The following is a 282,910-nucleotide window of genomic DNA, read 5'->3' as shown; positions in this document are numbered from 1 at the left end:
GGGCAGGAGGCCGGAGAATTCCCTCCGCGGCTCCAGCTCTTATTCGGGGTGCATCACCCCAGACGGTGTCCTCCCACCGCCCTCACTTCCAAACCGAACTTGATCAGTCTGGGAGGGTCACCACCGCTCCCCCCACATCAGGGGAGATCCCGAGACACCTTGGGGGGTGGGGGAAGCCCCGGACGTGAGACCCGGCAGAGCGAATGGACACCCAGCTCCCGAGGACCCGCCCGGCAAGAGGCGGCCGAAAGCAGGGGCAGGCTGGGGGATGGGAACGCAGGCGTGAGAGCCGTCTCCTCCCCAGAAATAATTAGCGTTAATGATAAAATCTCATCATCCTTTCCAACGTGACCTCTGGCCAACGCTGTCCCCGTCTAGTGGCATGGGACACGGGACGTGACTTCCAGTTATAGAACATTCCGCGTGCCGTGACAGCGAGGAGGAAAAGCTGAATTCTGTCAGTGTGGGGGCTGGGGAGGTAGTGGCTAAAGGGGGAATAAAATGAATAAAGTACCTAAGATTTAAGGAAAGCTGTTAAAAAAAAAAAAAAAGGCAGTTCTCATCGGAGCCGGGTCTTAAAGGGTAAGATGCATGTACAAGGAAGTCGTGGGAAGAGCCCTTTGGGCAGAGAGGAAAGGTAGGAGGATGAGGACAAGCCTCTCCGTGTTCCAGTTTATTAGGACATCCAAAACAGGGCCCCCCACCTCCTCCAACAATGGACGGAAACGCTGCGGGAGCCTATCGTGTCTTGCAATTGTTATTAATAGAGCCAACTCATTTACAGGTAAGATTCGATTAAAAAGTAATGGGGCATCTGTGCAGCTCCCCCAGGAAAGCAGGGGTGGGGGGTGGGGGGTTGTGTTTAGGGAACACAAAATCAACACTCATTAGCAGAGAGGGTGCCTCTGGGGACGCAGGTTTGAAGCACCAGGCTCCGTCCGCTCAGTCAAGCTCAGTGGGCAAAGGGCCCAGCAGAGGAGGAACGGTCCCCTGCTTGATAATCTGGCTTTGCAGGTAACACGGGTGTCCCTGAAACCACAGACAAGACAGGACGAATACACCCTGGGATGCGTCCTGAGGGGGAGGAGGAGAAGCCCCCAAAAAAGGATAAAGATTGTCTTTTTCCCCAACCTGGAAGATGAGTGGCTTCACATCAGAAATTAAGTTGCTCAGAGCGCCTGGGTGGCTCAGTCGGTTAAGCTCTTGATTTCAGCTCAAGTCATGATCTCACAGTTTGTGAGCTTGAGCCCCACATAGCCTGCTTGGGATTCTCTCTCTACCCCTCCCTGCTCGCTCACTTGAGCTCTCTCTCTCTCTCTCTCTGTCCCTGCCCCCCCCAAATAAATAAGCTTAAAAAAATTTAAGTTGCTCTATTGAGAATAAATAGAAGTGGTATTCCTTATGCCCCGAGGCAGACTGAGGTCCCCACCCAGGCGCATCTTTCATTTTAGTAGAAACTGCCAACAATGAGACTATTCACAAACCCCAGGAGTGCCTGCTGACTGTTCTCCCAATATTCTCTCCCGAATTTGATATCTTTTTAGTTCTTGTTAATCTAACCAGAAAAATGGTACCGGAGTCTCATTTCTGATTTGCATTTCTCCAACTCCCCAGAAGGACGGACATCTTTTCACATGTTTATTATCCGTTTGTATTTCTTCTTCACTGGTTTTCTGTTCATATCTTCTGCCCAATATTCTAAGAGGTAATTCATTCTTTTCTTACTGGTCTGAAAGAATTCTTTTTCTGTAAGAGACAGTAACCATTCGTGGTCTACGGCAAATGTTTTCTTCCTGTCTGTCTTTTTGCTTTGCTTCTGGTGCTTTTTTTTCATACTCTAAATTTTGGATTGCCCATCTTGTTAAGAAATCTCTCCACAGTTTTATAAATATTTAACAAGCTCTTCTATTTCCTTATGCATGTTTCTTCTATCTTCTATACACCCACACACAGACGATAGTTAGATGATCGCTAAATCCATCTGGAATGTGCGTGCGTGTGTGTGCACGTGTGTGTATGTATGTGCATGTGTGTGCGTGCGTGCGTGTGTGTGTGTGTGTGAGCAAAGGGATTTGTGCTTCCCGAGTTCGCAAGATCCTCGTGTGCAGCACCGGACGTGACATGAACCAGGCAGTGAAGTCTACTGCTAAATTCTGCCTTCCACACTTTCCAGCTCGAAAGGCCTCCGCAGCCCTGGCCTCCCTGGTTCCCTCCAATCCGCTCTCCACCCTGCAACCTAGAGTCTTTCTACAGCATGGACCCCCCTTCACCCCCCACTGCCTAAAGCCCCTCCTTCCTTGGCCCCCACCACCTTCAGCAGACGGTCCAAACTCCCACATATGGCGGATACCGTCCCTCTGGATCCAGGCACTTCTCACCCTTTGTTAAAAATAAAAACCTCAGGGGTGCCTTGGTGGCTCAACTAGTTAAGCGTCCGACTCCTGCTTTCAACTCAGGTCATGATCTCACAGTTCGTGAGTTCAAGCCCCACATCAGGCTCTGCACTGACAGCACAGAGTCTGCTTGGGATTCTCTCTCTCTCTCTCTCTCTCTCTCTCTCTCTCCACTCGTTCTCTCTCCAAATAAATAAATATTAAAAATAATAATGATAGAAGAAATAAAGACCTCTGCACCCTCATTTCTCAAATTGTGTCTCCCAACTCCACACTCTGGCCAAACTACTTTCGGTTCCTCAAAAACACCAAGCTTCCTTGTAAAATAACTAAATCACAGGGATGAAAAACACAGCATAGGGAATATGGTCGGTAATTCTGTAATAACATCGTCTGGTGACAGAGGGTGACTACAGACCCTGAGCCGAGCACTGCTTGTCGGGTCACCATGTTGTACACCTGAAACCAATATAACAATGTGTGTCAACTGTACTTCAATTTAAACACACACACACACACACACACACACACACACACACCCCAACCTCCCTTCTCAGTAGACCTCAACCCTGGCTCTGCCCCAGCTCACCTGTCGAAATCGAACACACATCTGCGCGGGTCCTCCTACCCCTCCCTGGTGATCCTGATTCAAGAGGTCAGGTGGGTCCTGACGCCCCTAGTTTATGATGATCCCCACGGCCAGGGTGGAGAGCCAGTGCTCTCTGTCTCCAGGTTTAGGGCATGTGACTCCCTCTGCCTGGGACCCTTTTCTACCTCCTTCAACCCCAGCCCCACCGCACCATGGGATACGGTCTCTTCTTCCGCCAAGTCAAGGCTTAGATGCCCGTTCTTCCAGAACTTTCGCAGACCATCCAGGTCCGGAACCCCACCCCCCACGTGCCCCCCGCCCCCCCTGCCGCCATCACCATGCATTCATCACAATGAAACACACCGGCCTGATTTCCCTTCTCCCACCTCGGACACCCACCAAGTCCGGGAGAAACCACGATGGTGTGGAGGTCTCACTCACCACCACGTCCCCTGCACCCAGCAGAGAGCTGACACAGAGTAGGTGCTCCATAAGCGACAGCTATTTAAAAAAAAAAAAAAAAATGAATGAACAAACTGGATGAATGGATGCCTGTGGCAGTTTCCATGACAAATACGAAGTGCTCAGCCCAGCCAGCCCACAGGTGAGCAGTCTGGCCTGCAGAGGGCACCAGCCTGCTTCTTCATCTCCCTGCCCGAGCGGGTACCTGCTGCCAGTCAAGAGAGGCGTCCGATGCTCAGTGGTCGGTTCACTGCACTGAAGACAAAGTAGGAGCTGGCTGCCTGCAGCCAGCGTATGAAGACTGAGACTTCACCCCTCCCTCCTAGCAACAGGTACCACGTCCCCGGTCCTGCTATGAAGACAGCCGAAACTGTAGCAACCAGAGGCGGGTTTTTCCATTCCCAGGTGGGGAAAAGGTAAGAGGGAGACAGAAGGAAGGCGACGGAGAAGAGTGTCCGTAAAACTGCTTGTCCTGGAGAAGCAGAGGAAAAGTTCTCTTGTCTGTCTCCAGGCTGACTTTCTCTCCCTCTCTCCATCCTGTTATTTTCGGGGAGAACCAGGCCTCGGTCTGGACTGGACGGGCATCCACAGCAAGCATCTGGAGGGAGATTTTTCTTTTTCTTTTTTTTTCTTTCCAGGAAGCAGCCAGCAGCAGCAGCAGCAGCCTCTGGACGTCGCTGGAGCCCCCGCTCCGATCAGCCCGTCTGTTAACAATGAACGCCTCGTGCTGCCTGCCGTCTGTGCACCCAACGCTGCCCAACAGCTCCGAGCACCCTGCCAGCCCTGCCTTCGGCAACCAGAGCGGCAGCGGGTTCTGCGAGCAGGTCTTCATCAAGCCCGAGGTCTTCCTGGCGCTGGGCATCGTCAGCCTGCTGGAAAACATCCTGGTCATCCTGGCCGTGGTCAAGAACGGCAACCTGCACTCGCCCATGTACTTCTTCCTCTGCAGCCTGGCGGCGGCGGACATGCTGGTGAGTGTGTCCAACGCCCTGGAGACCGTCATGATCGCCGTCGTCAACAGCAACTCCCTGGCCCTCGGGGACCGGCTCATCCAGCACATGGACAACGTCTTCGACTCCCTGATCTGCATCTCGCTGGTAGCTTCCATCTGCAACCTCCTGGCCATCGCCGTGGACAGGTACGTCACCATCTTCTACGCGCTCCGCTACCACAGCATCATGACCGCGCGGAAGGCCCTCGCCTGGATCGCGGCCATCTGGGTGAGCTGCGGGGTCTGCGGCGTGGTGTTCATCGTCTACTCCGAGAGCAAGATGGTCATCGTGTGCCTCATCACCATGTTCTTCGCCATGCTGCTCCTCATGGGCGCCCTCTACGTGCACATGTTCCTCTTCGCCCGGCTGCACGTCCGGCGCATCGCGGCACTGCCGCCCGCCGACGGGGCGCCCCCGCCGCAGCACTCGTGCATGAAGGGGGCTGTGACCATCACCATCCTGCTGGGGGTGTTCATCTGCTGCTGGGCCCCCTTCTTCCTCCACCTCGTCCTCATCATAACCTGCCCCACCAACCCCTACTGCGTCTGTTACGCCGCCCACTTCAACACCTACCTGGTCCTCATCATGTGCAACTCCATCATCGACCCGCTCATCTACGCCTTCCGGAGCCTGGAGCTGCGTACCACCTTTAAGGAGATCCTCTGCAGCTGCAACGGCATGAACCTGGGCTAGGGCGCCGGGGCCCTGGACGCGCACCTGGGCTCCGTCACTGTTGGCCCTCCGCCCGGCCAAGGTGTTTAGAAGGGGAAAAATGAAAGAGGGGAAGAAATACCCGGAAGACGCAAAATCTGCCAACAGCCACGACCGCCCGTGTCTCTTCGCTTCTACCTCCGCAAAGCCTTTTGAAGACAGACGTGGTACGTGACAGGCTTTCCGAAAGGATTCCAAAGGGGGTAAGTCACTGATTTCCCAAAGAGGCCCCGGCAGAACGCAGGGAGGGTGCTGCCCGCATTCATTTCTGTGCACCTGGGGTCCGGAATGCCCACCTCCCTCACCAGCTTCCTCCCCATGTCTCCCTGCCACCAGCCAGACCGGACAGAAGGACTCTCGTTGACTCTAAGAGGGGTTCCGACGTCTCCCAAGCAGACCTGTCTCAGTTCTGGCTGTCAGCTGCTCGGATGGCCTCGCCTGTATTTCATAAGAGACTGAGCATTTGTTCTATTACTGTTTCCAGTAAAAACAGTTTCCTAAAAACACTGAGCTCTGTGTCAAAGAAGCGATGCTATGTATGCCCCTCTTCTTGACCCCCAGACCAGGCTCCCCAAGAAAACTAGCAAGGGGATGTAACCCACTTCTATTTTGGCTGCTGCTTTGTCGGGGGGTTCTTATGCACGGAGTCGAAGGCAGCTTTCACAATCCTAAGGAAAGACAGATACAGTGCTTTTGCAAAATCAACACATACCTGTGTACAAAGTATTTTGATACCTTGCTATGAAGGTATAGTTTTCCCTATTTAAAAAAAAATCTTCATTTCCTATTACTCCTTTTCCATCATTAAAGCAAGAGAGGGAATCACGGATTGGGGGCAGGGGCATGCATCTCAAGAAATTGCTTCACGGTAGCTTCGGAGACTTTCAGAAACCGTGGACATGCACGGGGCTTTCTCGGAATCTCTGCTTTGGCTCGTAGCAGCTGTGTCTCTATCACACGGCTTCCTGCATGCTACCCTACGAAAGGGAAACTTCTTGGTTCACTGCTCCTTTTGTCCAACACGCTGTAAAAGCGGGGGCGACCCCGCTGTCCGTGCCTGTACCTTACCAGCGCAGCAATTCAATCCTGGGAGCACTGGGTGAGCTTTGCTGACCGGCACTGTCTCTCCGGGCCATACGTCACTGCGTGCTGGCCACACCTGTCAGACCCTTTCCTGCCCTAGACGGCTTCAGGCTGCACTTTCTGGCTGTCCTCACACTGCGCCCACCAATGGATTCCTATAATATGCTGTGTCCTTGGTGCACAATCGTGCATTTTTCTCGTGCTGGAATATATTGTGGGTTTTTGTTTTTTGTTTTTGTGTTTGGTACTTGAAGACATCCTGCTAACACAAGCAACATCGTGGGGCTCTCGCTTTGATTGTGATGTTTGGAAACAATAAAAGGCTTATGTGGCTGCTAAACGTGTGACACATTAAAATACACCACCGGGAAGTGCCCTGGTGACTTCCACACCTGGCCATCATCAAACCTTACACGGCAATTCTGAGTATTTTGTAAATGGTATAAACACTGCCATTGACCACAGTGATCACCTGGGATCTTGTTCCCTTGCAGGGCAATGCCTTTTAGCCAAACCACAAAATTCTCCCATTTAGCTTCCAAAAATACCAGGCTGTCGTTCCTGGGCCACTGCCACTCTCCATTATTTTCATCGAGACACCAAATAATAGGTCTTGTCCATTGCCACTCTCGGCCAGCAAATGTGGAAAACGAGAGATCAGGTTCTTTGAAAATTGTGTTAATAGCTATAAAAATTATGATGCCCTTTTTCTGTGTAAACAAGATAAAAATAACTTTTCACTCTCTGCTATCAGCTTTCACATCACTTTGCTTATCCTCTCAACAAACTTCTAACACAGATGAGTCGCTTTACAGATGAGGAAACAGTCCCAGAGGGCTTATGCGGTTGTTGGACAACACCCAGCTCGTTAGGGTCACAGTGCATTTTGCCACCCGGTGCTGATGTCTCTTTGCACCAACACAATGCTGGCAACGGGTTTCTACGTTCCAACCTGACTCAGCTCTCCTTGCTATATACATTGTTGCCTAAAGTAGCATGTCCAGACGTCAACACCCGCAAGAATCACCTGGGATCTTGTTCAAGTGAAAAATTCAAATCAGCGGGTCTGGGGTGGAGCCTATGATTCTGCATTTCTGACTCTGACAAGCCCCCAGTGGGATACAACTGCTGGTCTAGGGACCACCTTTCACAAAGCAAGGGCACAGAGGACTTTCAGATGAGCATAACGGAAACCCAAAAGTATTTGTCTGCACAGACTGCTGACCCCATGCCAAGGAGTGTACTAGGTGCTATACAGGCATTTGCTTCTCTGACCTCTGCAATAACTCCACGAGACAGATACCATGATCACCCTTATTTTGCAGATGAGACATCTGAAATGCAGAGATTAAGGAGCTTATCTATGAAAATCCAGCTAGCAAGCAGAGAAGCAGAGGTCCATACTCAAGCTGCCCAGCCCACATCCCCAAGTCCAATGCCCCAGCACCTCTCGTGGGAACAGTATAGATGGCTGAGCCATGACCCAATGACCTCAGAGGCACGTACTGCCATGGAGAGAAACTAATGCGTATTTCTACAACTCAAGAATCCAGGATTTCATAATAGAGTTTCCATAGAAATGTCATAAAAACCAAGAGCCAATTAATCATTTTATTTGCTCTCCTTTTCCAAAGCCTGTGGGGAGCCCTGGGAAGTGCATCCCTTATTGGGGGGGGGGGGGGGGGGGGGGGCAAGGAACGACCTTGACCTTGAATGTTAGGCTGCCAGGGCCACTTTCCCACATCTTCACGTGGGAACTCATTGGACATTTTAAGCAGCAGGAGTCAGATTTAAAACAGGAACCCATGGGGGAGGAAAAGAAAAAAAAAAAAAAAAAAAAAAGAGGTTAGAGTGGGAGAGAGCCAAAGCATAAGAGACTCTTAAAAAAGGAGAACAAACTGAGGGCTGATGGGGGGTGATGGGTATTGAAGAGGGCATCTTTTGGGATGAGCACTGGGTGTTGTATGGAAACCAATTTGACAATAAATTTCATATATTTAAAAAAATAAAATAAAATAAAATAAAATCTTAAAATAAATAAGTATATCAACAAATAAATATAAATAAATAAGCAAGCCTAATTTGGGGATACAGAAGCTCATCATGATTCTAGGCAGGATCACTGCAGTGGTTGATGCCATGGGTCTCTAGGAATCGTCGCCTGTTGTCCTTACTTAAGTTGAACTTTTTTTTTTTTAATTTTTTTTTCAACGTTTTTCATTTATTTTTTTGGGACAGAGAGAGACAGAGCATGAACGGGGGAGGGTCAGAGAGAGAGGGAGACACAGAATCGGAAACAGGCTCCAGGCTCCGAGCCATCAGCCCGGAGCCTGACGCGGGGCTCGAACTCACGGACCGCGAGATCGTGACCTGGCTGAAGTCGGATGCTTAACCGACTGCACCACCCAGGCGCCCCTTAAGTTGAACTTTTGAGTTTAATTCTGATCGTTTCCGATAGGGCTGGGGGCTACAACATACTCAAGCCTCCTTGGCTGAAAACCTTCACCCGCCCTCACCTCCACCAAAATCCATTCTCCATGCAGCAGCCAGTGCAATCCTTTAAAAACATAAATCACATCATATCACCTTCCTACTAAAATTCTTCAGTGGCTTCAAATAAAATTTCACTTCCTTACCTGGTCCTACAAAGCCTTAATGATCTGATCTCCTCTGATAAATCCCCAGTGCTCCCCTGGCCCTACTCAACCACCCCCACTGGACTCAGTCCTGCCCCAGGGCCTTTGAACCTGCTGTTTCCTCTACCTCAATTCTCCTCACCCTGTATCTTCCCATGACCGGCACCTTCTTGTCATTCAGGCTCCAGCCCAATCCTCAGAGATGCCTTCACTGACGACTCTTTCGCAAGAAGACCCCAGGTATTCACACGAGGTATTATTTTATCACAGACCTTGTTGCTATCTTATACTTTCTTGTTAGTTGATTCATTTAATTCTCATCAATCTCTCCCACCATACTCTTTATGGGACCAGCATGTAGAACTGGTCAACAAAGAATTACGTGTTAAATGAAGAAGTGACTTCATGCATACACTCAAATACGAATTCAAGTCTAACCAAAGAGAAGGAAATCTGCGAGTGATCCTCAGATTTGGTGAGTATCAGTACCGAATGTAAAGTCTCAGAGAAACAGCCCAATCTCGAAAACTCACGACCTACTAGATCAGAAGTCATGCCAGGCATCTGAAATCTTCAGGATCCGCTGTCGATTACGATGCACACCATACTATGAGAACCACCTACAGGCACTGCTCATTTCTGAAGAATGACAAAAACCAGCACCCCGGGAGCTTCAGTCTCGTTCCTGTCACCATTTCTTGCCACGGTGTGAAGCACCAGTGGGTAAACGTGGGCCGTCCAAGAACCAGCATCAACCTAGAAGCTGAGAGCACCAGATGACACGCTGCGGAATGAAAGGGGAGGCCAACCTTTCTCACCTAAGAACACCCGTCCGGAGGGGCGCCTGAGGGGCTCAGTCGGTTAAGCATCCGACTTCGACTCAGGTCAGGATCTCATGGTTCGTGGGTTCGAGCCCCACGCAGGGCTCTGAGCTGCCAGCACAGCCTGCTTTGGATTCTGTGTCTCCCTCTCTCTCTGCTCCTCCCCTGCTCGTGCTCTGTCTCTCTCTCTCTCTCTCTCTCTCTCTCAAAAATAAACATTAAAAATAAAGCAAATTAAAAAAAAAAAGACACCTACCTGGAAGCCAAATCAATAATAATAATGAAAGACACTACAAGGTGTAATATGGGCCAGACACTGTGTTAAGCAGCCTGACACATTAACTTGCTGAATTCTCACCTAGAGCCTAGGAGGTGGGCACACTACCATCGTAGCCTATAGAGAAGGCAGCTGGATGGTTTTGGCCCCGGCCACTGAGAAGGTGAGGGCAGCCCTGGGCCTCACAGACGCCGTCAGGCTCACAGCCCGCGTGCTCACCACAGCACCCCAGCCGTGCATGTTCCACACTCATCATTAACTGACTTGGCATCGGGCACGACGGGGCACAGACTCTACGTCCCCTCTAGGCTGGGAGGAGCATAATTCATACACTGTTGGTCCTCACCGAGAGCGGGGCTGCGTCACTGGAGCTCAGTGAGTCCCAAGTGGGGTCCTGTGACTCAGATCCATTCACTCAGGAAAAATCTGGGCGCCCGGAGCTTGACTGCTCTGGGTAAACAGGTCATTAAGAACAACAGTAACAAATGCTTAGAGAGTATTTTAATTATATGCCAGATATCGTCCTTGGTGCTTCACGTTTTAGCTCACTGGACCTCCAACCCGGGGCCATCTTGACCTCAGAGATCACTTGGCAACGTCTGTAGATGTTTTTGTGGGTCACATCTAGAGTGGGGGTGGTAGAGGCATCTAATAAATGGCAGCCAGAGACGCTGCTGAACACAGCACACAGGACAGGCCCCCACAACCAAGAATGACCTGGCCCCAAAGGGCAGCAGCACTGAGGTTAAGAAACCTCGCCGTCACGTAAATTAACTGCCAATTCTCACCCTTTCACAGATGAGGAAAAGGAGCCTCAGAAAAGAGCATGCCCGGGGTTCCGCTGCTTCCCGAAAGCCCCACCACAGAACCCAGGTTCCAGACTCACCCCCACCATTCGTTCAGCACGCTGAGGGGGCCTGCTTTGTGCTGGCACCTCCCGGGTGAGCGGGCCACCGTGGTGGGCAGGCGGATGTGGCCCTGCCCTGCCAGACTGCCAGGGTATCAGGGAGACGACAGGTACAGTGACACCTGACAGGTAGGAAGGGGACAGAGCGGCTCCTCCCCCAGCCAGGGACGCCCTTGAGGAGGTGGGAGTCAGGAGGGAGACGAATGAGAAACAAATGGAAGAAACCAGAGGCGGCACGAGCCAGGAACTGGAGGCGTCTCGGCAAGCCTGGAGGCCGAGGGCTGTGCCAGGCTACATGGCTGGCTTCTCTGACCGGCCACCTCGAGAACAGGCGCCCGGGGGCCTCTGGCAGGTCCTGGAATCGTCCCCCGCCTAGAGACTATTCACAGCTCCTGGGAACCTTCCAGGCCCCAAAAGGGATTAGACACAGTGTCAGAAAACACCAGCTTCTCTAAGCCAAGTCCCTCTGCAGCTCTCCCGGGCGAGCCTCCCAGTGCGTCCCTCGCTGCACAGAGGCCACGCACCTGACCGGTCGCAGGACCCACGCGGTAGGTCCCGTGGGACATGCCCGCCAGCCCTGCAGGATTACCGCTCGAGCTCCCGGAGCCCCCTTCCTGCCACGGTGTGGAGGCAGATCAGGGAGGTGCAGATAAAATCCAACACGCAAGGGAGCCCGGGTGGCTCAGCCGGTCACGCGTCCGACTCTTACGTTTCAGCTCGGGTCATGATCTCAAGGTTCGTGAATCTGAGCCCCACATCGGGCTCTGTGCTGACAGTGTGGATTCTCTCCCTCTCTCTCCGCCCCTGCCTCCCCCCCCAAGAATGAACAAATAGATTTTTTAAAAAACATGCAAGGATACTCAAAGCTGGGCTACCGTGGCAGCAAGGGAAAAGAAGCTTCTGGGCAATCAGACAACACGGGGTGATCACCCCAAGCCTGGCTGTGAATCCTTAAGGCCCATCTTCTGACCTCTGAATGCTGCTCTGTTCATGTGTAAAAGGGAGTTCCACCCACTTGCCTGGTAGCATTTAGTTGTGACAACGGAATGAAATGTAACACGGCCCCCCCAAAAAATCAACATATGAATTTCACAGACCCTTTCCCCCACTGGCTTGCCTCTGGAAATTTCTCGAATTGCCTGCAAGCTGCCAGCCTCTCATCCCCCAGGTACCTGCAAATGGCTGTCCCTAGGGAGGGGGAGGGAAGGATAAGGTGAAAGTCAGCCCAGTGTTTTCCAAAGTACGGAATGGGTTCCACTGGAGGCAAGATGGTCTGTGAAGCATACCAACACCTGTCAACTATTTCTATTTTACTTATTTTTTATTTTTTCAATCTTTATTTATTTTTGAGAGAGAAAGACAGAGTGTGAGCAGGGGAGGGGCAGAGAGAGAGGGAGGCACAGAATCCGAAGCAGGCTCCAGGCTCCGAGCTGTCCGCACAGAGCCCGACGCGGGGCTCGAACTCACAAACCGTGACATCACGCCTGAGCCGAAGTCGGACGCTCAACCGACTGAGCCCCCCAGGTGCCCCTCAACTATTTCTATTTTAAAAGAAAACTTTCCCAAGTAAAGCACGACTTAAATATTTGGATTTATAGTTATACTACAAGTATGTCTAAACGAAAGCTACGTCGTTCCTGAAACTCAAGATTTCTTAAATAGTGTTGCTCGAGATGAGACTTTAGCGTTTACATATAACGGCATGAGTGGCCCATAATGAAGCTGTTCCGCAAATAGGTCACAGGCATGACGAAATCACAAGGGGCCGATATGAATGAGCGAAGTTTGAGAAAAATCTAGCCCAAAGATTTTCACTGTGAAAAGAAAACTATGAGGGGAGAGGGAAAACGGTCAAGAAATGGGGCAAGAAGGGAGTGAAAAGGTGATGTCCATCCACGTGCGTTTAGAGAGAGGCATCTCCAGGACTTTGGCCACGCTCCTGGCACGGTTTTCTCCGGTCACTAGGCATTCTCGGGAGACTGCAGTCACTGCCACTGAATTCCACCTGAGTTGCTCAACCTTGGCACCAGTGACATTGAGGCCAGGTAATTCTGTCACGGGCCGTGCTGTACCTGACAGGTTTAGCAGCATCTCTGGTCTCTAACTCTCTAGACGTCAACGGCGCCATCACATCGTGACGCATGGCACAGTCAGAACGTCTCCAGACATTGCCAGATGTCCCAGGGCGGGGGAAGGCAGGGCCACCCCCAGTGGAGAACCTCTGAAGGACACTCGTGTCTCCTCTGCCTCTTGTTCCTTTGTGATGCCACGTGGAGACCGAACTGAGTGTTGTTGTCTGCAGGCTGCCAAGAAATATACGCGAACATCCGATCGAGGAGCCTTGAAAACAATAAGGGCTCAGAAAACAGTGTTGCTGTACTAGGTCAAGTAATCTCTAATTCAAGAGGAGAGACAAATCGTGTTGGGGCTTACGTGCCCCCTTCACACACACCACTTTCTCAAGAGCTCAGGGATGGGGTTGAGTGGCCTTCCCCAAAGCTCTCCAGCCCCGTAGACCTCCCAGAGAACCTACCGCATTGTGTAAATGTTCTGTTAACTTGTCTCCCTTTTCTGCCAGGCTGTGAGCTGCACTGAAGGCAGCAAGGCAGAGAGGGCACTAGCCGCAAAACAAACCTAAGCATGGGCTTCTGACAAAGGAATCTGCAATTCGCTGCACGGACGTACCAGAAAACCCTGATTCCCAGAATTCCCGTGTGAGTTTTGTTTTCCAAATCTCTGAGGTCGGACAGACCTGGGTTCCAAGCCTGTGTCTCCTCTTTGCCGCAGGATGTAAATTCTCATCAACCCAGTAGAAATCTGGCAGGCACCGAGCTGGAACTTGGTTTTATAATTAAATTATTTCCTTTGGCAGGAGGGGGGGGCTCCCAGAGGCATTGGAAGCATTCCATCTCTCAATCCACTTGTGAACATTCATTAAGCTTTATCATTTATGTACCTTTTAATGGAAGTGTAATAGATCTACAGAAAATGTCTCTCAAGTTCTCTCTTTTGCCAGGCTTTGTGACAGGCCCCACCGGAAGTGTGTCTACCCCAGAGCCAGCAGTTGATCGGCAGTGGAGAAGCAGAATGGTAGGAGTTGCTTGAGCCAAAGGAATGCATTTCACATAAAATACCTGAAAAATCCATCAACTCATTTCTCGAAACACTTTATAGAGTACATGTCTGACCGGGACAGATACATGCGTGTTCTGGCGGTGTGCTTTCTTTGTTTTCAATTGTAGCAGGAAAAGATCCTTCCCTGAGTTTATTGTCTGTGCTCTGACATGTGCTGGATTTTGAAGAGGCTGGCACATCCCACTCAACATCAGAGGGGACACAGAGCAATGTCACAGATGGTCCTCTGGAGTGAGTGCCACGAGAATGGCTTTGAAGGACTCTGTTTATCAGGAAAGGAAACGCTGTGTGCCCTGCCCTGAAAAGACAGCGGGTGGGGGAGGGCTGGTGGCAAAGGGAGGAAGCTCTCAGCTGAAATTCAGGAGAGCCTGGGACCAGGCTCTGAGCACGTCTGTCACCTTCTCTGGGCTTCTGGCACACACCGATGCCAGTGGCAGAGCTAGATTCAGTGGGTGATTTTCAACCCTTGTCCCTGTCCCTGGCAGTCAAAGGTGCCTGCTGCTTCAAGCACTGTGGCTCACGTGACACAGACCCCCCCCCCCTCAACATCAGCCACAAAGGAGGTGTCCGGCCCCCACCTGACCATATGTGGATACTCCAGCCTCTTAGCACAGCAGCCACACCTGTGACCCAAGGCAGCCTAGGGGGGACTCAATACCTGTACTTGAGCCCTTGAGAAACAGAGGCCCTCCAGCCCCTGGAACTCTGGGTACCAAGCTGCGGGGGCTGCAGGAGTGAGGGACCAGTCTGCCTGAGGATGGGGCCAGCATCAAAGGAAGCAGGCAGAAGAAAGCAAGGAGACCCCCCCCCAACCACTGTTATCATGTGAGTGCCTGCATCCCGCTATGCCTGAAACCAGTCCTAACCCCGGTCTTCACATCACTGAACTGCTGTGTTCACAAGCAACAGCACTCCGACAAATACAGAGGCCAATGTGTGCATTCCTCAGAGGCCACGGGAGAAGTCGTCAGGTGTAGGCTGCGGTGACGAGGGAGGAGGGGCAGAGAAGGGGAGAAAAGTGAGAACAGGGAAGGGTTCCAAGCTCAACGAGACCTGCTCCATCATGACCCGGAGTGCGTACTGGGTTTCCAGGTAAGATTAGATTCGCAAAAAGAATTAGCTGAAAACAAAGACCAACCGGTAGAGTAGATGTTCCAGGGGAACTTCTGATCTGCCACCCTGTTACACTAAAGGCAAGCAGAAGGGTATGGAAACAGTTCTAATTAAGGTGTGAAAAGGAGGGTGGAGGGGCCCCCGAGATGGCTCAGTTGCTTGACTGTCCAGCTCTTGATTTCAGCTCAGGTCGTGATCCCAGGGTCATGGCATTGGGCCCCGAGTTGGGCCCCACACTGAGCGTGGAGTTCGCTTAAGATTCTCTCTCTCTCTCTCTCTCTCTCTCTCTCTCTCTCTCCCTCCCTCCCTCCCTCCCTCTGTCCCTCTCCTCCACTCATGCGCAGGCTCTCTCTCTCTCTCTCTCTCTCTAAAAGGAAAAAGAAAAGGAGGGTAGAAAACTAGACAACAAAACCAAGGTCTCCAGTATGCTCGGCCACTCACCTCCTCCTCAGTGACTCCCCCATCTTTAGACGGACATGTGTTGAGCCCTGCTCTTGTGCTATCATAACCAGAGAACACGATGATAGCAACACAACCCACGTTTTCTTGGCAGCCGGATTCAGAGGGAAGATATGCCTTTGTCAGGCAGATGCTCAGAGAAACTACAGGGGAGATGGATGGGTCCCCGGGGTCTGGGACCAGCCAGCAGAGAGCTGAGTCTCTGCAGAAGGAACAAGGAGGGTCTAGAAGTCTGGTGCGGACAAAATCTGAAATGCACGTAGTCACTAGGGCTTGGAGCAAGGGATTTACCCTTCGGGGGTGGGGGGCAACAAAGCGCTGACTTCCACCTAAGGGTGGGCCCAGGGCAGAGACTTGGGGTGCCCACAGGGAGCAGGAGGGGATCAACCCTTATTTACGTCTCCTCCCATCCCTCGTCCCCCCCTTCCCCTCCCGTAACTGGCAACACTGCGAAGAGGCGGGATCCATCTCGCTTCTCCAAGCCCCCCCCCCCGAGGCCTGCTCCAGAGCAGACACTTAGAAAACATCTGAGGAGTGAGCAAATGAAAGGACATGAGTAAACGGGGCCTCATCTTTAACTCATTTAAAGAGATCAACAGGGGCGCCTGGGTGGCTCCGTCGGTTGAGCATCCGACTTCGGCTCAGGTCATGATCTCATGGTCTGTGAGTTCGAGCCCCGCATCGGGCTCCGTGCTGACAGCTCAGAGCCTGGAGCCGGCTTCCTATTCTGTGTCTCCCTCTCTCTCTGACCCTCCCCCGTTCATGCTCTATCTCTCTCTGTCTCAAAAAAAATAAATAATAAAAAAAAAAAAAAAACATTAAAGAGATCAACATCGTAGGGCAGGGCCCACGGCCATGAATGTTACAAGGCAGGCAAGACCTGAATTCGGCCCAGGGCCCTGCTTCTCACAGCCTCTCACCAAAGACAGTACTCTATTTCTGTCTCTTCACCAAGAAAAATGGGAATAATACCAGCACCCAGGAGGAGTTGAGATGTTTCAATACAATAAAACACAGGGGCACCTGGTGGCTCAGTTAAGCATCCAACTTCGGCTCAGGTCACGATCTCACAGTTCATGGATTCAAGCCCTGCATCAGGCTCTGTGCTGACAGTTCAGAGCCTGGAGCCTGCTTCACATTCTGTGTCTTCCTCTCTCTGCCCCTCCCCTACTCTTGCTTTGTCTCTGTCTCTCCCCAAAATAAACAAATATTAAAAAAAAATTTTTTTAAAGAAGGTGACGGGCACCCGGGTAGCTCAGTCAGTTAAGCATCCGACTTCGGCTTGGGTCATGATCTCGCAGTTGGTGAGTTTGAGCCCTGTGTCAGGCTCTGTGCTGACAGCTCGGAGCCTGGAGCCTGCTTCGGATTCTGCGTCTCCCTCTCTCTCTGCCCCTCCCCTGTTCATGCTCTGTCTCTCTCTCTAAAAAATAAACATTTAAAAAAAGTTTTTAATAAAAAATTTAAAAACAAAAATAAAACACAAAGCACCCACTGTCATAGTGCCGTTGCTGACATTATCATTAAAGAAAATTGGTGGGTCATCTTGTTCCATTCTGGGCATACCCCACCGGGCTTCTCAGACAGGAATATGCACCCAAGACCCCCTAGGGATCTTGCTGAAATGCAGAATCTGACTCACAGCACTGGGGTGGGGGCTGGGACTCTGCAGTTCTAACAGGTGCCACGTTGATACCAATGCTGCAGGTCTCAGACCCACAGTTGGCGTGGCAATGCCTCCCGCAGCAGAGACATCACAACCGAGGATGATTTTCCACAGCTGAAAGCCAGTTTAAGGCAGCTTCTTGGCAAAAGAATCTCACTGACTCCACCCCTGGAGGCCACCAGAAAATCAAAAGGGACGATGAGCAGGTGGAAATCATCCCGAGTATTTCTTTTTAAGGAATCATTCCCCAGGCTCCTTCTGCCAAGGCGGCCTCTCCCCACCCTCATTCGGGATGAAAGGAGATGGCTTCAGGATGAGGGCTGCTGGCCAGAGAGACCAAGGGCGTGATCAGAGGGTTGGAAGTTTCAGCCGCAACCCTAGGAAGGAGAGAGGAGCTGGAGACTGAGTTACTCACAGTAACCGACGGTTTATTCAGTCCTGCCTACGTAATGGAAACTCCGTAAAAAGCCCTAAAGTGGTGGGGGCTCAGGGAGGTTCGTAACCATACTGAGGACCCGGGAGCGTGACACAGGCTCCCTCCCACACACCCTGCCCTGGGCATCTCTTCCGTTTGGCGGCTCCTAAGCTGTATCCTTTAGAATCAACTGGTAACGGTGACTAAAGTGTTTTCCTGAGTTCTGTGAGTCGTTCCAGTGAATTATCTCACCTGAAGAGGGGGCTGCGGGAACCCCAATTTATAGCAGGGCAGTCAGAAGCGCAGGTGACAACCTGAGATTTGTGACCAGCGTCGGACCTGAGGGCAGTCCTGCGGGGGAGCCCTTAACCTGTGGGTCTGCACCAACTCCAGGGAGCTAATACCAGAATTGAATTGAAGTGTAGGACACCCAGTGGGTGTCCAGAGAGTTGGAGAATTGGTTGCGGGGGGGCAGTGGGAATCCCATACATTTCACACCAGAAATGTTGTGAGTAAAACAGCTCATTGCACAACTCAGTAAAATTACTAAAAATCACTGGCTGCACACTTAAAATGGGTGAATTTTATGGTATGTAAATGACATCTCAGGGCGCCTGGGTGGCTCAGTCAGTTGGGCATGCAACTCTTGATTTAGGCTCAGGTTGTGATCCCAGGGTTGGGCCCCACGTCAGACTCTGCACTGAGCACGGAGCCTGTTTGGGATTCTCTCTCTCTCTCTCTCTCTCTCTCTCTCTCTCTCTAGCACACGCACGCACATGCCTTCTGCCCCTCTCTCCCACTCCTGCTCTCTCTCCCTAAAATTAAAAAATAATTTCTTAATTACATCTGAATAAAGTTGTTCAAAAAAGCAAACCTGCCAGGAAATAGGGAGACGACATGAGTTGTTGTACACACTGTCCCAGCACACAACGTTCAGAGACCCAGCTAGCTACTTATGTTAGCAGGAAGTCCAGACCACCTCCCAAAGATACTCCAACAACACCCTCTACTTTCATTAGTGTCCAGGAGGGAAGGGTCAGTCCTGCAAGACGCCCATCTGCAAGAACAAATTAGATGCATGCCCTTGTAAGACCAAGGGTGACCAATGACCGCAGTGAGGAGCCCCACTCCGTCAACAGCATACCTCACCCCACAGTGGCCCAGACCCCCGCTACGTCAGGGACACCTGACCCCGTGACCTTACTCAAGCTGCAGATTCGTGGGGCACAGACTTCCCACGGCAACCTAAACCCAGCACCGCAATGAACTCTCCGTTGCATGTCAGACCCAACCGCCAGGGGGCCTTCCTTTCGCCTGCTATGCCGGTTGCCAGATTTAAAAGGTAAGGGAGGCTCACTTCGTTAAACTTCAGACGAACCCATACTTTTTCAATAGAGGTATATCCCAAACACTGAATGGGACATATTTATAATTAAAAAAAAATTATCCACCGGTGATTTTATCTTGTAACCGTGCACAGGGAATGAGATGGTCCTAATGAGATATATTTTTATTCAATCAAGTTTTTAAATCTGGCAGCTGTAGCCCCATGGCTATTTCACCTCTTTCTCTTCCCTGCTTCTGGATCTTCATGGAAACCCCAACCCACACGCACAGTAGGTCTTCTTAACTTCAATCCCAGGGAGAGGCAGCTGTGTTATCAACCTTTTCCCTTCCAGAAGGTTCTGGGGCTTCTTGTGCTAACCTGTCTGCCTTCCCCTGAGCTCTACACTGGCAAAGGTCGGGGCAGTCGGGAAGTCCAGTAAAAACTCCACTTTCCCGTCGTCCTCTGGGCCAGCAACACCTCCTCACCTCGCAGTGGCACAACTCAGAGGAACTTCAAGGAACAGAAAGCATCTGTGACTTTTCATCCATGTGGAGAGCAAAACAGCAGCTTCTCTTGCTGAAAAGAAGAATTAGCACATGCTCTATCTTTGTGCAGGGCCGGCACTCTGCCCGCAGAAAACTCGTTAGTGCCAATAGTTGCAATTTCTAAAGTGCCTACACTGCGCCAGGCTGTGAAGTCAGGACCCAGGGCCCCCCAGGAGGATCACAGCAAGAAAGAGAACCAACATTTAGGGAGAGCGGGCTGCACACCAGGCACCATTCCAAATGCTTTCAATGTACCAGTTTATTCAATTTCATGCGTATTTCATCCCCTCACACCCTTGGAGGTAGAAACTGCTACTCTCCACCTTTTACAGACAGGAAAACTAAGGCACAGAACAAGTAAGGAACCATGCCAAAGACAGGCGACGAGTGAGTGGACGCATGCTTAACCACCGGAAGTTCTAGGAATCAACCACGGACTGACCAAAGACTGGTCCAGGAAGCATACGTCAGTCGTCCTTAGTAAAGGGCTTGTACTATAGAATCAGATTATGGGGCATTTGGACCTGGAGTCTAGCACCCACGATCCGGGGGCATCATCCAAAACATCATCCAAAAGGGCCACTGCTTACTGGGGACTGACCGTGCCAGTCACCGTGCTAAACTTATCACACAGATGCGAAACGGTGATGTCACCTGCTCCTTTAATTTTATTTCATCTTCAAAGCCACATCTGAAATCATCCTCGTTTCATCGATGCTGATACTGAGGCTCAGAGAGGCAAGTAACTTAGCCGGGGGTCACAAGGCTAGAAAGTACCAAAGCCAAGATGGGCACCCAGATGGGAGCCAGAAGCCTGAGCTGTTTCCACTACGGCACAATAATACGATTCATAAGACATAGCTGGGAGGGAGGGGAGGGTGAGTCTCAATCATTTCATAATAAAAAAATAGTTAACGAATTTGAAATAGATGTTTAAACCATTTGGAGGCACCTGGGTGGCTCGGTCAGTTAAGCCTCTGACTCTTAGTTCTGGCTCAGGTCATGATCTCACGGTTCGTGAGTTCAAGCCCTGCGTCAGGCTCTGTGCTGACAGCATGGAGCCTGCTTGGGATTCTCTCTCTCCCTCCCTCTGCCCCTCCCTCAGCTCGTGCTTGCTCTCTCATTTGCGCTCTCTCTCACGCGCTAACAAAATTTTTTTTTAAAGTTTAAACCATTTTTAAAAAAGAAAAGCTAGCATTTGTTTAAAAAAGAAAATAATCAAATCTAGGAGTATAAAATGTTTACCTAAAATCCAGAAGCAATTTTTGTTAAGATGGACACACTTTTTAGAGGCATAAATCGAATCTTTTGAAAAGAAAAAGACCAAATTCTTTCTGGCTCTATGTTTCTATGACTGGATAATGATTGGGCGTTCAGTACACACACAATAGAATTAACTTCATTAAACGGGACCAGAAGTGATTGTTGCCGCCTAGAATAAAGAACCTCAATAATTATACATTCCCCTCCAAAATGAAAGGTCAGGCCGTCCTACCGAGTGAAACTGTCACACGAGCCATTAGCCATTTAAGCCAGCGAAGCTGTGTCTTCAGTGTTCTGATCGCCTTTGAAAGCTGCCGAGTGCTCGGTGCCTTCCTCTTCCACGCCCACCACAGGCTGTGCCAGGAATAGACCCACCCGAGACAGGTGCAAACCACCGGCCCACACAAGGCCTTTAAGAGCAAACACGCTGAACCTGACACATACTGTTCCTTTGTCATTTGGAACTTGCAGCTTCTCCCTTGTCAAACGCCCAAAGACAGCGACCCGAGCAAAACTCACGGACCGAATGAGTTAACGCCCCTCCCAGGATCCACCTGTAGTCTTGTACGAGAGGCATTCTTGGGGGTCCCTGAGCTTTTGTTTAACACATCCCCGTGTTTGTGCTTTTCTCCAACAGACCTTACTGCAATTCTTGAGTTCTTAGAGGCGACCATTCCTCTCCTGGGACTAATCTGCAAACAAAATGGGCTGAGTGGCGGGGGTACGGGGGTAAGGGGAGAGGAGGTGCCTTCAGTGTGAACGGTAATAGTATAATCCCAGCAACAGACACCGAACAGACTTATAAGTAAACTCTGTGGTAACAATAATGTAATGGGGTGACGGAGCGGGAGGAGAGAGCCAAGTCCTCACCTTCTACGGTGGGAAGTCCCCAGAGAACGTCTAATGTCTGGAACCAAGTAGACCCAGAGGTGGACTATAGTCCAGAGGGAGAAAACCCAGACCTCCCCTGCCTGCCTTCTTCCAAAGGCCGCTGGGGAGCATGAGGACGAGATGCTTTTATAAGTCACACTGCACGGTCAGCAGACAATAACAACAAAAGCTATCTGTCTCTCAAAAATAAACAAACATTAAAAAAAAAAAAAAAAGGCACCTGGGTGGCTCAGTCGGATAAGCGTCCGACTTCGGCTCAGGTCACGATCTCGCGGTTCGTGGGTTCGAGCCCCGCGTCGGGCTCTGTGCTGACAGCTCGGAGCCTGGAGCCTGCTTCGGATTCTGTGTGTGTCTCTCTCTGCCCCTCCCCCACTCGTGCTCTGTCTCTCAAAAATAAATAAACATTAAAAAAAATTTTTTAATAACAACAGAAGCTAGTAATGGAGCAGGAGCTGATAAACATAAGCGGGAGGGACAGAAGGAAAGCCCTGGACACCTTGTCGGAAACTTTAAGCGCTTATCTCACCGAGTCCCACACCACTGCGTGGTACCTGCCATTTCCCACCTTCAGTAGTGAGGAAACTGAGGCTCTGAGAGCCTCGGTCCATTTCCCAGGCCACACAGTAAGCTGGAGTCAGGATCTGATTCTAGAGCCCTGTGCATCCTGACCCGTGGTTTGCCCACACGGCGGGGCACGGGCACACTCCTCTGTGGGTGAAAGTACTGGGCAAGGGCAACTGAGAATAACTTTCTGGTTTTAAGGTAAAAATGCCTCCACTCTGCTAATGTGTCAAAACAGCTATTAACATGTTTTCTTTCATAAGCACCGATAAAAACATCTAGCAGGTGCCACATTCATGGCTCCAGACCCTGTAAGGAGCAAGTTAATGACACATTTAGTAACCCCCATGGAGTGCCTTAACATTTAAAATGAAATGGACAAGGTCTTTTATGTGCTGTAAAAGAAAAACACAGCCCAATAGGTGCATTAAAAGGCCATATTTTAACAGCATTTGTTTAGAATTATTGGCATTTGTGCTTTAACGCAAGACGAAAATCCTTCTGTTTAACACAATGAATTCCTCTCAAGGGAGGAAGTAAAAAAAAAAAAAAAAAAAATGAAGTTTGCCTTGAAAACCCAACTACATTTTCAGACAGACAGAGTTTCCCGGTAGAACCCAAGTTTCCCCGACATCTTGGGGGTGACTGCGGACTACGAACAACTCCTTTGCTTTCTTTTTCAAAAGTTTATTTAATTATTTTTTTACTGACCTCTATATGGGGCTCCAGCTCTCAACCCCAAGATCAAGAGTCACAATATTCCACCTACTGAGCCAGCCAGGCGTCCCAACTCCCTTCTCTTTGTTAATCAAGAGCTAACTTTTCCGCGAAAAGGCCCGCCTTCTGCAGGAATCCTGTGCTGGCTGCGTCGGGCACTGGGCACCAGTGATCGATGCATTCCGAATGCCCAGAGCATTTGTTCCACACAACTCTCAGTTCTTGCATCAAAGCAGCTAGTTGTGTGAGCACCTACCCACACCAACTGCTGTGCTCGGTACAGGAGCAGAGTGCAGGGAAGATGAAGAAGGGCCCTGCTCTCCTGGCTCTCACCCAACCAAATAAATAACAAGACCCTATCAACTGTGGTAACAGTTATGGTGGAAATAAACCAGTGGATACCACTGAAAGTGACCGGGACAAGGCGGTGGCCGGCTGATACACGTTTAACCACCAGCACCACGGCTGAGTTCAAGCTACCAACATGGCGTCACGAGACTCGGGACAAGATGTGCAGCAGTCCGCCATCACAGGAGAGGTCCAGCAAACAGGGAGAAGCACTGCAGAACCTCATAGAGCACAGATAATACTAAAATGTAGTAAGATAACTAGGAAGTAAGGAATCTTGAGTGTTGATCGTTTTTTTTTTTAATTTTTTTTTAACATTTATTTTTGAGACAGAGACAGAGCATGAACAGGGGAGGGTCAGAAAGAGGGAGACACAGAATCTGAAACAGGCTCCAGGCTCTGAGCTGTCAGCACAGAGCCCGATGTGGGGTTCAAACTCACGGACCGCGAGATCATGACCTGAGCTGAAGTCGGCCGCTCAACTGAGCGAGCCACCCAGGTGCCCCGATCGCCTTTGTTTTTAATGCAACTTACTTCATCGTAACTTTATATGACTTTATTTTGAATAGGGACTATGTCTGCAACCCTCTTGGAAATTTAATCATGGACTCTCTTGAGGCAGACAGGCAAGCTCCCACGTGCCACATGAATAAGGGGGACGGAGAAGGGCCATTCAGGACAAGTGGCTTTTTCAATAAGACCAGAGAGACGAGGAGGTGCCAGCCGTGCAAGGATGCTGAAGGGAGAAGGGCCTTGGGCGTGGGAGGAAGAGGACGTCGGTGGGGCTGGAGCACTAGGGGAAGGGGACGTGTGGAGGGAGGCGGGCCTGGAGGACAGGCAGAGGCCAGACTGGGCAGGGCCGTGTGGATGGTAGAGGTGACTTAGTTGACAGTCTCATAACAACAGGAAGCCATGGAAGATTTTGTTAGGAACCTCTGGGAGAATGGGCCACAGGAGGAACACGACCAGAAGCAGAGAGAGCATCTGGGCAGCTGTAAGAGTGGTCCAGAAGACAGAGGATGAAAACTCCTCACGCTTGTGTGTACTTTGGCAAACAATAAGTTTTAAAGGGGCCATCTGGGGAGCGCCTGGGTGGCTCAGTCGGTTGAGCGTCCAACTTAGGCTCTAGTCGTGATCTCACAGTTCACGAGTTCGAGTCCCGCGTCAGGCTCGGTGCTGACAGCTCAGAGCCTGCTTCAGATTCTCAATCTCTCTCTCTCTCTCTCTCTCTCTCTCTCAAAACTAAATATTTAAAAAAAATAAAGGGGCCATTTGAGTTTCTCTTGCCCGAGCCCCCAAAATGAATCACAGAGGGTAAGACACTAATCCTAATTTTTTTAATGTTTATTTATTTTTGAGAGAAAGAGAGAGAGAGAGACAGTATGAGCAGGGGAGGGAGGGCAGCAGAGAGGGAGACAGAATCCGAAGCAGGCTCCAGGCTCTGAGCTGTCAGCACCGAGCCCGACACGGGACTCGAACCCACGAAATGTGAGATGATGATCTGAGCCGAAATCAAGGGTCAGACATTTAACTGACTGAGCCACCCATGTACCCTGACAAGTGAGATTTTCATTTTAGCTTTTAAACCACTTTTTGAGGTATGACTGACAAGGGAAAAGGTGTATGTATTTCATGTACACAACGCCATGAGTTTGGGGACGAGTATATGCCCGTGAGACCATCACCACCCCCAGGTCCACAACCCACCATCTCCCCAGTGCCCTCTCATCCCCTTTATCATTATTACTGTGTGGGGGGCGTGTGTGGGCACGCGGGCGACAGGAACCCTGAACATCAGAGCTACCCTCCAGCAAGCTCAAGTACGCAACACACACTGGCAGCTACAGACACCGTGCTGTACCTTAGATCTCCAGGCCTTGCTCATCCTGTACAACCGAGACTTTGGACCTTTGGACCATCATCTCTGTTCCCCTCTCCCCTCAGCCCCTGGCAAACACACCACTCTGCTCTCTGCTTCTGTGGGTTTGACTATTGTAGATTCCACGTATGAATGAGATGATACAGTGTTCGCCTTTCCGTGTTGGGTTTACTTCACTTAGCGTGATGTCCTCCGGGCCCATCCGTGATATGGCCAGTGGTAGGTCCTCCTTCTTTTTCAAGGCTGAATGACAACCCATCATCCACAGACATTTAGATTGGTTCCGTATCTTCGCTACTGTGAATAAGGCTGCGGTGAACACGGGAGCTCAGATATGTCTTCACGATTGTGACTTCAATTCCTTTGAATAAATGCCCTGAAGTGGGATGGTTGGATCATATTGTAGCTCTATTTTTAATTCTTTCAGGAACCTCCATACTGTTTTCCATAATGGCTACACCATAATGGCTACATAATTTACATTCCCACCAACAGGGCACAAGGGTTCCCTTTTTTCCCCCCATCCTCGCCAACACTTTTTTATAACGGCCTTGACTGTCCGGTCTCCCTTAACTGAATTCTCTGAAAGCCTTACACATCGCTCATTTTTCTCCCTGAAATGCGCATAGAATAGCCGTGCACTATAACAGGCTTAAGGTGATAGCTCACTGTGGGTTTGATTTGCATTTCTTGTACCACTGCAGATTTAAAAAAAATTTTTTTAATGTTTATTTATTTCTGAAAGGGGGGAGGGGCGGGGGGAGACAGAGAGAGAGGCAAACACAGAATTCGAAGCAGGCTCCAGGCTCTGAGCTGTCAGCAGAGAGCCTGACATGGGGCTGGAACTCATGAACCCATGAGATCATGACCTGAGGCCGAAGTCAAATGCTTAACCGACTGAACCACCCAGGTGCCCCCCACTGCAGATTTTTTTAATGGGGTGGGTCTGTTTGTTGACATAAAAAAGGTAGTAACATGGGGCGCCTGGGTGACTCAGTCAGGTAAGCATCCGACTTCAGTTCAGGTCATGATCTCGCGGTTTGTGGGTTCGAGCCCCACATCGGGCTCTGTGCTGGCAGTGTGGAGCCTGCTTTGGATCCTCTGTCTCCCTCTCTGTCTGCCCCTCCCCAGCTTGTTCTCTCTCTCTCTCTCTCTCTCTCTCTCTCTCTCAAAAATGAATAAACATTAAAAGAAAAAGAATAAAGGTAGTAATATGGCATGGTTACCAAAGATAGGGGCTATGAAATCGGACAAACTTGGGTGCAAATCCCAGCTGGGTCATTTGTAGGCTATGTGACCTTGGGAGAGGTAAGCCCAAATGGTTTTATCTGAAAAACGGTAATAAAAGTGTTACAGTCCACAGAGCCATTTTATGATCCTACTCGAAATTTCACATAAGTGAAAGAGCTGAAAAAAAAAAGTTGGGGATACGTGTTTTTTTTCTTTTTTTAATGCTTCTGGGTATTTTCCATATGGACTATGTGTTACTTTAGGGAAAACATAGTTGTAATCAGCTAATAAAAATAATAATAAAAATATATTATAAAATATAATAATAAAAATTGTAAGTGTTCATACAGACAGGCATAAAAGGACACACACTAAAGAGTTAAGAGTCATCACATCTTCAAAGTGAAGGAGACAAGAAAACCTCTTCTTTCTGCTTTGTCTGTTTGGGTAGTATCTGAATATTTTGACAGACATGCATATGTTACTGATTTTTCATACCAAAAAAAAAAAAAAAAGGAGGAAATATAAAAGAAATATAATCAGCATCTGTGTCACTGGGGTGTCAGTGACTAAGGGCATTTGCAAGAGGTAATGGCCTTGACTCTCCTGTCTCCCTTAACTGAATTCTCTGAAAGCCTTCCTCATCGCTCAGACTTTTTTCTCCCTGAAATGCTCAGCTTTTAACACAATTCTGAGTAGAAGTATGACCATGAGTCACAATTACAGGAAGGTTTTATAAATATTATGTAAAAATTACCTAAGGCAGCTTGGCTAAAACTTGCACAAGCAGCAATGAATCACTCAAAACAGTAACTGGGTGAGGGGGATGAAAACAGCAGAAACCCTCACGGGTCATTTTGTTGAATATCGTCCCACGCTGCCCACATCCAGAACGTTCGGATAAATCCTTGCTCTCTGATTAAACAGGTTTACCTCTGTCACCACGGCTGGGCTCGGTCCCAGCAGCCAGGCACACAAGGCCCTTCCTGGATTCTGAGATGTTGAGGCTGCCATTTTAAAGAATGGCGCTTTCCTGCATCCAAGTGTAGGTAACAAACTACAGCGAGCACAATTTTATAAGGATAGTAGAAAAACCCAGTGGATGTCTGGCTGAAAGCATTTGCCAAGAGAGCCCTATTTATATCTATGCTCATCCATCTAACCCTTCTCAGTATTTTCAATAAAATCACATCCCATCAGACTTCACCAGAAGCTTCTACTCCCTCCTCAAACTTTTAACTGCACTCAGCCACTTTCCTCCCCGTCACTGCTTTTCCCAACGGCCTCCCCCAAACCCATGTCCAGCTTAAGCACAATGTACAAAAACGAGATGAAGACAACCCTGTCTCCCCTAAAGCCAAGAGTTCTTTGGGCACTCCGTACTTTCTGCTATTTTCCATTAAACCTGCCTTTCCCAAATTTTAGTGGTCTTTGTATCATCTTCGTGGTGACTGCCAGATCAACTTACAACCGGTCTTGAAATCGAGTCAACATTTTTAAGAGTGTATCTTTTTAAACTGAATTTTTTTTTTTTTTAATGGGAAATGGATATCCATTCCTAGAACTGCAAAACCACTGCCACCTGCTGCATTGGTCAGGATAGGCTGAGTTTTGCGGCAGAAACCAGCCATTCCAAATTCTCAGCGCCCCGACACACTACAAATTCACTTCGTGGCTGACCCCAGGCCACCCTCTGCGGTCCCGCAGTGCTCTGTAGACCCAGAACTTCCAGGCTGCGTCCACCTAACACCCGCCAAATTAACATGTGACTCTACGGTCCCCAGCTGGAGGGCGGAGCAGGCGCTGCTGAGCGCTTTCCCACTGAAGTCTCAAGGGTGCCTTCGGCTCACATTTCATTGGCCAAAGCAGGTCACGTGACCATGCCTGACTTCAAGAGGACAGCAGAATGCAATCCCCCTGCGTCTCCAGCAGGAGGCCAGACAGGGGCGAGTCATGGAAACCCCTGCCCATATAAACCGCGAGCAGACCGTAAATCCAAAAATAAATATAGTAAGAATGAGCCTGGTTACTAAATTCTAGCTAGATGCTGTTGCCTGCCAAGGGGAGAGGAGCCAGAGATGGAAAAGTATGCCTTCTAAATGCCATAAGGGACAGTAATCCCAGAAATAAACGCAATGAAAATGAACCCACAGAATTTTAAAGGTCAAGATGATATATTCAAAGTGACCAGCACAATGTTTATGACGGAGGACTAATTGGATCACTCTGGTTATTATTATTATTCTTTCCATTCAGAGAAGGATGATGCCAATATTCACTGCAACAGCTGTAAACACTCTGCAACAACACTGAAAAATTGATACATGAAACGACAAAGTGCAAAGCGCAAGAAGACGTAACTGAGATAACTGCTTCACAAAAACGTGTACTTGGCAACGGAGTATTATTCAGCCTTAAAAAAGAAAATCCTACCATTTGCAACAACGCGGACGGACTTTGAGGGCATTATGCTAAGTGAACTAAAGCAGACACAGAAAGACAAATTCTGCATGCTCACACTGATCCATGGAATCTAAAATAGCCAAATTCATGGGGGCAGAGACCAGGATGGGGGCAGCCAGGGGCTGGGGTCTGGGGGAAATGAGGGGCTGTTACTCAAAGGGCACAAAGTTTCACTTACATAGAGAGAAGCTCTAGAGATACAACACAGCATGGTGACTACAGGTAATAATACTGTATCGTATACTTGAACTATTCTGGGAGCAGATCTAATGTGCTTTCAACACCAAAAAAAAAAAAAAAAGTAACTGTGAGGTGATGGATGTGTATGACCTTGACTACAGTCATTGTTTCATGATGCCTACATCCATCAAAACATCACATATACTTTAAACATAGGCAATTTTTATTTCTAAAAATTAAAAACATAAAAATACATACACGCATAAGGACTAGAAGGAAAGTGGTCCTGTCTATGGAGTGCCCATGTGCTGGACCCTGTGCTAAGTGTGTTCAGCTTCGTTGGGTCAGTTAACCGTCAGGATTCCCACAAGCCAGGTGTTACAAGCACCAGATGACCAACGAAGAGACCGGTCACAGAAAGACCAGAAACGAGCCCACACTAGAGAGCTTGTTACTGGAAGAACTGGGATCTCAACACAAGTCCATCTGATGCTCAAGCCTGAGTCTGAAAGGAGATGCCTGCCCTCCAAAAACTCAGATATGCAGAACGCATCAGATCTCTTTATTTGCCATCAACTGATTTTTTGAGTCGAAGCCCTCGTTCTGTCGGGTGGCTACAAAATTCAGCCCTGATCATTCCTAGTGTTTCGCTAAAATCACAACCATTAACCACCATTGCCTGCTCCTTTAGGGCCATGCCCCAACTGGGAAGCTGCTGCGTCTGGCTGTCCGTCCACAGCAGCTGCAGAAAGACACTTCTTGCCCTCAGCTTTACTCGCTCTGCCCCTTCCACACCAAGTGCAGCACCAGGCATCTCTGGGATGCCCACTGCCCCTGCCTACGATGCACTCCCCCTGGGGTAAAGGCGGCCATCATCTCTAAGACTTTTGGAGCGTTTCCAAAGAGCAAGGCTCAGGATCCTGCTCAGGATCCCATTGAGAACAAAGGCTTCCCTTCTCCTGCCCCAGCCTGTGGAATTTCTTCTTAAATCTGCGTAAATCTTTTCATCTCCTTTAAAACGTCTCCCATCAGCATCCCTACTCTCCTCCAACTCATTCTTCTCCAGTGGGCTTCAGTCAGCAGCCACCAAGTAAAATGGCTTCAGGGCCCAGGAGAGCACATAAGTGAGTGAAATCAGCAGGGGATGAAGCAAAGGGGAGACCTGCTCCTCAGCACCAGCTCAAAGCTGTCATACAAGAATTTCAGGACCAGATTTCCTGGAGAGAGATTTCAGAAATCCAGATGCTTAGATGAAATTGTTCAATCTTTAAAATGCTATAGAGGTTCCCCTAAAAATGCCTTTCAGGCCAACATGGGCCCTATGAAGGCCAGTTTGTGACCCTGGGCTAACTGAGGCTTTGAGAGAAGAGAAGAGAAGAGAAGAGAAGAGAAGAGAAGAGAAGAGAAGAGAAGAGAAGAGAAGAGAAGAGAAGAGAAGAGAAGAGAAGAGAAGAGAAGAGAAGAGAGAAGAGAAGAAGAAAAGAAAAAAAAAGAAAAGAAAGAGGAAGAAAGAAAGAAAAGAGAAAGAAAAGAAAGAAAAGAAAGAAAAAGAAGAGAAAGAAAAAAGAGAGAAAGAAAATAGAGAAAGAAGAGAAAGAAAGAAACGAAAGAAATTGGGAAAGCAAGATATTCTTCATACAATGCCTGCTTCCTGCAGTACCAGATGACTCCCCCAAATAAGGAAAACCTAAAACCTTCTCCCTAACTGAATGGGAAAAACAAAGAGAAAAAAAATTATAATTTTAATATCTCAAAAAAAAATTATCCTGCTACATCACCATTATTGTCTTATTTGTACAAGCTACAGAAATTCAAAGAGAACATTAACGCCATAATCTAACACGTGTTATTTATCCAGATTCTTTTTGGTTATGAGTGACAAGAAAAAACTAGCTAAGGGGCGCCTGGGTGGTTAAGCATCCAATACTTGATTTCAGCTCAGGTTGTGATCTCATGGTCATGAGATCGAGCCCCACGTTGGGCTCCACAGTGAGCACAGAGCCTGTTTGGGATTCTCCCTCTCCCTCTCTCTCTTCCCCTCCCCCACTCGTTTACATTTTCTCTCTCTCTCCCTCTCTCTCTCTCTCTCTCTCTCTCTCTCAAAATAAACTTGAAAAATTTTTTTAAACTAGGTAAAAACAAAGAGATTTTATTGCTTGTGTAACAAAAAAGGATAGATGTGGCTTCAGGCTCCATTTTATAATAATTCAGACATTGTCACAAAAACTCGGTTTCTCTCCAAGAAGCTAGACTGGCTTCTCAGGCTGCACACGTGGCAAGACAGCAGCAGCCTGGAACTTGCTTCCAGGTTCAAATATGAATGAGAATCTCTTTCTCAAGCAGCCTTCCTGAGGCTCCTTGCATTCCATTGGCTCTGATTTGGGTCACATGCCCATCCCTGAACCAATCACTAAGGCCAAGAGATTATGTCCTGGTGACTGACCTCACTCCTGGTCCTGCTCCCACTTTGAGCTGCAGGCATGGCCCTACCCTGGGGGAGAAGCGGGGAGGGAGGATTGCCAAAAGAAATCTGAAAAATGAACAAATAGATGCTGAGAAAGCAGAAGATGTTCACCATAAGAGACTGAAAAATCTGTTTGCACAGCTGCTTAAGAGAAGTTTAACAATTTTGAACCAGTGCAGAATGACAACCCCCCCCCCCCCCCCGCCATCACTGACATAGTCTAGCCTACCTCATCTGCAGGGGCCAGTATAAAAGGAAAACATGAGATGTCTTGGTCAAAAGATTGGGGTGAGGGGGAATGCTGGGGACTAAATATGAAGGGACTAAAATATAAAGCTTTCCCTTTATTCTGCAGTCTCTCAAATGATCATGGTACCTTTTATTTGCTATGTAACATCCCAGAGAAAACCTGAGTTTTAAATGGTGAGCATGAATTTTACCGCTGATCTTTACTTTATGGCAATGTCAGTTTAAATTTTTTTTAATGTTTATTTTTGAAAAAGAGAGAGAGAGACAGAGCATGACCGGGGTAGGGGCAGAGAGAGAGGGAGACACAGAATTCAAAGTAGGTTCCAGGCTCTGAGCTGTCAGCACAGAGCCCGTTGCGGGGCTCGAACTCATCAACTGCAAGATCATGACCTGAGCCGAAGTCAGATACTTAACCGACTGAGCTATCCAGGCGCCCCTATGCAATGCCAGTTTAAATGCAATTTAACTCCTCTGCAGAATTACCAGAATGACCCAATTTGTATTCTGTAGCTCACATGTACACATGCATTACATTCCTACCAGAGCAGGAGAAATGCCGCACAAAACTAGTTTAACTGTCTTTAGCTCACTTTTTGGTATCTGTCTACCTTCGGCTATTGACAAGGCAGGAGGACTGAAAGAAAAAGGAACTCTGGGGTGCCCCTGCCCTCCTCGTTCCTTCTAGTGCATCATTTTCAGCATAAATGGTTTGCTCACACAGGGAAGTGAAAAAAGATATGAGAGAGTCCCACGGTAATTTGTGCTTCTTAGAACAACATCGCCTTCTTTCTGCCTTCAAAGCAGGCTCTGGTTTGAAGACAAGAATTAGCCTCTCAAAGCTATCAGTGTCCCTGCTGATTCAGCCATAGATGTAAGGTGCTTATCCTGTCCCTCTTGGAGTCTTGCTGAGGCCCGTGTGCAGTGTGTCCCCTGGAATCCTGTGCTCACGGGCATCATGAAACCTATGTGCCCACGAGGCAGACAGGACCCACAGCAGATACACACACGTGTCTCCTCCACTCATACAGACACGTCGCTGTCCAGTCAGACTTCACTTACAAAACCTAAGTTCAAAGACAAATTGTTAAGAGGGGCGCCTGGGTGGCTCAGTCGGTTAAGCGTCCTACTCTTGATTTCGGCTCGGGTCACGATCTCAACAGGCTCCAACTGACCGTGTGGAGCCTGCCTGGAATTCTCTCTCTTTCTCTTTCTTTCTTTTTCTTTCTTTCTTTCTTTCTTTCTTTCTTTCTTTCTTTCTTTCTTTCTTTCTCTCTCTCTCTCTCTCTCTCTCTCTCTCTTTCTCTCTCTCTTTCTCTCTTTCTCTCTCTCTCTCTCTCTCTCTCTTTCTCTCTCTCTCTCTCTCTCTCTCCCCCCCCGCCCTTTCCCCATTCTTTCGCTCTCTCAAGATAAACAAAAATAAACTTAAAAAAAAAAAAAAAACAGTTAAGAATTTCAAGGTGGTGACAGTAGGGCATTTTGACCAAGCTCAGGGCCCCTCCGAGAACATGACCTCAGACGGAACAACTAACTGCCCGTGAAGCCGGCCTGCCCAGACCTCAGGAGACACAGCATCCCTCATGTTGACACGGACATTCTCTGGGTTATTCTGGATATTTCAACCCCGTCATCACCACCCGAAACAACAGACTCAAAAAGTAGTAGTTTAAAATAGGTTGGCCATAAATAAATAAATAAATAAATAAATAAATAAATAAATAAATAAATAAATAAAATAGGTTGGCCAATAGTCAAGGAAAATAAAAGCTCTCTAAAAGCCAATGTTAAACCCTACCGCATTGCCTATCTGGCTAATTGTATGTTGTTCTGCTCTCTACTGCTCCCCTGACATTCGTCATCACTGAAATGGTAGAGACTGAGCTGTGCCACACGTTTGTTTCTCATGGATAAATGTCCAGAAACAAATCAAGCCATTTTGTGTACCTTTGCTGAAGAAGTTTGCCAAAGAGGCCGGGGCCCATGAATCAAGGTCCTGGGGATCTATCGCTGACAGGCCGTCCACAAAAGAAATGAGTCATGTTGAGTGCATTTGGAACAAATTAGCTTTTATTTAGAAAGCACCTCTGTAGCTCTTTGTCAATGCCAGCAACTGCTCTAAACATTTCACAAATCTATTAATCCCCAGGAAAATTCTGAAAGAAAGCGTTATTATGTCCATCACAGAGGGGGTCAGACCAACGGACAGAGGGCTCTATTAACACCTAGCAACATCACTAGTCGGCAACTGGCTAAAGGCAATTGCAAAGGTCAGAAAGTCCAAGCCCCGAGAGAATCGACTAGCCCTGTTTTTCTCACCAGGCATAACACAACCCACCCAAAAGAAGCACACCTTTACTCGGCTTACCTGAAACCGAGCGTTCTTCTAGCCCCACGGGTTCTCAGCCCTGACTACATATTGTCATAACCTGGGCAGCTCATAAATATCGGGGTGCCCCAGCCTCACCCCGGACCAATGACTCAGAACCTATTAGGTGGGAGCCAGTCATCAGTGTCTAATACAGCCGTCCGGGTGGTTTCCGTGTGGGATCGAGGCTGAGACCCTGCCGGGTCTGGCCTACGCTTCCTGGGACTGTGGTAACTGACTGGCCACCATCGAGAGGAAGAGCCACCATTTGGGAATGACGTATTTTAACAGAACCTGCCCACCTCCGCTACTTCTTGAGGCCCATGCACGCAGGGCCGAAGTCTCAATATTGAAGTTACAAGTTAAGGTAACAAATTGTGACCTGAAACATGCCCTGATCCTCCCAGCTTGACAAACACACCCACCCAGCAACTGAAACGGAAAGGAAACACAACACTTGTAAAGCAACAGTCTATCCAAGTAATTGTGGGAAGAACAAGTTTGAAGTAAGTTTCATTTTCTGCCAAGGACCGTCATTTGCTCTGGAGCAGGAGTGGGAACGGGAGGAGCGGACTGATCGCCAACAGCCTCCGGCTCCCTCGCTGGGCTGCCTCCTGGCCTCCTCAGCCTACGCACCCTCCCGGCCTACAGACGCTTCGTCTTTTCCGGGAGGGGAGGCCTTGCCAGGAGTGGAAAGCTCCAAGTGCTGTTCTCATCACCACGCCGCACATGACAAACGGGGAACTCCCAAGATGCTGCGCCCGCCGGCCAGGGCCAAGATCTGAAAGGAGCACAAACTCCAAAACCCACGCTGTTAACTGACACGTGACACCTTCTCCCCTCCCTCTGTCTAAACCGCATCCCTTTCACACGGGGCTCCGCGAGGCCCGGCGACCTCAGCCCCTCAGCCAACCTGCCCCGGGCCCCCCACTGCCTGTGATCCGCGCAGCCCTGAGCTCACGTGCTCTGTGTCGGCGACCACGCTAGGCCGTGAGCGCGTCAGAAGCTCTGCGATCGGCCTCACCTCATTTGCAGCCATCCACCTCCACATTCTCCAAGTTCGTCTGTGCTCTCTTTCTAAATCCGAGCGGAGTACGTTCTTGGCGCCCAGAGATGCTCCCAGCGCCCCGCTCACCCGCCCCCCCCCCACCCCCTTCCACCCCACTTTACAGAAGGGAAGCCCGCCTCCCGTCGCCCTGAATGTCCTACATCGTCCCCAAGTCCAAGCACTCTGGGGGCACCGCACGAAGGATCATCAGAAAAGGAGGTTAAGCGTTGAGAAAGTGAAGGCCCCTTAACGTCGGGGTCAGAGCCCCCCATGAGTCCAGCGGCTTCCAGTTCTTAGCTTGCGACAGTATTACAGCGGGACTTAACTGCGTTGTCAGCTCACAGATAATCAAAAATACATTTCCTGACAAACTGCCGTGTGATTTTTGGCACATAACTCAAGAGTTTAAATAATTGAGTGACGCTGCTGTAGCAAACCTCTCTTATTCCCATCAATTTATTCACGTGTGAGCAAGGTTTCTCAGAACTTACATCTATAAAAAAATGAAAACTAAGAACAGAATTAATGCTGAACCCGGCATCATTATGGTAATCAGTCCTTCTTTTGGACAGCCTTTCTAAAAAGCCCTATCCATCTTCCTAAGAGACGCTGTCCAATAAAATGTTACTTTTTATGCTCAATAATTCTCATATTTTATAAGAATTTCTGTGATGTGGACCAATTATATTAATAATAGTTAAATTGCAAATTCAATCTAGAAGACTTTCTTTAAGTCCTAACAGCCTTAGAGGGCCAAGAAGCCATGTTTTTGGCTTCAATGTATATATGTTTGCCTACAGAGAACCATGCTAAAAAGGTCAATAAAAGTTTTTAAAGCATAAAAATATATGTCATTAGAATAAAATTCTCTGTGGAAATAAAAATTGTAAACTCAAGGAAAAAGGGAGGCCAATGGGAAATTTACGGAATTTTTTTCCACCCATTCCTAAATGAATATTGGCAGCTATCAACTTGTTATGGCATTTAGATTCCACTGGATACAATGTTTTTAACATGTAAAATTTCTATTATAAAACATAAACATCCAGGGGCGCCTGGGGGGCTCAGTCGGTTGAGCGTCCGACTTCGGCTCAGGTCATGATCTCACGGTTCGTGAGTTCGAGCCCCATGTCGGGCTCTGGGCTAACAGCTGGGGGCCTGGAGCCTGCTTCGGATTCTGTGTCTCCCTCTCTCTCTGCCCCTCCCCCGTTCATGTTCTGTCTCTCTCTGTCTCAAAAATAAATAAACATTTAAAAAAAAATAAAACCATTCATAATATGCCAAAAGTAATATTCTTCACAACCACTTAAACTTCCCAAGAAAAATCTGAATGTCAACCTCAGGGTGTATAAAGGGAATTCATCGTTTTTCAAAATACTTTTAGGCTGGTATGCGTGCAAGAAACTACGGAGGCTGTCGGCCTGTGTCATTCACTGATCCCCACCACCGTGAACTGTGCCTTGGGTTTCAAAACTATTTAGCTGCTGTATTTGTTTGAATTTCCTCATGGAGGCCTTGTCTTTCCAACTCGACCTAAAGCAAAGAGCCACACACCTTTCCGTGTCTTCACCCCAGTGTTGGCAAAGCACAGAATAAGGCTGAGCCCAGACTCCAGGGGCTCTCGATCTGCCCCCTTGTAACTCAAGAGTGAGACCTGAATGGAAATTGCATGTTTGCCGGCTACTGCACATGCTCCATGGCCATCAGTGCCCCCCTCTGGGTCTTAATTTTCTGGGTCAAGGCCACATACCTTTTGTATCTATGTTACAGGATTTGTATGAGGCTCAAATAGAATAATCTTTCCTCCCAGTCTCAACTCCAGTTTTTCAGGTATTACACCTTGCACCCTGTCTGCTGCTTCTGAGCTGGGAAACACCCTCTTAGGGGCGGGACACCTGGGTGGCTCAGTCTGTTGGACGTCTGACTTCGGCTCAGGTCATCATCTCACAGTTGGTTCGTGGGTTCGAGCCCCACGTCAGGCTCTGTGCTGGCAGTGCAGAGCCTATGTGGGATTCTCTCTCTCTCCGTGTCTCTCTGTGCCCTATCCTCCCCTCTCAAAATAAATAACTAAATAAATAAACTTTAAAAAATATTTTAAAGAAATAAAAAACACCCCCTTAAAAGGAATAAAAACCCTCCCTACAAAAAAAAAAAAAATCAAGGTCCGTAACTACCACCACCCACCCCCAAACAAGTGAATCTGTTCCTTTCTTGTCCAATGAACCAAACATGGCCTAACATCCCTTCACAAAACCCACAGCTCTCTAAGCCACCGCCAACTGATCTTCAGGGCCACTTTCCCTCTGATGTGTTTGATTATTGATTATTGAGTGGCAGGTGTACACATTATTGAGCTTTTGAGGGCACCTTCCTCCCAGGAATTCAGAGGCCCCAGCTAGAGCCCTCTGCTGCAGAGACGGGCGCTTACTCCAGCATCAGGCTGGAGACCTAGGAAGGCGTGCAGGGTGGGGGGAAGAACTAGGGGATCGATGCCCCACCCTCCCTCCCCCAGAAGAGAAGCCAGAAAATGTGTCCACATGGCTGCAGACACTCTCTGCAGCATCTCGGTTCCATTTGTGACGTTCTCTGCAGAGTCTGCCCCCGAACTCTTTTAAAACCACCTTCGTTCGGTTTGCTTCGAGGATTTAAGTAGGAGAAAATCCACTGCTCTGCCTGCTGCTTCTCTGTGCAAGAGGCTCATTTTATTAATAAAAAGACCCTCTCATCCTCAGAAGCCCTGGGAAGGCAGACAAGGGAAGCAGAGCGACTCAATCAATAAGCCAGGGAAAGAGTCTCGGCAATTGCCCTAATTCACCCGGAGAACGAACACGACAGACCAACCTGTGTCCCAGGGAGGCAAAGCCGCTACAGCTCTGGGGCCAATCGTCAAGCCCACAGCCGCCACCCACAGGTAGGAGTCAACAGGGTCTTGGGGCACCCGCGTGGCTCAGTGGGTTAAGTGTCTGACTCTTGACTGCGGCTCGGGTCATGATCTCACGGTCTGTGGGTTCAAGCCTCGTGCCAGGCTCTGTGCTGACAGTGAGAAGCCTCCTTGGGATCCTCTCTCCCCCTCTCTCTCTGCCTCTTTCCCTCTCACTCTCAGTCTCTCAAAATAAATAAATAAACTTTAAAAAAACAAAAAAAGAGTCAATACAGTCTTGGGCTGAAAACCAAATCGGCCATGTCTCAGTAAAACTCCAGTTCTCTGTCCTGATAGAGAATAGAGCCATACTGTCCCTTCCCACGTGGTCCCAGTATCTGCAAACATGCCCACGCAGACAGAGTCCGGAAGGCCTTACATCCTGGGCTTTACTGGGCTTGGAGTCTTAGTTCTAATCAATATAGAAGCCACAGGATGGAGGGCAGGAAGGAGCCTTCCAGGACCACCTGGGAAGCTACCAGTATTTGTCAGGCAGAAGCAACATTACTTACAACATTACAACAAGTTGTCTCTGATACTCAGACCATAAGCCTCCCAAGGCCAATTGCCTCAGCAGGCATGGAAGGAACTCGAGTGCTCCTATCTTGGAGGGTACTGGCTCTTCTGTTCTAGGCTCTGACCTCAGTGCCTGAGATAAAGCAGTGGGCCGCAGACAAAAATCCTAGTGGGGGACAGATAATAAACAAGAAAGATAAAATATATCCTATATCCAATAGTAAAAAGAGACAAGAAGGTGACTCATGTAGAGAAGGGTCTGAATAGGGAGAAGATGTATCGCAATCTGAGACAGTGAGGTCAGGGAAGACCGGGCTGAGAAGGTGACCTACGAGTTCGGATGTGAAGGACGTCGGGAAGGGAGCTAGGCAGTGACCTGGGAAGAGAGCAATCTGCGCAGAAGAAGAGCAAGTGTGAAGACCCCAAATCAAAACCTTTCACGCATATCTTGGTCACAAAACTAGACACAGCATCAGCTGAGTCCATCTTCCTTTCTCAAGTCCTTTAACGCACTTACTCGTTGTTTTGCAACAAGATATGGCGTTACACTCATCGCTCCAATGGCAGACATTTGCCCCACTACTAAGAAATGTCTACACCCACTGTCGTGTCCAACCCTTTCCGTGGGTCTCGTAACTTTTCACTTTGATGCCAAATTACGGTGTGATTGTTCTGCAGACATTTTTAAATGGCAACCAGACCTATGGTAACGATGCTCATCACTCAGTTGACAGCTGTATCAGCAGTCAAGACCGAGTTCACACACATTCAGACAAGGACAGTCACATCACACCTGTTGTCTGGCTGAGAGCAATCTTAAAACACCGGTTCAAGACTGCAAGACTCATGTTTTCAGAGATTTTGAAATGTGAGATGAGTGGTTATCAAGGTAACCGAATAGGAGATTAATATACAGAAGCCAGCTCTGTTCTCAAAAGCAAAACCCTGGAAGCAACCCAAATAACTGGCCACCAACTGGACAGCAGATGGGCAGACTATGGTGTATTCACATACCGAGATACTGGATGGAAGTAAAATTTTATCCACTGCAGTGATCTGAAGTAACCTGCACGAAGCACGGCGTAAGTAAGTGAAAAAAGTCCAAAAAGACCACATAAGGCAGATACCCCCTTTATGAAGTTAAAAACTACTAAAATTAAAGCTACACTCCTTAAGAGTACATATAGATGCAATAAAACTGCATAAGCAGAGAGAAAAGAAGTACTAACCAGTAACACGACATTCAAGGAGATGGTCGCCTTGAGTGGGGGAAACAAAGGCATAGGTTGATGGGGACCATCTGGTTAAATGAGGCCACAGGCTTATCCTCTGAGTCAACAAATACATATTTAAGATTTGAGGGCAAGTACCACCTTGTCAATCTTCACCACCACCACGGTGCCTGTCTATGTCTCCAACAAAGGCAGAAGTGCCAGTAAGAAAAAGGAGGCAAAGCCAGCTTCTCTGTTTAGGACCAAGAATGGGGGGGGGGGGGGCGGCGGGGGGAATCAAAACAGACTGGAGAAAACTGAACACTTTCTCCAAAGGAGACATTCTAAACAGCTTCCTACAGCGGAGAGACCCCTACCTTTGTGGAAAGACACATGGGGCTATCACTGTAGCCAGAAGACAAATTCAGGCTCAGGATCTTTGTGCCTCGTTGGGGACAGGGAAGGAATCCTGAGAGCCCATATAGAAGATTATCTAGATTATTACTAATAACATTAAATAGCTATAAATTGGGGATAAAAATGTCACTGCGGTCACAGACTCACCGTGTGTGGTTCATTTGAGATAAATATTTGTGACTGGCTTAGCACAGTATCGGCAAAGCAAAGACATCAATAAATGAAACCGCTCTTATTGGGTGGTTATGACTACCAAGGCCCAGCCAAGTACAACCTCCCCCGGTCATGGAAAGAGGCAACATTCTCTTCCCCAAGGAGTTCTGCTAATTCTTTCATCCAAATACAAAGATGGGGAAAAGTTATTTCCACTGGAGCTGGGTGGCTATGAAGAAAAAAAAAATGACATTCTTTTCTAATTAAGTGACTGCAAGAGAGAAGCTTCCTCTGAAACCTATTGCTTGCTCAGTCAGTACTAGCTTTCAATGAGTGCAGCTGCAAAGAAAAAAAATTAAAATATTGAAATGTCACAAAAGAAAGTCATCCCATTAATAAAGTTATAAGGCTTTATAACTTTAAGAATTTGAGAGTTTTGAGAATTTCCATCAAAACTAAAGATAAGGCTATCATATCCATCAGCATCCAGGCACACTCGAGTTGGGTGATTTCTAGAAGCAGTAATAAAAAACTCCATGTGCAAAGGTGAAGGAAATCACAAAGGATAGGAAATGCCCCAGCTCTAGAGGGAATGCACAGATACACCTTTAGGGCTGAAGAATGATGAGGAGAGAACAGTTATCACACCTGGAAGGAGAGCTCCATGTGGAGAGGGCTGCCCAATGCCTACCTGGAGCCATATTCTTTAGCCGAAGAATGCAGCCACCCCAAATCAAACCTGCAGGGAATGGGTCAGGGGAATAGACACTCACGCTGACCTCATTCCTCACTCTCATCCCCTCCTCCAGTTCCCTGCTGTGGATTCCCATTTGTCAAACCAACCTGAAGCCAGGGGGAAGGAAGCCCGTTGATGCAGATGTGCATCCAGGGGTAGGAAGCAAGGTGGATACGGATAGGACGGGGACTTGGAAGGAGAAATGAAAAACACCGAATACATATATCGGATGTTTTTCAGAGCCTGGCCATCTCAATCCCAGTTAACTCTTCTTTCTATTAAACGGACTTCCTATTTGCTCATTTTCTCTGGCTGTTAATTCTGCCACTTGATGAGTGGAATCAAAATTCCAAGAAAGAGTTTAAGAGAAAATGCACAAAGGTCATATTAGTCAGAGCTGTTATATTTAGGGGAAAAAACAGAGGACAACTGATCTACCCAGAGTAGGGAAAGGAATAAGAAAGTCAATTCTCATACATACCCTGGGTGAGTATTACCTCCCTCTAAAAATAATGGTTCTAAAGTATGATAAGTTGGAAATGTTTATGACCTAATATAAGTGAAAAACGAGGACACCAAATAGGCCATATAGTATGGTTTCTGCCTGTGTTAAAACAATCTACGTTTGGAAGAAAATATACCAAAATGTAAGCGCATTTGTGTTTCAGTGGTACAACTGGGTTTTTTTTTTTTCTGCTTTACTTTATTTCTCAAATGTCTTATAAAAGCACCTAGTACTTTCAGAGGAACAGAAAAATACTAATGGAAAAAAACAGCCAAGGTGTTCATTGCGGTGGAAGGCAGAGTGAGGATGATTCATTTCGGCCCCTGAATTTTCTGATGTGTCTATTTTAACCAAGTAACTTGGATAATGTCAGCTCCTAATGGCATGCTGTGAAAACACAAGCATGGTGGTCTTCCCTTTCCCCACCGTTGCTCTGGGCAATACTCCATCATCCACGACACAACGGCCAGAGAAGTGACAAGAGACATTTGTCTCCAGCCTTCTGTCGCTGTCTCCCTGCACCCTCTCCTTCCCCATGTAAAAGCTACTACCAGCACAATGGACCCTCTCTCCCAGCACTGAACCCCAAACCCTAACCCCCTCACAAAACCCATCTTGGGTCCTTCCCTCCTCAAGAAACCTTTCTGCTCCAACCAGCTAGATAAAATCTCCCTGTGATAAGGTATGTGTCCAAATGCCTAGCCCTAATTCTGGCCGATGGTGAATAATCATTTCCTTCTCTTCTCTTTTAAATTAACAAACACTTGATTCAACAAACAAAATAATTTCTTTGTGAATGCCAGCCTGCGAACGTTTCTTTGGCTGGTATCTTTTTCAAGAATTCTTTCCTAATTTGCCCCTGTAACATCCACAGTTCATTCTATTCCCCCCACCCCCGCGCCTCAATTTCTATGACTTGGTCATGATTCAGAGGTCAGCACCAGGCTGAATGTGTCCAACGGTCATTAAGCGAAATGCAGAAGTTAAAAACAAAGCACTGCTGGATAACACAGCTGTTTCTACACTTGAATGGAGAGCATCTTAAATCACGCAGCCAGTGTTCATTTCCGCCATCAGAATGTGGTTCATAAATTGTGGTGTGGATTCCTTTAATCAGTTCATTTCAACAATCTATAGCCTTGAGGTAGTTTCACTGCATTGTGTAGAGCGGACTGAGCCTTTAAGCTTTGGAAAGGATGGTGATTTGGTTTTCGAGCCCCAGGCATTCCAAGGGTCAGAGGACAGACTGTTTGGGGTACCTGTACCTGCTCAGCCCTTTGGAGACTTTCTCCTGCTCCCTTGGGATGCTGCTTCACAGTGGCCCTCTCTGCAGAGTTCCAATTATGTCTCCTAATCACACAATTTCTATGCTTCAGAAATCAATCAATCAATCAGCCTCCAGGTTAGACTCACCAGAATAATGGGACACGTGCTGGAGGAGGGGGTGCCGATGCCAGGGGCTTTTGGTGCCGCACACTTTTCTAAAAAGGTGTTACCTTAAACTTTATATGCAAGTAGGGGGAGCAGGCAACCTGGCCTGTGAGAAAAATTCCTCCAAGACCAATAGCAAAGAGTCACCACCTGTGAGTCTGACAAACACTTCTTTGGACCTACCGTGGGCTGAGTGCTGTAGCAGGTATAAGGATGGGTAAGACCGGGCACCTGCCTGTCCGCAAAGGGCCCACAGCCTCCAAGGCACGGTGTTTGGCACTAAGGAGGCTCCTGTTCAGGTCTGGGTACAGGAACCCAAAGGAGTCACTATGATAATACTGTGACACAAACCAAAAGCATTTCAGTGGAAGCAGGTAGTCTGGCTCTGTGACCCTGGGAAAGGTTCTTAGCCTCTCTGTTTCTGTTTCCCTTCTTGTAAAACAGGGATAATAATAGTGCCCACCTCATGAGGAATAAATGAGTTAAGGTTTTCAAAGTGCTTATACCAGTGTCTGGATCAGGTTTAAATTTTGTGTTCTACTTAATGCCCCAGTCATGAAGTAGAACACAAAACTAAGCCTAGCACTAGCCTCCTGGCCTCCCAATTATTCCCAAGTCTGGAAGTTGGTGAGGCGGGGGAGGAGGAAATACAGACGTTCCAGGAGAAAACTGCAGAGAAACTGGCAAAAAAAAAAAAAAAAAAAAAAAAAAATTCCTCATGTATGGCATTTGCAAAGAAACTTTTGTTTACTTAATCTTTACTTTTCTGTTTACTTAATGTGTGAGGTACAATCTGCAAATAAAGATGTATCATATAATCAATAGCTCAATTTAAAAAATAAGGTAAACACCACTAATTTCCATGGTCTCCAAGAGAATAATCTTCATTATTAAGGTAGCTCCCACTTTTTGGAATTCTCAGATCACAATTAATACCAAACCATTAAATTAATATCAAAATATAGACATGGCACTTGGAGAAGCAGCTATCGAGGAAAAAGTCCACCTATCTCTTTTCCTTAATAATTGCCACAAATGTTATTACATACCTGCTTGTGAGATTATCTTCCTTTGCCCCAATAGACTACAAGTTCCATGAGAACAAGAACAATGTCTTTTTAACTTCTATATCTCCTTTGCCTAACATAATGCCTGCCACATAGTAGACATTCAATGGGTATTTCCTGGCTGGCTGGCTGGCTGGCTGGCTGGCTGGCTGGCTGGATAGGTGAAGAACGGATGGATGGGTGGATAGAGGGATGGGCAGGTGGGTGAATGGATGGATAAAGGGGTGGGCGGGTGGATGGGTGGGTGGATGGATGGATGGATGGATGGATGGATGGATGGATAGATGGGTGGGTGGGTGGATAGATGAGTAGGTGGGTGGGTGGCTGGCTGGCTGGCTGGCTGGCTGGATGGATAGATGGGTGGGTGGGTGGGTGGATACATGAGTAGGTAGGTAGGTGGGTGGGTGAGTGGGTGGGTGGGTGCGTGGATGGATGGATGGATGGATGGATGGATGGATGGATGGATGGATAGATGGGTGGGTGGGTGGATAGATGAGTAGGTGGGTGGGTGGGTGGCTGGATGGATGGATGGATGGATAGATGGGTGGGTGGGTGGGTGGGTGGGTGGATAGATGAGTAGGTGGGTGGGTGGGTGGATGGATGGATGGATGGATGGATGGATAGATGGGTGGGTGGGTGGATAGATGAGTAGGTGGGTGGGTGGGTGGATGGGTGGATGGATGGATGGATGGATAGATGGGTGGGTAGGTGGGTAGATGGATAGATGGGTGGGTGGGTGGATAGATGAGTAGGTGGGTGGGTGGATGGAGGAGTAGATGGGTGGGTGGGAGGGGTGGATCAATGGATGGATGGGCGGATGGAAGGATGGATGGATAGGTGGGTGGGTGGATGGATGGATAAGTGGATACATGGATGGGTGGATAGGTGGGTAGGTGGATGGATAAAAGATGAACACATCTCAGGATCAATGTTTGTAGGTTTTACCCTTTAAACAATTCATGCATGCAGCATAGTACAACAGTTCAACAGTTCTCAACGGTTAAGGCAGAGTCCATGACTGTGTTTTGATCAGTTGTTAGGTGGATCATAAGTTATAGCTCTGAAGTTTGTGACTGATTTACAAGTTTTCCCAAATTGCATCAGATGCAAGATTCTCCTTACAAGAACATGTCCTCTCCTCAGCTCTATTCAAAACTGCTACCTCAAGGGGTGCCTGGGTGGCTCAGTCTGTTAAGGGTCTGACTTCAGCTCAGGTCGTGATTTCACAGTTCATGGGTTTAAGCCCCACACTGGGCTCTGTGCTGACAGCTCAGAGCTTGAAGCCTGCTTTGGATTCTGTATCTCCCTATCTTTCTGATCCTTTCTCTCTCTTTCTTTCTCTCTCTCTCTCTCTCTCTCTCAAATGAATATTTTTTTTTAATTTTTAAATGCTACCTCAAAAGGGGCGAGGACTGACATTGCAGCAAGAGTCCCTAAAATAAAGTCCAAGCCCCAGCTCCCTTGTTTTTGTGATGTAGCAGAGACCTTCATTCCCACCAAATATCTATGTGCTTTTTCACATTTTCCAGCCCCCTGGCAGTAGGTTGGAGCAGTGTGACTAGTTCTGGCCAATGGACTGTGAGCAAAGTGGCATGTGTCACTTTGAAGCCACAGCACACAAGGGCTGGTGGATGACCCTCCAGATGATGTGCCTACAACACAGCGGAGGCCCCCAGCCTGAGTCAGTAGCAACTAGAAGAAGCCACCATCCAGTCAGGCTGGACGTGTGCAGGGAGAGATCACCTCCTATGGTGCTAAGTCATTGAAGTCTGCTAGTTGCTTGTTGCCTCAGCACAGCTCCCCTATCCCGACCAACACCCGCCACAATTGCTGGTACTCCTGGGAGAGGCGCAGACACAGAGCTAGCATCAGTCACGTACCGTAAGACACAGAGAGAGTTGAGAAGCACTCAACTCACAGAAACAGTTCTAGCCAAAATCTTAGGTGTTAGGAACGGTTGCTTTTTGAACATTTTGTAATTATGAAATACATTCTATATGAAAAAAATGACATAACAGATAGTGTACCAGCCACACAAATTTGACAAAATTTAACACTGTGCCATATTAGCTTCAACTCTTTTCATTAATAAAACATTACAGCCTCAGGGGTGCTGGGGGGGCTCGGTCAGTTGGGCATTGGACTCTTGATTTTAGCTCACGTCATGATCTCAGGGTTGTGGGATCAAGCCCCACGTCAGGCTCCACAGTGAGCAAGGAGCCTGCTTAAGATTCTCTCTCTCTCCCCCCTGCCCCTCACCCCTGCTCAAGGTCTCTCTAAAATAAAAAAATAAAAAATAAAACATTACAGCTACAGCTAATACCCCACCACATCGCCATCCGTGTGTGTGTGTGCGTGCACGCGCATGTGAGAGAGACCTTTGAGGAAGGTTGACACTGCTCGTTTTTTTTATTTTTTTAATATTTATTTTTGAGAGAGACAGAGACAGAGAGAGAGAGACAGAGCACAAGTGGGGGAGGGGCAGAGAGAGAAGAAGACACAGAATCCAAAGCAGGTCCAGGCTCCACGCTGCCAGCACAGAGCCCAACGTGGGGCTCGAACTCACGAAGCATAAGATCATGACCTGAGCCCAAGTCGAACGCTTAACCGACCAAACCACCCAGGCGTCCCCACACATTATCTTAAAATAGCTTTGCAAACCATGAGAAAAAAGAAAAAAAAGAGAAGAAATGAGAGAACATTGTGCTTTTACGGTTTTCTTTTATAGGAGTAGGGCATGCTTTGTGACCTAAGCCACCGTTCCTGTTTTTCCATGTTTTTTCTTCTTTCTCATGGTTTGCAAAGCTATTTTGAGATAAAGAATGTGGGGGGGCACCTGGGTGGCTCTGTCAGTTAAGTGTCCTACTTCAGCTCAGGTCATGATCTCGCAGTTTGTGAGTTCAAGCCCTGCATCGGGCTCTGTGCTGACAGCTCAGAACCTGGAACCTGCTTCAGATTTTGTGTCTCCCTCTCTCTCTGCCCCTCCCCGCTCATGCTCGCTCTCTCTCTCTCTCTCTCTCAAAAATAAATAAAAAATATTAAAAACAAAAAAAGAACAGGACCTTCATCATAGAGCTGTCCTGATTATTACATGAAAAAAAAAATATATATATATATATATGGAACAGTCTCTGGAGCTCTCGGGTGGCTCAGTTAAGCATCCGAATTCAGCTCAGATCACAATCTCACAGTTCATGGGTTCCAGCCCCACTTGGGGCTCTGTGCTGACAGCTGGGAGCCTGGAGTCTGCTTCAGATTCTGTGTCTCCCTCTCTCTCTGCCTCTCCCCCACTCATGCTCTTTCTCTCTCAAAAATAAACATTAAAAAAAAAAAGAATAGTCTCTAGCACATGTATACAAACTCAACCACTATCAGCTTACTGCAGGATTACTAATAAATTCATATAATCCATGTACCTCTGAAGCACTGAAATATGGACACCGATGTTTTCAAACAACTACAGAAATCAATTCTTTCCGAAAACCCATCTTACCACGGCCTAAGGAATTGGCATTCGCTTATACATCTATCTATCTATCTATCTATTTATTTATTTATTTATAGATTTATAGCAAGAAATTTGCCAAAGAAGTCATCTCAAGACTGAATGTGTTCACCACACACTCTCAAAGAAATTCTTGGGGCGCCTGGGTGGCTCGGCCGGTTGAGCATCCAACTCTTGATGTCAGCTCAGGTCACTATCTCATGGTTCGTGGGTTTGAGCCCCATGTCAGGCTCTGTGCTGATAGCACGGAGCCTGCTTGGGATTCTCTCTCTCTCCCTGCCTCTCCTCCGTTCACACCCTCCCTGCCACTCTCAAAATGAATAAACTTTTTTAAAAATTTATTTAAAACAAGAAATTCTTCATTTTTTATGACGAGGTCTGTGCCTTGATATAATATTCACTGCCTTACAGGGAAGAAAAAAAAACCTCTTACAAAATGGAAATGATTTTTCTTCAAAGAACCTCCTGCCCCAAACTTGTTGAAACTGATGCAATACTTGGTTAGATATTTGTCCCCAGGCCTGTTTCAAAATCTGGGGAGAAGTGTTAGGCTTGACCATGTGGTCTGAGGAAGGCAATGGTCAGAGCTGTTTCAGTATAAAGGATTCCTTCGGGAAGTTTCTCTAGAGCCCGTCCCCTTGAAAGCAAAGGCGGAGTTTTTGAAAACCAAAATACCGACCCACACTAAAATGCAAAACATAAGATTGCTATCAAGATCATTAACATCGGAAGGTTTTCATTTCTCGTGATCAATAATCTGGTACCAGGCACACCCGGTGATTTGTGTAAACCTGCAGCGACTGAAGTTATAAAAGCTTGAGCGATTTATAGCAATAAAGCCCGAGGTGCCCAGCGTTACTCAACTCTCACCTCGCCTTTGCCAAGCCACCTCAATTCTCTGCACCTCCATCTGGATTGGGAGCCAGAGTGCCTGCTTCAAATTGTAGCCCTACCATTTTTTAACAATATGACCTTGAGCAAATTCCTTAACCTTTCTGGGCCTCGGTTTCCTCGTGCATGAAATGAAAATAATAATAGCACATACACGGGGCGCCTGGCTGGCTCAGTCAGTTGAGTGCCCAACTTTGGCTCAGGTCATGATCTCAGAGTTGGTGAGTTCAAGCCCCAAATCGGGCTCTGTGCTGACAGCTCTGAGCCTGGAGCCTGCTTCAGATTCTCTGTCTCCCTCTCTCTCTCTCTGTCCCTCCCCCGCTCACGCTCTCTCTCAAAAATAAACATTAAAAAAGTTAAAAAATAATAATAATAATAATAGCACATACCTCACAGTTGTGGACATTAAATGAATTAATGAACATAAAACATTTAGCGCAATACATGGCATTCATTTATTTATTGAACAAGTATTTGTTGAGCACCTACTATGTCCTAAGTATTGTTTTAGGCACACAACAATCTCTGCCTTCATTGACCTTACATTTTACTTGGGGTAAGACAGACTATAAAAATAACAAACAGGCAAACCATAGAGCATGTTAGACAATAATAAATACTAGAAAAAAAAAAAAAAAGAGCAAGAAATGAGGAATCCAAGCTGCCAGTAAGTGATGGGATTACAATTTTAACAAGATGGTCACAGAGATCTCACTGAGGTGACATTTTAGCAAGGAGCTAAAGGTAATGATGGGAGATTGCCCAGCAATTGTACATCTGCTCATTTTTCGCACACACGTGAAAACATGATCACATGGACACCATGCGTGTGAATGTTTATAGCAATTTTATTCCTAACAGCTATAAACTGGAAACCACTCAGATGCCCTTCAGTAGTTGGGTGGTTAAATCACCCTAGCCCATCCATACTATGGAATAGTAGTCAGAAAGGAACAAACCACAAACAGTCCCAGCTCCCCAGATGAATCTTCAGAGAACTGTGTCCATGAACAAATGCAATCTCAGATCGACTGCATGAATCCATGTGTATGACATTTTAGAAATGACTAAGTAGAGAGTTGGAGAAAGTAGTGGATTCCAGGGTCAAGCAAGGGCTGCCTGGAGGAGGGAAGGGGGTGGCAAAGAAAGGAACAACACGCAGGGTCTCACTGCTGATGGGTCTCTTCTACATCTGAACTGGGTCAATGTCAATATCCAAGTTGTGATAATTGGATTATGGTTTTGTGAGGTGTTTCACTGAGGGGAAGTTGGTTAAGGCCGGTGGTTTCTCTTTTTACAACTGCATGTGGATCTACAAAATATCTCAAAATGTCTATTTCAAAGTTAAAAGTTTAATTACAAAAAAAAAAATTCTAATAAAGGTGATGATAGAGTAGGCTATAGGAATGTCTGGGGGAAAGAGTGTTCCAGGAGGAAAAATCAGCCGGTGCCAAGGTCCGGAGGCAGGAGAATCCCTGACACCTTCAAGAAACAGTCAGAGGGTCCGAAGTAGTCAATGGTAATATATTTTCAAGGTAAAATTAGCAGGGTTTGATAATGTGGAATACGAGAGAAAAAGAAGTTGGGTGGGACTGATTCCGAGATTTCGTCTTGAACAAAGAAAAGGATTGTTGTTGCCCCTTCCTGGGTCATTAGGTCAACCAGTCTCTTCTTTTTTACTGTTTATAATGAAACATTCCAGGCCTTGATCTGGACTCTCATCTAATGCCAAAGGTGGTGTGCACTGGTCCCCCACACCATATTCCCACTCATCACTTGACAATTAAACCTCAGTCCCTCGGCAACAGCCCGGACACCATGCCCAAGGTAGCAAGTCAGTCCACAGCCAAGTACTGAAGACACTTCCCACTCAGCATTAATTTCTGGACTAAGCTGGCTAAAGTTAGCAAGCCAGAGTGGGACTTTCAGCTTGTACTAACTCACCCTGCCTGCCATGGATGGAGTTTTATCTCTATCTAAAGCAGCAGTTTTTGGGGCGCCCGGGTGGCTCAGTCGGTTGGGCGTCCGACTCCAGCTCAAGTCGTGATCTCACGGTTCCTGAGTTCGAGCCCCGTGTCGGGCTCTGTGTTGACAGCTCAGAGCCTGGAGCCTGCTTCAGATCCTGTGTCTCCCTCTCTCTCTGCCCCTTCCCTACTCTTGCTCTATGTCTCTCTGTCTCTCAAAATTAAATAAACATGAAAAAAAAAATTTTTTTAAAGAATAAATATTTAAAAAAAGCAGCAGCTCTTAACCTCCTGCAGATCCTGGACCACTCTGAGAACCTGATGAAAACTGTGCAAATGCACCTAGACATACACAGCTACACAGACTGTTCTGGAGACCCTCCCCTTAAAGCTAATCTGCACACCCGCTCAGGATTCCTGGGCTATAAAGCCTCAAGCTAGAAGCAAAATTGAAAATAACTAGGATTAGAATAACTAATTTACCATGATACAAATTATTTCTAATAGGTGCTACGTATGTAGGGGAAAAAAATCTAAAATGCAGGAGTACAAAAGGGTATTTGATGGCCTCCCTCCCACACCTACCTGTTAGCATCTCAGTGCCCCTGACCAGATGTGCCCACTCCTTCTATAGACATCCAGAGATGGGGTGTGTGTGTGTGTTCGCGGGTGAGAGCCTCTTTCTCTTTCTACAGAAAGGAGTATACTATACCCGTTATCCTGTTTCTTAGTTTTTCTCACTAAATACCCTATCTTGAAGGTCGTTCCTTAACAGGATCTGGAAACACCTTGCATTCTTTAAAGTTCTGCTAATGCTCTTGCCTTTTATAGCTGGCCTTTATTGTTGGAATACTTAGGGACTTCTCAAACGTCCCTTCTTTGCCATAAAGAAAATAGTGCATTGAATAACCCTCAACATCCCTGTCTGTGCCCATTTGGGAGCATATCTGTAACAACAGCCCCCCGGAAATGGGATTGGGGATCCAAAGAGGGTCCGTGTGCATTCTACATTTAATAGATTTTCCAAACTGCCTTCCAAAGGGATTCTACCAATTTACACTCACCAACAGAATCACCAAGTATTATAATAACATGGCCACATTTTTCCCAGAACTGGAACTACTGATTTTTTTATTGTAAAAAAAAGGAACGCATTGCATAAAATGCTTCCTGTCTTCTCTTGAGTAGTCCGAGATCATTCCACAAACTATTCTCACAAATAAAAATAAATACAGTAATCTAACCCATATACTTACAAAGCTAATTAGCTCAGGCCAAAAAGCAGAGTTTCAGAAAGCTTATCAGTTAATGAAGGACTGATTCTTTCTTGATTATTAATGAACAGACATCCCATTATTAATAAATAGAACTGAGATCTTCTCAGAATTGAAGTTTGTTTCAATTCCAAAGGAACCTCGTACAAGAGAACAGAGAGAAAATAATGGAGAGGAAAGTTTGAAAACTCAAAACAAAATAAAAATGAAAAAAAAAAAAAAAGAAACTGAAAGGGAAAGGAAAAATGTCAAGGCCAGAATGCATTCTCATTTCAATTAGTCCCAGCAAAGAACTACTGAATCATAGTTTTCAATGCTGCTAAAGCAATTACTCATTAGAGCAAACTGAGACGAGGCTCAGTCCTGCCACTTTCCCTTCATGGGAGCAGAACATCCCAGGCTTTCAGATTTGGACACATCGTACCAAGTACATTTTAAAATGAACCAGAGATTTCACTTGAGGAGAAAAATAAATTTGAAACTGGACGTAACAGCCAAGATTCTGTTGATGATTGTAAGAGACTCAAGCTCAAACTGGCTCCAGGAGGAAAAGAAAAACAGAGTTCAGAAAGAGAAGGTTCCCCTTGACTCCATTTAGGGCCTCTGATACAGCATCGTTCCCCGCTGAGGCTGATGGCTCACTCCCTGGCCTGCAACTTATGATGTTCCAGCAACTTCTGCCCTACGGTCACTCCCCTGGGATCCCTTTTTCTGGCCGACCTCCCCATGCGACACAGACGCAGCTCCCTTCCACAGCACCCTCTCAACCACGGGACAGGGTGCCCTGTCGCTCCCCAGCTCAGCAAATGTAAGCTGCTTCCTCTGTGTCCTCTCTTCCCAGCTGCCTGCCATTCAGAGCTCCTCGGGCAGCCACCTGCCTTCAAGCACCTCTGGGCCAGAGGCGGGCACCATTCCACAGGTCCAAGTGCACACGTGACAAGCTCTCCCACACCCTCCCTCACTCACCTTCTGCTCCAGCAGCATTTGGGGGGCCGGGGAAAATGGGGGAGGTGAGGGTGGTCCACACGTTTGAAAGCTCAGGGAGCCCCCGGCCAGAGGAGACGCCTGTCACACATACCAGGCTGCACACAGAGCAGATGCTGCCCCCGCTCTGCCCTCTTCCACTCAGCCTCACCATTTCCGGGGTCTCTGGCCAGACCCCCGAAGACCCGACAGGCGACTCTCTTCTCTGGCCCCTAGAGCCTGCGCAGCCTGTACAGGGCAAGCTGGAAACAGTAGGAGATTAACACTCCCAAGAACAGCCTTCCATCAATAACCAGTAGGAGTCGGTGTATAAATAATACCCATCCTCCTCAGCACTGACGTGAATAGCTCTACGCTATCTCCCAGCGTCGCCCACCGTGGTAACTTGTGTGAGGACACATCCTGTACTGACGGTCTCCTCTTCCCTGTCCCACCTCCCCACTCTCCGACCGCTGTTTGCGGAGATCGCCTTTCAAATAAACCACTGGCACTTGAATCTGTGCTCGGGGCCTCCTTCTGGTACAGCGTGCATCAGGAGACCAAAACTCTCCCGGAAGTCCCCAGCAGAGCTCTGTTCACGTCCCACTGGCCAGGCCCGGGTCACACGGCCACCAGCTTGCTGCAGGGAAGCCTGAGAGTAACTCAAGTACGTGAGCTGGTCAAATTGCGTCGCAAACAAAATCGGGAGTGTCTTTCTGCATCCGGCTCATTTATTTCATTTAGCATCACGTCCTGGAGGGTCTTTGTCGTTACCAATGGCAGGATTTCATTCTTCTTTATGGCTGAATAATATTCCATTACACGTCACATCTCCTTTCTTCATTCACCCATCAGTGGACGCCCAGGTTGTTTCCGTATCTTGGCTATCGTAAATAGTTTCAGTGAGCGCAGAAGTACAAGTATCTCCTCAAGACACAGCTTTCGTTTCCTCTTGATAAATACCCAGCAGGGAAATTGCTGGATCATACGGGAGTCCTCATCTTCATTTCGAGGGGAACCTCCATACTGTTTTCCCATAATGGCCGTACCGGTTTACATTTCCACCAGCAGTGAACCCAGGTTCCTTTCTTTCTGCCTTCTCGTCAACACTTGTCCTCTCTTGTCTTTTGGATAACCGGTATCCTAACAGGTGTGAGGTCATCTCTCATTGTGGTTTTGATTTTCATTTACTCGATGATTAGTGATACTGAGCACCACTATGCTTCTGGCAATTTGTTATCCAGTAATAGAAAACCCACATACGCACATTGAGAAGCGGGGGATTTCCAAAAGGCTCTGTGAACCTCTGGGCTCCCAGTTTGCTGAGGAGGGATTGACTGCTGATTACGATGAACCTCCCTTGAATTACTGAGCTTAACATGTACTGAACGTGAGTTACAAGGCAACCACCAGGAACAGGATGAAAACTGAGACCCTGGAGCCTCACAGCTGGGCATATGGCATAAGGAAAATTATAAATTCAGATATGCCTTGAGGGCTAAGAATATCCACATCCATACTGTCTTTGTTTTGCCTTTGGTTTATCCTAAGGCCAAATCCCTTACCTTGCCCGCGAGCCCCTGCCCGCTCTTAGCCCTGCTGACCTCCCTGACCTCATTCCTCTCCATTCTCCTCCTTATCAAATACATCCCTGTCTCTTCTGCTTTCTTTCAGTACCAGGAGCCAGCCAATCTCTTCCCACCTCTGGGCCTTCGCAATTTGTTTCCTCTGCCCGGAACGCGCTTCCCTTGGCCCGTGCCTTGGGTGGCTCCTTCTTCAGGCTCAGTTGCAATGGCATTTCTTCTTTTATTAAAAGGCTTCCAAGAAACCTTCTCTAAATGCTCAATCCAAAGGAGGTCCCTCCATGCCATGCTTTATTCATGCCCATGTTTAGCACACAGGAGAACCTGAGCTTAGATCAGGTAGCTGGCTGTTTGTTCATTCACCCTCTGTCTTCAACACCAGCACGTATACACCACTGGCGGCCGGCATGTGTCTGCCTGTTTACTCGCTGTTTCCCCAGCATCTAGCCGAGGGCCAGGCCAGAGAAGGCACTCAAGGAGTGTGAATGGAAGAATGGCTGACTGCCTCCTACCTGAGCAGAGGGCTGCTCTGCCATCCCTCCCCCTCCCCCTCCCCCCCACCCCCCACCCCCCACCCCCGCCCCGTCGTAAGACCAGCAAGGTGCAGAGACTTCAGGACTGTGCTTTATGAATCCCAGACATGCTCTACCCAAGCCCTGGTGATCAGTCATCAAGGTAGGCATATTTATTAGCCCCACTTTACAGATGAAAAAGTGAGACACAGAGAGATTCAGAGGCGCACACAGCTTCTTAATGAGCACAGCCAAGATCTGAATCCACTTCTGTCTGGCTCAAAAGTCCACATTCCTTTTGCCAGCATCTATTGCCTCCAGACTTCAAGAGAAAGCTTCTTAGCGAATCTTAACATTCTGCATACACACGGCATCCAGGCCATGCCCAACCCAGGAGGAGAAGAGGGTCAGAGAAATCTGGCTAAAAGGAACTTGCAGCAGGTTACAAAGCAAGAGGCAGAGAATGAGTCCCCACTCGAGAAAAGTACTCCCTGCAGACTGTGGGCTCCATGCAGACAGGGGCCCCATCCTGTTCACTGCTGTGTCTTCAGAGCTAAGAACAGTACCCAGTATGTGATGGGCATTCAATAAATACTGTTGAATGAATTAAAATGGTAATATAAAAATATCAGAAGTACATGGGTAGGTACATAGCAAGGGTCCCAATTTGGGTAGAATCCTAACGCATAGGAGGATGCCGGCCGAATCGCTTTCAATTTCTATTGGGGTTTCTCAACATGGGCACCACTGACCTCTGGGACTAGATCACTTCGCTGCTGTGGGGGCTGCCCTGTGCACTGTGGGATGCTGACAGCATCCCTGGCCTCCACGCTTTAGACCTCAACACACCCCTGCAAGTTGTACCAACCACAAATGTCTCCAGACGGTTCCAAACGTCCACTCGGGAGGGCAAAATCACTTTCTGGACTCAGTGAGATCCGCTGAGATATATCCGGCAGGACCTAAGGATTCAATAATCCTTACTGAAATGTGATCTAGCACAAAGCTAGAAAGTATGAAAAATCTCAGACATTTTTGCCAGAACGGGACACTCTGCTTGCCTTCTTATCCTGTATAAAATTGATAGACTCTGCCTCAGGAGAGACAGGAGGAAAGAGTTAGGAACACTCTGCAGGTCACCTGGAGGTATCGCTGGGCCGGCGAGGGCCCGGGAGCCCAAGACATGCCCTTTCCCGAAGCCCTCGTCAAATTCAAGTTCCTAGTTTGTAGGACTGTGGTAACATCCAGATTTAATGTGAAATGAGGCTCCACTGTCTTCTCACCTTGGGCTAAAAACAATTTTCAGCTTCAACTGGGGTATTTAACACTCAAAATGAGAGATTCTGGAACAGAAGGAATCAGCCATACCACAAACCACAAAAAAATAGTAGGGGGAGGGTGCTCCCTCTGTCAGAAATGCTGCTGAATTAAAGAAAAATAAAGATCAAGGCGTCCCTATGTGGGGTGTGTGATATTCTCTAGGAAAAAGCAGTACAGAAAATATGCATATATCAAAGAATTTTCTAAGTGCCATTGTGAAACCTCTTATATTTGGAATCTCATTTCCCTAGAAGAGTTTCTTATCTGAATTGTTAAACACACTCATCTGGCAGAAAACGTGGCATCTTCCTACGGAACTATAAGGAACAGCCCAGAATCTGGTGAAGGCACAGAATCCAAAACAGTTATCTCTCACCTGCCCTTTCTCCCCGCTTTCAAACGTAAAGAGGAAAAACATGTTTTCATCCTAAATGTCAGGCCTTCTCCACGAGAGCCGCTAGCTCCGCTCCCCAGCAGGACATCAGAAGAAAGACCACTCACAAGAGAGAATCTTCCTTCCAGGTTTTGAAAGAAAAGTTCAAGCTGGAATCCATGGGGCACTTTGCTTAAACATGACCTACTGCTGATGGGCAAGGGAGCCTGCAGAGGTCAGAGGGCTCCAGAGGCTGACTTTCAAAATCGGTTTCTCTCTAATCAGAGCACCTGGGTGGCTCAGTTGGTTAAGCATCTGACTTCAGCTTAGGTCATGATCTCCGGTTCCTGAGTTTGAGCCCCGCATTGGGCTCTCTGCTGTCAGTGCAGAGCCTGCTTGGAATTCTGTCCCCCTCTCTCTCTGCTTCTCTCTCAAAAATAAATAAAACATTAAAACAAAAAAATTTTTAATAGGTTTCTAACGCATGCAGCATTTTCTTCTGATGTAATCTTCGGCAAAATCTTCATCTCAATAGAAAAGCAGAGCCGAGTAGACTTTTTCAGAGAAGAGTAAGGTCTAGAAAGCCACCCCAAGCAACACTCAGCCAAGCAGCTACCACAAAACCTCACCACGTTCTGCCCGAACAACTTGTAGCTCCCTGCCCCAGGGGGACTTGGCTTTCTCCTTGACATTCAGGTCATTCTGGACGTCCAGAGACTGACTGTGCTTCAGTCTGGAGCTACTCAGTCTGACCACCACAACCCCCACCACCACGCCCCCACCCCAACCCTACCCCTGCTCCCAGCACCTTCTTTCCTGTACCCTGCAAGTGGCCTGGGAACTGATTCTAGGGACTGACTGGCCCAAGTTCCCTTCAGCTTGGCCAGTGGGAGGCGAGAGCAGGCGATCAAAGGGCACCAGGAGGAGATAGCAGTCACAGCATTTCTTCCCCACAGGCTCCCTGGCATAGTCAGCTCAGGGACTGAGCTGTTTGCTTGTTTGTTTTAAATGTTTATTTTTGAGAGTGAGAGAGAGCGCCAGAGCGTGAGCAGGGAAGGGGCAGAGAGAAAGGGAGACACAGAATCCAAAGCAGGCTGAGCTGTCAGCACAGAGCCCTGACATGGGGCTCAAACTCACAAACCGTGAAATCATTGACCTGAGCTGGAGTCGGAGGCTTAACCGGCTGAGCCACCCAGACGCCCCATGGCTGTTTTTGAACTGTGGCCATATAACCACAATTTTCTGAGTCTGCTTACATTTCCAACCGCCCGGCTGGGATCTGGAGTTGAGAAATGTGATCCTCAATATGGAGGTGCGTTAAGTTCAAGCCGTCCCTGAAGAACATTCACATTTTTTTACCTGAAAGTGGAAGCTAGTATGTTGGTTGCCTAAGAGACAAAATGCACTGCTTTGTACCATTTAAATGTTAAGAGGGCTTGGAAGGTTTTCTGCAAAAAGCTTATTTACCCCACACTGAGTTCCCTGGGGCCTCACTATATCACAGGTTAGGAAGTTCCCTTTCGTTAGCCAATTCTTTAGAAAACAAAGGGGATGGATTTCATTTATATCAATTTCTTGCTGTGCTTTCTACCAAATTCTAAATTAATTCCAGCCCAAGGTTTAATGGATCAGATCCACGAGGTCACCGTGACTTTATATTTCATATTAAGCCTGACCAGTGTTAACTGAGCATCATCCTTGTGCTAAGCATGTTCCATTCATTGTCTGGAGTCCTCCCCAAACTCCCAAGGGAAGCAGCATTACTCTGCATGAAGAAACTGAGGCTTACAAATGAGTCACTTAGGAGAGCTAGAACTTGAACCTAAGTGTTTATGGTCCCAAAGCCTGAACCCTTTCCACTAGGGCATGCAGCCTCTTACATTTTACCCAAGCTATCTGAGGTTTCAATTTGGCAGTGTCCTCGTTTTGAGGTTGCCATCATTTCCCGGCCCGGAATGGCTCTGAGCTGCAGTGAACTATGAGCAAGCTTCATTTCTCCCCTTCGGGGTCCACACAGAAAAATGCAATTATGTTTAGTTAGCACAGGAACCTAGGTACCACTTGGGGTGTAGGAACAAAGTGGCCTGGGTCCCCCATTTGAGATGATGCCAGTCACTTCTTTAAGTAGGCACAACACATCACGGTGCTTTAGAGCTTAGCTGCACTGGGCAGAAGGGTGTTCTCTGCAGAAGGAAGCTAAGAGGTCAGGGTAATTGAAGTTACCACGGGTGTGCTCACTCCATCACCAGCACCTTTGGGGAAATCATGAACAGAAACCTTGGCAACTCAGAAAAACGAAGCACGCTGACCAAAATGGATCAAAGTAGAAAAGGCAAGAAAGAGTACTTCTTTCATTAAATGGACATAATTTACATACCATAAAATCCTACCCTTTTATAAAGTGTACAGTTCAGTAGGTTCTAGAGTAGTCACCAAGCTGTGCAAGCATCAGCACTAGTTCCAGAACATTCTCAACACCCCAAAAGGAAACGCCATGCCCATTAGCAGTCACTCCTCACTGTCACTGTCCCCCAGCTCCCGGTGACCACTAATCAACCTACTTTCTGTCTCTGCAGAGTTGCACATTCTGGACATTTCATAAAAATGGAATCATACAATGTTTGGCCTTTTGAGTCTGGCTACTTTTCACCTACCACAGTGTTTTCAAGACCCATCTAAGTTGTAACATGTGTCAATACTTAATTTCTTTTTTTGGCTGAATAACTGTATGTATATAGCGGGGTGTTTTTTTTTAAGATTTTATTTTTAAGTAATCTGCACACCCAACATGCGGCTTGAACCCACAACTCCCAGATCAAGAGTCACATGCTCTACCCACATGCTGTACTGACTGAGCCTGCCAGGCACCTCTGTATAGCACATTTTTTATCCAGTCATTAGCAGATGGACATTTGGCTCATTTCCATCGCTTACTATGATGAGTAATGCTGGCAGAAGCATTCATGTACAAGGTATCGTGCGGATGTATTTTTTCAATTCTCTTGGGCGTATACCTAGGTGTGGAATTGCCCGATCATAGGATAATGCCATGTTGAACTTTTTGAGAAAGGGCCAAACTCTTTTCCACAGGGACTGTACCATTTGACCTTCCCCCCAACAATGCACGGGGGTTCCAATTTCTCTACAACCTTGCCAACTCTAGTTACTGCTCATCTTTCTTATTGTAGCTACCTGAGTGGATGTGAAGTGGTAACGAGTTGTCATTTGGATTTGCATTCTCCTGAAGACTCATGGTGTTAAGCATCTTTTTGTGTGCTTCCTGGCCATGAGTGCATCTTCTTTGGATCCGTCTAATTCAAATCTTTGCCTGTTTTCAAAATTAGGCTGTCTTCTTGTTGTTGGGTACTTTACACAGTCTGGACACAAGTCCTGTATCAGAGGATTTGTAGATATTTTCTCCCATTTTTGTGGATTACCTTATTTTCTTGATGGTGTCCTTTGGAACACAGGGGGTTTTAATTTTGATAATAAAGTCTACTGAAGAACTGTAGAATGTGCCTCAGAATTTTCCTCCTGAAAGAGAATGAAGTCGGGCTGCTCCTGGGGCCATGACATTCCTGGCACTCGTAGGCCACACTGGCGCCCCCTCCTGGGACTCTGTAGAAAGACCCACAGCGGCAAAGCAGAGACAGGCTTAGCAAGCCTTCTAGGGCAGGGAACTGTCCACCAGTGCGGTGCTGAAGCCAGCTGGACCCAGAGGTGGTGGGGCACCATAAAGCATTTCCAGAGGAGGACCTCAGACCTCTGCCATTAAGCATGCCCAGAGGAGGACCTCAAGCAAGTCTTAAAAATAAGGAAAGAACTTACCAAGTGGACAAAGGAGAAAGAGCATTCCCGACACTGCAAACAGCATCTGCAAAAACGTAGCGGCAGAACACAAAATAGCGCATCTGACGCACTGCAATTAGCTGAACTGAGAAGAAAAGTGGTGGTGGCTTGTATTAAAGTGGTAGTAGCACTGATGGAAAGAAGTGAACACTCACTTTGAGGATGTCTGGAGAGAACAGTCAGCAAGACTTGAAAAAGGATTGGATGTTAGGGGTGAGGAGAAGGGAGGTGTCAAAGGAACCTCAAAGTCTGACTTGAGAAACCAGGTAGTTGAAGGTGGCATTTCAAGAGATGGAGAATGGGGCACCTGGGTGGCTCAGTCAGTTAAGCATCTCACTTCAGCTCAGGTCATGATCTCACGGTTTGTGGGTTCGAGCCCCACGTCGGGCTCTGTGCTGACAGCTCAGAGCCTGGAGCCGGCTTCAGATTCTGTGTCTCCCTCTCTCTCTGCCCCTCCCCTGCTCAGGTTCTGTCTCTTTCTGTCTAAAATGAATAAACGTTAAAAAATGTTCTTTTAAAGAGATGGAGAAAAGTACAGGAAGGCTGGTTTAAAACTTTAATGTAAAACAGGTCTGTAACAAAAATCAAGGATGAGAAGAGGGGTAGCAAAACACAGTGGTTGTTTTAGAAGCTTGTTTTCTTATTTGCTGACCAGTGTTGCTTCTGATCATTTTGAATCTCCTCCCCCTGTGATGTGTAATAAACACCTTCACTCGTTATCAGTAAGTTACTTTTTATCGGGGCAGGGGGGAGGATAACGGTTAAGGTCATTGCCTCCAAGACTAGATGACTTGGATTTGAACCCAAATTCCAGCTCCTATGAACCCCAAGCTCAGTTCCTCCTCGGGGAGAGATGGGTAATTACAGTCTCTAACTTAGAGAGCTGCAATGAATCTTAAATGAGTAGATATTTTGCACATCTGGGGAACGACTGTTAACAGGTATGAGGTTTCTTTTCAGGGTGATGAAAATGTTCTGAAAGTAGATAGCCATGATGGTTGCACAATTTCCTGATACACTAAAACCACTCAATTGTGGGCTTTAAAAGGGTGAATTTTATGTGGCATATGACTTGTATCTCAAAAACATATTTTGAACAGCACTTAAAACTGTATTTGGCTAAGTGCTAAGGAAGTGTTCAGCAAATAAACTAAAATAAATTGAAAAAACATTAAGTTATTATTTCAGATTTAAAAGTCTTTGTTCTTCCATTCCTCCAGTCTCCCACCGCAGGGGATTGTTCAGAGTCTGCTTCACTCCTGCAGAGCCTTCATCTATACCCGTCCCCTCCCAGGTGGCTCCCTTCCAACTCCAAATGTCCCTCTTTGTGTCGCATAAATACCGCTCCCCTGAGGCCCTGTGCCCCAATTCAGCACCACACTCATTTTTGTGTATCCAGATCAAGAAACAAAATGCCTTCTATTTAACAAGATTCCACCCTAATTAAAAAGCGATTGTGGTTGGGACGCCTGGGTGGCTCAGTTGGTTAAGCATCAGTCCCTTGATTTCAGCTCAGGTCATGATCTCACAGTTCATGGGGTCGGGCTCTGCACTGACAGTGTGAAGCCTGCTTGGGATTCTCTCTTCCTCTCCCTCTCTCTCTCTGTCCCTCCCCTGCTGGTTCTCTCTCTCTCAAAATAAAAATAAATGAAAATCGTTTTTAAAAAAGCAATTGTGGTTTATGTTTTCCTTTTACTTACAAAAGTTATTGTGATAGAAATGATATATTTTTTAATTTTTTAACGTTTATTTATTTTTAAGAGACAGAGAGAGACAGAGCATGAGCAGGGGAGGGGAAGAGCAAGAGGCAGACACAGAATCCGAAGCAGGCTCCAGATTCTGAGCTGTCCGCACAGAGCCCAACGCGGGGCTCGAACTCACCAACCGCGAGATGATGACCTGAGCTGAAGTCAGATGCTTAACCGACTGAGCCACCCAGGCGCCCCAGAAATTATACAATTTTAATGGAAAGAACTCAGAAGATAAAGTGGAAAGGAAAAACTGGATTGATTAGCTAAAGATTGAGAAAGCACAGATGGCTCTGAAAACCAGGATCTTTTACCTTCTCATCCACCTTTATAAAAAAAAAACACACACACACAATTTTGGCCCCAGACCTTTGTATTTACTGTTCTCTCGACACAGAATGCTTTTCCAACAAGTTGCCACATGGCTCACTCCCACACTCCACTCAGGTCTCTGGTCAAATGTCACCAATCCACAGCAGCTCAGGATTCCCAGACTACCCACGCTCCCTCGTGCTGTCTTTCCTCTCTACAGCTAGTCTTCCGATCGTGTATCCCACATACTGTAGTATCTACTTATTTACTGTCCACTTCTTCCCACTAGAACATCAGCTCCCTCAGAGCAGTATCTTGTCTTCTGTTACTCTCTGTGGTGGCCCTAGCACCAAGAACGGTGTCTGATACATACAAGACACCCAGTAAATATTCACTAGACGAATGAATGAACAAATAAATGGATGATGCAAGAAGCCAACATCCAACATGTATTCCAGACAAGGGGTAATATTTTGCAGAGATGCTGTCACTGTACAATGCGTGGCACTTGGGCTCATCTGTATCATTTCCCCGGGTACCATGGAGACTTCTAAGAAGCCATTGTTCTGGAATAAAATTACAGGGGGAAATTAGTCAATTCAAAAGTATTCATGCTTCCATATATCAACAGAAAAGGGGGGGAGATACCAGTCCCACAGTTGGCATTCTTCTAAGTCTTAAAAAAAACAACTGTATGTTATCTCTGCTTGTCTTGCCATTTTCTTCATCAGGTTGAGAGCTCCCCAGGGGAAGAGGCTAGGGTGGCAGGGGGATTTAAGACATGACCATGTCTGGGACAGGGTGGTTGTGTTTCCCAGAGTTCTATGAGCTGTCTAGCAAATTACTGAACCCAAGGCAGGGGGGTAATGAGAACCCCAATGTATAGCCAGCTGGTCAGAGCACAGGTGGCAACCTTTTACTTGTGACTGGCATCTGAAGAGGGTGAGTCTTGTGGAAATGAGCCATGAACCTGTGGGGTCTGACATTAACTCCAAGCTGATGGTGTCAGAACTCAACTGAATTGTAGGACATCCAGCAGGCGTCAGGAGAATTGGTCCATATGAGAAAAAAACCCACCCATCTGGTCACAGAAGCGCTCTGTGTCAGTGGCAGAGAGACATGAGTTTTTTCTCTTACACAACCCCAGGAAAGCTGAAGCAGAAACCCTGGGCATGGGGCCCAGCAGTCTGTGTGCTAACGATCAACAGGTGACACTGGTGGAAATTCAAGTCTGAGACCGTCGCTTGCTCCCCCTGGGAAGTCCCGGAAATGTCTCCCCCTCCTCCACACCTTCCCCTCGGCAGAATCCTTCCATCTGGGCACACGGCACCAATTTCCAACTAACACACCTCACTGCTCACCTCTCTAGCTCTAAATAGTATGCTTATACCACTGTTTTATGTTTCGAAACAGTTCTGATTTTCAATTCCTGCTGACCTCTGAACACAAAAGCTAAGTCTTTCATGCTTGGCCTGGGAATCAATTCGAAATGTTGAAAACCAATAAATAGCATGCATACTATTACAGGACTGTGTGTAAAGAGCACGTACAATGTTTAGCACACAGGAAGCCCTCCACCAATAGCAGTTGTCACTTTTATGACAAGGTGAATGCTGTTCATGTGGCAGCCAGCCTCCAGTGTGGTCCCCAGTGATCCTCACCTCCCAGTATTCACATTTTTTTTAAGTTATTTATTTTGAGAGAGAGTGTGTGTGATTGTGCACAAGTGGGGGAGGGGCAGAGAAAGAAAGAAAGAAAGAAAGAAAGAAAGAAAGAAAGAAAGAAAGAAAGAAAGAGAAAGAGAGAGAGAGAGAGAGAGAGAGACCGACCCAAGCAGGCTCCTTACTGTTCAGCACAAAGCTCAACATGGGGCTCGATCCCACAAACTGTGAGATCATGACCTGAGCTGGAATCAAGAGTCGGACGCTCAAGTGACTGAGCCACCTGGGCGCCCATGGTATTCACGTCTGTGTAACTCCAAAATGTATCACAGTGAACAGGGTTGACCTATCAGACCAATAGAATATCACAGAAATTACACTGTATGATTACCAAAGCTAGGTTATAAAGAACATTGTGACTTCTGCCTTGTTCTCTTGGGATTACTTGACCTAGGGAAAGCCATCCCCAACTGGCCCACCATGTTAGGGAGCCACTTTGGAAGCGGATCCTCCAGCCCCAATCAAGCCTTCAGATGACAGTGGTCCTGGCCCACATGTTAACTGCAACCTCATGAAAAATCGCGAGCCAGAACCACGCAGCCAAGTTGGTGCTAAATTCCTGACCCACAGAAACTGTATGCAATAATAAATGTCTATTGTTGTCTAATCCACTGAGTGTCAGGGTAACATATCTTGCAGCAGTAGATAACTCCTGTAGCTTATCGCAGAGTCAGCCATCCTGTTGAAGAACCATATTTCACAGTACTAGGCTAGCTCTGAATGGCAGTATTTCAGGTAACATAAAGACACGCAACCAGAGGCTAAGACTTTTAGCCTGAGCAAAAACATGGTGTAAATTTTCTGCAAAACTGTCTCCTGATCCTAGTGGCAAACCCAAAGCCAACTCCCCGCGCATTCTAGGCTCCACGTTGGCAGCTCACTGAGACCTTTAAGCTTAGACATTTTAACAAAGAGACAAAAGGGAAGGCTTTCCAGAGCTCACCCTTTACCACGCTGCTGCTCCCCCTCCCCACGTCTTCTGCACTGCAAAAAATTACCTGAATGGTTTGTTAAAACTACAGGTCCCAGGTCCCCATCCACAGGGATTCTGAATCAGTGGCTTTAGTCGAGACTCAAGAATCTGCTTTTTAAAGGAGCCATCCTCCAGGAGATAGCAAATGTTGGTGAGGATGTGGAGAAAAGGGAACACTTCTACACTACTGGTGGGAATGTCAATTGGTACAGCCATTATGGAAAGCAGTATGTCAGTTCCTCAAGAAATTAAAAAAATGAACTACCACATGATCCAGCAATCCCACTGGTGGGCACAAAGGAACTGAAATCAGTGTCCCAAAGAGATATCTGCATATCGGGTAATGTTCACTGTAGATCTATTCACAACAGCCAAGATGTGCAAACCACTTAAGCATCCATAAATGGATGAATCAATAAAGAAGATGTGGCCTTACACAGTGGAATACCCTTCAGCCATGAGATAGAAGGAAAGCTGCCATCTGTGACATGAATGGATTGTTGGAGGCATTATGCTAAGTGAGGTAAATCAGACAGAGAAAGATGAATACTGTAGGACATCATTTATATGTGAAATCTAAAAAAAATGAGCTTGCAAAAACAGGAATAGAATGGTGGTCACCAGGGGCTGGGGCAGGGCGGGGAAGGGGAGCAGGTATGGGAATTGGCAAGATGTTCTTTAAGGGGACAAGCGTACAACTAGCAGATAAATAAGGTCTGGCGATCTAACGCACAACACAGTGATTACAGTCAACAATACTGTATTATAAACTTCAAAGTTGCTGACAAACTAAATCTTGGGGCACCTGGGTGTCTCAGTCGGTTAAGCAACTGACTTCAGCTCAGGTCATGATCTCAAGGTTCATGAGTTCAAGCCCCGTGTCGGGCTCTGTGCTGATGGCTCAGAGCCTGAAGCCTGCTTTGGATTCTGTGTCTGTCTGTCTGTCTCTCTCTCTCTCTCTCTCTCTCTCTCTCTCTCTCTCTGTCCCTCCCTTGCTCTCACTGTCTCTCTCTCTCAAAAATAAGCACTTAAAAAAAATTTTTTTTAAAAGAACTTAGACAACACTTTAAAAAGTTGCTGACAAGCTAAATCTTCACCACTCTACACACACACACACACACACACACACACACACTGATAAATATGTAACATGATCAAGGTGTTACCTACCACTACTATAGTCATCATGCTGCAGTACATGAGCCCATCAAACCAACGCATCACAGACTTATACAATGTTGTATGTCAATTACATCACAATTGTTTTTTAAGCCATCTCCTTACCCCCACTCAGGTGATCCTGATGCGGACAGTCCCTCTCCACACTCAGAGAAAAGATGCTCTATGGAACGGTGTCTCTCCTCCCCCCCTCCCCCATCCATTAGCTGACCTGAACGCGGCTCGTGAAATGGGAGTAAATCAAAAGTATTTGAGCACAAATGAGCCAGGCCTTCTCCAAGTCTGAAGGCAGAGGACAGCAAGCTGAGCTCCATTATGTAAACTACGTACAATCACAATCCTTTCTCAGCCTCATAAAAGATCCACCAGTGAATATAACTCGGAGATAAATTCCCCTGAAAGAATCAGAGGCTACTCCTACCCCTTGGGTTTTTTTCTTTTCTTTCCCAGTTCTGCAAATCGGAGGGAATTACATCTGTCTCATTATATCAGTTGTTTAGGACCAAGACTGTTTTTAATGGCTCTTGAATGTCTCCCAGACAATGCGGGGACAACAACTTGGAAACCTTGGAAATCTTAAGTGTGAAACAAGAGTCTGGTTTCTTCCCGCTTCCTCGCCTGGTTCTGCTCAGGGACGCTGATTCAAAATACTCATTTCCTCAGCCAAGTCAATACCCTTGATTATTTACCACAGAAGTTATTAAAGCAGATTGATGTGCAGAAGCTTAAACTCTGCTGGTGGCCAGGCTCACTGCAGTAGGTAACGAGATCAGGACTTTGTACCTCACTGAAGCATAAAGATTCTATTTTTAAACGAGACCAAGAGATCATCTCAAACAAAGAAACCCATAGATACAAAAGTTGAAACTCCATATCCCAAGAGGAGAGCCCAGCCAGATGAGTGCCCTTTTGAGGGGCAGCACAATGAATCATTTTCCACACTAACATTCGGTTAGTATTTATAAATTCACTACAATTTACATGTGCAAGATTGCTGGAAGCAGGAAACCAAGATCTGTTTCTATTCCATAGGCTTTATGGCAGTGTTTGCCAACTGGTGATTCCTGGGGCCCCATCCAGAACTCAGAAATATTTGGTTCAACCTCTAAAGACTTGGGAGGACTGGTCTCCTTGTTTGTTTCTAAGTCATTGCCGACATTTAAAAATCAGATTTTTACATCCTTTTTTTTTTTTTCCCAAATGTTTATTTATTTTGGGAGAGAGAGCAAGCATGAGCAGGGGAGAGGCAGAGAGAGAGAGAGAGGAGAGAGAATCCCAAGAGAATCTGGGCTCCACACAGTCAGCACAGAGCCCGATTCAAGGCTCGATCCCATGAAACATGAGATCACAACGAGAGCCAAACCAAGATTCGGACACTTAACCAACTGAGGCCACCCAGGCACCCCATGAGATTTTACATTCTTTAAATGCAGACAGCAGGCTTGGGTCAGTCAGCATTTTCTGTGCAGCATTCTGTGCAGGGTCTTGTGACCCTGGGGTTCAGGAATTCGGACCGGGCTCGGCCAGATGGCTCTGCTGGTCTGGGCTGGCTTGGCTGTCTTGCTGGGCTTGTTCAGGTGTTTGCAGTCCTCTGGAGCTCAGATGGGGGCGGGACGTCTACGACAGCTTCAGCTGGGATGACTCACTCTGTTCTCCCTGGTCTCCTCTTCCAGAAAGGCCAGCCGGGTTTGTTCCCACGGTGACCATTTTTAGGAGCAACAGTAGAGTGTACAAGACCCTTTGAGGCTCCGGCTCAAAATGCACACACACACCACCACCCCTGCTGCATTGCACTGGCCAAAGCAAGTCACGGGCCAGCCAGAATCAAGGGGTGGAAAACAGACCTCACCACGGAACGAGAGGGGGAGAATCTGCAACCACCTTTGCAATTTGCCACGCAGCTTATCTTAAGAATTCAGGAGACAGGGGCGCCTGGGTGGCGCAGTCGGTTAAGCGTCCGACTTCAGCCAGGTCACGATCTCGCGGTCCGTGAGTTCGAGCCCCGCGTCAGGCTCTGGGCTGATGGCTCGGAGCCTGGAGCCTGTTTCCGATTCTGTGTCTCCCTCTCTCTCTGCCCCTCCCCCGTTCATGCTCTGTCTCTCTCTGTCCCAAAAATAAAAAAAATAAAAAAAAATAAAAAAAAAATTTTAAAAAAAAAAGAATTCAGGAGACAGGACCACCTGGGGCACACGACGTGCCGGAACCAGAGGCAGCTGCCCCCTTAGATGGGTATGGTGGTTTACACAGGGTCTGTCCCTGTGGGGGAGGTAGGGTTTGCTATTCCTGATCCCAGGATGACCTCCCACCCCATATACTCCAAAGACCCGTCCCCAGCCACGAACACAGCTGCTGTGCAGTACCCCAGAGTCACTTTTCGCTCCTCAGAAAACATCCCCTTTCTCTTTATCCTGTTTCTTCCAACACCCCCTCATTGCTGCCAATAAAGATCCCATTTTCTGCTGGGAGACTCAGTAGGGGGAGGGGGGGGACATGGAAAGTGGGAAGGAGGATAATTACCCAATAGCTGGGAGACTTAGGGAAAAAACGACCTTGGAGCCAGACCACTCGGGGTCCCCTCCTGGCTCTACCTCTCCGTTCACTTTGTCTGTCTGAGACTCAGGTCCTCTTCTGGAAAATCATACCTGCTGCGTTCACATACTTCTCCCTGAAGACATTATGTCAATTGATCTATTCATCTTGCCTAAGTGTGGACCCATGCTGGTGTAACAAAAAATTTAAACACAAAAGGACAACGACCCAAAAAAGCACTCAGAGGAATGAGTGGTAAGGTTATTTCCACGTTGAGCCCTGAATTTAAGACGGGCTTCCTACAAAAGGGAATTCGCGACTCGTCTGCGTTAGGGAATGCTGAACGGGCCAGAGATTCCATTGCCCAGGGAACTGAATTCAGCAGCCGCATCTGCAAACGGTAAGAAACTCGCCCCAAACCGAAGTCCTGGCAGGGGCCTCGCCTCTCCGCGCTCGGAGCCTCGGGAGGGCCTGCAGCGCCACCTGCTGGGCAAGGACGCTCAGAACAGGGTTAGGCGTGCGCCGGGCCACACTATAGAGGGTGAAAAAACTCGAGGGTCCCTCACTGGGAACCACCTGCACGTACCACTTGGCTGCAAAACAGCGGGACTCAGGTGCCCTGACGCCCGTCCTGAGGCCGAGCCACCTTCGAGTGCAGACTGCCCTCGTGCACGAGCACGCAGTCAGCCCCGGAGCGTGCCCCAGATGCTGCGGGTTAAGGCTTCAATGAACTCGCATAGCGTGGAAAGGAAGAAAGGAAGCCCCCCCCCCGACCCCCAACGTCAGGGAGGGCCCTGCAGCCCCAGATATCCTTCCCCTAACCTCCCTAAGCCTTAACTGCCTCGTCTGCAAAATGGAAATGATGAGAATACCCACCCCAGGGGTTGCATTGAGGCGTAAACGTGACGATCCATAAAAAGCACCCAGAGCCTGGCAGCTATCAACGTCAGGCCGGAATCTCCTCTACGGAATAGTAATATAATAACAAGAATGAGGAGTAGTGATCCTCCCATCCTCCGTCCTCCCGGAGTACAAGAGCAAATACCATGGATTTACTATGTGCTAGGCTCTCTTCCAAGAACCTTACCTCCACCGAACCTCAAGCATTCCCATAAAGTCGATAATATTATTATCTCCATTTCACAGAGAAGGAAATAAACTCGGAGAGGTTAAGTAACTTGGCCAAGGCCAGCTAACAAGGCACTAGCAGTACTAAAAGTCAAACGCCAGCAGCCCGCATCTGGAAGCGATAAAAACCGTCATTCCTGGAGACGTATTGGCAGGTCAAATGCCTCCCCACCTGCCACCCTTCTTCTTGGAAATCTATTAACAAAGGGGAAACTAAGCAAATCAAATGGCTTTGCCCCCCACCCACCCAAGACCCCTCCAGGATGCTTTCCGTGCCTGCTGAGTTCCTCGTTGGCGTGGTGGTCCTGGGTACTTGTCACCATCTTACAAAGAGAACATGGTGAGGATGTACCAGGCTAAAGGACTTCAAATCACTTGCTTGTCACTCCCACAAACCAGTCGGTGGCGGTGCCAGGCTAGAGCCCAGTGTTCTAGGACACACTGACCCAGGTCAAAACCGGACGGCGGAACGGTGCCCAAAGCTCGAGGCCAACCGCGGAAGGCTAACGAGCAACACTTCCAAATTGCTAGGAGACAAATGAGCGATTGGTGCGCGCGCACGCATTTCCGGGTCATCCAAGTACCAACATCACTTTAAAATGTCCCTGCGTGTGGAAGCCTGAGAACTGGCCCAGCGTGGCTGGCTTCCCGGACGAATGGGACTCAGCTCCCACTGATGTCTCTCGCAAACCCTGGAATATAACCTTTCCAAAGGGAGAATCTTGACTTACCCCACCAGGCGGCTCTTCTTTCGTCTTCCCCACTCAGTTGATGGCCCGCCGCCCCTCCGGAGCTGGGGGTGAAGTCCTGAGCCCTGCAGGTGCCAACGCCCGGGTCCCCCTGGCATCCGAAACCGGCCAGCGCACGGAGCGCACGCAGCACAGAGAGACACGGGAGACGGAGGCAGGCCACCCCAGGGGCAGTTTTAAGCAGCCAGGGAACCTGGGGAGGGGCACCTCTCCGCCCCCACCGCCAGAAGCTTGCAGTTTATACAGAGGCCTCAACCGAGCTCAGCCAGCGTCAGGACGGGCTCATCACCACCTGCCGCCCTCCAGGCCGCAACGGTGAAAATGGCTCCCTCCCCAGATCGGTGGGCGGGGCCAACTCCAGGGTCAGGGGCGGGGCCAGGGCTCTCCAATTGCCGGGTCGATCCGGGGTCACGTGCTATCGGCGACCTCGCGACCTCGCCCGACAATCCCGGAGTCCTCTCTGTCCTCGCCCCAGCCCAAGTCTTCCCTCGTGCATCTGGTGTCCTCCCACGTGGCCCCCACGTGACCACCAGAGCCCAAGGTACGTTCTCTCTCCCTCTCCCTCTCTCTCTCTCTCTCCCCCTTAGGCCTGCAAATTCCTCCCCCGGGGGCTCTCTGCTTCAGTCTCTCCTCCCCCAGCCCATCTGCACACCAGAAACACAGAGGGACCTGATTAACACGCTCGTAGGATTGTGGCGCTCGTGGGCTGAAAGCACTGCATCGAGAATGAAATCGACTGCTCTGGCCCCTGGCAACTTTTTCTGGCCCGGTCATGCCCCTCACTCCTTGTTCCGGCCACTCAGGCTCCTCTGAGTTCCCTGCCCCCCCCCCCCCCTTCCCAGCACGCCAAGCTCACCTCTTTGGACAGGCCACCCTGCCACCTCCTGTGCTTGGCAGCCTCTTCCCACTGATCGCGCCCTGTCTGCTTCTTTGCACCCTTCAGATGGCCAATGCCTCTTCCTCAGGGAGGCCTTTCCGACCACCCAATGCCCACAATTCATGACGCTATCCTCGCTTGGCTATTGGTTCACCGTCCATCAACCCCACCCAAAATGGGAGCTCCGGACGAGCAAGGACCGCGCCGAGCCCTCCATCCGGTAACAGGCGCAATACGGGGCAGATCACAGATGCTCAAGAAATATTTGAGGGAGGAGAGAAGGGAGGAGGGGAAGGAGGGAATGAGAAAACAGTTATAACCCAACAAGAGAACAACCATTAGTTATTGATATAATTTATAATAGCTAACAGCCACTCTTCTGAGCTAGACAGTATTCTGAGCACTTTCCATGTGTTAAGATGAATCCTCACAATTCTCCCATCATGTACCTGCTATCACTGTCCGCGTCACCTAGATGCAGAAACAGAGGCACAGGGTAAGGACCTGCCTCCTGCTTTACGGGAAGAAGGTGACCGTAGCTTCAGCTTGAACCTCGGCTTCGCTCCAGAACTTGACTCTCACCGCCCCTGGGAAGATCCTAAATGTCCATCAAATAGGAAAAGGGGTAAACCCCCTTCTGGCACGGCCACCACAGAGAATGCAATGCAGCCATTTAAAGAAAGATCAAGTCAGAGCACCTGGGTGGCTCAGTCGGTTAAGCATCTCACTTCAGCTCAGGTCGTGACCTCATGGTTTGTGGGTTCGAGCCCCACGTCGGGCTCTGTGTCAGCCTAGAGCCTGGAGCCTGCTTCGGATTCTGTGTCTCCCTCTGTCTGCCCCTCCACCGCTCATGCCGTCTCTGTCTCTCAAAAATGAATAAATGTTAAAAAAAAAAAAAAAAAAAAGACAGAACGATTAGGCTGCTCTGTATTTACCCACACGGACAGATGTCCTTGATAGGATAGTGGGTAAAAAAGCAAACGAAGGACACATTATAATCCCATTTTTGGAAGAAAAAAAAAGACAAAACTAGATGGGACTATTCACATGTAGAAAGCTTCCTGGAAGGACACAAAGGCCCTAACCCTGTTGGCTCCTGGGAGGACCCTCCCTGGTTCTCTTGCTGCAGGCTCAGGGCACAAGAAACTTTTCCATGACATCTACCAGACCAGCCGATCTAAAATCACCCCGCCCACTACTCCCCAATCCCTTACCTCTCTTCCACATGGCACTTACTGCTGCCCGACATCAGAGTATACTTACTTAATGCCTGTCTAGATAAGGGTGAGATCAAGTTGGAAAAAAAGGATTTGGAATAACTGGGTGGCTCCGTTAAGCAACCGGCTTCAGCCCAGGTCATTTCACGGTTCATGAGTTCAATCCCAGCATCAGGCTCTCTGCTGTCAGCACAGAGTCCACTTCAGATCCTCTACCCACCACCACCCCCCCCTTCTGCTCCTTCCCTGCTCACTTTCTCAAAACTAATTCTTAAAAAATGTTAATGAATTTTCCATGGTGCAAAAAGAGACCCCTCCTTTTCTTAGAGCATTTCCTTTAGAAAAGTTGAAAACTCCTTTTCTGCCCCTGCGAGATGCATGCAAAGCTTTTTAAAGGTGAGATCATCTCTTGCCAGTTTTACAACCCAGAAATGTGTTTCTTCAGAGTCTGAGAGCCATCTCTTTGACATGTGGGCCTACTGAAAGATAGCAGTGGAGGGGAGGGGCTCACTTAGCTGACTAGCTCCCTGTTAGAATCTCAGGCTTGTCATAGAGACACGAGAAGTTTTTCTATCGCTTTGGAGAGAGACAATTAGCAATCACAGTGGCCGTCCCAATTACCGGTGGATTTGAGATGAACTGTGTGTGACACACGGTGCTTTCAAACCCTCTTCCTTGAGAGCGAGTTATCGTTTATCCTGAGAAGACGGGCGTAATGGGCTGCAAATGCTCAGTGGCACAAAAGGGTGAGATTTCTTTCAGTCTTGGGTGAATTGCCTGTGATACGTATCCCATCCTGGCTTAATGTTTATTCAATAATAAAACTGTTTTATTTCTCTTTCCCTTCTGTGAAAAGGTTTTCTGGATTGTCAGGAGCTTTTGTTTTAAATTATAGGTCCCCAACATCTCTTCCCCAGTAGAGCACAAGCTCCGCAGGACGTTGTGTCTTCCTAGGTCACGCGTGTGCCCCCAGCACCTGGAATGGTGCCCCGCACTGAGGTCAGGTGTTCAAAACGTGTTTGTTGAAGGAATAAACAAAGTTGCCCGCCACCTCACTTGAATTTTATTTCTTACAGTGAGCAAGTATTATTTATTAGGGGCAAAACAAAAAAATCAATCGAGCTTTTAACATCACCACAATTGCCAACAGAACAGGTAGGCGCTGGTTTGCTTTATGGATATTGATTTTGTGTCCTGTTAGACCCCATGCTTTTCAGATGTGAGTCAGTAGTCACAGTGGTCAGTAAAGCCAGTAGTCAGTAAATCGTTACTAGGAACTACTTCAGACGTTCTCATTAGCAACCATTTCAGACATCACACACGAAAAAGAAAGAAATCTTCAGAGATCAGAGTCCCGATTAATCCAGATCCTTCCTAAGCACTAAACAGCGATCTGTTTCTGTCTCCAAAACAATCGCGGGGAGAGTCTCAGGTGCATCTCAGCACCTCCAGCCTCCAACAAGCTACCCTTTTTCTCAGGGGTGGTTTTATGAGTAGTGTCTCTCCCTGAGTGGCTTCACTGAACTGGACAGCTCAGGTCCCACGCCCCGAGCCCCCCACCTCCAAGCCTTTATTTGTGTCTCCCCCACATCAATCACCCTCTCCTCAGAATGAATGAATGGATGGATGGATGGAAGGATGGATGGATGGATGGATGGATGAAGTACACACCATGTGCACTATGACTAGCTTTCTGGAGGGCATTGTATGCTCCAGACCCCATTCCAAGTACCCTGTGTGCATAGTTCCTCGTAATGTTCACAGCAACCCTGTCAGGTGGGTATAGTCATCGTTCCCATTTCACAAAGAACTGAGGTTCAGAGACGTTGAGTGACTTCTTTAGTCACATAGTGCACAGTAAAGCAGGGGCACGCCCCCAGGAAATCTGACCCCAGAGCCCCAAGATCTTGGCCCCAAACGCCGAAGTGTCATCAGTCCTCAGTCTTCTACTTACTAGTGGAAAAAAGAAGAGAGAACCCAACAAGGCAGGAAGTGGGGCGGGAGGGTTCAGAATCTCCTCACCACGCACGTTTTCTGAGCTCCCGCCACAGGCCAGGCAGTAGGCGATGCACTTGAACGCTGGTGTCCAACTCAAGCCTCACACCAGCACTGAGGTGCTTACCGTCATTGTCCACATTTCAGAGACAAGGACCCCAAGGCATCGAGATGGGAATGATTTGCCAGGGTGCCACAGGTAGTAAGTGGCAGACTCAGAATCACACCCAGGTGCGTCTGCCCCCACGGCCCATGTTCTCAGCCCGGATTCTTCCCCAGAGAGATGGAGAAAAGCAGAGAATATGACCCAAAGTGAGTCCAAGTTCAAACAGGGGCAGGGCTCCCACGGGGTGAGCCAGAAGGAGAAAGGGGTCACTCTGAAGTGAGACGCTGCCGCTACCGCTGGTGACCCTTGTCAACACCGGCCTAAGGGGTGCGGGGGGGAGCCCCACATCCTAGGAATGAAGGAGTCGAGGGCTCTTTCCGTGTGTGTCGCCTACAATGACTAGAACCGGACCTGTACTTCTCCGTCTCCTTCATGCCTGGCACAACACTTAGCAGCACATGGATGCTGAATGCGTAGATGCTGAACAAATGAGCGAATGCACATCTCCCTCCGCACAGGGACAAGAATCAGTAGGTGCTGCCTGACGGAAGCAAAGCCCACACACATCATCAGCACCCCGTAAGGACACGCCAAACACGCCAGTACATGAAGGGATGAGATTATTCCACGGAGAGGGTTACTAATACCATCTGTTGCTGCAAGACATCACACATAATCGGTATTGAAAAAAGGGCTGGGAGACTTGGTCATTAAGTCCACGTTATAAGAGCAAAAAGAAAAAAAAGGAAATCGCCTATATATATCCATTATAATCTGTATGAGTCCCCTTGGGCTCCCTTAACAAAATACCACAGACTGGGGACTTGAACACCTGAAGCTTCTGCCTCACAGTGCTGCAGGCTGGAAGTCTGAGATCAGGGTGCCACAGCCTGGTCCGGGGCCGGTGACAGCCATCTTCCTGGCTTGCTGGCCGCCTTCTCGCTGTGGCCTTACATGGCAGCCAGAGAGAGGGTGCAGGGTCTCTTCCACGCCTTATAAGGGCACTGATCCCATCACAAGAGCCCACGCTATGACCTAACCTCACCGTATTTACCTCCTAAATTCCTCATCTCCCAATACTATCGTACCAAAAGTTAGTGCTTCGACATAGGAACTTGTGGGATGAGGGGACACAAACATTCAGTCCATAACATCCATTACTAGGAGACTGGATTAAGTAAATCATGGTGCACCAACACCATAGAATGCTCTGCAGCTTTTAACATGTTCTCACGTACACTTTTCACAGCACCCTTTGAGATGGATGCTATGACTCCCACCTCCTACAAGGGAAGAAGCAAAGACTTATTTGGAGCCCCGGCTCAGGGCTGAGCCAGGTTCTAAGCCAGGCCTGTACCACACCACAGCCATGAGGCTAACCACCAGATCTTGAAACAACAAGGCCTTCCTTTCACACAGCACGGTACCTGGCCCACAGCAAGTGTTCAGAATAATAAATGCTGATTGGAAAGGAACAGACGGGATGCAAGAAGTGATGGATGGGTGGGGGCACTTGGGTTTGCCTTGGGAAAAGGGGCAGAAACAGAAGGAGGTGGGGAATGGCCTGGAGGGATACAGGGAGGTGGCCGGGGCAATGAGTCAAGGCTCAAGCTTCCCCTCTGGGCAGAAAACATTTGCGACAGTCACTGCATAACCTAACAAAGAAAGAGAAGGAGAAGAAAAATGCTCTTGCCCACAGGAAGACTCAGGTATGGCCAGAGAATATGCACTGGGAAAAAAACGCAGCAGTTGGTCCCAAACACTGCCCACTTTCCATCCTAACACAGTCCCTCTGCCTGTGTGGGGGCATATGGAGCCCCCACATTCCTATAGACACAAGTCACGGTGAGTAATCACAGGCCCTGGACCCCAGAGCGGATTAATAACGTGTTCCCTTGGAAACTGGGAAAAGGGGCTTCTCTGCTGGAAGGGAGGAATCTTTGTCCTTCAGCACCTCACCCCCTTCCATCTCAACCCTTCACACGCGTGCGCGCGCGCGCACGCACGCACACACACACACACACACACACACCCACACAGAGTCAACGTGTGCCGCTTCCCACTTGCATACATTCTCACGTTACCCACTCCCTCCCACACGTGCACACAGTCCTGTGGCATCATCTGTGAGTTACCCCCCACCCCCCACCCTCCACCACCTCTTTGCCAACAGAACCTCAACTGTATTCGGGGAGACAACGTGCCTGCAACAAAGCCAGCTCGGCTTGCGGTTGCCAGATCCTCAGGTTCCAGACTCCCTTGCAGCTAAGAGCGATCATGTGACACAGTTCTAGCCAATGGGACAGAAGGGGCTTTTCATGGTGGGTGGAAGCGTGAGGGTTCCGGGAAGAGTTTTCATTCGCTGCCCAACTGAATCTAGGCACATCCATTCCCAGCTCCTTCCAGAACCTTCCAGGCAGAAAGGCTAAGGTTTCCAAGACTCCTTTGCAGTTGAGTTTCTGGATGTGAATTTGTCTCTGCCAGTTGGTTGCACTCACACAATATTCTGAAGGCGGACACGGGGCAAAGGCGTCGTCCTGCGGCTTGGGCTCTTTGGTGCTGGGAAACAAGTTTGAGGAGACGCGGAGGCCTTCTGCCGCAGAATTCAGGTGTCCGGTCGCCAGGCCGTGGGTATGGGCGGGTATTTGTGGCAGAGACACAACTCCCCCTTTCCAGAGTCCAGTAACCTGTTTTGCGGGAGCTGGAAAGCAGGTGCGGTGGCCGCAGTTTCCTGACCCCCCGGATCACAGCACTGGCAGTGCGTTCTAGAATTCATTCATTCCACCGGCCAACTCCTGACGCCCACCTTCCCAGTTGTGGCTGAGGGGGCTGCTTCTCTGGCCGGCCGGTCAATAGTGTGTCCAGAGAGTCTCCTGGGGGCTCAGCCTGCTGCCCACTTCTCTAGCTTTTCTGATGAGTTTCCAAGCACTAATTCCCCGTGCTAAACTCTTTTTTGCCTAAATTAGCAAAGATTTAGAAACATTTAGAATCCTCTAATTTCAACCAAAAAATTCTAAAGATGTCAAGCCTGAGAAGTGTACGAAGAGACCTCAGGGAAGGCTCTATTTCTTTGAGCCTCAGTTTCTTCTTCTGTAGGATGGAGATCAAAGATGATTATTATCACTATCACCAATTAATAGTTATTAAAAACTGTGGCCGACTGTATTTCTCAAAGATGGTCACAACAATATTTCCCATCCCATAAGCCTTCCTCACGTGACCTCGCCACTTTCCATCACGTCGGAGGAGTCTAACCCCCTTACTCTCGAATCTGGGCTGCCCCCCTGACTCTTGTAACCTACAGAACACGGCAGAAATCCACGCCGCATAAACTCCGAAAGTGGGGAACACGCGCGAATCTCCCGCCCCGCGAACTCCGCCGGGGCCTCCGGGGCCGGCCCCGCCCACTCCGCGTTCGGCTCCCGCCCCTCCCACCCCGCGTGCCGCTCGAGTTCCGGAGGGGCGGGTCTGGTGGGCGGGGCCTGGAGGGATCGGGCGGCTCCGGAGCCGGAGGGGCCGGGTGGGTGGGCGGGGCCTGGAAGGGTTCGCGCGGCTCCGGTCCCGCCCACGTCGCTCTGGGCTCTGGCCCCGGCGGGCCCCGCCCACCGGCGCTCGTTCCCACTCGGGTCCGCTGCGCCCGCCGCAGCGCTTCGCCGCGCGCCATGGCCGGGCTGCTGGCGCTGCTGGGCCCAGCGGGCCGGGTGGGCGCCCGGGTCCGGCCTCGCGCTACCTGGTTCCTGGGTGCCGCTGCCCCCTGCGCGCCGCCGCCCCTGTTGCTGCCGCTGCTCCGGCCCGGGCCCGAAGCCCCGCTGCTGCGTGCGGCCCGTGGGCACAGCCAAGGCCACCAGGTAAGCCTCCCCACCCCCACCCTGCTCCTGGGGCGCCCGGATCCCGGCCGACCTCCGCGCAAGGACAGCTTGGCTCGCCCAGCTGTGCGAGGCCGAGCCCCTCCAGGGTTCCCAAGGCCCCAATCCCTACGAGCCGAGGGAGCGAGGCTCCCAGTTGACAGGCGGAGAAACTGAGGCCCAGGGAGGTCTGGTGATCTGCCCAAGGTCACACGGTCTCTGGCAGAGCCCCAGGTTCCCAGAGCGTCGACCGGCACAGTGGTGGTAGCCCAGAGTATTATAGCTGGGGCTTGAACTTGGTATTAAGGCCTTCACTTGGCTGTCAGAGTTGTTCCCTCTGCAAGTGGCTCTGGAACGTCCTCCGCACTGGGCGGGGGAGAACGGCTCCGGGAGTGCTGCCGGGGTGCTGCCGCCCTGAGCACCTCCCAGCACTTGCAGCTGCTCCTTTTTATCTAACCAAAAGACCAGGCCTCCCTGCCAGACTTCGGGCAAGACTCGGGCAAGAAACACACTGTTTTTCATCCTGTTTCATTTCAGTTGCCTTCTATGGGTGGTAAGTGAAAACTCTTTCCCTTCGGAGTGGTAATACGGGACTTTCCTTTAAAAAAAAAAAAAGTTACAGTTTTTTTGTTTTTTTTTTAAGTTCATCTTCTTAAAGAAAAACAGTAGTAAAGTAGGGCGGTCTGGAGACACAGGACCTAACAAGCTGGGACTTGAAGAACCCGGCCTCCTGCAGAGGAGTGCCTCAGGCCTTGCCTGCTTCCGTCCCTTCACCGGGGGATGGGATTCAGCCCCTCCACTCCCCAGCTGTGTGAGCGACCTCACCCCAAGGAAGCTGAAGGCTCTGAGCCTGCTTGCTGACCTTTCAAAGGGCTAAAAGTCGGACCTTCCCCAGAAGAGCTGGGAAGCAGGCCTGAGCACAGTGCCAGTGGAGCTTCCTGAATGATGGTTCCCTGGGGACTCACACCCTGACTCTGCCTCCTGTTCCACCGTCTGGTAGCCAGTAGATCCTGTCTCTAAGTCTTGAGCCCTCTACACATATCTGGCTGCCTCCTAGTGATTCTTTGTGGATCAGCCCACCTGTCCCTTCCTCCAGGAAGCCTTCCCTGACCACCAGTGTTACCTTGGGTACCTCCACTGCCCTCCCCCCACCCCCATCGGTCCTGCACTTACCACCTGGAATGGTCTCCTGACTTGCTTGTGTGTCCCGTCAGCCAGCATTAGCTTTGTCCCCAGCCCAGGCCCAGGCACTGGCAGGTTTGTGTATGTGAGCACGTGTGAACGTGTGTATGTATGTGCATGATGTGTATATACAATGGTGACGAGTGTGGTCGCAGAGTCCCTGCATTCCTGTCTCTACTCACTAGTTCTGTGGCCTTGATCAGATTCCTTCACTTCTCTATTTCTCAGTTTCTTCGCCCGTGAAATGGGATGTTAATAATTCACATTTCATGGAGCTTGAGTGTGAAACAAGGTAATGTGCGTACCTGGAATCGGGTACGTTCTAAATTAACGTTAGCTATTGTTGTCATTGTCACGGTAAATGTGTAAATCACAGAGCCCCATGAGCTACTGGTAGATGGGCAGGATCCAAGTGGGATCGAACCTAACAGGATGCTAGGACAGAATATACTCATCACTCAAAGTGTCACCTCCCTGAGAAGACACTTCCCCGGGGGGGCCTGAGAGCAGGTGGAGGGGTGCCCCTGTCAACTGCCCCTGGTTACTCACAGGCACCTTGGCTTTGGCCGCTGGGAGTAGGGAGTGCGGCTGGGGTCTCCAAATGTGCCAGGAATTTAAGTACCTGAGAGTCGCACCCGCGTCTGCCTTCAGCGGGGAGTCTCCACTGTAACTGGGAGAATCCTGCCCTTTTCACTTAACCCAATTCCGTGGCCTGCGTGTCACCTAACAGCTGCCTAGCCTGCCTGCACTCACACTACAGGAGGGAAATCTTGGGCAGATGACTGGCTCGCTTTGAGCCCCGGTGTCTTCATTTCTGTCGGTTCTGCTCACGTGCCATCTTTTCAGGGAGCCCCTTCCTGATGACCTTATTTAAACCGGCAGCGTCCCTGCCCACAGTCCGACCCGTCTGCCTCCCCTCCTTGGTGTTTCTCCACAGCACTTGGCCCATCTGGCTGCCCTGATGCTTTGCTTCTGTTTATTGCCCCTACCCTCCCACTAGACCCTAGGCCCCCTGAGGGTAGAGTTTTGTCTATCTCGTTCATTGCTGTCCCCTACATTTGCAGCAGTGCCTCGCGTAGAGCTGTTATCCGGGCGTAAGTGAGGCGCAGAGCCTAGTTATTAAGAGCGGAAGCCTCGGAACCAGACTGGGCAGGTTCAGATTCCAGCTCTGACAGATAATTCCTGCGTGACCTTCTGGAAGTTAACTCAACCTCTCTGGGCTTCCCGGATCCTCTTCCGTTAGGTGAGGATGACAGTAGGGCCTGTGTCACGGGGTCGTTGTGAGCGTGATCTGCATCGATATTTCCAGGGTACTTGGAGCCATGCTTGGTACAAAGTAAATACAACGTAGTGGTTGGTATTATCGTTACCTAGCGACCCGGTGACAACAGGTGTCACTCCAAACAATGTGAGCAACTCTTGAACAAAATCTTTGGCTCATTCCTCAAACCCTCCTGCCCCTTCTCAAATAGCCTTTTGTATTTTAATAACTATTAGGATTGAGGGGAGGAGGGAGTCTCTCTCTCTCTCTCTCTCTCTCTCTCTCTCTCTCTCTCTCTCTCACACTCACACACACACGCAAGGATGTCAAAGCACTTTGGCTAAGCACAGATGCTAGGGGATGTATACTGTTGTATGCACCCTGGGCAGTGCCTAACACATCATATCACAGGTACCTGAAGCGTTATTTCACAAAGAAATGAATGCCTGAGAAACTCCCACTCTTACAAGTCACCCCCTCCCAAATTCCTTTATTTTATGCTCTTAGTCTCCCTCAGGGTTAGGAAGAAAACCGAATGGCTCACAGTGCTTAAAGATACTTCCCTTTACCACGATGAAAGGAAGAAAACCGTCCAAGATTCAAACTCTAGAAAGTTAGCACTGAACCTTGCTGCTGCCTAACAGGAGATTGTCCATCGTGTCTGAATAGTTTATCCCTCCCGTTGTTTTGCAGTAGATGTTGCTTATTCTGTAGCTGGAAGTTTGGCTGCCTCTGTATTTTTCTTTTTTGGCCAAAAGGCATTTTGCCAAAATAGAGGTTGCAAAGAAAAGAGCCCTCAACAGAGACAGCTCCGCTCAGTTCTGGTGAATGGACTGACAGGGCATGATTAAGTTCGGTCGGGCCAAGTGTCAAGGGTGGAAAATGAAAGGGGCTTTCTCCCTCCTCAGCCTCAGAACGTTGTCTGGCACTTGGTCGGTAGATTGTAGATTACTGTCCTATCAGCGCCTGCCATCTGGCAGCTCCCGTCCCAGGGCTTCCTCAGCAGCTACAAGGCGGGTGGGGCCTTGTTTATCGGAAAGAACTTGAGCTCTGAGCAGCTTTCCTGGCCGGTGGGTGGCAGAGCCAGACAGAAGCTCGGAGGGAAGGGACAGTCACACGTGCTGGCCAGCCCGAAGGCACTGACTGGTTTCCCTTCTCCCCACCAAAGCCTTGAAGTCCTGGAAAAGTGTTCCAGAACTTTAGCAATGTTCAGCCTTTAAAGGACAAGAAGGCGAGTCTGACTGCAGAAGTCATGTGGCCTCATGGTGGCCCGTGCAGTGGCCCAGCCAGGCACCCACAGCCAGTTTGCCACTTCCCCAGAACCTCAGTCTCCCCATCTGTCTAAGTGGGAGCCACAGAGGTGCCTACTCATGCATGGGTTTACTATGAGGGGTTTTATGAAATGACACCTTTAAAGTGCTAAGCCTGGGGCCTGGCTCAGTAGAAGGGGCCTATCCTGAGGACACAGATGGTTTTCCTAAAACCTCTCATAAGTGACGCATTACTGCCCATCAGAATGCACTCTCGGGGTCTGGGGGGGGGGGGTGCTGCGGTGCCTGGCTGGCTCGGTCGGCGGAGTGCCACTCTTGATCTCAGGGTTGCCAGTTCGAGCCCCACGTTGGGTGTAGAGGTTACTTAATTAAAAAAAAAAAAAATGCACCCTCTGAGACCCATGACCCAGTACTGGATCTCAACCGCCCCTCCCCTTTGGTTAAGTCTTTGTTTTCGTAACTCTGCAAGTGGCCTGCACATTTGATTCCCAGGAATGCGAACATTTAATGAAATTGCGATTAATTCCAAGAGCGAGGCTTATGGGTAGGAGCCCCCAGTGAGCTGCACAGCAGGTGCATCTGAGGACAAGGGAAGACCCTCCTGGAGAACATGCTGAGGGCAGGAAAGAGCAGAGAGAGGTGAAGCAGGATTGGGAAGCAGGGGCTTTACCTGGCAACCCCGGGCAACTGATAACTAATCCCAATGCCCAGGCCTCACCCCAAAGCACAGAATCAGACGCTGCACCCCTGGACAGAGGTACAAACGGACCAGCAGCATCTGGGTCACCTGGGAACTCATACGAAGGCTCCCACCCCGCTTGCTGAGTCAGAGCTTAAGCCCGCAGGGCTGGGACTCCTGCAGCAGGGTAGGAGCGGGCTGGGAGGTCCCCTGCGGCCCAGAGGAACCTTGCAGGGTTTGGAGGTGCTGCTCTGGGTCCCTGTGTTGTTTTATTTTCCCTCAGGGAGTCCTGTTCCTACCTCCTGGGGACTCGGGGTTGTCACCCTCCTCCCTCTGGCATTTGAAGTGTGGCTCATATGCTGCACACTCTAAAAATACGAGGCAAAAGCCATCCTGCTACAAGCCAAGAACTGGAGCTAACTGACCCAGATACTTTCTCCCAGGAAGAGCTGTGAGACAGGTCATTAGGATTCAAGAAATCCTTTCATAAACAAGGCACTCTCCATGTTGAGAAGGAGCTTTTTACATTTTTTTTTTTAATGTTTATTTACTTAGAGCATAAGCTGGGGAGGGGCAGAGAGAGAGGGAGACACAGAATCTGAAGCAGGGTCCAGGCTCTGAGCTGTCAGCACAGAGCCTGACGCGGGGCTCGAACCCGTAAACCGTAAGATCATGACCTGAGCAGAAGTCAGACGCTTAACTGACTGAGCCACCGGGAGCCCTGGAGGTTTCTTTTTTTAAAGAAATCCAGTGTTCCTGGGTTGTTTCTCCGAAACAATCCAGGCCCTGTAGGTGCTCAATAAATGTTAATAGACACGTCCTTTCTATGCAAACCCCAGGCAGGGCATTTATGGCCCAGGAATCATCCCTCCCTCTGTCCAGAGCTCAGGGGTAAACCTCGATTCTGGTGGTAAATACACCATAGCTTCCGCTCTATGTGAGCGGTGTGTGCCGCTCAAAGGCACACACCGCCCTTGTTTTGTGGAGTCGAGGATGGGTGTCATGTGCTCCGGCTGTGGACCCAGATTACCTGGCTTCTAGTTTTGGTGACTTGGGGCCAGTTCTTTGGCCTCTGGAAACCTGTGTTGCTCCTCTGTGATTTAGGAAGAAAGTCGGGATCTACCTAGAAGGCGGTTGTGAGGACGAAAGTCTACAGCAGGTGGAGAGAAGCATCTGAGCCTTGCCTGGCTCAGAGAAGGTGCTTAATAAAGCATCATCCCCGTCCCCAAGTGTGTGAACCCAAGGTTTTAGTTACTGTTGATGCTCTAACAGCTCACCAGAAATCCAGGGACTTAAAACGACACACATTTATTACCTTACAGGTGTGGAGGCCAGAAGTCCAAAATGGGTCTCAGCTGGGCTAAAGTCAAGGCGTTAGCAGAGCTGGTTCCTTCTGGAGGCTCTGAGGGGGAATCCACTTCCTGACCTCTCCAGTTTCTACAGGCCACATGCACTCACCGGCCTGGGGCCCCTTCCTGCGGCTTCCAAAGCCGCAGGGCCGCCCCTGCGCTTATGACTCTGCTTCTGTCTTCACACCTTCCCTGACCCTCCTGCCTCCCTCTCTTCACTTATAAGGACCCTTGTGATTCCATTGGTCCCACTCAGGAAATCAGTGATGATCTACCCATCTCAAGACCCTTAACGTAGTCACATCTGCAAAATCTTACCTTTTACCACGTAAGGTAACATTCACAGGTTCCGGAGACCAGGACCTGGACATCTTGGGGGCCCATCATTCTGTTGATCATACCCGATACCCAGCCTTTCGGCACGCTTAGTGTTGACATGGGCAGGAGCCTCGGCTGACTGAGGAAGGACAGCAGCTGGTCTCTCACTGGGTAGGAAGGAGAGCGGAACCCTGTGCGACACGAAAGCCGCCGATTCCTGCCCCAGCACATCTCCCCTTCTGTGGTCTGTGCACAGGACCCCGGCAAAATCACTGCGACGACAGGCAGGGACGGCGGCAGCACGGAGGAGAAAAAGCCAAGCAAGTCACAGCAGCTGAGAAAGATTTTTCAAGAGTATGGTGCTGTTGGAGTGTCGCTGCACATTGGAATCTCCTTGATCTCCTTGGGCGTATTTTACACGGTCATTTCAAGGTAAGGTCTCTGACAGTAACAGACTATCATGTAGGATTCTTGGTGAATGAGAACACATTTCCTATGAATTTTTTATACATCTGCAACCTTCAGCACATTTAAATTTTTAATTTTTTTTTAACGTTTGTTTATTTTTGAGAGAGAGAGAGAGAGCGACAGAGGCGTGAGCAGGGGAGGGGCAGAGAGAGAGAGAGAGCGAGACACAGAATCCGAAGCAGGCTCCAGGCTCTTCGCTGTCAGCACAGAGCTTGACGCGGGACTCGAACTCACGGACTGCGAGATCATGACCTGAGCCGAAGTCGGCCGCTTAACCGACTGAGCCACACAGGCGCCCCAAATTTTTTAAATGCCATAGATCTTAGAGGCAAATTGATTGTCTAATCCCTTGCGGTAATAATCTCTCTCTCTCTCTCTCTCTCTCTCTCTCTGTCTCGTTTTTTGCCTCTTCCCCCAGCGGTGTGGACATGTCTGCAGTCCTGCTTAAACTCGGATTTAAGGAGTCACTGGTGCAGTCAAAAATGGCGGCGGGCACAAGTACCTTCGTGGTGGCCTACGCCATCCACAAGCTGTTTGCACCCGTGAGAATCAGCATTACCTTGGTTTCCGTGCCCTTCATCGTCAGATATTTTCGCAAAGTGGGATTTTTTAAGCCTCCAGCCGCAAAGCCTTGATGAACTCTTCAGTTGTGGGCCTGCAAACCTAGTTCTTTTAGATAGAAATTTGGGGTTAGTCTTAGGATATAGCTTTTTGGGGGTAGGGTGGGGACAGGAAGCTAATTGCTATGTTCTCACGAATAAGTTTTACCTTTCCCAGCAAAACCCAGGGTTTCTGTTAATAATTGTAATCATTTTGCTCCACACATGTTGTAAATGCTGTTTATCACAGGGCTTGTATACCTAATCTAAAATGTCAGCAAAACATCACAAATCGAGTTGTCACCTCCACAAAACATTCCTTCTGGAAGATCGGTGGTGAGGTTCTAGTCTGGAGAAGCCCCAGGGATTCATCTCTGCTCCACTTCGTAAAGGGCAGTGATTCATTAAGCTGGTTTCAAAAATTCCCCTTTCTCCAATATCTGCTGTCAGGCTGCCTGCGGTTTAATAAGCAATATTCTGCAAAACAGCTGCCGGGGCCACAATTAATGAAGCAGATTTAAGATTTCCCAGTAGGTCATCAGGATCTAAATTAGCATCAACACTTTGACACTGGTTATACTTGTTTCGGGGGGAAGAAAACCCACAACTATTTCTGGTGTGTTTCCTTGATCCTCAACAACCTTCACATCTGGACAGGGTGGACGCCTACCTCAGGCAGGTTTTCTCTCATTTCATGAAACTAGGCCATTTGTCCCTGTTTAGGTAAAATGCAGAAACTTTGTCCAATCCTAATGGCATCACTCGGCTTCGGCCGGGGCTGGTCCACGGGTGAATTCGGACACTGCGCATGCAGAAAGCTCAGACAATCTTTGCTCAATCTAGATCTCCAGCTTCAGACATTCCAGACCTACGGTCACAATGTTTACATTGTGTTGCCATTCCCATTTTTAATTGAGTTGAAATTATGTTCTATAGGAAAAGATTTTGTATCACTGTCTAGAAAGGAAACTTAGTAGCACTTGCTGTAAATGGGAGGCAACTGCGGAAATAATGCAAAATAATACAACCCGGGTGGGGGAGGGGATGTGTAATTACTTTCCGTTGAGCCAGTTTTACCCGGTAAAGGGTGTTTGACCTGACCTGAGGTCTTCCCTTTTGCTGTTAAGGACATTAGTTAAGAACAGAAACTCAGGCACACAGGTCCAAATGGAGATTTTTGTCCTTGAAGCAGATAGGAGCAGGCAAACCAGAGAGAATTGCTTTCTGTGGGATCCATGTAATGTACCCTCCAGGCCCTACCCACACAAAGCACTGTCCACACTAGGAACCCAATTCAACAAATTCTGCCCTGCCACCATGGTCGAGGGAGTTCCAGGTTTTGTTTGTTTGCCTGATTACGTGCGTGACAGAGAACTCAAGATACCACAAACTGACCATCCTTTTACCACCTGGCTGCTGACAGTTCCCTGGTTAAGCCTTAGCAACCTATGTCCGTAATTTCAGTTCTCTTCCAAGAAGCTCTGTGGGACAAATTCTCCACTTGCGACATCTTTAAAGTGGTTTTTTTTTCCTCCCCTTTTAAAGCAATGAGCCCCTTGCCAAAAGGTTTTACCCATTTAACGTTGGAACTGCCTTTCTGGGATCTAATTCCAAGGACATCTACACGGCTCAGTGAGAGGCCTCATGGAATGTGGGCAATTCCTCCTGTGGCCTGGTCCGTCTACACAGTTGGCTTCGTGCTCCCAACCACCTTCTCTACCGGTCTGCATACCTTTCAGATCCCCAGCAATGCCTATGCAAGAAAAGCTGACAGTCCCTCAGGTTTAAGAGCTGAAATCTGAAACTCTGATTCCATGGAGGAAGTGGAAAGACAGGGCAAGCGATAAAACCAATCATCAAACCAAATAGCCATGGCCTTCTCTCCTAAGTGAGCCCCACCTCCACTCCACTCCGGCCAGTGGTCCCAACAGAACAGAGACACTGGAGACGATGAAGTCAGAGGGTCAGGGACTATGTGAATTCACCAGCAAGATGTACAGATTGCTCGTACTTAACACTGTTTTTATGGAACTAGGGGAATGAAACATGATCTCTTTTAAAAATGTAAGCCATTGCTCAGCCCTAATTTTTTATCTGACAAAAGGAGCCGCTTAAGTTCCGTGAAAACGAATAAACATCTTTGTAGCCTACAGAGAACTTTGCATTCCTCTTCCGGGGGAGCCGGAACCGTTGCCGGTTATGAAGCGGCGCGGCGTGTGACTCGTGTGTTAATGTTGTGCTAACACAATGAGCTATTTTCTTTGCTCGTGTGGGTTTGGGGAAATGGCAGTTTAGCCGGTGTCACTGGTGAAGTTAGTCATGTCGAATGAACGACGCTTGGGTGGATGGTGTGTGAAATATCCCGGGGACGGAGAGGTTGGCTTAGCTCAAGACTGAGGAGCAAAGCCTCCTTTGTCCCTCGGGGATTAACTGGATGGACCACTGAAGCTCTACTAGGTTTTGAATTTTTTTTCAATATTTGTTTTTGAGACAGGACGAGTGGGGGAGGGGCAGAGAGAGAGGGAGACACAGAATCAGGCTCCAGGCTCAGCTGTCAGCACCCGACTGAGCCACCCAGGCGCCCCTGCTCAGTTGTGCTTTGAAGCTTCTGTGACTGCATCAGCACAGCGGACAAGTTTCTCTGTGCTGGCCTCTTCCTTACAATTAGACGTCTCTGGCATCTAGTTCCTTATGTCAAAAGTTGGCCATGAAAGCACAGGTCAGGAACTTCAGCCCTTCCACTGTCAAGTTCACCATCTTTGGTTGAGGAGAGGATGTTGGCAGCTAGAAACAAACACGTAGCTTGATGCACTAGGAGCACACAGTACAAGAAATCAAAGGGATACACCTGCATGGCACCTGCTCACGTCTAGGCCAATAGCAAACAAGTGGTGGAAAGAATTACCCACGTAGCCTCGCTGTGTTCGTGCACTCACGTTTAACGTTTACATACATGGCAAAACTCCAAAGTAATAAAAATATTAAAAATAACCTGCCAAGTATCCCTTGGGATACTGGCTCCCTTGGGAGACGGATAACAAGGAGAGCAAAGGAAGCTTCCACCAGCTGTGCTGAAGGGGCAGGAGGCTTGAACACAGGTTGTGCTCAAATCCCCACGCGGCTGGGAAGGAGGGATTCCAGCCAAGCAAACATTCCTTCAGAGAATTAAGGGCCACACTTGGAAAACCAGTTTGCAAAGAACTAGTTCACCCCACATGTAGAATTCTTTGCATCTTCTCGAAAACGTGGTCAGAGCCCAGAGGTGGGCAGGTGTGGGCGTAGATGACCAACTCCTTCAGCCCTTGGTCCATCCTGACCTCCTGTAGTTCTAGAGAACCCCCAGAGGCGACCAGGCCATGCCAGGCACACCCACTTCTGTACTACTGACTCATCAGGTGGTCCCCCAGGATGAGGACCCACCAAGGGTTCCGGCTCCCCGAGCTGGGCTGTTGCACGGAATGTTCCTACTGCAGGAACTACCACTTACTGGGCACAGCGGAAAGAGTGGAGGCTGGAGAGAGGGCGCTGGCAGCCCCCACAGCCCAACTCCTGGTGCCCCTGCCCTGCCACTCAGTCACATGCTTGTCCCCGTGGTGCCAGGTTTCCTGCCGCCCCCTCCCAGGGCCACAGGGCTGTCTCACCATTCCTGCCCCCAGCCTTTAAGTCCTCCCCGCCCTTCAAGCCTAGTTCAGATGTCACTTTCCCTGGACGCCTCTCCTACCTAATTACCCATCACAGTTCGCCAGCTCCCTGACTTGCCCCCGCTACTGTCAGGGGCACCCCTACTGCTTTGTCCCCAGTCATCGCAGGGCAGGTGCGTTCACAGGCCAGCCCGGCTCCAGAGCCCTGACAGCACCACTGGGGGGCCTTCCCGCCTTCCCAGCGGGCCCACGCTTAGCCCAGCATTTCCCAAAGGGTAGAATGAACTGGGAAATGCATTATAATTTCAAGGTTAGACACGTGACAACTTTAATCATTTTATATGTGACATACTGTGCTTCACCAAAACTGTATAAATAAAGCATCAAAATCCCGGAAAGATCAGCCCTTTGACATTTAGAAACAGCAGAGACAGGTCTCATCCAGCCAGCCCCAAGACACAGGTGGAGCACGCGTTCGAGTTTACAGTCACCGAGGGCTTAAGCCTGATCTGGTCCTTAACCACGTCCACTTGGCGCAAGTGTGGGACAGACACCGAACGGTCCTGAAGGGATGCCAGGGAAATGACATAGCAGTCTATACAGAAATCTTTATTTTGACATTTAAAAGAAAGAATCACATGTTCATCCTGACAGCCTTCCCAGAGTCGGCCACCGAGGAAGGCAGATGCACACGTAGGGACCGGATGGTCATTGCACACCTCTTTCACTGATGGAGTCGGGGCGGAGTGGCCACTCTCCCCGCAGTCGGGCCCCGAGCTGCCTTCCACAAGGACACCCTACTTGAGACAGGCCGTGGGGAGGCTGCAGGTGAACTTCGCCTCCGGACTGTGAAGTGGCCACAAGTCCTGTGGCTACTTTCACTCCAGAGTGCACTGTTCGCGGAAGCGGACTGACCGGGGAGGGTGAGGCACCGCCTGCTCGGTGGGCCCTTGTCTGCAGTGCCCTGGTCATGGGTCACGGCCAGGCCGTCAACAGTGTCGCCAGCTGGGCCTCGTGGATTTCTCCCCCTGCAGGATTCTTAAGATTGTTTGCTGGTTGATTCTTTGCTTTTTTGGCTACCTGATGGTTTTGATGAATTTGCCGTGACCCAAGGGTGTTCAAGTACTTCTTTGAGAGTCGGTCTTTGGCTGGGATTATGTTTCAACAGTCTTGAGATGAGGTCCCTGGCTCCCTCCGGTACAAAGTCAGGGAACGTGAATTCAACCTGGAGTACGACAAGTGACAGTCACAAAACGCGGCTTAAGACAGAACAGTATGAATATTCAGCTCAGGGCCAAGGTGAAGGCTGATAAGAATTCGACAAGAAGCAACGGATCAGTTCTCGTTAAGGTCTTACCCGCGATATTCTTTTGTAGGTCTCTTGGTATGTGCTCGCCTCAAATGGAGGCTTCCCAACTAGAAATTCATAGCAGAGTACCCCAAGGCTCCAGAGATCCACCTTCTCGTCGTGCATTCGGCCTTCAATCATCTCTGGAGGCAAGTAGTCCAAGGTGCCACAGAGGGTGGTTCTCCTAAAAATGGAGGCAGGCTCGGGTCGATGCACCTGTTTTTATTACCCTAATTGCTGCTAAACATCATTAACGATTACACTAACATTGACGGAGTGCCCTTCCTAGGCCAGATCCTAGGCTATGAAGCAGAAACTATTTAAATCCCCAGTTTCAGACAAGAAACAGATTGAGGGAGATGTGCAAGATCACGCAGCTAGCAACCAAGCCACGCCCCAAGTTTGTCCCCCTCCAGAACCTCCGTAAATGATGAAAAGTATCACTACTATATCAAAGTAGCTGGAAAAGGAAAGCTCTCTCTAAATACAATTTGGAGTTCCATAGTTGTTTTTATATTATAGAGATGCTAAAAAGCTTAACAGCCCTGTGACATTAGTGACAAAAACACTAAAAAACTGTCCCAGTGTGAAAACACTAGCTTTGGCGTGACAGATCCATGCTGCCTTCTGACACATCAGTGGTACAAGAGAGACACTGACACGTGAGGGTGGCCTAGGAAGTATTCTTGCCAAAAGTACTGGTCAGGTCCTTAGACCTACTTCCAGTTCTCAGCAACCACAGAAGATAAAGGACCAAGGTAAGGGACACCACAATCAAAAAAACCCATTTTAGAGGCGCATGGGTGGGTAAGCATCTGACTCTTGCCATCAGCTCATGTCATGATCTCACCTTCGTGGGATCCGAGTCCCGTGTCAGACTCCACACTAAGTGTGGAGCCTGCCTGGGGTTCTCTCTCTTCCTCTCTGCCCCTCCCCCCCTTCTCAAAATAAACAAACATTAAAAAAAAAAAAAAAAGAGGGGCATCTGGGTGGCTCAGGTCATGATCTCGCGGTTCCTGAGTTCAAGCCCCACATCAGGCTCTGTGCTGACAGCTCAGAGCCTGGAGTCTGCTTTGGATTCTGTGTCTCCCTCCCTCCCTCCCTCTCTGCCCCTCCCCTGCTCATATTCTGTCTGTCTCTCTCTCAAAAATAACAAACATTAGGGGTGCCTGGGTGGCTCAGTCGGTTAAGCGTCCGACTTCAGCTCAGGTCACGATCTCACGGACCGCCTGAGTTCGAGCCCCACGTTGGGCTCTGGGCTGATGGCTCAGAGTCTGGAGCCTGCTTCCGGTTCTGTGTCTCCCTCTCTCTCTGCCCCTCCCCCGTTCATGCTCCATCTCTGTCTCAAAAATAAACGTTAAAAAAAAATTTTTTTTTTAAATAATAATAAACATTAAAAAATTTTTTTAAATAAAAAAATATGGGCACCTGGGTGGCTGGCTCAGTAGGCTAAATATCTGACTTTGACTCAGGCCATGATCTCACGGTTCATGAGTTCAAGCCCCACGTCGGGTTCTGTGCTGACAGCTCAGAGCCTGGAGTCTGCTTTGGATTCTGTGTCTCCCTCCCTCCCCCCCTCCCTCCCTCCCTCTCTGCCCCTCCCCTGCTCATATTCTGTCTGTCTCTCTCTCAAAAATAACAAACATTAGGGGCGCCTGGGTGGCTCAGTCGGTTAAGCGTCCGACTTCAGCTCAGGTCACGATCTCACAGACCGCCTGAGTTCGAGCCCCACGTCAGGCTCTGGGCTGATGGCTCAGAGTCTGGAGCCTGCTTCCGGTTCTGTGTCTCCCTCTCTCTCTGCCCCTCCCCCATTCATGCTCCGTCTCGGTCTCAAAAATAAACGTTAAAAAAAAAAAATTAAAAAAAATAATAATAAACATTAAAAAAATTTTTTAAATAAAAAAATATGGGCACCTGGGTGGCTAGCTCAGTAGGCTAAATATGTGACTTTGACTCAGGTCATGATCTCACGGTTCATGAGTTCAAGCCCCACATCGGGCTCTGTGCTGACAGCTAAGAGCCTGGAGCCTGCTTCAGATTCTGTGTCTCCCTTTCTCTCTGCCCTCTCCCCACTCATACTCTGTCTCTCTCAAAAATAAACATTTAAAAAAATTTTTTTAATTAAAAAGGAAAAAAGGGATAAAAAAGAAAAATCCATTTTAAATTGTGAGGCAACTGCTTTAAATTTAGACAAAAGAAACACAATCAAATATAATGCATGGACAGACCTTAGTTGGATTGTGACTTAAAGAGCAGCTCTAAATTTTGTGGACAACTGCAGAAATGTGAACATGGACTAAATAGCTATTGACAAGGCTGTTAATTTTCTGAGGAGTGATAACGGTCGTGATTATAGGGACAATGTCCTTATTTTTAGGAGATTCATCCCAAAGTGGCCAGAGAACGAAGCATAACGTCTGCAATACAATTTTGAAAATTTACTTATTTTGGTCTATTCACCAAAAAATCGACACAGCCAATATGGCAAAATGTTCGCACTTGTTGTATGTAGGCCCTAGATGGGAGCAATGAAGCCGCCGATTCGGCCCTTCTGTGCGTGTTTCTACCAAAGGCCAGAAATACGCTGGGGGTGGCAAACATCGACTAGGCACGAACACGCGTAGGTCTTCGTTGCTTCCTATCAGTTATTCTTTGCCAGTGGCTCTCCTAGGGGGTCACGCGGGCCCTATGCTCAGCACGCCCAGCACCCAGAGAGCACACGTGAAACCCTCATCACCACGGAGATGCTGAAAAGGGACCGAGTCAGCAGGTTCCTCCAACGACAGCACTCCCGGGAGCTCTTATGGTTACTCGTGTTGGGGAGGCGGGGCGACATGGCTGGCGTATCCTTTCTGAAAAGGACGTTTATCTTTCCTATTACATGACACCACTGGACAGGTTAAGGTCCAGTTTAGCCCTGCGATTTTATAAAACCTACAATTCTTCATCATCATTTGCCTCACTAGGTGCCAACAGCTCCCACTAGTGACAGACAACCAGCTTTAAAAAAAAAAAAAAAAAAGAGACACTGCAACAGCAGATTCAATGCATTGCTGCGAACAATCACAAGTGATCTGGCAAAAATAAAGCTCCCCACCTCCACCACGTCATCTATTTTAGGTTAAAAGATATAGGTGGTTTAAAAAAATGTATAAAGTATTATGGCTCTGATTTTGTAAGTCCTTTGCCAAAGTTGACAAACTTACCAGTAGATGAGGGTTTTTAATGCCCTACCACCTCACGAGGCTTCAAAATCTCAATTAGACCCAAATTAAATTAAAACAGTACAGAAGATTTTAGTTCTTGTTTGCATAATTAAGATCTCTCTATTAAGAGGGGACAAGAAAGGACTATGCTACTGACAAAAGCACACCACAGAGAATCCAACCACCACCTGGAAAATCCAAACCAATTTGGATAAAATCTGTTTTTTTTTAATTCCCCAAAGCTCTGTGCCCTCAGCTCTAGATCTCTGTGTGCGGCCCTCTGAAACCGGTCTCCTGTCCAGGGAGCAGCGGAGTTTCCACTTCACCACTGCCCCAGGCATCACCACCCAACACATCCTGCACTTCCTCTGTCCTTCACTTGTCCCGTATGTCCCCTCCATTAGCCTCTGAGGACATGAAGCATCTTTAACCCAGGCCTACGACACAATAACCCCACAACAGTAGGAGAATCAAATATTCTCAAAGACACTTAACGGGCCTAGGTTTCTCCCAAGTATGTGTAACTGTGACCAGCCCCAATTCCACATTTCTATCCTTAAGTATTTGACTATTTCATTCCTGAAAGCCCCGAAGGCTTTTGCTAAACACTAAGTAAGTTCCACCTCTAAGATTACATACCTGGAGGATGGGGCGTGTACCGACCATCCAAAATCTGCAATCTTAAGCTCTCCAGCTGAACCGAGGAGCAGGTTCTCTGGCTTAATGTCTCTATGAATGACTCTCTTTGAGTGACAATAAGACAGGGCATCTGCCAACTCCGTGATATACTACGGAAACAAAAAGTATGGAGAGTCTGCGTCATACATTTTAAAAATAAAATGTGTTATATAAAGTCTTTATTTATTTTTGACAGGGAGAGAAAGAAAGAGAGAATACCAGCAGGGGAGGGGGAGAAGGAGAGGAAGACACAGAATCGGAAGCAGGCTCCAGGCTCAGAGCTGTCAACACAGAGCCCGACTCAGGGCTCCAACTGCAAGATCATGACCTGAGCCAAAGTCAGATGCTTAACCGACGAAGGCACCTAGGCGGCCCTATATAACACAATTTTAGACATCTCTTCTGAAAGGAAAGCCAACATCGATTTTAATATGTTTTATAGGTTTTAAGGCTAGAAACAACAGAGGACTCTAAAAAGAAATTTTTTTTCGAACCAAATTCATGTTTAGCATAAAATACAAGTATTCCATACTAAGTTATTTATTTGCTAATATAGCAGATAGGACATTGAAGGACAGGGGGGAAAACTGATGAGCTAGAAATACTAGTAGCAATGAATGATGATAACAACTGAAAAACTGGCACAAATTAGCGAGTCAGACATGTAAACAATTAAAAATTTTTTTTAATTTTCAATGCCATTCCCATTTTTTTTAATTCCCATTTTTAAAACTAAGATCAATTTATAACACAAGCATTTGTTTGAAACTCAAAATTTAAGGGGAAAAAACAATCTTGAAAAAAATTAAAAGCAGGTACATTTGCGTGTTACATAGTGTTAAAGTTGGGGGTATACGTATTCATTAGTCAGCTTAAAAAGCACACACAGCATGTCAGTCCTTTTGTTAGTTTTCTTTTCATCTCAGCCAAAGAGAGCTCTAGCAAGTCCAGAATCTGTTTTAGCATAAAGATAAGAATTGTTATCAGCGTATTGAAAGAATATGTTTAGTTCTGGCTGAAGGTTTTTTTTTCTTTTTAATGTTTATTTATTTTTGAGAAAGAGAGAGAGAGAGAGAGAGAGAGAGCGCGCGTGTGAGCCAGGGAGGGGCAGAGAGAGGGAGACACAGAATCTGAAGCAGGCTCCAAGATGTTAGCAGAGCCTGGTGTGGGGCTCGAACCCATGAACTGTGAGATTATGATCTGAGCCGAAATCGGACGTTTAAACCGACTGAGCCACCCACTCTGGCTGAAGAAAGGTTTTCCAAAGCAACCACTAGACAGAACTGAACACATTATTTTACACCAAAAAGTTCTACTCGACAAATTGCTGTAAAAAGCAAATATCATGGTCAGAAGAAACGTTTTCATTTTTTTCGGGCAAAAGCCAGAGACCAAAATCTAGACAATAATAAACTGAAGGTGGAGGCAAAGAGAGCTCTTCTACACCAAACTGAGCTACTGACATAAAGATCATATACTAGATTCTTGAGGGCAAGGCATTTTCTCCGCTCAAATCAAGGCCAAGGAGCTAGTTCAACCAGGGCTCTCCAGCAGCCGCCTCCTTCAAACCTCCCACATCACACTGTGAATATGTATAAAGGGCCCCAACATTTCTCTACAATTACTTTTATTTGAATTAATCAGAAAAGGGAAACTGTGCCTACATAGTCATTCTAACTACTATGGAATCTAGAAAGAACCGAGTTTTTCTTCCAAATAACTACTGCTTACACCAACATAAACTCCATCTGGATTGAACAAAACGTAGTAGTAGAAATATTAACTGCCAATTAAATAAGACAACTAATTTGGTTAGCTAATATTTTGAAAGTAATAAGATGAATCTATTTTTTTTTAATTTTTTTTTAACGTTTATTTATTTTTGAGACAGAGAGAGACAGAGCATGAACAGGGGAGGAGCAGAGAGAGAGGGAGACACAGAATCTGAAACAGGCTCCAGGCTCTGAGCTGTCAGCACAGAGCCCGACGCGGGGCTTGAACTCACAAACTGTGAGATCATGACCTGAGCCGAAGTCGGATGCTTAACCGACCAAGCCACCCAGGTGCCCCAAGATGAATCTATTTCTACTTATCCACAAAGCAAACATTTAACATTAAGTTTAAAATAGTATGTCCATTTTCCTGAGACCACACCAAAGGGTCATTCACCACTCGTGCTGTGAATTCACAAGTACAACCACCTGAAAGTAACACCATTTCCATCAATGCCAAAAAGAATGAGTGTAATCAAAGTAACCACCCATCATCTGCTGATTCAACAAAAAAAAAAACTGCCCAAAGACTCTCTACTTCTTCAAACAAGTGATTTCATCCAAAATAAAGAAGCAGCACAATCCATAGGGTAAAAAACCAAAACACCCAAACCAAAAACCCAATTATGTTGGATGTTAAGATTAGATGCAAGTAAGAAAATGAAAAGACAAGCCACCAGCTGGGAGAAAACGTTTGTAAAACACGTGGGATAAAGGACCTGTATCCAAAATATACAAGAACTCTTCCAACTCAAGATGACCAAAAGCCTGATTAAAAATGGGCAAAAAATCTGAACAGGCACTGGAAAGATGACAATACACATGGCAAATAAACACATGAAAAGATACCTGTCATAGATCACTAGAGAACTACAAATTAAAACAATGAGTTACCACATACACCGAGAAGAAGGGCTAACCTCCAAAACACAGTACCAATCGCTGGTGAGGAGGAGGAACTTTGCACACTCACTGGTGGAAATGCAAAGATGGTGCAGCTACTCTGGAAGACGGTTTAACAGTTTCTTATAAAGTTACACATAACTCACCACACAAGCTAGTTTTCAAATCTGTTAAAAACGTATGACCCACAAAAACATGCATGCAGATGTTTATAGCAGCTTTATTCATAATCACCAGTAACTAGAAGCAACCAAGATACCCTTCAATCGATGAAGCGAGAAACTGTACTGTAGCCATGCTGCAAAATATCATTCAGCAATAAAAAATGAGCTACCGCACCCTGAAAAGACACAGGTGAATCTTAAATGCATCTAGTTGTTTCCCCACTGGGGTAACTGGTTAATCATTCGGATACCACTGCACATGGACACTGGAACTGAATAATCAAACTGTTGGTGGACAGAATTCAGGTTTTTCAAGGCTGCAATGGGAGGTTACAGATAAACAAGGGGAGGAGGGTAGAATGAATCCTGTGGTAATGGACTCATGTTTTGCTTAATATAGATGCAAATGGATAAAAATACAGATACACGTGTATACATAGATTAGTCCCTGTTCTGTCAGCTGAGATCACCCAGAAGACACGACACCCCACTAGCAATGAGCACATCTTGCACCCAGGTCTTGGTTTCTAATACCATTTTCCCATAAAAGGAACCAGGGCTCCTTGGACAAATGGCTGATTCTAGGACTGAGATAGGAAATCTACAAAATGAGGTGCAGCATCCTACAGGGCCAGATGCAGGGAAGTGCTCAAACACCACACCCACAATGATGGGAGTAGGTCAAAAAAACCAACCAAACAAAAAAACAAACAAACAACAACAACAACAAAACACCTAAAACAGGAGCCATGTGAAAGGGATCCCAAGGGCCAAAGTAGTATTGGACTATACTCAAAGTATAAAATATCCATGAGTCCACATTAGTAAATGACTGAATAAATAAGGGAGAACACACAAATCTCTGATGCAGAAGAATTCGAAACATTTATGTAGATTAGGGTGGGGTGGCACATAATCCCTGCTCCTTAAGTGTGGGCTGTGCATAGTGACACGCTTTAGAAGAACCCAGTATACAAAGAGAAAAAGAGTAACTTCACAGCAAAGACACCTAATGAACGTGACCTCAGCCAGGGGACCAAGGCCAACACCCGCAGTGATAAGCCAGGTGAATAGTAGGTACCCCACACTAATGTAAGATAAACAGGAGAAAATAAGTCTGCACGATCTTCACATTCCGTAAATCTAAAACTATTGTAAACTTTTTAAAAAGAGGATAACTATAAAGGGGCACCTGGGTGGCTCAGTCGGCTGGCCGTTCAACTTTGGTCATGATCTAATAGTTTGTGGGTTCCAGCCCCGCATCGGGCTTTGTGCTGACAGCTGGGAACCTGGAGCCTGCTTCAGATTGTGTCTCCCTCTCTCTCTGCCCCTCCCCTGCTCAAATTCCGTTTCTCTCTCTCTCTCAAAAATAAACATTAAAAAATAAAAATACAATAAAAAAAAGAGGCAACTATTCACATATACATTTCTCTAGGAAACCGCTGTGGAAACACACCATCCACAATATTCCACCTGGTACTTGATTTTATGTGCATGGATGGTACAACTAAGGCATTCTGATTCTTTCATTCAAACACTTGATCCTATTAAGCAATCTTTCTTTAGATGAAACCCACTGGACTGTAATGAAAGGGCGCATTGCTATGTGGGGTGGAACAGAGGGAACAAGAGTTAGGACAGTAAATGAAAACTCACAGTAGCAGTTCTCTGCTCATCAAACTTGGACAGTTTCTGAAGTTCTCGGTAGACAGCTCCAAGAGGTGCATATTCTAGAATTAGGTAAACTCTGGTGGCGTCGTGGAAATAACCATACAGTCTGAGAATATTCGGATGCCTGCAACAAAGGATGAATACTCTTTAACACCTGCTTTCTGGAGAGGATACAAGAATATGTACTAAGTTCCAATCAAACCCCTCATGTAAAACCAGTGAAAATTAGTTCTGGTCACAGACCCCCTACCGCACCCCTCACCAAACTTGAGAATCTGAAACTACAGACCTGCTCTGAAGAAAAATACACACATCTGCCTATCAGTTTACAAGCAATGCAAGGTATTGATGGACCTCAGGTTTGGTTAAGACTATTTCCTTCCTTCAGGTCATCTTTATTATTAGGGGGGGAAATTCAGCTAAATATTAATTTTCTGCCTATTAGAGAGAAGGAGGGAGAGGCACGGCACTCCCACAGCAGTTTGATTCCCAAGCACTAGGAGACACAACTTAAAAGCAGGGTTCAACAGCAGCAGATGTTTGCTGCTGAGGACTTCGGGCAGCTGAGAACACGGCCCAGGACAGTGGCCCTTCAGCTCCAGCTAGTTGTTGCCAGGGAGGGTTACAGGCCTGATCGGACAGGTTTTTAAGTATTAACAAGTGATTCAAGTCTGAAAAAAATACTAAGAGGAAAAAAAGAAAGGAAAAAGACCCATTGGCCAAAGTCAACCTGCAGGCTGCCAGTTTGCAACCTCTGCTTAGAACTCAGAAATATCGAGGCCCTGGGTTGAGCATCCGACTTCAGCTCAGGTCATGATCTCACGGCTCGTGAGTTCAAGACCCTTGTCGGGTTCTGTGCTAACAGCTCAGAGCCTGGAGCCTGCTTCGAATTCTGCGTCTCCCTCTTTCTCTCTGACCTTCCTTGTGCTCGCTCTCTCTCTCTCTCAAAAATAAACATTTAAAAAAAAAGAAAAAAAAGAACTCAGAAGTATCATTTCCCTTAATATCTCTCTCTCTCTCTCTCACACACACACACACACACACACACAAATTTGACTCATATAAATTACTTCATTAACACAGCATAAACCTCCAAGTGATTTTTCAGGACCACAGCACTTCTCTAGACAAATCCTTGAAAAATGATGAATTAAACCACTCTTTGCAGTACTGTGGAGCAGGCCTACCATGGTTTAACTCTTAGTAACTAGGTTCTGTACCACATTCTCTCGAACATCAATCTGGAAACTTACCTAAGGTGGGACTGTATTTCTACTTCTCTTCTCAGCTGATGCTCGACTCCTGCTTTCTCCAGCTGAGCTTTAAATAATACTTTAAGAGCCAGGATAAACTTGCTTTGTTTTTCTCTCGCCAAATAAACATTACCAAACTTTCCTTTACCCAGCGGGCGACCGATTTCAAAATCTTCCAAAGCCCACTGCCTTCTAGGAAAAATTTTGAATATTTTAAAATATGAAGAAAACAAATCTTTTCTAACAATTTATTAACGGGTAATAGATAGACCTCTAAATAATTTTATATTTAATGTTGTATTCGGTAGGTAACTCGGCAAGAACCAAGCCAATAACTACGCTACGTGAGTCTCCACAGGCATTAAATCCCCCGCTCCCTTATCTGCCAATGACTGTATGAGTCAGACAAAGAACAATCTGGGCTTTTAGAGCTGAAGCATTAACGCAAAGTGTCCCAAGACGGTACTACACTCTGAAGTGCACACTTGTTGCCACCACCGTTAAAGAGCACAGGAAAGGTTAGGTAAGTAAGTGGAGGGAGGAAGCCTTCAGAACGGTCTGTGGGCCTCTAGCAGGCTAACCACAGCCTCCTCCTCCAACCTAGAGATGCTGACTCTCTGGGGTGGACAATCAGTCTGCCAAAGCAGGCGGGATGGATCCTACAAGGCAGTTGGGGCGAGAACTGCTGGGTTTCGATTCTCAGAAAGCCACTATTAGGCAGTCAGGCAAAAAAGCCTGTGGGTTCATTCCTGGCTCCGCCTCCTCCATTATAGACATTACGTTCTACGTTGTAGAGTCTACACAGTTCAGAAGTTGGGAACAAGCTTTTGGAAAATATCCGGGGGAGACGGTATAAAGAACAATTCAATGAATACTGTTGAAATATTCATATAGTCATATACACGTGTGTATACAGTTTTGCAACAGGAGAATAGAAATAGTATAGAAACATACCTAAGCTATATGTAGTGGTTACTTCTGAGGGTAGAGAGGAACTTATTTTACACATTTCTGTAACTGATTCATACAAGTTTGTTCTAAATTTGGAAGGCAGTAAGAAAAGCTTGAGTCACGAGTAAATATCATTAAAATTCCCTTTTTCCAAAGGTTAGAATTTGGAAACATTTATATATCCTAAGTGAAAATATAAAGACCTTTTCTATTTTTAACAAGTTCCCATAATTAAACTTGCAATCAGGGGCACCTGGGTGGCTCAGTCGGCTAAGTGTCTGACTCAGGCTCAGGTCATGATCTCATGGTCTGAGTTCGAGCCCCACGTCAGGCTCTGTGCTGACAGCTCGGAGCCTGGAGCCTATTTCAGATGGCAAGAGTCTCCCTCTCTCTCTGCCCCTCTCCTTCTCACACTGTCTCTCTCTCTCTCAAAAATAAATAAACATAAATAAATAAATAAATAAATAAATAAATAAATAAAAGTATATTCTAACAGCACAATAGCACAGGACTTTGTAAGTAAAATAAAACTTACTTTTTTGATTCTTCGTTTTTCTGTTTTGTTGTCAGTTCCTTTTCAGAATTATTTCCTATATAGAATAAGTCAAAAACCTGCTTTTAGAATAATTATAATTACTTTAGAATAACTCTACAGAATAAATTAAAAACCTATGAACAGAAACGAATCAAAGAATGGTCACCAAAATATTAATGGTGTGTCCAGAATGGAAGATCTTCTTAGTTTTCTTTATAGAAAAAAGATTACCACACCCTAACCTGACTCCCACCTGGTGAAGCCTTTTCTAGATTTCTAAAGATGAACAGATATACACCTATATAGAGAGAGATACATATACATACAGCTAGGCCCTCCAATAATTTAAAGCTCAAGACTATGCAGATTCTCCCAGAAGCCTCAGTTTCCAAATGAAGACCTTCTAAGGCAGAACTGCCAATCTCTCGACCCATGATAAGCACCCACTCATCACCTTCGCCCCCCCCCCAAGTGGGCCAGCCGACTCTCCATCAACTACATACAAATTAACGGCGTGCAACAAAACATAAATCAGCCACCTTCCTTCATTAGTTGCCAAGGGGAAATATAAAAATAGAAGCCCCCGATTCAGCAAAATGTACCATAAACCAATTGCACAACACGGTGCTAAAGTCATCGTTTCATCAGCCAGAGGCTGGACATTTCCACTTCAAACTCCAAAACGGCAGGGTGTGCTCTGCTCAGACACGTGACGGGAGCCCAGACCGGTTTTCTCCCTTCGCGCTTCACGATCTCAGTTAATGCCGGCAAGATAACCACCATCCCCACATCCAGCTTACTGCCCGGCTCCACCCAGTCTGCATCCGAGGTCAGCCCTTGGATGTGCCTGCACTCCTCCATCCTGCTGTGTCTGTGGGCAAGTTAATGCTTCCGAGGCTCCACTCCCTCGTCTGTGAAACAGAGTTGGTCACCGACCACCTTCACAGAGTGGTTGCGAGAATTGAAGGAGACATCGTGGATGAAGGAAGCACTTCTCCTGAGTGTGGGCACGCCAGGCTGGCAAATAAGGACTATTAACATCCACCTGTCCCTGCCCACTTCAGGTCCCTGCCATCTCTGACCTAACCCCCGGCAGCCTGCCTCCTGTCTGCTGCCCCTGAGTGCAGTTCTGCTTCTCTCCGCTTCATTCCACATAGCCAATCTAGTAAGATTTCTGGAAGGCCAGTCCCTCCTCCGCTGGAAAACCTTTCGGCAATTTCCCCACGCCCAGGGGATGAAGCCCCACTCCTCAACAAGCCGACAGCTTCCACCATGACCTCACCCAACCGGCCTCAGTCCATCCGAGTTCATCTGCTTCCCCAACTGCCCTCCACACTCCAGACTTTGGAAGTTTTCAGTTCCTCAATCACACCACGAGGGTGGGAATCAGGTTCTCCCTCCTGAGCGCGGGGCTGGCCCACAGGAGACCCTACTACCTCAACCTGACATCAGATTTTTCTCCGTATCCTCAATAAAAATGACATCAAAGCTAGGGCTCCAAACAATAAACGCCAAGTCTATCCTCCACCCCCACCCCCCCTTTTTTAAGCAACTGGAAGGAATAACAATCTAATAGTCTCAAAAAGTTGATTTACCAGTGGCCGACGGCAAGGGCTGCTCACTCTTTTGGGTGTTATTCAGCGGCCTAGAGACACAACGAGGGACACTGGCTGCCTGCAGTTGCTTTTGCTTCGGATTCTGGACCGGTTTATGGCCGGAGACGAGCTTTTGTGTTTGTGAAGGAATTCGCTGGGAGGAATTTGAAGGACACAAGACCCGCTGAGCCTGGCCACTATTTGCACATAACAGATTCTGAGAAGGAAATTGCTGAGTCACTGGAACACGTTTTGGACCATCGCCAAGGGGAATCGTGGTCTAGATGGAGAGGGAAAAAATAAACGTCATGGTCTTCATGAACAAAAGCGGGGTATTTTGAGAATTCCACAGAGTCTCTTTTCTAATATAACAATAACAAAGGTCACTGATAGTACATGGAAGGGGAAAGCAATGTTCATCAGCGCTTCCAAAGGATGTGGTTAGTAGATGGCTGAAAGGAATACCAGAATGATCCTCTTACGCACCCAACGCCCCACTCCCAAAAATCATGCTCCCATAAACAAATGTTCATTAACTAAATTCCCATCTAAAGAGGGAGACATTAAACACTTCCTAAGAATTCTCAATGGCTTGAGAATTATTACCCAGCAAAAAGCTACAATGCAGAAACTTTATACCAAAATCCCAATTCCACTGAAATTTCTTTGGTAATATCATACATATTTTTAGCAAAAAAGACGAAGAATTACGTCAAAATATTCAACAGTGGTTATCTTCTGTTTTTTTTTTTTTTTTTTTTTTTTTTTTGAGAAAGAAAGAGAAATAGAGAGCAAGTGGGGGAGGGACAGAGACAGAGAAGGGGGACAGAGTATCTAAATAACTGAAGTAGGCTCCATGGGGACAGCAGAGAGCCCAATGTGGGACTAGAAATCAAATTGCGAGATGATGATCCGAGCCGACGTTGGACACTTAATCAACTGAGCCACCCAGGCGCCCCTCAGTGAAGATGTTTTAGAAGATCATCTGGGGGTGCCCGGGTGACTCAGTCAGTTAAGTGTTCAACTCCCGGTTTCAGCTCAGGTCACAACGTCCAGCTTAGCAACGCCCACAACACAGTAGGCATTCAGGCAGTGACATTTTAAACAACAGTTTCCTAAAATGATCTTTACCGTAGGACTTGAGAATCAAATACAATGACTCAAGTTAGCCTTTTTCTAATTGATCATTTTAGACTTTCAGTCAGTAAATAAAGGAGAAGTATCCATTTATTTGAAAATGAAAACTTCTCAAATCTGTCAGAATGGCTAAAATCAAAAAGACCACAGCAAGTGTTGGTGAGCATGTAGAGAAAAAGAAACCCCTGTGCGATGCTGGTGGGAATGCAAACAGGTACAGACACTGTGGAAAAGAGGATGGGAGTTCCTCCAAATGTTAAAAATAGAACCACCCTCCGACCCAGTAATCACACTACTGGGTATTTACCCTAAAAATACAAAAACACTAATTCAAACGGATATATGCACCCCTATATTTATAGCAGCGTTATTTACAAGAGCCAAATTAAAGGGGCGCCTGGGTGGCTCAGTTGGTTAAGCATCCGACTTCAGTCATGATCTCGCCGTTCCCAAGTTCAAGTCCTGCATTGGGCTCTGTGCTGACAGCTCAGAGCCTGGAGTCTATTTCAGATTCATTCTCTCTCTCTCTCTCTCTCTCTCTCTCTCTCTCTCTCTCTGTTCCCCTTGCCTGCTCACACTCTCCCTCCCTCTCTCTCAAAAATAAACATTAAAAAACTAAAAACAAAAACAAACCAAGAGCCAAATTATGGAAGCAGCCTAAGTGTCCACTGATAGGGGAATGGGTAAAGAAGATACGGTATAGATATATAAGGGATCATTACTCAGCCATAAAAAATGAAATCTTGCCATCTGCAATGCCATGGATGGAGCTAGAGAGTACAATGCTAAGCAAAATTAGTAAGAGAAAGACAAAATACCATATGATTTCACTCATATGTGGAATTTAAGAAACAAACCGGCAAAGGGGAAAAGAGAAAAGAAAAAAGAAAAGAGAAGAAAAAAGAAAAAAGAAAAAAGAAAGAAAGAAAGAAAAGAGACAAACTCTTAACTACAGAAAACAAACTGGTGGTTACCAGAGGTGAGGTGGGGGGGGGGGGGGGGGCGGTGGTGAAACAGGATGGGGACAAAGGGGACCCTTATCCTTATGAGCACGGGGTAATGTACAGAAGAGCTGAATCCCTGTAACGTACCCCTCAAACTAATAAACCATACTGTGTTAATTACACTGGTATTAAAAGACTTGGGGCGCCTGGGTGGCTCAGTTGGTTGAGCATCTGACTCTCGACTTTAGCTCAGGTCATGACCTCAGGGTCATGGGATTGAGCCCCGAGTTGGACTCTGTGCTGAGCGTGGAGCCTGCTTGGGATTCTCTCTCCCCCTCACTGGTACTCTCTCTATAATACATTTTTAAAAACATTAAATTTAAAACTTAGTAAAAAAAAGAAAATTAAAATTTCTAAAAATAAGACACCCCCCCCCCCACACACACACACACACAAATCTTGCTTGATGTGTGTGTGTATTTTTACACTGATTTCCTAGAAGGAAAAAACTCTGGGGCTTGCTTATATTAAAAGATCTTTGTATAAAAATTCGTTCCCCCAGCCGCTCCACAAATACTATAGGCTGAGGGTCCTCCCTGGGGAAGCCCTTCCTGGATTCCAGCCCATCCCAACCTGAGTGGAGCACCCACCCTCCACGGAATTACTCGGGTCATCTTACGCACACATATTTTGTGAAGGCGCAGTACTGGCTCCCATAACTCCCCAAAAGGGCTAAATTCTTTAGTCAAAGGCCATGTGCTTTGCATCATTGTAATCCCTGCATCTGACACAGAACCTGGCTCAAAGTGGATTCCTAGGAAATATTCACGAAAACACAGCCCGACATTCCTAGGAGCTTACCACGTCCTGCAGCGTGACCAGAGCAAGCTGTGGCGAAGCAATTTAATTTCTGGCAAGCAAGCAAATACAGGCAAGTATCGAGCACCTATTGTATACATTATTGTCCTGCACACAATGGAGGAACAGATACTTACAGAGCTAGCTAGAAGACAAAGCAGAACAAAATATCAGGTGCCCATCAACAACGTGGTATGAAATGCCGAGAAAGGGGACTAACTCCTCCAGGAATGTAGCAGACGCCTCTAAAGTTACAATCCAAAGTGACGGTGGAAAGAACTCCAGATCTAAAACCAACCTCCATTTGGGTTTTCTAAATGTGACAGAGATTACGATTATTCGATTTACCTTAACAGGCCCTGCAACGCAGTTTTCTTTAGATTTGTCCATGATGCCTGGAAAGAAAAAGAACGACTTTTAATTTACACAAATCCTCACGCTTCAAAGTGTTGTTATGCGAGGTCAGGGATATGGCTCCTGATGAAAAAGCCTCCACAACACAAAAATTTTACATTTTTTTTCTTTGTCCCAATGAAGCTGACAAGGGTGTCTTATTTTCTCAAGTGACAAGAGGGACAGATGTGGGGCCTCCACCCAACTTCACTCCCAGAGTCCTCCTGCTCCATCAATGCAGTAGCCTGCTTCAATACCTGCTGCCTTTTATTATTATTTTTCAACGTTTATTTATTTTTGAGAGAGAGAGAGAGCGCGCGTGCGCGCACACACGAGTGGGGGAGGGGCAGAGAGAGAGGGAGACACAGAATTGGAAGCAGGCTCCAGGTTCTGAGCCATCAGCCCAGAGCCCCACGCGGGGCTTGAACCCACGAACCGCGATATCCTGACCTGAGCCAAAGTCGGATGCTCTACCGACGGAGCCACCCAGACGCCCCTCCCCCGCCACTGCCTTTTAAAAACAGGTCCCCCCTTCCCCATAACTGACTCCAGCTACGACAGCATCTCGCCCTCCACACTCACCGCACCCATGTGTCTCTCACCCTCTGGCCCTCCCCCATCAGGATTTCATCCCACAGACTGGCCTGCTCGGGTGGCCAGCTCATGACTGACCTCTACTGTTAGCAAATTCAAAAGTCCATTCCGCGCCCTCAGCTCACTTGCGACCCCAGCGGCGTCTGACAAGGTCACTTTTACTCCACTCCCAGCCTCCACTAGCTTGTAGGCTTGTCTCTCCCCACCCCCCCCCCCCCCCCCCCCCACCAGCTGTCCTGCCACAACATCATTTGCTCGATCAGCCTCACTTTTGCCAACCTGAGAGTCTGGGCAGACTGGACCCAGAATGAGTCCTTGGACCCCACTTCTCATCCATACCCGTCCTAGGGCCCCTCATCCAGCACCAGAGCTCTAAACATCTTTAAGGTGATCTGAATTTACATCTTCTACCCTAACCTCTCCTCTGACTGCCAGACTCCTACCTACCTACCTGCTCAGTATCCCCCCCACGAAGGTCTGCCAAGCATCTCCACCCCAACACATCCAGACACACCCTCTTCTCTCCTCCCGGCTACTCCTCCCCTCTGCTCTCAGGAGAAGCCTAAGCTCAGGCCCAGAAACACCTTTCCTTTTGCAGCTGTGCTCACTCCCTCTGTGCACTCGCTCATCCAGTCTCCTGGCTCCCACCACCCTTCACGGGATGAGACCTGCAAACCTCCATCTCCAGACCTCTCCCCTGACCCTTGCCACCTGCGAAACATCTCGACCCGGAATCTGTCATCGGAGAGGCATCTCAATTTAGAAAAGTTCCAAACTGAATTCCTGCCCCCTCCCTGTCCCCATCTCCCCAGCCCTATTCTCATAGATGACCCCACCTCAGTTGCTGGCAAACCCATCCTGCCCGTGCTCGGGTCCCCTCCTCTTTTACACGGTTCTCCCTCAAAGCCCGTATCTAATCCATCAGCACACCTTGGAGGCTCTACCTTCAAAACCACTGCCCACAACCTTTAATACCACCACCTGGTCAAACCAAGGCTCTCTCCCCCCAATTATTTGCCACGGGCTCCCAATGGTCACCCTGCTTTCACCTTTGCCCCGTGATGGCCCATTCGCAACACTGCACCCTGTGGTCCCATTAACAAGTCAGCCATGTTGGCCCTTGGTTCAGAAGCCCCTCGCGGTCCCTCAAAATCCTCCTTGCCTACAGTCTCCTAGAGTGTGGACCCTGACCGCCTTCTTGGCCTTATTTCCTCTTCTCATCTATTGCATGCTGGTCATACGGAACTTCTTTCTTTCCTCAAGGCAGTGCCCGGCCACAGGGCCTTTGTACTTCCTGTTCTCTCTTCACCATTTGGCTCTTCGCTCAAATGGAAGTGTGGCTTGCTCCTTCGTTACAGTCAGGTCTCTGCTCAGACGTCTCCTTTCTGACCATCTCTATTTTTCTGCTTAGCCCTTAACATCTTACAGAACCTCACTGTGCTTGTTTATTTCTGCCTCCCCAGGCGATACCCCACCCCCTGCCAGTATCTCCAAGGAAGACCAAGGCCTTAGTCCCACTGTGTTCACTGCGGCCTTCCCGGAACATGCCTGGCACACAGTAGGTACACCCACCAGTGTCTGCGGAATGACTTAATCCACTAAGGAAGTGAAATCAGCAATGAAAACGGTTCATCACACTAGGCCCATGCTGTGAGGCAGGTACAACACCCCATCAAGTAAGTAGAACATAAACCCCAAGAAAATGGAAACCTTTCTGTGCTTTTCTTACCCAGATACTCTCTGAATTCCAGAACCCAGCCAGCAAGCACCCCCCCACCCCCACACTTCCACGTCCATTCCACAAGTAGGCAAGTAACTCCACGCTGAAGACGGAACCACGGCCAGGAGTCCTTATATCAAACGGCGGTTAGTAGAAACGACAGAAAGGGAAAAGGAGTTCCGGGGCGCCTGGGTGGCTCAGTCGGTTGAGCGTCCGACTTTGGTTCAGGTCATGATCTCACAGTCCGTGAGTTCGAGCCCCGCGTCGGGCTCTGTGCTGACAGCTCAGAGCCTGGAGCCTGTTTCAGATTCTGTGCCTCCCTCTCTCTGCCCCTGCCCCGCTCATGCTCTGTCTCTCTCTGTCTCAAAAATAAATAAACGTTAAAAAAAAAAAAAATTAAAAAAAAAAGGAGTTCCAAGCTCGTGCTGTACACACACTCTAACGCTCTCTTCGCTTTCCCTAACAATTACGAGCAGCGGATTGATGAGATCACGCAGGCCTAAGGACATCCATTCGACAGAAGCCAGAGCTTTGCTCCAACGGAACATACTTTGCCTTCCCAGGCAGAGGAATAATCATCAACAGAATGGAATATGAGGGTTCTGATCCAGGAACGCCGGAGAGAGCCCCCAAGAAGACTGCGTCCCCAGTGGTTCCAGTCTACAGCCAGGTCCCGGAGCCACATAACCCGATGACCTTCACAAGACCCTGCAGTTCAAACCACACATCCTACTATTCCAAACAGGAAACCTGTTGACATTTCACGTCACCGTGCATTTAGAAGACTTCGCCTTCTTCAAACCTGCTAGTGTCTGCACACACTTACTTGGGGGAGTGGAAGTGAACGTGCAGCTGAAAAGTGCTTCGTTCAAAGAACAAGGAAGGTTAATTAAGGAGGAGGAGGACCCGTTAAAAGTCCGCGACAGTATCTCCATCTGGACGGCACTGGTGAGACGTGGAGGCCGTCAGGCCGAACCACAGACCTAACAAATCACATCCAGCATTCTGCCATCCCCACATGACTATGTGCGCTCGCTGGTCTACACCACCGGTTCTCCGTGAAACATCAAGAATCAGCTGGGAAGCCTGACCAACTACAGACACCTGAATCCTATGCCGAGCACTTCTGATTCACGAGGTGGGTCTACATTTTCAACAAAGGCTCTCAGAAATCCCGACAAAGGTGGGCCAAGGTCTGTGGTTTCAGCAGCACGCACCAAGGAAGACATCTTCGAGGAAGTTTTCATTTACTCCTCCAGAGTAGCCCCAGGTCAACCAACTACTGTTTTCTATTGAAAGCTATCGCGCCAGTGCGTCGTCTGGCCCCCACCCCCCTCTAGAACGTGAACTTCCCGACGGCAAAAGCCCTATTTTTTCTTACCCAGGTGCTGGCCGATAGGAGAACCCCCTCAGAAGGCACCCCCACCCCAATGCCACTCAACAACCCCATGCACTCCAGGAGTGTAACAAACCCCCAAGCGGCATTTCACAGGGCGCCCCAGTACCCAGGCGCAGATGGGAGGGCGCTGCGAAAGCACCGGGCACAGAGGAGAGGAGCTGGGAGGATGCAGGGGGACAGGAAGAAGAGGACAAGGGAGGACGAAGGTGGAGACCCAGGGACGCCTGACCTCGACTCTTCCTCCGCCGCCCGCTCAAAGGCCACCCGGGCCCGCCGCCCTCGCCCGTCCGCCTCACGGAGCAGTCCCAGGGTCTACAAACCCGTTGGCTCCCGTCTCCGACCCAAAGGCCGCCGACTCCTGCCGAGAGCTCAGCCGTTACGATTCAAAGTCCTTATTTTAAATAGGAGTTAAACCCTCTAATCCGAAAGCTCATTGGCCCGGGCTAGAGAGGCACTGCCTTTTGATTGGTTCACAGCCCCTCACGGCTTGAGGCACGTCCAAGGCGGTGACAGCACGCAGGCGCACTTGCCCCGTAAGGCCCCGGAAGTGGTGGAGCCAACGGCCCGCCAGACTGTGGCCGTTCTAGCGCCTGCGGTGCCCTCCGGGACCCGACATTTGTCAGCGAGATAGCATTTCCTTGGCGTCAGTCAGCGTTGTCGCGCAAGAGATAAAGTCGGAGGAGGTTAACGAACCCCTCGAACGCGCCAGTAAGTAAGATGGCGAGAAGGGCAGGCGAGAGTGGGGCCGATCGATAGCGCAGCGCTCGGCGCCTCGCCCTGTGCGCGTGCGCAGTGAACGTGCGCTCGGAGCGATCGATCGGACAGATTTCGTGCCTCCATTTTTCCGGGAGAGAGCGGGAGACCGAGAGAGCCGGACTAGCGGGTACTGGGGGGCTGGGATGCATGGAGAGCGGCTGGTGCGGTCCGCTGGGGTCTTCACGGGACCCCCGGAAAGACGAGCGCGGCGGGAAGGCCCGATAGTGAGCGGGGTGGCATGCCCCCTGAGTTGCCGGGCTCGGCCTGCACACCCCTTCCTCTTCCTCCAAGGCCTCGCTCCCGCCCCCTCTCCATCCTTGGTGCGCTTCTGTGGCGGGACGGTGGCGGAGCCTAGTGAGGGGGCGTCTGTGTTCTCGCCCTGGTCCCCCCTTCCAGTTCCCGGGTGTAAACAGTTTCTAGGTCCTGTTCTTCCTGATCTCGGGCCTCGCCTGCAAACTGGGGATGGTAATTAGGCACCTACTGGCTCAGGGAGCGAACGTTCTGTGAGAGTTGAGAAGCGGGGCTCGGCCTTTTCTTTTTGAATCTTTGTACACGCCGTGATGCTCCTGGCATGAGTGCAGAGACGGGATAGAATAGTGGTTAAGTTCTGGGCTCTGGTCTGGGCAGTCCTGGCGGCCACTTGACGAGTTACTCGGCCACGTTTTATTTTCAGTTTCCTAACTTCTTTGTGCCGATTTCATCATCTCTATCGTGCCCTAGTGCTGTCTGCACAAGCATAGATTTATATACATTTGCTTCTACATGTGCTTGAATACTTTGAAGGATTTCATTCAATGACCTAATGCTTGTAAAGTGCTTAGCACAGTGTCTGGCAAGTGCTTACAAACGTTAGCTGTTGTTAGTAACACCCATCAGTGCAGCACGGAGAGGACTCAAGCTCTGGGGTCAAATACCCGGAGTAAAGATCCAGGCTTTGCTATTTACAAGCTCTTTGATCCCATGTAAGTTAATCTCTCTGGCCCTCGTGTTACCTATCTCTAAAATAGGATTAGATGAGTATTCAGTGAGGTAATGCGTATTAGTTGCTTATGTGATGGGTGTCATACACTACCCTGAATGTCTAATTTTAGCTAGTTTGTCATTAAGCTTTTAAGGAGCACTAAAGGTCGTCGTGAGGAACCACACAGTCTCTAGAGTCAAACCACCTGCATTCTAGTCCAGGTTTCTGCAAGCACTAGTCGTGGGACCTTGAACAAGTTATTTTCCCTCCTCATCGTTAACACGATCACAGGGCTTCTCTTACAGGATGGTGTTGAGGATTAAGTGAGATAAAGCATAATGAACGCTCAGTAAATGTTAGCTATTCTCATTATCAGTAGCTCCAGTTATTCTCCGGAGGGAGTTAGAAAACATGGTTTCCCACTTCTTTCCTATAACACACCCCTCCTTCCAGAATCAGTCCCTGTAAAGCACAGCAGTACCAGGCAGTGCTGGTGTTACTGCTTACTCCTCTCCTTTCTTGTATTCATCCCCCCCACCCTGTCTCTCTCTCTCTCTGCCTTATACTCTGACTTCCAATTTCTTGTCTGCCTTCGACTTCTGTTCTTTATTGCTGTTCCCAGGCTCCCGTGCCCTTCTGATAGCTGTCCAGACACACATACACATACGAATATTGATTTTTGAAAGTCAAAGTTATCTACTGTCCACCAGTTGCAGGTTTTTGTTTTTGGTTTTTTGTTTTTTTTTTTTTTTTGCATAAACCAGAAACCATCATCTACAGTTTTCATTTTACTTTATAAGAGAGAGCTTAAAAACTTGGAAACCAATCCAAGTGCACAGTCCTTTAGGTTTTTGCCCTTTTTTTCCTTTTTTTTTTTTTTTTTTAAAGTTTATTTATTTTGAGAGAGAGTGAGCAGGGAGAGGCAGAGAGAGGGAGGAGAGAGAATCCCAAGCAGGCTCTGCAGTGTCAGCGCAGAGCCTGATGCAGGACTGAAACTCACAAACCCTGAAACCATGCCCTGAGCTGAAATCGAGAGTCAGATGCTTAACTGACTGAGCTACCCAGGCACCCCTTTCCGTTTTTTATACTCGTTTTGGCTATACCCTATTTGCCAATATTTTATTAAGCAATTTGTTTTTGAATCTTTCCAAGCATTCAACTTGATTTAGTTTTCATAGCGTGGTGGCTTGTTTGCCCTCATGTTTTTATTTACTATATAATTAAGTTATATAATTTAACAAAGTCGGTTACCTTAAAACATGCTTTAAGAATGAACATAACTCAGGGCGTCTGGGTGGCTCAGTCGGTTGAGCGGCCGACTTCACTCAGGTCGTGATCTCATAGTTCATGGGTTGAAGCCCTGCGTCAGGCTCTGTGCTCACAGCTTGGAGTCTGGAGCCTGCTTTGGATTCTGTGTCTCCCTCTCTCTCTGCCCCTCCCCCACTCACTCTCTGTCTCTCTCAAAAATAAATAAACGTTAAAAAAAGAAAACTTTAAAAATTTTTTTTAACATTTATTTATTTTTGAGACAGAGAGAGAGCATGAACAGGGGAGGGGCAGAGAGAGAGGGAGACACAGAATCTGAAACAGGCTCCAGGCTCTGAGCCATCAGCACAGAGCCCGATGCGGGGCTTGAACCCACGGACCGCGAGATCATGACCCGAGCCAAAGTCGGCCGCTTAACCGACTGAGCCACCCAGGCGCCCCAAAAAAAAAAAACTTTAAAAAGCAAAAAAAAAGAATGAACATAACTCAGAGTGCCTGGATAGCTCAGTCTGTTAATTGTCCGACTCTTGATCTCAGCTCGTGTCATGATCTCACAGTTGCAAGATTGAGCACTGCATCTTGAGTCCTGCTTGGGATTCTCTCTCCCTGCCCCTCCCCTGCTTCTGCTCTCTCAAATAAATAAACTTAAAAAAACAAAACAAAACAAAACATAGCTGACATTAGTAAACATACAGCTTACCTGGTGGAAACAGTAATGTCTAGGCATTCAACAATAGTAGCCATCTTCCCTACTGCAAAAACCAGTCGGTGTTTTCTTAACAGAAGAAACAAGATTCTGGGATAGCAGAATAGAATAAAAGTGGCAGGTGGGTAGTATGACAGAGAATAGTTGATGAAAAGAAGTTCTGTAAATAGTTGCTGGTGCGATTTGAGTAATTTCTGTGTGCTACTGTGCTCAATGCTCCGCACGTGCCATCTGTTTTTACCTTCGCTAACGTGCTTGACAGCTGAGGAACCTGACCTCGGAGGAACGAGGTCACTGACTGAAGATGATGTAACCAGCAGGGCCGGGACGGAAGCCCCGCCAGTCTGCCCGGACTGCTGCGTGGCTTCCGTGATTTACCGGTGCCTCTGCCCTTCACCATCCCTGTTTTCTCCCCTTGCAGCTGCCACGGAGATTGTCTTCGTCTTCTCCGAGATGTACAGAACCAAAGTGGGCTTGAAGGACCGCCAGCAGCTGTACAAGCTGATCATCAGCCAGCTGCTCTACGATGGCTATATTAGCATCGCTAATGGCCTCATCAACGAAATCAAGCCGCAGTCCGTCTGTGCGCCCTCAGAGCAGCTCCTACATCTCATCAAACTAGGTAGCTTGGGGACGCGTGGACTCCTTGACAAGGTTCCAGAGGTCTTCGCGATCAGAATTTTTCCCGATGGTTTTTGTTCAGTCTTAGTGCCCAGTATCTGTCAGGTACAGTGGTAGGTACTGAAAGGGTAAGCAAACCCCAGATTGTGAAGATTTCAAACCGGCTGTAGCCCCAGGATCTCTATGAGAATTATCTGCAACATTCTGTCATTGTTTTATTGACTGCAGATTTCAACTCACATGTCATCTCAGAGTCCTTTTCACTTTTTTGAAAATAACCCGCTATCTTCCCCAGACCTCCCCAGTTATTCTACAACAACAACCCCATTTCCTTCGTGACAGAATCACTCTCCGAAATGTACTTCATTGTTTCAGGTTGTTTCCCACACGTCTGCACCTTCCCCAAGAAAGGACAGCACGTGCAGTAAACATCAGGATCTCTGTCTCGTTCAACAGTACATCCTGGTGCTTGCCTGGGCTGTAGAAAGCACTCTGTAAAATATAGACATCCCAATATGTTTATACCCTTTGACTTAGCGATGCCAGTTTTTATGGGTTTTTTTTTTTAATTTTTTTTAATGTTTATTTTTGAGAGAAAGAGACAGTGTTTTGAGAGAAAGAGACAGAGTTGGGGGGTGGGGGGCACAGAGAGCAAGGGACACACAGAATCTGAAATAGGTTCCAGGCTCTGAGCTGTCAGCACAGAGCTTGAGGCGGGGCTCGAACTTGTGAACGTTGAGATCATGACCTAGGCCAAAGTCAGACACAACCGACTGAGCCACCCAGGCGCCCCATGGTGTTTTGTTTTGTTTTGTTTTGTTTTGTTTTGTTTTGTTTTAATTAAAAAAAACAATGTTTTCTCATGTTTGTTTTTGAGAGAGACAGAGCACAAGCGGGGAAGGGGCAGAGAGAGAGGCTCCAAAGAGTGGAAGAATCCAAAGCAGGCTCCAGGCCCTGAGCTGTCAGCACAGTGCCCGATGTGGGACTCAAACTCACGAGCTGTGAGATGATGACCTGAGCCAAAGTCAGACGCTTAACCAACTGAGCCACCCAGGTGCCCCTAGCAATGCCAGTTTTGAGAATTTGTTCCGAGGAAATAAAACAAAAACAACTGAAATATCCAACGATAAGAAATTCGTTGTGAATGTTCTTGTATCCTCAAATTGGGTCCAACCACACGATGTAGATAAAAATTACACTGGCCAGATTTTTATTCTGTTTGAGTAAATGAACAAGTAAGTTACAACATGTCATATGGTTTGGTTCTATTTTTGTTGCAAGAATTGTAACAACTGTGCATGGAGAAAGGTCCAGAAGAATTCATCCCACCATTTTAACAGTAATTATCTCTGAGTAATCTAATACAAGGTCATTTTTGTGTTCATCTCTATTCCTAATTTTTCTTATACTAATAAACATACTCATACTGTTTATACGGTACATGAAGTTATTTTTCAATTTAAAATGCATTTTCTTGAAAAACTTGTTTATTTAAATATCAACAGTCTTTCAACTACATTTCACTAATGTTAGTGCTAACAGTGTATCTGTCTTAATGAGCCCCAGAGCTGCTACTAACAGATCTCAGCACTAAAAATATTAAAATTCAGAACGAGAAAAAATGGGCAGCTTAACTATAGAACTGCTTTTTTTGAGTTTCTGTAGTCGTAGTTACAGTAGAAAATTTTGGAAGCAAAAAAACAGGGGGAGGTGACGTGACCTTTTGAGCCTGACCTTCCGCAGTCAATGTCCTATTGCCTACAGTGTTGTCACTGAACATACACCCGGGTTGACATATACATAATTTTGTGAAGGGTTAAGTGTCAGGCCACTCCAAGACAGAGTAAGTTGATCTTGGCCAACATCTTTCCCAGTTTGGATCCAGAATTTTGTCTTGGCTTTTTAAAATGACATTTTTGCACACACTTAATTTTGGTTCATTTCAGGAATGGAAAACGACGATACTGCAGTTCAGTATGCAATTGGTCGTTCAGATACAGTGGCCCCTGGCACGGGGATTGACCTGGAATTTGATGCCGACGTCCAAACTATGTCCCCAGAGGCTTCAGAGTACGAAACGTGCTATGTCACATCCCACAAAGGCCCCTGCCGCGTAGCCACCTACAGCAGAGACGGGCAGTTAATAGCCACCGGATCTGCCGATGCTTCCATCAAGATACTTGACACGGAAAGAATGTTGGCCAAGAGTGCCATGCCAATAGAGGTAAAAATCCCAGCAACGTACGTACTGTCTGTCTTTCGCTCGCTGCTCGTCGGGAGAGTGAGAGACTAGTTTAGACCAGCTTTAACTTAGCATAATCGGGGGCTTTGAGTCCGATTTTGCCCTTTGAGCATCTCTTTTCTCGTTGGTCTAGGTCATGATGAATGAGACTGCACAACAGAACATGGAAAACCACCCAGTGATCCGAACGCTTTATGACCACGTGGATGAAGTCACATGTCTCGCTTTCCACCCAACAGAACAGATCCTTGCCTCTGGTTCCAGGGATTATACTCTGAAGTTATTTGATTATTCCAAACCATCTGCAAAAAGAGCCTTCAAGTACATTCAGGTTAGGAATGTTTAGAAAGGAGCTATCCAGTTTCTTCTTAAAAGCAAAGAGCACTTATTGTATGACTGTTCCTGTTCTTAAAGTAGCCTCAGGGATCATCTTACAAAACGAAGCAGCTGCAAGGACGCGTGCTGCAGGTGGCACGGGAATCAGTGCGTTGGCCCGTGGTTCCCACGCTGTCACGCACCCACTTTCTCTGGTCACAGTTTATGCAGCAGGGGCTCAGAACCTGTGTCACTCTTTCAAAGTCACAGATCCCTGTTTAAAGGTGAAACAGTCACTTCACCGAAGTGTAACTCAACGGGAATCAAAAAATTATTCAGTTGAAACTCTCAGACGTTTACTGGAAAAGCGATACTGCAAAAGTGATATTTTGAGTGTGCAGTAAAGAAATACTAATGTTTTAGTAGTGGCTTCCACCTTTTAGTAATTGAACTGAGTTTTTTACTCAGTATTTGGAGCCGTAGGACAGATTAAAGAAGCTGTCCACACGTACAAGTTGTGTTTATCCTCACTCGTTAACGTGTGAAACTATCCTAGCTTGATGATGCTCCATTCTGAGTTCTCCCGGTGCTCGTTTGCAAATGATGAAGCTCACTTCCACGGTTCTGGGAATATAATCCCACCAGTAGCTGGTTTTTAAAATCTCTGTTCAAATGATACCTTCACGTATTTTACAAAGTTCGTCGTTCCTTCTTCTGCCTTGTAACATCTGATCGTTGTTTTATGTATTCTCTCCGTCAACCAGATATTTTCCACATTTTCTCTGCATTTAATTATTCACCAGCCGCTTAATGTGTCTGTCCTAACAGGAAGCTGAAATGCTACGCTCGATCTCTTTTCATCCTTCCGGAGACTTTATACTCGTTGGGACTCAGCATCCTACTCTTCGGCTTTATGATATCAACACGTTTCAGTGTTTTGTCTCTTGCAATCCTCAAGATCAACACACCGATGCTATATGCTCCGTTAATTACAATCCCAGCGCCAACATGTATGTAACCGGTAGCAAGGACGGCTGCATCAAGCTGTGGGATGGTGTCTCGAATCGATGCATCACAACCTTTGAGAAGGCGCACGACGGTGCTGAAGTTTGTTCTGCCATTTTCTCCAAAAATTCCAAGTACATTCTCTCCAGTGGAAAAGACTCCGTAGCTAAACTTTGGGAGATATCAACAGGACGAACACTGGTCAGATACACAGGTACGTGAAAAGTTGCTATTACCTCTTCTGTAGCATTTTCTGGCTTCCAGAAGAGAGCCACACGATAAATGTATGCGTTGAGCAAGGCAGATGTTACACCTCTTTTAGGTAAGAAAGCAAAGCTTAGAGGTTAAGTAGTTTAGCCAAGGCTACAGTTGGCAAGAGCTGGAAATAGAACCTTAGTTTCTGAACTGTGTTCTTCTCAGTACATCACAGCTTCAACTAGATGTGAGTCTATGCCAGTAAGATTGAGACTGGTGGTCCGTTTGTAGACCAGTGGTCTGTCCTTTTCCCTCAGAAACATAAAAGAAGTCCAGAGAAAAGGCGGAGTCAGTAGATCTCAGTGAGTGTACACATTAGGGAAGGAAGGCGGAGAGGGACCATCTAGGCCTGTTCGTAAGAGAGCACAGCTACCCTGACAGTTACTTGGTAATGAATGTTGTCAAAATATTGTCTAATTCTTCTGTTCCTCGGGGCAGCAAAGGCTGTTGTTTGGTAGCAAACCTCCAGGAAAGTTCAACTAGTTTCCTCTGTTGTGAGATGTTTGTGTCCCACACTAAAATCACCATAACCAGAACTTTAAAACTCTACAAGAAAACACCACCAGGACCGCCTGGGTGGCTCAGTCGGTTAAGCATCTGACTTCACCTCGGGTCATGATCTCACAGTTCGTGGATTTGAGATTCGAGCCCCGCGTCGGGCTCTGTGCTGACAGCTCAGAGCCTGGAGCCTGCTTCATATTCTGTGTCTCCCTCTCTCTCTGTCTCTGTCTCTCAAAAATAAACATCAAAAAAATTTTTAAAGAAAGCAAGCCACGCCGTCGTAAGGGCTCAGCTGTTACGGCAGTCGCTTCTCCTTTTAGAGAAGATTGAAGAGGCGGGGACGTCGGAGCCACCAGGGTGCAGCATCATCCACCTCACATCCGTCTCCTGGGGACACTTTGCTTCCTGCCGTCCCTCTCTGGCTCTGACACAGACCATACGGCTAGCAGGTCTTAGGAAGCGTCAGTTTCGTCCTCATTCTTGGTCCTTTGTAGAAACGCTTCTGTAGGCAGCTATTTTGGAAACCTTCCGCTAATTATTACTGTTAAAGGGCTGCGTGCTTGTTGCAAAAAGAAGATGCAAAAGTGGTCAAAGTAAAAGTGGGCGGGCCGTCTCCATCTTCAGCAGTAACAGCCGCCGTCCGGGTGTGATGTGTGTGCAGGGCACGCGCCAGATTCTCACAGCATTTCTTACGTTTGCTTTGTCCTGTGAACGGCAGAATGTTTTATGCTTCTGTGGGGCTGCCTGGTTTGCTTTGGCAGAGAATTGGGGTTTGATTTTAAAGTGAGATTATAGTGAATCGATACGCAAATTCCTTGTTTTCTAACTCACAGGCTAAGAGCCCATCATGCCAGCATGTTTAGGTCTGTGTTTCCAGTTTTAACGTTTAGTTAGAATTCAGTGGGTTTTTGAAATACTGAAGGAAAAAGAAAAGCTATCGAGCATTAGAAATTTCAGTGTGAGAAATTAATTCAGAAGACTAAATAAAATGCTGAGCTAGGGACACCGTGTAGCACGTGTAACAGACACCTGCCAGACACTGGGCAGTGAGCTCAAGGAGAGAGAGATGACCATCAGTTCTACAGACCTAAGAAATGCACGTCAGAGTATCTTTTTGTATTCCCCAGATGGTAGGAATTTAAAAGGTTGATACTCTCTCGTATTGAACAACATTTGGGGAAGTTACATACTTCGTTGTTAAGGAGTGCTGATTGGAAACCTTCTAAAGGGGGGCTGGTGTCATGAATCATATTTTTCAGCATACGTATATATTTTGGACTCTTAGCAATTCAGCCTAAAAAGATTGCTGGCAGGTATGCCCACGCACACGTAGAAAGATGTCCGTCCCAACATAGTCTCGAAGAGGGGAGCGTTAGAGACAGCAGAAGTGTCCACCAGAAAGCACCGAGGGCACTCTTGTCACGCGTCCTTTTCACAGCGTGCGGCCCTTAAAAACAAACACAGGAACATTTGTGAGCACGTATGCCACTGGATGTGCCCTCACGCCAGTCCTCGCGACATCGTGTGAGTTGGTGCTGTAACTGTCCCCCAGAGAACGGAAGAGAAAGGTAAGACTTAAAGGTGCTACGTAATGTGTCCGTGTTCACGTCACTAGTAAGTGTTGAGCCCAGATGTGATGCCAGCGCCTCTCTCCTTATCCATTAAGCCGTATTCCATCTTTATAGATCTCTGCTGCACGGCTGTATCAAAATAGCATGTGATGTGAGCTCCGATTACAGAATACAGAGGTATTTACAGAGATATTTAGAAAGGATTCATCGAAATACTGACTCTGCGTGTAGAATTATCAGGCAGTTGTTCTTTTTAGACTTTATATGATATTTTAAACATAAAGTCTGTATTTTCACGGTCATAAAAAAGCCTAGAGCTTCTTTCTGGAGAGCGGGCGTTCAGACATCCCAGCAATTCTGTTCTAGGAATTTAATCCTGAGGAAATAGTATGTTCAGCATAAAGAATTTGTCAGCATAACTTGCAACCAGATGCCTCTAGCAGGAAAAGAATTACTAAATAGTAAGGGTGCTTCCAGATGGTGGTGTATTTTGCGGCCAGTAAAAAACACAGAAAAATGTACCTAATGAAAAGTTGGTTTAAACTATGACAGAAATGACCTATATGACACGGCACCAATTTTCTATTTTTTATTATTTTTTTAACGTTTTATTTCTTTTTGAGAGAGAGCGAACACAAGCGGGGGAGGGACTGAGGGGGAGGAGACACAGGATCCAAAGCGGGCTCTGTGCTGAGAGCAGCGAGCCCAGTGTGGTGCTCGAACTCCCGAACCACGAGCGAAGTTGGCCGCTCGACCAACTGAGCCCCCCCCACCCCCCGGGCGCCCCTGTATTTTTTTTTCTTAAGACGTCCCTGTGCCTGGAAGTACGTCGGGACGTTGACGGAGTCGGCTGCCTCAGGTGGTAGGTCGGTGGCGATTTATTTCTGCATGCTTCCTTGGAGGCTCCAAAATTATACGATAAATGCGTATTACTTCTGTTTTAAGACGCCGTTTTTACATCGACAGGGTAACGAACAGAAGGACGGCAGTGTGAGGGTCTAAAGTGTAGCCCTGGGGAGCTAGCCCTGCCACTCTGACCCTTAACCTCTCGTGTCCGCGCAGGGGCCGGCCTGAGCGGGCGGCAGGTGCACCGGACGCAGGCCGTGTTCAACCACACCGAGGACTACGTGCTGCTGCCGGACGAGCGGACCATCAGTCTGTGCTGCTGGGACTCCCGTACCGCCGAGCGTCGGAACCTGCTCTCCCTGGGCCACAACAACATCGTGCGCTGCATAGTGCACTCGCCCACCAACCCCGGCTTCATGACGTGCAGCGACGACTTCCGAGCCCGGTTCTGGTACCGGCGATCCACCACGGACTAGCCCGCCTTCCTTGCCCGGGGTTCTTTTCTCGAGGACTGTGCCCCTGCCCCCACCGGGTCCCGTCACCAGCTTCGGTAGTAAGTCACCGCGCCATCTGGCGGTTGTGCCGCCACCCCTCCGTCCTTGGATTTGTACGAAAGAATCTTTTTTTACCTTGATGCGGAATCATGGTGGGAAAAGTGGGAAACGCAGATCCGTGCGGTTGCTCTGCATTCACTGATTATCACAGTGTGATTTTCATCGGTTTTGTAAATACAGGACTTGCCACTTCTCTTGAATCTCTTGATCATTTGAGGAAAGGTAGAGTTTTCAAGTGCTTTCTCGATCTCCAGTGGATCTGTCGTGAGGGATTTTCATCCGGTGGTTCTGTCGACTTCTGTGCCTCTTCTACACACACCCTCTTTGTGTCTTTCTTTTCAGGACACATTTTGGCAGGTAGGTAGGCCTGCAGCTCTGAGAATCCAGAGCGTCGTGCCGTGTTAAAACCAGTTTAGAGAATCCATCAGTCCTCTCCTGAAATGATACCATTCTGATAATAAAGCTCAGATCTGCAACTTTAGTGTTCTACCTTTTTCACGTCAATAAAATTAATGGCCAGTTTTTCCCGAAGATTTCTAGGAAACGTATCTTTCGTCGTACCTCCCGCATTCTCCTTTCATTGCCCGCAATGCTTCTCTTCAGCAAATATTTCTGGTAAGGTTATTACCAGCGGATGGAAAACGTAATTGAAGATAAAGCCAATCTAATCAAAATTCGGTGAGCCCGCTGCTGCTCTCCGACCGTAGCTTATTTCACAGATGATTACTATTGATTGACTTTGTTCTTACATAATTTCAAATCTTATTTTTCAGTTCTCTTCAGCATGACTCATTCACTACTCGTCGCGGATGCACGTGGCAGCTATGTGCTTGTAAGATTTTTGCAATTAAATCTTGATCGAGGTTTTTCTTGAAACTTTCTAATTTAGAAAGTGACAGTATTTGTCTGGATTCAGCTCAAGCTAGGTGAGGGGACCCTAACCTCCCCTCTGCCAGATAGACTTTGGTTTATATTTATCCCCAAGTGCAAATACCTCATGCTCTGGGTAGGAATACCTAGAAATATAATCTAGGGTCAGTTGATAAAAATACTAAATAGATTGATTGTTTCATTTTACAGGAACTTTCAAATCTTCTGAAGTTTATTGCCTAAAAATTCTGTGTTAGTCATCCTCCTTAAGGATCATTTCACCTCTTTGGCCTGTGAAACCTTTTTAAGCATTCTTAATGTGTTAAATCTGTTTTCATTCAGGTTTCCAAAGCTGTATTTTTCGGTCTGTAGTGAGTTTAGATTTATTTCTGTTTTGTGTCCTGATTCTCCAGTATTTGCACGTGACTGTGGGTGCTCCTTTATAGGATGAGAAGAAACCTGCTGAGTAGGAACAGGAATAACCAGTTCCATAAGGAAATTACAGACCAAAAGCCCTCACTTCTTTTTCTGGCTTTTCTTTTGCTTTCAACGTACGAAATTACAGCAGAGGCTGAACATGTTCCGCATTCCTCTGCTCTAGCACACGTGCTAGAATGACCACATGGCATTCCTGATTGAAGCTCCACTGGGTCTTTTTAACTGTTCGTGAATTTAAATAATGATGCCTACTTTTTCCAGTTTCTGGAATAGTCTCAGCCATGGATCTGAAGTTTCAGGACTTCTGTCTACAAGATCAAGATACTTTTCTGTGCTTCCAAAATAGACACATTTTTTCTTCTAAAAATCACATCAATATTTTGAACCGGTAAGAATGCCAGGAATATTACATGGACTCGGCCTCAGCATGTCATTAACTGTCCCACGTGACACCTGGTTTTCAAAAACGGTGAATGATAGGAACTTAGAACTTCTATGTTATTTTTTAAAGATATGTGATTTCTAAAATAAACTTTTTGTATATAATGATAATTTAAAGCTAGTCCTTTTTTTTTTTTTTTTTTTTTTTTTGGACCTTGCTTTGAATGTTTAAATATTTGAACATGTGTTCTCCAACAGCAATCATGACTTTGGACTGGAAACCTTCATGCTCTTCTTTTAGTGTTTCATTCTAGAAGTACGATTTTTATAGCAGATCTCCTTTAGCTGTGTATCTCTTTTACTCTACAAATTTAAAATCTAAAAACTTTATAATTCCATTTCTTATGATGATTCAAAGAAACCAATCTTTTACCTTAAACTTTGGTTTCCCTTCGGAAGGGCAATGATGGGAATAGCCTCAGCTGTATTAGCGACATGTTAGGTAGTAAGGCAAGTCATTTCAATGTCACAGCTTCCTTTTCTGTGATTAAAGTGCTTAATCAAAATCATCCCCAACATGCACTCAATCAATGAAGTGATTTTTTTTTTTTTTTTTTTTTTAAACACAGCAAGATACAAACAGATTTGGGGGAAGACTTCTGTTTCTGAAAATACAGTGGACCAGATACTCTAGAGAGCCCTTTCAATACATACCTGTTTAGAATTTATTTTTAATCTCTAAATAGATGGCTGAGCTAGCAAGAATTTCTCAGGCAGTTCCTGAGAGGCAGAAACAACCAAAACCCACAAATCTAGACCATCAGGACCGATGGGGCATCCAGCTGAACCAAGGGCATTTGTCACTCCCCTAGAGCCTAATGATTCCTGAGCTCTGACCACAAGGTGGGAGCTTTGATCAAGACCTAGAAAGAAAGGTACCCAGAACCCAGAACCCAAAAGGTACCCCCTACCCTCCAAAGGGTGAACTTGCCAAAAGCCCTGCCTCCAGGAAAGAGGACACCTGCCTGCCTGGATGCTGGCTCAGGTTTGTGGGGCAGATCTTAACAAGAATCCCATCTATAAACTATTTGTCCAAGTAAGGTGGGAACAACTCACACTACCTATGTGGCTTGGAGAAAAGCAAGCTGAGAATTTAAAGCAACTCCCATTGACGGTGGCCAAAGACACCTGACAGAAAGAAGCCAGCACAATTTAAGGAGGAACACCTCTTTCCCCCAGGCCTCCGTTCTCTCAGATACAGATCTAAGAATCAGGGGTTCATAATCCAGTATGTGAGGAAACAGCCGCCGTGATGAGAAGCAGTAGAAACTAGAGTCGCACTTGGAGACTTGGAATTCTCAGACGCACGATACGTGAGTGTGTCCGATGTGAAGATCTCAAACGGGACCGAGGACAGAGACTAGGAAGTGACCCGGTGGATTGAAACAACAAAACCTTCGGGAAAATGGTCATTTCTATAGCGTTCATTCTTCATGCCCTTGGCCTTTTTTGGGCGCTTTTCTCCGCCTTCCAACTCACTTGGCGGGCATTCTAATCTGTGAAGCCTCTTTCCCACTCACCCTTTGGTGAATTTACTCTTCGCATTCTGGCTGCTCACCCCACCATGAGGCCTTACCTGGGGCACCATTTTCTGCCCTGGGTTTTCCGGTGCTCCCTGTTAGCACCCGGCCTTCCCCCCAGCGGCACCTCGACACCTGCAGCGTTTCCTTTGCATCCTGTTTCTCAAGTCTTGCTCTGGTTCCTTTTCCCTCTCAACCTAGGGGTCAAAATTTAGGTTTTTTGGGTTTTTTTAATTTTTTTTAATGTTTGTTTATTATTGAGAGAGAGAGAGCATGAACATGGGAGGTGCAGAGAGAGGAAGAGACACAGAATCCGAAGCAGGCTCCAGGCTCTGAGCTGTCAGCACAGAGCCCGACGTGGGGCTCGAACTCACGGACCGCGAGATCATGACCTGAGCCGAAGTCGGACGCCCAACAGACTGAGCCACCCAGGTGCCCCTCAAGATTTAGGTTATTAAACTGAGTCAGCACTGACAATTACTGGAGCTGTAGAATCCCAGCCTTCCCTGTTTTATCTGTACGTTAGGGAATTTAGCTGAATTTGGTGACGATGAAATTCTACTTTGACGAAAAGAGCTGTATTAGAGGTATCTTCATGAGGTTACAACTTACTGGATTATCAGATGATTTTAAAGCCGTGCAGTCTGACATTTCCTGCCAAGCCTTTAATGATCTGGATGTTGTTCACCTGGTGTCCAGCTGCGCTTTAAAAAGTAAGGTATTGGGGTGCCTGGGTGGCTCGGTTAAGCATCAGACTCTTGATTTGGGTTCAGGTCATGATCTCGCAGTTCATGGGATCAAGCTCCGTGTCGGGCCCCACGCTGACAGTGCAGAGCCTGCTTGGGATTCTCCCTCTCCGTCTCTCTCTGTCCCTCCCCCACCCTCAAAATAGATAAACATTAAAAAAAAAAAAAAAAAAAGTCAGGTACTGAGTGCCTAGCATTCAAAGACTACCGTCAAGGAGCTTGATAGCTAAAGGTTCATGTGAAAACAGTATAAGGCATACCAAACAACAGTCCATGTACAAAAGCAGTCTTCCTTCCTGCGCATTTATTAGGAGCTCTAGGAGTGAAGTGATCAGACGCCCTACGTTTTGAGGAGAAAATTCATCCAAAATACTGTTCTCAGTAGCATTTTTTAAGGGGGAAAAATTACCTCATTAGAGTCTCTCATACTTGGTTCCCTTGAACTCTCTAGTTGTTTCAACCTGCAGTCAGTGGGATATTACGAAAGCCACCCAATTTCCCAGAATAGTGAAATCTTGCAACGTTTGTGCACAGAAGGATGCATTTGCCTTAAGTAAATACGAACGTCTAAGGGCTTTCATTCAGAAAAATGACAGGACAAAACACCAAACTGAGAAGCCAGGCCCTCATTCACAAAATACTACACTAGGTATCCAGGTAGGAGTGAGTCTGTTTCATTTCAGGATCAAATCTATGGCTTTTGTGTCTTCCTTCTTTTTGTTTGTTTGTTTGTTTGTTTGTTTTGTTAGAGCAGTGGGGAGGGAGAAAGAGAATCTTTTTTTTTTTTTTTTTTTTAGCATTTATTTATTTTCGAGAGACAGAGAGCAAGCAGGGGAGGGGCAAAGAGGGAGGGAGACAGACTCCAAAGCAGGCTCCAGGCTCTGAGCTGTCAGCACAGAGACCCATGCGGGGCTCAAACTCACGAACCCGGAGATCATGACCTGATCCAAAGGCGGATGCTTGACCGACTGAGCCATCCAGACGCCCCAGAGAGACAGAGAATTTTAAGCAAGCTCCACACCCAGTGTGGAACCCAACACAGGCTCAGTCTTATGGCAGTGAGATCATGACCTGAGCCAAAACCAAGAGTGGGACGCTCAACCGACTGAGCCACCTGGGTGCCCCTACATTCTGTTTTTTTAATTTAGGTTTTTCCAAAAAGAAGAAGAGGAGGAGGAGGAGGAGGAGGAGGAGGAGGAGGAGGAGGAGGAGGAGGAGGAAATGCAAATCACAGCATTCCAATCTGCATTGGGAACTCCAGGTCAGCCCTTCAGTATTGAGAAGAAGTTTGCCAAGGTGGTGGGAACAGTTCAAACTGGACCAGGTGTGAAGTCTACCTTTTTTCTAAGAGACTTGAGTCTGGATTCTGCCTCAGTCACATCACTGCATGACCTTAAACAAGTTTGTCCATCCTTTCTTGCTTTCTTTCAAATATATGCAAGAATCAATCATCCAGTAAAACAATGGTTGCCAGGTCCCCAGGGTACAGGGGACTGAGGAGTGACCACCAATGGGTATGGGTTTTCTTTCTAGGGCAATGAAATATTCTCAAATTAGAGAATGGTGATGATTGCACAACCTGAATATACTAAAAGACGCTGAATTGTACTCTTTAGAAGGATGAATTTTGTGGTATGTGAATTATATCTTAATAAAGCTTTAATTTTTTAATTCAATGTCAGCAGCACAATACAATGAATTTGCATGTAGCCATCACCCAGATTCCCCAATTTGCTACTCATAGCCAATCTTATTTTATCTATACCTCTATCCACTTTCCCCTCTCTTGAGTTATTTTGAAGCAGATCTTGGATTTTTATCCATAAATATCTCTGTATATATCTGTGAAGGATAAGGACTTAAAAAAATTTTTTTTAACATTTATTTATTTTTGAGAGACAGAGAGACAGAGCACGAGCGGGGGAGGGGCAGAGAGAGAGGGAGACACAGAATCAGAAGCAGGTTCCAGGCTCCGAGCTGTCAGCACAGAGCCCAACGCGGGGCTGGAACCCACAAACCGCGAGATCATGATCTCTGAGCCAAAGTCGGACGCTCAACCGACTGAGCCACCCAGGCGCCCCTGGGACTTTTTGAAACAGAATCATAACATAATAACATCTAAATATACATGGAAGCACCAAGTTTAGGTTAATAGATTCCCACCCTGGAGACACGAACCTCAGCCTTAGCTCAGTAGTGCCTCCATGTTCCTTACTCGAGATGCTGCCCGGCCCGTGCCCACCAGCACAGAGGCGCAGGTAGGGCCAGAAGAAAGCAGGGGCGAAGAGGCATACCCAAGAAAAATGCCCAGATTCACATTCAACCACATGGAAATCATCTGCCATTTTTTTTTTTTTTTTTAATTTATTTTTGGGACAGAGGGAGACAGAGCATGAACGGGGGAGGGGCAGAGAGAGAGGGAGACACAGAATCGGAAACAGGCTCCAGGCTCCGAGCCATCAGCCCAGAGCCTGACGCGGGGCTCGAGCTCACGGACCGCGAGATCGTGACCTGGCTGAAGTCGGACGCTTAACCGACTGCGCCACCCAGGCGCCCCAATCATCTGCCATTTTGTAGAGCCTTTGCCTGACAAATATGACTAGCTATATGCATTGCGATAGTACTGTGTTAACGATTTCTTTGTCTTACCTACAAATAATAAGATAAAGTCCTTCTGCTAGTCCAGGCTGTCTGTCATTCATAACTTCAGCCCTTATGACTCATTACTCTTTCCTCTGAATCTGCTTGCTTTCCTTAAATGGAACTTGCTAATTCCATCTCTCTTTTTTTTTTTTTGCATATTCATGGTGTTACAGCTAGGAACACTCTACCCTGATCTGCCCCCGCCTCTCACATCTTGCCTTCCCCATGAAGACTTCCCTAAATTACTCCCCATCCTCCAGTCTCTGCCTTCTCCTCCTGGGATCTCCGCCTTGAACTTGTCGCTAAGTCAGTTCGTCCTCATTCTGCGGGGTCACTGTTCCCTCCCTGTGATCTGCTCCCATCTGCAACATGTCAGTTACTCGGCCCCGGAAGTTAACTTCCAACAACGATGCCAATTTAAAACATGGATTGTCTCAGCCAGAAATCAGTCGGCCGTGTCCACGAGTAAACCCTTCCTGGTGCTCAGACTCGTGAGGACTGACTGCTCAGCAGTGGGTGCCACGCAGACCAGGCAGTGAGCGCAGCACTTGCAGGAAGGTAGCAATGGGAGACACCACCCGTCAGAGGTGCTACCTGAGGCAGGCTCGGAAGAACGGGTGCCAGTCTGTTTAAATGAAGTAACAACGTGAATGTGCCCCGCAAGGAGTCTGCCTCCCCGTATATGTTTTCCCTCAACGTTGAGGAATTCAGGGAAAGTAGAAAGACCGAGCAAGCAGTGTTGAGCTGCACGAATTCGCGGTGTGGCTTCAAGTACAGACGGTGGGTGGATGAGATTTCAGAGATAAGAGAATTGTACTGAGAGGTGCTCAGCACAGCCCTGGTACAGAGTCAGCACCCAGGAGATGTTCATGGTGAAGCTTTGTGAGCAAAGACCAGGAGGTGGGGTGGGTATGGGGTGAGAGCATGGAGGACTGTGCCTCCGAGGAGAGATGTGCTGGGACCAGGTCCTTTAAGGCATTCTCCTTGGCTTGTTTTCTCCCGGCTGTTCGCAGGACAAGTTTAGAAAGCAGGAAGAAAGAAACAGCCACCATGGTCACAAATTTGTCCTAGGGGCCTCTCGTCAGGAAAACGAGCTTGGTGTGTCGGGTGGGAGTTGTTCACAGTGTTTGTGGGACGAGAATGCAGAGCGTTCCTACGCCGAGCTTTGAAAGTAGGAACTTCACCCTACAAAGCAGAAGAGTATTTTTTTTTCTTCGTTTGTGGTTTCACATAGCAAATGTGTGACACTCTCTACTTATAGACCAAATGAGATGCCAGGCATCGAAGAGTGAGTGTGGCCTGGATTTCTGTCCCCTCTCCGTCAGCCCTTTCGTTTTACTCTTATCGCGCTTTGCAGAAAGTTTGCCTGCTGGGAGAATCGTTGTGACAATTTCCCGTGTTGTCAGATAGCTCCATAGAATTCAGTTTCTGAGAACCAGCCCAAGGCATGCAGTGACATTGCATAATCCCTCCTCTGAAGCCAGAGATATCAGCCGGAGAGCTCACGGGAGCTGTTTCACACCAGCATGAAGGGAGCAGAGATCATGGATGGCACGCCCAGGGTGAGTGACGGGGGGCCGTTCGGATGGGCAGTTCACCAAACAACCAGTTATGGTTAAGGACAATGACCGACTTTAGTTCCAAGTTTCTGATGAAGTCGAAGGGTGAATACTAGTAACATGTAGGTTGGAGATGGAAAAGTTTACTAGAAGTCTAAGCGTGGAAAAGAGGGGTGCTCCAAAGCCCCTGACCAGTTGGATTCAGAGATGGATGAAGGTTACTTCTCGCAGAAACCGGTTCATGGGGTTGAGCACACAATCCAGCCCTTTGTGTCTGTTCAGCTTCCAAACAGCTTTCCCAGCAAGATGCGGGTCTTGGCCTCAGCTCACCCTGACCTCTCCTCTCTCTGAACCCTGCAAACACTTAGTGTCACTCCCAGGTTGATTCTGTGCTCCTTCCCAAGAGCAGAGTCCAGCTCTGGCTTCAGCCTCCCCTGCGGAGTCCACAGGGGGCATTCTGCGTGCCATTTCCCGGTAATTTTTGTACTGGGACGTGTGAGTGGGGCTCAGGTCTGTGGCATGAATCAAAAAAGATTTGCTGTCTAGAACATTGTAATGGCTGCTTAAAAAGAAAAATGTCTCAGACACAAAGAAAATAAAGCTCAGGGATTATCTTGCTAGACCTTTTTTAAACCTTCAGTCGTGCAGGAAAGAAAATGAAACAATTACTAAATGGGAAGATTGTTTATATGAATTAAATATATGCTATTGATTATTAAAGTAATACTAATGTATGTCACTAGTGGAATTTATGGCTGAGTAACCCATGACGCCTCTCTTGTATGGATCGTGTGTAAATATCGAAGCTACCCTAGAATTTTGTGCCCGCTTTTTTTCTTTGAAAAATGTTTAAACCATTGGAAAACTGGCGGGGGGGGGGAAGTAATTCAGTAAACCCCTGTATATCCTTCACCAAGATTCACTGATTCCTGGCACTTTGTCACATCTATCTGCATCTATTTGTGTATATTTACACACACACACACACACACACACACACACACACACACACACACACTTTGTTGTTGCTGTTGCTAAGCCATTTGAAAACAAATTGTAGGCATAATGACCCTTCACCCCCCCTCCCAAAACATCAACATGTGTCTCCTAAAAACAAGGACGTTCTTCTACACGACTCCAATATGATCACACACAAGAAAATTTAATGTTGAATTAATAATGTCCTTCTAACAATCAGTCCACATAAAGGCAGTAAGTACTATTGCAAGAACTCACATCTTCAACTCCTAGTCCACAGGCAACCTCAGCAGAGGGTTTCTTGGGTACCCCTACAGAAGGGTCGACGCCCATGTGAGATAATACACTGTTTAAAAGGCTTTATACAAATGGGAGCAGTAACTGATCCATTGTCGAGCTTCTTGCCTTTCACAATTAACAATACGTATTGGAGTTCCATTTGTTTTAGCACAGTTGATCTCCTTGATTATTGTTCATTAATTCTCTTTGATCAAAGGGTCACGCAATGCTGTCAGGGGTCATATCACGTAACTGGTTCTCTGCTTCGGTGCATTTTGCTTTGAAGCACCTTCATGTTCAGCCAAGGGGACCCAGAGCACCTCTCGTACCTTGAAGGTGGCCTGGGGACAGTGGGTGGTGACCAGCGATTGCCCTGTCACGCCGTCCCGTGGTGCTGCTGCTTTTTGTCACCCGATGGTTTCATGTCGGTAGAGCATTCACCTTTGTGTAGTTGTCTGCTTTTCACGAGGTTTTCCTTAATGTCTTATAAAACCAAGAGAAAACTGAAAACTAAACACACTGATACTAGTGATGAGAAACGCTGGGCTCACACAGTACGGTTGCGACAGACGTAGAAGTCGTCATGTGTGGCAAAGTGGTCCGTCTAACACCTCATCTGTTGACTTACTGGACTGTAGCTGATTGATTCCCTGTTCAACTCCATTCAAGAAAGTCAAGTCTAAAAGACAGGGTGCATAAGTGATTTTATTACATGTAAATCTTTGTTTGGGATTCTGGGCAGTTTCAAAAAGTGCCTTATTTATGAAAATGGAGTCTGCATGTACTTTAGTGATGCAGTCCCATTTGTTACAAATTGTGTTGACTTCTGAATGTGCATGTGTGTGTGCACATGTGTGCAGATGAATACACACCATTAGAAGTGACGTTGAAATTAGCACCTTTGTCTCACTGGGGTACATGTCCAGGAACTGAAGGAGAATCACAGAGTCAGATAAGCATGGTATTTGTTTTCCTTCGCTTTCTGAGAATTTCTGAAATGGTATTCTATTTTATTATTTTTTAATGTTAATTTTGGAAAGAGAGAGAGAGCGAGCGCAAGTGGGGGAGGGGCAGAGAGAGGGAGACAGAGGATCCCGGGTGGTCTCTGCACTGACCACAGAGAGCCTGATGCAGGGCTCAAACTCACCAACCTCAAGATCATGACCTGAGCTGAAGTCAGATGCTTAACCAACTGAGCCACCCTGAAATTCTATTTTAAACCTACTTTCTGAAAGTATTTTCTCTACAAGCTGCACTTTCTCTCTTTTGTAAACGTGACGGCGTGCTCACTTGCTTTTCTGAAGGGAGTTTTCAAACAAGTGTCTGTCCCCTCATTACTAAAGGGTGGATGTCCAGAGAATTGATCAAAATAATATTTATGTTTTAAGCACATTTAAATACTCTCAGATATTCTTAACAGTTCAGATTCAGCTGCGATTAAAGAGCAAACACCCTCTGGCTGTCTTACATCCCAATCCTGGGGGGAGTGGTCGTAGAGCCCCTCAAGGAGGGTCACGGTAAAGACTTAGAGGTAAAGGCACCAAAATTCTTAGACTCTGACAGACCCAACGGCGATGTGTCTCCCACGGGCGCAGACTACACTTACTTCAGGGCTTCTGGGCAAGAGCGCTCAGGACCTCGGGACCTTGTTTGTGGGTGGGGAGCAATCACAGGTTCTCCTTGTGCCTTTAGCACCTCTGAATGGGAAGTAAGACATTTTAACTCAGTCTTTGTGGAAGAAGGGCAAGTGGGAATGTATGTGGAGAACTTACCGTGGCCACGAGGCGTGCCTGACCCCCTCCCCACAGCCCCCCACCACGCTGCCCGCCCCTTCCCCTGCCTTGGAACATTCATGTAGGAGGGTTGGGTCCCGTGGGTCCTCCCCACCAGCATCGTCCACACTCACTCACTCACTTGCTCACTCACACGCTTGCTCAAGGCCTTTCTGGACCGCCCATCCAATCGCCTCCCACACCTTCCCTGGTCTTTCTCATTCTCCGCCTCGTCTTCATTTATCAACATCTGAAATCATCTTTCTCAATCGTTTGTCCCTTTGATCATCACGTGTCTTCCCCTCTGGAGAGTCAGCTCCACCAGGGACAGAGCTGGGCTTTCTTATTCAGGGCTGCGTCTCCAGTGCTACGGCAGTGCCTGCACTTAGTAGGTGCCCAATAAACACCTGGAGTGTGTGTGAATGAATGGGAGGTTACAGAGAGTGCAGATGGAGCTCTTGTGACATCGCCCTGCCCCGCCACAAGGTCAGACACGGCACTTCCTAGTTGTCACACCCCTGGGAACCGAGGCTGCCCGGCTCTAAGCTCCCTAACCCCTACCTGGCCCCGACCCGAGCCACTCAGCCTAGATTCTCGGGAACTGGCCCCCTTCCAGCTCCCATGGTCAGATGTTGCCTTAGATCTAAACCTTTGCAGCTGAGGTCAAGGTCACAAGGACCCGTGGCCTCCCTCTGACCTTGTGCATCAGTTCCATTGCTTCACCTGCCTCACAAAACAAAAGAGCCCAGACACCACAGCCAGCTTGAAAACAATTCACTGCCCGTTGTTTAGCCATCCATCCGGCATGTAGTTATTGGGCCCTGGGGTTCAGATGATCAACACATTGCTGATATTTTAGTGGAGTCAGAAAGTTAGTAAATGAGTAAATGGACACCATGATTTCAGATGGTGACAACTGCCATGAAGAAAAATAAAACAAGGTGATCTGATAGAGGTGATGGACAGAAAGGGCCTCTCTGGAGTCCTGAACGATGACAGAAGCATTCAGGGCAGAAGAAACAGCAAATGCAAAAGGCCCTGTGGCAGGAATGAATTCAGCATTGTGGAGTATCCACAGAAAGGCCAGTGTTGTTGGAGCAGAAGGACCAAGGGAAAGAGTGGGCAGAAATCAGATCAACGGGGTAAGCAAGATCCTGTTCACATAGGACCTTGTCAGTCCTGTAAGAAGTTCGAAGTGCATTCTAACTGCAAAGGAAGCCACTGGCCCATTTAAAGCAGGAGATGACATGGTCCGGTTTATGTTTTAAGAGATCACTCTGGCTGCTACGCAACAAAGGGAATGTTGGCAAGGAAGAGCAGAAGGAGGGGGATAAATCAGGGGACCAGGGTGGTGGCCTCTCTTTCCATTTTATTTATTTATTAAAAAAAATTTTTTTAACATTTATTTATCTTTGAGAGACAGAGAGAGGCAGAGCATGAGCAGGGGAGGGGGAGAGAGAGAGATAGAATCTGAAGCCGGCTCCAGGCTCTGAGCTGTCAGCATAGATCCCGACGTGGGGCTCGAACTCGCAAACCGTGAGATCATGACCTGAGCCAAAGTTGGACGCTCAACCAACTGAGTCACCCAGGCGCCCCCCCACTTTTATTTTTTAATTTATTTTTTAACACTTATTTAACTCTTAACATTTTAGATGCCACCATGGTGTTCTCAATGGACACAGGCGAGAATCACTTGCCCTGCCTTTCAGAAAAAAAAAAAAAACAGAGAGAAACTTTGGACATTTGAAACTGGCAGGAGATATAAACAGAAAGAATAGTAAATAAAGGTGTAAATGCTTTTATTGAACTACATGTGCTATATATACACCTTTTTCTTTTTTTGGAAACTGATGTTTGTTTTCTATCAACCCTATTTCCATTTTCTGTTGAGACAATATACCTTTCATTCATCCAACAAATATCGAGTGCTCGCTTTGCGCCAGGCACCATTCTAAATGCCACAAAGAACACAAATGTCTAGGTCCCTTTCTCAATAAAATAAACTGTCATTTTAGTTAATAAAAATGTAATAGAAAATAGAATATATAATATAACATGTAATATAAAAATAGAATATAATATAATAACACTATATTATCACTCCTGTTTAAAAACTTTTATTCTCTTAATGTTTTATTTGCTATAGAGCTCACTACTAAAAAAAAAAAAAATAAGAACTAAACAGAATACCATCACGATCCCAGAATTTACCAGACTATTCAAAGGAAAGTGGCCTACATGGTAATCGAATGGGGAAGCAGCCGTAGAAACAGAACATGGTCATTTTGGAAATAGAATGACTAAGGGAGGAAATGACAAGTTCTTGGAGAGGAAATAACTTCAAAGGAGGAAGGTGGGAGACTGGTAGAAAATATGCCGTACAAGTGATATTCGACTGCCCCAGCGTGAGCTGTGAAAAAGGGGAAATAAATAGTTTAGGAGCCATTTCCAAAGGTATGCTCATAAGCCATCTGTGTATTCGATTGGAGGACCCTGTGTCCACACCATGAGGACAGAGCCAGTGGCAAGAAGGCAGTATGTCCCACACCTGCAACAGCAGCTCGGCTTATGAGTTACTGAACACACAGAATTGTTCTTTTTTTCCTTTAAAGTGTTGCTTCTCCTGAGAATCAAGAGCAGCTTGTGTGACGCACCTGTCACAGGCAGTCTGTCATTTGGGGAGAAGAGCAGACAAGGAATGAGACGAGAAAGCAGTAGGGGCCTTCCTCCCTTGGAGATGTTTGCCCTCTGGTTAAGGAAAAGTACAAAGGGCTTTGTGGGATGTTCCCTCCGCTTCAGAATTTCAACTCGCTCCGAGGTTGAAAGAACGCGAGAGTCAGTTACAGATGGCGAGTACTTGAAGTTGCTTTTTTCCTACGCGAATGTTGCCCAGAGTGAGGAGATCAACAAGCATTGTGAGATCAAGGGCCAGTTACACACACCTGTCTCTAACGTTCTGCGTAGTCTCCTAAGGCTTTTTTTTTAATTAAAAAACTTTTTTTAATTTTTTAAATGTGTATTTATTTTCGAGACAGAGAGAGAGAGAGAGAGAGAGAGCAGGAGTGGTGGAGAGGCAGAGAGAAGGGGAGACACAGAATCCAAAGCAGGCTCCAGGCTCTGAGCTGTCAGCACAGAGCTCTACCTGGGGCTCAAACTCATGAACTGTGAGATTATGCCCTGAGCCGAAACCAAGAGTGGGACACTTAACCCACTGAGCCACCCAGGTGCCTCTAGATAATGCATTTTAATGTGCATCAGAAAAAACTAAGACGGGCGCCTGGGTGGCTCAGTCGGTTAAGCATCTGACTTTGGCTCAGGTCTGGATCTCACGGTTCGTGGGTTCAAGCTCCGCATCAGGCTCTGTGCTGACAGCTCAGAGCCTGGAACCTGCTTCAGATTCTGTCTCCCCCTCTCTCCCTCTGCCCCTGCCCTGCTCGTGCTCTGTCTCTCTCTGACTCAAAAATAAAGAAACATTTTCAAAAATTGAAAAAAAAACTAAGATTTGTTCATTGAACGTAATTCTATAGGTAATATTGCTTAGGGAGAGTTGTTTTTAATTGGCTTAATTTAACACGTGACTTGAGTAAAAATCTGTACTGGTGGCCCACGGATATGACGTGCTGTGAATAGTCGCGAGGCCGAAGGAGTGCAGTCTTAGACGAAGCTTCTTCCTTATCCGAGGTCGTACAGTCGCTGGGGACCAATCGAACAGCACAAAACACCTTTTGTATCTCCCCTGCCTTTCGTCTTTGTTTCCCTCCAAAAAAAGAGAGAAAGGAGGAGGAGAGTAAAGGAAGCTAAGAAGGAAAAGACCCTACCTGTGATGTTCTTGCCCCCGCCCTCCTTCCTGGGGTGAGAGAGAAGTATAAGGAAAGAAATCATGCAGGGGCGAGGTGTTGCAGCCACTCGGGAACCCTGCACGGCCACCCCGCTTTCAGGTGAGGTTAGGGAGGCCCCGAGAAGTTCCTAGTTTCTCACTCTCCTCCATTGATGAGCTTCTCACAAGCTGGGACTGAGCCTCAACCACTCCCAGAAGCTGCTTCCAACTTCTCCTTTTTCCGAACTAGGTATGTAAACGATAAGTCAGGGACGCGGCTGGTCAGGAGCGAGCTTAGAGGTGGTGGAGGGGACGCGGCCAGGAATACAGATGCCGGATCTCCAGGGCACAACCAGCTGTAGAACGCAGTTTGGTACAACATGCACCTGTCTTGGGCCAGATCTCAATTACTACAAGGCTTGGTTGATCAAATGTTGCAGCATTTCAATCCTGAGCTTGGATCAAGGGAACCTCGTGCACCGCTCTCCCCAGCACACGTTATCAAACATACAGTAGGTGCTTAATAAAGAATCGTCTGGGCGCCTGGGTGGTTCAGTCGGTTGAGTGTCCAACTCTTTTTTTTTTTTAAGTTTATTTATTTATTTTGAGAGAGAGGGGGAGAGAGCGTGAGCCGAGGAGGGGCAGAGACATAGGGAGAGATTAAGAATCCATAGGGAGAGAATTAAGTTGAGCGTCCGACTTCATCTCAGGTCACGATCTCGTGGTCCGTGAGTTCGAGCCCCGCGTCGGGCTCTGTGCTGCCAGCTCAGAGCCTGGAGCCTGTTCCGGATTCTGTCTCTCCCTCTTTCTCTCTGCTCCTCCCCCGCTCACACTCTGTATCTCTCTCTCTCTCTCTCTCAAAAATAAACATTAAAAACAAAACAAAAAAAATCCCAAGCAGGCTCCGATGCAGGGCTCGATCTCACAAACTGCAAGACCATGACCCGAGCTGAAATCAAAATCCAGATCTTAACTGACCGAGCCACCCAGGCACCCTCCAACTCTTGATTTTGACTCAGGTCATGATCTCATGGTCATGAGATCGAGCCCCACATCAGGCTCTGAGCTGAGTGTGGAGCCTGCTTGAGATTCTCTTTCTGTCTCTCTCTCCCTCTGCCCCTTTCTTCAGCTCATATGGCCTCTCTCTCTCTAAAATAAAGTAAAATATACCTTAAAAAATAATGATAATTGTCAAATTAATAAAGCACTAACAGTGAGTTCTAATAAGGTTCCCATGAATAGGGGAAGTTGACTCAAACATGTTGATCTGGCCAAGACCCAAACCTATTGGAAAACCACGGTATTCAGACATCAGGGAAGAAAACATTTCACTTCCACCGAGTGGCTTTGGAATTTTTTTCTGGCCACAATCGCTTCCTCAAAGTCTCATTATTGGGCGATGTACGGAAGTCCTGTGATGAGTGGCTTCTTCATCCGAACCATCAGGAAGAATTCGAAGCTGGAGGGGTCAGAGTTCGACGCGTCTACAGAGAAATCGCTTATACCTTTGTGCTTGTTCACAGACACCGCCGTCATCCCCGGCCACCGGGCCATTTTCATGGGCCTTAGGAAGACAAGGAATCATTCTTTAAGTTTTTCTTTTTCGCTCGTATATCTTCTCATGTCCAAGTTCACCAGGGTTATTCCCTTCTTTGTCCCCGGTGCCTATAGATACACCCACCATAGTGGCTATTTGCACCCAGAAGGATGGGAGGGAACCAGGGAGCAGATCAAGGGAATGCGTTGGGTGGCCGGGCCCATCCACACCCAGGGCTGTCGGGTCCAGCCCAGATCTGCTCGCAGGAACAGCTGTGAAAAGAGCACTATTCACGCCCAAGTGTTTTAGACCCACACCTGTCGGCACTCCGGCACAAACTGCTACGGAAGACCCTCCCTTCCCAAGCGGCTTCTGCCGGTGTTTTCCAGGACACGGAATGGTCACCTTTAAACACAATCTCCTTAAAGGATCAAGATGAGAGTGAATGTGAGTATCTGAGTTTCTCTCTGCTGGCCTCCATTTCTTTGCAACTCTAACCGTGCGAAGGGGGCCGTGACGTGTTATTTCAAATGTTCCCCCCAAGTCAGGGAAGCCCGGAAGGACGGTCCTCCGATAGCTGTCGCACCGGTGGGACTAACTGAAAGGTGCTCTGTGTCCCGTGTTTTGAAACCAAAAAGAGAGAATTTACATTTTGTTTAAAAAGCTGTATTCTGCTCGGTTAATTTTTTTAAGCTTCCGTGTTCCTCTAAATATAAAGGTAATGGGGGGGGTGGGGAGAAGCGCGTTTCGGTATCTCGCGTTCAGTTAAATGACCTCGGATCCCTTTCTCCACATCCTGGAGCCTCTTCATTCGAGAACTTGTCCACTTGTACAGAGGGGTTGCTGGGGCCGAAGCTCGCTGATTTCCCTGGCCTCCCTGGCAGACAACAGCAGCTTCTCCTCAGCCTTCTCTCCTTTACCCACTTGGCTAAGTCTTTAAAAACCAGCTCCAAGAGAATCAACCCTTCCTTATGTCGCAGGATGATGCAAGAAATCACTCAGCTGTCACTTCATTAAAAAAAAAACAAGCAAACAAAAAAAGCCCGAATATTTCCGAGACCGGAATGCAGATGACTGAACCAGAGCTGTCTCAGGCTCTATGATACCACAAATGAATTCTCTCACTACATTAGGCATGACAAGTGGAAGGATATTAACTGGGCGCCGTTGCAAATCTCAGGGCAAGTTCTGATTACGAAATGCACCATTTTGCTATCTTCCATGACTCTTAGTTCCCTAAACCTGGCGGAACTGTACTTGGAAACGTAAACGTTGCTGTGGAAAGCTATTGAAATCCACGAGGGAAGACAAAAGTTAAGGCAACAGCCTCTTTCTTGGACAATTGTTTCAAAGAGGGATTCTTTTTTTTTTTTTAAGTCCATTTATTTATTTTGAGAGGGGGAGAGAGAGAGCACAAGCAGGGGAGGGGCAGAGAGAGAGGGCAGGGGGGAGAGAGAATCCCAAGCAGGCTCTTGGTTTACAAAATTCTAACTGTACCGAGGGGCGTGGGTTGCAAGCATGTTTTCCTTTAATCCCAAACCTCTATAATTTCCTGGGCTCTGGTTCCTCTGACCAGAGGGAAAGCCCCAACCAACAACTTATGTCATCTTCCAGAAAGATGCTATCCTCACAACAGCATAAATGGGGACATAACATATGCACAGTTGGTCATCCTGATTAAATTAATACTGAATTTTGGAGATTGTTCCATTTCAACTCACATACACTCTACCTCATTATTTTTAATAGCTGTAGAGTATTCCATTATAAAAGTATATCATTATGTACCAGTAATGACAGTCAAGCTATTTCCTAAATTTTTTTTTAAGTTTATTTATTTATCTTGAGAGACGGAGGGTGAGCAGGGGACGGGCAGAGAGAGAGAGGGAGGGAGAAAGAGAATCCCAAGCAGGCATGGAGCCTGACGCGGGGCTCGATCCCACAAACCGTGAGATCATGACCTGAGCGGAAATCAAGAGTCGGACGCTTAACCGACTGAGCCACCCAGGTGCCCCTAAGCTATTTTCTGAATTCTTAAGGCAGGATCTAATTCTGATAAATGGCCACACAACTTACACAACTGAGTTAAAATGTAGTTATCAGCTTACCATTCCTGTCCCCAGGGCACACTCTATCATTCGCTGCTCTGTGAAAATGCACATGCCAACTGGTGGAGTCGGTACCAAGCTCTGCGATTTGTGGGCCAAAAAGGCAAACTCCAGGGTCAAAACTGCCTGTGTTCCATTCTTGGTTCTGTTCCTTGCCCTCTGAGCAACCTTACGCTACTCAATCACCCTCTCTGTGCCTTAATTTTCCCATCTCTCCAACACTAATCACGCTAACTGCTTCATGGGACGGTGAATATCAAGGGAGATCATCAAGGCTAATTACTCATCGCAGCGCTTGGCGCAGATGTTGAAAAAGTGTCGGCCACCCCATCTATGAGCCATTGGCTAAGTCGTAAACTATGACAGTAACAAGATGCCTGGCTCAATATGCGTCCAGAAGATTAAAGGGGAGGGGGCGCCTGGGTGGCTCGGTCGGTTTAGCGGTTAAGCATCCGACTTCGACCCAGGTCATGATCTCGCGGTCCTCAAGTTCAGGCCCCAGGTCGGGCTCTGTGCTGACAGCCCAGAACCTGGAGTCTGTTTCGGATTCTGTGTCTTCCTCTCTCCCTGCCTCTCCCCTGCTCGCACTCTGTCTCCTTCGAAAATAAATAAACATTAAAAAAGAAGAAGAAGATTAAAGGGGAATTTTTTCTTTGATCAATTACAGGAAATTACTTTTAGCTGACACGCCATGTGTAAGAAGAAGGCTGCATTGTTGTGTAGGGTTTGCAAACTGGGAATCCTTTCCAGACCATCTCTGCTGTAACTCCTTACGAGCCTGTCTACCCTCTCTCCTCTTTCCAGAGGTTACCTCACAGAATGCTGTCGCCCATCAACACCTCTCACAGGAGTATCATGAAGATACTTTGTTTCTTCCTCAGGATTGTCCTTCTTCCTCTGTCTTTCTTCCCTTTTTGGACAGTGTGGGTGGGAAAATGGAGGTGGTAAGGGGATTTTGCTTACGCTCTTGGAAACTTTTTTTTTTTTTTTAACATAAGTGCTTTTTAAAATGATGGAAAATAGGGGCGCCTGGGTGGCTCAGTCGGTTAGACGTCCGACTTCGGCCCAGGTCACGATCTCACGGTCCGTGAGTTCGAGCCCCGTGTCGGGCTCTGGGCTGGTGGCTCGGAGCCTGGAGCCTGCTTCTGATTCTGTGTCTTCCTCTCTCTCTGCCCCTCCCCCGTTCATGCTCTGTCTCACTCTGTCTCAAAAATAAATAAACGTTAAAAAAAAATTTAAAAAAAAATAAATAAAATAAAATAAAATGATGGAAAATAAACAGGCACAAACCAACCCACAGCCCGGGTTCTCTCTGCTTTGATCTCTCCAAGCCTGTCTGTGTAGTTACATAGTGTGAAACACTTCCGGTTCATCCAAGGAGAGACGGTTGTCTCTAACGAGGATCAAAGCGCTTTGCTCTGCTCTGGGTCTACGTCTGAGTTTCCGAGTCTGGGCTCAGCTGCGCTGGAGAGATATACAAGAGAAACTTTCACCGATGTGAAAGTCAAAGCTCCCACACCCAGGGAAAGCCTTTGTGAACTTCAGGGATTCATACTTTCCATATGTCAAAAGCTTTGAAATATATACACTGTATGCTTTTTTTAAAGAGATTGTGGTTTATGTGTTACTATGCTCTCCGGATCCTCAGAGGGGAAGTAGGAACAATTCTGCCACCTTCTCCTAAAGAATTCTTGGAAACAAGTCATAGAACCTATGAGACAGAAGCCAAAATGCTACATGTGGACATTTTTCAAAGAAGGATTTTAGTAGAAGACAGGTGCCCATCTTACGAGCAATGAGGTTCTATGACATTGTAAGAGCAGGGGTCCAACCGTCACTCGCTGCTCAGGGTTCCTGCCTCATGTACCGTCTCGATCGTTGTCTGGGGCACTCACTTATTTATTGCTTCCTGCTGTGAGCTGGTGACCTTGTGGTACGATTTACGTTCCCAAGGGAATGATCATATGCCGGCTACTTTGAAAGACACCATCTCGGGGTCTCTTGTATCCCCGGCTGCGAACCTTTTAATTTTAGGAATACAGGAGTCCAGAGGGTGGGGATGGCAATTGTATCAGCTGTGATGCTGATCTGACCCTCGTGAGGGGGGTGGGGAGGAGGAGGCAAGCAGGAAAGGGCAGAGAGACAGAGTCTCAAGTTGCGAGCAGGTGGCTGTTAGTCTTGGCTATAACATAACCGGGCAGGGTGGGGGGCAGGGGTGATTCAGGGCAGATCGCCTGTTAAGAGGAGCCCTGCGCCGAGTCAAAATGCGCTAGCCTCCTGCCCTTTAACTTTGGCTTCGCAAAGGAAAACAGTGTGGGGCCTCTAAGGCCCCAGCAGCGGGCTGGACTCAGCCCCAGAGCGTGTCGTGTGGCCCAAGAAGTTATATTCTAAAATCTGTGTGAGCGTGCCAGTCTCCAGCACTCGGCCTGCCTCACTCACACCCACTCCTGCGATCATGCGAGCCTGCTGCAGCCTACGGATGTCTTTCAAGCAGCTTCTTCTGAAAGTACATGCGTGTAGACTTTAGCGGATCAGAGCAAGAGGTTGACTTGGCTTTGGAGAGGCCATTCGGGCTCAGGAGTCAGGCACACTGGAGTTTGACTCCCCTCTGCCACCGCGGGCTGCTGGGTGACCTGAGGCGGGTCATGTGATCTCTCCCGGGCTCAGGCACACGCCGCTCTGAAATGAGGTAAACCCGCAGACAGCATCTCCCAGGGTCCCCCGTCCTGCCCTAGCGCTCCGAGTTTCTGCCGCTTCGCTCTTCCAAGCGAACTAAAGAAAATAAAAAAACGGAGAGCAGAGCAGAAAGGCAAGCCGGGCTCTTGCAGGGTCTCAAGCTGTGTCCGCCTTCCTGGTCCAGAGAGTGATGAGCGGTGAAGAAGCATGGAAATGAAGCTTCGGCAGGTGGCATCTCTGTAGGCTCGTCTCAACCGGTTCCGCTTAGACTGGTTGCTGCTGCTGCTGCCTCTCTGTGCCGCTGCAGAAGACAGAAAGTACACGCACCAACTGTCTCCATCTGCTTCTCATTTCCCCCGGCCCAGACTGCGTCCCTCCTCCCTTGTCCGGCACTTGTGATCCTGCCCGGTTTTCAAGACTCGCCTCAAAGACCGCCTGCCATCCTTCACTACCTCCTCCCTACAGCTATCCTAAATCCAGCCCGCCCCCCATCTCCCACCCGGACTGGGTGACTGGCTTCGATGAGGCTCTTTGGCCTCCCCGTAGCCCCCCACCAATCCCTTTCACCCAGCTAGCCGATATACAGGCAGCAGCCAGTAGGGAATCAAGCCCCACATCCCTTGTTTACTTCTCTCCAGCCAGTTCATCTTTCAGTTCCTCTGGCCCACCACACACACACACACACACACACACACACACACACACACTCCGTCACTCCAGCCCTCACACATTTCTCTTCCCCTGCCTCGATGATCGTCCCCCCCCCCTGTCGAGATCTGACTAACTCCTACTCACCCCCAGAGCACGCCCCCACTTTCTCCCTACCCCAATAATATTTCTCACCACTTCCTGTATTTTCCATCATTGCCCTTAAGAGAAGTAGAAACCCTATATTGATTTCTGTGAAAATCTGATGGGAGTTGATCTCCTCTGCTGTAACATGCGTTGGCGTAAGATCAGGCTCTGCTCTGTCTCCAGCAGAGCCCTGGGCGTATAGTAAATGCTTAACACAATCTTCGCGAACAAATGCACGAATGCCTGAACGAACAACGTCCCAGATTTCTCCAGTTGTAGCTAACTACTCTCCCAGCTCATTGCCGATTCAACATAGATTAACACATTGCATCTGGCAGCCGTGTGAAGGTCTCCCAGAAAGGGAATCGTATTCTCTGCCTTTTTGTTTCTTTCTTTTTTTTTTTTTAATTTTTTTTTAACGTTTATTTATTTTTGAGACAGAGAGAGACAGAGCATGAATGGGGGAGGGTCAGAGAGAGAGAGGGAGACACAGAATCGGAAGCAGGCTCCGGGCTTTGAGCTGTCAGCCCAGAGCCCGACACGGGGCTTGAACTCACGGACCGCGAGATCGTGACCTGAGCCGAAGTCGGACGCTTCACCGACTGAGCCACCCAGGCGCCCCATTTTGTTTCTTTCTTCGAAGTGCACGTTCATTTTCCTTGCCCCTTTTCCAGCTGCCGCACGAAGAAGGGCACTTGAGGGAAGTGCCCCTTTTGGAGACTAGTTAGCACCGTTTCTTCCACGGCTCGCAGGATCCCACTCCCAGCGTGCCCACGGGGAACAAAAATGTAAACATATGTCCTCCTTCATGTCTTAAATATCTACGCAAACGTTTCCAAATTCACACCCTATTTAAAAGACACCCTGTGAGTGGCCTCAGAGATGATCGCGTTGGTTGTTGGGTTGCCTTCTCGGAGCTGACGGTTGTTTCCATGCCTTGTCCGTAAAGAGCTTGGCACGGCACCAGGAACACAGGTGTGGGACAAGTGTTTGTTGCGATTTCTTCCTCTCCCCCCACTGCCAGCCTGCCCGAACGAAGTCCGGCTTGCCCTGTCTGGACTCCTTCTTCAGAGTGCCTACGACATCAGCGTCTCAGTCGTGCGTGGGTGCGGAGAAGGAGGCTAGCCTTCCATGGGTGGTCAGGGATGCCTCGGCAGGAGGTGACTTTTGAGCGGAGGCCTGAAGGAGGAGCCAGTCATGCAAAGATCTGGCGGAAGAGTGTTCTGGGCAGGAGGCATAGCAAGGGCAAAGGTCCTGAGGTGGACGTAAGCTTAGCGCATCTGGGAGAAGAAACCAACGTGGCCGAAGGAAAATTAATGGATGGGGGGGGGGGGCTAGGGGGGCGATCAGGCAGAGAGTGTAGATTTTGCTCCAACTGTATGTCTAAGCAATTGGAGGTTTTTAAACCAGAAACCAACATGATCTGATTTGTGTATGTAAATATTTGTGCGTATAAATGTCTGGAGAATGGATTGTAAGGGGAATGCGCAATAATAGATGTGAGGAGAGCAGTTAGAAGCTAAGTGACCTTAGACAAGTCATTTCACCCCCCTGAGCCTCGGTTTCCTCCTCTGTAAAATGAGGACAAGAAAAGCCACCTCTGAGGCTTCTAAGATTTCAGTGATATGACTGCAGTTCCCCCAACACAGAATAAGGCCCCATTCAATATAGTCCACGGTTTTCTTTTTTTAAAAATGTTTATTTTTGAGAGAGAGAGAGAACCCACAAGCGGGGGGAGGGGGTGCAGAAAGAGAGAGGAGCGAAGGATCCAAAGTCAGCTCCCCGCCGTCAGCACAGAGCCCGATGCGGAGCTTGAACTTGGGAACCTTGAGGTCATGATCTGAGCTAAAGTCAGACACTTAACCGACTGAGCCTCCCAGGCGCCCCGATATAGTCTACTGTTTTCTAGGTGAAGAAAGACCCCCCCAAGGTTCCTCTCTGGTGTTTAATTCTTCCTCTGGAACAGAAACTTTGATACGCTTTGTTATTCAAACTCTGAGACATCAGTGGATTGCATGAGGTGTCCAGAGACATCCCTGCCAATTGTAACGAAATCTCGTGCAGAAGGGCATCGTGTGACAGCAGCACACGTAGGATTTTCCTCTGCTGGGAGGTTACATCCTGTAAGGTACGCGCGTTTGCCGACAGCAGGCTGGAAGCATGAAGTAAACCTTGTCTCCGGAATTAGACCGGGGCTGTCCATCGTGGACCGCCGTGGGTGCCCGTGGCTGGGTGATCATACAAGCCCACTGTGCTCTGGAAGATAATCCACTGCCTTTCACAATAGGCAAGTGCATCAACCACGCTGGTGCCAGTCGGGACACTCCCCGGCAGCTGCCCAAACGCAGCAACTGCTCTGTCTGGACATACACACGATCTTCTTTCCAGACACACGCGAGCACATCTCAGACGACCAGCTTTCTCTTTTCCGGACGCATCAAGCGGGTTTCATGAGATTGTGATGATGGGTTAGAGACTGTGTTGTTGTTGTTGTTGTTTTTCTTGCCAGTGTGGACAGTTGAAGTATAATTTTCAGGAAGGTAAAATCATGACCCTCATGCAAACATAAAACGAACTCCTGTCAAAGGTTTCATTAAACGGATTAATGAATGAGAGAACCACTAGAATGTGAAAACTAGGTCAAAGAGCATTTGAGAATCTAGGTATTTGTAGGCAATTTAGTAAAGGAATATTAAGGGGTGCCTGGGTGGCTCGGTTGAGTGTCCAATCTCGGCTCCGGTCGTGATCTCACGGTTCATGAGTTCGAGCCCCGCGTCAGGCTCTCTGCTGTCCCTGCGGAGCCCGCTCCCTGTCGCCCTCTCTCTTTGCCCCTCCCCGGCACGCGCTCTCTCTCTCTCTCTTTCAAAAACAAATAAACACTTTTTAAAAGATAAAGGAATACTAAGAAGGGATTGCAGGGCTCCTTCTAAATCCGGTGAAAGTCTGACAAGGTATTACACCGCTAACTTTCAAGTTCTTTTCTTACCATACAGAGATGATTCGCCTCTTTAGGAAAATAATCTACAAAGTAGCACGGAGCTTCACTCAGTCCTGGCCCTTAATCCATCCTCTTTATGAGGCTCTAAAATTGTTCCCTCTAAATGCTTCATCTCTGCCAGCTTCTCCGAGCTGAGCACCCACATTCACTGGAAATGCACTTAGAACACATTTGCGGGACAGGAATTGAGTGTGCAGATTAGCAAGGTCCTGCAGCCCATTTTCTGGACATCTCAGTGGTCGTTTTCACCGAAAGCCGCCTGAGGGGCTGGGCAGAGAGTCACGGAGAGCATCCTTTTTGACCCTAGTCTAGACAGAAACAGGGACTCTCATCTTGGTGCTGTCTCTCTATCTCCCGAAGACTTGAACACAGGTACATTACGCTACTCGTCCTTATCTACCCACTAACTCAACAAGCAGACGATGAGCACCTACCAGGTGCCAGAAGCCGAGGATGCGGCAAGAGCCAGGGAGATGTGCTCTCTTGGAGCCTGTGCCCGGACACAGACGCCAAATAGATGATCACCGATTTAATGAATTACATGTGAAGGTCGTCAGTACGGACCTGGAAACGCATTGAGCAAAAAAAAAAAAAAAAAAAAATGGAGAGAACTAGGTGGGTCTGGGAGAGTCTGAGTGTGAAGAAATCCTTCGGCGAGGAAGAGACGTCTAAGACGCGTCTAGAAAGATGAGCGGGTCTCACTGGGCACAAAGCTGCTGACTATTTGGGGTGGAGGGTGTAGCCTGTGTGAAGGACTCAGGCCCCACAAAGGGCGGGGTGTGTGGGGCGATGAGGAACTGATACTCTGAGCCTTGGAAATGTAGGCGAGAGTGGAATTGTGTAGGGCCCTGAGGGTTTGGGCAGAGTTGGGGCTACAGGGGAGCCCCAGGAGGCTCACAGAGCGGACCATCCCATGATCAAAACTGGTATCCCCGAACTCAAGCACGGGGAACGGTGCTGTACCTCGTGAACATTGAGCCAAGGTTGGCCGCGCTTGGGAAGGAATAAGTGACCGGCTAAGGGGACACTGCGTGGGTCTCACCCCCAGAAGGCAAGCGGTGTTTATTAGCCCTAACTGGGCTCTCTGCTTTTCAGTGTCACCCCGTAAACTCACTCTGCCTCAAACCAGTGGGATTTGCACCATCCCTCTCAGGTGAGCGTTTCGGTTCACCACGGATGGGAGAGGAGATGCCCATGGGCAGGGATGCCCTTCACAACACACATGCCCATAACGCTGTGGAACCGTGTTCCCTCTTTTAAAAATGAGTTGGAGGGGCGCCTGGGTGGCTCAGTCTGTTAAGCATCTGACTTCGGCTCAGGGCATGATCTCGTGGTTTGTGAGTTCCAGCCCTGCGTCAGGCTCTGTACTGATGGCTCGGAGCCTGGAGCCTGCTTTAGATTCTGTGTCTCCCTCTCTCTCTGCCCCTCCCCTGTTCGCGCTCTGTCTCTGCCTCTCAAAAATGAATAAACATTTGCAAATTTTTTTAATTAAAAAAAAATAAGTTGGAGCACCTGGGTAGGCTCAGTTGGTTGAGCGTCCCACCTCGGCGCAGGTCATGATCTCACAGTTCCTGAGTTCGAGCCCCTCGTTGGGCTCTCTGCTGTCAGTGTAGAACCCGCTTCAGATCTTCTGTCCCCCTCTCTTTCTACCCCTTCCCTGCTTGTGCTCTCTCTCTCTCTCTCTCTCTCAAAGACAATACATCTTTGAAAAATAAATTTTAAATGAAATGAGTTAATGGTGGAGTGTAGCAGGGAGGTGACCCCTTCCCAAGTTATCCACTCACAGGGGCATGAAGGCTGAAGCCAATTCTATAGTTTTCAGTAGTCTGGGCATTTCCAAGAATGTGTTACAAAAACATTTCAAGTTTCCATGACAAAGATTTTAAAACAAACACAGCATCGAACAAAGAGCTCATGTGCAGGTCATGGGGTGTGAGGAAATGGGCAGTCTCACACCGGGGGTGGGGGGGGGGGTCGGGGGGAGTAAAAATGGGTCAGCCATGCCTGAGGGCAGTGAGGGAAGGAGGAGCCCCAATGACCGCCCTGCCAACTTCCCACCTAGAAATTTCTCTGGGGAAATAAATAAGGAGGGTTGCAGATATTTAGCTACGAAGATGATCATCTTAGCGTTGTCATAGCTAAAAACTGGAATTAGCTAAAATGTCCCAGAACCTGAGGGGAAGGCATGATTCGTCCTTACAAGGGAAAACAGGACTGCTATTTAGAAGGATACTGAACAGGGGCGCCTGGGTGGCTCAGTCAGTTGAGCGTCCAGCTTCAGCTCAGGTCATGATCTCACAGTATGTGGGTTCGAGCCCCACGTCAGGCTCTGTGCTGACAGCTCAGAGCCTGGAGCCTGCTTCAGATTCTGGGTCCCCCTCCCCTGCTTGTGCCCTCTTTCTCTCTCTCTCTCATATAAATAAGCATTAAAGATAGATAGATAGATAGATAGATAGATAGATAGATAGATAGATACTGAAGAAAGTAATTTATTAACACAAAGATGTTCATAATCTATTATTAGTGGGAAAAACAGATTGTAGCATACGATCCCGTTAAGTTTTAAAAATGTAACTGACTTGGGGGGCCTGGGTGGCTCAGTTGGCTAAGCATCTGACTTTGGCTCAGGTCATGATTTCACAGTTTGTGGGTTCGAGCCCCACATCAGGCTCTGTGCCGACGGCTCAGAGCCTGGAGCCTGCTTCAGATTCTGTGTCTCCCTCTCTCTCTGACCTTCCCCTGTTCTGTCTCTATCTGTCAAAAATAAACATTAAAAAAATTTAAAAAAAATTTTTTAATGTTTATTTATTTTTGACAGAGAGAGAGAGAGAAAGAGAGCGAGCATGAGCGGGGGAGGGGCAGAGAGAGAGGCTCAACGCGGGGCTCGAACTCACAGACCGTGAGATCATGACCTGAGCCAAAGTCGGACCCTCAACCGACTGAGCCACCCAGGCGCCCCTAAAAATTTTTTTTAATTCAACTGACATGCGATGCTTGGAGGACTCAGTCAATTGAGCATCCGACTCTTGATTCTGGTTCAGGTTATGATCTCACAATTGTGGGATCAAGCCCCCCACATTGGACTCCAGGCTGGGTATGGAGCCTACCTGAGATTCTCTCTCTCTCTCTCTCTCTCTCTCTCCCCCCTTCTCTCTCTGCCCCTCTGTCATGTACTTTCTAAATTAATTAATTAGAGGAAATACGACTGACTCTAGGTGCATATATATGAACAAATGTGCACAAGACGTCAGGTCATGAACCAAAGAAGTGACAGTGGTTACCTGTGGCAGCCATTTCTGTTCCCTTCTATTTGTGTATCACTATTTTATACCCCCTCTGTAATGAATTTTTATTTCTTTGCAGTAAGAAGAAAGTTCCATGCACAAAAATTGTTCGTAATCCCCTAGGATCTCAATCGCAGGAGATTTCACGTGGGACTTCTCAGTGCCTGTTTGTCTGCATTGTACTTACTGCTTCTCAGATACATACACATGTCACAGTGTTTCTCTAAATCCATACTGACCTGACTGTGTGTTTAAGGTGATGCTTTTTAGCAGTTGGACATCCAATTCCATTTTTGTAACAGAAAAACTTTATGCAAAAAAAAAAAAAAAAGGCCACACTTCTTCACAAACATAATGGGATCGTTGGTCATTTTTGCTTTGTTTTATTTGTAAATTGCATGTAGTAGGAGCTAACAAGCATCAAAAGTATAATTAACTAAATTTAATTGAAGAAAGAAAAAAGCACCTGGAAGGATAAATACTTAAAATGGTATGACAAGTTACCTCTGAGTGGCGGGATTATGGGTAATTTTCACAGATTTCTTTTTTTCTTCTCTGTATTTCCCAATTTCTCTGTGTTAAGTGTGCACTAATATAGGAACAGGTGACTCCATTAAGCCCCACAGAAACAAGTCGCCTTCATTTAATTCGGCAGAAAGTTCAAATAAGAAGGAGGTTTGCTTACCCATTGCTGCCACTGCTACGAGGTGATTTTCCTTTGAGGGTCAGGGGGCGAACAGAAAGGGTATGAGTTCTGAGAATTAGGGAGACTGGGTTTTGATCCTGGCTGCGTGACCACAGATAGACCGGTCCTTAACCGCTGTGTCTCTGCTTCCTCACTCACCAATCAGTGGACATTTGCCGAGCATCTCCTATGCACCCGAGTGTGTGCTCGATGCTGGGGACAGAGCAGCAAATAGGTGAGCTATGGTCCCGGTAGTCACAAAACCTCCAGTCCAATCCAGGAGAAAGAGAATAAGGACCAGACAGAGGGCGCTGTTATCGCTAGGACAGTAACCGCCAACCTCTACAGAGCGCCAACTGACTGCCAGGCACTGTTCAGTGAGCTTTCCGTACATAACAACCCATTGAATTCTTACCCCTACCCCGGGAGATATTAACATTTGTCCCATTTTACAGACCAGGAAACTGAGGCCCAGAGAGAGTAGCGAATTTGCTCCAAGGCACACAGCTAAGAAGTGGCAGGGTCAGGATTTCCACTCAGCTATGTGTTGGCTGCACTCACGCACAAAGGTCATGGCCATCACGAATTAAAACAGTGGCTGTTGGTGGGAATGCAAACGGGTGCAGCCACTCTGGAAAACAGTGTGGAGGTTCCTCAAAAAATTAAAACTAGATCTACCCTATGACCCAGCAATAGCACTGCTAGGAATTTACCCAAGGGATACAGGAGTACTGACGCATAGGGGCACTTTTACCCCAATGTTTATAGCAGCACTCTCCACAATGGCCGAATTATGGAAGGACCCTAAATGTCCATCAACTGATGAATGGATAAAGAAGTGGTGGTTTATATACACGATGGAATACTACTTGGCAATGAGAAAGAATGAAATCTGGCCTTTTGCAGCAATGTGGATGGAATTGGAGAATGTTATGCTAAGTGAAATAAGCCATACAGAAAAAGACAGATACCATATGTTTTCACTCTTATGTGGATCCTGAGAAACTTAACAGAAGACCATGGGGGAGGGGAGGGGGGGGGGAAAGAGGTTAGAGTGGGAGAGAGCCAAAGCATAAGAGACTCTTAAAAACTGAGAACAAACTGAGGGTTGATGGGGGGTGGGAGGGAGGGGAAAGTGGGTGATGGGCATCGAGGAGGGCACCTGTTGGGATGAGCACTGGGTGTTGTATGGAAACCAATTTGGCAATAAATTTCATATATTTAAAAAAACAACAACAAAAACCGAATTAAAACAGTGCGATGAGAGTACGTTTGGGACACTCCACAAGTTAGACTTCCCCGAGGATATGACCTTTCACCGGACCCCCAAAGGGGAGGCAGGACTAAATCAGGCAGAGAGCAGGGCCGAGAGCCTGTGGGGTGGTGGAAACCCACGAATGCGCCCTAGTGTTTCTCAGCCGGCGGTGCGGGTAGAATGGTTTTCGGCCACAGAAATGACGATGAATTCTTTCTCCTCCCGCCCCCAGACCCTCCTGGCCAGAGCACTCTATGACAACCACCCAGACTCCTTCTACGAGCTGGCTTTCTGCAGAGGAGACATCTTGACCATTCTAGAACAGAATGTGCCAGAAAGCGAGGGCTGGTGGAAGTGTCTGCTCCACGGGCGGCAAGGTCTGGCCCCTGCCAACCGCCTCCAACTGCTCCCTGAGGTCCCCGCAGACAGGGGACCCTGCCCCCCCTCCCTGAGAGGCCCGGGGGAAGCCCTCACCAGCTCCAAGGAGACCTACCAGGTGCCCACCCTGCTCAAGCCCCCGACTCCAGGCCCCGTCTACGAGCACATGAAGAGCTGGGTGGAGGGGCCCCCAGCCACCACCGCCCAAGTCTACGAACTCCCTGCCCCGCCCTCCAGAACCGGAATCATCTGTGAAAAGACCCTAAGCTTTCCGCAACAGGTACGCGTGTTTCCAAGTAAAACAGGTGGGGCAAAGGGTGTGTAAACTCAGGCAGGGGCTTCCCTCTGCCTTGAGTTCTTGGCGTCCTTCAGGAGATTAAATGTGCAAAGTGGGGACCTAAACCAGGCGTGATCCGGTGAACTTGTATTTGGCCCCCACTTCAGTTAGCACTGATATTCTCGACACCCCGGTGATTCCCTCGCTCTCCAAGACATCCATGCTTTACGGGAAATCAAATGTTGAGTGCACCCGCTCACAAAAGTATTATGGATTTTCCCGGCACTAGGATGGGTTCAGGGGCGAGAAATTACTCAACAGGCTTAACATCTACACTCCCTTCAACCAAGAAACTTGACTCCCAGAATTGCTACAGAACTACACAAGAAGGCAAAGCTATATCTGGATGAGGAGGCCATGACCATTGTAACATTTTTTGTTATAGGGAAGAATCAAAGATGCCTAAACGTTTGTCGATGGGGAGACTGGATGGGGAGATTGGTTACATAAGTCTTGGCATGCCTCTGCAACATGTTAGGCCTGTGCGAAAAACAGATGGAATTGTTCTTGGAGGCAAAAAAGAGCCATTTGAACAAAAATCAACCAAAAACCAAAACGACCCGTGTGTATGTATGTGTGCATGCTCACACATTGAAAGACCACACACCGGGGCGCCTGGGTGGCTCAGTGGTTAAGCATCCCATTTCAGCTCAGGTCATGATCTCACGGTTTGTGAGTTCGAGCCCCACATCAGGCTCTGTGCTGACAGCTCAGAGCCTGAGGCCTGCTTTGGACTCTGTGTCTCCCTTTCTCTCTGCCCCTCCCCTGCTCACGCTGTGTCTCTCTCTCCTTCAAAAATAAATTTAAAATATTTTAAAAGAGAAAAGAAAGAAAGAAAGAAAGAAAGAAAGAAAGAAAGAAAGAAAGAAAGAAAACACACACCAACAGTGGTTCCTCTTTGGAAGTGGAATTGGTTAAGGAGAAAGTGAAAGAAGGCGTCCAGCAGGAACCTTTATTTCATTCACTCCTGTGTCCCCAGCACCTGGGACCGTGACTCCCATAGGTTGGTACTCAGTAAATATACAATGAGCAGAGAGATCAGAAAATGGATTTGTGTGTTTTATATGGCCTGTATGACAACTGCGATTTTAAAAAATAGCACTTAAAAAACAGAGGAAAAGAAGCATTAGGTAAATGCAGAATAAAAACTTTTTTAAGAAGGAAAGCAATTTAAAAATCTTTTTAATGTTTATTTTTGAGAGAGGGAGAGACAGAGTGAGAGTGGGAGGGGCAGAGAGAGAGAGGGAGACAGAATCTTAGGCTCCAGGCTCTGAGCCATCAGCACAGAGCCCGATGCGGGGCTCGAACCCTCGAACTATGAGATCATGACCTGAGCCGAGGTCGGACCCTTAAGCGACTGAGCCACCCAGGCGCCCCGGAATGAAAGCAATTTAGAGAAGAAAGGAGAAAAACAGCGTATCGTTTTCCCCCAGGCCCAGGCCTTGATGAGGGGCTAGGCGTGCAGAACACATCTGCACGGTCTTCAGCCACTGTGGGCGTTTCCCGCATTGTACGCTTTGCTCTCGGCTCAAAGGACACTTCCCACCTGGCCAGAGCTCTGGGCAGGTGTCCTGGCTAAGTGTGTGTCCAGGAAGGACTCTCCCCCTGGTGTGCGTGCTGGGGGCCCTGGGAAGTTTCCACTAACCACCCAGGCCTCCTCCACACCACTTCCAATGACCTCTTCAAACGGAAAGGTGTTGGTTTCTTAAAATATTTTGAGTAGCTCAGATGTTCTAACCCCCCGGGCTGCCAGGCAGAGGACCAGACAGACTTTACACGGAACAGCTGCCACCCAGGGGCGCTGGCTCCAAACCCCAGAAGGACGCTGCTCGAACCTACTGTGACAGCCCCTTTCTCTGGAACAGCTGGTCCACGTCGAAGCCTGGCATGTTCAGCTGCTGTCTGAGCAGCTGACTCAGAGCAGGGCCACGGTGTTGTTCCTCCGAAAACGAGTGGCCTTTGCCAAAGGCAAAGTTTGATTGGAGTCCCCCCCTCTCCCCCCGTAAAAGACAAACAGGTGTGATGACTGTTGTTGACCAGGTACCCCGAGTGCCCGAGCCAGTCCAGGCTCGTCCAAGTTCAACGTTTGTTACATGAATGAAGAGACCGGGGACAACATGGCACCTCATGACCGTGGACGTAACTTCTAGACTGGCGCTGTGATAAACAGAAAAGGGTCAGAGACTTGTCCTTACCATGAAGCGTGTCCGTGATTGGAGCCCTCGCTCGTGTGAGGCTGTGGCCGTTGACAGAAACCACAGCCACCAAAGGGGAATTCAGAAACCCGGGGCCCTTGGCCACTCGAGCAGGCTTTCTTAAGGTGGCCCCAGTAAAGCACCTGGGGAACTTTCCTGCCTTTTTCTCCTGCTTAAGTTGGAGAATCAGCAGTCCGGAGTCACCTGGCTGGGTCACCGGGCTTCTGGGGCAGCCACGGCCGTGCTGGGAGAGTGGACACGTCCCAACACCCTGTTTACCTGTCTGGCCCTGCCGTGTCTCAGTTCTCCTCGAGTTGTGCCTTCTGGTGATTCTAAGTAATTCCACTGTCTCTTCTGCTACGAGAAGGAAGGAGCTAGAAGAAATGGATGAAAACCAGTTGGGAATCTTCTGATCCGTGGAAAAGGCAGACCTCTCTGCGCCGCTCATGTAATAACCTGGGAGTTAGCCTGACTCCGCGGCGGCCGGGGAAATGCATTCTGGGTGGAGCACTGGTTTATAGAATTAGGCAGGTCCAGCCGCTAGCTGGGAGCTGTTTTCCCACGGGCTTGGAACTGGCAGGTGGCCCACCTCACAGACTCCCCTCGTCCCTGTGCCAACTGTCCCTAGGTGAAGCTTGGCCAAAAGTCAAAAACCAAGAAGGTGAAAATAGGTCACCTTTCTCAAGTCCACTGATCCAGGACCCTACATGTCAGAATCAGACATCTCTATGGCTGGGAGAGACCTCTGTGGATCTGGGGAACAACTCTTCATTTTACAGATGAGAACGTTAGTTTCCAGGGAGGTGAAATGGCCCAGCCAGGGTCCCAGGGTGTCGAATACCAGAGACTGAAGCTTCCTTGTGCCCGTGTGGGGCTGACTCTGCCCCTAGACTTTGAACGCCCTTGCTCTCCGTTTTCCTGACTCTGTGGCTGACACTGGTCTTTGCAGTTAGGTTGTATTTTATTTTTTTAGTTTATTTATTTATTTTTGAGAGAGAGAGAGCGCGCGCGAGGGAAAAGAATGATTGGGGGAAGGGCAGAGACACAGGGGAACCGAGGATCCGAAGCAGGGTCCGTGCAGACAGCAAAAAGCCGGATGGGGAGCTCAAACTCACAAACCGTGAGACCGTGACCTGAGCGAAAGTCAGACGCTTCACCGACTGAACCACCCAGGTGCCCCCGCAATTAGCTTTTTATTGAGATTAATCTACAGATCCTCAGGGTACCTCTTAGTCACTAGTATCCATATCAAGAAATAGAACAAAACTAGCACCTCATGAGCCCCCCTCCCACCTTCTCTGAGTCACTTCCTCCAGGGTAACCACTATCTTGAGCTTTGTTTTACTTTTTATTCCAACTTCCTTAATATAATATACTAGCCTGACTTTTTTTTTTTTTTTAATCACCATACAAAAAACACATCTGATGTTGGTTTGAATTCAGAAAGGGGAATCTTTCACATTTCAAGTGAAAAGGGTCCAACTTCCTGGTGGGATCACTCTCAGACCCACTAGTTCCCAAACTGGAGTTTCCATCTGTCCCCCCAAACCTTTCGAAACCATATTTCTCAAACATGTTCCTGAATTGATTGCCATCTTGAACCCATGTTTTCCAAGAAACACGGGCGTTTGTGAACCAGGTTCCTCTACCTGAAACTCTACATGCAGGAAAATCCCTTTGTCCTCTGCAGGTGGTCTTCAAGGCATGTGTGACCCACAGAGGCAGCTACAAAAATAAAATGGGGCTTGGGGCCACAGGGAGTAGTAGGAAATGGAAGTCCATTTGGAAAAGCTCTGTGGTAGGGGAGAGCTTGGGGTGTTAGAATAAGTGGGAGCAGGAGGAAGAAAGAGTGGAGGTGATGGCGGATGGCATGGCTGGGGACACACCACGCGTGGTCCCTGGGGTTGGATGGGGCAGGCCTGTGGGATATTGGATTGAACCCAGACTGCGGTGGAGAACCACCGTCCTAAACCAATCAGCCTGAGACTGACAGGGACAAAGTCAGGTTCATTGCCCACCGGAGAGAGAGGGGTCACGTCGCATAGGGACCTCGGGGCATCTCACAAACAGAAGAAGGTAGCATACGTCGTGATGAGGTTGGGGAAGGTGGGGTTTAGCGTAAACAAAGCCTGTCTTGATAGGCTCTAAGCAAAACAGGGCAGTGTCTCAAGGGTCGGCATCGGCCCAGACTGCAAAGCTGATGCAGGCTGCTCCTTCCTTGGGGACCGCCAGGTTGAGGTGGATGTGGGACACCTGCTACCCGCCGTCTGAAGCTCTGTGTTGGGGATGAAAAGCCAGCCTGCCTCGCGGACGGGAGTAGGATGTTTCCTTCTCGCTGATAGAGCTTCAGGCCATAATGCTCCCGGGAGCCCAGGATTTTAGAGAACCAGGTTTCTCTGTAAGAAATAGTCATCACTCAGAAGGACGTTATTTTGACACTGGGCAGCTGAGTGCGTCCGGGGGAGACAGGTTTGTCCTGTCTGCTTTGCAGTTGCTTTATCTGAGTCTGTTATTCGGCCTGATGAGTGGGGGCCCCACTGTCTACTACCTACTGTCTCAAGCTGTACACATTCTTTCGCCCAAAACAAGCAGGTCGATTATGAAATACGAGCACTCACTTCATGCCGGGCACAGAGCTGGGTCACCCCCCTGAACAAAGGGACCCCGATCTAGTCCTTTCCAGCCTGAATTGCCCTCCCGGTCTCCACACCTTCAGGTCCTAACCATCCACTCTATCCAATCCGGAAAGCCCCCCGCAGTGACAGGTTCCTGGCTGCCAGATGGGAAATGCAGTCGGCCTCTGACAGACTCTGTGGACTTGACCTTTTGCTCTCCTCAAGGCCCTGTCTCGCTTTCCAGCCTGTGTCCTGGCTCCGTCCATACTTTATTTCCTCCTTTAGACCTTGACCCTGGCAGACGGCACCCGCCCCCCTGGAAAATCACCCCTTCCGGCGCCCCTCCCGGAGACACTCTTGTTTGAGAGGGCTGACATGGGGCCCCCGCAAATGTTTTATTTTAAAGTTTGTCAGGTGATTGGTTCTCTGGCCGGGTTTGGAAGCTGTCGCCCAGGAGCAGCTAGCCGGGTACCCGGTCTAGAGTGGACATTCACTGCAATCCAGTGACTCCAAGGCTGAGGCCACCATTGGTCTGGTCACCTCCCGCGGCCCCATCAGCCCTCAGCTGGAGCGACAAGTCCCGCGACCCGCCCCTGCCCCTTCCACACCCCCGATAGTCCCTTCACTTTACACCCTTAGAGCCTCTCTGCCTGCCTGGCTCACAGCTACATCCTCAGCATCATCGGGTGAACACATTAGTAACCTCGGGTTCGAATCACAGCCTCAGATCCCGAGCGAACTCAGAATCGTCTGGAGGCTGGCTGGTGCTGCATATCCCCACACTCCCCGGGAGCACTCGGAGACCCAGATTCAGGGCCCAGGACTCCCCGGGGGCACTCGGAGACCCAGATTCAGGGCCCAGGACTCTGCATTCTAAGCTGCTCCCTGCTGAGGCTGAGGGCAGGCAGAAGACTGCCCTCCACCACGGGACCCGCCCCTCTTATGTCCTGGGTCCCCCCCACCCCCGCCGTCTGAGCAAAGGGCCGCACATTATGGGTGCAGGGAGAACACCTCCACGCTGCGGGGGTGCCTTCGCCGTGTGAGGGTGACACGGAGCATGAGCTGTGGACACCACAGTGACGTTTCCTTCCCACGACTCTTCTTTTTCTCCCCAAGGCCCTCTTCACGATTCCCAGACCCGCTCGGGCCTCGCTGCCTGCTCAGCCTTCCCAGGTGTATGACGTGCCGACCCAGAGCCGGGCCCCCCCGGTGCTGAAGGTGAGTCTCAGCCGTGGCCCTGCCCCACACGTGAGGCTCTCCGCGACACCCAGATGGCTCCCCCGCATCCCTGCAGGCACCGGCCGCCTCTCCCACACCCATTTTTGAACATCTCCCACCTGCAGGTTCCGAGGTGGGCCAGTGATCACCGGCTCGGGGACAAAGTCTCCTCCCTGGGCTCTGGGACAGGCCGGTCGCCTCCAGCCTCAGCCTCCTGAGATGCTCCCCCCCACCCCCCCACTTCTGGTCTGGCTCTTGCTCAGGTTCAGGTGTGACCCACATCTGGCCCTTGGATGAATACACTTGATCCCTTTGCCGTGACAGGTGCCAGGAGCACAGGCGGGGCCACGTGGGACAAGGAGGCGCTGGCCTTGGGCACAGAAGTCTTAAATAAAGACACATGCAGGACTCATCTCCCTCACCTCACCCTCACCCCAGCCCTCTCCACCCTGTTTGTTTGTTTGTTTAATGTTTATTTATTTTTGAGAGAGACAGAGCATGAGCAGGGGAGGGGCAGAGAGAGAGGGAGACACAGAATCCGAAGCAGCTCCAGGCTCCGAGCTGTCAGCACAGAGCCCGACACGGGGCTCAAACCCAAGAACCGTGAGATCATGACCTGAGCCTAAGTCAGTTGCTTAACCGACTGAGCCACCCAGGCGCCCCACGAAGTCCCAATTTCCTTGATTCCTTTTAAAGTCAACCCTAAGGCTGACTTACAGAACTAAATGAGCCACTGTTTTTAACTCAGGCCAACTGCGTTTCGTTCTCTCTCTAGTTTGCCCCCATCTTCGGTCGAGAAGGCGAGCTTTTTAAAGCACAGGTCCGTTGTTGAGAACATAACCACGTAAGCTTCCGCCTTGCAAGCGTCATGACCGGAAGCCCCAAAGTTTTCAGTGGTTTGCATTTTCATTTGGAAAAAACACTGGAGTGGGCAGAGTCTGTGATGTGCGTCCATCGGGAGGGAAAAATCCAAGCTATCCTTTTCGGTCTCTCCCCAGGAGCCAGAGAAGCAGCAGTTATATGATGTACCCGCCAGCCCCCAAAAGGCAGGACTTGGTCCCTTGGCCAGCCAACCAAGTGTGAGTATGATGAGACGCAGAGATTTGCTGCTAGGAAAACGTGAGCCTCCTCCCGGACGTCTTATCAGCGTGGTCCAAAGTAGGGATACAAATGCCTCACAGCAGAACTTATTTCATTTGGAAACCCGATGGCAGTGATGTTCAGGAACAGGGTGGGCGATGTGGTTTGGGTGAGTCCTCTAGCTTCTCCGTGCCTCAGTTTCTTATGACGGACTAATTGTGAGAATTGAGAAATTCCTGCAGAGGACCTACTACAGTGCTTGGCGAAGCTGAGATCCACAGAGCAAAAGCCCAGTGGATCTCAGTTAAACGCTTATTATTCTATACCTCACAGATGTGTGAAAGTAGGTTTTTACTTATTGGAGAGACGCCTTAATTTGAAAATCTGGAACCCGTGTTCATCGTTGAATTCTGTCCCATGTATACGATGCATATGCCTGTACCCAAGGTTATCAGGGAAGGCCTTACAAAAGAGGGGACATCCCCACAGGGTCGTGAGGGTTGCATAGGAGTTTGTTAGGTAGAAAGGAAAGGGTGGGGAGGGCTTTTAGAACAGAAGGGCTGGTTTGGGCAAAATGAAATACAGTGGGCTCAGGGAGTACTCAGGGAGTTCAGGGGACAGTAAACAGCCTGGGCGACTGGACCCACAAGGAAGGTGGTGTGGAGGCCTGAAGGTGGGTGCAACCAGACTGTGAAGGGCCTTGAGCAAAAACAGCAATGGGGGCCGCTGAAGCAGCTGGAGTAGGGGAGTGACAATCAGATTTTTAAGAAGCACAGTACCTGGCATTTAGGAGGCCCTCAGCCTAACACACGTTCGTCAAAGGAGTGGCTCACACCCTCTCTTTATCGCTACTAAGCTGGGCAATTTTGTTTGGTTCTTCACAGGGGCAGGGTGCTCCCCTGACGTCAGCGATCGCCTTGAGGCAAGGCGGCTACAACACGTTACCGAGCCCTCAGAAATCTGAGTGGATTTATGACACGCCGGTAGCTCCAGAAAAAGCTAGTACGAGAAACGCATCTCTAAGCAGCTTTGCAGAAGGATCGGGGCCCCACACTCCCCCCAGTACATGCTGCTCCCCCCAGTATATGTCCAGCCTCCACTGTCCTCCAAATAGCAGAGCAAGGTCCCTCGATCCATACCTGCACAAAAATGTGCCCATGCAGAAAAAACTCAGCCTTCCAGAAATTCCTACGTATAAATTTCTGGCCTCGAGGGACACGTTCCCCTTGGACGAAGGCGTCGGCTACAAGGTTCCTTCCAGCTTTCTGATTCCCCGCGCGGAACAGCAGAACACCAAGCCAAACATTTATGACATCCCTAAAGCGACGCCGAGAGGCCCTCAGGCCCAGCACGAGCTGGGGAGTGCCGACGGGGCTTCAGAGAACGTCACGGACCGTGGCTCCTCGTGGCTCTCGGGACGGCCACCATCGCTGTCTCCGGAACCGGACAGCCTGTCCGTTTCCAGCTCCGACAGCCGAGCCAGCATTGTCTCCTGCTCCTCCACGGCCACGGACTCTTCGTCCAGCTCCTGCGCGGAGGAGGCAGGGAAGGAGCTCTGCTTGGACCTGGACTGGGCCCGAGAGACAGCAGCGTCTCTGCAGCACAAGGTGGCCGGCTCTGTCGCAAGCCTGATGCTCTTTGTCAGCAGGAGGTGGAGGTTCAGAGACTACCTGGAGGCCAACGTCAGTGCCATCCGCAGGGCCGCCGACCACGTGGAGGAATCTTTGAGGGCTTTCCTGGATTTTGCCCGCACGGTCCGTGGGCCCGCCTGCAACCTCAGTGACACTCACCTTCAGGCCAGAATTAGGGACCAGCTACAGACGATCTCCAACTCCTACCAGATCCTGCTCGGAACGAAGGAGAGCCTGGATGGCTGCGATTGGTCCCTGGAAGTCCTCGTGACGGACGAAGCCCAAAACAGCCCGGACGACCTCGAGAGATTTGTCACGGTGGCGCGGATGGTTCCGGAAGACGTCAAGAGGTTTGCCTCCATGGTCGTTGCCAACGGGAAGCTCCTTTTCAAGCAGAACTGTGAAAAGGGAGACACCTTGCAAGTGACCCCAGACGCACAATTTAAGTTTGCCGAATGCATCCAGCTTCCCCGAAGAGAAATGGAATTGTACCAAAGAAGTGCTCCTTTTGATAAACAGAAGGAGAGGGAGCACTCCCCTGAAATACTAAAGAAAAACGGGACGAGTGTCTGTGAACAGGTGAGTTTCGAGTGGTATAACACAAAGAGCCCTTCAAATTTTATCTGGAGACGTCGCCCATCAGTTAGATGCTGAGAATCCTTCAGTAATTGTTAGAAACAGTTCAATAACTGAATATCGAATGATGATAATCTTTCGATAATTTCTGAGAGACACTGGTTCCATTTTCCAGAAGATGAAATTCATGGAAGTGCTGTTCTGGATGAAATCTTATTAAGAAGTAAGATAGGCATTTGAACATTCAGGCAGATAGGACGTCTTCTGGAAACGTGGTATCTTGGGGTTTATCTCTAACACTAGGGTTACAAAGGCCTTTGAAACCCTTTTGAAATCTGTTCTTTGAGCACATTTTTTAAGCTCACCGCCGAGTTTCCTTGCATTTTTGAAAGTCGTAGATTTAGTCATTGTCTCTGTGTTTCTTAGAAACAGAACAGGAAGTGTAAACACTCTTCCAAATCGTGTGTGTTCTTAGCAGCCTCCAGCCTTCATTTACTGTTAGCAATACTTGGCTGCGTGAATTCAGACACGATAGAAAAAGAGCCTTTGGTTCGAGGATTGCGAATGTCAAGGGGTACAGCAGGTAACCTGGGGGCTGTGTCAACACGACTTGATCCCTTTTAGCCCCAATCTTGTGTGGTATTCTGTCAAAATGCCTGGTGGTTGGTGTAACAGCTTTAACACATTCTAGAGAAGGCAGAAACCTGGGTGTTTTTCATTCCCTATTTTAAAAATATAGATATAGATATAAAGAGGTATAAAATACATAAATATAAGCATATATAATTTTCAAACTATGTGTCCTTATATCAGGCCATGTGGGTAGGCAGAATTTAGCCCTGGGTCTGGCAAAGTTTCCTTTGTTGAAAAAAAAAAGGCACCAGGGGGCAAAACTATTCACAAAAATAAAAAGATAAATGCTTGAGTTCTTTTTTTTATTAAATTTTTTTTTTAGCGTTTATTTATTTTTGAGACAGAGAGAGACAGAGCATGAACAGGGGAGGGGCAGAGAGAGAGGGAGACACAGAATCGGAAGCAGGTTCCAGGCTCTGAGCCGTCAGCCCAGAGCCCGACGCGGGGCTCGAACTCACGGACCGTGAGATCGTGACCTGAGCTGAAGTCGGACGCTTAACCGACTGAGCCACACAGGCACCCCTCGAGTTTTTTTTTTTTTTTTAATGTTTATTTATTTTTGAGAGAGAGAGACAGAGCACAAGAGGAGATGGGAGGAGATAGCAGAGAGAGAGGGAGACAGAATCCGAAGCAGGCTCCAGGCTCGGAGCTGTCAGCACAGAGCCCGACGCGGGGCTCGAGCCCACAAAGGGAGATCACGACCCGAGCTGAAGTCGGACGCTCTACCGACTGAGCCACCCAGGCGCCCCAAAATGCCCACCTTTTAAAGTAGACTTAAACACCTCTGAACCGTGTCGAAACCACTCAGGTTGGTAATCGGAAGGGATTTTATTTTTCAGAAGTTGCCTAATCTAGAAGAGACAGGAAAACCCATCTTGGAACAAAGGTTGGATGAAAACAAAAACCTGGGAGCACAGGTAAGTGACAGGGCCGGCTCGCCCGTCTTTCTGCCTCACGTGCTTCATCCCTAGAGATGCTTCCTGCTATGAACAAGTCAACATGATAGCCGTGATCCACGACGCCTTGGGAATAGATGTGGTGTTTCAGATGGTCCTTCCTATTTGCAGTAGAAGGAGCCCTGGAGATGAACAGGTCCAACGAGCCCCAGAATGTGGAGCATGATCCTTGAACCATGAGTGACAGCTCTAGGCGTCGCAGGTTTAGCGTGGGTGGGACTGACATGGTGTTCGATACCATGGATGCACATTCCCTTTGACATTCTCTTTTAATGTTTCTGGTTACAACAGGAAAACCATTTTGGTTTGGGGCTTATGTGTCACCAACGCCTCTGTGACACTTGATGTTCTGTCTTTTTCAAAAACATTCAAAGATGTTATCGTGGTGCTTATTTTTGTTGGTTCCTTCTTACCGGTGACAAATGACAGTGGTTTTCCAGTCACCAATTTGAAAAGTTTCCTTTAAGGTAATAGAGGTAAAACCAGCGGGTTCCTTTAAAGACAAAGATGAAGCAAGTCAAGGTGAAGAAGGAAGCAGACAGGGCATCCCTGGTGAAGGTTGTCTGAGTACCTAGAGCCTGGAGAACAGGGAACCAGATCAGCTCCCTGGCTGGGGGCTGGGTGTGAGTGGAAGAGAGAAGGACAGAGACGTCTGATCATGTGGACATCTCGGGGGCAAATTGGGACGAGAACCCTCGTCTGAAAGTCTGAGATCAGGGTGCCAGCTTGGGCAGATCCTGGTGAGGGCTCTCCTCTGTCTTCTCATTGTGTCCTCAGGTGGCAGAGAGCAGAGACAAGGGCTCCAACAAGGGCACTAATCCCATCCCAGGGCCCCACCCAAATGACCTCATCTAATCCTAGTTACCTCCCAAAGGCCCATCTCCTACTACCTTCACCTTAGCGGGTGGCGTTTCAACATATGAAGTCAGACCCTAACGCTGAGTTCTTCTAGGCTGTGAGCTTTGAGATCACAGGTGGATGAGAGAACATGCAGTTTCATGAAAAGACTAAGACATTCAGACTTAGCTGACTCCGCCTAGAACTCTGGATCTTTATTTTACAAAATGAATGACCATAGGCAGCCCTTTGCTTCAGGGAGCATCAATCTCCCCACCTGTAACCTAACAAAGAGGCTTTTGATGATCCCCTGGAGTGGTTGCCACTAAAATTTTTTTTTTAATGTTTATTTATTCTTGAGAGAGAGACACAGAGAGAGAGAGCAGGGGAGGGACAGAGAGAGGGAGACACAGAATCCGAAGCAGCTCCAGGCTCCGAGCTGTCAGCACAGAGCCTGATGCAGGACTTGAACGCACAAACCGTGAGATCATGACCCGAGCTGAAGTCAGACTCTTAACCAACTGAGCCACCCAGGCACCCTTTGCTGAGAATCTTCGATAGTGCCTAGGCTTTGGGAAGACATCGGTTCCATATTTCAGAAACTAAAACTCATGAAAGGAAAACTCTAAATGAAACCTTATTAGCAAGTTAGAGAAATATTGTCGTATTAGGACAGATAGGTCAGCGTATTTGGATTTCTTCCGGAAATTTGGGGGGATCAGGTTTATTGCCGATGCTGAAATTAGAAAGGATTTTTTGAAAATTCTGTTCTTTGAGTAAATTTTTAAATCTCATCGAGTTTTCTTGCATTCTTTAAGGTTATAGATTTATTCATTGTCAATGTGTTTCTCTCTTTTTTTAAGTTTCTTTATTTCTCTTGAGAGAGACAGAGACAGTGCCAGCAGGGGGAGGGGCAGAGGGAGAGGGAGAATCCCAAGCAGGCTCCACACTGTCAGCACAGAACCCGATGCGGGGCTCAGACCCACGAACCGTGGGATCAAGGCCTGAGTGAGATCGTGACCTGAGCTGAAGTTGGACACTTAACCAACGGAGCCACCCAGGCACCTCTGTCCATTTGCTTCTTAGAACGGGCTTCTAATGGTTTGTTGAGAATACTGAATGAGATTTTATGTATTTAACACGCAAGATTATATATACAGTGCAATATATAATATTGTATATGTAAATACCATACTTTATATGTAACCGTGCTTTGAAAACATTAACATTAATTTGTTAGGCAAATGGTGCACGGTGGGGCTCCCCACACAAAACTGTACTTTTTCTGATATAAAGTCTAGAACGTTGAGCAAAACAGGAAAAGGGAGACACCCACAGCCTGGCGATCAAATCTGCCTCTGATCGATTACTTTCCTCCCTCTTCCAGCATCCTTGTTCCCCCACCCCCCGGCCTCTGAGTCAGCAGAACCCTGAGAAGAGATTCCACCTTTCTCAACACTGCCGGCTCTATTTCGGGGCACTGTTCAAAGCCATCGGCGTATTTAACAGCAGCCTGAGCAACAGCCAGCCCCCCGAGATCTTCATCGCGCAGAGCAAGCTGGTCATCATGGTGGGACAGAAGCTGGTGGATACGCTGTGCCAGGAGACCCAGGAGAGGGACATGCGCAATGAGATCCTCTGTGGCAGCAGCCACCTTTGCAGCCTGCTCAAGAACCTCGCGCTGGCCACCAAGCACGCCGTGCTCAAGTACCCCAGCCCGGCAGCCCTGGGGCACCTCCAGGCCGAGGCCCAGAAGCTGGAACAACACACTCGGCAATTCAGGGGGGCGCTGGAATGAGCCTCCTTCCCCCGCCTTCTCCCTGTTCACCTCTTAGCTTCAACTTGCCAGTCCCCAGCCGTGCAACTGTGTCCTATGCGAAAAGCCAGCCCGGGGCCACAGCAACGGGCAGAAACAGCCACGGTGGCCAAAGCCGGTATTGCCAAGGGACCAAGCTACCCCAGGACATTGACTTATCCCATAGAGAGCCAGGTATTAAGTAAGGACCTCGCTAAGGTTTTAGCACAGCATGTGGGGTCGGCGTACCAAGTGACATGGTAGAAACCAATTTTATGTTGGTTGAATGCACGCCTGTCTTAAATTCACTCATTCAACACTTATTTATTGGGCATGTACTATATGTCAGATTCTAGGTGCTGGGCCTATAGCAGTGGATCAGAGCCCTTGACCTCAGGGAGTTTACAATCCAGTGGGGAGAGGGACAAATGATGGAGAGATACATATACAACGTATCAGATGCTAGGGTGAAAGTCAAGGAGGAGGGACTTGTTTTCAGATGATCAATTCCTATTGCGACCGTTAGCAAGTGTTCTGTTTTTCATTTTGGACTGACTTAATTCTGTGAGATTTGGTACAAATTATGTATCTGCCTCTTACACTCTGTACATATTTGCTGTTTTATCTTAATCAAGTTAAAGACGCATGTTCTGTTTCCAACATAACACGTTCTGTTGGGTTCCTTGTTAATTTATTTTGTGTATCACAGATTCTGTGTCGGTAAATTCAGCATGCCCAATCAGAAAAGGCCGATGCTTCAACAGTCTCAAATCTGTCACCGTTTATAACGTTACGTAAATATAATCGTGACTCAAAACATCCTTCGTAGCAATCCTTTCCTTGGAAGAGTCGTTGATCCGTATCACCCGGGTTCTGGGGCCGAAGCAAAGCCTCCGATATTGACTCGTCTTACTCAAATGCTTCTCCCGGACGTGTGCAAGGAGACGCAGTAGAGGCCAAGTGCTCATGCGCAAGGCTAGCACGGAAAAGGCAAAGCCGTCCCTCGTGGTGGTGCAGGCAGGAGGTATGGTGTGGACAGGACACCGACTGCCGGGCACGGGTCTGAAGGTGGTGCAGGAAGCGCCTCTCGAATCAAACCACCTCCTTTTCCGCTCCTTGCAGCTGGGACTTCAGCTCCTGTTGCTATGGTTACAGCATCCCCTCCACACACCTCAGCCACTAAACGCCTTCTGCATTTCGGGCTGCAAGTGACCCGAAGTGTCACCAGATCCAGGCTCTTCGCCCGGTCGGCACTTCTAGATTGTTGACTGCTAGAAGGCTGGTTATTTTCACCGAGTTACTCTTAGGGTCCCTAAAGGAGGACCGCGTCTTTTGTGGGGCTGGCTTGGTTCTCTCCGCCAGAACAGGGAGGCCCCGTTCTTTGAACAGCCGTGATCGGTATCAGTTAGAACTTCTGTTGGAAGCGATCAAAAACCATATCCAATCTTTCTTAAGCAACAGAGGAAATTTGTTGACTCAAGTATCTTAAAATAGCCCAGGGGCAGCCTGGCGTTAAGGCCGGCTGGTGTGGGTGCCCAGTTTCTCAGTCCCGCTTGCTCTGTGTTAACACTCATGATTGCAAGGCGGCTGCCCCAGGTTATATCCTTGGTTTGTAGCCAAAGGAGAAGAAAATGGTTTGATTCTGCTTGGGCTGGCTTAGAGCAAGTGCCTGCCCCTGAAAGCCCACGACAAGCAGGGCATGTAATACCCAGGTTGACCTAGACGGGATTCACCCACATGCACACACACACACACACACACAGTCCCATGTGTCTGGAGAGAGGGAGAAGAATGGCCCTCCCAACAACTATCACGTGTCTGAGATCCCCCTGCTTTAAATCAACAAGTGAGCCTGCCGGTTTCATAGATGCTGAGAGAAGACACAGACGCTGGCATCAGAGGGTATGTGTGGGGTCCCCAAGATCACCCCTAGGTCCAATGATTCGCTAGGAGGAATCCCAAGACAGCATTATGTTCGCGGTCGTGGCTATGATTCATTGCAGTGAACGGGGCCAGCAAAGGGAAAGGCTCAGAGAGTGAGGTACAAAGGACACCAGGCTCAAGTGGCCAACAGTCCTGTCCCCGTGGTCACACGGGACACTTCTAATTCCCCCAGCAACAAGTTGTGACAACACACGTGCGATGTTCCCAGCCAGGGAAGCTCGTGAGAGCCTCACGCCCGGGGTTCCTATGGTCGGAAGCCTCTCCAGAGCATTTTCCCTAACTCCAGGCTCCCAGAAGGAGAGCACGTAGCCAGCACGAGTGACACTCGTTGTATGAACAGCTTAGGCAGACTGACCCGTTCTTATCAACCCTGGGGATGCTGGGAACCCTCCCCAAATGCCAGCTTTTATAAGCAACCAAAGGCCAACCTCATGAGCCAGCCTTCTAAGGACACTATTCAGGCGAGCTATGTCACAGAGACAAAGGAGTTTCCTCACAGCATCGCAAGCATTGCTTCACCTTTCCTTCTTTCCACCTGACCCCAAGTCCCAGGGCAAAGCAAAGGAGGGCACAGGTGATGCTGTGCGCACTGGGGGCTTGTGTCAAAGCCAAAGAACTCTGAGCGTAGGCGACCCCGGTCTTTTATAATGGCCTCTGTGCAGACCTGGCCAAGTTTTGCCTCAGAGGGAAGCATGACCTTTACTGGGCAGCAAACAGAGCTCTCTTTCTGCTCCAGAGGGAGACATCACCTCTCTCTTCCAAGGGTGTTTGCTGAAAACAACCTAGAAGAGGTAATCCAGAACAAAATGCCGTCAGTGCCTCTGCCCAGAGGACATACAGAAATGCGAGAGACCCTGGAGAGTTGCGTCCCAACAGGGGCCCCGACCCAAGTCAGGAATGTTGTTGCAAGAAGGAGGGGCGGCTGCGGGGAGGCACCCATGGGTGTTCACGCCAGCGGGCAAGATGATTTTCGCACAATAGTAATGACAGCAGTACATATTGAATAAGTGATTACTACCTTCCAGACCCTGTTCTAACGCTTTAGATGTTTTAACTCATTCGGTCCTTCATAAGTGAGAGGCTCTAACAGGTAATCAACAGACCTCCATTGCTTTCAGAACACTACAGACGTAGGTAGGCAGACAGGTAGAGAAACATATGTGGTTGGGGCACCCGGGGGGCTCAGTCGGTTGAGCATCTGACTCTTGATTTCAGCTCAGGTCATGATCCCAGGGTCATGGGATCGAGCCCCACGTTGGGCTCAGGGCTGAGCATGGGGTCTCCTTGTGATTCACTCTCTCTCTCTCTCTCTCTCTCTCTCTCTCAAATAATAAATAAATAAATAAAAATTTAAATTTAAATATATCTGGAGACATATTTGTCTCTCTCTATATTTTTGTACATATTTGTGTGTGTATATATATATTTGAGATGAGTTCAAACCAAGTTCAACTTTGTTGACAAAGTACAAAACCATTGGCTTTAAAACAATTGAAAACTGCTGCTGTTAGCTAAATGTGTTTCCTTCCCTTTTTTTTTTTTTTTTGAAAGAGAGCAGTTATGGGATGAGTTTCCACTAATTCAATAGGACCATTACTTCTGAAAAACATTTAAAAGTAGAATAGTATCAGTTGTTGTTGTGTGTGTGTGTGTGTGTTTTTTTTTTTTACCTTCAGCAACGTTTTGCTGAGTAGTTTTCTTTAATGCCCAGAACTCTGTACTGCTTCCTTTCAAGGTAGGAAGAGGAAATAGTGGCTGGTGTGGTGGTGCCCGTGGTGATAGCAACTTGACCTCAATTAAGTTAAATTTCATCAGGGGGATGGAAGTGACGAGGAACCCAGTTAAGAGATCTTCCAGTGTGACAAGCGCTGGCGAGCTGTGTTTCTGGTTTGGGGGCAACTATCTTTTTTATATATACACACAAAACAGCTTTTAAAAATTTTATATTCTCCCCCAATATGCATCCAGCTCTCCCAACGCTTCCCATGTGCAAAAGTCTCCCGTTTAGGGTAGGCTGATTTGCCAATGCCTTTTTCCTTTCATTCATTCGTGGGACAAATATTTACGGAGTATCTCCCCTTTATCAGGCCTCTGCTGAGCACCAGAGGTGTTGCAGGGGACAAAACAAAGGTTCTGCATCGTGCAGCCTTCCTTCCAGCTGAAAGGGGGGGCGGCAGGAAACCAGGGCGAGAAGAGGTGAGGTGAGTGAGGCATTCTCCTTGAATGCAAAATGTAAAGGGGCACCCGAAAACCTAGCAACCAAGATACATTTTATTTTGATGCAATATTTAAACAATCATAATCAATGCAAAAAAAAAAAAATCCACGGCACACAAGATGTCAAAATTTAAATTTATAATATGATGCCAGGGGTGGTAGGTGCCATGATGAAATTAAATCAAGGTGGGGGTAGTGGTCAGAGGAGAAGCTCGGAGGAGGGCCACTTTATTTTACTTGAACCCTCCTTCGGACATCCTCTTAAGTGTAACCTTGAATGATGTGGCTGTAAAAGTCTTAAAGAACCGTAACACATATTTGTTGGTTTTTCATGCCAACTCTCAAAATGAGTCACTTTGCCTGTCAGCCTTGTCCAGACAGAATTTTATTTATTTGTATTTGTATTTTTTTTTATTGAGAGAGAAGGAGGGAGAGAGAGGGAGAGAATCTTAAGCAGGTTCTATGCTCAGCACAAAACCCGACGTGGGGCTCGCTCCCACAACCCTGGGATCACGACCTGAGCCGAAATCGAGAGTCAGACATTCAGACTAAGCCACCCAGGTGCCCCCAGACAGAATTTCAAACTACAGCGCAGGGGGAGAGCTCACAGGAAATCAAACCCTCAACGGTTCAGAAGACTAAAACATTTGGAAACAATTGCAACAGGCAGTAGGAACATTTAAACTACTTGTTCTTGGCCGGGGCCTCAGGGGCTGGTGAATGAGCTACATTTTCGTATTAACTGCAGCAATATTTTCTATGCACGACCGGATATTTTTCCACGGGGAGTGAGTCCAGACTTTTTCTCAAATTCTCCAGTGGGTCCAAACACCCTTTTGGGATTAAGAAATACTGGTTTTGCTAGGGGCTCATGGTTTTCTTTCTGTTGGTTTCATCCATCTCCGGCCCTTCACATCCACAGCCAGGCTGGGGCAAAGCTGTCGTCAAAGATCCTCACAAGGGAGTATCCTGTGTCAGTTCGTTCAGCAAAGGCAGTGGAAGGTAACAGCAGGTGATGGCTCCAGTGTGTCTAATGTGGCTCAAGCAAAATGGCACAAAGCGCGTGAAACACCGAGTGAGGTACCTGATACTTAGCCGGCTCTAAACACAAATGAGTTGCTACCGCTGATATTAACTATATAAAAGCTTAAGCTGTGTATTTTCGGTAGCACAGCGTAGCCTAATAGCCAATACTCTAAATGAGGAAACCAAGGAGGAAGAGAAAAAAGAATCCAGCTGCCTGAGTTTCAACGGCCCACCCAGTGGTCACTGCTTTGCTGGGTGTCACGGTAGCTTTGGGGGAGAGGTTAAGGAACATGGCATTTGTAGTTCCATGGGCCTCACTTGAGAAGGCCTCTCATCTTGAACTCCTGTTACTCACCTGCCGTGTGCCCCTGAGCCAAGACACCTTGCACAGCTCAGTCTCAGGTTTGTCATTCGGAAAATGGAAGGCGCTGTACCCCCTGCCTCCTAAGTTACAAAGACAGAGGAAACCGTGCCTCCCAATCTCCCGGTCCGCCGCCATGGTTAAATGCAGAGCAGGTATTTTTATTTTCACTTCTCCAAATGAGCTAGGGGAGGGGCAGACTCTGTTGCCAGAAAAGAGCACTGGTTTGAGAGTCTGTCTAAAGATCTTTGGGTTTATGCTATTCCGTCCCTGATTTTCCATCCTTTGGGGGAGAAAAGTAATCTTGGAACCCAGTCCCAGCTCTCCCTCCTACCAGCTGTGGGACCTTGGGCGAGTCCTTTGATCTTTCCAGGACTTCTATTTCTGTACTTGTAAGCTTTCCAGGCCTCTATTTCTGTACTTGTAAATGGATTCCCCTAGTACCTAGCAGTTTTAGGGCCTGCCCAAACTGGACTTATCACCCTCGCTGAACGTGTCTGTACTTCCTTTGGTCTTATTGTGGAAATACATACTGAGCGAGCCAAAGGTTCTTCCAGGCACCGAGGCTACGATGGGGACTAAAACAAAGTCCCCACGCTCACAGTTTACAATTCCTGTGATTGGCATAAAAATAAATCATAAGGCAATGAGAGACCAACGGATTAAAAGGTTTATTTTCTTTAAATTCCCATCAATTGCAGTCACAGAGAATCCAATGTTACAGTCCTTGAAGTTTTCATATCCACGTTTTCTGTTCCCAACTGGGGAATATTTTCAGGGTTGTTTGTTTGTTTATGTCTCACTGTGGTCAGCAAGGTAACATCCAATCGTATAGGTCCACCTTACTCGCTGTGGTTAGACTTTCCCCTAATATTTACCATAATTAAAGGAAAAACTAGAAAGAGAGTCAAGAGCCTGAAAGCAGACAGTCATGGATTTTAGCCGGGGTTTTGCAAGAGATTTGGCCTCTCATTATGGACCTAATACAACCTATCTCTTGGAAAAGGCAAGCAAACATCAGCGTAGCCTTGATAGAGCTGCCTCTGTTCACTACACCTGCTTTTTAATAAATTAAGGGGGGCTGTGGATCGGATACATTCCTGCACCAACTCTGCAACATTTCATCTATAGACGGTCCACACGGCAGTATGAAAGTTGCAGGCCTAGAGAATCTTACTCCCCCAGAACCTCCTAGAACACCACTTCACGGGATTTGTTGAGAGTGTTAAAGTCACGGTGGCGCTCAGTTACAAGTTCTCCTTTGCACACGTGATGGTTCTCTGACACAACGGATGTCATTCACATGCATCATTAATTGCGTTAATAAAATGCGCCCCTTTCCCTCCAGGCGCTCCCATTCCGGGGATGTGCCAGACCCACAGTCAGACGTGCTGGGGTGGGTCGGGGCCCGAGAACCGGGGATGCTCCTGAGTCACCCCCGCTCCCGAGCCGCGGCGAGCGACCGCCACAGGGCGGCAGAAATCCAGCGCCCACCGGGAGGAGGGAGGGACGCCCCGCCAGCCCCTCGGCGCGCAAGGCTTCGCGCGCGCTCCGGCAGGCCGGGCCGCGGGGCCTCGCCCACCGCCTAGCGACGCTCGCCATGGCAACCGGGGCTTGGCAACGGATCCGCCCCACTGCGTGGCGGCGGGCGTAGCGCGTCATCCAGGCGCGCCGGAAGTGACCGCGGCGGTCGCCGGGAACTCCCGGAAGTGGTCGCTCCTGGGGATTCTGACTCCGGGTCTGCGATGGGTTGCGACGGAGGAACCATCCCCAAGAGACACGAACTGGTGAAGGGGCCGAAGAAGGTTGAGAAGGTCAGCGACGTGGGCCCGGTGGGGGCCGGGGGTGTGGGGTCCCCAGGGAGCGAGGGGGAGGTGGGGGTGGTGTGAGCCAGCGGGGCTCCTGACGCTGCCGTGCTCTTTTGGAGAACTCAGAATTACCGACAGTATTAATATCAGACCTTTATTGAGTGCTTGCTTTTGCCGTTCACCTGGGGGTACGCTTTATATGGGGTAGCTCGTACAGTTCTTACTGTCATTATCCTCGCTCTTCGGACCTAGAAATTGAGGGCCGGGAGGACAAAGTTACCCCTCTAGTTAAGTGCCAGGGCCAGGATTTAAAGCCCGTCTGCCGTTAGTTAGTAACAAGGATACGGGTGGCTGCTGTTGGTTGAGTTTTGTACACACCAACTTCCTTTTCTCCGGGAATTCTTCCCAAAGGTTCCCTTATCCACACGAGAGCAGGCCCTTCTCCTAAAAAGCTATCTTACCACTCTGTGCACTGCCTTCGTGGTTGATTAAGGTCCGTCACAGAGAAAGGTAAGCTCCCTGTGGCAGAGGCTTTGCCTTTTCCCCCTCTACAACTAGCACAGTTCCTGGCACAGTAAATATGGTGAGTACCCAATGAATGAGCGGGTAGTTGTTAATTCCCATAGGTAACTGAGAACATTGTATATAATTTCCATGCTGCTAACACGAAAACTGAGTCAGTAACATGACCAAGATCACACAACTGATAGCTAATGAAGCCGGGATTTCCAACCATTTTTGCAGGAATTCAAAGGTAGCATTAGTAATTACTTTTTTTTTTATGCTTTATTTATTTATTTTTTAATAATTTACGCCTGTCATGGGGCACCAACCCATGACATCAAGATCGAGAGTCACATGCTCTACCGACTAAGCCAGGCGCCCCGAAGCATTAGTAATTGCTTTTTAATAACAGAAGGCGCCCCGAAGTGTTAGTAATTCCTTTTTAATAACAGAAGGCATGTAAAGCACCCAGTTTAGTGCCCGGCACACGTGGGTGCTCCATGTATTCTCCATTCAGCAGCTGGAGAAAGCTTTTTGAAAGGTAAATCTCATATATCACCCCTCTGTTTAAAACCGCCCAGCAGCTTTTTGTCATATTCAGAAGAAAATCCCACCAGGTCTTGTGTGATCAGATGCCTTGTCTCTCTCACCCCTCATCTTCTACCCACCCCCCCTCCAGGTCTTTCGTTCTGTTTCAGCGACACAGACCTTTGTTCTTCAGCCTGGAGTAGAATGTCCACAACCTGATACATCGTTCACCGAGATATCATTCACCTCTGTTACTTCGTTCAGTTCTTTCCTCAAATGTCATTTCAGTCCACTGTTGCAAAATACATTCCCTCTCTATCCTCTTCTGCTGCTTTGTTTTTCTCTATGGTATTTAATCACAGTTTTTATTTGTTTATTGTCTGTCTTTCTCTTATGTGAACAGAGACCTTGTGTGTCTTACCTCTGCCACACAGTCAACACCTGGTAGATAAGTGTTGGATGCAAGAATGAATGAGCACTCAAGAGATTGGAGGCGCCCTCTGATCACACCTACATGTGCATAGGCTAATGCTGGAGAGTCGACGTTCATAAGAGCTTTGCCAGAAAAGCATGCAGCTGGTTTTGTTAACTCATGGCCAGGGCTGAAGAGGAGCACCTTAATGAAAAGCTCGGCAGGGTGTCAGAAGGGGACAGAAAAGAAGAAAGGGTGATCGGAGACAGCCGGAGCGCTCAGGCAGGATAGATTTGTGTTATTCTTATTTGTTCAACAAATACTTTATTAAATGCTTGCCATGGGCACCATTCTAGGCCCTGGGGACACAGCAGGGAACAGAGTCCAGCCTTTGCATTGCTTACATTTCGGATAGATATATAGTAATTTAAAAAAAATTTTTTTTAATGTTTATTTATTTTGGGGGGCGGGGAGGGCAGAGAGAGAGAGACACAGAATCCGAAGCAGGCTCCAGGCTCTGAGCTGTCAGCACAGAGCTCGATGTGGGGCCTGAACCTATGAACCGACCGAGCCACCCAGGTGCCCCAGATATATAGTAATTTAATATTTTTGACTACTCATATGGTGTGTTTGGTCTGGAATTTAAGACCTTGCCCTGAAAAGAAGACAGACCTTGGAAAAAAAATGTTTTCAGAAGTTTTGGGGGGTTACCAATTTTTAGATCCCTGGGTAAAGATTAGTTTATGGCTTTTCTCCCTGCCCCCACCTCTCCCGATATTTTTTGAATCAGCTAAGGACTATGGGTAAAGAAGGTAAGGGATCCAGAAAGTAGATCCTGGACTTGAATGGCTTTTTTGCATCTGCAGACAATGTAGTAAATTGACCTCACTGGTGGCAGGTTTTCTCAGGGCTCAGCTACAGTGTGAATTTTGATAAAAGCTGTTTAAGCTGTCAAAGTGTGGCTCTTGGACCTGGGGTATAGATAGAATAACGGTTGCCATAATGCGGGTTTTATTTTTATTTTGTTCTGTTTGAAATAATAGGCAATAGAAAGTAGCGATTAGAAGCATGGTCTCTGGAGCTGGCCTGCTTGGGTTCTTAGCTCCTTCATCTGCTTGTTGTGTGACCTCGGACATGTAACCTAACCTCTTGGTACTCCCAATTCCTCAATAACAAAGTAAAAATACTAAGCTACAGGGTTTTTATGAGGGCTAAAAGATTAAGTCACAGAAACTGCTTAACATAGCGCTTGGCACACAGTAAACACTTAAGCAGTTGTTACTGTAGAAATTAAATTGAAGGGAATTTTTCCTCATTTTTGTCTTTTCCTATTTTGTCCCACTTATGCCATCCTATTATATTATTCAGGTTTGGCATTTTAGGAGGGGAAAAGAGAGGGACATGGAATATTATGTAGGTGAAATAGCATTTGAGGGCAATGGAAGGTCTTATGTTTGGGTTTTCATAATGTGGGTAAGGATTTGATATGCTCCCTAATGAACAGTGTTAAATTGGTGATTTTTATTAAGAATTCTGTAGCCTTTGGGCACCTGGGTGGCTCAGTTGGTTAAGTGTCCCACTTCACCTCAGGTCATGATCTCGCAGTCTATGAGTTCGAGCCCCGCATCGGGCTCTGTGCTGACAGCTCAGGGCCTGGGGCCTGCTTCGGATTCTGTCTCTCCCTCTCTCTCTACCCTTACCCCTCTCTCGCTCTTTCTCTCTCTCTCTCTCTCTCTCTCTCTCAAAAATAAACATTAAAAAATTTTTTTTAACTACATTAAAAGAATTCTGTAGTCTTTGTGCTGAACTTTAAAAAACAACAAACCTATTTTCTGAGTCCTGAGTCCTTATATTCTGCTAAAGCTTTGGAGCCTTTCCCATTGATAGAAATTAAGCAGTACTGCTTATTGTTTTCTATATGGCTTCTCTAACTTACTGTTAAGATACAAATTAGTATTTGGGCTAATACTGGCCAGGGCTGCCTGGCTGGCTCAGTTGAAAGAGTGTGTGACTCTTGATCTTGGGGTTGTGAGTTCGAGCCCCACATTGAGTGTAGAGATTACTACAAAGAATAAATAACTCAAAAGGATGCAAATGCTAATATTTATATGCAGCTTGCATAGGCAATTTAATTATTTGATGTGAATGTTTTGTTTTAGGTATCACATTTAGAGGGAACTTATTTGACATGGTGTTGATTACTTTGACTTTTTAAGTCCCAGCTTCGTGTGTTGCTATCTTTGATTTCAAAGACAAAAATCATCACATGTGGTAAAACTGAATTAGCCTTTATATGTAGAACTGTGGACCATATGTCTTTCGGAGGTGAAAGTTAATTGAAGGGATTTTTTTTTCCCCTTAGGTTGACAAAGATGCTGAACTAGTGGCCCAGTGGAACTATTGTACTTTAAGTCAGGAAATACTAAGGCGACCCATAGTTGCCTGTGAACTTGGCAGGTATGGTTCCTTTACTTAATTGAGATGAGTTTTTATTCAGTAATTTTTAAAAGAATTTCGGTGTGTAAGTACGGTTCTTGATTCATGAAATGTGAATCATCTCAAACAAATGTGTGAAGCCTAGGTTATCATTCCTTGTCTCTGACCATGTTTCCGCATTTTCCTGTTCAGTTTGATTTATTTAATTCATGATCTGAAAATTCAGGGGCCAGTAGGAGCTCCGTTAGAAACATAAATGCATGAAGGAGCCATGTGGGGCTGTAGGGAATGGTGGGGACTGGAGAAAACTGGAGAGTCCGTGTCCTGTCTGAAAGGGCAGCTGCTACCCATTTCCCGTCAGCTGTTGCTGTTCCAGAAAGTGGGCCCAGTGGTTCCAGAACCGGTGATTTTTGTTTTCCCCAGGGAAAGTTGAAAATGTGTACTTTTGTATTAAATTCCCATACTGTTCAGATCCCAATCAGTCCTCAGATTGCCAGGTTGCAACCCTTGGTTTAAACTACTTTCTTTCTCTGTATGCTGTGGAGATAGTTGAACCAGGATTTAATTTACTTTTTTAGCGATGCAAGCCATTTCTGTTATCCAGTGTAGATGACTTTGGATTGAGCTCAGTTGGGTTCTTCCTCCTTTGTGTGGCGGTTGATTGTTGCCACAGTGTTTGGACTGACCCTTATTGTTGCAGACTTTATAACAAAGATGCCGTCATTGAATTCCTTTTGGACAAATCTTCCGAAAAGGCTCTTGGGAAGGCAACATCTCACATTAAAAGCATCAAGGTAAGACAGGTGATTCTGAAGTGCTCCAGGGGTGTCAGTGGCTAAGATTTATTTTGTAGAATTCGTGCACATTATAGACTGAAGGCTGAGATTTGGAATTCCAGTCCCACCCAGCCATCTAATAAGAGTGTGATTTGGGGTAGGTCACTTAAAGCTCAAGCCAGAAATTCCCACACCTGGCCTTCCTGCATTATAAATCTGTTATGATGTAATATGTGCAAAAGAACTTTGAAAATTGTTAATGTGATGAATAAATGTTTGGAGACATCATTTTTGTATTTAAAGCTTGGCTACTTGAATTTTTTATTCAATTCTATAATTCTTATGGAACTAGAGACTTCTAGGTAGATCACTATGAAATCAGTGTAGTATTTCTTGCTACTTAGACATTCTGATTGGCAGTTAAAGTTCTTTCATAAAAATGGGAAAACAAGGGGGTACCTGGGTGGCTCAGCCAGTTAAGCATCCGACTTCAGCTCAGGTCATGATCTCATGGTTCATGGGTTCGAGCCCCGCATCGGGCTCTGTGCTGACAGCTCAGAGCCTGGAGCCTATTTCAGATTATGTGTCTCCCTCTCTCTCTGCCCCTCCCCCACTCGCGCTCTGTCTCTCTCTGTCTCAAAAATAAACAAACATTAAAAAAAGGTTTTTTTTAAATGGAAAAACAAGTTTTTAAGTAAAGGAAGTTGGTTGAGAGGACAAAATCTTTCAAATCTGGTCGATGGGAGAAAAATCAGAAAAGTGGCAGAGAACTTGGGGACCATCAAGCTTGTCAAACACTTCATCCCACAGGTGGGAATTCTCACTATCCATGACTTTTTGAGGCCACACAATGAATGACACATTTAACCCAGAACCAGAATGCCTGACTCCCCATGTAAGGCTTCGGGTTTTTCTTTTCTTTTTCTTTTTAAAATTTTTATTATGATATTAGGTTTTTTGTTTGAATTCTTGCAATGATTACAGGATACAAGAACAGTTAATTTCAGGCAAATTAGTAATTCTGAGATGTAGCTAAAGTCATGCTTTAGAAATAGCCATGTTGATTTCTGTCACCTTTTATCTTGGGAAGAGAATTCATTCCTTAAAAGACCCATGGTAGCGTAGTGATCTTATTTGAATATGATGATCATTGAAATTAATTTATACAGTTCTATATTGAAAATAATATTCGAGGTACATGGTTGAACTTTTAATTTTAATGCAAAAAAGAAAACAATTCCAAGAAATCAGAACTGTAAAAGCAGAAGGATTCAGATAAAATGATGCAAATATGCCAGATTATCATTACTGTCATATACTGGTCCACACATACTTCGAGAACTTGAGGAGACACATGGCCGCATCAACCAGGAAGCCGACCCAAGGCACAGTGGCTTTCCTTTCAAGGCTCTCGGCTGCTGTCCGGAGTGCTGAAATCAAAATGGTGGGTTAAATGTCAGATGCTCAAGTGGAGCCATTAGATGACTCCTTGTGAAGGTGAATTTTTGAAAACCCGAATGGCCAGATCTTGGGATCTAGTAGTATTCTCTGGCTAATATTCTGCTTTGGATATTAGACCGTGGTCTCACAGATTTTACTGTCTGTTCAGTTATTAAATAAACATGGGCGGCCAGTAATATGGAACACCTCAGTGAGGATTCATCTGCAGGGAAGGAACGTGTTCCTTTCTGGATGAAACGGATACAGAGCTTTCTCTTAGTGGCGTAGTTTTTCACGTCCAAAGTTACTTTTCCCTAAATGTCAAAATAATTGTAAAGTAGAATTTAACTAATTCACTTGCCAGTCAGTGAATTGGAAAACTCGTTTCCTATCACAATTTGTGGTTTCAGTTTTTCTTCATATTATAAGTGACGGCCAAAGGAAAGTAGGAAGAAGAGGTTTGGACGGGAAAGGACTGTAATAACAATTTCTCTGCTGACTTCGGCGGCCGTTGAGGCTGAGGAGGATCCACTTATCAGATAAATTCTTAAAATATTGATGTTTTTTCGCAGAACGTGACAGAACTAAGGCTTTCTGATAATCCCGCCTGGGAAGGGGATAAAGGAAACACAAAGGGTGACAAACACGATGACCTCCAGCGGGCACGTTTCATCTGCCCCGTTGTGGGCTTGGAGATGAATGGCCGGCACAGGTCAGTGATGGATGTGGGGCAGCTGCTGGAGAGTCCGGTCAGACGGACGGGCACTGTTAGGGTTTGCGCTGTAGCTTTATGATCGCACAGACTGCTTAAAGCGTCCTTTGGTTTGGGGGTGCCTCGGAGGCAACAGAGCTGGCACAAGGCCGTGTTAATTCCCTGGCGGCCGTTTGTGACGTGGTGTCCAAGCGCACCCAGCTTCGGTGCCTGTGCCTTCTGTTCCTGAGAGGAGGAGAGCCGAGAGTAGGGAGGGATTTTTAAAATTCCTCATGCGACACGGGAGGTGCGTTATTTGGTCTTTTCCTCTGGGAGAGAAAGCAAAGGACAAATGTTGCCCACCAGACAACTTCCATTTCCTCATAACTGCCGAAAAACAGGCAGCGGAAAATCGTTTTACCGAATGTGTGGTCAGTCAGTCAGCTAAAGACCCAGCTGGTGATGGTAACTTGCTTTAAATTTGGAGCGAACAAATCCTCTGAGCAGAGCACCAGAAATCTTAAGGTTGACATTTGTGTAGCGAACGTAAGTGACCTGTGTACTTTTGCCTTAAAAAATATGAGTGTTGAATGGCTCAGTAGGTGCCTTTTTATAGGATGCCTCAGTGTGAGCCAAAGGTTTAACCTCTTTTCCCACCATTTAGAAATATCTTTAAAAGCTGGTAGTCCCAGTTGTCATCTGGAATCTTCTGCCTAACACATTACATGTGGAAGGTAGTAATTTTTGACCATTTTCATTCAGGAAATGGGGTTAGGCTGGGGGCAGAGGGGAGACGTAGCTCACCTAAGTAAAAACTTCCGTTGGTCTGTAAACAACCACATTGAACCTGGAGCATTCTGGCACCTTTGCACACTTCTGCTTAACAGACGTGTGTGCGCCATGCGGGGCAAACTGTGCCTGAGGGAGGAAGCACCGTGCTCCGAATTGGAATAACCTGTGGCTTTATGGATTTGGAGAGAAGGAAAATTTTCGGCCCAGGGAGCTTTTAAAGATGCTACTCTTCAGACAGTGTGAATTTAAATCCTTTAAGCCCCTCAGAGTTGACCATTTAGTGGTAACTGAGGTGGTGGATATGTTAATTGGCTTGATGGTGATCATTTCACAGTGTGTGTACGTATCAGATCAAGTTGTGCACCCTGAATGTATATAATTTGTGTTTGTCAATTATACCTAAATAGAGCTGAAAGAAGAATTAATCAATTAGTTAAAAAGCTAAAGTTCACTGTTAGGGTCAAGCAGGCAATATTCTGGGGAAGCCGACTCACCTACCTAAGCTTGTCCTACTTTTGTGTGTGTTTCTGCACATGGGTACATACACATTATCTCGAAGTGAAAGTCATAACATAAAGGTCAGCACCTCTGCCTAGTTCCTTCCTCGGTTTCCCTCACCCCCAAGGAAAACCCCCTGACCGTGGAGCAGTCCCTCCCATTCCCCAGCCCCTGGCCACCGCCAGTCTGCTGTCTGTCTGCATGGATTTGCCTCTTCTGGATACTGCCTATACATGGAATCATTCAGTGTTTGACCTTTTGTGTCTGGCTTCCCACTTTTTTTTTTTTTTTTTTTTTTTTTTTAAAGAAAACCATGGTTCACCCTGAAAGAGGAACTTAGCAGAAACAGACTCAACTCTGGGGTCTTGAGCAGGGGTTACCTATGGCTTTTGCTTCAACTGGTTTCCCTAGTTTTTCCCTTTCATCCCCTAGCTAATCTCTCTTTTCTCTTCCCAGTGAATTTGTGTGTTTTGGCTTTGCCCTCCTGCTATTAATAGGGCCTCCACACTAGAAAATTGATTTGGGGGTTACTTTGTACATTTATTAAATGTTATATAATAAAGATTCAAATATAGAGAAAAATAGAAATAAGTGACTGGTGTAATGAAAACATTGAGCCTTTGTTTAAAGAAAAGTAAACAAATTTAAATTACTAGTAGTTAGTAAGCATCCATAAAATAGAATTTTTTTTTTTTTTGTCGTAAACAACAGTAAGTGAATTTAGTATGGTTGTTGTTAATTGGGTTTTTGTTGAGGCAAGCTGCATCCACTCTAATCCCTAGGGAATTGGAGAGACCTTCTATTGAGGCATTTTTAGAGGAACAGGTAAAGTAAAATGTACACCTGATGATTTTTGCCCCTTTCCCCCAGTCCTCGCCTCCAGCGGCAGCATTCTTGACTGTTTGGAGTTTAATGCCCCCTGCAGACCCGCCCAGCACCAATGCACATACACCACACTTCCCTATGCCTCTGCCAGTAGAAATGTAAACGTGTTCAACACAGTGTACATATCGTAACCTCTTTTTTGTCCTACTTCTCTAATTTGAGTATGTTTTTATAGCCTTGCATACAGATTTACCTTACTCTTTTTATAGCTGTGTGAGTGTTCCAAACTTACGTACCCATTCCTCTGCTCACAAACATTTAGGTGCTTTCTTTTTCCTTGTTCCAAGCAGCGCTGTCCTACACAGCTTCATAAATACATATTTACGCATCCGTACCCTCGTGGGCAGGTTTTATAGGAGACATTCCGAAAGGTGATTCTTGTGCGGGACTCTGCCAAATTGTCCTTCTAAGTTGCACCGTGCTGCACCACCCCCCGCCCCCCAACAGACATGCCTGTTTCCTCAGTTTCCTGCTGGACACCTTCAGTCTCTTTTGTCACTGTCGGATACGTAAAACATTATATGACGTTTTGCAGTGAATTTCTGTAACAGTTGCGGTTAAACATTTTTTATGTTTTGGCCAATTATAGTTCTTTTGTGAATCACATGTGAATGTCTTTTGCCCATTTTTCTAGCACACTGTTTATTTTTGCTTTTTAAGAGCATTTTGAATACTCCTACTCAATCTCATATATATATAAAATATTCTCTGAGTTCCTATTCTGTCTTTTGACTTTTTATGTTTGTGGTTTTATTTTTAATGTATTTATCTTATTTGTAGGAGAGACTTGATTCTAAAGGATTTTTGCAAGGCAGCAGGAATGGGACTGTGGCCTGTATTTTTCTCTATTTCTGTTTCTTTTTCTACGTATAAATAGGTATATAGGACGTACTAGTTTTTTTCCGGTAATGGAATCAAATGTAACCATTTTTCTGTTTTAGTCCCTGGCCTTTGTCTAAACTGAACAAATGTTAGCTGATAATCCGGCTGTAATTTAAAAATTATTACTTAAGTCAACTTCCATTTTGGATTCTTTCTCCAGGTTTTGCTTCCTGCGGTGCTGTGGTTGTGTGTTTTCTGAACGAGCCTTGAAAGAGATAAAAGCAGAAGTTTGTCACACGGTGAGTTGTTGACACATGTCAGTTGTTCCTTCTTGGTAGCTGAGGAAGTCACACGGTTTAGGGTTCCTCCTTCCATGTGTCATTTCAACATGCTTCAGTTCTTTCTGAAATAGATCTGATTCGTTGTTTTTCTGCTCAAAGCCCTTCCATGGCTCGTCTTTGTTGGAAACAGACCCAGACAGCCTTTGGTGACCAGTCCCTGCAGGCCTGTCCGGCTCAGGCCAAGCTTGGGCTGCTCCCTGACCTCCCTGCTGTGCCTTTGTTCTGTCTTCCGTGACCTACCAGCCTGGGGAGGTCATGCCCCCTGTGAACCTTTGCTGCTGAGCCTCCTTCCCTGTTCCCCGGGCACCTTGTTAGCTCGCTCTCCTCATCAGAATGTAATTGGTATTTCCATGGTGGTTTTCCCACAGGACTGGGGCGGTTACTTTGTTTTTGCCCTCCCCCCCCCCCCATAAGACTTTATTTATTTTTTTTTTTTAGAGTAGTTTTGGGTTCTCAGCAAATTAAGAGGAAAGTAAAGAATTTCCCCTATTCCTTCTGCCCCCCCCCCCCCATCAACATCCCCACCAGGGGGTACATTTGTTACAACTGACGACCCTGCCTTCACACACCATCTCCCAGAATCTCCAGTTTACGTGAAGTTTCACTTGCACATCCCGTGGGTGTGGAGAAACGTGGGACGATGTGTACCCACCATTGTAGCATCACACACAGTATTTCCGCTGCCCTAAAATTCCCCTGTGCTCCTCCTGTGAGCGTTTGGGAGCGGGGGCGAGGCTTGTCTGTCTCATCACCCTCCAGAGCTTATTCTCTGCAGGGCACGTGCTGTGTCCTCAGTAAGTGCTCACACGAGAGAGCAAATACATGATGTAGGAGCTCACCTGTTCGGGTCACATGACACAAATACCGATGGCCCCACTTTCCCAGTGTTGCTGCGGCAGCCCCCAGACATTTGTGTCTCTGGCCTGCTGTTCGCCTGCGGAAAACTTACCGTTTAGTTTAACACCGTGGATGCCAACAGCTCCCGATTGTACTTTCACCCATGTTAACTCAGCTTGGATTTCAAGCCCCTCGTTCTGGTTCTCCCTGTTGTGAATTATCCTTTCGTTGAACAGCTTTCACTGAACACCTGTCAGGGGCCAGCCTGTGTCCTGAGCACTATATGGTGGGAGAGCCTAGTGGGTGAGATCGTCACAGCCCCTGCCTTCACGGACCCCACATCCCAGTTGGAGAGGCACTCAGACAACAGGGAAGGAGGCTCAAGGCAGTAGCGACTGTGACAGATGCCAGGAAAGAAACGGGGTGACGTCCCAGAGGGAGAGAGGCTGGCGCAGTGGTGACAGAGGCGCCCCTGGGGGCTTGAGCTGACCTGAAGGGCACAAAGGAGCCAGCCAAGCAGAGTTGGAGCCAAAGCTGGGAAGTGACAGGATGTGGCTAGTGTGAGAACAGAAGGCTGGGGGGCGAGCGGGGGTGGGGGGGGGGGTGGTGCAGGAGAGGAGAAGTAGGAGAAACTTACAGGTAGGGGTTACTTCATACCGCGCCCAGCCGCCCACATTGGGGCTTGTGGATCTCGCTCGAGGTGCGGTAGGAAGCCAGAGAGCAGCTTAAACTGGACCAGGTGTCCTGCAGTTTCAAAACGATCCCTCTGTGAAAGAAGCCAGATGTGGAGGACACCCTGGGTGACTGCGTGCGGGCAAAAGGTAGTTGGTTGCTGGTGAAGAAGTCACCGAGGGGCATGGAGTTGTTTCCAGTTTAGGGTGACTATGAATAAAGCCATCCCAGAATTTGGAATCTGCCTCGCTAAGCTTTTACAAAAGAGAAGAAATTCACAGAATGCGTTCAGAAATTGATTCATGTCATTTATTCACCTGTGCTTATGACATCTTGTGTGGAAGGTGAGGTGACAGGCGCTCCTAGGAAAGAGATGGCCCAGTCTGTGCTCAAGGGAGTGCAGTCCTGCAGGAATCATAAGTCAGACGAAGGATCCTATTCTTTTTTAAGTGTGTATTTTAGAGAGAGAGAGAGTGTGCACGCACGTGAGGGAGGGGCAGAGAGAGGCAGGGACAGAGGATCCGAAGCGGGCTCTGCGCTGACAGCAGAGAGCCTGACATGGGGCTCAAACCCATGAATCATGAAATCATGACCTGAGCCGAAGTTGGGTGCTTAACTTACTAAGCCGCCCAGGCGCCCCTACTTTTTTTTTTTTTTGAGGCCAGCTTCCAAGTGGATGGTAAGATGTCGTTGGAGCTCAGGGGCCAGAGAACTTCCTTTTGACTGTGCCGGTGAGCAGTGGCTTTATGAAGGAGGAGACGTGCGTTCTAAGCCTCGAAGGCAGAGCATGGTTCTCATCGGTCAGACTTTCGCAGAGGTCGGGACGTGACCACCCGTGGTGCAAGCGTCGGTGGGGGGCAGCGCGCAGACGGGACCCCACACGTGTCTGCGAGATACCGGAGAGCGCCCCGGGGACTCCCGTTTCGGGCTCCTTCAGACTTCGCGCGTGCCTCGAGGGGCAAGGCTCCGAGTAGGTTTTCACTGGCGCTCTGACCCGTGCAGGGCTCCTGCGGGGGGAGGATGCTGCACGCGGAGCTCCGGCTGGCGGGTCAAGCGAGACTAGTTTTGTGTCCTGCGTGGTTTTGTCTGCTTTACGTGTGCGGCAGGGGTGCCGTTTTTATACTTATGGCAAGAATGCCCCGTTCACGTTTAAAGTAAATCTGAGTAAAATTAGAAACGGGCACGTTCGCAGAAGTACATCGAGACACTGACGGCGCATCGGCGGGGAGGCCTGAAGCTACGCGACAGGATGTAGGTGGCACAGCGTGTGGGTGTGGGTGGCGGAAGAGCTGGACGCTGCCGCGTCAGACGGAGGAGGGAGAGGAGCAGCTGCCGCATCGGAGGGAGGAGGGGGAGGGGCAGCTGCCGCATCGGAGGGAGGAGGGAGAAGGGCAGCTGCCGCGTCAGACGGAGGAGGGAGAGGGGCAGCTGCCGCATCGGAGGGAGGAGGGGGAGGGGCAGCTGCCGCATCGGAGGGAGGAGGGAGAAGGGCAGCTGCCGCGTCAGACGGAGGAGGGAGAGGGGCAGCTGCCGCATCGGAGGGAGGAGGGGGAGGGGCAGCTGCCGCATCGGAGGGAGGAGGGAGAAGGGCAGCTGCCGCGTCAGACGGAGGAGGGAGAGGGGCAGCTGCCGCATCGGAGGGAGGAGGGGGAGGGGCAGCTGCCGCATCGGAGGGAGGAGGGAGAAGGGCAGCTGCCGCATCGGAGGGAGGAGGGAGAGGAGAGGAGCAGCTGCTGCATCGGAGGGAGGAGGGAGAGGAGAGGAGCAGCTGCCACATTGGAGGGAGGAGGGAGAGGAGAGGGGCAGCTGCCGCATTGGAGGGAGGAGGGGGAGGAGAGGGGCAGCTGCCGCGTCGGAGGGAGGAGGGGGAGGGGCAGCTGCCGCATCAGAGGGAGGAGGGAGAAGGGCAGCTGCCGCATTGGAGGGAGGAGGGAGAGGAGTAGCTGCCGCATCGGAGGGAGGAGGGAGAGGAGCAGCTGCCGCATCGGAGGGAGGAGGGGGAGGGGCAGCTGCCGCATCGGAGGGAGGAGGGAGAAGGGCAGCTGCCGCGTCAGACGGAGGAGGGAGAGGGGCAGCTGCCGCATCGGAGGGAGGAGGGGGAGGGGCAGCTGCCGCATCGGAGGGAGGAGGGAGAAGGGCAGCTGCCGCGTCAGACGGAGGAGGGAGAGGGGCAGCTGCCGCATCGGAGGGAGGAGGGGGAGGGGCAGCTGCCGCATCGGAGGGAGGAGGGAGAAGGGCAGCTGCCGCGTCAGACGGAGGAGGGAGAGGGGCAGCTGCCGCATCGGAGGGAGGAGGGGGAGGGGCAGCTGCCGCATCGGAGGGAGGAGGGAGAAGGGCAGCTGCCGCGTCAGACGGAGGAGGGAGAGGGGCAGCTGCCGCATCGGAGGGAGGAGGGGGAGGGGCAGCTGCCGCATCGGAGGGAGGAGGGAGAAGGGCAGCTGCCGCATCGGAGGGAGGAGGGAGAGGAGAGGAGCAGCTGCTGCATCGGAGGGAGGAGGGAGAGGAGAGGAGCAGCTGCCACATTGGAGGGAGGAGGGAGAGGAGAGGGGCAGCTGCCGCATTGGAGGGAGGAGGGGGAGGAGAGGGGCAGCTGCCGCGTCGGAGGGAGGAGGGGGAGGGGCAGCTGCCGCATCAGAGGGAGGAGGGAGAAGGGCAGCTGCCGCATTGGAGGGAGGAGGGAGAGGAGTAGCTGCCGCATCGGAGGGAGGAGGGAGAGGAGCAGCTGCCGCATCGGAGGGAGGAGGGGGAGGAGAGGGGCAGCTGCCGCGTCGGAGGGAGGAGGGGGAGGGGCAGCTGCCGCATCAGAGGGAGGAGGCTGCCCAGGCAGCCTGTGGAGACAGAGGTGCGAGGTGTCGTCCCGCCTGGGTGGGGCAGGGTGTGGGAGCAAGGGGAGCGGCCAGGGGAGTGAGTCCCACGGGGTGGCGGGAAGTTCCCGGCCCGGCCAAGGGGCAGGTGCAGGTGGGCCTACAGCGCAGAGCCACTGACGCCCGTGGGAGCACGGACGTGTAGACCTGGGCGGGATGCATGGAGAGCGACAGCGGAACAGGAGTCCGGCTGTGGCGTCAGGTGCGGGTGACGGCCATGGGCGAAACACCACGGGACCCAGCACTCCACCGGCCTGGGCCCCCTTCGGGCAGGAGGGGAACCACGTAGACTTTCTGTCCAGGTGTATGTGTGTTTTCCCCCAGAGTGTGGAAGCTGTTTTCTGTGTGTTCGAGCGTTCGCGAGAAGACTCAGGAAGTCTGCTGAAAAGCATAGAAATATGAGAAGGTGGGAAACGAAGCTGAAATTTATTTACAGGAGCCAAACGCCCTAAGTCCGTGGGTCCCAGACCAGACCGCGTGGTAGAGTCGCCACGGTGGTGTAAGCTCCCGTGGCCCACGTCAGGCCCACTGAGTCAGAATCTTCGCGGTTGGAGTAGCGCCCCATGGGTTTCTGCTCTTATTCAGGAGTTTCCGGAATGATTCCAGTGGGCGACCGGGTTTGGGGGACTAAGTGGTCCACAGCAGCCAGCCTTTGTCTTCTTCTGCCCGGAATGGGAACCATCCCTGGGACGGCGTGAAGCTGTCCTTTGCATAGGCCCACCTCACAGGTCCACGTCGGTGACCACGTTGACACATTTGTAGCACAACAGGGCTGACCGCACAGAGCGTTACAGAGAAGCTGGTTTTACGTCACGGAACTAGAACGTTGCAAGGGAACCTGAGACCTTGTTTTGGTGCTTGGAGAGTTGGACTGGATGCAAGTGAACTTCTAATTTTGTTTTAAGCTCACTTATTTTGAGAGAGAAAACACAAGTTGGGGAGGGGCAGGGAGGGAGAGGGAGAGAGAATCCCTAGCAGGCTCCCTGCTGTCAGCACAGAGCCCAGCACGGGCTCAGACTCACAAACCAGGAGATCATGAGTTCAGCCGAAATCGAGAGCCAGTTGCTTAACCGACTGAGCCACCCAGGTGCCCCTGGATCCTAGTGAACTTGTAAACGTCAGTACCTTGAGCACTTCAAGGGAAAGGAAGGAAGCGGGAGGAAAGGGGAACTGAGGGCAGCAGGGCTGACGAGGGGAGCAGAGGGCAGGTGAGAACCAAGAGTGCTGGCTCTTCCTGTGTCATAAGGGCGGCCCCCACCGCTGTCCGAACCTCCGGCAGTCAAGGCAGGACACTGGGTGTCATTCAGGAATACCTCAGGGAGAGAATTTTCTTTTTTTCCTCTAACTTTTTTTAATCTTTATTTATTTTGACACACACACAGAGAGGGACAGAGACAGAGCAAGAGCGTGGGCAGGGGAGGGGCAGAGAGAGAGAAAGACACAGCATCAGAAGCAGGCTCCAGGCTCTGAGCTGTCAGCACAGAGCCCGATGCGGGGCTGGAACCCACAGACTGTGAGATCATGACCTGAGCTGAAGTCGGACACTTAACCGACTGAGCCACCCAGGGGCCCCGAGAATTTGCTTAAAAAGTAATCTGTTGCCAGAAAAGCAAGATAGTGAGCACTTTTAAGCTTCTAGGATTCATGTAAAAATGAATAGCTAGGTTGCCCTGCATAGCTAGGTTGAATACTCGATGTTATCAGTTCCCTAGGGCTCCCTTAACAAGGCACCACAAACTGGGCAACTCAACAGAAATTTACTGTTCTTTTTTTTTTTTTTTTTTTTTTTTAAATTTTTTTTTTTCAACGTTTTGTATTTATTTTTGGGACAGAGAGAGACAGAGCATGAACGGGGGAGGGGCAGAGAGAGAGGGAGACACAGAATCGGAAACAGGCTCCAGGCTCCGAGCCATCAGCCCAGAGCCTGACGCGGGGCTCGAACTCACGGACCGCGAGATCGTGACCTGGCTGAAGTCGGACGCTTAACCGACTGCGCCACCCAGGCGCCCCAGAAATTTACTGTTCTTGAGGCCCCAAAGTCTGAAATCACAGTATGGGCAGGGCTGCTTTCTTCTAAGGACTGTGAGATGGCCACCTACTCCCTGTGAGTCTTCATACAGTGCTCTCTCCATGGAGTCCTCTCTGTGTCCAGATTTCTCCTTTTTATCAGGACGCCAGTCATACTGGCTTAGGGCCCACCCTAGTGACTGCAGTGTTAATTAATTATATCCACAGTGACCTGATTTCCAAAGGTCATATTCTAATGTACTGAGGGCAAGGACTTCAACTCTTTGTGGGGGACACATTCAGCATATACCACTATATGGTATTTGCCATTTAGAAAAGCAAGGAGCGTGCACATTCGGGGGCACACGTGTGTGGGAGCTGTTCACCCACACGGCGAACAGCGAGAATCCGTTGCCCATCAGCTTTAGGTCACACACCGCTGCTGGCTCAGGAATACTCTGGGCTTCGGGTTCTAACACGTGAGAGGAAGGATTATAGTGAGTTCGTAGATGCTCTCCTCTTAGATGGAGATTTCAAACAATAACATTTTAAAGTATTAAATTGAGGGGCGCCGGGATGGCTCAGTCGGTTAAGAGGCCGACTTGGCTCAGGTCATGATCTCGCAGGCCATGAGTTCGAGCCCCGCGTCAGGCTCTGTGCTGACAGCTCGGAGCCCGGAGCCTGCTTTGGACTGTGTGTCTCCCTCTCTCTCTCTCTGCCCCTCCCCCACTCATCTCTCTCTCTCTCTCTCTCTCTCTCTCTCTCTTTCTCTCAAAATCAAACATTAAAAAAAAAATTAAAATATTAAATTGAATGACACATTTGTGTAGTGTTTCCAGGAATCAAGCTCATACTTGTAATTTAGTCTCCGAAGTTCAGTGATACTAAGTATGTCCATCAAGGCTGGCTGACCGCTAAGACGGACAGCCCTCAAGTTCCAGTGGCCAATACAGCAAAAGTTCCTGGTTCGGCAGCTCTTATCCAGGGCAGAGTCAAGGTTCAGGCTCCTGCTGTGTTACGGCTCAGACCTCGTCTGGGTTTGGGAGTGTGCTGCGTCCCGTTGACGGGAGCGGCGGAGGGAGCACCCAGCGTAGGAGGTTTTCTCGGCCCAGGCCCAGAAGTGGCTCTCGTCACCTCCGCTGCCTGTGACCACACCTGACAACGGCAGGGAAGCCCGGGGAATGTGGCCCAGCTGGATGCCCAGGGACGAGGGAACAGCAGCACTTTCTGCCCGAGTGCCAACAGGAAGAGTGATGGAGGAGTTTCAGCCACAGCACGTCGTGGAAACGCCAGCAAAGGGAGATAAAGTGACAGCGCCCGAGGCTGAAACAGATCTTTTCCTTTTTGAAAATAACGTCTGAAATTTAGAGAAACCGGTGTCATAAGAACGACGGCAGGGAGACCCTGGGGATCTTCAGGGTCGACGTTTTCTCTACTCTTCACTCGGTAGTTTCACTCACGGTTGGTTTTTCGATCTGCTAGAGGAGACCCGAGGGTTTGAGACAGCTCTGCTTCTGTGCCCTGAAACGCACGGAGCGCACACTCGATTTCCACCAGCAGGGTCCGAAGAGGGGTAGTTGCTAGGTTGTTTTGTTTGTTTTCACTGTAAACAAGTCACTAGCCAGAAACCTAATTGTATTCCCCACTGTGTTCTTCCCTTCTTGTAATAAGGAGAAACACACTGGAGTAATTACAGTTTGTAAAATACACTCTGTGCTCGTTACTCAGAGCATGATCCGTGGTCCTGCAATATTGGCATCACCTGGGAGGTTTTTGTTTTTCTCTTTTTAAGCGACGCAGGCCCAGACCTGTGGAATCAAAATCTGCATTTCCACTAGACGCCCTGGGGATTTGCGTGCACAGTGAAGTTTGAGAGTCCCCACTTTAGATGTCGGAGGTATGATGAGGAGCATTTGACTTGCCATTTTCTGGCTTCATTTATTTAGCCTTTGTGGTAGGTGAGTGGGGTGCTGTGCATGTTGTAAAGCCAGAAGTGGAAGAAAAACTTAACGCTGGTTCTTTTTTTTTTTTTAATTATTATTTTTAAGTAAGCTCTACGCTTGACACGGGGCTTGGACTCAAGACCCTGAGATCAAGAGTCGCGTATGCCACCGCCTGAGCCAGCCAGGTGCCCTTCTTTTGCTGTCCTTCCATGGAGAGGTGGGACGGAGAGGGGAGAAAATGTTAGGGAAGGGGTATCTTCAAAAGTGGTCTGCAGATGCTGATTTTTTTTTTTTTTTTCAGGCTCTGGCCTCCTTAGGGTGAGCTCTCTGCCATCTTCATGGTCTTCAGAGGTATTAAGCCTCAGGGAACTGAATGATAGATCTCACAGGCCGCCTTAAACTTTTTCACGTATAAGAAAAATCTAATAGAAAATTGAACGGTAGAATCTACATATTAGCAAGAAGATTCTACTCCTGGAAAGAGAAATGATCTCAAGATCCCTATTAATGCATCACCTTTAAGACACAGTCTGTAGCAGCATAATTCAGACATTTTTTGCTTGTGATTGGATTGTGTTCTTAACAAATGAATGCAGTTAAGAGTCTGACTCCAAGTGAACAGCAGTTTCCGGTTGGTTCTAACGCTGGCGGAGGCTGCTGCTTCATGTTGGCCTGGCCAGCCTGGCCCAGCCTTGGTGGCTGCCTGCCTGTCAGCCTCCACTCGCTCCCAGCGCTTCCCCTAGCACGCCACTACGACCCAGCCTGCCCCTCCCTGAACCTCCCGCTGCTGCGTTCCCCCGTGCCTTTGAGTTACTTGTATTATTATTACTTTATCCGTTACTCGAGTAAGTTGCTGAGGTAGCGGCTTCTGTTACGTCTGATCCTTTGAGGGCGGCTCTGTGTTTGAGTCCGTTGTGTCTTTGTACGAGGTGAGGTGGTGCAGTAAGGGCTTGGACTGTGGGGCCAGACTGCCTGCTTGGGTCCCAATCCCAGCTGCACTTGCTTAGCCGTGTGCTCTTGGAAAGTCCCATCGTTGCCCCGTGCCTCAGTTTCCTCATCTGTGAGACATGTCAGACATTAGAATTCTAAGTGCTTCCTCCTCATAGTAAATCTCTTAAGTAGACGCCTGTATTGGACCCACTCATAGTCATGTGACCATGCTGTGAATGGACATTGAAGGGAAATGACGGTAGGCTCATGTTTCAAGTGACTTGGAAAGATACCAGCTTTTTTAAAAATGGTTGTTTTTTTTTAAATTTTTTTTTGAAGGTTTATTTTTGAGAGAGAGAGAGACCAAGCATGAGCGGGGGAGGGGCAGAGAGACAGGGAGACACAGACTCCAAAGCAGGCTCCAGGCTCCCAGCTGTCAGCACAGAGCGCAACATGGGCCTTGATCTCACGAGCCGTGAGATCATGACCCGAGCCGAAGTCAGATGCTCAACCAACTGAGCCACCCAGGAGCCCCTAAAAATGGGTTTTGCACTTGTTAGTGAGTTGTTATAAAATATAGGGACACAGTCGTGGTGAATTTGAGCTTTCTGAACAGGCAGTCAGAACGTAGCTGGTTGGTACCACCCGTGAGCCCTGTGTAGAAAAAACGTGTAGAAAAGCAGAACTGTGCTGTCGTGGGGCTCTTGGTGGCCTTGTCTTTGACAGTCTTAACATTTTCAGCATGTGCTTTCCTTGGAATTAGGCATCGAGGTGGAAGAAATGTTTGTTGAAATGGTGATGTTAATGTTCTGTGGTTAGTTACATTTGATTTGTGCTTTCGAAGGCTCTTTTCCTTCTATCTAGCTTTGTGCTTTCCAAGGGCTATTTTCATTGACTAAGTAGATTTGATTTCGTTTCATTGCAAAGCTTCAGTTTCCCGAGGCTTTAGACTTTGCCTTTGAATTATACATTTATTTTTTTAGTGTCTTCTTTATTTTAGTTGTTTTATGCGGTGCCACTTAATGGTTGTACGTTTTCAGTCTTGTACAATGCCATGAACTCTTTTAGAGAAAGAGAATATACAGAAAATCCTCAACAGGACAATGAAAAAGTTATGGACTCTTTAGAGACCCGAGTCTGTTGAGCAGGCAGAATTAAGATCATTCCGGCCTTTGACCTATGTTGTTCAATGTGGAAACCACCAGCCACATGTGACTATTAAAATTTCAGTTTATTAAAATTTTGTAAGTTAAATAAAGACAAAAAGTCACTTCATCAGGCATCCTCTCCACATTTCAAAGGCCCCAAAGCCCCCTGTGGTTGTGGTTGGTGTCAGACCAGACGTAGTACGTACCCACCAGGGCAGAAGGTACGATTAATGCCTCGAGACTCCAGAAGCTTATAGCATCCTTTTTAGGAAAGTGTGCTTCAGCTCTGGATTAGTTTCGTTTTACCCAAAAGAAGTGGACTCTTCTGTATTTTTCTAGGATTACCAGAACAAAGTTACGTGGTTCCCAGCCAAAGAGCACTGTTTTAGATCAGCAGAGTTTTGTTTTCAGTGAGACTTTGCTCTTGATTAGCATCTCATACACGGTAGTATCTTCAGAGCAAGATCTGTTTTTGTTCTAACTTGAGGCTTCGATTGGCAGCAGCTATTTACCGAGGCAGTCCGACCTCACTTGGCTGATCCGGGAGCCCCCAACGGTGCCTTGAGCAATACCTTTCCTCTCGTGATTTCTTCCTCGAAGCTGTAAGAGCGGCCTGTGATTTATAGGGAAGTCTTGTCAATAGCGTATCTCTGAGTTCACTTCAGGGCTAGCTTGCACCAAGGAACCAGTTCTCATTCTTTCTTCTTTGGTTAGCGTTCTCTTACCACAAGTCAGGGACGCGGCGATACCAGTAAGAGCACAGACGCTTCCAAAGGTCCAGCTCAGCGGCTCCGTTTCGTGTTAAAATGACTCTCCTGTTGAAAGCGCCAGTGTGGCTCCGCGGGGACCTCTGCCTGCCGCAGCGCCTGGAGCCTGTGGCGCCTCTCCAGGCACGTGACCACCAGGGGGTCTGTCGAGTCCACTTTGCTGGCAAACAGAGAAGGCGACCGAATGATCCACGGCAGGTCTCCTGGTCCATACACGCAGCTCTCGTGGACGTAGCGCCCTGTAGAAAGAAGCACAAAAACCTAGTGCCTTTGTCTCGTCAGTTTACGTTCACACCCAAAAAGCGATGCTCTTCCAAGGTCATCGGGAAGGCCCCTGCTTCACCGGAGGTCGGACTAAACGTGATCTCCGCGATTGCTCTGATTGGGGCTTCTGGGTTGGGTTTTGAATCTGTGGCGGCAGGGACGCTTTCGTTCTTTCTGTTTAATGGCTGCTCTGTTTAAGGGGACACTGTGGAATGTTCGTTAGTCACGAGCACAGGGGAGACGTCTTAGCACGCATTTGCCGGGCCAAGTCTAAATTCGGAACGGGGCCCCACGAACGTTTGTCTTCCTCGGTTGTGGGGAGTTTGCAGGAATTGCGTCGGTGTTAACGTGCCATTGCTTCGGCCCTCTCTTGCCCGTGCAGAGTGAGCGTTTGATACAGATACAAGTCATTAAAATTGGAATCATAGGTCGACTCCAGTGCCGGGTTCCTTCGCGACGAACTCAGCCGCACACGTTAGGTGCCTGACGCTGCACTCGGCTCTTCCTTCTTTGTCTGGTAACCCCCCGGCCAGTGCTGCGAGGTGCTTCCCGTTACCACCTCCGGTTCGCAGAGGAGTGAGGCTGAGGTCGACCCACTTTGGGGACCTTGCTGTCTGCTCAGCTCCGCCCTGCTTTTCTCTCCACGCCAGCCCATCGATCCTCCTTCTGAAAGCCCATCCGAGGGAAATACAGAAAAGGGGCGGAACTGCACGCGTAGAACCGTCCAGTGCTGTTTGTAAGACTGGAACAAGGTGGAAAGAACCTTCCCCCAGTGAGCACGCATTCATCTAGTAAAGGGCCAAGCAGAGTAAGCACTCTAAGCGGCGGCTCTTGTCATGACTGACACCTTTCTCACTGGTAGACGTTCTTGGCACAGTGTCCCAGGCTCTCAATAGAATTACACTGAACCAGGTGGAAAGTACGACCGTGAAGACAGGCTGCGTGAACAGCGTAGGACGTAGTGAAAAAAGAATCAGCTGCGCCTCGGTGGTAGCTGGATGGTCTCTACTGTACATACACGTGAATGTGAGCCAGGAAGGGGGCACAGGCATGCGGAAGGTCCTCAGAGTTGGGTTCGTGCCGTTTGGGTGATTACAAGTAAACAAAAGCCTTTGTTGCTGGTGACAGCGGGACGACCGTCACTCTGTGCATGCTCGTCCACTGGAGGGGCAGCAGACAGCTGCACCTGCTGAGAGACCCAGCTCTGCCACTTCCTGTGCTGCTTCCTATGACACTGGGGGTGACCTCACTTCTCTGAGCCTGGGGTTCCTCATCTGTGAAGTGTGAATACGATAGTGAGTACCTGAGAGTCATCGTGAGGACTGACTGCGGGCCCAGCGCAGGGCTCCGGAAGGTTCTACCCCGGTCACTGCCGGGGCTCGGCCTAAGGCGGGGGCTGACTCTTGGAGGCCACTTGTCTCGCTGCTTTCCTAGTGGGCAGTTTGCAGTCTGAAGTGAGCAACGGCAAGAACTTGCTGAAGTGTTCGCTTTGGGGCAACGATGATTTTTGTTAAGATTACAGAATATTGAAATATTCAGGTTGTCGCTATAAGAATTCTAAATCATGACTGTATTATTGATAGCAGCCACCCTTCATGACTTCTTACTCTGTGAGTGAATCATGTTTTCAGGAAGCATCTGAGCCCCGACCCCGGCCTTTCCTGAGCATTTATTCACCGGTCTTGTCAACCCCATGTGTAATGGCAGTGAGCCCTGCTTTCTAAAGAAAGGCCAGCGTTGCTTCTTAGCCTGTGTAACTGTCACCTTCTTATTGTGTGAAGAGCCCCCTAACTGAATCGTGGCTAAAATATTTATTGAAAACAGTAGAAAATTATTCCAGCCCTTCCGACCTGGTACCTGTCAGGAGAGTGGCTGTGTACGTGGCCCCGGGAGTTGCTGGTCTTTGAGTTATTCTCTGGTATTGGGTTTTACATTTTTGAATTTGTCTACAACCTGTTTCTTTGAGATCAGTCCTTTAAACAACTGGGAAACTGGGTGAACCTGGTTGATTTTGTATTTCTGATCTACTGTGACTCAAGCCCGAGGGGCCACGCCTAGACGCGCTATGAAAATCAGTGGTTGTGTCTGTGCGCTGTTTTCTGTGGTGGTTGGGAAGCTGTGTGTAGACAGAAAGGCCAGGCCACGTGCCTGGGAGAGAGGATGCTGTGCCCCAGCCACCTGCACACACGTCTGCCCCGCTCTTCCCGCCTTCTCTGTCCAACACAGTTTGCGGCCCCATAAAGATCAGACACCTTGTTTTTCTTTCCTTTTGGGCTCCCAGAGCGTTCACACCTCTCCCTACCGGACTTGTCCGCATGGTGCTGTGACTGTTCTCCCGTCACCTCTGCTCCTCTCAGCCATCTCACCCTGGGTGGCGGGTGGGTGGGGAGAGCGGTGGGGAGAGTAGGCGTGAATGGCAGGACCAGAGGCCGGTTCTGGGTCTCCCACTCCCTAGGCATTTTCTCCCATTGGCTGTGCCTGAGTCTGCAGTCAGCTGCTGCTTTTCCAGCCTTTTCACCAAAGAGGGACACTGACATCCCCACCCCAAGTCTGTTCTGTATTGTCCTGGTAACTAAAACCACCGGGACACCAGACAAAGGGGCAAAAGAATTCACAGCTCCCAGGGAGAGTCTCCTGAGGGCAAAGCAGAAAGACCTTCCCTTCAGCAAGAGTTTGTTGCCAACCTCTGAGCTCTGGAACGATCGATCGATCGCCTGCATTTCTCACTTGTCTGCTCTGGTAGAGGTCCAGGGAGACACAGCTTTTTTAAAATAAATGTTTAAGTTTGAGTTCTAGGGGCAGGTGGAAGAAACCCGCCAGCTTGTGCATTTTTATCTTAAAACTTTTAAAGTTGCAGCCGAGTTGTGTGTTCACTTTGTGAAAATTTATCAACCCAAGTACTTAACGATTTGTGAGCTTTTCTCTCTAGATATTATAAATAAGAAGTTTAAAAAAAAAATTGCCCCATATAATTGGAAACTCACGAATCCCTTCACTACTTCTGCTAACGATCGTCTCCCGATGTTATCCAGGCAGCAGTTGTATAGTTTTCATAAAATTGGAAGGCTTTTGCTTTTGCTTTGGTTCGAGTCTTACCTTTACATCCATCGTGAACACTTCCCTCCTCGTTCCTCCATTTAATGGCTCGAATGTCTCCTTCCCAGCCAGCATCAGGTGTGGCTCCCGGGGCATCTAAGGGGGAAACAGAACGAGCATTACAGCGGGCAGGCAGCTGCTCGGCCCTAGGGTGCCAGCTCTTCCTGGCCGTGCTCCCCCCACCCCAGATGTGCTCGTGGGAGAAAGGTGGAGGGAAGTCCAACCCTGCTTCGAGTGCTACGCCTTGGGGGCGGGCGGCGGCCGTGGCCAAGGTCTTGTGTTCCGGCTTGGCTTTCGTTTTCATCCCTGTCTCCATCCCTAGTAACTTCCTGAGTGCCTCTAGCGCGCCCTTGGCATGATGATGTTGGGTTTCTCCATAACAGCCCTCTGAGGGGATGTGAAAATAGGATTTTCAGTGGATAGGACAGGTTAAACTAAGATCCTAATCGATTTCTGCTGGATTCAGTGTTTGCACGGTCATCTGGACCGATTATAACCATTCAGACTTGAAGCCGCATCAACTTTATACAAAGAGAAAGTAAGTCCACTTAAGGGAGGCCGTCAGACTTCCCTCTCTCAGAAAACCTACCTGAGGTATCATGTTTGCCACCCCCAAAATTACTACTTGTAATGTTTTCCATTCTTTTTTTTTAATGTTTATTTTTGAGAGAGCACAGGTGGGGGAGGGGCAGAGAGAGGGGGACAGAGGACCCAAAGCGGGCTCTGTGCTGACAGCAGAGGGTCCGACGTGGGACTCGAACTCACGAACCATGCATGAGATCATGACCTGAAGTCGGATGCTCAACCTGCTGAGCCACCCAGGCACCCCTAATGTTTTCCATTCTTAAAAGGGCCCCTAGCACAATGTCTGGCCCTCGTAGGTACCCAGCGGTATTTAATAAGTGAATGAAGAAATGAAGAAGTTTCTGGAGATTTGTGCTCAGATGTTGGTCATACTTCTTTCTGGAGAGGGAACAAAAGCAGCCGGGCCGGTTGGGCGCGTGGCCCTCTCTCAGCAAACCTGAGACCCCTAAAGACCCTCCCGTACTCCCCAAAGTGGAAGAGGTCTTGCAAAACGTAGAGCTCTTCGCCAAGCCATGGTAAATCGTGAGATACAATTTCCACTTACGAATAAGCATCTGTTGTTGCCTCTGATCTGAACAGACGCTGTATCGCTGGATGTTCTTACCTTTCAGTCGGTTCAGAGTCACCCAGTAATGCTGTTCTGGGCTCTGGACGTCTCTGGACCACTGGAGCAGGTCTTTTGCGCGGATGTCCGTCAGTACAAATTCTACAAACTTCCTCGTTAGTACGTAGTAAGCGCTTCCAAAATAAATTGTTAAGTTATGGGGTGGTTCATCTTTGAATCTCCTGTTTGGAGATCCGTAGATACTTCCTTCAGGGGTGAATTCAAGACGACTTCTACTTGTCTCGGATGTAACGTTTGGTGGTTGGATTACTCCAGGAGTGATGTTTTTATCAGTCCATTTGCTCCTGATGTAGCGTATGATTTCTTTGTTGGTTTTGATTGGAAAGTCGTGTCCACAAAGGTTAAGGACATAGTTCCACTGAAATTTGGAACGGACCAGATCTCTCATGCAAGTAAGATCTGCCTGCAGTCTTGTAAAGCCAGTGTGGGCCACTCTTCCTCCCTTTGATGAAATAAAAATATTTTCAAAACAGCTCACCAGGGTTTGCACAGCACTCTTATACTTCTTTGGGGCCTTTTTGTCAACATGAATACAGTAAAGGTTTTGAGGCACATAAATAGACCTGAGCAGCTGCACAAACATAGCCAGGTCCTTGTGAGTAGTTACGATATATGCCAAAGAGAAATTGCCCTCTTCTGCAGACAAGGGTCTGGTTATGAAATGCACCTCCTGGGAAATCCTGGAGCAGTTTCCTGGTGTGCGCAAGTGAGCAAGTATTTGAGAACCATGAGGGTTTTTACAAAAAGTTGCAATTTGAGGGGCGGCCTCTTTCCCTTCAGATAAAGCTGAACACAGTTCATCTGGATAAAAGCCACATTCCACCGCTGCTGGATAGGTGGACTCCTCTGGTTCCTCCGGAGGTGGATCCCTTAAATAAAGAAAAACGCACACGCACACGGCTGTGCACACGAGGAGTCCGGGCTTCGTGGCCCGCAGCTGGCTCATGTCTTCAGCTCCAGGTGCCTTCTTATCACCACCGCTTGAATCTCTTTCCCTCTAGGCTTCCTAGGAGAACAACAGACAGATTCAGGGTGGCATAACTCTCCCCCAGCCTGCCGCTTTGCCGAAGTACACGTATTTAAAGCACCAGTGTGCTCAGCTTTGTAGACGTACGTGCCCGCGAAACCATCACCGCTATCGCCAGGACACATGTCCCCCCCCCCCCAGAGATTTCTTGTGCCCCTTTCACTCCACCCCCGCCTTGCACCCTGTCTCTGGGCAGTCTCTGTGCCCTCTCTGTCTCTGTACGTCAGCTGCGTGGTCTGGAACCATATAAACAGAGTTGTAGACTGTACTTTTTGCCTCTTTTCACTTTGGGTAATGATTTTGAGATTTCATGCAGCTCATTAGATTTGTGACCATTCTTTCCTCCTTATTGCTGTGCGGTACGCTGTCCCGTGGGCAGGCGACAGTCCGTTTATCTGTTCATCTGTGGAAGGACACGGAATTGCTCCCACTGTTGGGATATGACGAGGTGCCGTAAGCTTTTGTGCGCGAGTCTTTGTACGGACGTTTTGTTTCTGTGTTTCAATAACTCTTCCGAAAGGGATAGTCCTTAGTACCAAAATGTAATGGTTGCTGGTTAGGTGACTTGCTGACGCAGAATTAACAGCAGTGCGTTCAGATTATTGAAATATATCAGCCTTTGGGAAAACCGAAAATGTAGCCGCAAAACGTGGTTTACAAAAGTGAAAAGATCTGCCGTGGTTCTTTGGTTTATTGGCCAGCGCGTATTCACCCGTGCGTAACATGGTGTCAGAACTGAGTACAGCCATCCTGGAGGGACTCGGGCCACACACGGCACTCGGTGAGTAGCTGTTTACTACTCTCATGAGTAGTACTCGGTGAGTAGCTGTTTATAACGCTACTGTGGATCTCTTCACATTTACTGAGTTCACAGAAAATCCTGATGACTGCTTCAGCAACCTCATGATTACGAGGTTGCTTGATTAAGGCTTTCTTTTGGCACAGTAGGGTGATTAGTGGAAGGATGTTCTCTTCCTTTTAAACACAATTCTAAATTAGGAGCGATGGCGGTTTTACGAAACTAGCCCTTAGTAGAAACTTCTGGAATGTTAAACGAGCAGGCTTTCGGGGTGATGTTAATAGGACCTGCGTTTTCGCTTCCCTGGGGCAAATAGCTAAGAGTGGAACTGCCGGCTGCTGTCCGGAGCGCTTGTGCCGTTTCCCTTGCCCACGGCAGCGGGAGAGCTCCCGCAGCCCTGTATCCCGGCCCGTGCTTGGCGTGCTCACGTGTATTCATCTTACCCATTCTGATAGGACGGTGCTCGTTCACTGTGGTTTCACTTTGCATTTCCCTGATGTCTCAGGATGTTGAGCGTGTTTTCATGTGTTCCTGCCCTTAACGTTGGCGGGTTAAAAAAAATCTCAAACACTTACTTTGGACGTGAATACTGTCCTGTTCTACGTTATGCAGACTTCATTTTATGCTGTATCCTGTATCATTTTACAACTCTTTCCAGTAAAGGAAGCAATATATCAAGAGAATTTGTTCATCACAGAATTTGATTTGTTGAAACGAGTTTATGAATTTTTTAGAGAAGGCTTCCTTGATTAAAAACAAGATGTCTTTACCTGATAAAATTATTTGGTAATAATTTAGTTGCCTTTCTGGGGTCCCGTAGAAATGCACGAATAGGTTTAATAGGAACAAAGGTGACCCAAGGCGTTTTGATTAATTATTTTTTTATCAATTAATTATTAGTGCATGCAGGGAGCATCCTTTCGAATTTAGGGAGAAGACCGATCATGTAAGATGTCGACATTATCAGTAACTATTTTTTTCTTGCTTATAGATCCTGGCTCCTGATTTCCATAAAAAGTCATATCTCTGCCTATTGCTGTTTTTTCTGTTTTTTAAAAAGCCCATTTGCTTTTGAGCAGTGTTTTGTCTCAGACCGGACACTAGTCCCTTCCCTTCCACATCATTATTTCACATGCCATTGGGATAAAGCAGTGACTAGGCAGCATTTTGAGCTATCCTTCTCTTAAACTTTGAGCTAAAATTGTAAATGCTGATCGTGGACTGTGAATTTAAAGAATGTACTTATTTTCCCTGTGGTTTTCTTTTTCACCCATCCTGCTTCAAAAATAAAAAGCAGCCACTGCCCAAATATGCCAAGTTTTTTTGTGCCAGTTTGGTAAATGTTTGTCGATTGCCCCAAACGTGAAACCTTATGATGTAATTTTGAAGACATTTTTATAAATTATATAATACAGTATTATAAATTATATAATTATATATTATAAATTATATAATACTGTATTCACTGTAATTGACACATTGCATATCTGGTCTCTAAACAAAACCTGTATCATAAAAGGAGAAATTGACTAGGGAGGAAATACCTTCTTGAAATGAAATCAGAGCTTTTGCCTGCTTTTAATAATTTTGGTTAGGGGTGCCTGGGTCAGCATCCGACTCTTGATTGCAGCTCAGGTCATGATCCCAAGGGGATCATGGGATTGACCCCATGTCGGGCTCCTCACTGAGCATAGAGCCTGCTTGAGATTCTCTGTCTCTCTTTCTCTCCCTCTCTCTCCTTCTGCCCCCCTCCCCCACTTGCACTCTGTCTCTAAAATAAAATAAAATAAAATAAAATAAAATTTTTTTTTGGTTAAAGGGAAACCACGTGCCATGGTTTATTACATTTAGTATGGAGAGGAGGTTTTGGAGGTTTTCTGGCTTGTCATCTTTGGTTTTGTTTCTAGGCTTGTGGTTAAAGTAAAACATTCTGGTTTCATCATAGAAATGTTGTTGGCCTCACTCCACTGACAGATTACACCCCGTGTAAACCGTGGCTCTGCCACAGGGAATTAGATTTTTTCAATCGTTTATGATAATTGAATGAGGACAGGTCCCGCGTGGAATCCCTCGTCCTTCGGGCGATATCTGGGCTAAGCGGTTTATGTCCCCTCTGCAGAGACAGGGACGCGAGCTGGGCTGTGTTCGTCCGCCGCCTTCCTACCTCCCGGTGTTAGTGGCGTGCTCACGGGTGCCCGGGTAGATCCGCCTTCCCGCTCGCGTTCCCTCTGGGATTGAGAAACCGCTGTGCCCTAGGTGCCACGTGCAGCGGGGACCAGGGTCCCCAGCAGATGAGCCCCATTGTCACTGCTTCACCACAAGCTCTTAAAGGCAGTCAGACCAGCCTCCCAGATGAAGGCCCTGGAGCCCCCCCCTGCCGTGGCTCCTGCCGTGGCTCTAACCAGCATCCAGCGGGGACCCCGGAAATCCCCGTCACCTCTGTCACCTCTTGGGGCGTGCCGGCGTTTCCTCTGTATGCCGGGGGTGGGCCCGTTGTCAGCGTGGCGGACGTGTCCCGGCCTTGATTCTTGGCGACTGGTGACGGTTCTGCCTCTAATGTGAAGTCCGCTTTTGTTGCCATAATGAAAATGGAATTGTTAACACGTGACTTTTCTCCCACCGAACTCATTTCCAAGACGCGCAAGTGGTGGGGAACATGCAGCTCATTAAAAAGCGCAGTCTTACTGATTTCCGAACCGTTCGTTTCCTCCACACAAAGTCGTATTTAAGATGTTTATTTATTTCAAAGGCTTTAGGAAAGAGGGGTAGCTATCCTTGGGTGTCATGGGGCAGACAGGAAGGTTCTTTGTCCGGACCAGGCCCATTTTTAGCGCTCCAGGATCCTGTTTGCTCACGTGTTACTGAAGTCACAGATGGTTGCTAAATGTACTAATTTGTGCGTGCGAGGGAGCGTTCTGCCGGTCACTCACGTTCTCTTCCCTGGGCCTCACGTTCCCTGAAATCCTTCAGCCCTCGTCGCCAGAGCCTGTGGTGGGCAGTGTGTGCCCAATGCGCTCAGGGCGAAGCAGAGCGAAGTAGCCTCCACACCAGGCGCGATGCTGGTGAAGGTCACGCTTTGAGCTCGCTGAAGACACACGACGTCCAAGGGATAGTGGGGAGTCTCTCCCGGTAGAAATCGTTACCAAAGTTGTGGTTAAGGATGGCGTTTAAATTGTTTTCCCTTATAGAATGCTAGACCCCACACAGTGACAGATGATTTGCTTCTAGTTCTCAGAATGGAATTGTGTGGCTTCTTATGTTTTTGTCCGAGCATAGAATACGTCCGAGAAATTATTTCAGAACACATTACTGCCCTAATTATTAGACCAGGTGTGTACATTTTTTTCTTCTTTTCTTCATCCATCCACAGTCCCCCCTTCCCCACCCCACAGCGAGCCTTAACAGCCAGAAACACAAGTCAGCAGCACGGGTTCGGTATCGTGCGTTACCACTGAACACTTCCTTTAAGGGCAGTCATTTTGAATTTGTTAGGACGGATCTAATTGATTATAAAGACTTTTCCGGGGTTCGGGGGGGCGCCTGGGTGGCTCGGTCGGTTGAGCGTCGACTTCAGCTCAGGTCATGATCTCACGGTTTGTGAGTTTGAGCCCCACATCGGGCTCTGTTGCTGATAGCTCAGAGCCTGGAGCCTGCTTTGGATTCTGTCTCCCTCTCTCTCTGCCCCTCCCCTGCTCACTCGTTGTGTCTCTCTCTGTCTCTCTCTCTCTCTCTCTCTCTCTCTCTCTCTCTCTCTCAGAAATAAATACACATTAAAAAAATAATAGGAAAGACTTTTCAGGGGAGTTGACATCCTGTATAAATGAACTCTTTTGGGGCACCTGGGTGGCGCAGTCGGTTAAGCGTCCGACTTTAGCTCAGGTCACGATCTCGCGGTCCGCGAGTTCGAGCCCCGCGTCGATGGCTCGGAGCCTGGAGCCTGCTTCCCATTCTGTGTCTCCCTCTCTCTCTGCCCCTCCCCCATTCATGCTCTGTCTCTCTCTGTCTCAAAAATAAATAAACGTTAAAAAAAAAATTAAAAAAAAAAAAAATAAATGAACTCTTTTAGTTTTGTTTTTGTTTTACAGAGATAATTTCTGTGGGTAAACAGATAATGAATGGGCATGTCTAAAGATGAACTTAAAATATTTTGCTGTATGTTCTAGAATATTACTGTTTTAGAGCACTTACATTAGCTTACCCAGATTAAATGATTTAGTCTCCGTTTGCTGGACTCACGATGCGGTCCCATAGGAACACCGGGACGGGGGTCGGGAGCAGATAGGTGGAGCCCCCACTGAGCCTGGCTGGGGGAGGTACTCGGCTTGAGCAGGACTGGGGCGCTTCGTGTTGACCCCCAAGACCGTGCCTGCCAGCGCTCTCCATTTACTGCAAGTTTGTCTTTAAAATGTCACTCTAGCCACAGCAGTAAAAATTTGGTATCTGTTATTTTTGTTGTCTCTGGGCTCAGAATGATGCCCAACACCCAAGTTAGAACATTAGGTTTTCTTAAACTATTTCAGCTTACAAGAGCAGACTAACTTTGAATCGGAACACTGTCCGACTGGCCAGTAACATAGATGTCCTAGTCACAACATGCGTGCATTTTCCAGCCGCTTTGATACAAAGAGGAAAAGTCCATTTCAGGGCACCCGACTCAAAACCACAACAGAAATAACATTAGTATGTTTGGGCTCAGAATGAGGCCTGAGCGTTTGGACGTGGCCTTGAGGCCGACTTAGTTATTGTCTCCCGTGTGAGGAAAGAACAGATGGTGGCATTTTAAATTTAAAACTCTAATCGCATCCTTGAAAAGACTCCACTTTTGCTGTCTTTGGCTGAAACGAAGAGTAAGGACTGTTTGAGAGAAAAAGATGCCTGCTACGTCTGCATTTACAAATATGCCTGGGGGCGCCTGGGGGCCTCAGTCAGTTGAGCGTCCAACTCTTGATTTTGGCTCAGGTCATGATCTCACAGTTGTGACATCGAGCCCTGTGTCGGGCTCCTCACTGTGAGCGTAGAGCCTGCTTGGGTGTCTCTCTCTCTCTCTCTCTCTCTCTCTCTCTCTCTCTCTCTCCTCTGCCCCTCTCCCCCGCTCGCTTGTGTGCACACTCTCTCAAAAAATAAAAATAAAACTATTACTGATACTTTTTAACATTCATTTCTTTTCGAGAGACAGAGACGGAGCGCAAGGAGGGGAGGGGCAGAAAGAGAGGGAGACATAGAATCAGAAGCGGCTCCAGGCTCTGAGCCGTCAGCGCAGAGCCTGATGCAGGGCTCAAACCCATAAACTGCGAGATCGTGACCTGAGCCGAAGTCGGACGCTTAACCGACTGAGCCACCCAGGCGCCCCGGTACTCCTTTTTTTTTAAGTAAGTTCCACACCCAACGTGGGGCTTGAACTCATGACTCTGAGATCAAGAGTCGCATGCTCTGACCGAGCCAGCCAGGTGCCCCTAAAAATGTTACTGATACTCCAATATTTCTGTTTTAAAAAACCACAGAGGAAGCAAGGAAAAGCATTTTAGCAATTGTACCTGCTCAGCGTCTGCCATTTGTGATCTGTGTGTAGTTAACGAAGCGTTTACCAAAAGCCGTTCTCATGTTCCACGGGCTGAAACGCTGGCGGTGTCCGTGCCCAGCCTGGATTTTCTCTTCCGTCAGTTGCTTCTCTTCCCGCGGCTCCCGCTTAAATCACATGAACAGAGTTGCTTGGCAGGTTTCGTTACCCCTCCGTCCCTGGAGGATTTTGTTCTTGTTGATTCTGACCGGTAGGTTGAAAAAGAGTCACGCTTGCTTCTCTGAGTGTTTCTTCAGGACTGGATCGCTGCCTCACAAAACAGGAGACAACGGCCATAAACACCTGGTCCGGATGAAGGGCCGCAGAGTGATGCTGGTGTTCTGAAAGCCGGGTGGAATCCTGGCAGTCGTGGGTCAGATTCCATAAATGCTTTGAAAACTAGGAGGCCAAAGTTGGTTATCTGATCCTTGTTCATTAAAGGGATGAATGAAAGTCACGTAAAAATCTTGGGTGCTTCCTGAATAGCGCTGGGAACAATCCAGGTGTTTCAGCCCCGCTCTCCAGAGGGCCTGAGTTCAGGGACACAGGCGAGCCTGTGCCCCGTCCCTGTCCTCCGGCTCCTCCGGGGGGGCCGTACCACCGCTCCGCCGTCGGTGCCGCTTCCGTTCTCCGCCGCTGGATGCCGGTGCCCTTAAGCCCTCTCCCTCCTCTGGTTTCAGAGCTTCTCTCTTTCGCTGCTGTCTCTTCAGGCTTACCACAGACAGGCAGATCTATCAAGAAGAGTGAAGCCAAGGCACCCGGGTGGCTCGGTTAAGCGTCTGGCTTCCACCCGGGTCATGGTCTCGAAGTTCGTGAGTTCGAGCCCCACGTCCACGTCTCTGCTGGCAGCACAGAACCCGCTTCAGATCCTCTCCCCACCCGCCCCTGCCCCTCCCCAGCTTGCGCTCTGTGAAAAATAAACGTTAAAAAAAAAACAGGGACCCCAAGATGGGAATCGTACACGGTAGCTACTTCTCCCCTGGCCCGTGTCCAGACACTTGAGCTCGATTTACTCGGTCAGACGTGACAGAGGGAAGCACTGTTTTAAAAGTCAGTACACACACACAGGCACATGTTCACTTATTACACTCCCCAGAGTACTGCTGCGGGAAAGAGGCTTGTGTGATGGAGACAAAGCGAGTCCCACAAGTGGGGTTTCTGGGCCAGAGACGCATGCCATCGGTCGCTCAGTGCAAATGCCGTTTGGAAGGACAGTGACTGAGGGACGGCTTCCGTTTGTTCGTCTTCTGAATACACAGATAGAGCAGCGCATGACCCGTCATTCTACCTCTGTTCCGCGGCACTTTCCTACTGGCTTTTTTCCCCCAGTGCTTTAGAAAAAAGGTAATATCCGGAGGTCATATGGTTACACAATTTGTAGTCTTTTTCTTACAGCATAAACCACTTTCTACGTTGTCAGAAACTCTAAAATAATTGTCTGCTCCTCCTTTCTAAGAATGCATTATGATTTATCTATTTTCCCCATTTTTTGGACATCTAAGTTATAAGTGATAAAAGGAAGCAAATTTAAGATAAATACATGATTGGGGTGCCTGGGTGGCTCAGTCAGTTAAGCGTCTGACTCTTGATTTCGGCTCGGGTCATGATCCCACGGTCCATGAGTTCGAGCCCCACATCGGGCTCTGCACTGACAGGGCGGGGCCTACTTGGGATTCTCCCCCCCCCCCCCGCCCTCCTCTGCGCATGCGCTCTCTCTCTCTCTCTCTCTCTTTCGAAATAAACTTAAAAAAAATAAAATGCACGATGTCAGCTGTGTAGTAACTGTACACATAGAAAAATGCATTTGCAGGAAAATATGGTTGTTTTTTTACTTATACTATGTGTTACTTTATAAGCAGAGAGGGTCAGTCCCTTTGAGCCACCTATGTCTTTGCAACTCCCCTCCCTTTCAAAAGTGACCCTCCCTCGACCCTTCAGTCCACAGAGAACAGCCACGGCCACAGCCACATCCACTGTGGATGGAAGTCTTCCTGCCCTGGTTTCATTTGTCCCCAAGGGGTAGACCATTCGCCCAACTTTCTGGGGCCGGGAAGAAGCCTGCCAAGGTCAGGCATGCCCCAAGAGCAAGTGACAGGACCTGTAGCCAGTGGGAGGGTCCCGTGCCCAGGCTCTAGGGGACAGCCCTGCTCAGGTCCCAGCAGTTGAGGCCTTGAGAGCATGGGTTTGGTATTAATGGATCTTTTGAATTTGGAAGAGAAAGCAAGATTTTTAGTATGAAAGGCTCCCGACTTTTTATTGTTAGTGGCTAATTCAAATTTAAAGATACAACTCGGGGCACAACCCACCACAACTGTATGTAGCACAGGGTCCACAGTCTTATCTAGACAACCAACCAGTCACACGTAGAGTAAAGAGACGGTTGACTGCCGACACGCCAGGAAGGGGGTTGCTGAGGAACGGTGGAAAGCAGGTACACCAAGCCTGAAGGGGGGAAGGAGGAGAGGGAAGGCTAGCGGGACAGATGGGGACTCCTTTCGCCTCCTGTGTGCGCTCAGGAGGGTTCTTGACGCTGTGGCCCCAACACTGCTGAGCCCTATCCCGCTGCCTGATTCTGGTCCTGAGGATCCCTTTTTATTTCCTACCCAAGAAGGGGACCCCCCCCAAGAGAATCCTCTCCCCAAATCCCCCACGGTGTTGGGGCTTCCCGGGGGTCGTCCTGCAGAGCCTGGAGGCCTCCCTGCACCGACGGCGAAAAGCAAGCTCCTGTTCCTCGAGGCCGTCCCGGCCCGGTGCTCTGGCGGCACCCCCTTGTGTCGTTCGTGTGGCTTCCCTGTGGCCTCGACGGCACACCTTGTGGGCCAGAGGAGGGTCTCTTCAGGCGTGGCACCTCCCAGATGCCCCTAGGGAAGGAGCTGCTGTGGTCCTGTGTGATTTTGGAGGCGAGCAGCACAGTAAAGACCGAGCTGGGGCAGCAGCTGAGGGCTCAGCACGGGCTGGCCGGCTCCCGTGTGTCGGCAGGAGCTGGGAAAGGCTCGGCAGCGTTCAGGAAGAGGGCTTCGTGTCTTGTCCCGTGCTGAGAATGTGTTCTGTAGGAGATTCTGGGTGCCGTGGGGCCGTCCCGGTTCCCGTTCCGGGCAGGGTAGGCTTTCCAGGAGCCCCTGAGGTCTGCGCAGAGTCGTGCTCACGGCTCACGCGTACGGCGGTCCGGTAAGGCTGTGTCGCCAGGCGGTAAGGGACAGAGACTCAGGCAGAGTCGGGAGGAGCCCGTGCTCTCCCCTCCGCGAAAGGGCACCTTCCCCAGCAAAGCAGATGCGGCCACACACGTGCGAGGTTTCTCCCGGGGAGGCTCGTTGGAGACACGGACATGTGTCCCGGAGAAGGGCCTGTGCTGGTGCGGGCAGCTCTCCCACGGGAAGACGCGCACCGGCCGCGGCGGCCAACGCTGGTTGACCGGTGGGTGCCCAGCCCCGTGCTGAATCCCCTGCGTGGTCACCCTGAAGTCTCGCCCCAGCCCGGACCGCGCCGGGAGCTCGTTTTACTTCCCATTTAGCGGAGGAGGTAACCGAGGCCCAGAGAAGCCACCAGTGTCTCTCTCTGCCTGGGACCCACACGAAGAGGAAGACGCCACCAAACAGACGCTGGCCAGGATCCTTCCCTGAGCAGGGCGGGCTCCCCAGGCAGACCCCCTGTGGCAATAACAATGGGCAGCAGCCTGTGCCCCCAGACGGGTCTCCCCCCGCCCCCCACCCCAGCTTCCTGCTGGGACTGAGCCCACTCCCCTCACTGGCCCTGTGCCCGGACTCCAGAGCAGGCTGCCCAAAGCAGGGTTCCCCACAGGCAGCGCCCGCATCGCCTGAGAAGACGTGAGAAATGCGGGTTCCTGGGCCCCACCCTAGACCCCGAGTCGGACACCGGCCCGGGGTCCCATGAGGCCTGGAGATTCTGACGCAAGGTCGAGTTCACAGCCCTCGGCCCCGCCCGGAAGGGGAGCTCTGCGGGCCGCTTCCCGTCCAGGCCGGGCTCAGCGGCGAGCGGCACATCACAGGCTCTCGTGAAGTCAGTCATCGTGAGACAAGCCAGCAGGTGCTGCATAAATGTGGCTGATGAGTCCTTACACGGGCTTTTCCCGAACGCCCCCCACGTGCTAGGGGCTGTGTACGGGGCCCTCCTCCTGCACACCTGGAGGTCCGGTCCCTCTAGGACGTAGAGGTCCGGCGGGGAGACCTGTGTGGCAAGCGGCCCGACACAGAAAATGCTGGGAACCCTCCCGAAATCCAGATTCGCAGACGCCAGAGACTAGAGGGAGGCTGACCTGCAGGCAGGCCCTTTCCGAGCCGGCCCTCCCGGGCCTGCCACGCTAGCTCCACACGCAGAACTTGGCAAAGCAGAGCTTGACTCAAAAGCTGGCTAAGCTGAGATACAGGCAGAACACTCCAGGAATTTCCCGGGGGTTTGCAGAGCGGTGGTTGGGCACGGGCGAGGGTCTCAGGGGTAGCTGCCCTCCGCGTGGTGACGGAATGTCCTGTTTCCTGCCCTCTCCAGTGCGGGGCTGCCTTCCAGGAAGACGACGTCATCGTGCTCAATGGCACCAAGGAGGATGTGGAGACGCTGAAGGGAAGGATGGAGGAGAGACGGCAGAAGGCGAAGCTGGGGAAGGTAATGTGGCCCTCGCGTCTGCCCCTCACCTTCCGGAGGCTTCGGCCGCCTCGGCTTCGGGGCCAGTTGCAAACCACCGAGCGGCCTTGCTGGCGGCTGCTGGTGGGCGTGCCGCGATCGAGGTGGCTTTCACAACCTACGGGGGCCGGGGCTCTGGAAGGACTCCCGTCGGGGCTCGCGGTGCGGGCAGGGCGGTTCTGCTCTCCTGCACTCAGCTTCTTCATCGGTGACCTGGGGGTGGCGGTAGCTCCTGCATAGGACAGGTGTCGTCAGGAGGGGAGAGGGCCAACAAGGTGATGCCCGAGGGAGGGGCAGCCGCCAGGGTCGCTGCGCCGTCACTGATGGTAAGAGTCCGTGCTGGGTGTGCAAAGTTCGTAAAATAGAAGCGGAAAGTTACCGTCACCCCAGCACCTCTGGAGAGTCCGTGCTGCTCAGGTTTGCAGGTCCCGGGAGTCCCTCAGAGGTGTGGGTGGGGGGCCCGACCCCGGAAGCCTGCGATCCCCACCCTCCGCCGAGGCGCTTCCGGGTGGCAGGGAACTAAGCAGCCTGCCCACAACTAGAGCCCCCCTGGCCTCCCTGTGCCCTGTGCCGGGGGACTGGCTGGGAGTGTGGTACCACCGCTCGCGGGGACGGAGGCCAGTCGTGTGCCCAACCGCGGCGACCGAAGCTCTGGGTGGATGTGCCACGTGAAGGCTCTGTTTTGTGACCCTGGGCTTAAAATCACATTCCACAAGCAGTGGATTCATTGCTTAATGAGCTGCCATAACGACCGGGCTGAAAACAGTTTATAGGCTAAGAAGTCTTTCGATGTGCCATCCATTCTGCCTCCAGCAGTAAATTTTGTTATTTCTTAAAGTGTTTGCGGATGATCCCTGTGGCTTTTCACTAATAGCAAATTTTTCATTCTTTAAAAAAAATGTTGGGGACACTTGGCTGGCCCAGTTGGTCGTGCGTGCGACTCTTGATCTGGGGGTCAGGAGTTCAAGCCCCACGCTGGGTGGAGAGATTACAAAAAAAAAAAAGAAACAAAAAAAAATTTTTATTTAAAAAGCTAAAAATAATAAAAAACTAAGTGAGGTTCAGGGTAAATGTGGGAGAAATTTTGTGATTAGAACTAAGTCAAAGGAGGGGCGCCTGGGTGGCTCAGTTGGTTAAGTGTCCGACTTCAGCTCAGGTCACGATCTCGCGGTCCGTGAGTTCGAGCCCCGCGTCGGGCTCTGGGCTGATGGCTCAGAGCCTGGAGCCTGCTTCCGATTCTGTGTCTCCCTCTCTCTCTGCCCCTCCCCCGTTCATGCTCTGTCTCAAAAATAAATAAACGTTAAAAAAAAAAAAATTTAGAACTAAGTCAAAGGAATGCTTGAAGTATTAGAGAATTTGTTGCAGTAGCCCGAGTGCATAAAATCATGGGGGAAACCCTCTGTGTGGCGTGCATTTACCAGTGACGTAATAGTTAGAGATTTTTCGGAGTTGTCGTTGTTTTAATCATAAAAGGGAAAGGAACTCTGGCATGTAAGTGCATGCATTCTGCACTGGTTTTCTGAATTAACTAGGATTTCGTCATCACGAGAACAAAAAGAGAACACAGAAGGCTCGAGATATTTTAGACGATTTCCAGAAAGGAGCTGCTCGTTTTCTTCGTTGCTATCATTGACCCAGCTCGGTTTTTAAACACAAAAGGGAAGAAAATGTGTTTCAGAGGAACCTCCGGTGTTTGTATGGTCGTTAACCATGTCACTTCAGTGAGTCGTCTCCTGTCCCAGGCTTCCTGCCAAGGTGTTCAAAGCCCAGTGGAGCCAGCACACCCCTCTCTGCAAAATACTCACCGCAGCTTCTGGGAATGCCTCTGAGATACTGCTACCAGGATACCAGAATGTTTCCCAAATATGCTCACAGCTGAAAACAAGATAGAGCATGTCCTGACTTCTCTTGCCTTTTATATAAAGCCTCAGCTGTGAACGAAAGGCTTCAAAATCGGCAGTTGTCAGTCTTTTTCTAAAGACCAGGTGTTACCTTCACAGATTTGAATGCATGCTTTGAGCGTGTGAAATGAACAGGAAGTTTTTACATTTTGTACAGCATTACAAGTCCCTCTGCACGTATATATTACAAGTTCAAGGCCAGTGCCCGAGGAGGGTCCCTTTTCCACGTTTTCTACTGAGGGGAGCCTTCTGAAGTAGTTGGGTTGTGTGTCTCTAGTGCCACCTTTTGGATGCTCTAAAAAGGGCGTGTTAAATTCTCTGAATAAACACAGTTCTGTTTGTGCTTCCTGTGACTCAGTTCTAACACGGCTGTGTGATTTTAGAATGGTGAGTTTCATTTGGAAAACTTTTGCTGACCAGTATAATTATTATGAGTGATGGAATTTTGGTGCCTAAAAATCTAACAGGTAATCCAGAGTTGAGATTTGGCTAACATGCCTTTTAGTATAGCCTCAAGCCGTTTTTTTTTTTTTTAAGTTTATTTACTTTAGTAATCTCTACACCCAACATGGGCTCGAACCCATGACCCCAAGACCCCAAGACCGAGTGTCTCAGTCTTCATCTGAGCCGGCCAGGTGCCCCCAGCCTCAAGTCTTTATAGTTAAATAAACAAATAGGAAAGCGGTTTGACAACTTTGAAGAAGTTACTGGAATGGGTTCGATTCGGTCCATGTTTCTGCTGGTGGGACTTGATGTTCCCATCTGTACTTTGGTATTATTTGTAGCCACCCTTGACGGTGTTAGCCCTGAAATCTGGCATCTGAGACTTTTGAGAATGTGGTTTCTGGAATATAAATGCAGAGCTAGGCAGGCGTCTCCAGGTGTATTCCCGAGTGACGCAGAAGTGCCTGGCTGGAAACACACACCGTTACCGTGGTCTCGAGTCTCCTTCAGAACGTGCACCCGCCCTCCACACACTGCAGCGGCCTGTCCCGGGGCACAGCCACACTAGCGCCGGAGTAGAGTGATCCAAGCACAGCTCCAGTCTGCTCTTTCTTTTTACAGAAAGCAAAGAAACCCAAGGCGGTAGAGTCTGTCTCGAAACCAGATGTCAGTGAAGGTAAGACGCTTAAAAAGGTCCTTATTTGAGCAAAAATAAGGCTGTGGCGCTGTTCCTTTAAAAAGTATATGCTCTTGTTTTTGTTTGCCTGACTGTTCTTTTTTAACAGAATCCCCAGGGCCATCAAAAATTAAGACAGGGAAGCCCGAAGAAACCAGCCTCGATTCTAGAGAGAAGAAAGCCAGCTCAGCTCCCAAAAGTGCAGGTGGGTCCTGTGGAGACAACAGGGAGCTGTTCAGCCAGCTGGTTATGTCACGGTCTTTCTTGGAGTGAGTTGGAAAGCTCAGGGTCGTCCGAAGTCACGTTTCTGAGTAGCTCGTTGAGCCCTCTTAGAGGCGAAGAAACAGCCCCTCTACCCCAGGGTCGGCCCGAGGGAGGCTGGGCACGCGAGCCAGTTGTCTTCTTGCCGGGTGTGCCTTTGGAATCAAGCTACTGAGCCCGCACAGAGAGCAGGACCCTGCTGCGGACACTGGGTCGCGTCGTGGCCCGGCGCTCAGGGTGTTGGGCGGGAATGTTCCTGATCCCTTTAAGGCTCGGGTTTTATGTGCATCCCGCGTGGCATTCAGAGCCAGCCCTTCTCCTGCCTCTTGGCCAAGTGTCAAAGGGCTATTTAACACACAGTCCAGAATTCAGTGCGTTTCTCCTCGTTGCCTTTAAGAGAAGATATGTATTTCACAAAAAAAGAAACACAGATTGGGGTGCCTGGGTGGCTCAATCAGTTGAGCATCCGACTTTGGCTCAGGTCACGATCTCACGGTGGGTTCGAGCCCCGTGTCGGGCTCTGTGCTGACGGCTCAGAGCCTGGAGCCTCCTTCCGATCCTGTGTCTCCCTCTCTCTCTCTGCCCCTCCCCCACTCTCACTTTGTCTCACTCCGTCTCTCAAAAATAAATACAAAATGTAAAAAAAAAAAAAAAGAAACACAGATTGATTATCAGGTAAAAGAATGTGCAGTCTTGTGCTGTAAGTAGCGTCCACGGTGGTTAGCGGATCCAGTCCCCGCCTTACACGTAGCGGCCACCTGGCCTGCCGTAGGTGGCCCCGCCTCCTGGGACTTCCGTTCCTGCCCCCCCCCCCCCCCCCCCCCGTTGAAGGAGGCAGAGAGCACCCCCTTGGGAGGACGATCTGGTTCACATCATTCATGGGGCGGGGGCCAGAGCTGAGAAGGCAGCAGACGGTTACTGGTGTGGTTTCACATGGTAGATGTGAACCCAGCAGCTTTAAGGAGCGGGCATCGGGACGACGGCTTCCACCGTATCCGGGGGAGGTGGCGGCAGATTCCCCAGACGGACACACGTGTTTCCTGTAAGAGTGTGGTGTAAGCTGGGGGTGACCTGTGGTCCCGACCCTAACGAATCTGGCTTCTCGTTCTTCCAGCGGCAAACGGGGGCTCTTCCGGAAAAGTCGGGAAGCCTCTGTGCGGAGCCACAAAGAGGTCCATCGCCAACAGTGAAGAATCTGAAGCTTACAAGTCCCTCTTCACTTCCCACAGCTCCGCCAAGCGCTCCAAGGAGGAGTCGGCCCACTGGGTCACCCACACGTCCTACTGCTTCTGAAGCCCGTACCGCACCAGGCGCCCCGCAGGCCCTGCTGGGTCTCCGCGGGGGCGGCGCTGTCCCTTGTGCTCTGCCGGCCATTGGCGTGTGTGCGGTGGTGAAGTCGCCCTCCCAGACCTCGGAGCCGGCGTGGTCGCCCTTGCTAGCGAGGGGCGCGGGTTCCCCGGGTGGCCGTGCCGGCACCTGCCCGCCCCCTCCCGCAGGCCCCGCGCCCGCTTCCCCCTGTAGATGCGCCTGTCCCCCCACCGCCCAGAAAGACGCATGGGCTGCACTTTCTACGCTGAAAATCATTAAAGACTCCCGATTCCTCATGGGTGTGTGAGTGGCTCATTTTGACCAAAATTCTCATGCTTTTGCTGCCAACAGTTAAACAGGCCAAGAGAAACTGACCTTTACAAAGAAAGAGCGAGTTTTAAACGCACTGTGCCGCAGGTGTGGTTGAGGGAACTGGTCCGTGCCGGCAGAGGGGAGCGGGGCCTTGGCCCTCGAGGTTCAGGGCAGCTTCCTTTATCGGTTTCAAGACAGAAGAGAGTTAGGACACCTGATGTTTTGCCACAGAATGAAACACATCTGCCTTTCCTCCATCTGGCTGTGTTTTCTGTCTTCTGTCTTCCGTAATGTTCTGGTAAGGGAATTGCAGCCTTTCCATTGATGGTGATCAGAGCAATCCCGTGTCCTACGAATTCCTTTTTCTCCCAGAAGATGAAGGGAATTCTATGTAAAATCGGTGCGTTTTACCTTTACCTGTGCTCTGTGTTGACATCAGTCATTGAAAGTTCCCGTGAGACAGCAGATGAGGAGCTGGGAGTATCCAGGTCTCAACACGGCCTTCTGGCCTTCTGGACCCGGTTGTAGCATGGACGTGATCGGCTGGTTGGTTAACGGCTGGTCCAGGGCCCGGCTTCCATTAAAAGGAAGGAAACCGCGCTGGGGGAGGCCCCGGGACGGAGGGTCCTGTCCCCAAGTTCTCTGCCTCTACCTGGTGGGAAGTTTAGCCCCCGAGGAGGCATCCATACTGTGAATAGAGAAGGATTTTCATCGGAATTCCATCAACATCGGGTTTTGTTGTGGACTTCTCCAGAACAAACCTGCATTACCCGTCTTCTACCCGTTGCCCCTGTTCCACAGAGCCCAGTTAATCCATTTCTTAGTTATTGCCTGTCTCCTTTTTCCTTTTGTTATTGTTAACAATCAGCACCTTTCTTATTTGGTTAAGATTTCTTTTATCACAAGGAGTTTTCTCATCTCGCGAAGAAAACTTGATTCATTGGTCTTCTTATAGTCAGGTGTCACTAATTACAGCTTCAGTCATCACGAGGCATTTTATGTTAACAGCCATTGTTTCTGCCAACTTCGATTCCCCTGATTTTAGCCTTAATTTTATTTTGCAGCGATTACTTTGTCCGGTTTTTCCCGGTGACCCGGTCACAGTGTCCCCAGCATCAGAACTTGAGCGTCTCAGCCCGCCCTGCTTCCCCTCGATCAAGGTCACATCCCAGCTCTGCAGGTCACTCCCCCCCGCCCTCCCCGGGGTGCCCCAGCCTCCCCCCACCTGCCTCTGGCCTCTGCTGTATTCTGCAGTCTCGGTCCCCTGAGGCTGCCCCGCCGAGAGAGCCCCGCAGCCCCCAGAGAAGAGCTTGCTTTGGAGATTCCTTGAGTGTCTAGCAAGGCATCGAGTCCTCAGAGGCCCGAGGAGCCGCACCTGCCCCTGGTTAAGGCGGGGACAGTGTAACCTTGTCCCCCTGGGCGGGACGCCTGATCTGCTGGAGAAGGAGAGCAGGCTCCCGGCTGGCTCGGGGCTACCGTGGTCCTGAGCGCTCACCCGAAGGGCTGAGCACCTGACGGTCTATCTTCGGGGCTCAGTGACCCGAGAGAGGGGCCGGTGACCAGCGTGCCTTCCCACAGCACCGCACGCGTGGGCACAGCTCATCTGTCAGGTCCTTTGTCTCCCACCAGTACTTGCCAAGCGCTTAAGTCGGCTCAGAGGGGTCAAGTCAGTGGGAGCTGAGCAAGGGTTCCCGCCCCCGGCCCCGGCCCCTTTTGTAGCCAGGAGGGCCATGGGAGGGGAAGTCTCCAGGCTGCTTAACTCTTATTGCCAAGAACTAAAGTTAGAGCCTCCCCAGAATGAACTGAGACAACGCCCACTTAGCACCATGAACCTATTCTTGCCCTTTGACCCAAAGAGCATTTTGGCTCAAAGATCTTCTGGGGACACCTGGGGGGCTCCGTCTGTTGAACGTCCGACTTCGGCTCCGGTCACGATCTCGTGGTTCGTGGGTTCGAGCCCCGCGTCGGGCTCTGTGCCGACAGCTCGGAGCCTGGAGCCCTCTTCGGATTCCGTGTCGCCCTCTCTCTCTGCCCCTCCCCTGCTCACACCTTGTCTCTCAAAACAAGTAAACATTTAAAACAAAAGATGCCTATACCTTGCCTGCTTTTCTACTTGTCTTTTACTGAAAAGTGCTTTAGATTCTGACCAGGATACAAACCCCAACAGTGTGATTCCTGTCATCAAATGTCCATGAACGTTTTCAAATCAGAAACCGCCTGGGACAAAACTTGCTGAGCACTCCCGTTGTTCGGTGTCGTCTGTGTAAATCAAGTCTCTCTGCCCCTCACTACATCACACCATAAGATTTTTTGGGGGGGGCGGGTGACATAGAACACGGGGTGCATGCAGACATGGGGCCACCCCAAATACTCGGCCGCCGTAACTGAGCAACGGGGGTGACTCTCCCACGAGAGCCACATGAGGCTGCTCAGGAGAGAACAGGACGGAGCGACTGTTCCCAGGATGAGCCCCTGAGGGCCACGGGGCACACCCTCTAACACACGGCCAGACACCGGCCAGCCGCTCCCCGAAGGAGCCCCTCGTGAGGAGTGGATTCCCTTCACTGCCCGCCTTCCAATCAGCCCTTTGGATTTGCACCTCTGCCCGCCCAGCGCAGACCGCCTCCTGCAGAAAGGCCCCCGCCTCTCCAGCGGGCTGTGCGCAGGTAGGCGCCGTCTTCCCCCCGTGGTTCCCCCAACGAAACTTCTCGGTCACTGCCCAGAGCTCAACCCGGCTTGAGGCACCGGGACGGTTCCCAGGGGATCCCTTGATGACATTCAGAACATTTCATTCCCAGGCAATGAGTCCGTGAGTCCGACGACGCGGGGGAACAGGTGCCAGCCTCGTGTTGCGTTGCACGAGATTTTGGGGGTTCGTGTCATTTTAAAACCTGATGGCTTCCATTGTCGCACGGGCTGGGTCCTTGTCACCTCAGCGTCCTCAGTCCCCTCCCCCATTTACCCGGCCACCCCCTCCTTTTTCGGGAGAGCCTTCCCGCATAACCTAACCCAGCACGGGCCCCTCGTTCTGTCCTCGGAAAGTACTCTGTTCTTACACCTTTGGAATGAAGTACTTTATATTCTTGGTTGACCCAAGCGGTGCGCACTCAGCAGCGATCCACGAGTGGAGGCGGGCGGCAGAGACAAGGGGTGCGGGGACTGAGTGTGGCCACCATCTGGCTCCAGCCTCGAGCGGCCCCGTGTTCCCAGATCATCCCTATTTTCAAAGGGAGCCAGAAATCTCGGCTCTAAAAGCGGAGCCCCTCCCAAGATTTAAATAGTGGCAAATACTGCTAGAAACGCCGCGGAGGCCAAACGAAACACATCAGCGGCCCCCAGTTCGTGGCCTCTGGTTCAATACCTTCCCCGGTCGCCTCTCGGTGCCACAGGGGCACGTGCTGGGTCTGCCCTGCTCACCACCGCGTCTGGATCCGCGAGGCAAGAGACAGAAACAGGTGAGGGCCTCTCCCGGTGGAGCCCCGGGCTCGGAAGGAATGTTCTGGCAGGGAGCTGGCGTCCCCCGGCTGCCCGTCTTCTCGCTCTTGACCGCCCCTTGGAAAGTTCCCCGCCTCCTTCAGGCCTCACTCCCGGGCAACCGCTGCGAGCCTCCTCATCGCCTAGCCTGGAGCCGTCACAATGGCCAGGGCGGCCCCCGCCTCTGTGACATCACCAACGGCCCAGCCCTGGGCACCCAGTCTCCAGGTGCAGGCACACAGACCCACCATGAGCTATTCCCTCCCCCGCCTCTGCTCACCATGCGGACGCTGACATGGGTCTTGTTCTTGCCTCTGTGCCTCTCCTGCGGCTGTGCCTTCATGTTCACGTCTCTGAGAGAGAAAGCCAAGGAACCCCAGGGCAAGGTGCCTTGCGGAGGGCACTTCCGGATCAGGCAGAATCTACCAGAGCACGCCCAAGGCTGGCTTGGGAGAAAATGGCTCTGGCTTTTTTTTGTCGTCGTGCTGTATGTGATACTAAAGTTTCGAGGGGATCGCGAGAAGACTAAGGTAAAAGGGTGGGAAGGGTTTCCATCGCACCGATTCGGTCTCAAGACGCGTCCGCCCCGGAGAGGCACGCCTTCTAGTAGGTTCCGCTCCGGGTCGTGAGGCGGAACCGAGCCGGAGGCGGGGCGCCCACCTCACGGTCCTGCGAGACGTGGGCACATCCATGTCCTGACGTGTCCTTAGGGAGGATGGCAGTCCCCAGACCCCCGGGGGGATGGGCTACCGATTGAGGACGGCCTCCTGCTCATGGGGCGAATGAAAGCTTGGCCTGATACTCATCCGGTCAAGTGAGTCTTTTCAAAGTAAGGATAGAGTCGGGAACTTGGCGTGTTTCGGGTCAAAGTTACTCTCAGAGACACCTTCACCACCGGGTTCGTTCCCTGATTCTTGATTTCCCTAGCGTCTGACTCCTTACAAGTTGCTGAGCTGGGGGCAGGTGGCGTCATTGTCCCCAGTAAAGGACAAGGCCGGTCGTGAAGGGGTAAAGCTGTGAAGAAGTAACAGGTCCTTCCTACAGTGGCTGAACAGCTACCTCTCAGTCGGGGAGAAGGACAGAAACACGGCACGTTCTCTGCTAGACAGCCCCAACACTTCGTGGCACTGCGTCCAGACCGGTAGAGCAGCGGTTGGCAACCCTTTTCTGGAAAGGGCCAGCTGGTCGATGTTTTCAGCTCCGGAGCCTGTACGGTCCTCGTTGTAACTCCTCAACTCTGCCGCGTTGGCCTGAAAGCAGCCTTGTGTAATGTGTAACTAAATTGGCAAGGCTGTGTCCCAATAAAGTTTTATTTACAAAAACAACGGGAGGAAAAAAAGGGAGAGAGAGAAGTTAGAGTGGGAGAGAGCCACAGCATAAGAGACTCTTAAAAACTGAGAACAAACTGAGGGCTGATGGGGGGTGGGAGGGAGGGGAGGGGGTGGGAGGGAGGGGAGGGGGGGTGAGGGGCATCGAGGAGGGCACCTGTTGGGATGAGCACTGGGTGTTGTATGGAAACGAGTTTGACAATAATTTTCACATATTTAGAAACAAAGCAAAAACAACGGGAGGTACGGATTGGGCCCCAGTTGGCCAATCCCTGGCCTTGAGTGCCATGCTGGAACCATCCTTACTGAGGCCAGCCCGACTCTCTTGGAACCGAGTGGAAGCCAGCAAAGTCAACGGTATCATTCACCCCGCATCTCTTTCTTGACAGGAGCAGAATCCTTCTGGGCTTCGAGGCTGCTCATTTCGCTCTCCGCTGAAGAAGACTCAAAATACTTCCCCCAGCAAAGACTATGCGTTCAATACCTTAACCCAGCTCGAGGTGGACCTTGTGAAATTTGTGTCCAAGGTGCGCAACCTGAAAGTCGCCATGGCAGCTGGCGGTAACCCCAAGCTTCAGAACCTGGAGGCGCCTGCGGACCCTCACAATAACATCACCATCTATGAGATATGGGGGGAAGAAGACTCTGAATGAATGGACTTATGTGTCAGAGGAGGAGAGAAAAAGCTGAGTGTTGGCAGACCCTATGTAAACTAATAAAACTATTCTGAAGAAAAAGGATATTCTCGAATGTGACACCTTCCCCCCTCCTTTCTTTAAAAAAAAAATTTTTTTTTAACGTTTATTTATTTTTGAGACAGAGAGAGACAGCAAAAGTTGGGGAGGGGCAGAGAGAGAGGGAGACACAGAATCCGAAGCGGGCTCCAGGCTCCGAGCCATCAGCACAGATCCCGACGCGGGGCTCGAACTCACGGACCGCGAGATCGTGACCTGAGCTGAAGTCGGACGCTCAACTGACTGAGCCCCCCAGGCGCCCCCCTCCTTTCTTTTTTTTTAAACTGGGGGGGGGGGGGAATAAATGTGAGACCAGGGGCCACAGCAGTTCCTGTGTTGTTTTTGCTCTCCTCGCCTCCTCGAGAGCAGGCAGAACACGGCGACGTGGCAGCAGAGGGTGGCGTGTGTGGCTGCGTCGCTGGGACCCCGATGGGATGACGGGCTTGGGGGAAATGTGGAATGAGCTGCCGATACCGTTTTCAGAGCTGCTGTCTTTCCAGGAGCTGTTTGCGCGAAAGACGGAGCCAAACTTTATCTTTCTAATTTATTACAAAGTCCAACTTCAGTTACGGATGTAAAAGAAAGTGCTGGGGGGGCGCCCGGGGGGCTCAGTCGGCTGGGAGTCCAAGTCTCGATTTCGGCTCCGGTCATGATCTCGCGGTTCCTTGGTTTGAGCCCCACGTCGGGCTCTGCGCTGACAGCGGGGAACCTGCTTGGGATTCTTTCTCCCTCCCTCTCTGCGCCCCACCCCCACCCCTCGCAATCTCCCTCTAAATAAATAAATGAATAAACAGACATTAAAAAAAAGAGAGAACGTGATTGAATTAAGGGGGGTGTGTATGTGCGTGCATATGTCAGGGAATGGTGGATTCTAGAATCATTTGATTTTCTTACCACCAGAAAAGTCTTTTTATTCATTCCATCTCATGGATTACACATACTGACTTTTTCTTCTACCACACTAGCAGTTATATATGTCTAATTGGATTAAGAAAAACAGAGAATTGATCTATATTTTCAGGGTAATTTGAATAAGCTTCAGACGAGCTAAGCAGAGATTCCCAAATTAGTTGATATGAATGTTTATAATACTTATTAGGGGCGCCTGGGTGGCTCAGTCGGTTAAGCGGCCGACTTCGGCTCAGGTCACGATCTCGCGGTCCGTGAGTTCGAGCCCCGCGTCGGGTTCTGTGCTGACAGTTCGGAGCCTGGAGCCTGCTTCGGATTCTGTGTCTGCCTCTCTCTCTGCCCCTCCCCAACTTTTGCTGTCTCACTCTGTCTCTCAAAACTTGATAAATGAAAAAAAAATTATGATACTTATTAAAAATATGGATATTTTGGCATGTTAGGGTAGCTAATGGAAACTACACGTACCCGAGCCTGTTCAGTTAGCTTACTGACCCCCTAATCTAGGTCAGCGTGTAGTTTTATAGATGTGCAGGTGCAGCCCAGGAGAGAGAAGCTAGCTGGGGAAGACCATGGAGATTCAGTATTCCTAGTTCAGTCCAAATTAATGTGTGCCTGACAGAGGAGTCCTGAATCTCCATCAGTGAATCCCCATCGTTGCAGCAAAGTCTTCAGGCTCTGTCGCCGTGTGTGTGGGAGTCAGACCTCAGACAAAAGCCACCCGCCCATGTCTTCCCGTCTTGTCATTCCTGCCACTTCACTTTTCTCGTCTTGACCTAACAGGACGGGGAGAAATGGAAGGAGCTGGGATGACTCCAGTAGTCTGAGTTTTTCAAGCAACTGGGACTATAGGAGTTATTTTCGTGGCACACTGAGGACATTCAGATAAGCAAAAAATATTTGGGTTTTAACCTGTGATCTCAATATGGCACAGACTGTGGAGGTAATCTAAAAAGCCAGGGGTCAACGAACCATGGCTCACAGGCCAAATCGAGCCTGCTGCCTGTTTCCATACTACCCATGAGCTAATAATGGCATTTATTTATCTATTTGTTTATTTATTGCTATATTTTTAAGCACCTTTCTTTTTGGGGGGGTTCTGTTTTGTTTCATTTTTTCACACAAGCATGGAGCCCAATGTGGGGCTTGAACTCACAATGCTGAGATCAAGACCTGAGCTTAACCGACTCAGCCACCAAGGTGCCCCTGGCTTTCATATGTTTTTAATTTTTTAATTTTTGGAGAGAGAGTACACGCGCTCAACTGGGGAGAAGGGCAGAGGGAGAGGGAGAGAACCTCGAGCAGACTCCATGCTCAGGGCAGATCCAGATGTGGGGCTCGATCCCACGACCCTGGGATCATGACGTGAGCTGAAATCGAGAGTCAGACGCTCAACCGACTGAGACCCCCAGGCGCTCTTGGTTTTTATATTTTTAAATGATGGAAAAAAAGATGAGTAATATTTCATGACATGAAGGTTACACGAAATTCAAATTTCCGTTCATAACTTTTATTGGCACACAGCAACACCTGTTCATTTCCATATCGCCTAGGGCTGGTTTTGTGCTCAATGGCAGTGTTGAATTATTGCAACCGAAACCCTATGACCCACAAAGCTGAAAATGTTTACTGACCGGCCCTTTATAGGAAGTTTGCCAACCCCTAGTTTATTCTAATCTTAGTTACATGTTAAGAACCAGGAAGAGTGTTCAAGAGGAGTAGATATAGTCACCTGTAACCCTCACAAACATCCCACATTTGTCTGATAGGCAAAAATGTAATTTTAAGGTTTATTTATTTTTGAGAGCGAAAGAGAGAGCATGAGCTGAAGAGGGGCAGAGAGAGAGAGAGAGAGGGAGATACAGACTCTGAAGCAGCCTCCAGGCTCTGAGCTGTCAGCACAGAGCCCGATGTGGGGCTGGAACTCACAAACTGTGAGATCATGACCTGAGCCAAAGTCGGACAAGTGTCCGACGAACTGACCCACCGAGGCACCCCAAAAATGTAATTTTATAATTCCTATTTATTGTAGTTCTGCCCAGGTCACTAGCCATTAGAGATGGGGACCGTAAGAAAAGGCAAAACATCACAATTCCTTATAGATAGCAAGTTGGCAGAGGATATAAATTAGAGCACAATCTGCTCTGCATTTGGATTCAGCAATTTCTACAAAATAGCGTCTCTGAGTCTTTGCCTAGTCTCATACAGAGCTTTGCAGCCCACGGTTTTGCCTAGACAACAGTATTTTCTCAGCCCAGTCATTTCCATGCAATATTTTCATGTAAAAATGCAGTAGATTCAGGAACTCGACCTTAAGGAAGCTACTGAATTCTGCTGGGTTTTTTTTTTTTCTTAAAAAAAAATTTTTTTTTAATGTTTATTTATTATTGAGAAAGAGAGAGAGACAGAGCATGAGCAGGGAAGGGGCAGAGAGAGGGAGACACAGAATCCGAAGCAGACTCCAGGCTCCGAGCTGTCAGCACAGAGCCCGACGCGGGGCTCGAACTCACGAACTGGGAGATCATGACCTGAGCCGAAGTCAGAAGCCCAACCGACTGAGCCACCCGGGCGCCCCTGAATTCTGCTGTTACGGCATAAACTCCTAGCATCGCTACGCTCTGGGGTGTGAAAAGAGGAGTCGACAGGCCAACTGTAAATGCCGACTCACCATGGTCACGTATCGCTGACACCCTGGTCAGAGGGGCTCGCCCCCCAGGGGTCGTGGCTGTGGGACTCACGGTGGCTTCCTTCCTCAAGGCCAGCAGGAGGAGGAGGAAGCGTCCAGTCTCACGTGACGCAAGGAAATCAGAGGAGCGACAGCAGCCACGTAACCTACTGGTTAGAAACAAGTCCCTGCAAGGGAGGGGATGACACCAGGCACGGGTCCCACGGCAGACCCCGCCGCAGAGAGGGAGGCCGCTCCCGCGCAGGGGATGGGGACTTCACGGGGACACTAACCAAGGAGTGAGAGGACAGCCAGTGCCCTGCTTGGCATGGTCACCGCAAGGCCTTTCTTGGGGACCTGGGCGTGGCTGGTGGGCAGAACCCAGAGGGGCTCGTGTGGTCAGGCTCTCCCTCGAGCGTGGACGGGGGCCAGGACTGTGACGGGGCGGTCACCCCATGGTCGCGGCGTGTCCGTGAGGCTCCGTCCTCGCCAAGACGCCCTCCTCGGGCTCTCGCGGTCACACCGCGGCCGCACGGATTCTAGCAGCAACCAGTGGCCTGGGAGAGGCCCCCCGCGTCGGACGAGACCCCAGCTGGCGCTGGGAGTTCAGCCTGGTGACACCCTGAGCAGAGAAGCCTGCTGCCCGAACTCATGCTCTTGACTCGCAGAAAGCGTGCGGTAATAAATGCGTGTTAAGCTTTCGGTCACTGAGTTGGTAGCAATTTATTACACAGAAATAGAGCGTTAACGCAGCTGCATTTTTCCACCTGCCGTTTCTGATGCCCGCAGTCAGACCTCGGCATCGGCCTCGGCATCGGAGAGCTGGGACCAGAGGGATGTGGCCAAAGGATCCAGCATGCGAATGTCCCGTCCCCTGACACCAGAGGATCCAATCTGCTGGCTCGGGGACCAACCCTCTCCCTGCCCCCCCCCGCCCCCCGTCACGTCTGCTTGGCCCCCAGTCATCCTCTGAAGATTTTACTTTGAAATGATGACAGATCCCCAGGAAGTTGAAAAGGTAGAACAGAAACTCTCCTCGTACCCTTCACCCGGTTTCCCCGGTGGTTGCGGCGGGTGTAACCAGGGGCCTGACGTCGGGACCGCGTGTGTGGACAGTTCTGTGCCACTTTGTCCCACGTGCAGCTTGCAGGAAGCCCCCTCGCAGCCAAGACCCAGGGCTGGCCCAGCTTGGGAGGCCTCCTTGCAAGGGCACCAGAACGGCCTGCCCCACCATCCCGCCCCCCGGCCATCACCGATTTATTTCCATCTCTAGGACTTGGTCGTTTTGAAGATGTCACATGACTGGAGTCGTCCAGCCTGTGGCCCCTGAGGTTGGCTTTTTCACTCAGCATAACGCGCTGAGTTCCCTCCACGTGATTCTCTGTGCCCACGTCCTGCTGAGGATCTGGAACCGTCCACCCACTATAGGTTGGGCTCTTACACGTAAATCTGCTGGACGTGTGCCCTCCCCTGAAACCTACAGAGGCAGCCAACCGGCCTCTGAACCCTTTGACCTGTCTCCTCCCAGCTATGCCACACCAAGCCCATTTCTGCCTCAGGTCCTTTGCACATGGCTTCTCTCCCTGGGGTAAGTTTTTCCTCCAGATGTCACAGCGCTGACTGCTTTGTTCGTCCTTCTGGTCTTTGCCCAGAGGGCCACCTGCTCGGGGAGGCCTCCACTGACTGCTCGGCTGACCTCCCCTACCTCTCCAGCCGTATCACCCACTTCACTTATTTTCTCTGCAATACCACCACTGCGTGACATTGTGCTTTTTACGGACCTGTTTCTTGTTTGTCCTGCTTCATGCGGACAAGGGTGGTTGTCTGCTGTGGTTACTGCGGTGTCCTCAGCGTCAGAATGGAGCTTGGCACATCGTGGGCACTCCACACAGATTTCGAAAAATCTACTTGGAACTCGTTTCAGATTTACAGACAACAGTAGCACAGAAAGTTCCCTCCTCCCCCCCGTTTCCCAGGACGTTGGCCTCTTAGTAACCGTGGGAGAATCGTGACAACCAAAAATGATAATAGGGCTGCAATACTGTTTGTTCACTATGAAGTTCATTTCATTTCTCTCTGTTCTGGGATCCCGGCCAGTGGCCCACGCATGCGGCCATCTGCCTCATTGTCCTCCGAAGTGGAACAGCTTCATCTATCGTGACCTTGGCAACTTTAAAGAATGGCGATCAACTGTTTAGTAGGATATCCATTTGGGTGTTTGTTTTCTCAGGATAGGAATAAGGTTATGCGCTTTTGGCAACAACACCAGAAATGTGGGGCACCAGGGAGGGGGGAGCTCAGTCAATTAAGTGTCTGACTCTTGATTTCGGCTCAAGTCATGATCTCACGGTCGTGGGTTTGAGCCCTGTGTTGGGCCCTGGGCTGACAGTGGGGAGCCTGCTTGAGATTCTCTCTCCCTCTCTCTCTCTCCGCCCCTCTCCACCCAAAATAAATAAATATCTTAGAGGATACTATGGTGTCTATGCCAATCTGCCCTTCAAACTTTCACCCACTAGTGTGAGCCCTGATCAGTGGGTGTTTCCTGCGATAATTATTTCCGTGATGTTGGTATTTGCCTGATGCCGATTTCCCTCTTTCCTTCTACTGTTATTCACTGGAGTTCTACTGGAAGGAAGACCTATGTTTTCTCCCCCGTTTATTTGATTATTTATTTATATCAAGATAGACACATAGGTACTTACTTCCTCTTGCTAAACTCCAGTATTTTTGTATTTCTTTTCTTGCTCAAACTTTGCCAGTGCCCCCGGGTCGGCTCCCTCCTACCTTGAACAAGCCCCATCTTCTTTTGAGCAGTTTCTTACTGTCTGGAAACCCAAGACGTTCCAGGATCATCTTGTTTATCCCTGCCTCAGCCGGGGAGTGGGGGGTGGGGATCAACCACTTCTCCAAAGAGCCCTCGTTCCTTGGATTGGAGACCGGCACTCAGCGACCAGGCTCTGGCAGCTGGAAGGTGCTGGTCTGCCCCGGACCATCACAGCCCCCAGACCCCCGTGGCGGGAGCCTCGTCGGTTCCTGTTTTACCCTTCCTGCGTGTCTCTTGCACAAATGGACAGAGACGTGTGTTTTCTTGTAGCCCCTCTTTCTCACGGAAGGATACCTTGCTATCAATATGCTTCGGGGCTTTGCTTTTCTTGTTTAACAGCGATCCCTGGATATGGCTCTGTGGTGGTTCACAGAGACCTTCCTCATTCTTTTTTCCACCCGCAGAATACCGCACTGGGTGGGCATGCGAAAGCCGAGAGTAGCCTGTCCAGCCACTCCATGTGGACATATAAGTGGTTTCCAACAGTTTGCAAAGACAAGTAGTGGTGCAATGAATAACCTGGCTTACGGAAGCATGTTTGTGCTGTCGGAGGGTTAGCTGGGCGTAGATGCCCAGACGTGGGATTGCTGGGTCAAAAGGCAGTGCACATGTAGTTGTGTTAGGTCTTGCCAGATTTCCCTCGGGGGCGGGGGGGGGGGGGTTGTGCCAGTTCGCACCCTCGCCGGGGACGCCAGTGCAGATTTATAAACGAATGCTGGCACGGCTGCTGAAAGGCGTCTTGGAACCTGTTGTACGGCCTGCGGTTCCAGAGATCACCACCAGGTGGCAGACAACGCCCATCTCCGAGAACAGGGCGCCCTCGATTTCCACGATTTCTGTCTTCGAGGGCCCTTGGCAACAACACCGCGGAAGGTGAAGGGTAGCCCTGATGTTTTTATTGCTAACAGCAACCAGCATTCACGGTGCTAGCAGGAGCAATGCCATCATTTTAGCAACAAGTGACATTTGCTGTGTGACTATTTACTCACTCAAGGGCTTATTCTGTGCCCTGTTGGGGCCCCGGGGATGTGAAAATGGAAACATCCCGCCTGGAGGGGGAGAGGCAATAAACAAATACATAAGCCCAACACATAGCCTGTCAGGTGCACGCATGTACTAAGGAGACAGATAAGTAAGGGAGGAGGTATGCGTGCAGGGGTGGGGTCAGTGAGCGGGGTGGTTGGTTTAAGGTAGATCGGGGAGGAACTCGCTGAGGGCAATCTGGCAGAAGGGTGTGGAGGACGGACATAACGGGAAGTGCAAAGGCCCTGAGGCAGGCCCCTGCGGCAGGATGGGGGGTGCTCAGTGTAGGGGGGGGGGCAGCGAGTGAGAAGAGGTAAGAGACGGCAGGGTGCGGGCCATGGAGGCTTTGCAGGCCATCCACAGGATCTGGACTTTTCCTCCATGATAGATGAGAGCCATGGGAGAGAATATCAGATGCTCAGGGCCCCGGAGAGAGGGCTCCCTCCTCCCCACCCCCCAAGCCAGTAATTCACCCCTCCCCAGATATCTGTGGGCAGCCGGTGTCATACCACGGTGGTGGTGGGGGGGGGCGCGTACTTTAGGCCCTGGACGGGTTGGGATCCTGCTGCCCGGAAACCCCTGTGAGCAGCCTTCCCCTGGGAAACCAGGCATCTTCCAGAGGGCCCTTCCGGGTCACCCCTGCCTCCCTGTCTTCGAGCTACTTAAGGATCCTGTAAACTGTTGCGAAATGTATAATTCGGAAGCACCCTTGTTCGTAAACACGCATGAGAAAAGCGCCGAGCGGGGCTCGCTGGTGCAGCTGTGTCTGCGGCCGTCCCCACTGCAGGCCCCGCCGTGGTTCTTCCAGGTGTCTCTGGAACCTGCCGGAATGCCTCCCGGACTCCTCCTTGACTAATGAGCTGGGGGGAATCTTTAACACATCATCGTTTGACATCTGGGACAACCACCCGTCGTGCCGGTTCAGGTCCCCTCCACGGAGACTGCACCTTGCTCTGGGAGGTGAGCTGGATGCCCTTCTGCTTGGGGAGGTGGCTCTCAGGAGGCTCTAAGCTCCCTGGGGTCCCACCCCCTCCTGCGTCCCCTTGTCCTTCCTCTGCTCTCCCCCCAGGCCTGAGGTCTCTGTGAGACAGAGGCCCCGCCAGGTTCACTCCTGGCCTCTCAGGAAGCAGCCCAGCCCCTGGTGGGCAATGGGGCTTGGGCTTGGGAAGACCTTGCAAGGCTGAGGAGGGACTTGGGGGGCCAGGAGGCTGCGCCATGACCTCCCTGTGTGCATCTATTTATTTTTTTAAGTGCATTTATTTTTGAGAGAGAGAGAGCGAGCACGAGCCTTGGAGGAACAGAGAGAGCAGGAAAGAGAGAATCCCAAGCAGGTTCCACACTGTGAGCACAGAGCCCGACGCGGGGCTCGAACTCAGGAACCGTGAGATCGTGACCCCCATCAGAGCCCGGAGCCTGCTTCCGATGCTGGGTCTCCCCCTCTCTCTCTGCCCCTCCCCTGCTCATGCTCTGTCTCAGAAATAAAATAAAACATTAAAAAAAATTAAAAACCAAAACGAAAAAGCACCACCACCACAACCAACCCCAGAAAATAACAAGCGTTGGCGTGGCTGTGGAGAAACTGCGACCTCATGTCCTGCTCGTGAGAACCTTCTGCGGACGACAGCACGGAGGTTCCCCAGACGCTGAAGAACAGAATTAGCGTGCGATCCGGCAACTCCTCTTCGGAGCGTAAACCCAAAAGAATTGCAATTTCAGGATCCTGGAGACACGTTCGCACACCCGTGCTCATCGCTGCGCGATTCACGACGGCCAGGGCGCAGAAGCAACCAAACGTCCACAGAGGGGTGGCTGGGTGAACGAAACGGGGCTGGTGCGTGCTGGCGCGTTAGACTTCAAAAGGCCGGCACCGTGTGGGCCCTGGGAGCACAGAGGTCATCAAAGTCTGCAGTTCGACTGGGGGCTGTAGACGATTACGGGGGAGAGACATGGAAATAAACACATGAATGTCGGGCGTGGGCAAGCGCCGGGAGAAAAAATGCAGCAGAGGAGGGGCGGTGGCCGGGGAAGACTTTTCAGGGGACACCTTGGATCGGTAGGAGGTGAGGGCACAGCTATGGGGAGAGCCTCTGGGCCGGTGGAACAGCAGGTGCGAAGTCCCGAAGCTCTCCTAGCAACACTCCTCCCTCCGGAGGATCGTCATCCTTATTTATAGCTTCCCGGTGCTATAATTAGATCCCCGTGAAGGCCATCAGGAGGTTATCACCTAAATATGCTGCTTTGGCCTAAGGACTATTTTGAGCTGAAGGCAACTGAGGCAGAAAGACTTCTCTGCTCTCCCCTTTTCTGCCTCAAAGCAGGACATAAATTTCCTGATGAAGAAGGTGTCCCCTCCTGCCCCATTCCAGGGAGAGAAGAGGGACTCTAAGCCACCAGAGACAGAAGTTGAAACCAGGATGACTTTGCATACACAGACCTTATAACATAGTTCTCTCCTTCCATCAGTGCCCTACAGATGTCCCAGCCGCTTCCCCACAATTTACCCCTTGAGCTCCAAACCCTTTTACTTTTGCAAAAATGCTGTGTAAGTCTCAATTCTAACCATTTCTTTGAATTTCCCTTCTTTTCTGTGAACCCCCATGCACATAAATATTAATAAAAAGCGTACATCTTTTCTTCTGTTATTCTGTCCTTTGTAGTTTAATTCACAGCCCCCAGGCACATAACAGAAGAGGGTAGAGGAAAAGCTTTTCCTCCCTCAAGACATTTTCAATTCGCTACCCTCAACACATTTTGGCTCTTATCATTCTAGAGTTTGGATGTATCATAATTTAACCAGTTCTGTACTGAAGCCTAGATTCTCCCCAGTGTTTTGTTATTACGAACACACAGCTCCAGATTGGGCAGGATTTGGTGATGTTCACAACAATCAGCACAACTCACCATCTGCCAGTGTTTGGGTTTCTTCTACAGTCAGCAAACACTGCCGCCAGAGCCAGTCAAGACGCGGAAAACAAAAAGCCTGAAATGGCTTACGTGTCACTAATTTTAGAACTCCTAAGTACAGTTATATGATGACTCATCCCACTTAAATTCAAAGCTGTTTAATGGGCCATCTGGTTCATCAGAATATGAAAGACTTTGCCCAGCAACCTAGAAAAGAACCCAAGAAGAAGATTAAAAAAAAAAAACATTCTTAACCACTGAGGGGAAGTCCCTCTGAAATGTCAGCTGAGTGTTAGCTCCCTGAGGACAGGGATATGGTTGAATAAATAAACTGCATTTCATCTGGGCCTATTTTTCTGTAAAACAATGCCTTTAAAAAATTTTTTTTTAATTTATTCATATTTGAGAGACAGAGAATGGGCGGAGGAGAAGCAGAGAGAAAGGGAGACACAGAATCCGAAGCAGGCTCCAGGCTCTGAGCTGTCAGCACAGAGCCCGACACGGGGCTCGAACTCACAGACTGTGAGATCATGACCTGAGCTGAAGTCGGACGCTTAACCGACTGAGACACCCAGGTGCTCCTAAAAAAATTTTTTTAGTGTTTATTTAGAGAGAGAGAGAGAGAGAGCAAGCAGGGGAGGGGCAGAGAGAGAGAGGGAGACAGAAAATCCCAAGCAGGCTCCACAATGCCAGCACAGAGCCCCACGCAGGGCTCGAACTCATGAACCGTGAGACGGTGACCTGAGCCAAAATCAAGAGTCAGATATTTTTCTGACTGAGCCACCCAGGTGCCCCTGTCTTTTTTTCTGATTACAAAAGCAAAGCAACCCAAAGCACAAGTAACCGAAGAAAAATAGACAAATTAAGACTTTATCAAAATTAAAAGCTTTCGCACTTCAAAGGAAACGATAAGAAAGCGAGAAGAGATCCCGGGTAAAGGAGGGAAAATATTTGCAAATCACATATCTGACCAGGGTCTAATACTGAGAATCTATGAAGACCTTACAACTCAACAATACAAAGACAAATAACCCAACTAAAAATGGGCAAAGGACATAAATAGACCTTTCTGCAAAGAAGATGTACGAATGGCCAGTAGTTACGTGAAAAGATGCTCGACATCATTAAGCCATCAAGTGCAAGTCAAAACCACAATAAGACGCCGTGTCTGCTCACGAGGACGGCTAGGATTAAAAGGCCCGACGATGGCGAGTGCTGGGGAAAACGTAGAGAAATTGGAGCCCTCACCCACTGCCTCTGGAAACGTAAAATTATGCAGTTACTTTTGAACACAGTGTGGCGTTTCCTCAAAGTGTTAAACGTACAGTCACCATATGATCCCACAACTCCATTCCTGTATGTTTACCTGAGAAAAAGGAAAGAAAATGTCCACACAAAAACTTGTACATGGGGGCACCTGGGGGGCTCAGTCGGTTAAATGTCCGACTTCGGCTCAGGTCACGATCTTGCGGTTCGTGAGTTCAAGCCCCGCATTGGGCTCTCTGCTGACAGCTTGGAGTTTGGAGCCTCCTTCAGATTCTGTGTCTCCCTCTCTCTCTCTGCCCCACGCCTGCTCGCTCTATCTCTGTCTCTCTCTCTCTCTCTCAAAAATAGACAATAATTAAAAAAAAAAACTTGCACATGAATGCTCACAGCACTGTTATTCATAACAGCCAAAAAGCAGAAACAACTCAAATGCCCGTTACAAACGATACACAGATTCATAAAATGTGGTCCGTCCGTGACATTATTCGGCCATAGAAAGGAACGCAGCCTGACAGACGCTACAGAATGGATGGACCTGGAAAGCTATGCTGAGTGAAAGAAGCCAGGCGCAAAAGACCACCTGGTATATGATCCCTGTTTGAGGGAAAAATTTCTCCTCCACCCTCTTAGGTTCTAGTCATGTGGGCCTGTGAATTAAACTAACAATAGATCGCTCAACAGGGGGAAAGGCATGCGATTCTTATTAATAGTTGCATGTACTGGAGTTCACAGGGAAAAAAGTGAAAGTCAGGGGCGGGTATCAACTTGGGGGTTAGATGCCATTTTAACAAAAGACAGATAAGGTCTGAGCTCCGAGCAAGGCTCAGACGGGGATGTGCACCGGGGATTTATGGGGGAAACTGACGGAAGGTACAGGTCAGGCTAGTGAACTTTGTTCACGCAGACTCACCTCTACGCCAGCTCCGTCTCTGGGGATGGGCATCACTCCTCTTCTTGGTTTGGGAGAGGGGATGCCTTCACAAGGGACGGTCTGGGGAGCAGCCCAGGAAGTGCGGCTCGGTGACCGTTTCGCCAAAGTGTCCTGGTGGTCAGCTCAGCACCCCCTCCAGCAGCATCCTGAGGCCGCTGAAACTGGCAGCTTCCCAGGTGGTCAGCGTGTGGAGGGAACGGGAATGTCCCACAGGCTTCTGCTCGTCTCACTCGCCAAAAGCCATTCCACCGAAGTCATGGCTGCCCTTGACCCGCCCAGTGTCCCCTCCCCGCCCCTGCTCCCTGCTGACATCACCATCTACTCACATCCTCCCGTGAGCCAGGCTCACGGGCTCCACAAAGTTCATCCCATTGACCTCACCCCACAGCTGTTCCGGCAAAGAGCCCTGGGCTCTGGGTCGCCATCACTTCCTGCCTTGGGACCTGGGACTAGCGACCCACCTTCTCGAATCTGCCTTCCATCATGGCTGAAATGGAGGTGATGGCAGGGGCCTCAGGACCTGCCCTGCCCCTCGCTCCTGCCTGCGTATCTTCATGCAGCCCAATCACGGTGGCTCCGTGCTTTCGGGCTTGAGGGGTGACCAGCCCCACGGACCGGGGTTCAGGTTCCCGGCTTGTTTGAGGGGCTCCAGGCCCCCGGGGGGAGGAGGTTCTACCTCATCTGTAGTTTCAACAATTTTTTAATAAGGGGGGGGCACCTGGGGGGCTCAGTCGGTTGAGCGTCCGACTTCGGCTCGGGTCATGATCTCATGGTTCGTGGGTTCGAGCCCCGTGTCGGGCTCTGTGCTGACAGCTCGGAGCCTGGAGCCTGCTTCGGATTCTGTGCCTCCCTCTCTCTCTGTCCCTCCCCGCCCTGCCCCGCTTGTGCTCTGTCTCTCTCTCAAAAATAAACATTAAAAAAAAAAGAATGACTGAAGCCCAGCCAGCAGCCACTCTTTGTAGAAACAAGGACAGGCTTGACGTGGCCACACCACCAGCACATTGCTGTTTCTGATCTGCTGTGGGGTAAAACTCCAGATGCCCCAGGGCCCCAGGCGTGTGATCCCATCCTAGTCACCAGGATTGAGGGTGATTAGCAAGTCTAAGGTCACACATCTGGAGCTTGTGTGAACGAGGCTTTGAACCAGGAGCTGATTCTAGATTCCAGTGGCCCTCCACTTAGGGGCGCCGGAATCAGCAAATAAAAGGCCTGGAGGCCCACTTAAATTTGAATTTCAGATGCTCAATGAATAATTTTTGGCATAAGTATATCCCATGCAATCTTTGAGATATACTTATGCTAAAAATGTATTCCTTATTCATCTGAAATTCTAATTTAACCAGGCATTTTGTATTGTTACCTGGCATCCTACTGCCACATGCCTGGCCCACCGCTGAGGAGAGAGTGATAAGAAATGGGCTTCTTCCCACGGATTCAGGCCCCCAGGAAGTCAGAGCCTCATGAGCAGAAGGAGAAGGTTCTCAAAGTTTCCAGGTAGGAAAAACCCTTTAGTGTGGCCTGGAAGGCTGCATTCCTCTTGACCACAGCTCTCTGCTCTGAGAGCCTGTGGGGTCAACTCTATCCACCTCTGAATCTTTCACGTGAAAGGGGGTGTTGGGACGGGTGGTGGAGGTGGGTGTGTGAGGGGACATAGGGCAGCTGGGGTGGGAGGAGCCACCAGCCTCTGGGGACCAATTCCTGAGACCCCGAGCTTCCAGCCAGATGCAGGTTCTCCCCAGGTCTAAGAGCTGCTACCCTGGGGAGATTTAAAAAAAACAAAACCAAAAAAAACTATTTATTTATTGAGGTGCCTGGATGGCTCCATTGGTGAAGCATCTGACTCTTGATTTCAGCTCAGGTCATGATCTCATGGGTCATGGGATTGAGCCCCACGTCGGGCTCTGCACTGACAGCTCAGATGGGATTCTCTCTCTCTCTGCCCCTCCCTTGCTCGCACACACCCTTTCTCTCTCTCTCTGTCTTAAAATAAATAAACTCTAAAAAAAATCTTTATTTAAGTCATTTCTACACCCAACATGGGGCTTGAACTCACAACCTCAAGATCAAGAGTTACATGCTCTACGGACTGAGTCAGCCAGGCGCCCCAAGAGAGCTCCCTATCTTAACTGATTCCCTGCCCAATCCCCTCGGCCCAGCTTTTTATCTTATCTTATCTTATCATCTTATCTGTCTTTTTTTGCAGTTTGGGGGAATTTTCCAAGTACACCCTCTCCTGGCCAAGGAAATTCCTATCTGCCCTTCTGAGTCATGACCTTAAACGTTATTCATTCATTCAACGTTTATTTCTCTCATGGTCCTGGAGGCCAGAGGTCCAGACCCAAGGAGTCAGCAGGGCCGTGCTCTCTCTGCAGGCTCCCTGGGAGAATCTGTCCCATTTTCTGGTGGTTGCGGGAAATCCTTGTTGTTCCCTGGCTCGTAGACAGGCGCTCCAATCTTCTCTACCTCACATGGTGGTCTCCTCCCTGGGTCTCTTTCCCTTGCTTTTGTTTTTGTTTTGGAGGGGGACAGAGAGAGAGAGAAGAGAGGGAATCCCAAGAAGGCTCCATGCTGTCAGCACAGAGCCCACGAACCATGAGATCATGACCTGAACCGAAATCAAGAGGCAGATGCTCAACCGACTGAGCCACCAGGCGCCCCTCTGGTCCCCATTTTATAGGGACACCAGGCAGGTTGAATCAAGGGCCCACCCTACTCACTAGGACCCCGTCTTCACTTACAACCCAATGGCATCTGCCCAGACTCTGTTTTCAACGTCACAAGTTCTCAAGGTCACAAGTGCCGGGAACTAGGATCACAACATATCTTCTTGGGAAACGGAATTCAACTCACAACACACTTTCTCTGAGAAAAAGTAAACCTTATTGGAATTTTAATTGGAATTGTATTCAATTTATATGACAATTTTTTTTACCTGTTCTTACTCAAACACATGGCACGTCTCCTTCTTTGTTCCTATTTTGTGGAATGTCTTATTTTTATGTATTTATCTTGAACCCAGCCACCTAACCAAAATCTCTCTTTTTTTAAGTGTTTATTTATTTTGAGAGAGAGAGAGAGTAGCAGCAGGGCAGGGGAAGAGAGAGAAAGAGAGAGAGAGAGAATCCCAAGCAGGCTCTGCACTGTCAGCACAGAGCCCGACGGGGGCTCGAACCCGTGAACCCTGAGATCATGACCTGAGGCGATACCAAGAGCCGACGCTCAACCGACTGAGCCACCAGGCGGCCCCCCACATGGTAGTGTTAAGTGAGGAGAATAAGACGTGCGGATGAGGAATGGAATCTCGGTTTGGGAAAAGCATGAGGAAGAAGGCAGTAAGTGCGGATAAGGGCACACGTGAGCCATGATTCTACGGTCACAGGGAGGGACAGAATGTTAGATTGCCTGGCGGGGCCGCTTCCAGGCTCGGGGGTCAATGTGGAGGCAAGAGGGGAGGAGGGCCGAAGGCATTCAAGCAAGAAAAGAAGAAAGACTCTCCCCCAAATCCAAAATCGTTATGGCACAGCCACGTTTAGGCAAGCGCACACATACAAATGTGTATATTTACATTTATATTTGCTGGGCATGTTCAGAGGAACTTAATTTTTTAAGTCAACACAAAAACAGAAGAGTTCGCGGGAGATGGGGGCCCGAAGCTCACCTCCTCCCACGGAGACAACCGGCTTGACACCCTCATCCGCGTGAATCCCTGGGGAGACGCCCCGAAGACTGATAGAAACGCTGACGGCAGAGAAGAGGCCGCACCGAGGAGGTTTTATTGAAGTACGACTCACAAATACAATCGAACGTAGTTAAGGCAAAAACTTAACGCAAAAACAAGCCAGGAGCTCAGACTCGGCCGGTGTGGCTTTCGAAGCCGGGCCCCGGTGCGGAGACACGGCCCAGGCCTGGAGGATGCCCGGCGAGGACCTCTGGCTCCTGGTGAGAGGAAACAGTCGTGTTTGGGGGGTTACTCGCCGGCATCCGTGTCCGTTTCATGGCAGAGCCCACTTTGCCCCGGGGAGCCACAGCCGGCCCCTCGCCGCCCCCGCCCACACCCGCACTGTGCATCTTCTTGGTGGCACCATCCTCACACTCTGCCCTGCCGTGGCAACGGCAGCCGAGCGCCCGGGCGGCCAGGCTGGGGCTCCCCTCCAACTCTGACTCTCGAGTCCAAGGCCCAACATGTTGGCTGCTCACGGAGCCTGGAGCCCGCAGACGACACGGCCCGGAACCCTGACACCTTGGCCGACGTCCTGCCTAAGGCCAGCTAGTGAAGTTTTCCTTTGATACTTTTTAGCCTTCCAAATACATTCCTTTCTGGCCTAAATCAACCAGAGACCATTTCTGCTGACGAAGAGCCGCGTGTGTGTGTCTGTGTGTGTGTATGTGTGTGTGTGTGTGTGTGTGTGTGTGTGCGTGTGTGTGTGTGTGTTTAAACCACATCTAAAATCCTTCCACTGCCTTGAGCACTTTGCACAACACCGGTGGCTCAGTTGGTTGAGCGTCTGACTTTGGCTCAGGTCATGATCTCACCCTCTGTGAGTTCAAGCCCTGCATCAGGCTCTGTGCTGACAGCTCGGAGCCTGGAGCCTGCTTCCGATTCTGTCTCCCTCTCTGTCTGCCCCTCCCCTGCTCATGCTCTGTCTCTTTCTGTCTCTCCCCCAAATAAATAAATATTAAAAAAAAATTTTTTAAAGGAAGGTGACGGGCACCTGGGTGGTTCAGTCGGTTAAGCGTCCGACTTTGGCTCAGGTCAGGATCTCACGGTTTGTGAGTTCAAGCCCTGCGTCAGGCGCTGTGCCGACAGCTTGGAGCCTGGAGCCTGCTTTGGATTCTGTGTCTCCCTCTCTCTCTGCCCCTCCCCTGCTTGCACTCCGTCTCTCTCTCTCTCTCTCTCTCTCTCTCTCTCAAGAAATAAATAAACAGTAAAAAGAATCTTTTTTAAAGAAAGACGAAGAAGTTCAAATGGGGGTAGGCATGCGGCTAAGTTATCAAATGGTGTCCTCAGGGTCTCTTTCTTTCTCTCTTGCTGGCTTCACTTTCTCGACGCCCTTCTCAGACAGGTCCCCCTGTGCTTGCAAGCTGGCTCCCAGGAGCCCCTGGGGCCACAGCCCCGGAGGCTTTCCTTCGACTTCCTCGTCAAATGTCTCCTGACCTCTCCTTGGCCCTTTCTAGATCATCTGCCCATCCCGGACCCATCACTGCAGCTAAGGTGCTGCAGACTGCTGAATGGCCGAGCCCGAGGTCCCATGCCCCATCCTTCCTCTGGGTGGGTAAACTTGGGGAGGCACCTGTTGGGGGTTGGGGAGAGAACTGGGGGGCGCTCCTCTTTAGGGGAAGAATGAATGGAAATTGGAACAGGGGAACACCGAACGCTGTCTTTATGGGAATGTACATGACAGCTTCAATCGGTGGGGTTCAGGGTCAGGTGGGTGGGACCAGATCCCAGAGGGCTCAAAGGGTGACTTTGACCAGATCCCAGAGGACTCGAAGGGTGACAGGCTTGCTGCTTAGAGGCAGCTGGGGAATATGAATCAGCGTCCCAGAGGGAGTAAGTCACATCCAAGGTCGCCTGGCCCCAGATCTAAGCTTCTTCCCTTGAAGGGACACCTGCCAGAACTCCCTGGCTCACGTGGTTGGGCGACTGGCGGTTTCTGTCTTTCAGTCCATTCTCTCATTTTTTTTTAAGTTTATTTATTTATGTTGGGGGGGAGGGGCAGAGAGAGGGGGAGAGAATCCCAAGCAGGCCGTGTGCTGTCAGTGCAGAGCCCGACATGGAGCCCAAACCCACAAACCGTGAGCTCAGGATTGGAGCCCAACTGAGGCGTCGGATGCTTAACCGACTGAGCCACCCCGGCGCTCCCTTCTCTCATTTTGATGATGATGAGGGTTCGGATTCTTCGAGGAGGTTGCTGGTCCTGAGTTCCTTCCTTCAACAGGCTCCTAATCCACCCGATATACTTAGAGGTCCACACACTTTTCCTTTAATTGGCCAGAAATAGTAAATATTTGGGGCTCTGTGGGCATATGGTCTCTGTGACAACTGCTCAACTCTGCTGTTGCAGTGACAGCGCCCACATTATTTACATATTGCCTGTGGCTGCTTTTGAGACCATATGGACCGCAACGCCTAAAATTTCTATCTGGCCCGTTACAGAGTTTGCCAAGCTCGTCCTGTACTATGAATATCTTTCAAGTCAATCCATACCCTTCCTTACCACACTTTTTAATGACTGTATTTTGCTTCCCTTCCACCAACGTTTCCAAAGCTCCTCTACTGAGGCCGTTCGTTTCCCTGGCAAAACGTCCTGGGAACTGAGTCTGCCAGGGGAAGCTCCCTTCTGAGCTTGGGAAGCGACGGGTAGCCTAGCCCTGGTGTCTAAGCTCTGACGGGCTGAAAAGGGGGCATTTTCCGAGTCACTTCTCATGACTCTGATCTCCTCTGGATCTTTTTGCAACGTTGCAAACCCACAAGTTAAGCCCCCTGCTGAGGAACACCCGCGGACCCTGACCTGATAGTCTAGGACGGTCCCTCGGTTCCCCGAAACATGGTCTCATTCACACCGAGCTATTTTTCAGCAGTATACAAGGAACATCTTGAAATCTTTCCCTCCCCTGCTTAATTGCAGCTTAAACTTTGTCTTATTGGGGGGGAAGGATTCCCTGCTTGCTGGGTAACGCTGTACATCAAACCAGGCTGGGGGTCTTCCCGCTGGATCAACGGACAGGACTTGAGACGGAGCCTTGAACCAGGTTCTCTGGTTCCAAGCACTCTCCAGATCCTTCTGTGGGTTTTCTTTTCTCAGGCAGAAGCCCTGCCTGGATTTGCAGATGACATGGGGCTCTTTGTCACCCTAGTTCCCTCAGGAACCCCTGAAGAAGTCAATCATTTGAAAAGTGTTGCCTCCTAGGCTTTTCCTTTTTTATAAAAGAGGAATTATAGTCTTTGCTCCCTATAACCTTGGACTTCTGCCAGGTTTTCTTGGTGGTATTTTTCACTTGATCAATATGAAGCTGAGCCAGGAGGGTGTTTCATGTACCAATAGTGGAGTTTGAAAAGCCAACCATCTTAAGCCTGGTTGTATCCCTGGGTTTATCACGTTCAACACTCCAAATGCACATGTCACTTTCCAACCAACTTTCAGATGAATTGGAAAAGCCAGAAAGAAATAAGAGGCAGTCAGTCTGCTCATTTTTCAAATTGATAGGACTTCCTTCAAAAAAAAAAATTCTGGGGGCACCTGGGTGGCTCAGTCGGTTGAGCATCTGACTTCGGCTCAGGTCACAATCTCGTGGTTGACAAGTTCGAGCCCCGCATGGGGCTCTGTGCTGATGGCTCGGAGCCTGGAGCCTGCTTCAAATTCTGTGTCTCCCTCGCTCTCTGCCCCTCCCCCGCTCATGCTCTGTCTCTGTCTCAAATATAAACATTAAAAAAAATTTTTTTTTAAATTCTGGACTTTGAAGTTTATTTGAAATTTATTTGAAACCCTTTTTTTTTCTTATTATGAAATGATCCATGGCCATTAGAGAATTGAGAAATCTTAGCCTGGACACATGTGCTGTCTTGTCTTAGCCAGCAGCCCATGTTCAAGGAGGTACATACAAGCAACTCGCTATAGGAGAGACTCCTCCAGCCCTCAGCCCGACCGGGCTCTACAGGTTGTCCAGTCAACATCCATTGTCTTCCCCCTTCCCTAAGAGACCCTTGATTTTGTTCTGGCATCCGCTCTGGAACAAGTTTTTTTTTTTTTTAAGTTTATTTATTTACTTTGAGAGAGAGAAAGAGCAAAAGTGGGGACGGGGCAGAGAGAGAGGAAGAGAGAGAGAGAATGCCAAGCAGACTTCACACTGTCAGCACAGAGCCCGACTCGGGGCCTAATCCCAAGAACCAGGAGATCATGACCCGAGCCGAAGTCGGATGCTTAACCGACGGAGCCGCCCAGGCACCCCTCTGGACAAGTGTTTTGAGGGGGGGTTATCAATTTGAGATTAATCTGTCATGGTGGCCATTTCCCTCCCGGCAGGTGGCTTGGGCCCGGGGAAGGGACACTACTATGGGCGATGAGGTAAGAAGGCAGCTATCTGCTGAGGGGCTCCTCCTGGAGAAGGTTTCCTTCCTCCTAAGTGAGACGCACAGAAGGAAATGCCCTTCTGCTGTTCTTTCGGGAGACTAGACAGGACACTTGCAACCACGATGGCCGGCTTGCCCTCAACCTGAGAAGGAAGAGCACGTGGGGAAGAAATGGAGCCCAGAGAGTCAGAAATAGAGCAGGTGCCCCCAGTGCCTCGTGCCTGCCGCGCCCCTGCAGAAGACGCTCCCAAATTCTAAGCCAGGCCGACTTGTGATTCTGTCACTGTGTGCGAACCGAGTAGCTCGTGTGTGCGCGCGCACGCGTGTGCGTGGTATGTCGTCGAAGCGGACCGACCGGGTCCCGCGAGGACCATTCCTGCAGTCGAATAAAGACGGGCTCCTTTAACTGCTGCTGCAAGGACCAGAGGAAGCTTCGGGAGATTCTAGGAAAGGGGGGCTGGGGGAGTTGGAGCTTGCCCTGGAAGATTCTAAGGAGGGATGTGAGAAACAGGCTGGTTCCGCCCCCCGGGCACTGCCGAAACGCTGGGCCATTTGGCATCTATGTTAACAAGTGAAGCAGGACCAGATTGGAGCAAAGCAGGGTCGGATCGGAGGCTGATGAGTTCGCAGTTACGAGAGAGGAGAGGGCTGTTTCATTATCTTTATGGTGTCTCTGTGGCCTCGTCCGAGACCTGCTCCGCGTGCCGTCTATGGTGTGGTGGAAACACGGTGGTCTGGTCGCCAGCGAGGCCCCTCTCACTTCCCCGGGCTGTGAGGGAAATACAGAAAATATAGATACAAAACCTGAACAGGGGCGCCTGGATGGCTCAGTCGGTTGAGCATCTGACTCTTGATTTTGGCTCAGGTCATGATCGTGGGGTTGTGGGATCGAGCCCCGCGTCAGGCTCTGTGCTGAGCGTGGAGATTCTCTCTCATTCTCTCTCTCCCTCTGCCCTTCTCCCCTGCTCACTCTCTCTCTCTCTAAATAAATGAATAAGTAAATAAATAAATAAAACCAAACTTGAATAAAAAGTTGGGCCCCATATCATCCATTCTCCATGTCATGTGACATTCAAAAAAAATTTTTTAATGTTTATTTATTTTTGAGAGAGAGAGAGAGAGAGAGAGAGAGACAGAGTACAAGCGGGGGAGGGGCAGAGAGAGGGAGACACAGACTCCGAGGCCGGGTCCAGGCTCCGAGCTGTCAGCACAGAGCTGGATGCGGGGCTCGAACTCACAAACAGTGAGATGGTGACCTGAGCTGAAGTCGGCTGCTCAACCGACCGAGCCACCCAGGGGGCCCAAGGTGACACTGAAAGACACAGAGTCTCCTAAGAGTCGTTAAAAACAGCCGATATATTATTTCTTGTCAGCGCAAAGTGTGCCTGAGAAGCAACACGCGTAAATCAACCTGCATGCAAACGTTTTAAAATTATTATTCAATGAAACGCGAACGAGGAGGAGACACAGCGTGTTCTGGGATATACGGATATTCAGTGCCTGATAAGAAAACTATTCTGCCAGCTGATGGAACTCTTCGCCTTATATCTAGGCTTCTTTGTATCATAAATTCCAAATTCCCGGGTCAACCCAGGCAGGCTGCACGAAAACCACTTTTTTTTCATGTTGCTGATGAAAACTTCTGGATTCCCACTTCCTTCCTCGCCTGAGACTCTGCTTCAGCAACTCTCACCTGGGAACCTGTGTTTTCTCACACGCTCACAAGGTGATGCTGCTTACAACAGGACAGGGGGTGGGCCCAGACGGAGTGCCAAGGTTCCACCTCTCGATCTTTCCGGGTCTCTACCTCAAAGTCACATCCCCTTTTCCTCCCGTTTCAAGAAATTTGACGGGCTTCACTTGGCTCACATGTCCCAGCCCCGGGCCGTTCCCCGTGGCTGGTGACATGGGGCGCCACGATTGGCGGGATCCGGGTCGTCCGCTCCTCTCCCAGACCAAGCGATCCTGAGAGGGGGTGGTGTGACCGACAGCTATGCTGAACTGAACGATGGACTCAGGCACAAGTGTTTCCTCGCAGGAAGTGCTAGGGGCCATGCTGGGCATGCCATTCCCAGAATGCCTGAGTCTTATTTTAGGTCAAGAGGGGAAGGCAAACTAACAGCTTCATTAGTATTCGCTGGGCTTTGGGCGAAACTCGAAAGCGGACTGTATCTCTTGGCTTAGAGGTGAAGAGGGAGGGATCGCTTGCCAACGGCCAGTCAACTGTCACCCGGCCACCAGGGGGCATCGTGCCCAGAGATGACCCAGCCAGGCCAAGAGCTTGAAGGCTGGACCTCCTCGTGGTCAGAGCTGCCACCGGGAGTGACAGCGGCCTTCTCCTCGGTGGTGTTAGAATTTGACCCAATCAGATTCCTGTCTTCCTCCCTGAAGGACAGGTAAGAGGAACAAGATTCTAAGCCGAAAGATCCCAGCGAAGGGCTCTGCTGGGCTCAGCTTGGGTCTGGTGGGGCCTCCCGCCCGGAGGGTTCCAGGTACACAAACAACACTCCCAAATACCTCCTCACTCATGTTGAGACGCTGTGGCATAATAACTATGTATTTGGTCTCTGCCCCTATTTCCAGGCTCAGAGCTCCTGAAATCCTTGGAATGTCCAAAGTCGTGTGTCTTTTTGTACGCTAATGAGATGACTGGAGGTTGGGGCTCCCTTGCCAAGGGAACCAACCTCCTGCTTAGGGGGCTTTCAGCCCCTCCCACGGACCCTTAGGGAGCAGAGAGGGGCTGGAAGCTGAGTTAATCCCTAAAGGCCAATGAGTTACTCAGTCTTGTCTATGTAACGGACCCTCTGTAAACAGCCCTGAACGGCAGGCTTCAGGGAGCTCCCGGGCTGGTGAACAGATGGACGGTACTGGCGGGATGGCAGGTCTGGAGAGAACGCCAAAGCTCTGTGGCCTTTCCGCCATACCCCGCCCTAGACATCCTTGCCCTCTGGCTGTCTCAGAGTTGTGTCCTTCATGATAAACTAGTAATCTAGTAACCGCACGGGTTTCCTGAGTTCCTTGAGCCTTCTGGCAAATTACGGAAGGCCAAGAGTGGGTCATGGGAACCCCAGTTTATAGCTACTTGGTCAGAGATCCTGGATGCCCAGCATCTGAAGTGGGGAGGCAGACTTACAGGGCTGGGCCCTTAACCCGGGGCGGCGGGGGAGGGGTCTGCACTAATTCTGGGAGGGAGCGTCATAATTGAATTGGATCGTGGAGCACCCAACCGATGTCCAGGGGTTGGAGATTGGTTGGTGTGGGAACCCCCACACTCCCATATATCTGGTGTAAGTCGAGTGTAGTACTAGGAGAAAAAACTATGTTTTTAGTTTTTATTTTTTTCATTTTGGATGCTCTTCTCTTCCCCTCCTTTAAAAGTATTAAAGCCTTTAATTTAATAGAAGAACGAAATCTTTCAAAGGGTTTTGCAGTAAGGATGGCAACAGGGGTGAAAGCCAGCAGAGCAAAGAGAATGAAATTATACTCAGTGAGGCAAACTTGGCTCATCTTTGGTCCCCATTTTATTCGTGTGCAGCTAAAAAGACAGCTTTGCCCGAGTGGTGACCTAGAAATGTGGCTACTATCTTTTATTATTTTCTTTTTGCTGTTCAGGAGGTTAAGGTTTCTCCAAAGAGTATCTTCAGATAGCTCCTGCTTTGATCCAAAATGATTTTAATTAAAATAACCACAACAGGGACGCCTGGCTGGCCCAGTCGGTAGAGCATGGGACTCTTGATCTCAGGGTTGTGAGTTCGAGCCCCATGTTGGGTGTGGAACCTACGTAAGGTAAAATAAAATAAATTTTTTAAAATGTTTATGGGAATGCAATCTGGTGCAGCCACTCTGGAAAACAGTATGGAGGTTCCTCAAAGATTAAAAACAGAACTACCCTACGACCCAGCAATTGCACTACTAGGCGTTTATCCACGAGATACAGGGGTGCCGTTTCCAAGGGACACATGCACCCCCATGTTTATAGCAGCACGATCAACAGTAGCCAAAGTATGGAAAGAGCCCACATGTCCATCGATGGATGAATGGATAAAGAAGATGTGGTCTATATATACAATGGAGTATTACTCGGCGATCAAAAAGAATGAAATCTTGCCATTTGCAACTACGTGGCTGGAACTGGAGGGTATTATGCTAAGTGAAATGAGTCAGTCAGAGAAAGACAAAAATCCTATGACTTCACTCATATGAGGACTTTGAGAGACAAAACAGATGAACATAAGGGAAGGGAAACAAAAATAATATAAAAACAAGGAGGGGGACAAAACAGAAGAGACTCATAAATATGGAGAACAAAGTGATGGTTACAGGAGGGGTTGTGGGAGGGGGGATGGGCTAAATGGGGAAGGGGCACTAAGGAATCCACTCCTGAAATCATTGTTGCACTATACGCTAACTAACTTGGGTGTAAATTTTTAAAAAAATAAAAATTTAAATAAAGAAAGAAAAGAAAAATAAACAAATAAAAACGTTTATTTATGTTTGAAAGAGAGAGAGTGGAAGCAGGGGAGGGACAGAGAGAGAGGGAGACACAGAATCCAAAGCAGGCTCCAGGCTCTGAGCTGTCAGCACAGAGCCCGACGAAGATAAAGTAAAGTAAAGTAAAGTAAAATAAAAATAAAATAATATAAAATAAAAAATAAAAAATAAAAAAAAATAAAAAATAACCATAACAACCAAAAAGAAAAAAAAAATAGAGCAACGGCTTGTGAAATTCTGCAGGAAGGAGAAAGAGGGTTAGGAGTGGAAATCCACTTGAAATGGAGACATTTGGTTTGAAGCAGAGTCTAAGGAGGCTCACCCTTTTTATTCAGATTATATGCTTATTTGGACTGCCTTGATATTGGGGTGCTGATGGCGATGGGGGGTGAGATGACCCCCAAATTGCAATGGCCAAACAGGACACAGCACTTCCATTTTCTGCGTACTTTGTGAATACGAGCCCATCTGAACCTTACAACAAGCCCGTAAGTAGGTCCTTGCAACCCTCTGCAGATCCCACAGCGAGTAGGGTTCCTGCAACCGCGATGCCACCCTGCCTCCCTGCCTTGGGAGACGCTCAGGTTCTGGATTTGCGGCTCACTGCCGGGCAAGCCCGGGCGTTTATCTTCTTTGAGCCTTGGGTCCCCACCTGCAGAACAAGGGTGGTTCGGAGCTGTTGGGACGCACGTAGAGCAGCTGACCTCGGTGCCCACGGAGGGCAGTCGTGAGAGCTGTTCCCGACTTATGGTTCCAGCTGACTTACGCAGGCTTTGTGCCAGGACTCCCCTAGTGCTGCCCTCCGAGTGAGCCCGGTTGGGGACGAGGCTCCTTCGTGCCAGAGAGCAGCAGCCCGAGCCTCAGCCTGGGAGGACGCGATGAGCCATTCAGTAACTTCTCCCCTTGAAGCTGCTCGACGTTAAGGGGGCACCTGGGTGGCTCAGTGGGTTAAGTGTCCCACTCTTGATTTTGACTCAGGGCGTGATCCTCCCGGTTCGTGGGTTCTAGGCCCTCTACACAGCACAGAGCCTGCTTGGGATCCTCTCTCTCCCTCTCCCTCTGCCCCTCCCCTGTGCATGCCCTCCCTCTCAAAATAAACTAAAAAAAAAAAAAAAAAAAAAAAAAGCTCATCGACATTAAGGAATCTTCCTCTTTCTCTCCTCTTTCTTCCTTCCCACCTCCCCACTTCCCTCCCTTCCTTTTTCTTTACGCTAAGTCATGGACGCCTGAGTAGGTAAGGAAGCAGGAGGGGCGGCGTGAGGCTTGTGGGCTGCCCAGGATTAAGAGAAGATTAGGGCCCTGTGTCAATTACTCATCTCCGCTCTGCAGAGACAAGACCTGAGGTATTGCCGAAGAATTCCCTTGGTAACGACTTTCTCCGAGCCCTGTTTGGATCGCCTCGGGCTGGGTGGAGCTCCCCCTGCACGCAGGCTTCAGGCTTCAGGGGAAGGGAGCCCATGGCTGCCAACTCCGGTGCGGGGGAGCCAGGGCATTTGCATTGGGTTGGGTCTGCACTCCAGGGCCAAGTCGACTCCCCTCCCGGGCCAGTTGCCTCAGACCTTGGAGACAAGCCGCATCCTGCCCAGAGACTCGCTCCCCGGTTCCAGCGCCCAGGGGTGTGGTCCTGTGGTCACCCCTCCTGCCCCTCCCTGTGTGTTCCCTTCCCTTGTCTCTCCTGGTTTATGGAGGAAACATACAAGCCGCTCTTACACAAGGCCAGTCGCTTGGCCCCGGGCCCGCCCTTTCCAACCCGCTCCAGGACTTCAAGCCTTTAATTCTCTCTCCACCTCGCCTCCTGACTTATCCATCCCTCCCTCTCCTACCGCCTCATCAGCCACGGAGCTGCTCCCACACTAACAAGGGCAGAAACCCTCTGACCTCCGTGCGCCCGGCCAGCATCCATCCACACTCCTCTGCTTCCCTTCAGAAGTGAGCTTGTCTACACCCACCGCCACTGTTTCAACTCCCACCCTTCTCCTGCCCACTTAGCCCCCCGAACTCGCCCCTGCCAGGGCCACCGGTCTCATGAATGTCTTCAGGTCCTCTGTCATGGGGCTTCTTAGGTGCATTTGACCCAGCCGACCACGGTCTCCTTCCCGAAACTCCTTCCCTGCTTTCCTGCCTCCTCCCCTGCCTTCACCACTGCCTCCTCCCCTGCTGGCCCTCTCGATGCTGGCTTCTGCAGGCCGGTCTCTTGTGGCTCTCCCCCGGGATCTAGGGGCTGGGGGTCCCGTCTTGCTGTCCCCTCACAACCGACTGCCCGCTGGACACCCTCCAGGGAACATCCCTGGGGCATCCCACGCTTCACGTGTCCAGAACGAAGCTTTCCGCTGTCTTCCGCTCGTTTCCTCCCCAGGATTCCTCACCTGCAGGACAGGTGGCTGGGGCCGCATCCCTGGCGTCCTGCCCCGAAACCCTCCACCTCCAACTCCCATCCTGCTGTGCAGATGCCCCTCCGGTCCCACCTCTTCACCCCCACTTGGCTACCCTAGGCCAGGCCCCCAGCAGCTCCCACCTGTAGCCATGTCCTACGTGACTGCCAGCCTTGGCTTCTGAGCCTTCTGAGCTGCTGCTGAGATCTTTCTAGAACGAAAGTTGAATCAGGTCAGTCCTTTGCTTAAAACCATTTCATGCTCTTTACTGCTCCTAAGGTGAAGTCTGGCATCCTTAAGACTTTACACTGCCCCTCCCTGCCTCTCTCACCTTCAGGGCTGCCCCACTCCCCCCCACACCCCCCACCCCCAACCCCCGGGCAGGGCACCCTCCTCGTCCCAGATACGGGGACAGGTGCTCAGGTCCTGGAATGTTCTTCCCTTCCAGGCCTTCGTACTTGCTGCTTCTTTCTTGGGTACCCTTCCCTACCCTGCCCTACTCCCCACGTCTGGTTAGCTCCTACTTATCCCTCTGTCCTTGTCTTGGCTTAGATGTCATTTCCTCCAGGAAGCCTTCTCTGACTCATCCTCTGAAAACAAAACAAAATCCAATCAGGCTAAAAAACTGAGTCATAATCTCCTCTCTTCCCTCAGGAGAGATCAAGAAAGCCGGGTTTGCATAAACAAACACACCATTTTTACATTTTTACTTGACTTCTTTGTTACGGCTTAGTGGAAAGGAGTAAGGATCGCATCTAAATATAAATAATTACATAGCACTAGAAACACACAAAAGTCTACTGATACGTGACTAATGTGATCAGCTGATTGGGACAGGTCATCAATAAATGAAATACTCAGAGCAGAGACTTGATTAATGAAATTATACTTTGCTCACATAAAAAGATGCTTACCTGGGTTTTATAGAAACCAGGTTTTTCCTTTTTCCCCGACGGGTGGTCTTTTGTTCCAATGACGTGTTATAGAATTGGTTTCTGCCTTTCGCATATGAAATCACACTAACGCCACCTTCTGGAATTTTCAATACATCCTTGGCTAATTCTGTTGCCTTTACATTATTATTACCATTATTGATACTTGGGATGCCTCGAGGTGTCTAATGAAATAGGAGGCTGGCTGTGGCAATTTTCGATGCCCTGTGGCATCACTATTACTTGAACTGCAAGCGTTTGGCACTTAGCAGAGGCTGGATCAATACTGATGAACTGATGAACAATGGAACGATCGAGCGAACGAACGAGTGAATGAATGAAATGGCTCCCAAATAGGAGTTGCAGGCTTTATGTTATCGACCTCCAGCCAATTCCAGCAGCACAAACAGACCAGGTGTGGCACCCACTCTCCGAGCCATGGGGCCATCGAGTGACAGGAAGCAGGGTTCCTGGAGCGACCACAGCCCCTTCTCTGAAGGTGTCGGTTGAGCTGGCTGAGAAAGTGTCAGTGGAGGGACAAGGGGCCGGGTCTTACCTGAACTTATGAATTTTATTCTCAGTATGGTGAGAAGCCCCTTGGAAATTAAACATACCACCTGATCTGATTTCCTTTTTGTTTGTTTGTTGCAAGCCTCTGGAAAGCCGGATCCAGGCCTGGAGACAGAAAGTAAATGATCAGCTGAGAGTGTCACACACATTTGTGATACCAGATGACCCACCCGCTCCCACCAGTAATGGCAATGCCTTGAGTCAGCTTGCCATCTTGTGGTCAAACCTAGGGACCACACACTTCCCATCCTGCACTCCAGGGCCCCTGCCATGGGGCAGTCAGGATTTGGACCCCGGTCCGCGGCCCCACCGGAGTCTGGGGTCTAAAGGTCTATGTTTTGGTTTTACCATCCCCAGACATATAACCAAAGAGGATTCAGGTTCCTTTTTTTTTTTCCCCCCAATGTTTAATTGGAGAGGGGGCAGAGAGAGAGAGAGAGAGAGAGGAAGAGAGAATCCCAAGCAGGCTCCATGCTATCAGAGCACAGCCTGACACAGGGCTCAAACTCACAAACGGTGAGATCGTGACCTGAGCCGAAACCGAGAGTCGGTTGCTTGACTGACTGAGCCGCCCAGGCCCCACTCAGGTTTCTTATCTGAATTGTGGGAACTGCCACCCTCTCTTGTCTCCCTGTAAAGACCCAGTGAGAAATAGATTCTTGTTATCAGAGGCTTTTATAAACTCTCCTGGTTTGGTAGCTGGATATGGTTTTTCTGAGGATGAAATTCCAGCATCTTTCTTCAGTGTTACCTTAAAACGAGAAAGTAAGATGCCTCGGTGGTTTGGATGTTTTGCACCGGAAGGGTCTTGGGGGGCATTAGGGTGACCTTATTTTAGAGACGAAGGAAGAAACAGCCTCACGAAGAGAGGGAAGCAGAAGTCAAGACTTTTCAAGGCTGCCGCCACTTCAGGATGTGGGTTTCCTGCTCCGCTGGCTTCAGGCAAGTTCGCTGGGCGGGGACAGAAGGCCCCAGGTGGGCACCCAGAATGGGGTTCGGAAACCAGGCCGGAGAGGACAGACATCATGGAGATCGTGGCCCTTCGGGGGCCGAGTCCGTCTTTGGGCCGTGGAAGAGGCGTCCGGAGAACCTGCAAGTGTGAGCGGGGCTCCTGGCTCCCAGCTGTGCAGAATTTCTGGCATTTAGGGAAAACTCCTGCCCCACACTGGTCACTTTGCATCATGTTACAGAAGAGGAAAGTGAGACGCGGCTGGAGGCAGGGGCAGCCCAGGGCACTCTGTGGTTTCAGTGGCTTCTCCATCCCAGCAAACTGTGTGGCTGCCGTTGTGACCCTTTGTCTAATTCTGACCCTTTTTCTTAGAGGGCTCGTGGCACAAGGCACTCTATAAACACTTTTTGAATGTTTATTTTTATTTTTGAGAGAGAGAGACACAGCACGAGCAGGGGAGGAGCAGAGAGAGGAGGGGGCACAGAATCCAAAACAGGCTCCAGGCTCCGAGACATCAGCACAGAGCCTGATGCGGGGCTCAAACCCAAGAACCAGGAGATCATGACCTGAGCCCAAGTCAGGTGCTCAACCAACTGAGTCATCCAGGCACCCCAAACAAGGCACCTTATAACCTTATTATCCTGTTAAACCTTCCCAGCAGCCTTGCGAATAGGTTTATTCCCATTTTACCCATGAGGAAGCCGAGGCTCAGGGAAATGTCGTGAGGTGCACAAGACTAGTGAGTGGTGGGTCCAGAAAGGAACGCTTCTCTGCCTAACTCTAGAAACTGGGTTCATGTTCACTAAAGTGTACAGCGAAGAAGAGGCTTTGAGCTCTTTGGGGGTGGGTATAAAGAGCTGATGAGGAGGGACGTGTTGTCTCACAGGTTATTGAGATCTTCTCTTCTCACTCATCACTTCTTGAGAAAGGAAATTACAAAATGGGGGGCATGACGCTCCTGCCTCAGTGCCTTGATGCAAACCCAGTGCCCAAATAAAGACATTTCCTCCACTCATCCAACCCAGCTCCCACCTGCTTTAGGAACCCCGTGAAGGAAGCCTCCAAAATTAAGAAGGTATGAAGCGTGAATGCCTCCGGGGATTTCTTCCTACCCCCTGAACAGTATACCCTTGGGAAAAGGAGTAGGGGCATCCCTCGCTGGAAATACCCCAGTTCCCTGAGGGATGATGGCAGCCCCATCACTAATGGAGAACACAAATCTGCCCTGGGAGTCCTGGGAGAGCCTGGGGAGGGAGCGGGGGACGGGGGCAGAGGCCATCTGAGGCTCTTTGGGCCGGAACCCCCAACACAGGCAGGTCCCAAACCACACACTGGCCTTCCCGAGCGTTTGGCTGCTGGGCTACTCCATGTCACGGCCTATGCCTAATGTCATCCTCAACCCTGTGGATGGGAAAGTCCCTGTTTGACTCTGCCATTGTCTTTGTGTGTCCTCGGAAGTATTTCTGACCACGCCCGAAGATCAGTAACTTCAGGCATCCTTTCGAAGAGAGCAGACTGGACGTGGGAGAAAGGTTTTCAGTGGCTGAATATGTGATGGATGATGAACTTGCATGCTTCCTTCCTGGTCCCCGTGGTCTCCAGGTTCCTTGGAACCAGGAGGCATCTTTTCTGTCCCCCCAGCACCTCGTGTCCACCTTAGACCATGTCGACCTCTGCGGGGCCAGTTAAAGGTCTTCGTAGGGCCCAGGCATTGAAGCTTCAGTTACTGCCACACCGCAGAGTAGAAGGCATGTTGAAATGCACCTGCTGCACACGTTTAAAACATTTTCCTTGGGGGGCGCCTGGGTGGCGCAGTTGGTTAAGCGTCCGACTTCAGCCAGGTCACGATCTCGCGGTCCGTGAGTTCGAGCCCCGCGTCAGGCTCTGGGCTGATGGCTCGGAGCCTGGAGCCCGTTTCCGATTCTGTGTCTCCCTTTCTCTCTGCCCCTCCCCCGTTCATGCTCTGTCTCTCTCTGTCCCAAAAATAAATAAAAAAACATTGAAAAAAAAAAATTTAAAACATTTTCCTTGGTGCAAATGAGAAAAGAAATGGATCCCTGAGTTTTGCTAGGACACATTGTTCACTTTGTCTTTGGGTTTCAAATTTATTATGTTTATATGGAACACTGTATAAAAAACCCCCAAACCTCCTGTATGCTTGGCAATGTGACGAGAAACCTCTAAATAATTCACGAGTTAAAAAGGAAATCATAGGGGCACTTGAGTGGCTCCGTTGGTTAAGCATCCAGCTTTGGCTCAGGTCATGATCTCACAGTTCATGGGTTTGAGCCCCGCATCAGGCTCTGTGCTGACAGCTCGGAGCCTGAAGCTTGCTTCGGATTCTGTGTCTCCCTCTCCCTCTGCCCCTCCCCCCCTCACGGTCTGTCTCTCTCTCTCTCACTCAAAAATAAACATTAAAAAAAAAAAAAGGAAATCATAATGTCAATGAGAAAATATTACAACTGAACAACAATGAAAACCCGCCTCCTTATCCTGGTGGGTGCAGCTAAGTCCCTATGCGGGGGGTAGATGCCCTTAAATGCACATTAATGAGCTAGATTTCTATTCAACAAATCAGAGGAAGAATATCAGAGTAAACCCAAAGAAAATGGGAAGAAGAGAATGAAAAAATAATAAAAATTAATTAGAATCAATTCTGAGTATCAACAAACCAAAAGTTGACTCTCCAAAAATAAAAACAAATAGATAGGGGCACCCGGGTGGCTCAGTTTATTAAGCATCCGAATCTTGATGTTGGCTCAGGTCATGATCCCGGGGTTGTGGGATCGAGCCCCACATTGGGCTCTGCACTGAGCATGGAGCCTGCTTAAAATTCTCTCTCTCTCTCTCTCTCTCTCTGTTCCTCTCCCCAGCTCACGCACTTTGTCTCTCTCAAAATAAATAAATAAACTTAAAAAAAAACACAAATAGATAAAACTTCAATGATACCATTTATTGTTTAAAAAGAAAATAGATATTTGCAAATGACATATCAGATAAAGGGTTAGTTTCCAAAATACATAAAGAACTTATCAAACTCAACAGTCAAAAAACAAATAATCCAATGAAGAAATGGGCAAAAGACATGAATAGACACTTCTCCAAAGAAGACATCCAGATGGCCAACCGACACATGAAGAAATGCTCAACATCACTCATCATCGGGGAAATACAAATCAAAACCACAATGAGATAGCACCTCACACCTGTCAGAATGACTCACATTAACAACTCAGGCAACAACAGATGTTGGCGAGGATGCGGAGAGAGAGGATCTCTTTTGCATTGTTGACGGCAATGCAAGCTGGTGCAGCCACTCTGGAAAACAGTATGGAGGTTCCTCAAAAAATTAAAAATAGAACTACCCTACGGTCCAGCAATTGCACTACTAGGCATTTATCCACAAGATACAGGGGTGCTGTTTCAAAGGGACACATGTACCCCCATGTTTATAGCAGCACTATCAACACTAGCCCAAAGTATGGAAAGAGCCCAAATGTCCACCGATGGATGAATGGATAAAGAAGATGTGGTATATATACAATGGAGTATTACTTGGCAATCAAAAAGAATGAAATCTTGCCATTTGCAACTACGTGGATGGAACTGGAGGGTATTATGCTAAGTGAAATGAGTCAGTTAGAGAAAGACAAATATATGACTTCACTCATATGAGGACTTTAAGACACAGAACAGATGAACGTAAGGGAAGGAAAGCAAAAATAATATAAAAGCAGGAAGGGGACAAAACAGAAGAGACTGTTAAATATGGAGAACAAACTGAAGGTTACTGGAGGGGTTGTGGGAGAGGGGATGGGCTAAATGGGTCAGGGGCACTAAGGAATCTACTCCTGAAATCATTGTTGCACTAGATGCTAACTAATTTGGATGTCAATTAAAAAAAAATTAAATTTAAAAAAATTAAATAAAAAGAAAATAGAAATTTTAGGAATGAAAAAAGGAGCAGTACAGATACTCTAGGGGTTAAAAATAAGAGAACACTGTGAGTCAGACTTATACCAACACATGTGAAAACTTAGGGGAAATAGACAATTTTCTGGGAAAATAGAACCTTCTGGAATCACCTAAGAGGACTACAATAAACCTGTATCCATTACATTACTGTGCCCATTACATTATCCGTTACTGTATCCACTTGTGCCAGTAGCTTAACATCCAGCCAGTGGAGGCTGCACAGGACCCCAATGATTTCCAGAGAAAGTTCTACCAAACCCAAGATAATCCTTGTATGGCTCCAGAAGATTAAAAAAATGAAAGAAAACTGCCCATCTCTTTTGCTGAGGCTAGATTTACCTGGATGTGACACCAGAGAAGAAACTATAAGAAATAGAAACTATGTCCAATAGGTTCAAAAATCCTACATAAAGTGTCATCACGTCAACTGGAACTAAGGGTGTAGAACATAGGAGAAAATGGGTGGAGACCTCCCGCAGATGCCTTGGAACAGGGTGGGGAGGCAGCCCAGCAGGGGGTGGTGTCCACTTAAGGAGGGTGCCTGAGAGTCAGGGCCAGTGGTTCAGGAGATTCACTGCACAACAGGGGATTGGGAAAATAAATGAATACACTGAGAACCAGGGGATCCATGTTTCTTACTATTAAGGAAAAGAGGTCCAAAACGGAAGAAAGGAATTGCTACAAAGAATCCCATGGAACTGACTTAGAATTGGAAAAGGATTAGAGCGCCTGGGTGGCTCAGTCAGTCGGGCGTCTGGCTCTTGATTCTGGCTCAGTCACGATCTCATGGTTTGTGGGTTCGAGCCCCGTGTGGGGCTCTGTGCTGACAGCTCAGAGCCCGGAGCCTGCTTCGGATTCTGGATCTCCCTCTCTCTCTACCCCTCCTCCTCCCTTGCTCATGCTCTGTCTCTGTGTCTCTCTCAAAAATAAACATTTTTTAAAGATTAAAAAAAAAAACAAAAATAAAATAAAATGAGTTGCAGGGCTCCTTCTGGAAGCTTTAGGGGAAGATACATTTCTGTGCCCTTTCCAGCTTCTGGATGCTGCCTGCATGCTTGGCACAGGGTCCCTGCCTCCACCTTTAAAGTTACCAGCCTCTGTTTCCATCACACCTGACTCTGACTCTGATCTCCTCCTGTAAAGATTCTTGTGATGACACCAGGCCCACCCTGGGTAATCCGGGATGATCTCCCCATCTCAAAATCCTTAACGTAATCACGTCTGCAAAGTGTCTTTATTCAAGGTTCCAGGGGTTTGGATGTGAATGTTTTTTGGGGGGGGGGGCATGATCACGTCTAGCACATTTAGTGATTTATATTGAGTGAAATAACAAGAAACATTTTCAAATGCTTTCCTAGACTTTGATTCCACCAGAAAAACCTGTTGATCAAGCAAAACTGGGTTTATTAGACCTCCTGCAGTAAAGGACAACACTGGCTTCCACAGAGTCTCAAATTAGGAAAATTAGGGATGGTATTTATAGGGTTTTAGGGCCCTGGCTGGGGGATTTTGAAGTGGGTCTTGCACAGCAAGGAACAGGTGGGGACTGGGCAGAGTTTCTGACATAAGAGCATTGGAATGGTGGGCCAGGGAGGTGGGGTTTGGAAGTGAGAGCTGAGGCATCATCTTATCTCCCAGGAGCAGGCATTTCCTGGAACAAGCAGTGTGGTGACTTTTGCCTGATCCCAGGATTGCTTAACCAAAGGATCACGGTGGCTGCAGTTCTCACTATTTACGCTATAATAATAGTTCTTATTTTTTGAAGCACCTCCTGCAGGCCAGACAGCTCGATTACCTTTCAGCAACTAAACAACCCTAAAGGCAAGCATTTCAGCCTCATGTCGGTATAGTAATTCCCTCCTTGGATTCCGGGAGTCAAAGGCTCCTGCATAAAACTCGTGGCTCGTCCACCCACTTTCCAGGGGGGATATGGACAGGTGAATTCTCTGGGCCAGGCTCCATTTCTTCATCTGTAAAATCGGGATGGTACTTCCTGCTCCCAGGATGAAGGCATGTATCCAGGGGCTCTGGCTGGGTGCACAGCGTGGGTCCGCATGAATGGGGGGGCCACGCACCCCGTCTGCCTGCAGGAGACCTGGTTCACGCCTACCCTTCTGGCTTCATTATCAATAGTGCCTTGGTATGATTCTCAAAAGTGTTCTTCTGTAGATGATAAATTATACGGGCACAGGTCAGTACAGTGAAGCTATGGTCATTATTTCTACTCTGTAGGTGACAAGGGGAAGGGGCAGAGAGGTCCGGTGCCCTGCTTCCAGGTCTGAGGGGGCAGAATTTGCCCAAGTAAAGGTGCATTTGTAGGTCAAGTGCCATTCTTGCTGGGAGTGATGGGTCCCCCCCCCCCCACGCCACGCCACACTTTGTGACTACATATTTGTGTGATTTTTATATTAAATCCATGTTTCCTATTCGATCAGGAGCCCCGCACGAGTGCGAAAACTGTGTCATCCTGACAGTACAGGGGTGCCCAGGACAGCTCTTGTCCTCCCCAGATGCTTGTCATTTGCATGCAAACGTTCAGCCTGCTGCCCCGGTAAGTGTTCAAAAGAAAGGGTGTAACTTAACAGAGGCAGCTCTCCCCTTAGAGACAGACCCAGCTTCAGAGGTGCCGCCCCAAAAGTTCTCGGAGGGTCCACCACCCCGGCCCGGACACTCCACAGTAGACAAGAGCTGTCCCATCACCCACCAGCCGCCTCCCAGTGAGCACCCGGGAGTTGGCGAGTACCCAGCGTTGCTCGTTCGTCGCTGCGACCATCCTCCACCCGACGGGGCTCTGATAACCATCCACCCTCCACAGTCGGGTAGACACAGGAAGCAGGAGAAAAGCGCCCACACGCTGGGCTCTCTCGGGCGCGGTGTATGTGCCGGGCTGGGGCCTGACCCCAGTGTCCCCAGCAAACAGGATTTTTTCCTGTAATTACCATACCTTAGGCTTGGCCCTCACAAAGTTATCGCCGTGCAATCAGACGGGAGGTTTGGGCTCTGATAAAACAGTGTCTCTCTCCTTAATAGTAACAGACGTTAAAGAATGCTTAATGCCCGGTCTTCCTTTGACTCCCAGGAGGAAATTAACCCGCATACGCATGCATTTATTTAGGCTAAGATAATAGACGGCTCTGGTATTGCAACTTCAACCACCGCGCAGAGTTTTTAAACAGTCTAAAATCTGAGCAGACCCCGTGACTCGGCAGTTTCCGTCCCCGACGGTCCGCGGCAGAAACGCTCCGGACCAGCAGGTGTGCGCGAGGGCGCCCCTTTTATCTTTTATTTGTAATAACAGGAAAAACTGGAAGAACCTCAGGTCCCTTAAGGGGGGAAGGGGCTAATGACCGAACATCAGGGTATATGCACACAATGGAGGGCCTCCCCGGGGCCAAAAATAAGGAGGCCCAGGGAAGACGACGTCCCGGGCCGAGCGCAGAGAACAAAGCGAGCGTTGGCGCATTGATATTCATGGAACTGCCCCGATGAGGGCCTAGAAATGCAAATTCGCTGAATCTGTTACCTCCTCGGCAGTAACAAAAAAGATTGTATTCAGGTACGACTCGGTCACTTGAAAAACACACAGCATTGAAACGAACGGGAAGGTGGCAACCTTAAATCGGGGGGCGGAGGGGGGTGGGGGGGCGCTTAGCTCGGCAGCCTTCCATCCGGGGTAAATGCGGGTGTAACCAACTCGGGAGCTTCCCGGGTTCAGTTAGATGGTTTTTTGGTTTGGTTGTTGCTGTTGTTGTCGCTGTTGTTGTTTTTCCAGGGCTAGGCGGCTGCAGAAGGAAATTAAAATTACGATAAAAATTTCACCCAGGGGCGCTTGGGTGGCTCAGTCGGTTAGGCGTCGACTTCAGCTCAGGTCATGATTTCACGGTTTGTGGGTTCCAGCCCCGTGTCGGGTTTTGTGCTGACAGCTCGGAGCCTGGAGCCTGCTACTGATTCCGTCTCCCTCTCTCTCTGCCCCTTCCCTACTTGCTCTCTCTCTCTCTCTCTCAAAAATAAATAAACATTAAAAAAAAATTATATATATATATATATATATATATATATATATATATATAAACACCCATAATAACTAACACCGTGAGCCTGAATCGCATGCCTTTGCAGCTCAATTGCCACCTTTGCTGAAATCTGGGCACCCAGCATTCTTCTTTCCGTGGTCCACTTGTATTTCCCAGCTTTTCCTTAAGGCCAAAGTAAAACTGGGAAGCTGTGGGCAGTGGGCAAAGCCCTGGAAGGTATTTGAATGAGATTCTCCCCAGGGGCTGTCAGCCAGTTCTGGATTTTTCCACTTGAACAGAATTGTTTTTCAAGATCTGACCATTGCTAGAAGGGTGGTTTCTCCCTTGCCCTTGTATCAATAAGTATGGAGTGCGTGACTGTTCCCGGGACTGAGGTGATCCCTAAGGACACAGTAGTGAACCACTTAACAGATCCCCTCCCCGCCCCCCAGGGGCTCTTATGCTGCCGTGGAGGCCAGTGGGCTTGGGTGTTGACAGTGACCCAACAGGCAATAAGAACGTGACAAATAAAAGAAATACTGCAAATTGTAATAACTCAAATGCCTCCTGGGAGGCCCTCGAAACTCTCCTATTGAAATGCCAGCCCATGACTGTCCCTGCCCCTCTCACCTGCCTATCCTTCTCCTGGGTTCTTGGCAGGTTCTGACACTATGTATCCGACTCTTTACTTGGTTCATTCAGCCAAAGGGACGCTCCACAGAACAGGATTTTTAGTCCGTTCTGTTCACTGCTGAATCCCCAATGCCTGGAACAGCACTGGGCACGTAGGACGTGCTCCATAAATATTTGTGGAATGAGTGCATGCAGAAGGGACAACTCGGGGCAGAGATAAGGAATCACAGGGTGAGGGACCTCGGCTGGGGAAGGCCAGGTTGAGAAGGTGACAGATATGACTCAACGCCACTCTGAGAGTTAGTCAGGCCTGCTCCAGGGCCAGGGCCCCAGAAACATGGGCTCCGAGCTCCCCACAAACTGACTCCCTCTTTAAGGTCACGGCTTCCCCTCTGGATGCTCCCCAAGGGCTTTGTAGACATTGCCTTTCACGTCTCCCTCGCCCAAACCCCAAGAGCTTGCGAATGTCATTTCCTTTCTAGATGTGTGGAAACTGAGGCATGGAGACTTTAGCTAAGTTGCCAGTGAGGGCCGAAAATGGGGTTTGAATCCCTGCACACTCGATCGGTTCTGGGTATCATGGGGGCCAATTTCCCGGGTCCATGCAGACTTTTGCTGGCTTGGACCCCCACCAAGTCCCCTGGCCTGTGGTCCCTGAGTACAAGTGGACTGGATGAAGGAGGAAGAGATGTGGCGTTCAGACTGGGAGACAGCTGTCCAAGAGGCCCTCTTCTCCAGTGAAGGAGTCAGAACCACCTAGAAGTTCCACGAAATTGCTGGCTGGTGCCCCAGCTAACCTCTTCCTCCCTAATCCTGCTGTAAACCCTAACCCAGAGCTCCTGGAGAAGGGATTACACAGGCAGTGGGAAACTATGCACCCTTTATGTGTTGTTTCAACCTTGTGTACTACAAACATATGTCTTTTTTTTTTAATTATTTTTTCTTTAATGTTTATTTATTTTTGAGAGACAGAGTGCGAGCAGGGGAGGGGCAGAGAGAGAGGGAGACACAGAATCCAAAGCAGGCTCCAGGCTCCGAGCTGTCAGCACAGAGCCCGACGCGAGGCTTGAACTCTCAAACTGCGAGATCATGCCCTGAGCCGAAGTCAGACGCTCGACCAGCTGAGCCACCCAGGCGCCCCTGAGCATATGTCCTTTTGGTAATAATACCGATCATTCCAGTGTTTGATCAAAAGGAACATAATGTGGTTGTTAGTAAAAGGAAAAGCAGACAACGCAGTGGGGGGGTTGGTAAAGGGTAAAAGGTGTCATTTCATGTCAGTGGAGAATTGGTGATTTGAAAAGGTAATGTTGAAAGACATCAAAAAAAAAAAAAAAGAAAGAAAGAAAAGAAAAGACACTTTATTCATTAGTCCCAAAGAAAGGATAGGTTGGGCAAGTTTGTAAATGCGTGATGCAAAATCTCCCTAGGAAAATGGTAGGAAGAAAAGAGAAGCAATCACAGAAACACCAGGAAGGGGAAGGGAAAGGCTGGCCCATTTCACTCCAGAAGGATTTCGAATGTGAAATATTTCAGGCAGGAAGCAAGACGAGGGAACGATACACAGCGTGACTTGCTGTCTGCTCAGCTCCCGGCTCCCGACAGAGGCCACCCCCAAACCCTGCGAGCTCCACACCCTACACCGTCCGCCCAGCCTTCCCGCTGCAGACTGAATTTGGAGTTTTCTTCCCCTTCCTGTTTTTGTCCTTGTTTCCTGCGGACGAACTGATGCGTCTTCTGCAGGTTTTAAAATTGCTATTGGGCAGGGCGCCTGGGGGGCTCAGTCGGTTAAGCGTCCGACTTGAGCTCGGGTCACGATCTCGCAGTTCGCGGGTTCGAGCCCCGCGTCGGGCGCTGTGCTGACGGCTCGGAGCCTGGAGCCTGCTTCGGATTCTGTGTCTCCCTCTCTCTCTGCCCCTCCCCTGCTCACACTTTGTCTCTGTCTCTCAAAAAAATGAATAAACGTTAAAAAAAATAATAAAAAAAATAAAATTGCCATAGGGGCACCTGGGTGGCTCAGTTGGTTAAGGTCTCAGCTCAGGTCATGATCTCAGGGTTCGCGGGTTTGAGTCCCGAGTCTGGAAGTGTGGAGCCTGCTTGGAGTTCTCTCTCTCTCCTTCTCTCTCTGCTCCTTCCTCTCTCTCTCTCTCCCTCTGTCTCAAAAAAAATAAGCTTAAAAAAAAAATAAAATTGATAAAAACGCTATCATACGGATATCACATTTTTACATTGAGGTAAAATTCATATAACATAAAATCCACCATGTTAACGATGTTAAAGTGTACGATTCTGTGGCGTGTAATACGTTCGCAATGTGGGGCAACCCTAGTTCCAGAACATTCCGTCACCCTGAAACGGAACGCTGGGCCCATTAAGCAGTCACCCTGTGGATTTGCCTATTCTGAATATTTCCTGTAAATGGAATGATAGCACAAGTGACTGGCTTCTGGCACTCGCTGTTATGTTGTTGAGGTGCATCCCTACCGTAGCCATTCTTCACGCTTCGTTTCCTTGGATGGATGTGCCACATTTTGTGTATCCCTCCGCTGACGGTCATTTGGGTTGTTCCCACCTTTGGCTGTTGTGCATAGTGCTGCTATGAACTTTTGTGTACACGTTTTTGTTTGAATGCCTGTTTTTATTTATTTATTATTATTAATGTTTATTTCTTTTTAGAGAGAGACAGACAGACAGACAGAGTGCAAGCCGGGAAGGGGCAGAGAGAGGAGAAGGAGGGAGACACAGAATCCGAAGCAGGCTCCAGACTCTGAATTGTCAGCACAGAGCCCGACGTGGGGCTCGAACCCAAGAACGTTGAGATCATGACCTGAGCCAAAGTCAGACGCTCACCCGGCTGAGCCCCCCCACAGGCCCCTGAATGCCTGGTTGTAATTCTTTGGGGTATATACCTAAAAGCAGAAGCGCTGAGTCCCATGGTGGTTCCGTGTTTGACTTTTTCAGGAGCCTCCAAGCTTTTCCACGGTGGCTGCAGCGTTCTGCGTTCCCACCGGCAACAAGGAGGGTCCCAAAGAGTCCAGTCTTCACCGCCCTGGGGGACGCGTGCAAAGTCGTTGAAAACGTTTTTCTTAGCAACGATCTGCCTTACCAGTGTCTGTGTTCCTATGTGTGGCTTTGCCACAGAAGCACGTAAGGCCTTGATAGAGTTCGGAACGTGCCGCCCCAAAATACGCTGCTTTGGCCTATTGATTCTTTTGAGCTGTCGGCACTTAGAGAATCAGATGCAGGCAGGGCTCCCTGACCTCCTCCTTCCTACCTGAAAACAGGCCGTGAAATTTCCCATAAGGAAGGTACCGTCCCTGTACTAGGAAGAGGAGAACATTCCGGAGGCTAGGAATCAGTGCCGAAATGGATCTGTTCAAACAAGCCTACTAACATCAGCTTATCTTCTGCGGGCCCCTCCTCCCCGTGTACCTCCCAGCGACTTCCTGCAGCTGGCCGGCTCGAACCTCTTTGTCTTGTCATCTGTTCCTGACTCTATCGTTTGTTGCAAAGGTGTAAAAGCTTCCTGCTCTGGTCCCTTCTTAGGGGGCCTTCATTCCCTGATGAAGACCCCCAAGGACATGGAAAAATTTCCTGGAACTCTTGTGTCGGTCTCCTGATCATCTGCCTTAGGTCAGAAGAATTCTCAAGCTCAGCCGGAGACCCTCCGAAGGTGAGGAAGGTTTTCTCGTCGCCTCCGGCCTCAATAGTAGCTGGGGGTGTCGGAAGAAGCACCTGCCAGCACTGTGCCCAGCTCCCCACGTACGTCACTTCACTTTGTTCACACCCATTCGGTGATGCTGGTGCCCTCGTGCTCCCCATTTGACAGACGCAGTGACTGAGGCCAAGATGTCAACTGGAAACTCCATTCGAAGAGGCAGCCCCTGCCCCTCACTCATCAATACTCATTTTTTCTCCTAAAACCTGCATCAAAGCTAAAGACTTTGTCCTAAGTTGTGTATAGGTTAATGTTTTATATATATATATATATTTTTTTTAATCTGAGAGATTTGGGGAAAACAGGGCTCAGCAGGACGTGCTCCCGGGTGGGTGATGGGACCAGCAGTGGGCGGAGTCAGCCGGGAAAAGGCAGGAACTGAGCCCTGCTGCTGGGAATTAGCCCATTTACCTGACCTGAGGACCCAGTCTGTGCGGACACTCACCCAGTACTCTCTGAGTGTACCTCTCGACAGGACAAGCCCAGGTGCCTTTTAGCACAGTTTCTGGCATGAAGTAGGTCCTTACGGAAATAAGGAAGAAGAGACCCTCTCTGTACTCAGGGAAGCTGGGACCTAAGGGGGAGACTCAGGCGCACAAAGGTGCGTTTTCCTGCCACCCACCCCCCCAAAAGTGGGCGCTTGCCTGAGTCTGAGCATGCCTGGGGCTCGGGGAAGGGCATGTGCTAAGGCCATTTCTGATGGGTTCTTATGCCCTTGTGATTGGTCTCTTTAGTCTTAGTTTTATTTTATTTATTTTTAAAAAATTTTTTTAATCTTTATTATTGAGAGAGAGAGAGTGCAAGTGGGGGAGAAGCAGAGAGAAAGGGAGACACAGAATCCCAAGCAGGCTCCAGGCTCCGAGCTGTCAGCACAGAGCCCGACGCGGGGCTCGAACTCACAAACCGGGAGATCATGACCTGAGCTGAAGTCGGACGCTTAACCGACTGAGCCACCCAGGTGTCCCATTTATTTATTGAAAGTTTATTTTGAGAGAGCGAGAGCAGGGGAGAGGCAGAGAGAGAGGAGACGGAGCATGTCAAGTAGGCTCCACACCGTCAGCACAGAGCTCAACTAGGGGCTTGAACTCCCACACCGTGAGATCGTGACCTGAGCCAAAACCAAGAGTCGGACACTTAACCGACTGAGCCGCCCAGGTGCCCCTGGTCTTAGTTTTAATGAAATAATTGTTTTTCAGATATAAAAGCAAGATATGCCCGTGATCCAAATAAATCAAATCCAAGGGCACACAAAGGTCGAAAATAAAAGGTAAGTTCTATCCTACGTCATTCACCCCCTGATTTTATTTCCTATGATTTTGTAAATTTTCAAGTATCTTATTAGCTAATTTGCAAATGGGTGATGGCACACTATCCTTATCCCCACACCCGGGCGTGAGGGAGGCTCCTTTATTTTTTTTTTTTTAATTTTTTTTAACGTTTATTTTTTTATTTTTGAGACAGAGAGAGACAGAGCATGAACGGGGGAGGGGCAGAGAGAGAGGGAGACACAGAATCCGAAGCAGGCTCCAGGCTCTGAGCCATCAGGCCAGAGCCCGACGCGGGGCTCGAACTCACGGACCGTGAGATCGTGACCTGAGCTGAAGTCAGACGCTTAACCGACTGAGCCACCCAGGCGCCCCAGAGGGAGGCTCCTTTATAAAGCTGTGTTCAAATCTCCATCAAGACTCTAGAAAGTACATTAAAAAATGTATCTGGGGGCGCCTGGGTGGCTCAGTCGGTTAAGGAGCCAACTTCGGCTCAGGTCATGATCTCATGGTTTGTGAGTTCGAGCCCCGCGTCAGGCACTGTGCTGACAACTCGGAGCCTGGAGCCTGCTTCCGATTCTGTGTCTCCCTCTCTCTCTGCCCCTCCCCTGCTCATGCTCTGTCACTCTCTGTCTCTCAAAAATGAATAAACTTAAAAAAAAAATTTTTTTTTAAGAAAAAGAAATTGAGAGAGAATTTAAGGTTTAAAAGGAAAGAAACAAAACTGTCATTATTCATTGATGATATGACTAAATCGAAAATCCAAGAGATTCAACAAACCATTACAACAAATAAAGATATTCAGTAAGATTACTGGAGAAAAGATTCATATTTAAAAAGCAATGGAGCTTCTATACACAAGGAAATAAGAACTGAACTTATAGTTAAAATAAAGGTATATAAAAGCAAGAAAAAAATGATAAGGAACAAATCTAATCTAACAATGTGCAATTTTTGGGATAAATTTATAGCGGTTTACTAAAAACCTATAAGGTAGTTTTACATAAAGGTCAATTTTACTCAAGTTAATTTTTAAACTCACTGGAAGCTAATTAAAAAAAATAAATAAAGGGTTGACCAATAAGCCTAGCAAGGATGATTTTAAAACCCATATGCTCTCTATGGATTTCAGATTTTGGAGTCTGGCTTTTAGACTTTGGAACTCGTCATTTTGTAAAAAATCAGGGAAAGCCAAGATAGTTTTGCAAACTAAAATGAAAGGGGATATACCTTAAAAGATTTTAACTGTTCCTCTAAAAGGGTGACAAGCAAAACAGTGTGGCACCAGACCGAAGTGTTAGAAGGGAGCTCGGAGAAGACCGCTGTCCCGTGGGGACGTGTGGGGCGGGGGTGGGCTGCCAACCTGCTGGAGAAGAAACGGATCAGCCAACGAGTGGTTCTGGGAAACTGGCTATCACAAGAAGTTAAGTTAAATCCTTATTATTAGATCATCCACAAAATGAATTTCAGATGGATTAAAGAAGTAAATGTTGGGGCGCCTGGGGGGCTCCGTCGGTGAAGCGTCCGACTTCGGCTCAGGTCATGATCTCATGGTTCATGAATTTGAGTTCTGCATCGGGCTCTGTGCTGATGGCTCAGAGCCTGGAGCCTGCTTCGGATTCTGTGTCTCCCTCTCTCTCTGCCCCTCCCTCACCCACACTCTGTCTCCCTCTCTCAAAAATAAATAAACATTTAAAAAATTAAGAAAAAAAAAAAGTAAGTGTGAAGACACAGTACCGAAAAGTTTTAGAAGAAAACAGGAAATAGCATCATGATATCAGGGAAGGGAAGGACTCCTAATCAAGATAAAATAACAAAACCATGAAAGAAAATGTTGATGCATTTCAAAAAAATTTTTTTAATGCTTATTTATTTTTAAGAGACAGAGAGAGACAGAGTGCAAATGGGGGAGGGGCAGAGAGAGGGAGACACAGAATCTGAAGCAGGCTCCAGGCTCTGAGCTGTCAGCACAGAGCCTGACGCGGGGCTCGAACCCACGAACCGTGAGATCATGACCTGAGCCAAAGTCGGATGCTTAACCGACTGCCCCACCCAGGTGCCCCTACAATGTTGTCGCATTTAACTGCGTTCAAGAAAAGTTTCTTAGGGCAAGACATAAGACACTCTAAGTGAAAAGACCATCCATAGATTAAGATCAGGTAGATGCAATGCTTCAGAATAAATTCTAGAAATTGACAAGAAAAAAGGCAAGCAATAGAACAAGAGAAAGAAAAAATAAGCGAAAGACGTGAATAGGAATTCACAGAAAAGAAAATCCCCATGTCCTGTAAAGCTTTAAAAGTGTTCAGTCTTGCTGATGGTCAGGGAGATACAAATTAAAACCCAAATCTATTCCTCTCACTTATCAGATTGGCACAAACCAGTGAGCCTGAAAACCTCTACTGCTGGTCAGGATGAGGGGAAGCCAGAACTCTTACCAGGAGGGTAAACGGATACAAATAAATTAATAAGGTAATTTTAGGTCATGCTTATGCTGTTAAGACTTGGAAACAGGGTGGTGGGTGGGAATGTCTGTGAAGAAGCTATTTGAGAAAGGATGGTCAAGGGAGGACCTTGTGAGATGATGGCCCCCTTGCACCCCGAACCCCAGCAACAGTGCCCGGCATGGTACCTTTGCCCGATGAATGTTATTTATTTATTTATTAAAAGTGTACTTATTTATTTTGAGAGACACAGAGACAGCGTGAGCAGAGGAGGGGCAGAGAGAGAGAGAGAGGGAGAGAGAGGATCCCAAGCAGGCTTTGTGCTGCCAATGCAGAGCCTGATGTGGGGCTCAGACTCAGGAACTTCGACGTCATGACCTGAGCTGAAACCAAGAGTTGGATGCTGAGATCAAGAGTCAGACACTCAACGGCCTGAGCCACCCAGGTGCCCGAGGAAGGGCATTCTAACTTTCTTTGTACTTTGACATGGTTGGTTCGCAAAGTTACACTAACACAGCAACGAACAAGGCATTCCAGCCATGGGGACGCTAGACAGAGCGGGCCCTCTGTTCTGCAAATCCATAAAATACGTCAACATTTTAAAATATAACCATGAGGAGGTGAATGGCTTAGGGAATGGAGAAGTCAAGCCTTTATTTTCTGCATTTCTGTGCTATTCTCATTTTTTTGGCGGGGCATGCGTATGTCTTGTTTTTATCATTAGAAATGAATTATTTTATTATGCGTAAATATATGTATTTTTAAACATGAGCATTTCTAAACAAACAAACAAACCAGGCATTTCAGACTGGCAGAAACTGACCCGTTTCCTTGCTCCCTATGCATGAGCTGTACTCCGTCCGGGTCAGGGTCCTGCTGTCCGAGCCAGGCGCCTGAATGGGCCGCTTGCCACACAGGTCTCCCCGCCGGACCTCTACGTCCTAGAGGGACCGGACCTCCAGGTGTGCAGGAGGAGGGCCCCGTACACAGCCCCTAGCACGTGGGGGGCGTTCGGGAAAAGCCCGTGTAAGGACTCATCAGCCACATTTATGCAGCACCTGCTGGCTTGTCTCACGATGACTGACTTCACGAGAGCCTGTGATGTGCCGCTCGCCGCTGAGCCCGGCCTGGACGGGAAGCGGCCCGCAGAGCTCCCCTTCCGGGCGGGGCCGAGGGCTGTGAACTCGACCTTGCGTCAGAATCTCCAGGCCTCATGGGACCCCGGGCCGGTGTCCGACTCGGGGTCTAGGGTGGGGCCCAGGAACCCGCATTTCTCATCATCTTCTCAGGCGATGCGGGCGCTGCCTGTGGGGAACCCTGCTTTGGGCAGCCTGCTCTGGAGTCCGGGCACAGGGCCAGTGAGGGGAGTGGGCTCCGTCCCAGCAGGAAGCAGGTGCTTAGGCTACTACTCCCATTCCGTTTTTTAAATATTTTTTATCGTTTATTTATTTATTTATTTTATTTTGAGAGGGAGTGAGCATGAGTGGGGGAGGGGAAGCGAGCGAGGGAGGGAGAGAGAATCCCAAGCAGGCTCCACGCTGTCAGCATGGACCCCGACGTGGGGGTCGAACTCACAACCCTGAGATCGTGACCTGAGCCAAAGTCAGAGACTTAACTGACTGAGCCACCGGGGCGCCCCTGCTTCCATTTTTAAAAATCTGAAATATCTCATAGTTGAGATTTTTACGTAGTAGATCTTGCCAGCATTACCCTTCATGTCTTGGTGTCAAAGTCACGTCCACTACTGAACTGGTGAATTCATTTCCCATTTTATACTTTTATTTTTTTTTTTAAATTCCTTTAGCGTTTTTATTCATTTCTTGAGAGACAGAGAGAGACAGAGCGCAAGCAGGGGAGGGGCAGAGAGCAAGGGAGACACAGAATCCGAAGCAGGCTCCAGGCTCCGAGCTGTCAGCACAGAGCGGGATGCGGGGCTCGAACCCATGAACCGCGAGATCGTGACCTGAACCGAAGTCGGTCGCTTAACTGACTGAGCCACCCAGGCGCCCCCCATTTTATACTTTTAATTCTTTGCTCTCCACTGTACTCGTTTTTGGAATAAAGAGTGAAGGTTTTGCTGCAAAATGCTTCATTTTTTTAATTAGTTTTTTAATGTTTATCTATTTTTGAGAGAGAGAGAGAGAGACAGAGAGAGTGTGCAAGTCAGGGAGGAGCAGAGAGAGAGGGAGACACAGAATCTGAAGCAGGCTCCAGGCTCCGAGCTGTTGGTGCGGAGCCCAGTACAAGGCTGGAACGCATGCACTGTGAGATCATGACGTGAGCCAAAGTCAGAAGCTTAACCGACTGAGCCACCCAGGTGCCCTCAAATGCTTTTTTTAAATGTCACTTATGAAATACCTGGTCTCTCGAAAGGAAACCTTTTGCCCTTTACCGAACCCTCATATAATACGGGACAGGGTATGAAAGGTCTTATTCAGGTCCGTTAAGTTTTTTGATTGCCCTCGTGCCAACACCAGATCATTTAATAGAAAATTAAGTTGCTGTTATTGTCGCCGGAAGACGTTTATGGTAAAGGATGTTGGAAGGACACATGGACAGTGCCATTCCACCGCCACCACGGATTCCATCTCCCAGAGATAAAGGTCTAGGTTAGGGTTCGCAGCAGGATTAGGGATGAGCCCAGCCCGGGGTGCCCGCATGTCAAAGGCAGCTGTGCCCAGACCTTTGACCGGCAGTGGGGGGCAGGGGGGGCTCAGTCACCTCAAGCTCCTTGGGAGATCCCCACGCTCGAGCTGAAGATGGTATACCTTTGGGGCTCGCACTCACATGAGCTGCGCCTGCTATTACTTTACAGAGGACAAAAAGAAGTGCTAAGTAGTTAGTTGTCTTGTCCCGGTCGTCCTGCTGGTCCGTGGGTGACGTTCTTCAAGTTGGGTTGCACAGCAGGGCCCTTGCTGTGTCTTCCGGGAGCATCTTCTCTGTTCCATCACACTTTGACACCTTGCAGCTCTGGATACTTGACGGAGGCTGTGTGTCCCAATAGACCCGAAACCTCACGTGCATCGTTCCATTCATTCACCTCCGGGCTGGGCTTCGCTTTAATCCCCACACATACAGGGTGAAGACTGGCTCATAGATTCACCTCCATCTCAGAAGATAAGACTTCCGGATTCTTCTGGAATAGCTTCCCAGTTACTGGAATAACAAAACCTTCAAGTCTTGGTCTTCATCCTGGGCCCCTCTATCCCCCAGAAGAAAATTAGTGTCTGTATTTATTGAGGAAATACTGTTCTGCAGATATTTGAAAGTAAGATCTAGCTATAGACAATGATGTAGAGGAATGGCCTAGAATATCGCGGGGTGGTAGATATGTGTCAAATAGGAAAGAATAAGATACGTATAAAGCTGTTTGCAGAGATCTCTCAGATACATAGAAAAGGGACTCCAAGCATCTTCTGAATCGTGGTTGCTTGTGCAGCGAAAATAAAATTCCTCAACACCGTCCCAGGGAGGGCACTGAAAAGCAGAGTCTGAGGAGGAGAACTGGTTAGCGTCAGGACTGCTGCTTGCTTCTGGGAAAAAGCGAGGGAAAGGGACAGACATTTCTATGTTCTGTAGCTGGACATTTGTACACATGTCAGGAACATTCTAAAGCTAAAATATACCCACGCGTTTCTGGGCCATTTAAAAAAGTACATTTGGGGCGCCTGGGTGGCTCAGTCGGTTGGCCGTCCGGCTTCGGCTCAGGTCACGATCTCACGGTCCCTGAGTTCGAGCCCCGCGTCGGGCTCTGTGCTGACAGCTCGGAGCCTGGAGCCTGTTTCGGATTCTGTGTCTCCCTCTCTCTCTGCCCCTCCCCTGTTCATGCTCTGTCTCTCTCTGTCTCAAAAATAAATAAACGTTAAAAAAAATTAAAAATAAATAAATAAATAAAATAAAAAAGTACATTAAACTAGAAAGCCAACGCCCTCCTCCCTTCCCCCCACCCCCAACAGTGTGGTTCCTTAGATCTGTAACTGTTCCTTGGTAAGTGAATATTTGTGTTAAGAGAAATTGTTATTAGCAGTTTTCTGCAGTAAAATTGGTAGGTCTTGCTTTGGGTCCGGCCACAGGACAAGGGAATTAAATCACACACCACCTACAGAGAGAGAGAGAGAGAGAGAGAGAGAGAGAGAGTAAGTGGGGCCGGAGGGAAGAAAAGGAAAGAAAAGAAGGCGCCTGGGTGGCTCAGTCGGTTGTGTCCGACTTCAGCTCAGGTCAAGATCTCAAAGTTCGTGAGTTCGAGCCCCGCATCGGGCTCTGTGCTGACAGCGCGGAGCCTGGAGCCTGCTTCCGATTCTGTGTCTCCCTCTCTCTCTGACCCTCCCCTCCTCATGCTTTGTCTCTCTCTCCCTCAAAAAATAATAAACATTAAAATTTTTTGTTAAAAAAAGAAAAGGAAAGAAAAAAGAGAGGAAAGAACCGGTGAAGCCAACACGTCTTTCTGAATCTGCTCCCAGGAGCTCGGACGCAACTGCTGACCACCGGATTTTTAAATAATAATGCCGTTCATTAGAATAATACTAGAAGCTATTGTGTGCTTGGCCAGGCTTCAATCTGCCTAACAGCCTTGCTGCGCTTGAGAATGGGGCTCACATTTGATTTCCATTTTATTTGTTGTTGTTGTTATTATTATTATAGAATGTTTCAAACACATCCTTAGGGGGAGGGAATTGTCCAGCGACCCACCCTTCACCCTGGACCCTCTGCTGTTTCTGCCGCCCCTTCCCACAGCTCCAGGCCTCATCCCTCTCCTGCCCCCAATGTTTTATTTTGTGCTGTTTTTTTGTTTTAAACGTCTATTTATTTTTGAAGGAGAGAGAGAGAGCATGAGAAGGGGAAGGGCAGGGAGAGAGGGAGACACAGAATCCGAAGCAGGCTCCAGGGGCTGAGCCGTCAGCACAGAGCCCCACGCGGGGCTCGAACCCACGAACTGCGAGATCGTGACCTGAGCAGAAGTCGGACGCTGAACTGACTGAGCCACCAGGCGTCCCTGCCCACAATGTCTTAAAACAAACCCCAGACTTCATATTATTTCACCCAGAATTACTTCAATGTGTGTCTCTAACAGATACTTTAGTTTTTAAAGTTTATTTTATTTATTTTAAGAGACAGAGCGTGCATGCGAGAGAGAGAGAGAGAGAGAGAGAGAGAGAGCCTGAGTGGGGGAGGGGCAGAGAGAGAGGATCCCAAGTAGGTTCTGCACTGCCCGAGTGGAGCTTGACTCGGGGCTTGAACTCACAAACCGTGAGATCATGACGTGAGCCGAAATCAAGAGTCAGACGTTCACCTGACTGAGCCACCCAGGCGCCCCGAACAGATACTTTTTTGCTTGCTTATTTGTTGTTCTAACCCCTCAGGATCGTCACTCCCAGAAGAATTTAATAATTTCCTATCATCTGATAACCAGACCCGTTTCAATGGAGTGGTTTTCAAATCTTCCTGAAGGAAAACCTGAAGGAAAACCTGAGAAGCTTTGAAAAACTGGCAAATGCCATTGTCACTTAATGCCAAGCGAGATCCGGGGATTAAGGCCACCATGTCGCCCAGGGAGCTTGTTAGAAAGTACAAAATCCCTGCCCCGGACCCACTGAGACCACAGTGGCCGTTTAAGGAAAACCAAGGGTAAGTAAAGTTCGAGGCTATCCATCTACACCGCACGGAACGCAGTAGCCAGCCCACTCTGGATTAACCCACTTTTTCCCTGAGACGTAGATCCTGCTTCTCCTTCCAGTCTTTCCAACGGGGACAGCCCACCATGCAGCAGGTGTCCACCAGGCTCCTGGGGACAGATGTGGGGTCCCAGCGGTTCTGAGCCTCTCACGCCAGGGGAAGAGACAGAGAGTAAGTTTGCAGATAAATAAGCTAATCCGAGTTGTGCTCGCTCAGTATATCGCCTGGGTGAGACACCTCCCTTTGACGACAGATTCTGATCGCATCGGCTCCAAGGTCTGTCCCCACCACCCCAGCACCCTGCCTGCCTCCTCTTGCTTCCCTTGTTCTGTGGACCTCATCTCCAGATGTTGGACCTGGCTGTGGTTGGTTTTTTTGCTCATGGCTTTCCTCCCTGGCTAGGATGTGAAGTGGGGGCTAAATATTTGCTCAACGAAAGTCTACTAACATGTTTTGAACAATGGAAATACTTAATAGTGGGGCGCCTGGGTGACTCAGTCGGTTAAACTTCCCACTTCGGCTCAGGTCATGATCTCATTGTCTGTGGGTTCGAGCCCCGCGTCAGGCTCTGTGCCGACAGCTCGGAGCCCGGAACCTGCTTCGGATTCTGTGTCTCCCTCTCTCTCTGCCCCTCCCCCACTCATGCTCTGTCTCTCTCTCTTCTCTCTGTCAAAAATAAACATTGAAAAATTTAACAGACAAAGAAAATACCTAATAGCGATCAATATGTGAATTCGCTTTTTTTTTTTTTTTTTTTAAATCTATTTGACCCCACTTATAGGAACAGTTACTCTGAGGAAAGGGGCTGATCCAAACAACTCCTGAACTTCAGAGAAGAAACTGCCCCTGACCCTGGAGTGGGTGCTGCCACGCCCCTGCCCCCGAGCTGTGTCAAGGTTGAAGAAGCCAGACCTTTGAGGACTCTATGCCCTTGTGGCCACACTGCAGGTCACTGGTCTGGATTTTTATGTTTATAACCTGAGGGCTCTGCATCCAGAAGCTGGTTTTGTTTTGTTTTGTTTTGTTCTGTCTCTTCTGGGCCTAAAAGTGACCTAATCCCGGTCTCATTCGTGTAACGATCCCAAGCATTGTCAAATGAGTCTATGCGTTCACAGTAATTCCACCCAAAATTAAGGCAAGATATTTGGGGGGTGGGGAGGGGGAGGGGGACTAGAGCCGGGGTGGAGGCTGGAGAAGAACCAAGAGACCCTGAAGCTCTTGGGCAGGATGAAGGCAGCAGAGAAGGCGCAAGGCTGCTCACCTTGTGTACCCCTTGGTACCCGTGTAGGAATATGCCGTGTGGCCAAATGGGCAGGACAGACAGTAGAACCAGGCCTGGGAGGGAGCCTAACAGATGTTAGAGGTAGAGGTTTAAGTGGGAGGGATTTTTTTAAACATATTTTTTAATGTTTATTTACAGAGAGAGAGACAGAGTGCGAGCGGGGGAGGGGCAGAGAGAGAGGGAGACCCAGAATCCGAAGCTCAGGCTCCAGGCCCCGAGCTGTCAGCACAGAGCCCGATGTGGGGCTCGAACTCACGAACCGCAAAATCATGACCTGGGCCGAAGTCGGACGCTCAACCGACTGAGCCACCCAGGCGCCCCTCAAATGGGAGGGATTTTAAAATACTTGCTACTGGGGCGCCTGGGTGGTAGGATGAGTTGAGCATCCAACTCTTGATTTCTGCTCAGGTCATGATCCCAGGGACATGGGATCGCGTCCCACGTTGGGCTCCCTGCTGAGTATGGAGCCTGCTTAGGATTCCCTCTTTCTCTGTCCCTCTCTCTTTCGCTCTCTGCCTCTCCCTTCGCCCCTGCTCGTACTCCCTCTCTCTCCCTAACAATTTAAAAAAAATTTTAATTTAAAAGAAAATAAAAGAAAACAAAATACAATAAATGCTATTGGGGCAACTGGCGGGATTCCCTGCATTCGGACGCTGCCCGTGAGCCTCCCGCTCAAACACGCACAGTCCCATGTGGGTTCAACAGGTTCCGAGACACGGCTCGAAACAGGTAAGAGGCTGGCGTGACAGAAACGCGGGCAGACAGCACGGCCGGGCGGCTCACGGGGGAAGAAACACAAGGGGTCACTGAGTCGAGAAATGCTGCCGACCGTCGTGTCATCTCCACCATGAGACTGTGCCGAGGCCGGGAGAGATGGCTACAGACGCACGGTCGCTCGTGCAGAAAAATAGCAGAGATCGTGGCTACGTGGTCAGTTCACGTAAAATAACAAAAGCAGTAAGATCTTCTTCACCAAAGCTGCGTGCAGAAGTATGGACTTAAATCTATAATACAAAGGCCTCCGCAGACACTCACCCGACTTCTTCATCGGGCTTGCTTCTGGGGAGAAGCTAGGAAGCTGCTACTCTTTAGGATGTACCCGGTCGGCTGGCCATGGCAGGTGACCTTGTGAGGACTTGGGGCCTCTCTGCACCGTTGGGGTGTCTAATTAAGCTTTTGGGGGACTAGAAGCAGTGGTTACCGCCTCCTTGACGCCCGCCTTGACTTCTCGCACTTATGCTACCTGCGTGATTCTGCAAGTCCCATAGATCCTACGGGGGCGGGTGGGGGTGGGGGTGCGCGATCCACTAAATTCCATACCTAGGAATCTTCCAGATCCTCGTGTCACCCAGGACTTCCAAGGGCCGCGGGTGGCTTCTGCTTGGGCCACTGACTGTGTTAAAAGGTGACTCAATTAAGGTTTCGCCTTAAAACAAGTAGTTTGCCACCGGGGGTCAGATTCTCACACTCGAGCTGCAGGCCGGGCCCTGAGGGCCAGGAGTCTGAAACCTCCGTGTGCCTGGGATCCCTCAGGGGAGTCGCCCCTGAGACATCACACCCCTTCCCATCCCATCTCTTGCCTTTCCTTCTTGGTCATGCCTGACCTGTCCTAGGTGTTAGGCTTGCGGGTGTTCCGCTGTCCCCCGCCCGCCCTGGTAAGCTCTGTGGGGGGAGGGGGCTGCTCCTTTTCTTGTGCGCCACCCCCTGGCCGGACCTGGCCCCCCACCCCCACCCCGGGGACCCGGGCACTCCGAGCGCATCCGGGCTTGAAGGATGACCTCGTCCACCGCCCATGCGGTTGAAGACCATCTTATTTTACCAAACACCCGCTGCAGGTCTGTGCTTTGCTGAGTCCTGTAGATAATAGATAACAGGAGGAGTGTTTGTGGACAGCATAACTGAGCTCCCGACCCCACCTTCGCTTCCAATTCAGGACCAGGGCTCCTGCTCAGGATGTCCCAGGGCCCTGAGCTCCCTTTCCTCTGCTTCCTCTAAAGATCTGTCTGTCCTGGGGTGCCTGGGTGGCTCAGTCGGTTGAGCGTCCGGCTTCGGCTCAGGTCATGATCTCACAGTTTGTGAGTCTGAGCCCCGCATGGGGCTCTGTGCTGACAGCTCAGAGCCCGGAGCCTGTTTCAGATTCTGGGTCTCCCCTCTCTCTCTGCCCCTCCCCTGCTTGCACTCTCTCTCTCCCTCTCTCAAAAATAAACATTAAAGAAAAAGATTTTTTAAAGGTCTGTCTGTCCTGCGAGACCCTCGTGACTTCAGTGTTGCCTCCTGTGGACATCTGTCCCATCCCTGGACGTGGCCAGGCTGCCGGCCCTGCAGAACCCCGGTTTCTTCCAAGCACCCCCTCTGTAAATGCTTCAGTTGGCTGTGTAATCGTTTGCCAAGGTTTGTCTGCCACTGGCGACAGGAGGGCACCAAAGACAGAGATTTGGGCCTCAGTTTGGACCACCGTGAGCTCCCCAGCAGGGAGCCTGGCACTTGGCAGGCGATCGAGAAATACCTGTGGAATGAAGGAATGCGAAAGAGACAACTCCGGGCAGAGATAAGGAATCACAGGGTGGAGGGGACCTTGTGGACGCGGGTGGCTGGGAAAGGCCAGTTTGAGAAGGTGTGACCTGCATGACTGACACACCGTCCAGTTAGAGCCAGACCTTGCCGGGCGGCGATGCCACAGAGACTCGTGGACGCTGGACACCCGGCAGAGTGACCCTTTCAAGCTCCAAGCTCTCCCTTCGGGCGCTGCCCCAAGGGCTTTGCAGACACCGCTTTTCACTCCTCCTTCCCCCAGGTCCCAAGAGGTTGGGAACGCCTGGCCCCTCATACCCAGGGAAGGTCTCAGCTCCCGTTGTCGGCACTGGGCGCTCTGCTCCCTCCACCGTCTGACCTCGGACCTTCCTGGTGGAATTGGGCACCGAAGCCCCCCAGTGTCACAGGTCCCATCAAGTCCTAGGACTGGGAAGTGAGGAAGTGTCCTACCCTCCTCCCCAGCCCCTGTCTACAGGGAAAACTCTGCGGGGTTGGGTAGTAACCCCAGGACACTGACCACCATGATCAGCCAGGCACTGGAGACCAGACCCTGCCTCCCCCTGCCTTCTCCCTCCTCCCCGCTGTCTGGGGGGACCAAGAAGCTGACCCCTTGTTCTCCCCAGAACTTGCTGGGTTTCCTTTCGATGGTTCCTGACCTATCTCCTCCCCTTCAGTCATATGGGAGATCCTCAAATCGGGGTGGGGGAGTAGGGGGGGTTGGGGGGGTGGAGGAGGTTGGGGGGATGGAGAGAGAGGGAGGGGCCGGCAGAACGTGGGCCTTCTACTGGAGGCCTACCCAGAGCAGGCGCAAGACAGCAGACGACCCAGAGGGTTCCTCTTGGTCTCCTTCTCCAATGTTCTTCTTCTTAGTAAAGAATCCAAGCAAAACATCGGATAGGAGGCCAATTACTGTCCACTCACAGAGGAGGAAACTATCGAGAGAGAGAATGCTCTCCTCCCTCTCTGCTTTTCTTCCTTCTGCAGATCTATCCTCAAATGTATCCAAAACCATAACTCCTGATTCATTTACGAACTCACTTATCCTTCATGCGTTTGCTTCGTCTGGCTGTAGATGAGCACCTGCTTGGTGCCTGGCCAAAGACACCAAAGGGCAGAGATTCCCAAAGTTTTGGTCGAAAGACCTCTTTACATTTTTAAAAATTACTGCACTTCTTGGGGTGCCTCAGTCAGTTAAGCGTCCGACTCTTGATTTTGGCTCAGGTCATGATCTCACGGTTCGTGAGTTCGAGCCCCGTGTCCGGCACCTGCTTGGGATTCTCTCTCTGCCCCTTCCCCGCTCATGTGTGCTGTGCATGTGCTCTCTATCTCTCGCTCTCTCTCTCTCTCAAAAATAAAGAAATAAACCTAAAAAAATTATTGAAATTCTCAAAAAGCTCTTGATGATGTGGGTTATCAATACTTAACTGTATTAGGAGTTGCTGAGACATTTAAAACATGTATTTGAAGTAACAATAAACCCATTACATATTAACCTAAAAACAATTCACGGAAAAAATAACCGAATTTTCCAAAACTACAAAAAAAATTTTTTTTTCATGAGAACGGTGGTATTGCGTTTTACTTTTCTGCCACTCCCCTCTCGCGTCTGCTTCTGTCTTCACTCTGTGGTATCACACAGCATGTAGCCTCTGGAAAATTCCACTGCCCAGAGTGAGAGCGGCAAATGACCTGTGATGAAATAGTTGTGTCCTCATGACCCTCTGAGAAGGACTCTTGTGCTAAGGGGACAGGTTCCAGGAGCTTGCAGTCTGGTTTTGGGCAGGGCGGCAGGGTCAGATGGGGCTGGGGGTCCCCGACCAGCCTCAGGGGCCCGGGGGCCTTCTCCTCAGCCTCCTCTCCATTTCTTCCCTCCTCACCTTCCTCCCCAAACTTCCTCTTTCTGTTCCTCTGCCCGACTGTATAGCTTTCCCCGGAGGCTCAATGTGTCAGCTAAGCTCAGGCTTTTCAGAACCCGAAGCTGCAGCTCCTGTTTTCATTTGCTGTGTGGCCTTGGGCAAGTTATGCAGCCTCTCTGAGCCTCGATCTACCCCCCTCTCAGTGGCCAGGGAACTGAGACCTGACTCATGGGCACACTGTAGAGCCAGAGAGATTTTATAGGAAGAGTAAACCAGTATGTATGATGTGACTAATCCCTGGCTAATCCCTGTATGCAGGGAATGCACAGACAAATTCTTTGGCCCTCAAGAATTTTACATTTTATTTTATTTTATTTTATTTATTAAAAAAAATTTTTTAATGTTTTTATTTATTTTTGAGACAGAGAGAGACAGAGCATGAGCAGGGGAGGGGCAGAAAGAGAGGGAGACACAGAATCTGAAACAGGCTCCAGGCTCCGAGCTGTCAGCACAGAGCCCGATGCGGGGCTCGAACCCATGAACTGTGAGATCATGACCTGAGCCAAAGTCGGACGCTCAACCCACTGAAGCACCCAGGTACCCCAAGGATTTTACATTTTAGAGAGCAGGTGAGTTTTCAGTCACAAAACAGATATTCATTAAGCACCTCTTATATGCCTGAGTAACATATGGCATATAAGAGGTGAGTAACCTCATATATATATATATATATATATATATATAACCTCATATATATATATATAACCTCATATATATATATATATATATAACCTCTTATATATATAACTTACATATGGCTGAGTAACATATGGAAAGCACCTGAGTTCACATTATGAAATTCTATGCAGTAGTTGAAAATGAGGCATTAGAACATGGTTAGAACTTTAAGATATATTTATTTCTTTTTTTAAAAGTTTATTATTATTATTATTATTTTTTAGTAATCTCTACACCCAGCGTCGGGCTCGAACTCATGACCCAGAGATCAGGAGTTGCATGCTCTACTGACTGAGCCCACCAGGCATCCCCCAAGATGTATTTCTAAGTGGAAAAAGCAAGTTGCAGGATGATAATATGTGAATAGGAATATGCGATACCAAAATAAGCATTTAAACACACGTACTTTTTCTCTTAAATATCTACATTTTAGATGTTAATTATAAATCTAATTTCCCTTATATAATTTAAACCAATAGTGTGTGTTTATCTTGTATATCTAAACATCAATTACAAATATAATTAAAGACCATGGGGCACCTGGGTGGCTCAGTCGGTTGAGCGTCCGACTTCGGCTCAGGTCATGATCTCACGGTCCATGAGTTCGAGCCCCGCGTCGGGCTCTGGGCTGACAGCTCGGAGCCTGGAGTCTGCTTCGGATTCTGTGTCTCCCTCTCTCTGTCTGCCTCTCCCCCGCTCATGCTCTCTCTGTCTGTCAAGAATAAATAAACATTAAAAAAAATTAAAAAAAAAAAAAAGACCTCAAGGGGCGCCTGGGTGGCTCAATCGGTTAAGTGCCCAACTTTGGCCCAGGTCATGTCTTGTGGTTGTGGGTTTGAACCCGGTATTGGGCTCTCTGCTGTCATCACAGAGCCTGCTTTGGATCCTCTGTCTCCCTCTCTCTCTGCTGCTTCCCCACTCATGTGTGCACGTGCAGTCTTTCTCTCTCAAAAATAATAATGCAAAAAAAAAAAAAAACCCTAAAAAAATCCCTAATTAAAGACCTCGAATAATTTAAGATAGACTAGGGGTGCCCGGCTGGCTCAGTCTGTAGAGCACGCAACTCCTGATCTCTAGGTCGGGGGTCATGAGTTTCAAGCCCCACCTTGGGTGTAGAGCTTAAAATAGAATAAAAAAAGGAAAGAAAAGTTTAAAAGAGACTTACATAGTATATTATTTAAAATATATTATTATAAAAGTTATGATACTTATAATTAAACCTTTTCTAAAGCAGCTTCACATAGGGCCAATTCCCCTCCTTGTGATTTTCATACTTGCTTTATTTTCTTCCTAGGGCTCAGTTATGGGATTCATTTCACTTTTTTTTTTTAATTTTTTTTTTTTAATGTTTATTTATTTTTGACACAGAGACAGAGCATGAACAGGGGAGGGGCAGAGAGAGAGGGAGACACAGAATCTGAAACAGGCTCCAGGCTCTGAGCGGTCAGCACAGAGCCTGACGTGGGGCTCGAACTCACGGACCGTGAGATCATGACCTGAGCTGAAGTCGGACGCTTAACCGACCGAGCCACCCAGGCGCCCCTTCTTTTCACTTTTAAAACATTGAGTGAAATTCAACAAAGCACGACATCTTCAGGGTACAGCTCGATCAACATTCACAGAGTAAATATGCTCTTGTAACCCATACCCAGGTGAGGCCCTAGAACATTCTGCTACCCCTCAAGGTCTCCTCCTGCCTTTCCTGTGCATTCGCCCCACCCGAACGCGGTCACTGTCACCACTATTCTGACTTGTACCACCATTGGATCAGTTCCCCTGTTCTTGAACTTCAGCCCCCACGGGATATACTTTTGTGTCTGCCGTCTGTTGCTGGAATGTTCTGTCTGTGAGATTCGTACCGGCTCTCGTGCCCAGTGGCAGGTCACATGCTTCTTCCTCGAGGTGTGGCAAGCGATTGTATACATATACCTCAATGTATTTATTCATCCTCCTGTTAACAGACATTTGGGTTATTTTCGGTTTGAGGTTATTATAAACATAGCTGCACAGAGCATTCTTGTGTGTCTCTTTTGATGGACGTGTGTTTTCATTTCTCTGTAGCAAATGCCCAGGTGTGGGATTGCTGGGTCATAGAAGGCCTAAGGACTCCGTGTTTCTTTCTTTTTTTTTAAATAGTTAAAAAAATTTTTTTTAATGGTTATTTATTTTATTTTTCAAAATATTATTTATTTTGAGAGACAGTGAGACGGAGCGTGAGTGCGGTAGGGGCAGAGAGAGAGGGAGGACACACAGAATCCAAAGCAGGCTCCAGGCTCCTAGCTGTCAGCACAGAGCCCGACACGGGCTCGA

General features: G+C 48.9%; 8 protein-coding genes and 4 long non-coding RNA genes across 21 annotated transcripts; 8 read left to right on the top strand and 4 right to left on the bottom strand.

Moving 5' to 3' along the window:
• The first annotated feature begins 4,142 nt into the window (after window positions 1–4,142).
• Window positions 4,143–5,129, top strand: MC3R (melanocortin 3 receptor). The gene has a single exon (XM_007087062.3). The coding sequence runs from the start codon at window positions 4,158–4,160 to the stop codon at window positions 5,127–5,129; it is 972 nt and encodes a 323-aa protein (XP_007087124.1). The 5' UTR covers window positions 4,143–4,157.
• Window positions 5,130–71,120: 65,991 nt separating this feature from the next.
• On the top strand, window positions 71,121–72,329 carry LOC122237146. Its single transcript, XR_006215354.1, has 3 exons — window positions 71,121–71,253; window positions 71,656–71,809; window positions 72,065–72,329. It is a non-coding gene; the product is annotated as an uncharacterized LOC122237146 (long non-coding RNA).
• Window positions 72,330–78,534: 6,205 nt separating this feature from the next.
• FAM210B (family with sequence similarity 210 member B) lies at window positions 78,535–88,029 on the top strand. The gene is made up of 3 exons (XM_042980110.1): window positions 78,535–78,755; window positions 85,069–85,244; window positions 85,699–88,029. The coding sequence occupies exons 1-3, from the start codon at window positions 78,570–78,572 to the stop codon at window positions 85,913–85,915; spliced, it is 579 nt and encodes a 192-aa protein (XP_042836044.1). The 5' UTR covers window positions 78,535–78,569; the 3' UTR covers window positions 85,916–88,029.
• A 2,079-nt stretch (window positions 88,030–90,108) lies between these two features.
• AURKA (aurora kinase A) lies at window positions 90,109–111,183 on the bottom strand. Of its 2 annotated transcripts, none has more exons than XM_007087060.3 (9): window positions 110,962–111,183; window positions 106,884–106,930; window positions 103,597–103,876; window positions 102,002–102,056; window positions 100,516–100,707; window positions 99,248–99,386; window positions 94,714–94,862; window positions 90,878–91,052; window positions 90,109–90,745 (listed from the first exon to the last, which is right to left on the bottom strand). In XM_007087060.3, exons 2-9 carry the CDS (start codon window positions 106,923–106,925, stop codon window positions 90,560–90,562), a joined length of 1,218 nt encoding a protein of 405 aa, XP_007087122.2. In that variant the 5' UTR covers window positions 106,926–106,930; window positions 110,962–111,183; the 3' UTR covers window positions 90,109–90,559. The 2 variants fall into 2 exon arrangements, with proteins under 2 accessions (XP_007087122.2, XP_007087123.2); XM_007087061.3 differs by lacking the exon at window positions 110,962–111,183 and adding an exon at window positions 110,871–110,946.
• A 16-nt stretch (window positions 111,184–111,199) lies between these two features.
• Window positions 111,200–122,721, top strand: CSTF1 (cleavage stimulation factor subunit 1). Of its 2 annotated transcripts, none has more exons than XM_007087059.3 (6): window positions 111,200–111,349; window positions 114,752–114,952; window positions 116,898–117,175; window positions 117,327–117,524; window positions 118,337–118,727; window positions 121,903–122,721. In XM_007087059.3, exons 2-6 carry the CDS (start codon window positions 114,784–114,786, stop codon window positions 122,160–122,162), a joined length of 1,296 nt encoding a protein of 431 aa, XP_007087121.1. In that variant the 5' UTR covers window positions 111,200–111,349; window positions 114,752–114,783; the 3' UTR covers window positions 122,163–122,721. The 2 variants fall into 2 exon arrangements, with proteins under 2 accessions (XP_007087121.1, XP_007087120.1); XM_007087058.2 differs by lacking the exon at window positions 111,200–111,349 and adding an exon at window positions 111,447–111,524.
• A 6,442-nt stretch (window positions 122,722–129,163) lies between these two features.
• On the top strand, window positions 129,164–167,709 carry CASS4 (Cas scaffold protein family member 4). The gene is made up of 7 exons (XM_007087055.3): window positions 129,164–130,460; window positions 152,874–153,299; window positions 159,283–159,384; window positions 160,383–160,463; window positions 161,349–162,674; window positions 164,144–164,221; window positions 166,485–167,709. The coding sequence occupies exons 1-7, from the start codon at window positions 130,425–130,427 to the stop codon at window positions 166,893–166,895; spliced, it is 2,460 nt and encodes an 819-aa protein (XP_007087117.2). The 5' UTR covers window positions 129,164–130,424; the 3' UTR covers window positions 166,896–167,709.
• Window positions 142,215–220,615, bottom strand: LOC102969770 (beta-1,3-galactosyl-O-glycosyl-glycoprotein beta-1,6-N-acetylglucosaminyltransferase 7). Of its 8 annotated transcripts, none has more exons than XM_042980101.1 (4): window positions 220,323–220,615; window positions 200,091–201,117; window positions 198,902–198,997; window positions 142,215–143,925 (listed from the first exon to the last, which is right to left on the bottom strand). In XM_042980101.1, exons 2-4 carry the CDS (start codon window positions 201,055–201,057, stop codon window positions 143,612–143,614), a joined length of 1,377 nt encoding a protein of 458 aa, XP_042836035.1. In that variant the 5' UTR covers window positions 201,058–201,117; window positions 220,323–220,615; the 3' UTR covers window positions 142,215–143,611. The 8 variants fall into 8 exon arrangements, with proteins under 8 accessions (XP_042836035.1, XP_042836041.1, XP_042836040.1 ...); XM_042980107.1 differs by lacking the exon at window positions 142,215–143,925 and adding an exon at window positions 154,720–157,947; XM_042980106.1 differs by lacking the exon at window positions 142,215–143,925 and adding an exon at window positions 174,343–174,496.
• RTF2 (replication termination factor 2) lies at window positions 174,109–217,015 on the top strand. The gene is made up of 9 exons (XM_007087052.3): window positions 174,109–174,254; window positions 178,055–178,149; window positions 178,829–178,922; window positions 180,917–181,056; window positions 184,253–184,331; window positions 211,998–212,111; window positions 215,096–215,150; window positions 215,260–215,355; window positions 216,526–217,015. The coding sequence occupies exons 1-9, from the start codon at window positions 174,186–174,188 to the stop codon at window positions 216,702–216,704; spliced, it is 921 nt and encodes a 306-aa protein (XP_007087114.1). The 5' UTR covers window positions 174,109–174,185; the 3' UTR covers window positions 216,705–217,015.
• A 91-nt stretch (window positions 220,616–220,706) lies between the features above and the next one.
• On the top strand, window positions 220,707–222,570 carry LOC102969484 (protein FAM209A). Its single transcript, XM_007087050.2, has 2 exons — window positions 220,707–221,035; window positions 222,223–222,570. The coding sequence occupies exons 1-2, from the start codon at window positions 220,787–220,789 to the stop codon at window positions 222,484–222,486; spliced, it is 513 nt and encodes a 170-aa protein (XP_007087112.2). The 5' UTR covers window positions 220,707–220,786; the 3' UTR covers window positions 222,487–222,570.
• Window positions 222,571–247,948: 25,378 nt separating this feature from the next.
• Window positions 247,949–251,620, bottom strand: LOC122236940. Its single transcript, XR_006215116.1, has 4 exons — window positions 250,935–251,620; window positions 250,545–250,610; window positions 250,164–250,231; window positions 247,949–248,300 (listed from the first exon to the last, which is right to left on the bottom strand). It is a non-coding gene; the product is annotated as an uncharacterized LOC122236940 (long non-coding RNA).
• A 6,209-nt stretch (window positions 251,621–257,829) lies between these two features.
• LOC122236939 lies at window positions 257,830–259,634 on the bottom strand. Its single transcript, XR_006215115.1, has 2 exons — window positions 259,391–259,634; window positions 257,830–258,609 (listed from the first exon to the last, which is right to left on the bottom strand). It is a non-coding gene; the product is annotated as an uncharacterized LOC122236939 (long non-coding RNA).
• Window positions 259,635–263,973: 4,339 nt separating this feature from the next.
• On the top strand, window positions 263,974–268,530 carry LOC122236938. The gene is made up of 3 exons (XR_006215114.1): window positions 263,974–264,765; window positions 266,007–266,077; window positions 268,445–268,530. It is a non-coding gene; the product is annotated as an uncharacterized LOC122236938 (long non-coding RNA).
• The last annotated feature ends 14,380 nt before the right edge of the window (window positions 268,531–282,910 follow it).

Source organism: Panthera tigris, chromosome A3 (genome assembly GCF_018350195.1).
Source record: "Panthera tigris isolate Pti1 chromosome A3, P.tigris_Pti1_mat1.1, whole genome shotgun sequence".
Lineage (NCBI taxonomy): Eukaryota > Metazoa > Chordata > Mammalia > Carnivora > Felidae > Panthera > Panthera tigris.
This window is presented reverse-complemented; position numbering and strand designations above follow the sequence as displayed.

Excerpts from the sequence above, each read along its gene's own strand:
- LOC102969484 (XM_007087050.2), top strand. The coding sequence starts at position 220,787 with ATGCGGACGCTGACATGGGTCTTGTTCTTGCCTCTGTGCCTCTCCTGC. Across the intron at positions 221,036-222,222 it reads GGGATCGCGAGAAGACTAAG|GAGCAGAATCCTTCTGGGCT; the intron begins GTAAAAGGGTGG and ends CTTTCTTGACAG.
- MC3R (XM_007087062.3), top strand. The coding sequence starts at position 4,158 with ATGAACGCCTCGTGCTGCCTGCCGTCTGTGCACCCAACGCTGCCCAAC.
- AURKA (XM_007087060.3), bottom strand. The coding sequence starts at position 106,925 with ATGGACAAATCTAAAGAAAACTGCGTTGCAGGGCCTGTTAAG. Across the intron at positions 91,053-94,713 it reads GTACACGCCCCATCCTCCAG|GAGAACCACCCTCTGTGGCA; the intron begins GTATGTAATCTT and ends CTCCATTTTTAG. Across the intron at positions 90,746-90,877 it reads CCTACAAAAGAATATCGCGG|GTTGAATTCACGTTCCCTGA; the intron begins GTAAGACCTTAA and ends GTCGTACTCCAG.
- CASS4 (XM_007087055.3), top strand. The coding sequence starts at position 130,425 with ATGAAGGGAGCAGAGATCATGGATGGCACGCCCAGG. Across the intron at positions 159,385-160,382 it reads GGGCCCCCCCGGTGCTGAAG|GAGCCAGAGAAGCAGCAGTT; the intron begins GTGAGTCTCAGC and ends GTCTCTCCCCAG. Across the intron at positions 164,222-166,484 it reads ACAAAAACCTGGGAGCACAG|CATCCTTGTTCCCCCACCCC; the intron begins GTAAGTGACAGG and ends TCCCTCTTCCAG.
- FAM210B (XM_042980110.1), top strand. The coding sequence starts at position 78,570 with ATGGCCGGGCTGCTGGCGCTGCTGGGCCCAGCGGGCCGGGTGGGCGCC. Across the intron at positions 78,756-85,068 it reads GGCACAGCCAAGGCCACCAG|GACCCCGGCAAAATCACTGC; the intron begins GTAAGCCTCCCC and ends GTCTGTGCACAG. Across the intron at positions 85,245-85,698 it reads TTTTACACGGTCATTTCAAG|CGGTGTGGACATGTCTGCAG; the intron begins GTAAGGTCTCTG and ends CTCTTCCCCCAG.
- CSTF1 (XM_007087059.3), top strand. The coding sequence starts at position 114,784 with ATGTACAGAACCAAAGTGGGCTTGAAGGACCGCCAGCAGCTGTACAAG. Across the intron at positions 114,953-116,897 it reads CCTACATCTCATCAAACTAG|GAATGGAAAACGACGATACT; the intron begins GTAGCTTGGGGA and ends GGTTCATTTCAG. Across the intron at positions 117,525-118,336 it reads GAGCCTTCAAGTACATTCAG|GAAGCTGAAATGCTACGCTC; the intron begins GTTAGGAATGTT and ends CTGTCCTAACAG.
- RTF2 (XM_007087052.3), top strand. The coding sequence starts at position 174,186 with ATGGGTTGCGACGGAGGAACCATCCCCAAGAGACACGAACTGGTGAAG. Across the intron at positions 184,332-211,997 it reads AAGCAGAAGTTTGTCACACG|TGCGGGGCTGCCTTCCAGGA; the intron begins GTGAGTTGTTGA and ends TGCCCTCTCCAG. Across the intron at positions 215,151-215,259 it reads GAAACCAGATGTCAGTGAAG|AATCCCCAGGGCCATCAAAA; the intron begins GTAAGACGCTTA and ends CTTTTTTAACAG.
- LOC102969770 (XM_042980101.1), bottom strand. The coding sequence starts at position 201,057 with ATGAGCCAGCTGCGGGCCACGAAGCCCGGACTCCTCGTGTGCACAGCC. Across the intron at positions 198,998-200,090 it reads GACTCTGAACCGACTGAAAG|ATGCCCCGGGAGCCACACCT; the intron begins GTAAGAACATCC and ends TTTCCCCCTTAG. Across the intron at positions 143,926-198,901 it reads TGTTCACGATGGATGTAAAG|CGGCACAGAGAGGCAGCAGC; the intron begins GTAAGACTCGAA and ends TGTCTTCTGCAG.